Here is a 288,358-nt window from a genome sequence, read left to right as displayed (position 1 = left end):
GTTCCTGGGTTCTGCTCATCTCTTATATCTTCATCAGGCTCTGTCATAACACCCAATTGGATAACGAGTTTATATATGTGCACCTTTTGTATGTAAATATGAAAATGTCCATATAATTATGTATACTTAATGAATGTATATAACACTGAATTATCAACAATTTTCCTAGTCACATAAGCTCATCCAAACTTAAGTAACCACTCTGTATGCCCAATTATTATGAAAAGATCATGTGTACTGCTCACTACATGTATTTTAAAGTCTAATATCTTCATGATGTACTTCTTTGAAACTTTCTTCTGCTAAGTAGAAACTCAACATTATGAGTGTTAAACTTGCTGCTTAAGCTTTTTTTAACACTCTGTGCTTATATCTAAGCAGCCCTTGTGCTATATTATAATTGTTTTGGTTTTGTTTTAATATAGTTGACATACAATGTTACATTATTTTCAGGGTACAGCATAGTGATTGAACTTCTCTATACCTTATGCAATGCTCACCACAAGTGTAGCTACCATCTGTTACCATACAACACTATGACAATTCATTGACTATATTCCTTATTCTGTACCTTTTATTCTCATGACTTATGCATTGCGTAACTGAAAGCCTAGATCTCCCATTTCTCTTCACCCATTTTGCCCCTTTCTCCACCCTCATCTTTCTGGCAACCATTAGTTTGTCTGATACATAGGTCTGATTCTACTTTTTGTTTGTTTATTCATTTGTTTTCTTTTTAAGCTTCATATATAAGTGAAATCATATGGTATTTGTCTTTCTCTGTCCGACTTATTTCACTTAGCATAGTACCTCCTAGGTCCATTCATGTTTTGCAAATGGAAAGATCTCATCCGTTTTTATGGCTTCATAATATCCCATTATGAATAGTGTATCTTCCTTATCCATCCATCTGTTGATGGATCCTTAGGTTGCATCCATATCTTGGCTATTGTAAATAATGCTACAATAAACATAGGGTTGCATATATCTTTTTGAATCGGTGTTTGCCACGTGGCACATTCTGATAAGAGATGAAACAATTACTCAGAGTCCAGTATCTTGGAACAAAGAGAGGCCCAAAGAGGCTTCACCATCAGGCACCGCCAAGAAGCACAGGTGCCGAGGGGAAGCCCCGAGTCCAGTTGGCTCTCGGGTTTATTATTGTAGAATGTAAAATAAGCGGAAGCAAGGAAGGAAAAACAGCTCAAGAAACCAATCACATGAGGGGCAGCAGGGACCTGCCTAAGTGACTGTCCACACAGGTCTCAAAGGAGCATTAACTAAGGGCCAGCGGGGGATGGGAGAACTGACCTCAGGAAGCCTGTCTATCCACCAACATTGCTGTTTTCATCATGTACTCTTTTCAGTACGGACCGATGGCAGGGATAATTGTCTTTTGCCACATGCATAAAGTTGTTGCATTAGGCATATCCCTGTTATTGTTTCTTTTACCCACTGAGGTCTTGCTCTCCCTTCATTTTCTTTGGGCAAATACCCAGTAGTGGAATCATTGGATCATATGGTATTTCTAATTTTAATTGTAATTAAATCTAGTGTAATCTAGTTTTTCCACAGACTGTGAGCTCCTTGAGGATAGGGAGCATGGCTTTTTCTCATTTTTTGTTGTGGTAAAATATACATCATACAAAATTGACCATTTTAGCCATTTTTAAATGCATAATTCAGTGGCATTAAGTATACTCACAAGGGGACGTGACTTTTGGGCAGCCTGGGTGGTTCAGTGGTTTAGCGCCACCTTCAGCCCAGGGCCTGATCCTGGAGACTTGAGATCGAGTCCCATGTCAAGCTCCTGCATGGAGCCTACTTCTCCCTCTGCCTCTGTCTCTGTCTCTGTCTCTGTCTCTGTCTCTGTGTCTCTCATGAATAAATAAATAAATAATCTTTTAAAAAATTTTAAAAAGGGGGACATGACTTTTATATATATCGGTAGTCTCAGTTTCTGGCAAAGTACCTGGCCCATAAAGGGGCCTGATAACCTGATAAACATTTGTTGGACAAGCTACTGATTGAATGAGTAAGTAAATAAATGAATGAGTTGATGTTTTATAACTATATATTAAATAGTCTATATGAATTAATATATATATGTATAATTTCCTATTTTGAAGCCAAGTTTAACAGACACAATGAAAATGGCTACATTTGATCCTAAAATGGACATAAACCCTATGTCTGACATCGCAACAGGTATTAAATTAAGAAGACTACAGAAGAAGGTCAAGCACATCCTATTTCACTGGCTGGATTACTACAGATTTGCATTGGGTCAGTTATGGAATACATTTTATTGCTCCATATAACCTGTTCCCATCATTCAGACTTCCAGAAGATCAACATTCGAATGCTTCTTCCTTCCAAAGTTCCCAAGGTAGTGAGTTTGTAAACTGAGAAGCCGTATACATATAGATTCTTATCATGAATCTAGGTGATTAGCCATAGCAAAAATATCTAAGGAGATGACTTTAATTTCATTTCCTTTCTCTTTTTGGAGAAGATAATCAGTTGGAACATTTAAGTGTTTTCATAAGGGAAGGTACTTTCATATTCATATTTTAGATCAGAAAATACTCTTACCCCTCAACCACCATGGTTCAGTCTCTGCATCAAAGCCTGCGTCCTTGCTAATGCCTTTTGTTCATTTGCCGTGTTGAGAAGAAACCTATGTACTCCATTAGAATGTGCTTTTGCAATGTCAACTCACAGCTCATGTTTGATTATAGAGCCCATCAGTTTCAGGTCATGGCTGATTCTCATATTCACAGTTTCTATAAAGTCTCCACACACACTGAATTAGTCAATATTGAACCAGTGCTCCTAGGAGAAATGCAAGGTGAAGTTCCTCTGAGCCTCTGGTCACAGTATTTTTGTCAACCTATAAATACGTAACTTTATTTTATGTGTTTCTATCTGAAGACATCTTTTTTATATATATTGTTAACACATTAACATTGAACTGATGGCCAATAGCACTATAACTCATGCTTGAACTAAGCCTATTTAACACCTATATTTTCTCTGTACGGACCTTCACAGCCTTCTTGCACTTTGGGATGCTAGAGAGCACTTCAGCACTACACTTGAAGTCCATTTTAAACGGCAAAATCACCAACAAACAGCACAAAGATGCAAAAATTTTGGCACTGAATAGACCACGTTAAGGACACTTGCATATAGCATGAGCATATAGCATGAGAGTGGAAGCAAGAAGGCAGAGCATCTCCTTGTTCAACCTCAACTGGGAAAATGCAAGTTGCAACTTAAATTTTTCATAGCTCCACACATCTACAAGTGACCATGGAAGTGCTGCAGATATTGACTTAGGGTTACAAATAAACTGTAGTGAATAGGCAAATTCACAAGAACAGAATCTGCAAATAATCTCCAAAAAAGCAAGCTTCTCCACTTGAGGAAGTAATTTGCTACTCATTATGGCATACTGTAGAGTATTCCAAAGGATTTGCCACAGATGTTTTTACACAAGAACTAAGAAATGGAAATCCTTAGTCCTCCAGGCAATGGCTAAGTAGGGGTGATTGAATCCCCAGGATTGCTGATTCCACCTGCAAGCAGCCTAGTGTGCCATACCAATACATCATATTTTCTTTTTTTATATCAGATTTTCTATGATAAGAATCTGTATGTATAGGGGTTGACAGTTTACAGTTTCTATGTGATTGAAGAAAAAAAAGGCTAGGAAGCATTGATCTGTTGCATGGTCAAAGCACAGTCTTCAGAGTTAAACAGACCGGTTCAAAGCCTGGTTCTGCCTCGTTCTAGCTGAGTGATCATGGACTTGTCTGTGATATCATGAAAATAAGAGTACTCACCTCAGGAGGGCACTTACTTCAGTTGGATAATGCATTTAAAGTGTTTGGCACATTACTTGGCATAAGATAAGCACAGACAATCAAACTCCCATGGATTAGATTAGTTGATAACCTAGAAATTTTCCACCAAACGTTTTCAGTGATGTATATTCTGTTTACATTTCAGGAATAGAATCCTTACACATTGGCAAAATGCCCAACGTTCCAAAAAAAGTGATCAGGAAACAAAAAGTCTCATCAGCAAGATTTCCTCTGCAACAAAGTGCAGAGGGAAAAGATGAGAATAAGGAGTATTTTCGATACCGGAATACCTTCCTAAAACTGAAAGGTGTCTTTAATCCTGTGCCTCTCTTTCACATCCAGAAGACCCCAGTCAGAGATCAGTCCTTCAGGTACCAGCCTCATTTGTCTTAATAATTCCTAGTACAGTTTATATTTGAAAGAGCTTCAGATGGATGTCTCATCCAGTTCTCCTCCAAATGCTGAGCAAGACATGTGACGTTGCTTCACACAAGACTTCTAAGTAGGGTGGGCTAAGGTGTTGCCACTTATGTGCTACCAATGAAATATTTTTCCTAAAAGTGGGACAAATTTATATGCCTAGATTCAAGCATTTGAATTCTCCCCACTCTACTTCCTAAGAGGAATTCGAATCAAGAATCAGGAATCAGATTTAGTTTGTTTTCATCTCTTTGGCAAGCACATATTTGAAACCTGACCATATATTTGGGCTGAAGTACTCCTGACTCTGGTAACAGTAAGTGAGGGCCAGGAGCTATTGCTTCCCTTGCCTTCTCCCACAGTTCTCCTGAGAAAAAAGTGCCCTTGTTTTCTTTACCAGCATAAAAAGCCAAGTTCTCTATGCATTTGTATCTCTGAGACAAGTTACCAAACAGAGATGCTTCCCACCTCAGGTGGAAAAGGCCCAGATGTCACCTCCATCCAGTTCTGGGTGGCAGGGGGTAGTGTAGTGGGTATCCAAGGGGTAGGTTGTCTCTACACTGGAATATACACAGGGTGGCAGCCTTTGGAAGCTGTAAAAGAAGCTTTGCCCCCTCTCACCACTAGTAGTACAGGCCAGTTGGGCAGACATCTGCTAAGACCCCTAGGAACAGAATCTCTAAAGCTCCCAATCCTAATATTGCTTCAGTAATATTATTGAAAACAGTAAATTTAAACAAAAGTGGCAAATGCCATAAAGGAAATGTTTCTTGTATTTAAAGCATAGGCAGGAGTGCCTGAGTGGTTCAGTTTGTTAAGTGTCTGCCTTTGGCTCAGGTCATAGTCCTGGGATCCAGCCTCACATCCTGAGCAGGAAGCCTGCTTTTCTCTGTCTCCTTCTGCCCCTTCCCCTGCTCATGCTCTCTCTCTCTCTCTCTCTCTCTCTCAAATAAATAAACAAAATCTTTTAAAAAAGAATAAAGCATTGGCAGCAGACTTTATAAATGCCACTAAACAAGCAGTCCTATCAGATACCTGGTCACAAAATGAATTCATTCAACCAAAAACTGTCATTGCTGCCTACAGGCATGTGGGCAATCAATTAGCAATACAAAGACTTGGTCCCTGTCCTCTGAAGACTTCAAAGTATTCATGTATACCATTAATCAATGGAAACTAAGAAAGAAAGCAGAGAGATAGAATGCTGAAGGAATTTTATGGAAGGAGAAATTTTTTTTAGAAAGGATTTTTTCCAGGAGCCTTTGACTAGGGTCTGGAATGACTGGGAGAACTGGGATATGCAAGTAGGGAGAGATGATACTCCAGAGGGCAAGATGCATAATAAGGATGGTGATGGTACTAATAATGTCAAGGATGGTTAACATCTACTGAATGTTCCCTATACACTCAGTACCATGCAAAACACTGTACTTGCGGGATTTAATTTAATCCTCATGACACACCTCAGGAGTACAATTATAATTAATCCCATGCTGCCCTCTCCACCCCACAAAGACACAGCTAGTGAGCAGAGCAGGGATTTAAGCAAAGGCATATAGAGGGGACAGTGCAGGCAAATTGGAGGAATGCTGAGCAGTTGGGTTTTACTGGTGCTTAGGATATGGAAGATAGGATAAGCAGGATTGGGGCCAGATCATGGGTCCAAGTAGCAAAATTAATCAAAGCCTTTAAAATTCATAGTGATGCAGCAAGCAAACACTGTGTAATAGGCCTAAGACATTTATTCAGACTTTCAAATTTCCTGTGAGAAGTGAAAACCCAGTCATTTCACATTTGTATAATTATCTAATAATAATGTAGAATTATCTTTGTGGCTTGGTTATATGTTGCAATGACATCTGAAGAGATTGATATTAATTCAATCAGAGCTCCATTTATTTCTATAAAAACTTAATGGAAAATTTTATTTTATTTTTAATGGAAACTTTTAAATCTGCAATTGTACTCTAAATCTTGAAATAAGCATGAAGGCTTAAGCACCAAGCATGAGAAAATCTTCTTAAGTGCAACACTTCTCCATATGATTTCCATGCTCTAGTTCAATTTCCAGCTAAATCTTGTACATGGAGGACCGGCTGGCTGACACCTGACAGAGGGAAAACAGCATAACATCCTGATAACACACTAGCAGATTATATTAGCTATGATATTTCAGCAATTACGTCCCTCTCTAAGCCTCTGTTTCTCTATCCATAGAATGGGGATAATAATACCTACTTCACAAGACTATGAAAGAATTAAATAGGATGAAGCATATCAAGTTTTTAGCACTGTCTACCACATCCCATAATGCCCCTAAGTAAGGCAGTTAGTATAAGCCAGCCTGTTAGTGAGAGATATATGCTATTTTATTGTGTGCATAAGAAATTGAGATGGACTCTATATCCATCTATATATTAAGAGTCTTGGTAATTCCCTTTGCTTTTATAAAAGTTTATTTCTGTTTTGCCTAGCCCACTGACCTAATTCTTAAAGGACTGAACAGATTTATTTCTAGCACATGGTCTTCGGGCCCTCAATATGGTAACTTTGCTTTCCATTCATTCCAGTAGGGCAGCACCTTCTATCATGATACACATTGGAAGTTAAAATTGCCAATGCAACCCTTAAAATGCAAGTGTACTGAATAAAGCTGAGAAGGGCAGTAAACATACAAAAAATATATCCATCTAAATGTTTTAAATGCATGTATTTATACAGTTTAAGTTTTCAATGCAGAGGTTAATGCACAGGAAAATGCTGGTAGTGTAATAATGTTTGGATGTCCTAAAATGCTGAAAGAAATGAACAAGTGTACAAACACACTAAGGTATAGCTGTAGGTCAGCCAATAAACCTATAAAGTCCCCATGTAGTCACATTCAAGTTCCAATTTCTCCTATTAAGCACAAGCACGGTGCCATATTCTGTGCAATGTTTCACAGTCATTATTGGTGGGGCTGAATTACAGGTGTAAGTTGAAATATCCCTTCGTCTACAGATCCATCCATCCTACCAGGAAGTATGCAACTTGCTTCAAAGAGTAAGAATAGAATTTTAAGAGCCCAGGTTCATCTCAGAAAATGTGAGTGGAATAGTGTCTGTGCAGCATAATACAGTAGTTTGTACAGAATGCTGCTAAAGCTATAGCAGTCTATAAATAAACGCGGTTTTCAGCTCCAGAACTTACTTCAAGCCCTGTCTATATAAGTGCCATTTGACAAAAGAAGTAAAATCAGTGTGAGGTCTATGGTGACAATTCATAAGTGTGCTAGCATTAATACATCCTTTCTCCCACCTTTTTTTTTTTTTTTTTTTTTTGAGAAAGAGAGAAGGAAAGGGAAAGAGCCCTGCATAGGGCTCCAGGCTGAGCACCCAGTCTGCTTGGGATTCTCTCTTTTCCCTTTTTAGATTTGCCCTATTATTTTAATTTTGTCTAGATGGAATCCATATTTTGACTATTGATTTTGTGGATTGTCTTTGTTAGAATTAGCTTTCTTGGTATCTTTTGGAATTTTGGATTATAGGCTCATTTGAGTGGAAAGTTTTTCCTCTCTCTTTCTGTGATGTAGTGTGTCTCTGTGTATTGAGTGTGCACTGAGTGTGTATGTTGAGTGTGTGTGTCTGTTTACCTCTCCCTGCCTAGTGGGTTTTCAGTTGCCACCACCCAGAGCCCTAAGGCTTACTTTCAGAATCACGTCCAGTAATGATGGGGTTGGTGTCCTGCCCCAAGAATATTAGGAATACTGCAGACCAAGTCTCCAGGCAGGCAAACAGCTTAATTTAGTCCTGGTTGTTAGGCACAGTAGTTGATAGACTGGAATTACTCAGGGATGCTCAGAATGCCTCTTCAGAAGCCCTGATGTTGGTATGCTCTGTATTTACCTGTGATAGGTTTCTGTAGACAAGGGTGGGGACGAAAGAGTAAGTGGCCATGGGAAAAGAAGGTGTTACTGGGGCTGGGACTTTTAGCAGCCTGTTCTTTACAGGATAGAGATCAGAACCTTAATTCCAAACACGTCTGATTTATTCGATGGTAACTCCCTGCATCCTGCTCTCAGAGCTCTCTGCTACTGTCTTGCCACTGGCAAAGGTGGTATTGTTAGGTCTCTTGTTACTCTTTACCATTCGTATTGTGGACCAGATCATACATGCTAAAAGTTGGAGTTTTTTTAAATTATGTGCTCTTTAGGGTATAAGATTGCTAACTCTAGAAATAGCATTAGTGTATTTGAAGAGGAAAAATAAAGTGGAAGGATTTGCTCTACAAGACTTTAAGACCTTTTATTTATTTATTTTTAAATTTTCAAAAAGATATTGTTTATTTATTCATGAGAGATAGAGAGGCAAAGGCATAAGCAGAGGGAGAAGTAGGCTCCCTGCATGGAGCCTGATGCGAGACTTGATCCTGGAACTCTGGGATCACGCCCGGAGCCAATGGCAGACGCTCAACAGCTGAGCCACCCAGGCATCCCTATTTATTTATTTTTAAAGTTTTTATTTATTCATTCATGAGAGACACAGAAAGAGGCAGAGACATAGGCAGAGGAAGAAGCAGGCTCCCTTAATGAACCTGATGTGGGACCTGAGCCAAAGGCAGATGCCTAACCACTGAGCCACCCAGGCATCCCAAGACCTTATAGGAAGTAATAGTAACTAAGATAGTGTGGTATTGGCACAGGCTAGTTATACCAATGGAACAGAATAGAAAGCCCCAATCAGACCCAGACAATATGGAAATCTGATACACAACAGAAATAGCAATACAAACCAGTGTGGAAATCAATGGTGGTGGGACAACTGGTTATCTATCTACCTACCTATCTTAGATTTCTACTTCCCATCATAAGTTGCCAGTAAATTAAAGAGCTGAATATAAAAATCCAAATAATAAAATATTTAGAAGAAAACATAAGGAGAATATTTCTATCGTCTTGAGGTAGAAAATAAATTCGTAAATCAAACACACACACACAAAAACAAACATAAGGGAGAAAGTTGATAAGTTTAACTACATTAAAATAAAAATCTTATATACAAAAGAAGGAAATATACAAAAATCTCATTGCAACAGTTTGCAATAGTTAAAAATAGGAAACTACCAGAGCCCTGGGGGGAGGGCGGCAAAACTCACAGTTTTGGCTCAGGTCATGATCTCATGGGTGGTGGGATGGAGGCCTGCATTCGGCCCTGCACTCAGCAGAGAGTCTGCTTAGGATTCTCTCTCTCCCTCTCATCTTAACCCCTGTCCCCACTCATGCTCACTCCCTTTCTTTCTAAAATAAATAAATACGAGTGTTGAACCAGCCTTGTGTCCCGGGGATAAATCCTACTTGGTCATGATGAATAATTTTCTTAATGTGTTGTTGGATCCTATTGGCTAGTATCTTGTTGAGAATTTTTGCATCCATGTTCATCAGGGATATTGGTCTGTAATTCTCCTTTTTGGTGGGGTCTTTGTCTGGTTTCGGAATTAAGGTGATGCTGGCCTCATAGAATGAATTTGGAAGTACTCCATCTCTTTCTATCTTTCCAAACAGCTTTAGTAGAATAGGTATGATTTCTTCTTTAAACGTTTGATAGAATTCCCCTGGGAAGCCATCTGGCCCTGGACTCTTGTGTCTTGGGAGGTTTTTGATGACTGCTTCAATTTCCTCCCTGGTTATTGGCCTGTTCAGGCTGGTTCAACACTCGTAAAACCATCAGTGTGATTCATCATATCAGCAAGAGAAAAACCAAGAACCATATGATACTCTCATTAGATGCAGAGAAAGCATTTGACAAAATACAGCATCCATTCCTGATCAAAACCCTTCAGAGTGTTGGGATAGAGGGAACTTTCCTCGACATCTTAAAAGCCATTTACGAAAAGCCCACAGCAAATATCATTCTCAATGGGGAAGCACTGGGAGCCTTTCCCCTAAGATCAGGAACAAGACAGGGATGTCCACTCTCACCACTGCTATTCAACATAGTACTGGAAGTCCTCGCCTCAGCAATCAGACAACAAAAAGACATTAAAGGCATTCAAATTGGCAAAGAAGAAGTCAAACTCTCCCTCTTCGCCGATGACATGATACTCTACATAGAAAACCCAAAAGCCTCCATCCCAAGATTGCTAGAACTCATACAGCAATTTGGTAGCGTGGCAGGATACAAAATCAATGCCCAGAAATCAAAGGCATTTCTATACACTAACAATGAGACTGAAGAAAGAGAAATTAAGGAGTCAATCCCATTTACAATTGCACCCAAAAGCATAAGATACCTAGGAATAAACCTAACCAAAGAGGTAAAAGATCTATACCCTAAAAACTATAGAACACTTCTGAAAGAAATTGAGGAAGACACAAAGAGATGGAAAAATATTCCATGCTCATGGATTGGCAGAATTAATATTGTAAAAATGTCAATGTTACCCAGGGCAATTTACACGTTTAATGCAATCCCTATCAAAATACCATGGACTTTCTTCAGAGAGCTAGAACAAATTATTTTCAGATTTGTGTGGAATCAGAAAAGACCCCGAATAGCCAGGGGAATTTTAAAAAAGAAAACCATATCTGGGGGCATCACAATGCCAGATTTCAGGTTGTACTACAAAGCTGTGGTCATCAAGACAGTGTGGTACTGGCACAAAAACAGACACATAGATCAATGGAACAGAATAGAGAACCCAGAAGTGGACCCTGAAATGTATGGTCATCTAATATTCGATAAAGGAGGAAAGACTATCCATTGGAAGAAAGACAGTCTCTTCAATAAATGGTGCTGGGAAAATTGGACATCCACATGCAGAAGAATGAAACTGGACCACTCTCTTTCACCATACACAAAGATAAACTCAAAATGGATGAGAGATCTAAATGTGAGACAAGAGTCCATCAAAATCATAGAAGAGAACACAGGCAACACCCTTTTTGAACTCGGCCACAGTAACTTCTTGCAAGATACATCCACAAAGGCAAAAGAAACAAAAGCAAAAATGAACTATTGGGACTTCATCAAGATAAGAAGCTTTTGCACAGCAAAGGATACAGTCAACAAAACTAAAAGACAACCTACAGAATGGGAGAAGATATTTGCAAATGACATATCAGATAAAGGGCTAGTTTCCAAAATCTATAAAGAACTTATTAAACTCAACACCAAAGAAACAAACAATCCAATCATGAAATGGGCAAAAGACATGAAGAGAAATCTCACAGAGGAAGACATGGACATGGCCAACATGCACATGAGAAAATGCTCTGCATCACTTGCCATCAGGGAAATACAAATCAAAACCACAATGAGATACCACCTCACACCAGTGAGAATGGAGAAAATTAACAAGGCAGGAAACAACAAATGTTGGAGAGGATGCGGAGAAAAGGGAACCCTCTTACACTGTTGGTGGGAATGTGAACTAGTGCAGCCACTCTGGAAAACTGTGTGGAGGTTCCTCAAAGAGTTAAAAATAGACCTGCCCTACGACCCAGCAATTGCACTGTTGGGGATTTACCCCAAAGATTCAGATGCAATGAAACGTCGGGACACCTGCACCCCGATGTTTCTATCCGCAATGGCCACAATAGCCAAACTGTGGAAGGAGCCTCGGTGTCCATCGAAAGATGAATGGATAAAGAAGATGTGGTTTATGTATACAATGGAATATTACTCAGCCATTAGAAATGACAAATACCCACCATTTGCTTCAACGTGGATGGAACTGGAGGGTATTATGCTGAGTGAAGTAAGTCAATCGGAGAAGGACAAACAGTGTATGTTCTCATTCATTTGGGGAATATAAATAATAGTGAAAGGGAATATAAAGGAAGGGAAAAGAAATGTTGGGAAATATCAGGAAGGGAGACAGAACATAAAGACTCCTAACTCGGGGAAACGAACTAGGGGTGGTGGAAGGGGAGGAGGGCGGGTGTTGGAGGGGAATGGGTGACGGGCACTGAGGTGGACACTTGACGGGATGAGCACTGGGTGTTTTTCTGTATGTTGGTAAATTGAACACCAATAAAAATTAATTAAAAAATAAAATAAAATAAGTAAATAAATCTTAAAAAAAAAAAAAAAGGAAACTACCTAAATTTCCATAACCAAGAGTTTGTAGGAATTTTTTTGTTGTGGACAACTACCATTTGTTTTTTTGACCATCCAGCATGTGAACCCACTATCCATGTCTGGGGGCTCCTCTACTTGCCAAGACAGCATGCACTGGCACTATAGATGACAAAAATGTCAGATTCTTGCTTTCCCAGTCCCCTCTGAAACTAGGGCCCAGGCACATGACCCACATACCACCAGTCCTATGAGCCTGCCCCAGATTTTCATGCAGCTGCAGGGGTTGCCCAGACCCCGTACGCAGGGAGGGCTTCAGTTCCACATGGCTCCAAGAGGCTGTGGCGGCTGTGGTTCTCAAGGCAGTGTTCCACGTCAGCAGGGCCTGCAGGGCAAGCTCCAGAGTCCGCCCAGTAGCTGTGGCTGTGACATCCCAGGTGGACATGTTTTACAGCACGATTTGGGACACTTTCCCTGTCAGTGGACTTTCCCTGTCAGTGGACCCTGCAAGCCTGAGTCTTCCACCTTTCCAAAGATTTTCTGAGTTCTTTAATACATTTCTTTGGTTTTGTTTGCTTAAATTAGCCAGTTTGTTTCTCTTGCCCTCAACTAAAAACCTTAACCCTGATAGATTATGAATTATGACATATTTTTGTGTAACATACATGAAAACGGCATACATCAAAATCAGGGTAAAAGTTGGGTGAAATCAGGAGGAGTCCTTGGGGCGTAAGTTGTATCTGAAATTATACTAATGAAAAAAATATATATAGCAAATATAGTAAAATACTAAAATTTGATAAAGCTGATAAATTAGTAAAATACTAAAATTGATAAAAAATGACAAAGCATTTTTTCCTTCTTATTCTTCTCTTTTTAATAAAAAACCACATGCACACACTGACACACACACACATATAAACTTTTACTATAATGAATACAGAACTACTCAGAATCTGAAGGTTTAGAACAATAGTATTCTACTGAAATTATTTGCCTCTCTTTCCAAAAAAGAAGATCCATTACTGAGTTGGCCTGTATCTAAATTCACTAATAAACATTATAACAAGAAAGGGAGAAAAAAGATGTTGAAAATGGGTCTAGTAGAGCATGAAAGTGAGAACTGAAATAACATATTTACATATGTGGGTTTTATTACAAGGAAATATATAATCATCATTTCTCAGAAATGTGCTCCTACGAAGGGGAGGCACCAAGATATTTTGAAAAGCACAACTTCAACAAACATAACTGGGCATTTATCACATTTACTAAGTTCCTCAGGTTCAGCATAAAGGAAATGAAGCCAATAATGAATATTCTAATGATAATAAAAAATACTCTCCTGGCTATCCAGTAATGCTAGTTTTAAGTTAATTAAAATATCCTATATAACAAATTTCAGCATCATATAAATATTCTTTAAGTGTAATTAAAATTCACAAAGTTTGGTTTTATAAGTCTCATAACCGCCCTAGACGTTTTGTGGAAACATGAACTTGTCCCTACATTACAGATGTTAATACTGAGGCATAAAGAAGTCAGAAGATTTACATCATGTTGAGAGTTAGTGGATAGAAGACAGATCCAAATTTAGCTTTCTGATTTCCATTCTGGCTATTGGGTTACATGGTTTATCCAGTTTATTAATAGACATAAGTCGGCTCAAAAGTATGCTACAGGTGTTTCACCTCCAGTCAGTGAGAGAGCAGCATTGTAATAGAAAAAAATACACATGGGTTCAAGTTCTAGCTCTGTCATTTACTACCTGTGTCTTTAGTCAAATTATTTAATTTCCCAAGCCTTGGTTTTCCCCATTTGTGAGACAGAATAAAGTGAGTATCTTACAAACCAGCCTCAATGCATTCTTCTTGCATTTGTTAAACTGCAATTAACACACTAAGCCTCATTCTTACTGGCCAATTGTTTGCAATCATTTGGTTTAATTAAGTCCTTTGAACACATAGCTTATGTTTGTTTCAGAGCCATAGGTGCTCATGTAACCGAAAAGGTTTACATTTAACTTCCTTAGTGTGTTGACAAGTATTTTAGCATGTTGGCACATAAAGTTCTGTCCAGAATTAAATTTAAATGCTATACCAAAGTAGCCACTTTGATTCCTTTTAAGGTGATATTTTGTCTGTTCTTTTAGTTCTCTCTCTTTTTTTTAAGATTTATTTATTTGAGAAAGAGAGCACATGCATGCATGCATGCACAAGCAGACTCCTGGCTGAGCGTAGAGCCTGATATGGAGCTCAATCCCAGGACCCCAAGATCTGAGCCAAAATTAAGAGTCGGATGCTTAATTGACTGAGCCATCCAGGGTCCCCTGTCCTTACAGTTTTTAAACGTGATTTCTAACCATTATATTTCTAGGCTTCCTCCTCCTTCCATTGAGAGCAAGGATGCATGGTTTTCTTCCCAGTTGCTTTGTCCTGTGGTCCTCAGGAGGACATTGTATGGGAAGGAAGGGGGCACATGCCAATGTAGCACTTACAGCATCCCTGAAGTGACAGACCTGGAGTATGATCACCTTATAAGCAACCAGCTGTCCTCCATGGATCAGGTCATAATAGTCCATGTGTTCTCAGCTAATGAAACGGACAAGACCATAATAGAAATGGCCAAAGTGTATAGGAAACTGAACAGATTCAAAAGCATGCCTTGCATTCAGGTGAGTGTCATGTGTATTAAGACAAACCGTGAATAATGTTACATCTTAATACATTTCCTCAGCCACACAAAGGGAGGAATTTCTCCCCTGCTTTTTAAATTGTGGTATGACCTTCAGCCAGTAAACCACCTGCCTCCCACCCCTGGTAACCACTTTTCTGACTTCCTTCACCATAAATTAGTTTTGTCTGTTTTGATTTTCATATGCATGGAATTACAGTGTATGCATTTTGAAATACACAGTATGTTTTTATGCTTATTTTGCCAGAGAATAGGAATGGTAAATACCAGGCATGCCAGCATCCTCCTATCCTGCATCCCTGACAGATATTGCTAATCCTGCCTTCTTTTCAACTGAGCCTAGAGTGGGCCCTAAACTCTTTTCCCTAACTGCATAGCCCACAGCCACTACCCAGCTATCCAGTAATGCTAGTTACGATCTGAGTCGTAATTCTTTTTTTTTTTTTTTTAAGATTTTATTTATTTATTCATGAGAGAGAGAGAGAGGCAGAGACACAGGCAGAGGGAGAAGCAGGCTCCATGCAGGGAGCCTGATGTGGGACTCGATCCTGGGAATCCAGGATCACACCTGGGCCAAAGGCAGGCGCTCAGCTGCTAAGCCACCCAGGCGTCCCATGAGTCGTAACTCATAAAGGCTTTTCCACATGATAGCCTTTACCCTCAACACATCTAATGAGTATTCTCTGAGTCTTGTGGATTCTATCCATCACTGTGACATTTTTTCCTATTTGTGCCTTTTTTCCGATCCCACTGCTTCTGCTTATTTCAGGCCTTCATCACCTCCCGTCTGATTCTCTCCAGTGGCTTCTCTGACGAGTTTTCCTGCTTCTGGTCTTGGCACTTCTGATATTTGCTATACATTGCTGGGTGTTCTTTTTAACATGTGGACACGACTGCATCATTCTCCTGCTTACGGGAGATTGCTTAATAAAGATTCTCATGAGACTCTTCTCAGGACTTCCCTTCGGGCCAAGTCCACGTTCCTTAGTGTGACACTGAGGACCACTTTCCAGTGGGGCTCTTCCCACCCTGACTGTTCAGTTCCCTGTCCCAACCCCAGTGATAGCCACAGGGGATATATTAAAGAACCTTTGCCAAGTCCAGGTTTTGTTCCCCATTAGGTGGAGGCTGAGGGCTTGGGCCATGTTGCCCCTTGCAGAGCTGCTTCCACCGAGTGGCTTTTTAAGATGTTTTGCCTTAAATAGCCCTGAGCTTCTTTTGAAGGATGTTATATTATATTCTCCAGGCCTACTGTCCCCTATATGAAGCCTGATGTGAAAATTGTCTTTCTGAATGAGAAGCTTTACTTCCCATGAGGATCCAGTATGTTTCCTCTTCCCCGGTAATGAGATTTTTGGTGCCCAACTGGGTTTCTCTTTTCACTTTGCCTGAAAGTACAAAGTTTCAAACTGAATTATGACAATAGAGTAAAAACTTATGGACCACTTATCTGAAATCCATTTCTTCTTTTGGATCCAGAGCTTCTGTTGATGCTGAAATTTTCTCATTGTATTTTTTTTTTAATTTGTAATTTTCTCTTATACTATTCTTACTTCCTATAAACCACCTCCAGTCTTTTGCTAAAAAGGCAGAATATAAACAAATTTAAAATTTAAGTTTTGGTGAAGGAAATATTATTTCATCTAGCAGAATTGATAGGGAGCTTGTGACAAAGCAACGTGTCGTTTTGTAACTCTGAAGGGTGAAGAGAGAGGTTGCAGGTATAATTGGCTGGGTACCCCAGGGTACCCAAGATTCTTTTTTAGACTATAAAAATGAAGAGAATGTTCTCATATGAGAGACCCTAAAAGGAATACAAATAAGAATGGGGAAGACTGTAAAACATGTAAAATTCACTGAAGAACTCCAGTTTTCATCAAAAGGGTTGCCTGGTAGGACCAGGGTCTTGGCTCCCTCTTCATTCTCTTTCATTCCACCTAACCAGGGAACCATGAGGCCTGTGTGATGCTGAAATTGTTAAGCTTGGGCCACTTGGAAGCTAGATAGCAATGAGAATTCACCAGATACTCTGGTGGAAGCATGAAGAGAGTAGACAAAGCTCCTAGAAGGTAGCCTGAGCCACAGAAGATATGGGGTGGGTTCGGAGAGCATGGAAAATGCTGGTTCTGGAGCACTGGCAGCCCCACCCTTTCAGCTTGCTCTGAACCTAGATTCCTCTCCTCACTGCTGGAAACTTCTTGATGGCAGGACCCTGTCTTGCTTACCATTAGAACCCCAGTGCTCGTCCCGGGGCCTCATACATGGTTAACATCCTTTTTTTTTTTTTAATTTATTTTTTATTTTTTTATTTTTTATTTTTTTATGGTTAACATCTTAAATGTTATTTGTCAAGTGAATAAATGAACCAACAAATGAATGAATGTTTCTTTAGCCTGAAGGCCAGATATGAGGGTATATGGTCACTGCTGATTCTTTCCTGGTTTCATGGGAGGTGCTCTGAGACTGTGGGCTTATGGATGGAACTAAGTCTCCCCTGAAGAGACAGACAAGCTGAATGGATGCGAGAACAGGACCATAGTCTGGAAGAGTTCAACTCCTCACTGGAAAGACAATAATGGGCATCAAATCCCAAGAGCTCTGATATACTTGGTGCAGACAGTACCTGTCATCTTCCCTCCCCCCACCATGTCTGGCATCTAATAGACACTCAGTAAATATTTGTGGAACTGATCTGAAATGGCAAAGTCAGAATAAGATCAAGAGAACAAATATTTATTGAGTACTTACTGTGTTGCAGCTGCTATTTACCCGGAATATCATTTAATTCTCAAAAGGACGATAAATGGCTGGCTCTCTGCATGTGAGTCCATTGAGCACAGGTCAATAACTGAGACAAGATAGTTAAGTCACTTGTCCAAGGTTACCCAGTCAGGAAGTGGTGGGGCTGAGATTCACACCAGGCAGTCTCACTCCAGGACCCTAGCTTTTAAGCACCATGCTATGCCATGTAGCATTGTGGAGGAGGAAAAGCAGTGGCTAAGTGGGGGGCTCAGGGGTTGGTGGACAAGAGTGGAATCAAATGAGATGAATGGATGGGAGGGATGGCTCATATCCAGCACTTCAGAAATGTGTGCTTGGGCATGTGGAGGCAGAAGGCATGGAAGGAGCTTCATGTATATCCTCAGCAGGAATTGGCAGACCAGTACAGCTCAGAAAAGGAGCCATGCCTGGCTGAACCCTTTTAACATTGAGGGAATAGGCCCCCAATATTAATAATATCTACTTGAGGATGAAGCTTTTTGATAGCAAATTTCTGTAAATTTATTCATTCAGATAACAGACATTCACTGAGCTCCTACAACATGCTGGGTAGTGTGGTAGGAACTTGAGACAGAAAAATGAATTAGACACTGATCCTGTCCTCAAGGAAAAGACAATCTAGAGAACAGTCATGACACACAAGATGGTGAAATGAGTGCTGGGCCAGAAGTATCAACAGAACATTTAGGCAAGAAGTGGCTTGCAGGACTAGTAATACTTGTAAGACTAGTAGGAATTAACTGGGTGAATATATCCCACAAATTGCATTTTGGAAGGCATGTTGGAAAACTGCATGTTGGAAGGCAAGAGGATAGTAAATTGCAGTCTGAATCTGGGAGATGGGAAATACATCAGTATGGGGGGGGGTGCAGTGCATTTTGAGGGAGCTAGAAGCAAAATAAAGTTAGCAGAAGCCTAACTATGAAGTTCAATAAAGAATCTGAATTGTCCTTAAAAAGGAAGAGGAGTCATTAAAGGACTTTAAGCAGATAAGTGACATGAAAAGATTTTGTTTTTTAAAAGGATCGTTTTGACAGAATGTTCCAGAAAAGATCAGAATGACAGAGAGACCTAGTATCACATTTACCCAGGTAAGAATTGGTCCAGCAGTGGCAATGGGAGTAGAAAAGAATGCTGAGTTTGAGTAGTAGTTAGAAGCGAGACTCTGTAAGATATGATATGTTGAGGGAAGAATTTAAGATGTCTCCCAGCCTGGTGCCTGGGTGGCTCAGTCAGTTATGCGTTGCCTTCGCCTCAGGTCATGATCCTAGGGTTCTGGGATTGAGCTCTGCATTGGGTTCCCTGCTCAGTGGGAAGTCTCCTTCTTCTCCTTCTGCTCCTTCTCCTGCTCATGCTCTCTCTCATTCACTCTCTGTCAAATAAATAAATAAAATATTTAAAAAATATATATCCCAGCTTCTCGTTTGCACAGTGAGAAGAAGGGCAGTACTATTTTTTGAGATGAGGAATTCAGAAGGATGAGGACAAGAAGTGTCCGTTATCTATTACCATATAACATACCACCCCAAATTTACAATCCTAGAACAGCAATCACGTATTTGCTTATGACCTGCTCAGGACTTAGCAGGGATGATCTGACTGTGCTTCACACAGCATTGGCTGGGGTAGTTTGAGTACAGCTGAAGGATTCAAGAATAGCCTCATTCATATGGCTGGCAGGTAGTATTGCTGACATTTCAGAGCCAGGGGCCTCTGTTCCTCATGAGGGCCTTTCTAAAGGTTATTCAGGTTTCTTCACAACATGGTGTCCATGTTTTGAGGAATGTTCTAAGAGGTGAAAATTGAATCTGGAGACCTCCTAAGGCCTGGCCTCAAAAGTTATGCAGTATAATACTCTTGGTCAAAGCCTATCACAGGGCCAGCCCAGATTCAAGGGTTGTGGCAGTAGACCTCCATCTTGATAGGTAGAATGGCAAAGAGCTTATGGGCATCTTGAATCCACCATAAGAATCTTTGAAGAAGGGTGCCTGGCTGGCTCAGTCAGTACTCTTGATCTCCAGTCATGAGTTTAAGATCTCTGGGCAGAGATCTTACTTAACAACAACAAAAAAAAAAAAAAAAAATGAAGAGAAAGATGAAAAATTCATATTGGGCATGTTGAGTTGGAGGTACCTGAGAGTCATCAAAATGGATACATAGAGGGGCACCTGGGTGGCTCAGCGGTTAATCGTCTGCCTTCAGCTCAGGCTCCTTGCTGAGGAGCCTGCTTCTCCCTCTGCCTGTGTCTTTGCCTCTCTCTCTGTGTCTCATGAATAAATAAAATCTTTTTAAAAATGTACATAGAAAAGTAGGCAATTCAAGCCACACGTCTGGTACTCAGAGGAGAGCACCAGCTTTGGAAGACATTTGGTAGACATTTGGTAGACATCATTTTCCCTTTTTGCAAGGGAGCAAATAGGCTCAGCCCAGGTGGCTCAGCAATTTAGTGCCGGCTTCAGCCTAAGGCCTGATCCTGGAGACCTGGGATTGAGTCCCACATTGGGCTCCCTGCATGGAGCCTGCTTCTCCCTCTGCCTGTGTCTCTGCCTCTCTCTCTGTGTGTCTCTCATGAATAAATAAATAAAATCTTTAAAATAAATAAATAAAGTCTTTAAAAAAAAAGAGGTCAAGAAATAGAAGAAACATGAAAATGTCCGCTGGCTTTGGCAACACAGAGGTCTTTGATAAGTATATGAAGAAGGCATTCCTAATGGAGTGGTAGGAATAGAGTCTAGAATTGTTGGTTCAAAGATGCAACACTGCTGAATGGAGCAAGGGATTTGTTACCCGGGATTTAATGTCTTTACAACTTTTTGCTTTTTTAGAGTTGTTCAGATCCCTTTCGAATGCTCAAATACAACATCACCTCTGCATGTAAATTTACTGGCGGCAGTTGTCCACTTCTGGTTCAAAGGCACAATGTCATTCCAGGAATATTTTTGGTATGTGCTTTGAGATACATGAATGCTTTAATCAACCTACTATGTTGTATATGTAAATGATGTTGTGGATGATGCTTGCATGACTTAGAGATTATTCATAGGGTGAACAAGAGAAAGGAGAGAATGAAGAAACAGGTAAGTTTGAATCACAACCTTCTGTGGTACCCCCTTGACTATGGGTCTTTTTATAAGGGCAGGTTATAGCTGTGGATATTCTTCTAACTGTTGGATTATCATTACAATGGCTCTAGTGAAGTTAAAAATTGAATACTGTTAACACTGAGGTGATCAAATCCTTGGCCTTATAAGTTAATATGGGATTATAAATGCTAAAATTTAATTCTTGCATTTAAAAAGCTTATAAACCGGGATCCCTGGGTGGCACAGCAGTTTGGCACCTGCCTTTGGCCGAGGGCGCAATCCTGGAGACCCAGGATCGAATCCCACGTCGGGCTCCCGGTGCATGGAGCCTGCTTCTCCCTCTGCCTATGTCTCTGCCTCTCTCTCTCTCTCTCTGTGACTATCATAAATAAATAAAAATAAAAAATAAAAAGCTTATAAACCTAATTGAGGAGATAGGATACATAATACCCATATATGTTTTTAAAGATTTATTTATTTATTCATAGAGAGAGAGAGATAGAGGCAGAGACACAGGAGAGGGAGAAGCAGACTCCATGCAGGGAGCCTGACGTGGGACTCCCAGGTCTCCAGGATCATACCCTGGGCTGCAGGTGGCGCTAAACCACTGCGCCACCAGGGCTGCCCCATAATAGTCATATTTTAAGACTCAATAGAATAACCTCTGTGATTGAGACAGCCTGGTATGGTAGAGAAAGCATGAACTTTGAAAATTGGCAGACCTTGGATCTACTATTTGCTTGCTGTGTGACCTTGGGCAGATTACTAAGCCTTTCTGAGCCTATTTGCTCCCTTGCAAAAAGGGAAAATGATAACCAATTTATAAAATTGTAAAAATTCAGTGAGATCATGGGCATGAAGTGCTCATTTCAATTGCTGGCACATGGTGGATAAGTATTGAATGTTAATTCCCTTCCACCAATTTTTCAAAAAAAATTTTTTTTATGATAGTCACACAGAGAGAGAGAGAGAGAGGCAGAGACACAGGCAGAGGGAGAAGCAGGCTCCATGCACCGGGAGCCCGACGTGGGATTCGAACCCCGGGTCTCCAGGATCATGCCCTGGGCCAAAGGCAGGCGCTAAACCGCTGCGCCACCCAGGGATCCCCCTTCCACCAATTTTTCAATTCCGCAAATGTATATCGAATGTCTGCTCTGTGCCAAGTACAATATTGGTTCTGAGGATGCAAAAAAAAAAAAAAAAAAAAGAGCCACAGTCCCTTCTGCCATGGAACAACTAGTTCAAGGGTAGAGAGGTGCAGTCTGTGGCTTCCTGAGAGGTATGAGATGTGAGCTGAATGGTTTTCATACAGAGAGGTAAAAAAGAGGGAAGTTCCAGGGAGAAGGGATGTTATTATTATGGGTAAAAAAGGTAAAGGCTGGGAGCACAAGGAATCTGGAGACCTGGCTTTGCTGTTTGTTCATTAGTTAGAGAGAGAGAGAGAGAGAGAGAGAGAGCAGGCTAGGTGACCGGGGACCAGCAGGCAGAATGGGGGCAGAGGAAGGAGCAGAGAGAGAATCTCAAGCAGGTGTCATGCCCTGCGTGGAGCCTGAGGCAGGGCTCAATCTTACAACTCTGAGATCAAGACCTGAGCCAAAATCAAGAGTCTGAGTCTGATGCTTAACTAACCTCACCACCCAAGTGCCCCTAGAAACCTGATTTTTAGTCCTGGCCCTTCCTTTATAACCAACTGTATGCGTTTGGGCTGATCTCATCTGAAGGCGGAGAGGACTGGATTAAGTCAGGGGCTCTTACCACTGGCTCCTGCCTTAGCTTCATGAATAAATGATTTCTGAGCCTCATCCTAAAATAGGTAAATCGTAATTCCTGCAGATGAGATTCAGCATTAGCTTTATATCAACTTCATTATGAAACATTTTACATACAATACACTCACTTTATTGTACAGTTTCAAAAACTTTTGACAAACGTGCATAATCTTGTAACTGTCTGCGCAATCAAATGTTGCCACCACCCCCAGAAAGTTCCCTTCAGTTCTTTCCCTCAGGCTTCGTCCCCAGGCAATCACTGATTTGCTTTCTGCCACTATATATTAGGTTTGTCTTTTCTAGAATTCATCTAAAAGGATTCATAAAATAAGCATTCTTTTATCTGGGATATTTTAGATTTCAATGTTTTTTAAAAACTTCCCTGGAGGGCCCCTGGGTGGCTCAGTCCACTGAGTGTCCAACTCTTGGCTTTGGCTCAGGTCATGATCTCAGTTATGAGATCAAGCCCCACATCCCACTCTGCGCTTAGCATGGAGTCTGCTAAAGTTTCTCTCTGCCCCTCCCCATGCTTGCTCACTCATTCTCTCTCTCTCTCTCAAATAAATAAATCTTTTTTAAAAATAAAAAAGAAATAAAAGCTTCCCTGGATAATTTTAATGAGGAGCAATGGACTGTATGATCTCTCAGGGTCCTTCTAGCTAAAAAAATCATGGTCTCATCTGCTAGTCTAGAGATAGACATTGCATTTTAGGAATAATGAGTGACTTGTCATTGTAATAATTATGATAGTACTAACACTAATTGAACTTTTACAATGTGCCCAGGCACTTTGCTGTTATTCATTGTATATTCCTACCTAAATCCACATAGCAGGGATCATGCCTGCTATTTATTTATTTATTCATTCATTTATTTATTTATTTATTTATTTATTTATTTATTTATTTAACACCTCAGAGGGGGTAGGTGCTAATATTATCCCTGACAACAGAGATGGAAACTAAAGCTTAGGGAAATTAAGTAACCCATCCAAGGCCAAAGAGCTACCTAGCAAGTGGTGGGGTGAGGATTCAAACTCAGATTTCCCTTCAATAAACAAGAGACTTTACTTTTAATCAAGATGCTACAAAAGTTCCTACGAGGTGAAGTCTGAGCCCCCACTACTTCAGTAGTGTAAAGTGATACCAGATGAATGCTTTCATTTTGTTGATGAGTTCCAGCTGGGGAGAAGAAACTAATTTAAGGGTACATTTAGCAAGAAAGGCTTCAGGCAAAGAGCCTCTCACCTTAATATGAAAACTAAGCCGATTTGTTGCAAATGTCAAATGACAGTTCAGACTAAAGAGACTTCAGGGCACCTGGGTGGCACAGTCAGTTAAGCATCTGACTCTTTTTAAAGATTTATTTATTTATGAGAGACAGAGCAGCAGAGACACAGGCTCCATGCAGGGAGCCCAACATGGGACTCGATCCTGGATCTCCAGGATCACACCCTAGTCCGAAGGTGGCGCTAAACTGCTGAGCCACCAGAGCTGCCCAGCAGCTGACTCTTGATTTCAGCTCAGGTCGTGGTTTTGGCTCAGGTTGTGGTCTTGGGATCATGAATTTGAGCCCCTCATTGGGTTCTGGGGTCCGTGCTCAGTAGAGAGTCTGCTTGAGACTCTGTCTCTTTCCCTCTGCCAATCCCCCACCCCACTCGTACACTTGCAGTGCATGCTCTCTCTCTCTCTTTTTCCCTCTCTCTCTCTCTAAAATAATAATCTTAAAAAGACCAGAGAGACTTAGGGGAAATGAGATGGGGCAGAGCTGCATCCTGCATGTCTTTTGAGATATATACAAAACTGAGATAGCAAGAATAGTTCATCTACTGATATCACTCTAGTAAATAACCTCAAGTTTCAATCCACATATACACACAAAAAAATCTATTTTTAGTTTTCAAAATACACATCCACTGTCACTATGAACAATGAACAATAAGTCTTATTCTCTGGTAGGGAAATCTTCTCACAGTACCTGGCAGGTGATCAGATACCTCCCTGCTTCTGCAAGTTCATTTGATCCTGTGAGTCTTGGCAGACTTGCTTGGTTCGTTATAGTCTATGCTTCCTATAAATTTACTGGTGGTTAAACAAAACAAAACAACAACAACAACAAAAAAGCATGGGCACAATGAAAATGTGTGTCTTCCTTAAGTTGCCCTCATCCGTGACGCCCAAATCCAAGTCTTGTCATGAGATCCTCCCAGTTCCTTGTAAGAGAACAGCAAGATCACCTAAGGCTGGCTGCCCAGCCAAGAGCAAGGCATAGCCTCAGCTGGCTGAGCCGTCTGTCCACTGGGTGACAGTGTTGATCCATCTGGTTTAAATGTGCTTTGTCTCTGAGCCAGAAAACTCTGGGAAAGATTGCAGCCAGATGGCTTTCTGAGGGCCTTGGAGAATAGCTCTGCCTTTCTTCTCAGAGTGTGGCAGAGTCCGTCTGCTCTCTTCATTTTTCAAGGGAAAATGTGAGGTGTAGAATTGTTCCTGTTACCAAGTCGGGCTGGGTTTCTGTGGGCAAAGTGGCATAGAGGGCGGATGTGATTGTCCATAAGAAGTTAACATGTGTTTTCTTCATACTGTAACGAAGGCAAAAAACACTGTGAAAACTCATTTCAGCTCTTTATCCAGATGCCGTGGGATGGATTGATTCTTTACCCAAGGTGCTCACTCTTACACAAATGTGCTAGCATATGGGACGTGCATTACCCAGGCTCTGAAGAGGGCAAGACTGTCCGTGGAGTATCATTTCCAACTTGCCAGGGCACAGTTTTACATGGTTCCATCTGTTCTGACGTGATCCCTGTCTTCAGGAGGAGAAATAGAGAAGCAGAACAAATACTGTAGTACAATTCGATGTGATCAGGAGAAATGATAGTTATGATAATGCAAGGGGATGGGAAGGAAGGATCCATATTCCATCCATATTCCCACTTTAAAGGACAAAACAAAATGAGTTGAGTGTTTGCTTCAAGATGCTAAGAGGGTTGGTTTCAGCAATTTTTTGTTCTCTACCTCTTCCCCCTCCCTGAGATGGAAAGGGCGATGATTTAAAATATTGGGACTCTTTAGTGAGCAAAAAAGTCATGTTAATGTGATACTGTGCTCCAAACCCTTTTTAAATCAGTTTGAAAAACTAAAATAGATTTATCAATTTAAGAAATCACACCACAGGAGCAGCCTGGGTGGCTCAGCGGTTTAAGTGCCTGCCTTCAGCCCACGGTGTGATCCTGGAGTCCCAGGATCGAGTCCCATGTCAGACTCCCTTCATGGAGCCTGCTCCTCCCTCTGCCTGTGTCTCTGTCTCTCTCTCTCTCTCTCTGTCATGAATAAATAAATAAAATCTTTTTTTTAAAAAAAAAGAAAGAAATTTTATCACAGAAGTTTTTTAGCACTAAAGAGTTGTTATTGTTTTCTCCTTTGCTTTATTTGATATTGTTTGGTCTGATCTATTTGTGCTGATAAGTTAGCACTTATATTTCATTACACTTAACAAAAGCTTTGGGTTTTTTTTTTTTATATTTAAAAATATTCCAAAACTGCAGTCATATTTTCTTAGGGAGTTCTGCTGGAGTTCTGAGACCTTCAAGTGTGGGTTAGAAATCCAAACAGGTTGTCTGACTGCAAGAAGATTGGGCTCTCACTCTCTAGGGCTCACACCGACATTGAGCCACACAGAACAAAGGGCCATAGAAGCCAGAATGTGACGCTCTTGAGCTGTAAGTGACTTCCCTTGTCTCTGCTCTTTGGACATTTAGAGGTCTTCTGGGCCTTATCTATCACACCTAGACAGCAATGGGCCTACTTAGGGCAAGCTGTAAGCACTATGATATTCTCTTCATGTGCATATTAAGGACATTTTATCTGTGTTTTGCTATTCTCTACCCAGCAGGGGCCTACTGATTCATCCAGCAGAAAGAATAAAAGGATTTATAAGAGGTGGCTCCCAGCAGGGGAAATTGAGGACTTTCTGGGACTCACCAGAGCAGAATGGATTTTCTTGGAAAGCAAAGCCAACCTGCAGGGTGTCCCAGCATGTCTCTCTGCTTCACCAGCAAGACACAATGGAAATAGAGAATGGGTTAGAGGCGTGTGCACCTGCAGGCTCCAGGAACACCTCCTCTGTTTATCTCTGCAGACATGTGCACAAGGTGCATTCTTCCTCCAATTTCTTCTACCTTCTTCATTCTCTAATGAGGGTTTTTGGAGGCTTATGTGGTTGCTCTGTGAAAAGCCAGCACCATCAATAGTTTGAGAGGAGGGTTCTAGTAGCAAAACCCAATTTTTTTAAAATGTAAAAAGCCTAAAGGAGAAGATAAAAATCATCCATGCTTCTGCTACCCAGAAATAAATACCATTAATGGTTCAATGTATATCTTTCCAGTGTCTATACACACACACACACACACACTCCAAACTAGGGTCTTAAGGTACATATAACAATATATTATAAGAATTTCCCTAAATCATTAAGTATTATTTCTATATTCTTTTATAGCAGCATCATTTATGTTGGCTGAATAATATTCCAATATAAGCCTGTACCATGATTTATTATTTAATATCTCTCTTGTTGCTGAATACTAAATTATTTTAAAGAAGAACATTTAAAAAATAGAGCTGTCTCACAACAACATAGATGGAACTAGAGAGTATAATGCTTAGCGAAATAAGTCAGTCAGAGAGACAAATACCATATGATCTCCCTCATACATGGAACTCAAGAAACAAACGAGCAAAGGGGGAAAAGTAGTGAGAGAGACATTAGAGCTGTCTAATGTGGGAAGGCAGACCTTTGCAAAGCAGTGAGCTCACCTTTTCAGAGGCTAGAGTATAATTTTTGAAGGGACAACTCAGAAGAAATTGCTACCTTGAGTGGGTGCCTTCTTTCTATTCTCTGGTCCCATTTCTCTTGGCAGTCATTTTCCTGCCCAGGATTTACCCTCTTTCACTGTGCTTCAGTCTTGCCTTAGTCTTAGGATCCTGTCTGTCTCCTCCCCACTCCTTAGTACCAGAACCAGGAATCACTGATTTTGTGTCTCTGTCCTTACCATAGGACTTTGGAGCCAAAGAGGAGAGTCCCTTTCCTGGGCAAAATGGCCAGGTATGCTCTAGACCCAATCACCTTGTCTGTTTAATAGTCAAAGAGCTTGGCATCACATCATAGAAAAAAATATACTAGGCCTTTAATGTTCTTTAAAAATGGGATACTATTTAAGATGGGCACAAGAAAGAATTGGCAAAAGAAAATATATCTGTCAAGTGGATGCCCTCTATGTACAGTACCATCAGTATGTGTACATAAAGAGTGAAAATAATTCTGTCATTAGTTATAAAGTTTAGCAACATTGTATCCATCTCTTGAGATCTTGATTCTGACTTTGATCACATGAGGGGTAGGACCCCACTCTTCTTAATTTTATTGTATCCTTTACAGAGGTTACAAAGTCAGTGTTTGTAAGGCCAATTTGTGATGAAAGAGTACATTTAATATTTAGAATCCAAGAATCCAAAGGACATCCCTAACTGTTTCCAAAAGGCAGTAGATAGCTTTCATTTTCTGTTTGGGAGCCCACTGTGTAATCTGTATAAGTAAAACGAAGCCAGTGATTTAACTTCAGACAAAAAAAAAATTTGTTGGATGTATTTCAGCAACTCTTATTATCAATCAGAGGGAATAAGCCACATTGTCCGAGGAATGATGTGTTTATAGAAAATTATAAACACAATTCTAAATGCTTCTAATAAAACACTGAATGGCAGAGCTTCAAACTGAAACAGCTGACAGACTGATGGCTGTGTGGTGACACGCTGATTTGCCCCTTCCTCAGCTTCTCCCAAGCTGGCTGTGATTGCTTCCTTGCACCCAGCCACCGGCTCTCCATTTAGGGCAGACCGCCTAGCTTTTAGGAAAAAAAGGCCTTCAGATCAAAGTCTTTGTTGGATATTAAATTTCTTTAATGAGCCCCTTCCTTCCTAATAGTTTATGGTATTCCCCTTAGACATTGGATTGGACTCAAATTTAGTACAAATGACTAATGGTAACTTTTATTAAGTAATGTTTTCATTTATAAACCGTTCTGTATATCTCATTTGGTTGAATTCTTATAACAATTCTGTGAAGTTGGCATACCAAAGGTCATTTTACCTCTTCCTGACTAGGGAAGCTGAGTTTAAGTGGTGGAGTGGCTTATCCAATATCACACAGCTCATCAACCCTGTGGTTGGGTTGGCAGCTTCCAATCTGATAATCTTTCTATTGCACATGAAAAGATAAGGAGAGGAAGTGTAAATTGATGCAGCTGCTGTGGGAAACAGTATGGTGGTTTCTCAAAAAAATTAAACATAGAATAATTGGAAGCAGGGACTTCAACAGATATTTGTTTCAGGGGAGCATTATTCACAATAGCCAAAATGTGAAAAATCCCAAACAACCATTGACGGATGAAAAGATAAACCAAATGTGGTATACGCATGCAGTGAAATGTTCTACCTTAAAAAAAAAAAAAAAGAATAATGTGTGCCATGTCATAATACGTGGTGTACTGTCTGCCCTGTGTGATGATTCTGATACAAGCTGTGACTTGGATGAACCCTGAAGACATGACGCTAAGTGAAATAAGTGGGACACAAAAGGACAGATATTTGATGAGGTACCTAGAATAGCCAAATACATAGAGACAGAAAGAAGAACCGTGGTTTCCTGGGGCTTGGCAGACAGGAGAAAGGGGATTTATTGCTTACTGGGTACAGAGTTTGTTCAGGATGATGGAAGGTTCTGGAGATGGCTGGTGGTGATGGCTGCACAACAATGTGAATGTCTTTAATGCCACTGAACTGTATGCTTAAAAACACCTAAAGTGGGGTCCCTGGGTGGCTCTGTGGTTTAGCGCCTGCCTTCAGCCCAGGGTGTGATCCTGGAGACCCGAGATCGAGACCCACATAAGGCGTGCATGGAGCCTGCTTCTCTTACTGCCTGTGTCTCTGCCTCTCATTCTCTCTCTGTGTGTCTCTCATGAATAAATAAATAAAATCTTAAAAAAAAAAGAAAAGTACAGCACAGGGAATATTGTCGATCATACTGTGATAATATCGTAAGGGGACTATATTCACCTTAGTGAGCATCGCTTATGTACAGATGTGTCCAATCACTGTCGTACACCTAATATAACATTTTATGTCAACTCTACTTCAATAAAAGAAGAAAAAAGTGGCAGCAGTAGAGCACCCTAGGCAATGATTAGAATAAGTTGGGACCAAACAGGCAGGGGGTTGTGATCTGTCAGGGATGAGGCTTTGATGGGGGACAGAGATGGGGATCACTTGAGGATCTGTGCCACCACCTGGTCAGAGTAACTAGGGTGCCTAATCTTTTTTGTTGTTGTAGTTGTTAAAGATTTTATTTATTTATTAATGAGAGACACAGAGAGAGGCAGAGACATAGGCTGAGGGAGAAGTAGGCTCCCTGTAGGGAGCCCCATGCGGGACTGGATCCGGAATTCTGGGATCATGCCCTGAGCCAAAGGCAGATGCTCAACCACTGAGCCACCTGGGTGTCCCACTAGGGGGCCTAATCTTATTTCTCAAACCTAAGAGGTACTGTCAAATACCCTGGTTTGTTATTGAACTGCTGGGCCTTGTTTCAATAATAATAGGTAGCCGTTGTTGAATCAGAGGGCATAGGATTTAGAATTTTGTCTCCTCACCAAAGAAACAGAATGGGGAAGGATGAACTGCAAATAGGAAAACCAGTTCCTTTGATCTGGATCATGAAGGAGTCAAGGTATTTCAGAGAGCATTTCTGGCTGAGGTCCCCTCTGGGAATACTGGCATTCCTCAGTGTTCTCCTGTGAGTCCTCTCCAAACTCCCATACTCTTTTCCACAGACTCAGCAACTGTCTCTGTGTACTAGTGACACACAAATCTCCAGCCTGGGTCCCAGCTACTCACCCGAGCCTTGGACCCATAGACCCATATGCCTCCTGGACTGCCCCACTTAGGGGTGTTTTAGGTAGCTCAGAGTCAACATGTCCAAGACAAAATCCATCTGGATCATAAAATGTATGGTGGAGAAGGCATGAGGATAGTTGCAAAAGATGAGACTAGACCAGATCATGCTAGGCCTTGTGAAACATGAGGGGAAAGAGGAGATGTAGAGGAGGGGGAGAGAGAAAAAGAGGGAACGGAGGGGGTGAGGAAGGAAAAGTAGAGGAGAGATAGGATGAGGAGGGAGAAGAAGAGGAGGAGAGAGAGGTGGAGGGTGAGGAGGATGGGGGAAAAAGAAGAGGCAGGGAAGGAGGAAGGGTACAGAAGGAGGAAAAACATGAACTTGATCGTAAGGAATGAGGAGCACTGAAGTATTATAAATAGTGAGTGACATGAGTGTATATCCATGGTTTAGAAAGATCACTGTCAGTCTGATATATAATGATAATATATCAATACTGATATGATAATATCAATATGATAAGATAATGAATTGGAGGGAGACAAAACTGTGGGCAGGGAGAACTTTTAGGGAGATTTTGGGGCAATCTGGGTGGGAGAGGAAGGAGGCAGGGGACCCAGAGCAGCGACTCTGCTTGGGCTGGAATGCTGGAGGGGGAATGGCATGCCTCAGAGGCCGGCAAGGTGATGCCAGTGATGTTGCCCATAATCCTAGGAAAACTCTAGGGAACAGAACCCAGCCGGGCTGCTTAGTCACCTGCCTTCTCTCCACCTAAAGAGTCTCGTCTCACACGAAAACCTCCTTCGTTCCTTCTTGGCATAATATGCTGAGTGCCTACTATGTGTCCAACACTAAATAGTAAGCGAGGAAAAAGAGTGATAGCAAGACAGAGGGACAGCAGCGAAGGATGACCCCCCTCATGCTGCTTAAAAGATTCTGGGTTTTGTTTTATTTTTATTTTTTTAAAGATTTTATTTATTTATTCATAGAGACACACACACACACAGAGACAGAGGCAGAGACACAGGCAGAGGGAAAAGCGGGCTCCATGCAGGGAGCCCGATGCGGGACTCAATCCCAGGTCTCCAGGATCATGCCTCGGGCTGCAGGCGGCGCCAAACCACTGTGCCACTAGGGCTGCCCTGAGTTTTGTTTTAATTAGGGAGCCTGTTTCCTATGAATTCATTCATTCATTTGTTCCTTCCCATCCTTTCCTCTTTCTTCCCTCCCTTCTCTGCTCCCCAGCCCCCCCCCCCAACAAATCATTAGAGTTCAAAATTGATTTTAAACCCTCATAGGAAAAAAAAAAAAAAAACAACCATCATAGGATCTAAAAGGATCCCAGTGGGTCCCTACATATGGCAAGAGTATTTTTGTTGAGATGTATTTTGTATTTGATGAAGTCCTGATTAAGTGTTTGAAAAGACCTCTTGGATAAACCATGAAAACATGCTAAATGAAAGAAGCCAGACAGGAGAGGCCACATATTGCATGTTTTGTGTATATGAAATGTCCAGAACAGCCAGATCCTTGAGACAGAAACTAGATTAGCAATTTCCAGAGATAGATGGAAAGGAAACGAGGGGTGACTCCCTGTTGGTGTGGGCTTCCGTTTAGGGGAATGAGAATGTTCTGGAATTAGATAGTGGTAAGGGCTGTACAACCTTGTAAATGTACTAAAAACCATTGAATTGTACATTTAAAATGGAGACATAATGTTCATACAGTTTTTTTAAAAGGAACTCTTCCCCTTGCCACCCTAAAAAAAAAATACCAAGAAAGAAAGAATGTAGTAAGAGGTCAAGGTTACAGGTCATAAAAATTGTTTTTGCTGTAGAAGCTGTGAATTGGGTTTCATGTAGAGCTATCCTAAGAACACAAACTAGAAAACTATTGGTTTCAGCCAGCTAATGTTCCTACATTGATTATTCTGTATCAAATTTCAAAGGCTTCCTTTCCTTCAGAATTTGTAAATGTACCTTCTCTTCTTTTTTTTATTTAAGATTTTTATTTATTTATTCATGAGAGGCAAAGAGAGAGAGGCAGAGACATAGGGAGAGAGAGAAGCAGGCTCCCAGTGGGGAGCCCAATGTGGGACTTAATCCCAGGACCCCGAGATCACACCCTGGGCCAAAGGCAGACACTCAACCACTGAGTCACCCAGGCGTCCCTCTAAATGTACCTTCTAATCATAAATACAGTGAATAACAAAAGGTAGTGACAGTGAAAGAGATTTATGTTTTTCTAGTTTTATCCTTCGCTCTATTTATGGTCATGAAGACATATATTTTGTTTCTTAATCAATTAAGGATCTTTGGTCACAAGCAGCAGACCCCCATTCTGACTAATATAAGAGGGCAGGGGAGTGGTTTTGGAAGGATTTAGAGTAAGCCACAGAATCAAAGACAGACTCTATTAGCTCCTTTGTAGGTCAGCCCGGGTGGCTCAGTGGTTTAGCGCCACCTTCCGCCCAGGGCCTGATCCTGGAGACCTGGGATGGAGTCCCATGTCAGGCTCCCTGCATGGAGCCTGCTTCTCCCTCTGCCTGTGTCTCTGCCTCTCTTTCTCTCTCCGTGCCTCTAATTAACAAATAAATAAAATCTTAAAAAAAGAATTTATTAGTTCCTTTGTAAGACCACAGCTGGTGGCCTTATGAAGCAGGGCAGCCGGGGCCACACGCACCACCACTGGATGGTACCAGCTCTTAGTGGGGTCCCTCTCAGCCTGCCTTTCACCTGCAGCCCATGAGAGATAAAGTCTGATTGGCCTAACTTCAATCACTTGTCCAACCACATGCAAAATACACCCAGAGATCACATGGGTAGCCATGAGTTGCAGTTTTCAAACAGTCTTCGTATGTGCATGTCCAGATTCCAGTGGGTAATATGAACAGAGAAGCAGAGCTGTTGGGAGTTGAATGACCTTGAAAGTTTGCTTCCTCTGTATGGTGCTTCTAGTTGGGAAAGCTGTGTAACCTTCCATCAGAGCTCTTCCTGGGTAAAATATTGAGAATGAAATTGCTCTTTATGCTTCCAAGTAAATTACACAGTCACTGCATTTCCCTGCCCGGTTAACATAGAGACTGGCAAGGAGAATTGAGGAACTGAAGCTTCACACAGGGAGAAGTGTTCAAACAGCTCAGTCTTAACACCTGACCCAGGAGGAGCCATGAAAGATGGGCCATGGAGACATAACTACTTACAGCCATTTTTATAGGCTCCTATTTCTCCTCTAAGGAAAAAAAATACTGTGTTAAGTTTAAGAAAAGAATTAACCTGAAGAAAACCAACTAATGCGGCAATTGGAAAGAACTAAAAATTTCATTCTGTTTTCTTTCCAAGTCTAACACCTCCTTCATTAAGACATGGCTTTGAAACCTTTAAAGTTAACTTCAAGTATGTGAAAACCAAGAAAAATCTATAGAAACAGTTGGTTTAAGCATGTCTGGTTTGACCCTGAGGACTTAGAATGTAGGCTCTTCTGGCTAGGAGGCTAATCCTATAAGGCTGCATGCACAGGGTGCCTCACTGGCTCAGTTGGTGGAATGGGCAACTTTTTAAAAAGATTTACTTATTTATTTGAAAGAGAGAGAGTGGTGGGGAGGGGCAGAGGGAGAGGGAGAGTCTTAAGCAGACTCCCTACTGAGCATGGAGCTCAACATGGAGCTCGATCTCATGACCCTGAGGTCATGATCCTGAGATCACGAACCGAGTTGAAACCAAGAGTTAGACCCTTAAGTGTACCACCCAAGTGCCCCTGGAGTGGGCAACTCCTGATCTTGGGATTGTGATTTCGAGCCCCGTGTTGGGGGTAGAGTTTAGTTTTAAAAAAATGTTGCAGGGATCCCTGGGTGGCTCAGCGGTTTAGTGCCTGCCTTGGGCCCCAGGGCATGATCCTGGAGTCCTCGGGTAGAGTCCCATGTTGGGCTCCCTGCATGGAGGCTGCTTCTCTCTCTGCCTCTCTCTGTGTGTCTCTCATGAATAAATGAGACACAGCAGTGATCAAATTTTTGATGAAGTGAGAACATAAGCTTTTGGGGTCAGAAACCTAAGTTCGAATCCTAGGTCTATGACTTATTTTTGTGACTTACCTCAGTTTCCTCATCCACAAACTGGGGAGAAAAATCACCTACAGCTACTGTTGGGATGTTGTGAGGGTGGGATGTGTTAGCATATCAACAGGGCCTGGATTTAATGGCTAGATTTAAGTAAATGCAATCTTTACCTGTTGCTCATGGGGTTGATGTGAGACTAATTGTCCAAATGAGAAATGGTATGTTCAAATAAGAATGTATGTTGTTTTGTTTTTTTTTTGAGATTTTTAATTTATTTATTTATGAGACACACACACACACACACACACAGAGAGAGAGAGAAAGAGAGAGAGAGAGGTAGAGACACAGGCAGAGGGAGAAGCAGACCCCATGCAGGGAGCCCGATGTGGGACTCGATCCCGGGACTCCAGGATCACACCCTGGGCCGAAGGCAGGCACTTAACTGGTGAGCCACCCAGGCGTCCCAGAATGTATGTTTAAATTAGGAAAGTATTTAAAAACTATTGCTAAACCAAAAAATATGAAGTTCTTATTTTGAGGAGAGGGAGTTACACTCAAACATGGGTATGGAGCTGACTTTTAAGCTTTTGATTAGTGATGGTGGTGTGTGTGTGTAGATGTAAAGGGTTTAACGGGTGCCTTAGCTATGTTGAGCCCCTACTCTATTTTGTTTTTTAAGATTTATCTATTTGAGAGAGAGAGAGAGAGAGAGAGAGAGAGAGAATACATGAGCAGCACGTGGGGAGGGGTAGAAGGAGAAACTTTAGCAGACTGTGCTGAGCCCAGAGCCTGATGGGGGCTCCATCCCAGGACCCTGAGATCATGACCTGAGCTGAAACCAAGAGTTGGCCTCTTCACCGACTGAGCCACCCAGGTGCTTCTCCTTCTCTATTTTTTTAGTACTGCCTGAACCACAGCCTTTCCTTCCCTCGTTACCTTACTTTTTACTAGGGCAGTAGTCCCCAAACCTGACCGTACAGCTGTGGAGCTCTTTCAGAAATACTGACCTTGTGCTGCCGAGAGCCTCATTCAGTAGGTCTAGGGGGAGCCTGAGTATTTTTCAATAGACCCTAGAGTGATTTTTATATGCGACCAGGTTGAAGAACAGGCATTTCTCTTGGCCTCTAGGAAGAGATGAGGGTAGCTCATCTCACGTCTGCTTTCTTTTCCATTTGCACCTGCTCTAGAACCTCCCACCCAGTCCTACTACCCAGTGGCTTTAGAAACCTTCCATCTGCTAGTGACCCCGACGTGAGCATCCCCACCGACAGGGTCTCCCCTGAACTCCGCGTGCCTCCCCGGTCCGATGTGCTACTTCACTCTCTCACCGGAACGCTTCACAGGCATCTTGATTTAACTTTCCCCAACAACTCTTCATTTTTTTCTCCAAAACATGTCCCTCCCCATTTCTTCATTTCGGGAAATGACCCTTGCTCACTGTACTGAGACCAAAAATGCTGAAATAAATCTGGACTTCTCTTTTTGCATACCCTCCTGGAAATCCTCCTCCCGATCCTGAAGCCTCTACCTTCCTAACACGCCCGCTGTTCACACCACCCCACCGCGCCAGGCAGCACCCTCTTTCACGAGGGCTCCTGACTTGTCTCTGCGTCTGCCCTTGCACCTCTACTGTCTGTCCTCCATAGCGACTAGAGTCATCTTTATAAAACCTAGGTCAGATTACAGCACTTGTCTGCTGAGAACCCTCTCGACACTCATCACACTTGAGGTAAAATCCCAGATCTTTTCTGTGGGCCACAGACTTCATGTCATCTGGCCCTGCCTCTTTCCACCTCCCACCTGCTCAGCCACCCTGGTCTCCTTGCTACCCCTTGAGCCTTTACACCTGATGCTCTCTTCGCTGGTTGTTCTCCAGAGAGTTGCACAGTTTATTCTCTCACATAATCAGATCATAGGCAAAGGCTACACCCTCCGTGGCCTGCCCTTTCCACTGTGTCTAAAAGAGCCCCTTTCACTATCCATCCCTTACTTCTTTATTTGGCACTTAACACTTACGTCGTGTCTCATCCATCTACTGGTTTATTATCTGATCTCCCCCCCCCCCCCCCCCCCCAGTGAGGGCAGGGACTTTGTCTTGTTCATTCCTGTATCCCAGTGCCTAGAAAAATACTTCCTTTTTTTAAGGTTCTATTTTATTTATTTTAAAGATTTTATATATTTATTTGAGAGAGCATGTGTGCAAGCAGATTGGGGTGGGGAGCAGCAGAGGGAGAAGGACAAGCAGACTTGGTGCTGAGCACAGAGCTGGCTGCAGGGCCACGACCCTGAGAGCATGACCTGAGCTGAAACTGAGTCGGATGCTCAACCTACTGAGCTGGCCAAGCACTCCAAGGTTTAATTTTTAAGGAACTCTACAACCAACATGGGGTTCAAACTTACAACCCTGAGATCAAGTCACATGTTCTATCAACAAGCCAGCCAGGAGCCCCAAGTAGATTTTCAGTAAATACTGGGATGCCTGGGTGGCTCAGCAGTTAAGTGTCTGCCTTCCCCTTGGGTTGTGATCCCAGCCCCTGGATCTTAAAAAAAAAAAAAAGATTTATTTATTTATTCATGAGAGACAGAGGGGGGCGGGCAGAAACACAGGCAGAGGGAGAAGCAGGCTCCATGCAGGGACCCCGATGCGGGACTCGATCCTAGGACTCCAGGATCACGCCCTGGGCCAAAGGCAGGCGCTTAACCACTGAGCCACCCAGGCATCCCTAAATAAACCTAAAGGAAAAAAAGGATTTTCAATAAATACTATTTGACTGAGTGAATGAACACTCACCATTCCTCCCATCAGGAATGCCAAACCCATTTTTACTTTGCTTTGCCCCTTTCATTTATCAGTCAAGTCTTGCCCCAGCCTTTGGCAAGGCCCAGGCATTTCTATAAGGTAGGAATTTCCCAGGAAAGAGAGAGAGAGAGAGGAGGGGGGGAGAGGGAGAGAGAGAGATATAGATAGATACTGGAGACCCAAAGGTAAAGAATACCAGCTGTGAATCGTAACCTTTTCACATAACTAATTCCCTGAATCCTGGTAACAATCCCATGAGGTGATGATGCGCTGTTAAATGTTTCCATTTGGGGCCCCTGGGTGGCTCAGTCGGTTAAGCATCTGCCTTCGGCTCAGGTCATGATCCTGGGATCCTGGGATGGAGCCCTACGTTGAGCTCCCTGCTCAGGGGGGAGTCTGCTTCTCCCTCTCCCTCGGCCCCTCCCCTTGCTCGTGCTCTCTCTCTCTCTCAAATACATAAATACAATCTTTAAGAAAAAAATAGATGTTTCCATTGAACAGATAAGGAAACTGAGACCTCAAGTTGTTTACACAGCTAAGAGGTGGAGCTGAGATTTGAACCCAGGTATCCCGACTCAGAGTCCAAAATGGGAAAAATGCAGAGTCTTTTAGCAGCATTAGGATGTAATACAGGGGCCAGGGCAAGTAGAACAGGAAATGGCCTCCTCTTTGTTTTTTCTATAAATGAGACTTTTTTTGGATTCTTGGGAGAGAGTGTTTTGGAGGTCTCCTTATTCCACTAACACGTATCCCTCATCTGGTCTCTATTTAAATGAAAGAGTTGCCATCTGGAGGCATCTTGGACAGGTTCATTAAGAATAAGTGGTGACTGGGCAGCCCGGGTGGCTCAGAGGTTTAGCGCCGCCTTCAGCCCAGGGTGTGATCCTGAGGTCCCGGGATCGAGTCCCACGTCGGGCTCCCTGCATGGAGCTTGCTTCTCCCTCGGCCTGTGTCTCTGCCTCTCTCTCTCTCTCTCTCTGGGTGTGTTCTCATGAATAGATAAATAAAATCTTTAAAAAAAAAAAAAGAATAAGTGGTGACTGCGTTAGAGGGTAGTTAGAATCTCTGCTTTCTTTTAGTCATTAGGTCAATATTTGGTTACCCCAAGGCTAGTATATTTAGTTTGAGACAACAAATCATGGACTGTTTGCTTGATTTGAGTTGTTTGGACAAGTCTTTCCATTCTGTTCCATTCAATTGCTGGAACGATGGTATAATCAGTGTGGTTTAAACACTTAAGCTCGGGACCTCTGAGTGGCTCAGTGGTTGAGCGTCTGCCTTCGGCTCAGGGTGTGATCCTGAGGTCCTGGGACTGAGTCCCACATCGGGCTTCCTGTGAGGAGCCTCCTTCTCCTTCTGTCTATGTCTCTCCCTCTCTCTCTCTGTCTTTCATGAATATACAATCTCTAAAAAAAAAAAAAAAAAAGCACTTAAGCTGTCACCACAACCAGGTTAAGTGGGACAGCCTGGATCCCACTAGATAATAATATCTTCTCAGTTTATAAAGGGCTTTTGCAAAAAGATTCTCACACCAATCTTCTGATGAGTAATAAGGAACCTAAACATTGAGGACAGTGGCCTCTGGGGAAATGACTGCCCTGTACAAAGAAGTACTTGGCATCCTCTATATCCCTCTTCCTTGGCTTTGTTTTCTGTATAGTATTTAACACCCCCCCAACTCCTGATACATCGTCTGGCTCTCCCCTATAGGATTCACTGAGGGCAGAAACCTTGTCCACTGCTCTCTCCTTAGCAGTGAGAACAGTGCCTGGCATATGGTACACACTCAAACTGAATGGCCATTATAGCCTTGGTGAGTTAAAATACAAGAGAGAGGGTACATCTTATAGTGTTTTAGTTAATATAGACTATGTGATAGATTAAAAAATTCTTCAAAATGTGGTACCCATGGGAAAAATACCAGGAGTCCTTATTTGATAAAATGCTGGGCACCTCTGGATTAGATTATTCCAGGTTTTGAGTTTCAACTGCACTTTGACTCAATACAATTTCAGTAAGAAAAATTTAAAAAACAAAAAAGAAAAGAAAAAAATTTCAATTCTGGTACCGGGTCTGATCCTACCCTGGCCTCTGTACATAAAAATGTAATGTTTTTGTTTTTTTTTGCAATCCAACATTCTTCTGTATTCTCATTATTTTTGCAAGAACTGAACACTGCAGCCTTGTCTCCTTTTCTCTAGGCCCCAGGGTTAGCCTAAGAGGAGATGGCTTGGATACACACAGATGATAAACTTTCTTCTTATATATAAATACAAGTCCAAACTAACTGCGAAATCCTACACACCTTCAACTTACCAATTTCTTAAATACTCTTTTCTTTTTTTTTTCTTTTCAATTTCTTAAATTAAATACTCTTTTCCCCTATTATACAAGTATTTCCTATTATACAAGTATTTTAGGTGAAAAAAACCTAAAAGTCACCCTATGTCCCAGTTAAAGGGATTACCACTGTTAATTCTTTAGATCTCAGTGTACCATGTATTTTGTATAGTAATTATGTCATTAGCTCTCATGACCGATGTGTCATAGCTTCACCTTCTAAGTTTAGGCAAGATAAGTAAGTGGCATCATGGCTAATAGCCAGGCATGTACTAAAGAATAAAGAGTTTCAGATCAAGGAACAAGATATGAAATAAGACATAGATTCTTCTGTTACTGAGGGGTGCCTGGGCAGCTCAGTTGGTTAAGCTCACTTAGCACGATGACCTCTAGGTCCATCCATATCCTCTTAAATGGCACATTCTTATCCCTTCTTATGGCTGTGTGATACTCCGTTGTTACACAAAACTAGAGAATAATACTAAAATTTTGCATGGAAGCACAGAAGGCCCCAAAAAGCCAAAGCAATCCTGAGAAGGAAAAACAAAGTTGAAGATATCACGAGTCACAGATTTCAAGATATTCTACAAAGCTGTAGTGATCAAAACAGTATGGCACTGGCACAAAAATAGACACATAGATCAGTAGGACAGCATAGAGAGCCTGGAAGTAAACTGACATTTATGTGGTCAATTAATCTAAGACCTAGAAGACAAGAATATACAATGAGGACTGTTAAGTAGGCATAATCTATTGTGACAACTCTGAATATCAGACTCTACTCTCCTCCCCGGACTTTGTTTTTGTTGCTATTTGTTGTTATTGCTGTTTGTGTTTAGTGACATCCCTTGACTAAGTCTTCAAAGTCTCTATTCCCTGTATAGTTACATCACTGAAGTCTGCTCAGTTAGCGTGGTGGTGTGTCTCTGCCTCTCTACTGAGAGGTCATCTACTAAGTTCACAAAGCCCCTGTTCTTACTGAGGTTCAACAGCTGTTTTTTTATTTTAATAAGTGATCTTCAAATCCTTGTGAGCCTTTTACTAATGTCTAGAGTTCTGAAAAAGTTGATTTTGATGATTCTTGCCATCATTTTGTTCCTTTTATGGAGGAGATTTACATTAGTCCTCATGCTGCCATTCCGTAACTCCTACCTCTTCACAAATATCTTTACTCGTATTTGCGTCTCATCACTGATTAGAAATGATGAAGCAAAGTCTGCTTTGGCTCGGGTCATGATCCCAGACTTCTGGGATGGAGCCCTAAATGCGCTCCCTGCTCTGCGGGGAGTCTGCTTCTCCCTCTCCCTGCCACTACCCCTGCTTGTGCTTTTCTCTTTCCATCAAATAAATAAAAATCTTTTAAAAAAAGGATGTAAAAAAAATAATTCTTAGCTGGAACCAGCTATACTTAACTACCATCTTCCACCCCTACCACCTTTTTTTTTCCCCCTTAAGATTTTATTTGAGAGGCACATGCAGGAGTGGGCTGGGGGCGGGCAGAGGGAGAGAGAGAAGCAAGCTCTGTGCTGTGCAGGGAGCCTGATGAGGCTTTCAATCCCAGAACCCTGAAATCATGTCCTGAGCTGAAGGCAGCTGCTTAGCCAACTGAACCACGAGGTGCCCCCCCAGCCCCCCACCTTTTCATCCTCTTAATCTTAAGGTTATTTCTTAGGCTGCTCACCTGTGCCATAAACAGTCCCTTTCATCCTGGAGTAGAATGACAAACTTGGCTTTACATTGAGTTGTAACTGTTTTTTTTTAAAGATTTATTATTTTATTTATTCATGAGAGACACACAGAGCTCGGCAGAGACACAGGCAGAGGGAGAAGCAGGCTCCACACAGGACCCCTGGATCAGGCCCTGGGCTGAAGGTGGCGCTAAACCGCTGAGCCACTCGGAGTTGTAACTCTTCATTAAAAAATAGAGAATTTGAGAATTATAGCCCCAGAAGAGAATTTTAGAGGTTGAGTCCAATTCATAGTTTGTTTTTAAACAGAGGAAACTGTACCTTGATATGGTTAAATGATTTGCCTGAGTTTTATAGTAGTTTTGTCCGTAATCCAAGTCTGCTCAAGCACTCTGTACTGTCCTAGTTTGGCTGTAAAAAGAAATGAATCTGCCAGCAGCTGATGTGAAAGCTTTCACAGCTGGGGAGGATACTGGCTCTGACACTCCAGGTGTACAGCTTGGAGTGAAAAAACTGAGCCTGTTTCCTACCTTCAAACAATATATTCAAGTTCTAGGAACATGTTTGATGCCCAATATTATTTTGTATATAAATGTAAACATTTTCTCATAGGGACACATTTAACCTCTTTCTTCAAAGAAGTGCCTGGCTGTTTGTAGAGCATGATTCTTGATCTGGGGTCATGAGCTCAAGCCCCATGTGGGACATAAAGCTTACTTAAAATTTAAAACAAAACAAGCTGAGAAAAAAGGACTGATTTTCATATGAATAGATTCTGAAAATGTTCTATATTAATTTTTACAGATGTACATTCGGGGAAAATTAGTATTTGCCAACTTTATTTTCAATGGTTATAGCACATCGGCTAAAGACCTTCAAAAGCAAATTGTGAAGACAAGGAGTGATTATTACACAGGATATTTCCTACCCAAGGACTTCAGGATTCAGTAGAGTAACTATACATACTCAACTTTCTCACACTTTCAATTAGTAAATCCCAGGCAAGGACCACATTTCAAGAATTGCCTTTATGAATGCTTGTGTCTTGCTTCAAATCTTTTCTGGAAAGAGGTAGCTAATCTATTTAAAATTTCAGCCCCCATCCATATGAGGCATCTTTGAGCTTGCTGACAGGACACCATGAGCTAAGCTTACCCTCAAGGGTTGAGAAAATTTACAAACAATAAATTATCACTGAAATTAAATGGTAGTGACGGATCCAATATTGTGGGGGTGGGGTGGGGATTCAATCCCTTTATGAATCTTGTGATAGATAAATATATGGAGGTGGCAGGTAGTGGGCAACAAACATTACTGGAATGGTGGGAATATGAAGAAAATAAACAATGGGGGTGTTCAACTGGAAGAAATGAACTGCTTCCACATGTCCCCTGTCTGTACTGCCTGCTTTTCCACAATATAAAAATCAGGTCATGTGCATTTTCCTATAGAACTTTTTTGTTAAATATTTTTTGTAATAGTAAAACAAATGAATAAGTAAAAGTTCAGTTCAAGGAAGGCCACTTTCTTTTTAACTAGCACTCAGTCTGCAGTGCCATTCTGGACTTACCATGAATGTTCCCGACTAGCCAAGCTTAGAATGACTCAAACCAGTAATTCATTCAATTACATAGGACAAAATATGGTCCATTGGATGTTAATGGTCTTCTGAATTCAGTATGTTTTTTCTGTCAGGGACGTCATATAAGTCAACAAATATGACCTGATTAGAATGTATGCAATGGCTGACAGTCACTGAGAAGGGTGAAAATGGAGCTTTTAAAATTCATCTGCTGTTTTCACTCTGATAAATTATCATGTGAGGCACTTTTATGACCAAACTTAGACTAATGAATCACAGCTTTGCTAAAAACACTGCTATCTTTTGTCAGTATGTTAACAGATTCTGGAAAATACTGTAACAGAAGAAAAATGGAGACAAAAAGGAAAAGGAATTTTTACCTTTTGGTTAATTCATGTTGCAAACACCAGAGTAAAAGAAGCATACACACAGAAGACACTAAGCAGTACAGATTTTATTAGAGACTTGTTAAGCTTAGGAGGAACAATAATACAGACATATACAAACCTGTTTGTTCTTGTAAAAATCCTTTAGAAATTTGATATGATAAAATACATCAAGTGATCAAAGAAAGTATTGATGGGAAAGGTTATAACCTCAACTCTTCAGGTGGGTAGGAAATGTACAGTTCTACATAAAATATAAGTAGTCAAACGTAAAAATTAAAATATCTCTGAGAGAATATTTTTAAAGGATATTTTAAAAAAATACAGGCTAACACCCCAGTTTTAAATTAAGAATGAAGACTGATTTTAGAAACTTACTATGTAAACAAGCCTGAACTTTGTAAGACAGTTCATACCTTCCTGTGTTCAGTGTTACACAATGTTGAGAGAATGTAGATGCTCTCCAAATACCGAGAACACTTACTGTACATAAACATAGATGGATTCATACATTTCAGGGTATGTCAAGAAATAGTTACCTATGCTCACAGATTACCGCACAGATACAAGACTGCTGATGTCAGAACATTTTCATGCTTGAGTGAATGCAAAATGTCGTAAGTTTTGGAAGATATTGATAGAAGGCTCACCTATTTTATTCCAATATAGTTCATAAGAAAAAAAATGAATCTGACAAATTGAGGCATAAATTGAGTGAATTTACAAGACAGTTAATGCATTTAAATCATTTGACATTAAAAGGAATCAAAATCCAAACATCTCTCGATCTAGTCTATTGTTATATCCACAAAATACACATATACTAACATGTATAGTGTTTGATTTATGCAAACAGGAAAATATTGAGAAGGGTAAACACAATATGTTTTAAAAGGCAAAAATAATAGAATCGATGGGATGAATCATCTATGTGATGAATGTAGCACAGTATTAATCCCAGGGTTGAATTCTTCAGAATGGGCCTCAACCTCATAGTCCTATTTTAAAGGATAACTCATTGATGCAATTTTTCTGGTGACAAGGCCTGAAGGAATAGCACAGTTTGGGGCTCTTTTCACAGTTGGGAGCGAAATTGTCTGATTGTCTGCAATTATTTCAAACATAGTCTAAATCCAATTAAATGTCAGTATTACCAAAGTATACATTTCCATTGTCTAGCATAACCTGTGGATTTGGGGTCTTTTCATGCCTCTTCAGAAAGCCTGTCCTCAAATTAAATAAATTAGTAACGTCATAGTTATGATGTGAGACCGTATGATGAATCAAGTAGGTCAGAATCTTTTAAAAACCCCAGAGCAGGGATCCTTGGGTGGCGCAGCGGTTTGGCGCCTGCCTTTGGCCCAGGGCGCGATCCTGGAGACCCGGGATCGAATCCCACGTCGGGTTCCCGGTGCATGGAGCCTGCTTCTCCCTCTGCCTGTGTCTCTGCCTCTCTCTCTATCTCTCTGTGACTATCATAAATAAATAAAAATTAAAAAAAAAACAAAAAACCCAGAGCAGCAGGGTACAAAAATAAATTTACTAAAAAACCTTATTCTGCAAAATACTTTAGCAATCTGTGAAGTATTGATCCATTTCCACTCTACCACTCTAGCCTGTTTCCATCAACCAGAGCCGATTCTGAAATGTAGCTTACAATGAATCTGACAAAGGACTTGCTGTCTACAAATGATGCTAAGGTTCTTCCCAGACCTGAACCTAAAAAAGCAAGCTCGAAGTGATATAGTGGATTCAAGAAGATTATAAGAAAAAGGCATTGGTCTCCAGAAACAAACGTTTAAAATTATTTAGCATTGGAGTTACAGGGCAAAGACCAAATGCCTTTCAGAAACTACGCACAATTCAATGAGACTGTTATATTGTTGAGTAGAAAGTGAGAAAAACAGAACCATGGATTTGGGGGAGAAATTTTTTTCATGGCTAAATTGTCTAATCATAAAATAGAGATAAAGATCTGGTAAGTTACAATAACAATTCTCGTACCAGCAATTAATAACCATATTACATATCATATTTCTACTGTGATAAATTTCACTATAATATCAAAGTCTGGTAGACTTTATCTTGCTATCCACTGTTATTCCTCTAATTTTAGAAGGATTAACCAACCAATTTTTGCTAACTGTTGGCACACATACAAAGAAAAGTGAGTTTTGGTGAACGCAGGATGTCTAGTCAGCCTCAGGTTCTCTTCAGTCTTCACACTCTTGATGTTCCAGGAATGATGCGCGAGTTTAGGTTGGTTCTAGGATAGGCCCAGGGGCCTGGTTTGATCTGGGATCCCTGGGACCATACCTAGAACAAACCCAAACAAAACCAAACTCCTTGGGAGTGCTTTCAGCTCAGGTGACTTCTGGGCTTTTCACCCATATGGACCTCCAGGGCTGTATCAGGACCATACAGCAATCTTTAAGGAAAGGGAATGATATTTCTGGAGTTTTCTGTACATTGCCAAGTGCTAGTACTGTGCAGAAAATAAGTTTGACTTAAAAATGGAATTAATTTTTAAATTTACTTGGGAGGGAGAAAAGAAGATATTGCATTTCTTAGTAGATCCTAAAAAATAAACTTGCGAAAGACATGCTTCAGTTTTAGAAAAGATGTTCAGAGATGAAATAAACTCATTTGTAGACAGCCAACCTTTACGAAATGCTGTAAAAGTGAAAAATGTAAAGTTCAAAACAGGAGAATTATCCCTTATCTTGAGAAACTCTTAAGATACAGATAGGGGAAATATATATTTCTACAACAATGACTCATAGAATATACTCACTTTGAAAAACAGTGTGTCAGAAGCATACACAACTTAAGTATTGTCCTATTTCAAAAACTGCCATGTGATGAGTGAATTTCAGTAAATAGGGATGAAAGAAATTAACTTAATTGCTGAGGTTAAAATGTACAGCATTTAAAAAATACCATATGCATTTTAATTTATCACACATTTTAGGATTTCCATAAAATCAACTCCTCCTTCATGTTATGCTTTTGTATATGTATATGTGAATCCTGGATTCAACTCATCCTTTTTTTGATTTATAGCAATTACACTGAGTAGAATCACTTTCCTCTCGTGACTATACTCAAGTCGTAGCACTAACCAAGGTTTGGCATCATGACTGTCCTGTAATGGCAGTCTCAACTCAAGAAACAAGTTTGGATCATCTATTTTTAAATGAATATTATATCATAAGTCCCTTCCAGTAGCATATGAATAATGTTAGGTGATGACTCATGGCCACAGACTGATTTTCCAATTACCCTGCATATGATGGGTGGATGAATCAATATATGGACTAAAACATAATCAGCCTTTTGACTTAAGTTATTCAAAGCCAGGATATCCCTTTCTAGACAGATTTGAATTTTACTTGCAAACATTATAACATGCAAATTTCATGTTTATTTTTCATTCAAGAGAGAAAAATCATCATGCTTATTTAACATATTAAATGATAATTTAAACACGCAAAAAAGAATGACACTGGGAATTTAATCAGTCAAATACCTGTCAATATCACTAGATCTAACACTGATAACTTTTGGCAAACTTTTAAGATACATTTCATTGAAAGAAAATAAAGATACCATCTTAGAAATTCTGCACAAAGAATAATTTACTTGGGGTGAAACTGCCTAGAGCCTAAAAACCTTATTACTTCTCATCTCTCTGGGATATCAGTGATGAAAGTTTTCTTATTTCCTAGGACTCAACCTACTTTGTGTTTCAGAAATGAAGATGCATCTCTCTAAAAACAAAACCAAACTAACCAAATAACAACAAAACCAAATTAACCAAATAAATTCTTAGCAGCATTGTGGCATCCAATTCATTTAGAGAGTACTATAGAAAATGCTCATTTGAGCGGACTGGTTTTAATCAGAGCCAAAAAATTAAATGATAGAATATAAAGAGGGTAAAGTATGGAAATGAAATGGTTCCCCTTGTACAAAAACAGCTCTTCTATTTTGAGAGCCGGTTTCAAATTTAGTAACTTTACTTATTTTAAAGATAGCAATGAAATAGGTAGTGAGGAATAGATATCCACAGAATCCATGTTTAGGTACAATTCAGTTTTTTAGGTCTTCACTGAGTCGATGTACTCCTCCTTTATACATTACTCTAGCTATCTTAGTTACCTGGTTTCCAAAACCAAAGCAGACTTGAAGGAGCATTACGAAGGTAGAGAAAGGCCATTGCTACAGGCACACTTAAGCAAGCAGAAATTGCAGGAACTGGAGGAATCAGAACTAACAGAAAACAAAGACAAGATGAAAAAAGCACAGCAGAATGGAGCCATTTAGTAAAAGGGCATATAGCTCTCAGGGCCTAGTTAGACTATTACAGTATAATAACTGTTGTTAATAATGATCATTCTGACATCAAAAAAGATTAAAATGATTTTCATATATTGTTTAATAAGACAGCAATGCATACTGGTTTAAAAGGATTACCTTCAGAAATTATTCCAAAAATTTTTAATGCTTAAAGGGGTTAAGGTCTATAGAAAACTGGGATATCTAGAATGCATCATTCTCCAAATACTCAGCCAGTTCTTACTAAATTAGCCATGCATGTTTAGTCTCAAGCCTATAGTTCTAGAATATAAATCTTGGTAAAACAGAGTTAGAGTCACATTTATAATGTTCTAAGTTTTCAGTCTGTGTCCTATACTAGGAACAATCAACAAGAACAAAACATTAACATTTTCCTAAAATATACACAATGATTTGTACAAAGATAATAGTCGAATTTTCTTTTATAGCTGAATTCATTAATGGCGAGTCCTAGAAACATCAACATATAAAAACTGAATTAATACTTTAAATATATGGCAATCATATATTCAACCAACTATTTTTAGCAAGTTCTTAGTAAGTAATGAAGAGGCAAACAAAAGTATGCTAAGCAGCCAAACAGGTACCACAAAGTCCATGCACTTAACTGACAGAAAAGCTCCTTAGCCTTCTCTCAGTCTACTTACTCTTACTTTACAATTCTAGCAAGGTTGACAACCTGGCTTCTCAGATCATGTCAGATTAGAAGCAGCAAATTAGGGGCTTAGTGCAAGAGGCAGGCACCCAAGACAGCAGCAAAACAAAAAGTGACAACTGATTTTGAGGGAAGATAGAGAAGCTGTGAAAACTAGACATAGCTCTAAAGCACAGCATTGCAGGACCTTGGAGAAAAAGGACCTATAACCTCATCTATTGCAGGAGCCCCTGCGGGCGCATTTCTATTTATCACCCCGTGATAGGAACTGATATTCTTAAACATGACAAAGTTAAATTAAGATCCTGAATATTCCAGAAAAAAAAATATATGGTACATTCTAGAAATTTTCCTATTCACTATTAAATAAAAATGTTATGATTAAATGGATTTGCCTCAGTTACATGAAAAATTAACTCATGCAAAGCTAGTTACCTGTCAGTGGTCACAGGTAAATTGTTACTGTACTTAGGGTATATTTTCCATTTTTTTCTCTGCCAGTAGATTTGCAGCTTTCTTTTCTAATATAAGTGTGAATTACACAGACATGTTCTTATCCATAGAAGTGGAAGAATAAATCAATCTTTGCTTTATCTGGTTTTCATTCATGGCATGCTGTCTACTTTAGTTCAAATAATGAGTCAGCTGAGCTACAGCACAGTCTTAGGCATTTAGTTCTTGTTTCCTCTGGATATGGAAACAATGTATTATGATTAAACTAAATCAGTTGAACTCTTCCTACATGATTTCTAATAATTTATTAAAATATTTTTGCATTTTATATTACTTATAGTATATAAATAAAAGTCAGAGTTAAATGATCCCTTCCAATTAAGACCCCACTGACTTAAAATTTTGTGAATTGTTTCAGAACTTAATTCTTTCTATGCTTTAACATCAAAAGCTTCTCCACCTTTATTATGTGAATTTGAATATTACTATTTATTTTTTTAAAGTGAGTTTTTAATTTTTTGAATTATATTACTAATATAACCAGATCTTGTTTTTTCAGCCTCAAAAGTTTCACCTCTCTTTTAATTACTTTTGAGAAGTCAGAATTTACCAACATCACTTAGCAATCCAGAGAATTTGGTTTGGGTTGGAAAACTCCCCAAGACATGATAAGGACAGCTGTACGCATAGCTTTTAAATGATGGATCTGAGATTTAAACTCAAGTACATCCTTTTGTATTATAGTCTTAAACCCATATTCTTAAATTTCCTTAGTAATTTGCCTTAAATGTGTTTCTCCTGATTTGTGTCTAATAACTTGAGAAATCAAACCTGAGTCAATACATCAGTTCTTAATTAAATATATTAAAACGTACACTTTTAATGAAGCACAATTTTAAAGAAGACTTAACTTATGAAGTCAGATAACACAGACAACTTAAAAAATAAGCAGAGGACAACAAATCAAACACCAGCAAGAGTTTGGCCCAAGGTATGCCAGATATGCAGGGTTTTAATGAAAGCTGAAAAAAATAAGAATTTTAGGCATGATAACTATTACCAGGTCATTTATTGCCATGACTTTCCTTACTGTAGGCAAAAGGTAAAAATCTTGTCTTCAAGAGTACCCTAAATAGCTTCTTTCGTGAATTCTTACATTAAGTACCAGGTTTGTCTTGATAAAATAAACTATGTAAATGTTCATGTTAAAAGCTGTTAGGATATTACTCCTCATAAGAACTATCCTGTCAAAATATCATTGTAAAACTTGGAAAGCACAATTATAAGCATTGCATCACAAAATATTTTTCACAGAGGGCTTCTTTTGGAAGAAGGATGGCAACTATTAAAACTAGTCAAAAGTCTGATAATACAAAGTGAAATACTCTTAGAAAAGTAACAAACGAGTACTTACTTATATTACACTGGCCTATTAGTTTTTATTTCCTAAGGTATTCATGACAAGAAAAACTAAGTCCTAGACAGAGGTTCTTAGATTTTACTGGGCATAAACGTCATCTAGGCCTCATTCCAAAATGACCAGCTGAGAATGATTGGGAGTATGGCCCCAAATTTGAAATGTAAAAGTAAGACCTCCAATTTATTCTAAGGTAGTTGCCCCATAAAAAAACAAACAAACAAAAAACCCCAAACAAAACAAAACCTGAGAAACACTGACTATTATAAAAGAAAATTAGGAATATTCACAGGGAAGGTAATATTTTATCTTAGAAACATTTTAAAAGATGAAAGAAATTTTGAAAACTACACAAAAAAGAAGCTTTAAGGCCCAAGATCCTTATATCATGGTTTCAACAAGTAGAATTTTTATGGAATTAATTTAACTGGTGAGTAAAACAAATCAGACTGGATGCTTAGGAATTCTTGATTAAAATCAGTCTTTTAAAATTAGAAAGAATCACCTCAGAGACTATTGAATAAAACTGATAAAATATTATGAAGATATTTTTACCAAACTGCTATAATAAAAATACAATAAAAGAATTAAAAGTTATTAAACTCTAATTCTTCCTGTGTAAGTTTACAGATTAAGAGAAAGATTACTAAGTTTTTCCGTAATTGCTGCTTCTAAATTCAAGGAGAAAAGGAATTGGCAAACTAAGTAATTTAAAAAGAAAAAATTATTATTTATGAATACAATCGTCAGTCTCAAAACAAGATTTGTTTTTTCTTGAAATTTAGCTAACTATTTCTAAGTAGTAAACTGGGCCTACCCTAAGATAATCCTTGGAGCTTAATTATGGATAAGTCCCAGAAACTTTTGGCAATAGGCAGAAGCACTTACTGTACGAAGGATCTCTACTATTCATATAAAGCAGAACCAAGTTTCTCCTCATGTTAAAAAATAAATTTCCTAAGGTTGGTGGAAAAAAAAAAATCCCCTTAGTATATATAAATCTACTAACTCAAAGTGCTAAATTTACAGGAATCTGAATGTTTCTTAACTCTAAAGACAATCTATATTCATCGTGTAATCTCCTCTTTAGGACAGCAGCATAAATTATTATTCCTATACTTTCCCCAAAGTAAGGTCTATAAACTATGTCAGCGCATAAGAGCTACTGGTTTCATCCTGAAAATGTCACATTTTGAAAATGCAATGATTTAACACTGGATAATTTGGAAAGCAACCTCTTTTAAGAGGTAGTTTATAAATGAAGTACTAAGGAGACAAGGATGCTTTCCAGGAAGCAGACTCAATAAGGTGGAAAGGGTATACCCTCAGGCTGGGAATCAGCAACTTAAGGGACCGGCTTGCATTAATGGCACTCAATTATCTGTAGGCAAACCTAAACAAAGAACTTTATGCAAAGTTGGAAATGGGGCCTTGGACGATAGGGACCCCAGTTTGACATCATCCCTACTGATTATATATAACAAGAACAGAAGATAAACACAAAAAATAACTGAAAGGGTAATTTTTAAAACAGTACAATGTTTTTCTTTTAAAGATTATTAGGACATCTTAAAGTTAACTGCGGAATACAGGTATGAACAAGAAGTGTAAGAAACAGATCACAATCCCAGTACTTTTGACATTACTTTTTAGTTCTAAACCCCAATACACATTAATTATATAAATTCCATTTTTAAAATTCAGAACCTGCATCTTTAAGATTGGTATAAACAAAAATAAAATATCAACAAGTTATTAACATAATAGCTGCAGTTATTAACTGCAAGAATATAGTAAAAAGGAGCCACACTAAATCTTAATATTCTTGCAACAGAACTATCCCAGTCATTTTATGGTAGCAAATTCTGGCAAGAAATGATAAATTTGTTTCTTATTAAAAGTACCTAAAGAATTTCCAAGATCAATCAGTTGTGCTGCAAATAAAACAGCAATTTATTCAAAAGAGCCCTTACCTTTCTCTTATTTTCCTAAAAGATTTGCCATTTACAGGTTAGCTACTATTTTCAGAGCAGTTGTTCAAACCAGGGTTCTTGCTGTAAATTCACATCTTTATATATAGTAAACTTAACACTCATTTTCCCTTTCCAGTGGATTATCTAGTGTTGAAGCTAAAACACCTGCATAAAAGCAACAATTTTAAATCCTTCATGGGCATCTTGGTTCTTACTTCTCTTCTACCTCATTTTTATTTTCTTGTATTATTTGTTCTTCCTCCTCATCACCAAAAGTCTGTTCTTGCATGGTGGTAAAGGAGAGAGATCTAGCAGCCACTTCTGCAGCAAGACCAGCAGTGAAGTTAAAATCCGATGACAGCTGGAGCCGTGCCAGCCTCTGCTTAATGGAGGGCTGTAATAAGTCCCTGGGAGTTGGATGGGCAGTGGATAGGCTACCTACATCTGACTGCTGAGATTCCTCTTCACTCTCACATTGGTAACACACTCTTTCTTCAGCTCCTTGAAGGAAGACTTCATTTGCAGAATTGTCTTTATTTTTATCATCTAGAGGGTTTTCACATAAATACTCAGTCCTACTACTTATTTCATTGTCAGCTGTGGAGGGTTTACTATTTTCCTCTTCAGTATCATTTTTACCAACTGTCCCCATATCTGAATCCACTGATGGTTCTGAATTACTTATGGGTTCCACTGGGTCTACAGGAGACAAGGATTTCAACACAGCTTCAAAGGAAAAAAAGAAAGAAAGAAAGAAAGAAAAAAAAGAAAGAAAAATAATAACTAAGGACCCAGCAATGATTTAAACTTTAATTTAAATTTCCAGTAGTTTTTTCTTATAAAGAACAATAAATAAAAGCTAAATAAAACTTTCTAGTAAAATCTATGTAAATTTGTAAATCCAGAGAACTTTATAAGAGATAGAATGCCTAAGAAATGAAATGAGATGGGGTTTTGATGAAGATTTTAAAACACATCACACATTCTCTTATTCAAAATATTAAAGCAGTGGTTCTCAAAGTATGGTCCCCAAACCAACATCAGTCGTAACCACCAGGTTATCTGGCAGAAATACAATTCTTGGGCCCCACCCAGACCTACTGAAGGGGACACTGAGTGGGACCAGCTGTGCTGATAAGCCCTATGCTCAACTCTGATGCACACTAATGTTTGAGAACCATTCTTATGAAAGAATAAGCAACATGGTTTTTACTGATAATGTGGGAGTTAAAAGGCCTAAAGTCATCCAGATAATAATCGTATCTTATGCACATATATATTTACAAGTTAAAACAGCACGGAAAAAAATGCACACAGTTCACCTTACTTGCCAACCACCTAATAAGACCCTGATGAAAGTAAAGCCATAACTTCTACACATTTTGTATCGTCACAGAAAAATATAAACAAAATAAAATCTGTATTCAAGATAAACTATTGTACAAAGCATAATACATAAATATTATATCCATACGGTAGAAGTTGTCCTTTCAAGGAAAATGAAGTTTTATTTAGCCCCTCTTGATGTTAGTAGGCAGTGGGTTGCTTGCTAGGCAGTCTCTCCTCCCAGTATGAGGGGTTAGTACAATACAATATATTAGGAAGCATGACGGAAGAAAAAAAAAAAAGTGCTTCTTGAAGATCTGGCGTTTATTTAAAAAGTAATTTGTAAAAGGTGTCCATTTCCAAGAAACAGATCCCTAAGCTGCAGTAACTCCACTAGAGAGCAGCAACAACAGAAAAATATGGCCACAGCAGGTTCCAGTGTAGAATATCCCTCTCTAATTCCATTCGGACTTTACCCCTGTAGGCAGAGATGAAAACAACTCTGGAAGATGTACTGAAATTTTTCACGGAAAAAGCATTTTATGGTATCAGCAGCTTTTTACTTATTTTCACAAACAAAATCAGCATTACTACCCTTTCAAATGTAAACTACCAGAAGCACATACCTGAAAAAAGATAACATTTCTTTCATTGTTATATCCTTGCCCATACTGTCAATAGGATATTTAAAAACTAGATGGAGAAAGTACTGCACAATAGAAAGGATACAGGTTTATATACAATGGTATTTTCAGTCTTCATGTACAGTTTGAGGCGATAAATCTAGTTCTTAAAGAATGAAACAGATGTTGATTGATATCTCTGATTATGGCTAATTAAATAGGGCAATATAATCTGGGCAACTGGAGGATCAAGTGTTAACACTGCTGGAAGGTAAGCCTCCAGGAGTGCAGGGATTTTTGTCTCTTGATTATACACTCGGGATACAGCAGGAAACAGTACCTCAGTAACTCCTTGTTGAGTGAGTAATTTACTGAATGAACACTGTGGGGGATAATAAAGCCCCTACTGACAGAGATGGTAATTTCATTATACAGACAAAAACACCGAATGCATAGAAAACAATAGTGCCTAAAACATAATACTCTCAATCTCTGATTCATGTAGGCCCAACATATGAACAAACAGGTTGCAGGAACTCTATCTTTACTGCTGCCCCTGGGTAGTTTTTAATCTGTTGCATATGTTGCTGCTCAAGTGCCCCTCTGGTGTGAGGCTTTGCAGTGGTGGGAGAGAAAGCAGGGAGAGGAGGATTTCCCAACAAGCAACCAGTAGAAAGGCCGGCTTAGTGGAGAAGACAGAATTCTTGGTAAAGAGATCAGCATGAATGTTTTTTTTTCTTTTTCTTTTCTTTTCTTTTTTTTAAGTAATCTCTACCCCCAACATGGGGGCTTGAACTAATTATCCCAAGATCAAAGGTTGCATGCTCTATTGACTGAGCCAGCCAAGCGCCCCAGCATGAATGTTTTTCATGAGTAAAAACAATCAGTTTGTGGAACCATAGTCTCATTATATAAATATAACCAGAGGAGGACATCTATATTAGAAAGAGTAGGAAATATAATTGGAAATGATGGACTCATATGATAGAGAGGCTTGAAACCAGGAAAAAGAGTTTAGATTTAATATAGTAGGACAGGGGGGAACCACTCCAGGTTTTAAAGATAGAGAGCCATTATCAATGTACTACTGTTTGAGAAAAATCAGGAGGGAGCCTGTATAGATAGAAGCTACCTCAGAAGCTATCTTCTAAGGATAGCTTAGAAGAAAAAGGTATTGAAAATAGAAGTCAGCTGGGGCACCACACTGGCAGAGTCAGTAGAGCATGCAACTCCTGATCTTGGGTTATGAATTTGAGCCCCACGTTGGGAGTTAGAGATTACATAATAAAAAAGAAAATGGAAGTCAGTTAAGACACCATTACAATTTACAAGCACAATCTAATAAGGACCTGGACTATTAAAGGGGGCCTTGGGATAAGGAAGGATAAAACCAAGAAATGTATATGTGGACAAGGGAGAATGGTAGGGCTCCTAAGAGAAGAAAAGAGAAACCTGAGGAACTTTCCAGAAGTATAGGTAATCTATAAACTTCTAGTAAAAAAAGAGAACAGGAAAGAAGGCAGTTGATTTTGAGGCTCCACATAAGTACTCTATAAAAGGGGGAACCCACTCTCTCTACTTAGAAAACTCCAGAAGTTTCTTCTCAACTAGGAATTAGCTAGTTTGATACTGTCAAGTATTAAGTATAATACTCATTCCTCATTCCTCATTCCTTCCCTCACTTCTCATGAAATCCAACTAAAGAAAAAGAAGAGTGGGAAACTTAAAGGAGTTTAACACAATCATCAGTACTGACAATCCAAGTATGGAGACAGTGCGCACAAAAGCACCTCCTTTTCTCCCATCTACTAAAGCGTTCAAATCAATTACATAACCTTAGTGATGTAGCTAATTGGCCTAGATTTTAATTCATTTCTCTCAATGGTAAACAAAGAGTTTTTAATTTGGTGCTCCATTGAGGTATTTATAATATCAACATAAAGAGAACAGAGTTTAGAATCTCAAATTCACTAAATTTGAAAACACTGTAATTTATTCAACTCACTGCCTATTCCAAATAAAATTTAGTAAAATATCAAATACCTGATGAAAAACTCTGATTTCATACTCCCAATTTGATTATATACCTACTCTTTTATTGATCATACTGATTTGTGTCTAGAAGAAAAAAGTACTATACTTGACAGATCCCTAAAATTAAAGCTATAAGAATTATATAGCTAAAGTAAGATTCATAGTTCAAGAAAAAAGAATCCTCTATAATAAAATAATTGTTTACTCTGAAGTTAGTGCTTACCGTGATCACTAAATAGAAGTTGCTTCCACTTCTGCCTTTCTGCCTCTGATGCTTTAAATCCCAGCACAGATTTTAATTCTTGGAGTACCCTCTTGGATTCTTCATGCTCACGCTTCTGTCTCTCTCTGTCTTCTTGAGACAAGTAATAAAAATCATCCTTTCTGAAATCACTGTCCATATCTATATCATCTACATAAGCTTCTAATTCCTGAAAATGAATAAAAGAAAAAGCACTTTACTTCAAGTACAATTTTCTAGTAGCATTCATTAACTTGTACCTACCCAGCTCCAAGATTAAAAAATGAAGACTCTTGGCACAGGTCACTAAAGCAAAGGTGGGCAAACAGAGCAAATACATTATTACAGATAAACTGAAGTCTTAAACTTAACAGTTGATACTAAAAGGGACTGTAGATAAGAAAGTTTAATAACTTCAATCATTATTTTTCTGCTCTGATACCATTCTATAGTTCCAGTTAAGATTACAGTTATTAGCTCTATAAAACCAATCAAATTAGAAGGCCTGGTGGTTTGTGGAGGTGGTCAGGTATTTGTCTTTTTGTGGTAGGTACCTGCAGTTCTTTTGGACTTCTCAGGACGTTTGAACATTATTCTAGGATTGGGGAACCTCATCTTTTTTTTTTTTTTTAATATTTTATTTATTTATTCATGATAGACACACACAGAGAGAGAGGCAGAGACAGAGGCAGAGGGAGAAGCAGGCTCCATGCAGAGAGCCTGACGTGGGACTTGATCCAGAGTCTCCAGGATCACGCCCTGGGCTGCAGGCGGCGCTAAACCGCTGTACCACCGGGGCTGCCCCAGGGAACCTCATCTTATGGTTCTTCGTCTCACTAAGGAACAGACTAGGATTCTTGCTTACCCAGCCTCCTTGCAGTTATGGTTCAGGCAAATGACTTGGGATCCGCTATATCTGTATGTGGATCACATCTGACCTAGAAGTTTTGTTACAAGGGAAGCAGGCATCTTAAGGAATCCATTCTGGCAAGAGTGGTGGCAGATCAAGTTTCTAGAGGTAGAGGTTCTAAAGGGAGTTTTTGTTATTCAGCAATGATGGAGCAAATGGCAATGTCTGAAACCAGTGACTGGGCAGTGATAATGCAGGAAATGGAACAGTTCTTTTGAGTGATTTCGGCTGTTTACAGCAACCTGTTTCAAACCTGACTATGTAACCCTCAGAAATATTGTCAGTCAGGTACTGTTTTTTTAAAATATTTTTTTTGTTTGTTGGGGCACCTGGGTGGCTCAGTAAGTTAAGCGTCCAACTCTGGAATTCAGTTCGGGTCATGGTCTTGGGGTAGTGGGATGGAGCCCTGTGTCAGGCTCCACACTCAGTGGAGAGTCTGCTTGGGATTTTCTCTCCCTCTTTAATAAAATAAAATCTTAAAAAAAAAAATCTTTTGTTTGTTAAACTAAACAGAATTGGTCTCCTTCTGCAATTAAGAATACTGAGTAGACAATTATGACCAAAGGAAAAGAAGTTTTCCATAGAATAAACAAAAGACATTTTTGTCAATATCTAATTAAATCATTAAAAAACTGTTTCTTTAAAGTGAGCTATATACATGCTGCCAAATGCACAAATCTCAAATGTACAGGATTTTTACATATGTATATTGACCAGTAACCACTAGTCACATTTCCGGCACCCCAGAAGTTACCTTTGCCAATGCACTCATTTGTAATGTGTTTGATCACTTTTAGGTGTCTAAAAAATAGACAGTAAGATATAAAAAATATGAAAATTTACTGGTAGATTCAAATTTAAGGCATTAAGACATACAGACAAATGATTTGATATCAGTTCAATATACTATGCTGTAATTTTGAAGCTCATCACAAATATAAATTTAACAACTTAGTTAATAATCATCCATGCCTCTTAAAGAGAAAGATAGGAATCTTTGTATGTAGATTTAAAAAGCAATTTTCACCATTACCTGCTCCTCAGGGATTGGATCTTTGTCTGCAATGTGTAGGGTAGGCTGCATCAAAGGTACCACAGTACAACGTGGATTTTCACATACTATTTCAGGCTTGCCTTAAAAAGCAACAGGCCACACAGAAATGAGTGAACATCTAATTAAAAAACATTATTAGTACTAATATTTTGCCAATTTCATAGCCCAACTTGTTCTCATTGTAACTTTTAATTTATATTAAAAAATTAAGGATGTTAAAGTTAACTATAACAGCAACAGACTTAACAATTAAATTATATTCTCCCTTCTTCACCTTACCATAGTATCTGGCATACAATAGGTACTCTATAAATACTCACTGAACAAATCAACTTTTGTTCATGGCATAGGAACAGTCTCAAAACAGACCATCACTTTTCCCAACAAAAAATAAACTTCAATTTTGCACTTCCTTTATATTACTTCTACTCTCAGAAGCTAGAATTGGAAATGAATTTTAAAAGTAATAGCATGAAAAGATCACCCAGGTGTTAACTTTAATTACTTAATATTAGTGTCTGGATTCTAATCACAGGGTTACTTAGCCACATATCCAGCTCTCTACCTTTCATCATTATCTCTCTACTTAAAAAGAAGTAGAGTTCAAGAATCTAGATTTTTACCTTTCAAGAGTAATGACAGGTAACTGGTTGGCACCAGGGTTGGGGGGAGATTCCTGGCTTCAGGGGCTGGTGTGGACAAAGCTAGCTGGACTGGAATGAGATGGGATGGGACAGACTCTCAGTAGGTGTGAGTGAGTAGCAATGTGGCTCAGGGGACAAGCCCATATTGTCAGGCGATTGCTTACATACAAAGGATTGAATAAGTAAGTAAACATTGAAGATAAAGAGAGCCAAGTTTCTTATAATCAGAAAAGAGAGGGACAAATAAGGAGAAGGACATAATGAACTATGTAGTGTTGGGACTGAATTGGAGTATTGGTGTGAACCCATGGTACACAACATATATGGAGAGAGAGATATTGATATATACATTTACACAGATATATCTCACCATCCTATGTGCTTAGAAATGGTAAAATCCCAGTGGCCAGGAGTACTTAGCACCCACATCTTGGTTTCTAAATACCATTTTTCCACTAAAGGAATAGGGCATCTTGGATACATGGCTGTTATTAGGGCTGGGGGCAAAGTAAGTATGAAGAAGTAAAGAAGTGGTCAAAGAATGATGATGGCACAAACCACCTTGAACAAGCTCCCTCTGGTTAAACTTTGGGCAATTTGAGCAAAATAGTACTATAATACTAACGTAATATAATACTAACATGTAATGTAATACTAACATTTAATAATCCTGTTTGACTAACAAATTATGATCTACAGAATAAAATAAAAATCCATACATCCATATTGATATAAATAAGTGGAAAACGGGGAATGCCTGGGTGGCTTAGTGCATAAGCACTGCCTTCAGCTCAGGGTGTGATCCTGGAGTCCTGGGATCGAGTCCCGCATCGGGCTCCCTGCATGGAGCCTGCTTCTCCCTCTGCCTGTGTCTCTGGCCCTCTCTCTGTGTGTCTCTCATGAATAAATAAAATCTTTAAAAAAAAGTAAGTGGCAAAAGGGCTGCTTTGCCTCACAACAAAATGCTAATATGTATAAAAGGAAAAATGGAATTAGAAAATCACCGTTTGGCAACAATCACAATAATATCTAATTTGAGCAAGAACTACTAAACTAGTAGATGCTGAAACTGATGGGTAAAAAACCTTATTTTATTTTACTCAGAGAATTCACTCTTTTTGGTATCTAATTTTATGAAGTTAGACAAATTAAGAGTCATATAACCACCACTACCACCATAACCAAGATATAGATAGAACTAAGATACAGAACAGCTCCATCACCTCAAAACATTTACTTATGCTGCCCATTCCTCCCTCCATATCCAACTCCTAGTAACTGCTAGTATATCGGCCATTCCTATTAAATTATACTGTTTTAAGAATGTCATTTAAATGGAATCATAGACTATGTAGTGATTTGAGTCTGGCTTCTTTTGATTAACACAGTGTATTAGAGATTCCTCCATCTTAATGATGTATCAGTAGCTCATTTCTTTTTTATTGCTGAGTAGTATTCCATTGTGTGGATGGATTTAACAGTTTGTCTACTCGTCAGCTGAAGGACACTTGGACTGGTTCTAGCTTTTAGTGATTATGAATAAAGCCACTATAAACATTTGTTTATAGGTTTTCATGTGAACATTACATTTTTTTTGAACATTACTTTTTTATATCTCTTAAATAAATATGTGAAATGATCCTAGTGGGGCATATGGGACATATATGCTTAATAGTGGGAAAAAACTTATATAATCTCAGGATATTTTTTTTAAATAAAATACTTATTATGAAAGACAAAAAAGGCTAAAGTAGACCAAAGAACATAAAAGCTAAATGCCATGTGTGATCTGGATCTGGTCACACAAAATTACCATTGGATCAATTAGTGAGATTAGAATGGGATCTGTGGATTAGAGAGCAATATTAGATCAGTGCTCATGTCCTGATTTTGATGGTATATTGTAGGTAGGAGAATGCTCTTTTTTCAAAAGTGCAAACAGAAGATTTAGGGGTAATGGGATCTCATGTCTGCATCTCACTCTCAAAATGGTTCAGAATAATACCACCAAAAGAATTTATAGACAGATACTGAGAGAGGTATGGCAAATGTGGTAGAATGTCAACTGAGGAATATGGGTGAAGAAGGCTACTTTGAACTATCTTGTGTCATTTCTGGAGTCTTGAAATAACTTAAAAAGAGCTAAGAACTAACTAAAGCACCTGCTTTTTTTAAAAAAAATTTATTTATTTATTAATGAGAGACACAGAGAGAGAGAGAGGCAGAGACACAAGCAGAGACACAGGCAGAGGGAGAAGCAGGCTCCATGCAGGGAGCCTGACGTGGGACTCGATCCCGGGTCTCCAGGATTACACCCTGGGCTGAAGGTGGCGCTAAACCGCTGAGCCACCTGGGCTGCCCAAAGCATCTGCTTCTTAAAAAAATCATACAAATATTTTATTCAAAGTTACATATTCAATGTTACATACATTACATAGAATGTAATACATACATATTAGTGAGTTACAATCTCACTAATATGAACATTTTAGTGAGAAAATTTTGCCAGTGACTTATATCTTAATTAGCATCATTATCACCTATAAGCAAAAGCCACATAATGCAGAACATCATGGCTTATCACTTGCCCAATGTTTTGGAGACAGTTTTAACAATCATGTTCAAGTGACTGCTAAATTTACCATCTCAGAGTATGCTAAGGGGAGGAATAAATGGGATGTATCTCTTAATTCCCAATCATTTCTGAGTGTTTCCATTTAAAGAAAATGCACTCAAGAAACTAACTGGAATTTAAATAAAAACTTGAGAAAAAAAAAGAAAATGCACTCAAAAGTTCTAGACTTGTCATATCAAAAAGTTTAACATGCATAAATATTTGCATATATTAAAAATCATTGGCAAATTTACCCTCTGAAGAAAAAATTTACTAGCCATTTACATTTTATTTTATGTATTTATTTTTTGGAAGCCATTTACATTTTAGATATAAAGGAAATCTATTAGTGATGCATCCATCAGTAATTAGCATGTTAACATTTCCTTTGAAAAAAGTTAACTTTCACTATGTAAAGACTTATTCAGCTTCTTAATGACATTAAAGTATTACAGATCTAGCTGTAAACAAAACAATGACTAACAGGATGATAAAGCATTAATTATCTTTGGCAGCAATACAATTTCTACACATATATATCTGATTATAATAAAGGCCCAAGGGATAAACATGGTACTGTTTATAGCACAAATTTAAAAATTAATATGCCAAACATTTACAGTGAATTAGTGAAATTAGTAAAAACTAATATAAAGTCTGGGTCAAATGAAAGCCATTTTGCAGAAGATTTCAAGATTGCCCTTTTGCCCAGCAACACAAGGCATTCCGATGTCACCATTAAATAATGGCACTTAACATATTTCAGACCCTTAATAACAAATACACAGTATTTGCACAAATACACAGTACCACCTATCATAGCATTGGTTTACTATTTCTGAATTTCTGACGTACTTTACCTTAAAAGCAAGACTCCTTTTCTGGCCCTTAACTATCAAACTCATTACTACACTAACTGGAAAAGAGTTTCTAGAAGTTCTAATAATGGAATAACACTTATTAAAATCTATCCTTTCATTAAGTTTTTTTAAAAAGGAGCTAAGGATTCAGAGAACTTTCAAATCATATTCATTTGTTTACAAAATAAGGCCAGACTATATTCAGTGTCAATTTGTATGTATAAGTTCAACATTTCTTTCAAATGTAAGCTAAGTTTTGTCAAGTCACTTACATCATAGAGATAAGAAATCCACCTAACAAAATCTTACTGGACTAGAGTAACCATGTATGATAGATGTACATGAAGGAAAGCTCTCACTGGTACCTTTTCTATCTGTGTTTCTTCGTAGCAGTCGGTCCACTTGAGAAATGGCCTCTTCCCAGCAATTGTTGCTTGCCTGAACATGGGGCTGAATCAACTTTAACTTCTGTTCTAGGATTTGATAAGATTCTGATACTAGTTCTTGTGTTTCTTTAGTACAAACAAGTTTTTCAAGTTCATCTTCAAGAATTATTACCCTGAGTAATAAAAACAGAAATGGATTTCTAAAATATTAAAGTAACAATTTATAATTCACAAAGCTTATTTAAGTAATAAGCTTATAAGATGAAAAGAGTTCTGGAGATGGAAGGTGATAATGGTTGCACAAAAATGTATACGTACCTAATGCCACTGAAATGTATGCCTAAAAATGGTAAATTTAATGTTATGTGCATTTTGCCACAATGTTTTTAAAAGCTTATAAAGAGTATCACCTATTAAAGAGTATCACCTATTTATTCAACAGAATTTCTTTACATATATGAGGCCACTTATGAACTGAGAGGATAAATTAAGCTCATTTCATATTTAATAGGAAACATAACAGAATCAGGGAGATTAGGCATATATATGTATAAATATAATAACATAAAAATTATAGCTAACATTTTATTTGCATTTTACAGATGAGGAATTAGGTCCAGAGAGTTGAAGCAACTTGCCTAGAGTTATGCAGCTGGGAAGCTGTAAGTCTGGACTGAATCTAAGCACAAAAGTGTAATACCACAGAAAGATAAAGACCATGGTACAAGAATTCAGAAGAGGAGGAAGTTGTTACCAGCTATGGGTACAGACAGGGAACAGCTAAGGAAGAGGTACTTCTGAGGAAGCACTGAAGGATGGATAAAATTTGAACATGTACAAAATGAAGAAGGTCATTCTAAATGGTACAGGGGGAAAAGGCATTATGCAGTTTATTTGGACTGAAGAAGTGAGAAATAGAAAGGCAGACTATAATCAGGTTATAGCAAATCCTTTCAACAGACTATTTTATACAGACTTTGGTCCATGCTGCTATACTCTGAAACCAGTGAAGATTTCTGGTTGAGAAAGCAAATGTATGCCTCAGAAACATTAATTTGGTAGTGAGCACTCTAGAGGCAGAGAGAACAGTATAAGGGTTAATGCCCTAGTGTCCATCATACTAGGAAGAGCAGAGGGGATGAGTGAGAATGAGGAGTGACACACAAAACAAATGTTTAGATAACACTTTTAAAAATTGTGTGCAGCAGTGCCACAGAGCAAATCAGATCTGGTTTGTGACTGGGATACTGTGTTTGAAAGGCAACATATAGTACCATATATAGAATATTTCATTTTTAAACAGGAGACATCCTTCCCATGCATAATCCACAATCTGCCCCAGGCACAAAGCCCCTCTTTTCCATGTCCATCCAGTGTAGCCTCTTTCTTCCCTGAGTCATCTTCCCTCACTCTAATGCATTCTACTAAGTCCTATGTAGTTCTGATACTATTGCCAAAAGTCAATTCTTTAGAGACTCTGGCTGTGCCCAATACCGCACTTCCACTGAAATTTTTTTCTCTGACATATACCCAACATTTGTTGTCCCCTAAAGTAGAGGTTTCCAGGATCAAGTACATCAACTATAATCTCATCAAGTCACTAAATTCCCATGCCTTTCCCTGATTACCAACACAACATGACCCCAACCATCATTTGATTCAGTCATATATTAGAAGTATCTGTTACAGAAAAATGTCACTGGACTGAATGGATCCCACATCTGACCAAGGCAGAGTACCAATAATACCAAGCCAAGTATAAGAAAAACAAATATAAACTATGGACCTTGCATCTTACTATTCAACTTGGGCCAAAAAATGTGTCCTCTGGTTCAGAAAATATCCAAACCTGCTATAATTTATTTTTAAAAATTGTAATATATTATTCTTCAGCTATATATATACCAATACCTTTATAACTTACTGTTCCAGGGCTGGCAGCTATGTTCCTTAAATTGTAGGCTTCAGGTTAAGAGCCCTAATTAAAGAGTTAAAACAAGCTCAATCTTTGTTAACATCTCCATTTCAGCTCTCAAACAGAATGAACACCTGCTTTTGTCTTATGTTTCTAGGTTTTCTGTTGAAATCAGACAAAGTTAACACTATAAATGACTCCCCCAAATTATAGAACTTAGAATCATTCTTTCTCTGCTACATTAACAGCTATAAACCATCCTCCATACTGCATGTCTCAATTTTGCTGCTTCTTTCTAGCTATGACACAAGCCAACAGCCAGAATGAAGCTTGCTAATCATGGGGACATTTTCTTATTTGGCTTCTAAACTTACTCATTCAGTAATGCTTTGAGATGGAGCTGCAAGCTGCGTACTGCTGTGTGAACGTTATTCAGTTCTCTTGACTTCTGTTGAGTTTTGGATAAACGCTGGGGTACTGAGTGGTGCTGAGTTTCAAAGTACCGATAAAACTCATAGCTGCGCTTAAGCTCTTCCAAGCAGGCAGAATGAGCATGAGGTAGACCTTGAGTCACATCAGATAAAATACGATGAGGCAAAAGTGCTGGAGTAAGTAAGGGCCTGGGAGGTGAATTAGTTGTAGAAAGTAGTAGGGCTAACCGTCTGAAGAACTCCGAACTCTGTGCCACCCAGAGTTGAAATAAGACCTAAAAAGAAAAAGGGAGTAGATCAATAAAAAAACTGTCAAAATTCAAAACAAACTATAAATTTGTTTATCTTAACTTCTGGTTAAATTTCCCACTTTATCCTAAGTAATGAGTATAGCTGAGTTTGAACTAATCCTGAAGAGTAGCCAAGAATGTTAGATTGAATTATGTAGTCATAGCATGTGAGAACTTCTAATACAAATATAGCATGTAACACCAGTATGTATTTTAGAATAGTTCTATCCTAGAAAAGAAGTGTTGATAATGAGATACTTATTAAAAATGAATATTCCTTGATGAATTACTTAAAAATTTTACACAAAGTAGAAAAGAAGACAGTAGGAATAATGGACCTATGGGAGTCCAAAGAAATGAATCAGTGATGCATCCAAAATTTTGGATTCAAAATTATATACCATTTTGGTCTAGGGAATAGCTAAGAAATAACATAAAAATCAGCCCCAAGTGTTCATAACTCTGAATGTCTGGCATGAGAAACTGCAAAATCCACTCTTGAGAGATATACCCTGAATCAACAAAGGATTTCTCCAGATGTAGTCCTGTTCAAGATGTGGACAATATCCCACAAATAAACAAATACATGAGGAAGCAATCTAGTATGAGTAAGAGTGGACAACAAAAAGATAAATGAACACTTGGATAATTCAGATTTTAATGTTTCACAGCCGTGGATGTAGATATTACTTTGATTGCTTTAGTAAATGAACTTTAAGTTATACAATTAATGCATTTAATATAAACCTATTTTACTATTAACTTGCTTTTTTAACTGAGCAAAGTCAAATTTCTAAACTGCTAAAGACACACTATCTAGGAATTCTTGAATTTATATTAACAGCTTACCTCCCAAGTCTTCTTATTTAATAATTTTGTGACCGCAATGATTTTCTTTAGTCTTTTATTTGATCATTCAGCAAAATCTTGAGCACCTAGATATTGATAATGTTCTAGGTGTTGATAATACGACAGAGTACAAACTGAAAAAAAATTCTTTTTTTAAAGATTTTATTTATTTATTCATGAGAGACACACACAGAGAGAGACAGAGACATAGGCAGAGGGAGAAGCAGGCTCCCTGCAGGGAGCCTGATGCAGGACTTGATCCCAGGACCCTGGGATCACGACCTGAGCCAAAGGCAGATGCTCAACCACTGAGCTATTCAGGTGCCCCCAAAATCCCGTTCTTGATGGAATTATATTCAGGTGGCAGGGGGAGCAAAAGATTCTAACAAGTAAAAGATAGTTTCTTGGCTGATGAGCTATGGGAAAAAACACAGCAAAGAAGGGGAATAATGAATGTGTGCATACATGGGGAGAGGGAAAGGGGTAGAGGCAGAAGGAGGGAAAGATGGGGTGGCCAAGAAGGTCTCTGAAAAAGTGTCATCTGAAGGAATTGAGCCATGGGACTATTAACAGGGAAGAGAGTTACAGGAAGCAGGAGGTTCAAGTGCCAAGTCCTGTAGTAGGAGTATACAGTATGTGGCATATCTGAAGAACAGTAAGGTCAGTATGGCTGGGTACAGTAAGTAAGGGAAGCATGGTAAGCAATGAAGTCCCTGAAATAACTGGCTTTTATTCTAAGAAAAATGGGGAGCCACTGAAGGGTTCTGAACAGTCAGAAGGTTACTACAATAATCTAGGTGAGAGTTAAAGGTAGCTTGTACGACAGTGGTTAGTGGCTAAGAGGAGAGCGATAGTGAGACTCTGGATATACCATAAAAATAGAACAAAGACAATCTCTTGACAGACTGTTTATGAGAGAAAAAGTGTTATCAAGGATGATGGAGTTTGGGCCACAGCAATGGAAAGAATTAAGTTGGCATAGCTTAAATCATTATTGAATCACTACCACATTCTCCAGTTAAACAAAACTAAGAAATATACATTTTTTCCCATTTGTTGTTTGGATAGGGAAGTGGCTCTGGATAACAGCATAACCACTGCTTATGGGCAAATAGGAAATTTTGATTTAAAGCATTTTCACAAAATGGGGATTTTTTTTTAAAGCAGGAAAAATACTTTAAACTGATGAAAAACCTAGTTAAAATTTGAACAAAGAAAAAAGAGATAAGGATTCTATTATACTTAATATTCCATATACATCGCCTTGGGCACAACAAAGAGTAGTTTTTTTTTTGTTCAAAGGTATACCACTTGCTAAGTTTTTCTGAGAGAAGATATGTGAACAATAAAATCTAAATCCAAAAGGCATTTTCTTTATAGACACATTAAAAATTACAAAGGGAAACAAAAGGCCCTGATTTATTTGTAAAACATCTTTCACTATATTTTTTTAAAAAGCTTTAATTAATGTTGTCCTTTAGGGAGAGAATTTTCCTTTAAAACTTGACTTACAAAATCTGTTTTTAAATTCTTTATCTGGGTACAATGACAACTATACAAGGTGGCAAAACATTGTTTTTGAACATTATACAGAGGTTTTCAGTAGTTTATAAACTCTGTGGACCTCAAGATAAAGCTTCTTGCAGAGACTGATATTCCTGGTAATAACGCAACACAATCATTGAGTTTGGTTATGGATTACTTACGTGTCAAGATAAAAGCAAAAGCCAAAGTAGTAAAGTTAGTCTAATTTGTAAAACAACTTAGGTGAACAAAAAGGATTTAGCCAACAACTAGCATTTTTTGCAGAAGTGGAATTACTGTTCAAAGCACATATGATTTTTAAGGCTCTTTATAGATCAAATTGCATCCTTTTTTTTTTTTTTTTTTAAGATTTTGATTTATTTGAGAAAGACTGTGAGCATGAGAGGGCATAGTGGGGGAGGGAAAGGCAGAAGCAGACTCCTCACAGAGCATGGAGCCTGACGCAGGGCTCAGACCCAGGACCCCGAGAACATGACTTGAGCAGAAGGCAGACACTTAACTGACTGAGCCACTCAAGTGTCCCTATGTTAAACTGCATTATGAACAACTTTAGGGAATCAAGGAAACCAATAAGAAAATTATTGCAGTAACCTAGGTAAGAAATGATGAGGGCTAGAATGAAGATGGCAGGAAGAGATATAATGGATGGGTTTAAACATTTTCAAGGTCAAACAGACACAAGAATCTACTGACAAACTGGATACAGGGATAAAAAGATAAGAAGGATGGTATCCAGGTTTCTAGCTTAATAAGTTGTGTGCTGCCATTTATTGAAATGGGATAGAAAGGGGATAAGAATAAATCAAGGCAAATTTCAAGTAATAGTAAAGGAAAAAATAAAACCAAAAGAATTAGAATATTTATGTGAATCTGAAAAATTTAAAGATACAGAGATCAATGCAGTCTCAAAACAAAATGGATCTTGGTATGTATGCTGTCAACTACACTTGCACTGGCTTTCATGGGTATCAAGTGAAGTTCTTAAGATTAGAAACAAAGAGTTATCTAAGTGGAGTTTGCTAAATACTGAGAAGGAATCTAAAGACACTGGGACTGACTATTTAAAACCACTACTAGAATCTTACCAAACACATGGTTTTTGTAACTTGCATTTATTTTGTTTTTTCCATCTTAAAATTTTTCTACTACTCATTTCAAAGAATGTACCATAAATCATCATTAATCTTATATTACTGAACTTTTGTTTCCAATATTTGTCGTTGTAGGAATACCATGAACCTACCTAGAGTATATTTTGATTACTTAGATAAATCTTTAAGATTAAGATTACTGAAGAGTATGTATCTTTCTGAAGATTGATACTAACTGCTAAAGTGAACCAATTTATACTTTTATTAACTAGTGTGTTAGGTCTCTCTGATCTTCATAGATAACAAATATTATCAACTTAAGATCCTTGGCAAAATATCTACCTATTACTAATGAGATTTAAAGTTTTGTATTTATCGGCCATTTCTATTTGTTCCTTTGTGAAATCAGTTTATGCACCTGACATAACTGGTCTAGGCTTCACATACCATGGTACTCTTTATGTAGAAAGATTTGTATCTACCCTTGTTAAAAATCAGTGCAATTTTTTAACTTAAAAGTTAATTTTTATATAGTCAAATAGATAATTTTATGCAGATTTTCCAAGGAAAGATTTTGATTTTCAGAATTCTTTACCCAAGTTTGTTAAAACAAATAGTCATAAAATCATTCATATTGGTTTCCTATTAACGTAAAATCACTTATCTATAAACTCTGATTTAAGGCAAGAAATGCTTTTAATAAGAATTTTAGGTATTTTGATATCAAAATATAAGGATCACCTCATCCAATCTTCATGATGCTCTCAACTCTTAAAGACAGCTTCACAAACATCAAGAAGGCTATTATGATTATAGTATTTAGCCATTTACATTCATATAGCACAGGTACAATCTATCTTTTGGTCAGCCCTTCTGTTCCACAGACAGATTACCTTCAAAGCAGGCAGGCTAAAGCCATCTGTAAGATTATGGGCTTCCTCTTCTGAAATCTGCTCTTCACTAAGTCCCAGGCCCAGCTCCTTAAAAGGCACCACACAGATGTAGTTGGTTACATTGTCACTCTCAGAGTTCAGGGGGTAGGTTAAATTAGGTTAAGGCAATCAACAAAGCCTTTTCATTGAAAGTATAAAGGGTACAGTAAAACCATCAAAGATTACTAATCTTTATTCTGAACTGTGACTTGAGGTGATGAATGCCCATTAAAAAAAAAAAACAAAACAAAAACAACTCAATCTCAAAATCTACTATATTAACATACTTCTGGTATCTTACAGGATACTTGTGAATAAAGTATCTTTACATCTATCTAAAGAATCAAAAGTTCAACTCTTTACAAGTGCTAAAGTGCTAACTTCCATTATTTCTGACCAGTACCTTTAGAAACTGTATCTTGTACTTTACTGTAATCATGGCTGAGGCCCTGACTATGCTACAGGAAACATCAGTTCCTTGCAGTGTGCATCCTTGCAGTGTGCACCCAGAACATTAGAACTAAGCCTGTTGTATTTAAGTTGTTCCACACAGACCACTGTTCTGTTTCTGCTTTCCTCTTCCTCATGGGCATCTATCAAATTTACTATGTGATTTTTTTCCCCCTTCAAGAGATTTTGTTTTGTTGCTGTTTTTAATTTAAGGTTTTTGTGGGTGGTGGTGGTGGGGGATGGAACAGAGGGAAAGAGAAAATCTTAAGTAAGGCTCCAAGGCTCCATGCTGGGCTAGATGCTCCCGGCATGGAACCTGATAGGGCCTTGATCTCACAACCCTGAGATCATGACCTGAGCCGAAATCAAGAGTCAGATGCTTAGCTGACTGAGGCAACCCAGGTACCAGCCCCCCTTCAACAGTTTTTGTAAAGAATTATATCCATACAATTCCTGATACTGAACGATTTTTATATTTCTAGCATACTCCTATCTGGTCATATAATATTTTAATATAGTACTATAGTAAATCTATAAATATTCTATTTAAGTATTTTGTATCTCCATCTGTGAGATTGGTCTAATTTTTAATTCTTTGTAACTTGTGTTTTGGTACTGCAGTTATAGAATCTTCATAAATAAAATGATGTAGGGGAGGCTTCCTAACCTTTTCTCTAGTCTGAAATAGTTTTTTTTTTTTTTTTTTTTTTCCCGGCAGGACAAGAACTAGGATTTATTTTAGCAGAAGTGATGTCTGGGAGCCACACGGGTGGGCCCAGGAGCAGCCACGGCAGCAAAGGCCTGGAAGACAAGGCGCCTCTGCCCTCCCGGCCCACGGCCGCCCCAGGGAGAGAGCCAGAGGAAGCCCAGGCTGCCTCGGCACAAGATGAAATAGTTTTTTTTTTTTTTTTTTAATTTTTATTTATTTATGATAGTCACAGAGAGAGAGAGAGAGGCAGAGACATAGGCAGAGGGAGAAGCAGGCTCCATGCACCGGGAGCCTGATGTGGGATTCGATCCCGGGTCTCCAGGATCGCGCCCTGGGCCAAAGACAAGCGCCAAACCGCTGCGCCACCCAGGGATCCCGATGAAATAGTTTTTTAAAAAACTTTAAAACCATCTGGATCTGATAGTTAAAAATTCTTTTACCAATTTAGTTTTTGAACATGTAAATATATCTACAGGATTAAAAATTAATAAGGTATAAAAAATTCATAAGGCATTAAGAGGACAGTAAAAAGTGCCTTCTACCCTTGTCCCTTAGCCACCTCATTCCCCTGGCCAAAGGTAAAAGCAATCACTCTTACCAGTATTGCTCAAGACATCCTTGTGCATCTTTCAAGATATTATGTATACATGCATACATAAAAGCAAATCCAAATATATAAATGTGTATGTGGGGATATATATCATATACAATATATATGTATCTCCCACATAAAAGCTACACACACACACACACACACACACACACACAGTTATGCACAAATGGAAGCATAGCATAAATAATGCTCTGTACACTTCATTTTTTTCCCAACAACATAATTTGGATATCATTCCATAGTAGTGCATCAAGAACTTTATCACTTTTTTACAGCTGCAAGTTTTCCATTGTCTTCCCTATCTATGGTTACACCTCTGTTCCCATTACTAACTTTGTATATTTCTACTCTTTGATCAGGCATCCAAGGGTTTATATTGGTCTTTTTAAAGGAATAATAGGTGGATTCTTTTTTATTTTAATTCTTTAAGGTTTCTTGTGTGGTAAATATGTTCTGGTCCCTGCCTACTCTGGATCTCATCTCATACCCCAACTCCCAACTTACTGTGCTCTCTAGTCAGGATGGCCTTCTTGCTATATTCAATCACACTAAAATAACTCCTGTCACAAGATCTTTATACTCACTGGTCCATCAAATTGGAACATGATCTTTCTCCTCATTCAAATCTCTTTTTAAATGTCAACTCCTAGTGAGGCCTTCCCCTACGATCCAATCAAAAGCAGTAACCCACCAATCACTCTCTATCCTACTCTGCTGGGGCTTTTTACTCTATAATAGATATGTGAAAATCTCATCTGTTCACTTTTTATTCATTATCTAATCCACTAATCCACTAGAAGGGGAGAGCCATGAGTACAAATATTTTGTCTTTCTTGTTCACTGCTAGGTTTCTATTATCTAGGAAAGTGACTGGCACAGGAAACACAAATTTGTAATCTTCATTAGGCTATCCCTTTTACTCCCTTACCCCTCACTAAACTGTTAAGAAACTTGAGGCAGGGATCATGTCTATTATGTGTACCACCATAAATCTAGTGATTGGCATATTGCTTGGCACTGAGTTTATTCTAAAAAAACATTTACTGAATGAGTAACTACTTGAAGTTCACATGCCGCACTACCATATCTCTATCTCTTTTCATATCTTTGCTTCATTCTACTTGGAATGCAGACACTTATTATCCTCAAGGTCAACTCCTTAAAAGCATTCTCTGACCCTACTGACCAAGTATATGTCATGCTATGTTGGAAGGTACCCTCAGCACTTATACTGTATTATGAACACCAGCTTATCTATTAAGTATACTCAAGTCTTTAGAAGTAGGGCATATAAGTTTTTATGTCTTTGTAGCACAGAGCAGAGGTATTTAGGTAGCGGGGAATTGAATGGACAAATTCATGACTAAAATTAAAATGCTTTCAATTTCCAAAGTATTATAGTACTGTACAGTTAAAAAATATATAGAGAAGATTTTAAGTCATAAGTCCTACAGTCAAGACACAACTTCACCTCTTACCAGTTGTGTAACACCAAGCAAATCACACAAAATGGAGATTTTATTTAGTTTTTCTCCTAAAATGGAGATAAAAAGACCTAGCTGGAAAGGTATATATAAAGATATAATAAAGCACTCTGTAAACTTAACATTTACAGAGTTTACCCCAAATACTGAAGGTACAAGTAGTGTTTCTGCATTCCATTTACTCATAATTTAAATTATCTATGAATTTTAACTGAAATAAAGATCCTATATACCTTTATTTCCTGATAAACATAACTAATTTCCTGACTTAGTAAATTTAAGTGACAGACTTACTGTCATGCAGTCTCTGAGTGTTTATTATACACCAGACAATATCTAAGCACTTTACATGCACTAAGTCATTTGATGTCAACAAAAAAGAGTCAGGAAGAGTATGCTGTTATTGCCATTTTTAAAATGAATACAGTGAGGTACAGAAAGTTAAGAAGCTTGCTTAGAGGTCAGCTAGGCAGTGACCAATACAGCCAAAATTTAAACTTAACCAATCTGACTTGAGAGATTCTGTTTTTATGAAAGGGGAAGGATTTCCTGTTACCAGTTTATTCCCATGTCATGACGCATATTTGCTGGGTCCAGTAACTTAAAAATGTCAGTCCTAGCAAGGCCAGATTCTCCTGACTTTATTCTTTAGACAAGTGAAGGGAGGGCCTTCAAGTTTTTTCCTTGTTGAAACTGAGCCACACAAGAACAGAAAAACTTTCTTCCTGTCTGTTATTGTTATTCCCTCTAGAATGCTTTTCCAGTTTTAAAATAGAAGTGATAATGGAAATTAGCTTTAAAACAGGCAATCTCAGTTTACACTCAACTTATACAGGATGCAACTATGCTATCTATATTCACAACTCTGGAAGCATATTTATTCTTACATATAGACAGAAAAGGATATTTTTTCAGCATATATAGGGTAGCTAGCCTTGCTGCTTGAAAGTTGGCTCTTACAGTTCTGTAGACAGCTTTCCGAAGACCGATGAGATGCTGACTGGGATGCTGTCCAGCTTTATTAAATGGGCAAGCAGCACTGACCCTGTCAAGCAAACTTGAAAAGTAAAATGTGATACAACTGTACAGGTGTCCTAATGTTTTTGTTTCCTCAATCCACAATTCTATTAAACTTAGAAAAAAAATCCTTTTTTGTGATTTTTATTAGAAAATGACTGTAAATATCCCAATTCAGGTCTCACAAATAGTCATTTCTCTGATACATGTATAGCCACCAAAAAAAAAAGACAAATGAAAAATTAAAATCTCACAGAGTAAGGCTTCTTCTGATATGAGAAAACAATAAATTTTAGTCAAAATATAGTAGAAATGTAGGAATACTTATGTAAGACATTGCAACTTTTTGATATAGACACTCTACTTGCTAAAATATACTAGAGTAGTACTACTTTATATTCAGTTTTCAAAACCTGTATCTATAGTAAGTATGAAAGCCTTAATTATAAAAACTTTTACATTCTTAATATGCATTTAATATGTTCATCAACCATATTTTTGGTCACTTGTACAGAACAATCAAATATTATATAGAAATTCATTCTGTACATTCATAAAAGTAGGGTAAAATGACTTACCCACCTGCTGCCACTGGCACTTACCTACTCAAAATGAAGTAGGGGACGCAGAGAGATAACAGGACCAGTGGCCAACAGGGGAATGCAAGTAGAAAGGCAAAGGAAGGGTTACTAAGTAGTAGCAGAGCTACTCTCAAAGCTATTCAAGAAGATGCATTTTTATAGCACTTTCCAAAAGATAAAAGGGGAGTACCTATTTGCAACAATGATATATAATATCATTCTTTTATTAATGAGACAAAAAATAATTACATATTACATAGCTATCAGATAATAGTTTTTTCACCTAACCAGTAACCTTTCCTAGTATCAAAACAAAATATTGAAATTTATAAGTTTCTTATACTATAACCACAAATTTTCAAAACAAGATTATCTAACTCAAAACTCTTAAAATATTAAACCAAACTAAAATACATTCAGATATTAACAAAATGAGACAAAGAATGGTTAAATTCCTTGCTAGAGAGGACAAATCGAGGCAGAACAAAACATATGTTTTCAATATATGGTACTATTATTGAGTTTCATTTTACTAATAAATCAGTTGTAAAGATGACAATATTTCTAAAAGCGTTATGGTTCAAGATTCATTATCCTTCATAATTTTTTCTCAATCCATTATCCAGTTAGATGGAGATAAGTGAAACAATTTTTTCCAACATTTCTTTTGTCTGACTGCACGTCAACAGAGTTGTAATCTAGCAGTAAGTCCTGTCTAGCTGGCCTATTTTAGCTCTTTGTGCCAATTCTATACATAATTCTCTAATGTAAGTTGGAAAATGACAAAAAGCACAAAATCCCCTATACATGCCTAAACATTAACTGGACACCTAGCCACTCTGCTTAACCAATCTTCTCAATGAAATACTGTGCAAATCAAGAATGAAAAGGAGCTATTTTTAACTTTTAAAATCAAGATGCTCAAACAACTTAATATTTGCTATGCTCTACCAACAAACAGACTTTAACTACAATAGAAGGACAAAAATTAACAGAGAACTATTACATTTTGAATTAAGCAGAAAGGGAAATCACAAAATCTCCCTCATGGCTTGGCATTGTTTAAATACTGTTCTAGAACGCAACAGAGTGAAGAAGGAGATGACTACTGGAGATTCTTCTACTTCCCTGGGTCATGATTTTCCATAGACAGTTTTCCCGTCAGTACTGTTTAAGTGTTATTCTAGAGCATGGCAAAGTGAAGAACGAGTTGACTACCCACGGTTCTTCTGTGCTCCCTTTATGTGATTTTCCAGGTATTAGTAAAATTAAGAGTAATAATTATTCTTCACCATATACTTACTTTCTCCCACCTACATATTGCAAAGGTTATAGGAATTAAATAAGTCATTATATAGTACAGTACAACTGTCATTTGCTAGTGGTTAGTAGGTAGCCTAGTGGACTGGAAACAAGCTCTAGAGTCAGGTGGAATAGATCTGAACATTTGCTCTCCCACATGTAATTGTATGCTTTTAGTTATATGTAAAATTACCTAACACAGTATTTGGAACATAAATAGTACTCAATAAATAAATATAACTACCCTTTTAATAAATACCCTATATATCTGGTAGCTTAATATTTAATTATGACTAGACTAGAATATTTAATTTAACTTTTAAATATTTAATTTAACCTGTGAGAAGGTGAAACATCATTATTTGTCTGATATTCTGAGAGTATTAGTGCCAAAATATCTGCTAACATTTACCTAAGGAATATTCTTAATGCATGTCAAAATTTTTCAGAATGAATTCAAGTCCGATACATCTATTGTTTAAACTGAGGAAAGAGAGCATCTGGCAGAGAGTAAAGGAAACAAAGATTTGTTGGGTAATTTTGCATGCTAGGTTCAATGTGAGGCACTCTCTCTACATTATCTCATAAAATAATCACATGATAACACAGAAATAATCATAATTCTCAAAGCTCTTTGGTTTCTCAAAGTAGATAAGCAGAATCATACTACATATTAAATCCAGTATATAATGTATTTATTCCTTCGCAGTTAATAGACTTTAGTAAGTGCCTAAGAGGAACCTACTTTTTAAAAAAATGCAACACAGAAATGAAAATAGGTAATAAAATTCTAATTTATGGAATAGAAAAATATTATTTTAAAAATAAAATGAAGAATGAACTCACAGTGTAAATCCTCTGGAAATGACTTCAGTTTCTTGAATGAGACGTAAAGCTTTTCTCACAAGGTTAGTAAAAGCTCGGCTATTTGTTGCTGTATCTTCTAAATGGACATGGTATTTTTTTAGAGTTACTTGTAGTTTGGCTGTCCTCCATAATCTCAAAGCTCTTATGATCAGAAAAATAAATAGAATCATTCCCCATACCAGCCAGGAAGATACAATCCACCAAGTAGGAAGCATAATGAGCAAACTAATGAAGGCAAACAACACTGAGACATCCCTACAACAAAGAAACCGAGAAAATGATATTCATCAGACCACAGAAAGATGTATTACTTTAATCAGTAATTTAGGTTTATTAAAATAGATAAAATGCTAGATTCTTTGTAAAGTAAAACTTAAAAAACTATGATATTTAAACAAGTAATGTGAAATAGTTTAAAAAAAATCTAGCAACTAAATAATGGTGCTTAGGTTTTAAATTCTGAGCTAAGTTTAGGTAATAGATGTCTTCTGAAATGACTTTTTTTTTTTTTTAAAGATATGGACTCCTCTAACCTAAAAACAAAGTATAGAGTTTAAAATCCAACTTTAAAATTTAAAAGAAAAATAATTTTTACTAATTTTTAATATTAAAATACATTTTAATAAGTCATTATTTAATAAGTAATTATTATGAGTTCTTTTCCCAAATCAGACACTAATTACTTGCACAGAAACAAATATCTCAAGAAAATATAAGTATTTTTCCAATAGAAATAATATATACTTAAGTAACTGTTTCATTTAAGTCATCTAATTTTAAATAATCACTATCATAAATCTGGAATATACATATTTATTGCAGCCCATAATATGCACAAACTTTGTACTTTTACACTGCTTTATTTATTGATTGATTTTTAAAAGATTTTATGTATTTATTCATGAGAGACAGAGTGAGAGGCAGAGACACAGGCAGAGGGAGAAGCAGGCTCCATGCAGGGAGTCTGATGTGGGACTCGATTCCGCGACTCCAGGATCATACCCTGGGCCAAAGGCAGGCACTAAACTGCTGAGCTACCCAGGGATCCCCTACATTGCTTTAAATTAAGTAAAAATATATGAATTTTTTTTTCTCTAGGTCAATTAGAAATCTACAGACTAAAATACATCTTTTAGGCAATGAAGACTTTGATAAAAAGGTATACAAGAAAGAGGTGAATATAGGGAGATGTATCTGAGGATATCTAAAAAAACACTTAAAGATAGTTATAATAATCATAAAGAAAGTCAGTGTAAGAATGCTTCTTCTTCTTCTTTTTTTTAAAGAATGCTTCTTAATAATATTTACCTGCCCTAATTTCTTTTGGAATCCTTTAACTTTCAGATGGTACTGATAATATCAAAGCAAAATCTCATCATATACTTTTATATATTAACAGCAAAATCTAAAAGTATTTACAGGCCTGAAGGTTGCTTAATCACATCATGGCTAAAGGAAAATTGAAAGTTAAAGCTGTAAAATTCTTAAAACCCTGGTTCCTTGTAGCAGCCCCTTGCATTCTTATATTTGTAAAGGATAAGATGCTTTACTTCATCATGATGCTGAGTGCTACAGATTTAGAAGACATACCTTGCTACCTGTTACAGTATGAAACATTTGTCAGCATGACAGGGAAGACATAAATTCAGAACACTGAGGCCAATGTTATGTAACTGCCTGGATAACTTGAATAGTTCAAGCAATGATTTTGTTCATTTAATAAACCCATACTTTAATAGGAAGAAGACATGAACAGTTCTTTATATATAACTCCTTTTTGCTATTCTTTCTAAAATTATGGCCTGGGATTTCTGCATTAGACCCAAATACTTCAAGTAGTCAAAAAGTTGGTCTATTCTCTACAGCTTCTTGCCAACAAATCAAGAATTGACTGTTTACCTCATGTCCCGTCCTATTTTTGATATTTCTATAATGTGTTTATGATATAATCTATTAACTTTAAAGATATATGAAGAATTGGCTAGGACTACACGCACACATGTGTACAGGTATATGGGTAAGAGAGATTCTTGGGGCAATGTTATGCTTGTTTGTGGGTTATTAAACACAGAACTAATTATACTGAATTAAAATATGTAACAATAGGATTTTTTTCCAGCTTCACTTTAAATAGTATTTATTTTGGAAAGGTACTTAAAAAAAAGCCTCTTTGGTATCATTACATTAATTACTATGTTAAAATGTATGGAATGTTTATGTCTTCACAATAGAGAATATGATGATGGATTTCCTCTGCTAATACCATATACATAAGCAAAAGATAGATGATTTCTGGACAGTACCAAATATTAGGGGTTGCCAAGGAGCAAAGCGTTGGAAGGTGTCCATTTTCCTGTTGTTGAGGTTGCCCTGCAGACAGGATACTGGGATCAAGTAGCTCAATCAGTTCCACATCCTCTTGTAACAGGACTTCCTGTTGCAGGATGGTATGTAGTGAGTCGAGTCGGAATCCAATATCCTTGCCATTAAAAAACCGGAAGAGAGGCATTATTACATACATAATTTTGTATTAAAGGCTAAGCTCCTAATATGCTAACAAAATTTAGAGAATTTATTTTCAGTATAGCCTCCAAGAAGAAGATACAACAGTCCAATCAATCTATCTTTAGTATGATGTATGGGATTTTAGTTTCACTGTAAATGTGAAGTAAAGATTGAGATGGATGTTACTGAGCCACCAGATGTGAATTATAAACTTTTAATAAAAAACTGTGAAGTAACTATAGACTAATAAACCTGTCTAGTTAAGCCTAATTAATTAAATTGCTGGAACAGAGCATGGAAACTATAATCCTGTAACATAAGATGCTGTCCCTGGATATTGTAACAATATGGCCAATAAAGTAGGTCAGCAGGATCCAGACCTAAAAACAGACTTTGGATATTAAAAACACAACATTAAGGAATGTAATGCAAAACGACACTAACATGTGCATAGCACTTTATAGTTTACAAAATGCTTTCACATACACTAGCTCATTTATTCCTTCCTTCCTATTTTTCTCCTATTAAAAAAAATTATATATACCAGGAACCATACTTGACACCAAGGGCACAAAAAATGAGCATAACATACAAGTCTCTACTCTTAAAGAATTCACAATTTAATGAAGAGGACTAAAAAGTAAACAGTTACAACGTAATGAGCAAAGAGTGCAATAAGGTGTATGCTGGGGTATTATGAAAATGGCACAGAGGAACCAAAACTTTCAATGAAGTTGGAGAAAGGAAAAGAGGTGATGCCTGAGCTCAGTCTTAGCGCATGAACAAGAACTGACCAGATCAAAGAGTTGGAAGAGGGGGATGGGAAGAACAAAAGCCAAGTCATTCCTTTCAGTTTTACATGAGTGTACATGGTAAAAAGGTGAAAGATGAAGGGTGCGTGGCTGGCTAGGGAGGAGGAGAATCCAACTCTTGATCTTAGGGTTACAAGTTTGAGCCACATGTTGAGTGTAGAGGTTACTTAAATAAATAGCTAAACATAAAAAAAAAAAAAGGTGAGAGGTAAAGTCGCAATGTTACACAGGTGAACTTTCACAAAAACTCCATGGTGTACATTTCCATCCTCCTCTATGTTCTATAGAGGAGAAAACTGAAGCCCAAAGAGAATAAGTAACTTTCCAGAATTCTAATTTCAGATCCTGAATCTTTGGTAATCAGTTACAGTCCTCTAAATGGAGTCTGTTGCATGAAAAATACGAAGTTTTATTATGTATTAAATTTAGGAATAGAATGGTCCTATTATAAGATAAAAATAAAGAGATCTTTTAATGACAAGGCTTTTAGCTATTAAAGTAAAACTAGGGTTTGAAGGCAATAGATTTGCTCTTCTTAGCCAGTTAATCATTCCCACACAGGAGCCAACCTATCCTGCCTAAGTTGACCATAATGGGGACTTAATAAGAATGCAGTGATCCATATACCTAACTATGAGTGCACGTCCTCTCAATTGTGCGTTATACATCACTTCTGGAGAAGGAGAAGAAAGAATTTTTTTTTTTTTAGAAAGAATTTTTTTTAAAAGATTTTATTTATTTTTTATTTTTTGAGCGAGAGAGAGAGAGAGAGAATGGCAGGCAGAGGGAGAGGCAGGTTCCCTGCTGAGCAGGGTGCCCGATGCAGGGCTTGATCCCAAGACCTTTGGATCATGACCTGAGCTGAAGGCAGACGCTTAACCGAACTGAGCTATCCAGCGCCCTGAGGAGAATATTTTTAATTAATATTAGTCCTATTATGGTCATATTTATTGATTTTCTTTCTTTCTTTTTTAAAGAAAACTCTCTGCCCAAAGTGGGGCTTGAACTCATAACCCCAAGATCAAGAGTCACATGATCTACTGACTGAGTCTGCCAAGCATCCCTTTATTGATTTTCAATTATCTAAAACAAGAACATCTTCTTGGAATGCTGGTCTTCCTGGTAGGACTTTTTTTTTTTACCATCTACTGACATACCCTGCATGCACCTGTGCAATATTTTTCTTTCATCTTTAAACCACTGCCTCTTCTCTCTTCTTTCTTTTTTCCCTTCCCTTCCCTTTCCTTTCTTTTTTTTTTTTTTTTTGTAGTTATCACACAATGTTATATTAATTTCAGGTGTACAACACAGTGATTTGACAACTCTATACATTATGCTAAGCTCACCACAAGTGTAGCTAGCATCTGTCACCATACAACACTATTATAGTACCAGTGACTAAATTCCCTCTGTTATGCTTTTCATCCCTGTGACTTATTCATTTTATAATTGGAGGCCTGAAGCTCCCACTCTCCTTCACTCATTTTGCCCATCCTTCTATCCCTCACCCCTCTGGCAACCATGCTTGTTTTCTGTACTTTTGGGTCTATTTCTGCTTTTTTGTTTGTTTTGGTTTTTAGATTCTACATATATGTAAAATCATACAGTATTTGTCTGACTTATTTTATTTAGTTTAATACCTAAGTCCATGCATATTGTTGCAAATGGCAAGAATTCATTCTTTCTTTTTTTAAGGCTGAGTAATATTCATTGAATATATCTACCATTCTTCTTTATCCATTCATCTATTGGATACTTAGGTTGATTCCCTATCTTGGCTATTGTAACTAATGCTCCAATAAACACTTTCTGAATCAGTGTTTTTATTTTCTTTGAGTAAATAGTCAAATAGTGGAATTACTAGATTACATGTGTATTTCTAATTTTTTGAGGAGCTTTCATAATGTTTTTCATGGTGGCTACACCAATTTACATTCTCACCAACATTACATGAGGGTTCCTTTTCCCCCACATCCTTGGAACATTTGTTATTTTTTGTCTTTTTGATACTAGCCATTCTGACAGGTGTAAGGTGATACCTCATTGTGGTACTGACTTGCATTTCCCTGATTAAGGATGCTGAGCATCTTTTCATGTACCTCTTTTCTCTTCTTAGAATCATGATTCTAGGGTCACCTGGTGGCTTGGTCAGTTAAGTATCTGACTCTTGATTTTGACTCAGGTCATGATCTCAGGGTCATGAGACTGAGCCCAATATTGGGTCCCATGCTCAGCATGGAGTCTGCTTGGGATTCTCTCTCTACCTCCCCCTCTGTTCCTCTTTCAGCTCACTCTCACTCTCTCTCCAAAATAAATAAACCTTAAAAAAAATCATGATTCTAACATTAGGAACCAATTATTTGACCCTCCACCCCACTTTCATAAACAGAATAGCACAATTCACTTTATACCACTGTTGGAGAAGGGGTGGAAGGAGGATCACGGCAGCTTTTCAAGTAATCTTTGAAATAAATCTCCACACATTGGCCTTATTATTTGACTTGGATCCCCCCCACAGTGATATTAAAATATTAAGTATTAAAAATTAAATTTTTGCTATAAAAGCTTTAAATTGTACCTTTTATGAGACCTCTATGCACTTTATAAAGAAGCTTCACTAAAGAAAGGCTATAGCTCAGAGATAGGGGGAAAGCTATTAACATAAAAGGGAGCTTTCGCTCTTCATAGTTCCTTGTATAGATATGTTGCTTAATGAGGTACACATTTTCTTTAACATCATCCTTGGCATCAGACCTGTCTGCAAAAGTGGGTTGTTTCCTCAAAACTATTCTGCTCTGAGGCAGTACTAATAGCTCTAGGAATATGTGATTCTAGAATGTGACTCACTACCTAAAATCACCTAAACATACAAATAAACTTGAAAGTGACCAAGACACTCTAAATAACTAAAGCAGTGTTATCTAGTACTAGACTGCTTCTACAAAGGAAGAATTTGGACTATATTCTGATCATAAAATGAAATCAGATTAAATTAATAAATTTTTTCTTAAGGATAAATTATAAAATTGTATGTTACTCTTTAATTATAAAAATGAGAACTGCATTAAAGAGAGAGGCTGTTGCAATACTGCAATCAAAGTAGTGGGGAAATAGATACCTGTTATATTAAGAAACATCTCCCGGGTAGTCTGGGTGGCTCAGCGGGTTAGTACTGCCTTCATACCAGGGAATGATCCTGGAGACCTGGGATCGAGTCCCACATCAGTCTCCCTGCATGGAGGCTGCTTCTCCCTCTGCCTCTCTTTCTCTCTGTGTCTCTCATAAATAAATAAATAAAATCTTAAAAAAAAAAAAAACCACCTCATAATAATCCTATTTGGACTCAGGTCCAATTCTCAAATAAATGAAGACCTTTAAAAGGTACTAATTCTGATTGACTAAATACTTGTATATCATCTGTATGATTGGGTGCTGTATGCTGTGGGGAGGTGTACCATGTGAACTTTGGCTCACCCTCAACAAGTATGAGTACCAAGACCTAGTTAGTACCTAGGTTTATATCCTGGTTCCACATCTTAATTCTCTGCTTCCGTTTCCTCATCTGCAAAATGAGCCTAAGAATAGTAGCTACTTCACAGGGTTGTTGTGAGAATTAAGTCAATATTCATAAAATATTAAGTGGTGCACAGTGAGCATTTATGTAGTCAGTACTATGTAAGTGTTGGCTGTTAATGTTGGTAGTACACATAAAATAATTAAAATACAATAAAGAAAAGCACCCACAATACAAAAACCTACAAAACATGGCATGGATAATTATTACTATATTTCTAAAGAAAATAAGGATCCAATAGGCTGAAGTTTGTAGGAAAAGCCTTGAGGAAGAGCTAGGACTACTTAGAAAAAGACTGCAATAAAAGAGGAAAAATGGAAAGAATTCTACCACAATATAATGGCACAAAAACAGACATACAGAATAATTATGGAATAAAAGAAAAAGAAGACTGGGTTGGCTGATGAAAACATGGTGGATAAGGCTGGAAAGGTAGTTCAGGGCCAAATTATGCAGACTTTTTCATGCTGAAGTGATGAACTAGACTCGATTTGATGGGTAACAGGATCTTTTAAGGATCTAAATGGAAAAATGGTATGAGAAGGTAACTCAAAAGATTTCTGCCTGTATAGAATGAAAGGGTATGAGAAGTCAGCTAAAGAAGAGAGAGATTTGTTTTTACCCCTAGAGATAGAGAAGGGAACTATTCATGCATCAATATATTTCAACGATCTTGTATATTTTTAAATATATTGTGCTGTTTCATAAAGCTGATGAAGATCAAATGAGATAACATGTGTGAAAGCACTTTACAGGCTAAAAAGTGCTTAAAAAGTGCAAATACCACTACCATTACAATTGTTATAAAAGAACTTTTTTTTTAATCTTTAAGAAGTACTACTTTAATAAAAAGGAACAATGGCAAAAGGTTCAGCTATCATGGAACAACTGCCAGTATTTTTATAAAAGGAAAGAGGGAATGGTTCAGTATCTGTATAACCAAAAAAAATTTAAATATGTCATGGCTGAGAGAAAAGTCAAGCATCTCATGCCAGAAGCCAACAGGGTAATTCCTTGTTCCATTACTAGTAAATGATTTCTTTGGTACGTACTTCTTACAGTTCTCTATAATACAGGCACAAAAGAAATGCATATAGAAGCTGGAGCTTTACAGTGAAATGTGCGGCCAGTGACAAAGAACCAAGAATGAAAAGATCAGGACTATGTAGACTATGATTAAACCACAGAAAAATGTATATGGATCCATATACCTTACCACAGTCCTAGTATCACTGAAGGATGAGGATGGCTCCACCTGGATAGAGATGATATTCTACGTAGGTGACAAGACACTTCATTGACCTTCTCAACATACCTACAAAGATGAAACCCTGAACAGAGAACTTGCCCGTTTGGATTGCTAAAAAAGTAATTTTAGTCAGTCAATACATAATAATACTCAAGCTGGAGAGTGGTATGTTATAATGGAGAGCCTGGGCTTTGAAACAGGAGACCTAAGTTCAAATTCTAACTACCACTTTCTACCTAACCGTTCTTGAACAATTCACTTAATAAGTAATCTTAAACCAAACTATCTGAATCTCAGGTTTTCCAACTGGTAAACTGCACTAAACCTTATAGTGTTTGGATTACCAAATCAAAATGTGAAAGCACTTTGTAAACATCTCTTTACAAATGATAATTTACAAGAATGATAATTATCATCATCTTAAGGTCACAGACCAGCAGAGGATCCTGAAATATGCTTTCTTGTAACTTGATTATTCCTTCTGAGAGCCATGAGAACTTCCTAACTTCGATTTTTTTAGCTATACTATCTGGATTTTGCATTGCTTAGGATGTACAAAGTTGAAGCACTCCCCCTTGAGGGTCAGAGGTCAAACTCCAGATCTATTACAGTAGAGAGTAAGGAAAAAAGGGAAAAAAAGCAAGTCTCCCAGGAAAACAAAGACTCTCAATGGCCACAAATCCAAGTCTTTGGGAAATTCTGTGTTTAGTAGTCTCAGGAGACTAAATTTTACATATGAAGTTGTCAGAAAATGATAAATTAATGATAAATAAATTAGGGGGGAACCACTTTGATTTTGTCCAAACTTTGTAATCACAGACTGTGGGATAAGGAAAAGACGGGCTCCTAACGAAATGGGAGAAGATCTCACTAATAGATATATTCCTTTCCCTATTGAGAGGAATACTTGTCAATGGAGAAAGATAGCAGCAGGAAATTAATAATCTAACAAATAAGGTATTAATAACTACCAGAATATTCTATTCTAAATAGCTAATAGCCTCTTGAAAGAACTATGAAATAATACTAATAAATCCAAATTCAAAGATCCACAACTACTGAAGAAATTCTTGGTGTTTTTTTTTTCTTTTTTCTTTTTTTTAAGGTGACACCAACAAACTTTATTAACACTTAATAAGGCAGGTAGTCTTCCTTCAGAGATTTTATTCTCCTTTCAGAATTTCTATTTAGAATCAATCACTGCCCAAATCAGTAGCAAAACATTCTGATTCATTAGATTCTGTCACTAATAAACCGGAGCTCAGAAAACTGACAAAGAAGTAGAGCAAACACTTACCAACTTGTGAAGTAAGTCATCTTTCTTATTGTACTGAGAAAAAATCCAACTTTTGATGGTTTCAGCCACTTTTAACAGGATGCCTTGCTGAAGGAGATGAATGACATAGTATAGGATTTATTAAACATATCCAAACAGCAGAAAAACTTCAAATAACTTACTTCTAATCAATCAGAATTTTTATTAGAAAAAGGGAGAAAAGAAATCATCTAGGTTATATCGTTTGTCACTGTCTCAGGCTTCTTAATAGTTCCTACATTTACTTGCACATTAGAATCACCTAGAGATTTTAGTTAGAAATATAACTCTTGGGTCCCCAGACTAAAGGTTCAGACTCAATAAGTTTGAAATGAGACCTGAAAGTAGATTTTTTAAAGAACACTCAGAAGTTATCCTGATGCAGCTCATTTACCTTGAATATGTCAAAATGATGACAGTATGTATTTCAAAATGAAAACCAAACGATGCACCCAGTTCTCAAATACCAAGAACATTTCATTCCACAATGCTATCTATGGCAGAAAGATATTTTAACCAATTTTAGAAAAAGTATCTCATACTGAATAAAAGTTATATATTTAGTCAGCCAAAAATTCAATTTACCTTACTGTTAATAGCCATTTCCTGTATATGCTAGTAAATGAAGTTTACGTTTGTTGAGTGATTACTATATCCCTGGTACAGAAAAAGGGTCATAGGAACAAAGATGACTATACCTAACTGCTGTTTTTAAGAACTTAGTATAGAAGACATGGTATAAATAATTACAAACCAATTTAAGGCCTGAGAAAATGTAGGAAAAGAGGTCAAGAGGTGCTAACACTGAAGCTATGCCCTAACAGATGAGCAGGAATTTAACAAAGGAGGAAGGAAAATTCTGGGTAAGAGAACAGGATGAATAAAGGGGACAGCCATGGAAGCACATGTCATGGGCATGGTGGCATAAACTGGGACAGGCTAAGACCCAAAGGAAGAAGGGAATAGTCATGATCACTGAGAGGGGTTTTAAAGGGCTTTGGTCTTACATGCCCTAATAGTTTAGACTTTATCCTGTAGGCTGTGAGAAGCTATCAAAGATTTTTTAAAAAAATATTTTATTTATTTATGCATGAGATACACACAGAGAGGGGCAGAGACACAGGCAGAGGGAGAAGCAGGCTCCATGCAGGGAGCCCGATGTGGGACTTGATCCCAGGACCCCAGGATCACGCCCTGGGCCGAAGGCAGGCGCTAAACCACTGAGCCACCCAGGGATCCCCTATCAAAGATTTTTAAGCAAGGAAATGAAACAATAAAAATCAGCATTTAAGAAAAATAACTGGCTACAGTGCAGAGGCAGCACTGGCAGGAAATGATTGTAGCCAAGAAGCATGATTAGGAGAATATTTAATAGTCCAGCTAAATACTGACAAAGGCCTTAAGTAGGATAGCAAAAAAATGGTAAAGGATAAGGGTTGTATTTTCAAGACATAAGAAGTTCACTTGATATATCATTTAGAGACCAAATTAATGTGGGAGTAATAGGAAATCTTAAGTTAACTGAAAGAGTGGTAATTTGGGAATATGGGAAGAATATTTTGTTTTACATATATGAATCTGTTTCCTGGGGCACAGGCCAGGTGAAAATGTTTAAACAAACATCTAGCTTTCAGTGAAGACAGAGAACACACATAAGTGGTCAATGAGGGCAAGAAAGAGGAGGAGATCACTCAGGAAAAACTGACCAAGCAGGGAAGAGGCCTGATGTTAAAACTTTATGGAAGGAACATTTATGAATAATCACAGGAAAACTAGAAAAAATATACAGAGAATGAATATTCATAGTGAGAATACCAGTAAGAGTACATCATGATAACATTAAAAAGTAAAAGTTAAAAAAGAGTGATTAAGGCTAACAAGTTTTATCATGATCTCATATTATACAAAAAAATTGCTTTCCAAAGAAAATAACTGGTACTTCACTGCTTGAACAGAACTTTGGGGGCAATTCTAAAAATATATCCCTTGAGAAGGAACTAAATAATGCAATAAATCTTTCTAAAATTTAGCTGTCCCAGATTTAGAAAAACTCCATTTTAGAAAAATATAGCTCATACAGTTGAAATATGTAATATGAAAACTAAAGGAACTTTCTAGATGTGGTAATTTTGAAAACATTCTCTGGGTATTTTTTAATTTCTGAGGACTAGCAAATTTTAAACTCTCATTTTAGTTACTTATAAATTAATAACACTTCTATATGTAAAAATACCTATCATAAATGAAAAGGATTAAATACCTGTAAAGCCCAAGTTTGAACAACAACAAAAAAGGCCAATGCCCATATCCTGCCTAAGACTATCCCATGGTCCATTCTTGTCTTCTGTTGCCAAGTAATCTCAAATCCAAGTTTTAATCTATAAATAACCTATTAGCTATATCCTTTGGTTTTGCTTTCAAAACACTTCCCAGGAACAATCACATTTGAAAGGGGCAGAGAGAAGAAAGAGAAAGAGTTTAAGTCCAGAGGACTAGCAAATTGGTTCTGATCCATGTGAGCTCTAACTCTCTAAATCCTACCCTGGAAGCATCAGTCAAAAAAACATTTCTCTGGTATTTTTTCTACTCTTGCAAATGGCCCCCCAGCCTGGTTACCTCACATTTTAGAGGTTTTTCTAAGAACAGGAGAAAAAAGACTTCCTTCTCTATTACCACAGAGTAAATAACTAATTGAAAACTTTAAAAAGCCTCCTCCCAAAAATAATGATGTCTTATAATAAAACACTGATTAAACTAGAATGTTCAAGAAATGAGGTAATCTGGGATCCCTGGGTGGCGCAGCGGTTTGGCGCCTGCCTTTGGCTCAGGGTGCGATCCTGGAGACCCGGGATCGAATCCCACGTCGGGCTCCCGGTGCATGGAGCCTGCTTCTCCCTCTGCCTATGTCTCTGCCTCTCTCTCTCTCTGTGTGTGTGTGTGTGTGACTATCGTAAATAAATAAAAAATTAAAAAAAAAAAAAAGAAATGAGGTAATCTGGTTTATTTTTTCTATTAAATTAGAATTCCTTTTGTTAAAACTGAAATGTACTAGAATATTTTTTAATTTTATTAAGTATGGCTAATAGAACATAAATGAATCTAGTAAATGAATTTTATAGAACATAATTGGAGATCCTTCCCGTATCTCAGCCTTACAATTTTATACATCAACTGAGATATTTATTACATAAAAGGATTCTGTGGAGTTATAAAGGGCATCACAAATTGAGGTAAATATACCCACTCCATCACATATCCTTGCTTACGAAATATGTTATCAATCTGCTTTCTTACAACTTGTGCTCTTTTTTAAAAAATAATACATAAAGAAAGAATTCCAATTAATACAAAAGTCCTAATGGTTGAGTTCTCTTTAAGGTTTTAGTATATTTTTCTGGTTTCCTTCCAAACAACTTCAGTATTTTAAAGAAATGATATATTTTAATCCTCAACCACTTTAATTTCCATTCATTATAGAAATTATTGAGATAGTCCAAAACAGCAAGGAGTTATATTTATCTAAACAGTTTTGTACTGATGAAATAAAAAATAAAGTCTTACCGGTGTTGGGGAAGACATGGAGGTGCTTTTAAGATGTTTTTGTTTGTTTGTTTGTTTCTTTGCAAGGATAAGGGCAAAGGCAGTTTAAATAATCAGTGAGGTGAAGAATAAAAGATTAATCATAGGGACGGGACATTGCTTGGCTCAGAGGTTGAGCATCTGCCTTTTGTTCAGGGCGTGATCCCAGGGTCCAGGGATTGAGTCCAGCATTGGGTTCACTGTGAGAAGCCTGCTTCTCCCTCTGCCTATGATTCTGCCTCTTTCTCTGTGTCTTTCATGAATAAATAAATAAAATCTTTTTAAAAAACCCAGATTAATCATAGAGATTGAACGTGCTTTCTTACCTTTGGCAGGGCTCTTGCAGGAAGCTTTTGTTGTCCCTCTGTCACTGTGCTTTTTTCTGGCTTTGGTGACAGAGGAGAACATATTTCAAAGTCTGTGTGTCCCAGATCCTGTAAGTACTGGTAAAGTGGAGAATTCTGAAAGAGATATATAAAATAAAGCAAACTTCAAGATGGTTACTATGTCAAAAGTTTTAGAGGACAAGTTCAATACCAGACTTCACTATCATGACCAGTATGCCCAAATTCTTTAAAGCTTCATCTATTAAAAAGTGAATTGTCTGTCACAATGCCATCTAACATTTTTTAAACAATTTACAAACAATTCAACAGAGGTACCCAAAAAAGGAAAAACTCTAAACACAGATTTTTCTGAGTGGGTACCAGCAAGAAAAAAATGAATTTAGGAATATAAATAGATTTGTTAAGCAATTTCTTTGCCCAAATATTTGTAGTATTAGAGTAGATGGCTTCAAAATAGCCAAGTCCTTGTTATAGATAGCTCCTAAGAGGGCCTACAGTGAAAAGACGTGATTACTTGAAGCCAAGAATTAAGCAATGATTATATTACATTAATTATAATTTTATCATACCATCAGTCATTAATTCATTCAAGCACAAATATGTATTATCTACCACATGCTCAACACTGTAAATAAACTTAAAACTCCAAGAAGTTACCCAAAATAAGCTGTTTCTTAAATACAACCATATGGCAAACAAGAGACTCTGTGACTAATAAAAGCAGTAGAACATGGTGGTTAAGAACAAAAACTCTGGAGCCAGACTATAGATTCAAATCCTAACTATGCTTCTTACTGGCTATCTTATGATAGTTTATAATCCTGTGTTTCAGCTGTCTCATCCTAAAATAGGAATAATAATAATAATACCTAGTTCATATGGTTCTTATAAGGACTAAATAAATACAAAGCACTTAGAACAGTACCTGGCCCATAGTAATCACTCAATTTATACTTCAACTTTATATAAGCCAGGTGGAAAGGGCACAGGTTTGGAACAGACCAGACCAAACAAAAAAACAAAAGCAAAAAACTTCAATTCCATCAGATACGTCAGCAGCTGTTGGATGAAAAAAATCTATGGGACAATTTTCTGGATAAAAATCAAGGTTTAATTTTAACTTTCAGTCTTCTCTAAAGCACAAAGTTGGTGATATGTTTAAAAATAAACCTTGGCTCCATTCAACAAAAATATTTAATACTTTAAAAAAGACCTTATGTTAGGTAATAGAGATACAATAACAACCACCACCAAAACAGCAACACAACTAACATAGTACCATATGGCAAAGGCTTACCTAAGCATTCTACTTGCATCATTTCATTTAAGGTTCACAACAAATTCTAAAAAGTATGATGATCATTACTATCATTATTATTGCTAATTTCCATTGCATAGAAGATGAAACAGATTCACTGAGATACAGAAAGCAGGATAGGTCTGACTCCAAAGCCAACACTCTGTAATATTATACTACACCATCTAAAATAACAAATAGTTCCTCCTGCATCTACAGAGGAAGACAGGGAAACTTCCTTATGGTTTAGCATAGAAACATCAAGCAAATCAATAATTACAGGATTGTATCAGATGCTATGGAAACAAAGGGGAGGCGCTAAATTTAGAGTGATATTTCTAGGGACTATATCCCTGAGTTTGGGAAAATGAGGAATAGTGGGAATTTGCTTGTACTGGTAGCAATTTGCTGGGTATCAATTCCAGAAAATAAAAGACAAGTAAAACGCCTCCTTTTTAAAGTGATGTTTAATGCTCTTTTGAGAAAAATATGCAAAAAATGATAAAAGAAGGATTATGTTTCTTATCTCTCTACCAGAAAAATCTCTGGTAGCATAAATGGTTAATCTTTGTATCACCCATAATGTATCTTCAAATATTGCCTTGAATTACTCAAGCATTTCTAAAATGAGTTGTGAACTCCACCCTGCTGTCTCCAGAGTGGCAAAAGCAAAAGAATGCTTGTTCGGTTGGGCTGACCTTTTGAAAAGTTTACATACTTAGAAAAAATAAAAATAAAAAAACAAAACTTGTTTTTAAGGCAGTAGAACCCTTTCTTCAAGTGAACTCCCATGGGGAAGAACAATAAATAAGATGGATCAAAGTGGAGTTACTCTAATTCTAGGGTTGCCAAAGTTTTTCTGTAAAAGGCCACACAGTAAATATTTCACACTTTACAGGCTATATGGTCTCTATTGTAACTAATCAATCCTGCTGCTGTAGTGTAAAAATAGCCACAACAATACATAAACCAATGAGTGTAATTATGCTCCAATAAAACTTTATTTATGGAAATACTGAACTTATAATTTCCATGTGTCACAAAATACCATTCTTTTGATATTTTCCCAAACTACTTAAAAATGTAAAGTCCACTCTTTATTCACCAGTAGCAGAAAAATAGGTGGGGAACGGAGAACAAATCTGACCCAACAGCTAGTTTGCTGACTTCTGTTCTAACTAAATGCTCAGTAGTTATCTTGAGGCATACTCTTGATTGCCACTTGTTCTCTGGCAGGAGGCTTGGGGGGTATAGGGATGGGGCCAAACTTTTCATTCAAATTCTAATACCTTTCTTGCTACACACTTAGCTGATGCTGTGTCAGCACTGAACCCAAAGTCCCTTTCTTTTCCAGTTTATGTCACAGCTCACAAAATAACAAAACTGGATTACTTGTAACACAGTTCTACAAGGTTAAACAGAAGAGAAACAATGAATACTGTGTTCCGTGTGTGTGTGTGTGTGTGTGTGTGTGTGTGTGTGTGTGTACACAGATACTGCACATCCACTACGAGCATACATATGCATATTCAGTTGGGAACACCATAAACTGAACACCTGCTATAACACACTTTGCAAAAACAGCAGCATTAATCATTTACCTTGACTAATACCAATAATGTCCAACTGTATAATTCTGTTAGTACCTTATTCTGCCTTTTCTACAAATGTGAAATATTTCATTACCTTTTTGGTTGGTTTCACAACGTTCTTGTCAAAGGTGTGAGATACATCTATTTGAGCCTATGCAACAATGAATGATGCTTTAGTAGTTCTGGTTTCTTCCCCATCTCTAGTGATAGAATTCATCACTTTCACCCTAGAAAGCACTTTTACATTTGTGGAAAATTCGGGCTTGCCAAGGCTATCACTGTGCTTTGTTTCATGGCTTTATATAACTAAGTATTTGACAAATTTCAGAGTAGATAATCTTTGGAGACTAGGGATGAAAGTATTGCAGGTCCAGGGCAGCCGGGGTGGCTCGGCGGTTTGGCGCTGCCTTCAGCCCAGGGCCTGATCCTGGAGACCCGGGGTTGAGTCCCATGTCGGGCTCCCTGCATGGAGCCTGCTTCTCTCTCTGCTTGTGTCTCTGCCTCTCTCTCTCTGTGTGTCTCTCATGAATAAATAAATAAAATCTTTAAAAAAAAAAAAAAGAAAGTATTGCAGGTCCAACAGAATGTAACTCCAATCACTAGTGTATTTCGTATTTGCACTTTCCTCTTTTGGACTGCTACTACAAATCATACCACTTTCTAACACATATAAACTCAGACTGTATGAACTCTAAAGCTCTTATTCATTACGTTTATGATAGTATTCTGAGTTGTAGCATTTATTTTACTGTTTTATTTCTATTTTTATGCTTCAATCACTTTTGCGCCAAAATAAAATTTAAAATTTAGTCAATGATAACAATAACACATAAATGAAAAACAAAGATACTGTGGTTAATGAACTGAACATGAGCCAAGATGAAACTGACCAAAGCAGACCTTGTAGCACATGAGCAATTTTTAAGAAGGCAAAGGGATTTTTGGTAACATTATTATTTTATTAATCTAAAAAAATGTTTGGGGGCTAAAATTACACTTTTTCTCTGAAATTGCCAAATAACCTGTGTACTCTTTGGCAGATCTCAGAAAACCACATCATGACTAGTGGTTCGCAGATTTTTTTGGTCTCAAAACCTGTTTAAGGACTTAAAAATTATTGAGAGCTCCAAAGAGTTTTTGTGAATGTCTAACAACATTTATCATATTGGAAATGAAACTAAAATTAAAATGTTTATTAACTTAAAAATAACAATAAACTCATTACAATATTAATGTAAGTAATATAATTTTAATGAAAAAAAATCCAAAATGAAAAAAATGTATTGACCAAAGTGGACTGGTTTTACTTTTTTTGCAAATCTTATTATCTGGCTTAACAGGAGATAGCTGGATTCTTATACGCTTCTTCATTCAATGTGTTGCAATTTATTGTTCTGGATGAAGTAAGTATATAAAGAAAATCAAGCCTTAAACAGGTAAGCAGTTGAAGGAGCCGGGGTAGCTCAGTTGGTTAAGCATCTGACTCTTGATATCAGCTCAGGTCTTGATCTCAGGGTGGTGAGTTTAAGCCCCATATTGGGCTTTAAGCCCAGCATGGAGCCAACTTAAAACAAACAAGTAAATAAATATTGTTGGAAAAGGAGTGATAGTTTTGAAAAAGTTAATTTTAATGTGGAACGTGAAACCATATTGATGAGCTTTTCATACACTGTACATGAATGAGAGTAAAAAAACAAACGTGTTGTATAAAACGTGATTGCCCAAAATAAAATAATGTATTTCTTCTTTTCAGCAAGATGAAGCTTCACATTACAAGAGCCCTAACCACTGTATTTACAGATTTGGGGTTATTAGGTTTATAAACAAACTGAAATCTCTGCGTCTCATATAGTGAATATTATTCTAGGCTGATGGTTAGCCTCAGAAAGAGAATATTTTTTGGAGGGTAAGGCAGAGTAGGTGATGATAGGTAATTTTCTATTATAACTTTTTTCCTTGGTTCAAGCAAAATAGAACCACAAATGTTTCAGTTAAGTTGTTTTCTTGAAGAGAAATTATTAGCACTGGACTCAAACTATAATTCTGTAGTATTGGAGAATGTTATTGTTGCCAAAAGAAATATGAGAAACCTCAGACACAGCATGTGGGAGCTTCTCCTCAGGAAATCCTTGTGGTTCACTATTCCTGTAAATTTTAGCTGACAGAAAACACACATCACAGAACCAGAAAGAATTTTGCTAAATGAAAGACGGCCAAGAGTCTTTGGTTGTGCTGAGATTTTTCTGATGGCTGAAACATATTTTTGTAAGAAAAATAAACAAAAATAGACAAGGAAACCCCAACATTTTTGCTGAACAAGCACTTCAAGAAAATGACTCAGTTAAATCCGAGACTACCTGCATATCATGCCCACCTACCCATTAAAGATATCAGATCCCATTTAATGCAGTTTGCTTTCAGCCTGATTTGTGGTGCATTCTATAGAAGTGCCAGTGCCATTATTGCTGGCTTGCATTTAAAAAGGAAGATAAATTGGTGCTGAAATTGAGATGATGGGTAAATACTTTCATTATTATGTTCTCTTGTAAATTTATTTATGTATTTATTTATTTATTTTTGAGAGAGAGCTAGCGAGCGTGAGCGGTGCACATGTGCTGGTGGCAGGGGTGGGGGGGAAAGAGAATCTTCAGCAGACTCCACACATACTCCATGTTAGCACAGAGCCTAACATGGGGCTGAATCCAGAACTCTGAGATCATAACCTAAACCAAAATCAAGAGTTGGACACTTAACTAACTGAGCCACGCAGGTGCCCCTCTTCTAAACTGCTTTAAACCCTTATAGAGAGAATAAATTGTAACCTTCCAGGTTCTAGGCCAGAGAGGGAATAGGCAACATACCAACATGGCAGCATTAGGCAACTCGTTCAATAATAAATACTAACTGAACATCTATGTGCCAGGCACAAGGAAGAAAACAGAACAAAACAGGTGAGGTCCTTGCTAAAAAGTTTCATTATATGATACTTCTGATAGGATCATTGCTTTTAACTATCAAGGAAAATAGTGAATATTCTGATACTTTCCAGGTAGGCTGCTATGTTTCAGGAAAATCCTCTCTTGGTCCCAGTTTCCTTAAGTACAAAATAAGGATTCTTTGGGTTTCTTAAACTTGTTCAAGTGGTGAAACGAAACTCATGATGTTCCCTGAGAAACAAAATAAAAAAGTGATATGCTAAAAAATTCTAATTTTGTGCTAAATCAAATGCCATCTTATCCTACACAATCAGCCAGTGCCAGAATACAGAAATTCTACATATCAAATTACCCAGTTTCCTCAACAAATGAGCAATATAATAAAGGTGGAAGAAGTAGAGAAAACTGCTATAAAGGCCAATGGGGCATATCGTCCAAATGTAATGTATGGGTTTTGTTTAGATCCTGGTTTGAACAATTTTAAGACATTTTTTTAGATACTCAAGGAAATCCAAATGCAGACTAGATATTAAGTGAAACTATAATCAAACTAACCTGATCCTTGGTGAGTCACAGAAACTACACCAGGTGAGTTGTCACACAAAGGAACTTTATTTGCAGCATATAAGTAGAACATGAGGAGTAACTTCCAAAGCCTGACTCCCTGAGCAAGGGTGAACGGGTTTCTTTTATTTAGGATTAGAATGAATAGGGGTGCCTGGGTGGCTCATGGTTGAGTGTCCACCTTTGGGTCAGGGCTCAGGTCGTGATCCTGGAATCCTGGGATCGGGTCCCGCACTGGGCTCCTCACAGGGTGCCTGTTTCTCCCCCTGCCTATGTCTCTGCCTCTTTTGCTCATGAATAAATAAAATCTTTTTTTAAATTATTTTTTTTAAAAAAGGATTAGAACAAATATTTACATAAGGGTGCCTTGTCACCACTAGATCAACATATAGGGTGGCATATGTGTCTTAAGGAAATATACCTATATATATGGTATGTTCTGTAAATGAGGCTTGTGCTCCGTCTTGGGTAGAGGTTTTGATATTATAATGAGGAAAAGGTAACTGTTCATCACTCTATGGGTCACTTCATCCATGGTCCAACTGTGTAGACATGAGTTGGGGGTTAAATTCAAACTGGTCTGGGTGTCCTGGTCCTGGGCTGGCTGGAATTGTTTATCTAGGCAGACCTTATTGCTTGAGTGGTAGTTTCAGTTTATATCATGGGATGCTATGCCCCTCAGGTCTTTTGCCTGACTTAAGAGATAAGCTGGAAAAAAAGAACTTAAGGAAGAATGTGGGACAAAAGTCTGTGGGTACAAGCAGGTAGTAATAAAGGTCAGGTCTTAGGGTCTAGCTGGTGACAATATAAGGGAATCAATATTAATTTTATTAAATAATTACACTGGAGTTAGTATTAAAAAAAAAGGACAGAGTGTATTTATCTCTAAGAGATGCATACTAAAGCACTTACAGGTGAAATTAGGTAATGTCTGGGGTCTGCTTTGAAATACTCCAAGAAAAAAGGTGGGGACAGGAGAGGAACAGATGAGATAGCTTGGCAAAATGTTTACACTTGCTCAAGCTAAAGCCAGGTGATGAGTACTTGGAGCTTTTACCATATTATTCTTTCCTTTTTAATATATAATATGTGCATGTATACATATGTATAATTTTAAAAGTCCATTGTAAATTTTTAAAAAATCAGATGCCAGTTAAAAGATTTGCATGCTGAAAACTATACAACACTTATGAAAGAAATTGAAGAAACAAAAAGAAATGGAAAAACAGTCCAAGCTCATGGATTGGAGGAACAAATATTATTAACATGTCTATACTACCCAAAGCAATCTATGCATTCAATGCAATTCTGATCAAAATAATCAGCATTTTTCACAGAACTAGAATAGTCCTAAAATTTGTATGGTACCAGAAAAGACCCCAAAGAGCCAAAGTAATGATGGAAAAGAAAAGCAAAGTGAGAGGCATCACAACCCCAGACTTCAAGCTATATTACAAAGCTGTAATTATCCAGACAGTAAGATATTGGCACAAAGACAGACACATAGATCAATGGAATAGAACAGAGAACTCAGAAATGGACCCACAACTCTATGGTCAACTAATCTTCAACAAAGCAGGAAAAGAATAGCCAATGGAAAAAAGGCAGTCTCTTCAACACACAGTATTGGGAAAACTGGACAGCAACATGCAGAAAAATGAAATGGGGTCATTTTCTTACACCATACACAAATATAAGTTCAAGATGGATGAAAGACCTAAATGTGAGACAGGACACCATCAAAATCCTAGAGGAGAACACAGGCAGTAATGTCTTTGACCTTGGACATAGAAACTTCTTACTGTTTCCCTTCCTGAGGCAAGGGAAACAAAAGCAAAAATGAACTATTGAGACTCAACAAGATAAAAAGGTTCTGCATAGTGTAGAAAACAATCAACAAAACTAAAAGGCAACCAACAGAATGGAAGAAGATATTTGCAAATGACATATCAGATAAAGGGTTAGTATCCAGGATCTCTAAAGAACTCACCAAACTCAACACTCAAAAATAAATAATCCAGTTAAGAAATAGGCAGAAGACATGAACAAATATTTCTCTAAAGAAGACACAAATGGCTAACAGACAAATGAAAAAAAGCTGAACATCACTCATCATCAGGGAAATACAAATCAAAACCAAGAAATATCACCTCACATAGGTCAGAATGGTTAAAATAACAACTCAGGAAACAATAAATATTAGCAAGGATGCAGAGAAAGGGGAATGCTTTTGCACTGTTGGTGGGAATGCAAACTGTACAGCCACTCAGGAACACAGCATGGAGGTTTCTCAAAAAGTTAATAGTAACTACCCTATGACTCAGCAATTGCAGTACTAGGTATTTCTCCAAAGGATACAAAAATGTTGATTTGAAGGGGCATATGAACTCCAATGTTTATAGCAGTGCTATCAACATAGCCAAATTATGGAAAGAACCCAAATGTTCACTGACTGGTGAATGCATAAACCACATCGTGTGTGTGTGTGTGTGTGTGTGTGTGTGTGTGTGTATGAGTATTAGTCAACAAAAAGAATGAAATCTTGTCATTTGCAACGACATGGATAGAACTGGAAGGTATAATGCTAAGAAGAATAAGTCAGAGAAAGACAAATACCATAAGATTTTGCTCATATGTGGAATTTAAGAAACAAAACAGATGAACACAGGTGAAGGGAAGGAAAAATAAAATAAGAAAAAAACAGGGAGGGAGGCAAACCGTAAGTGACTTTTAATTATAGAGAACAAACTGAAGGTTGCTGGAGAAGAGGTAGATGGGCTAAATGGGTGACGGGCATTAAGGAGGGCATTTGTGATGAGCATTGGGTAATGTTATATGTAAGTGATGAATCACTAAAGTTTACTCATGAAACTAATACTATGCTATATGTTAACTAACTTGAATTTAAAAAAATACATAGGGGCACCCCTGGTGGTGCAGCGGTTTAGCGCTGCCTGCAGCCCAGGGTGTGATCCCGGAGACCTGGGATCGAGTCCCATTTCGGGCTCCCTGCAGGGAGCCTGCTTCTCCTCCCTGTGTCTCTGCCTCTCTCTCCGTGTGTCTCTCATGAATAAAAAAATAAAATCTTAAAAAAAATAAATAAAAATACGTAAATAATCAGATGTCAGGTTTTCCTAGAGTCTGGTATAAAAGATTTAAGAAAATAATATGGCAGAAAAATGTAAAACTGAGAAAACTCAACTTATTATTTTAATCTGGGGAAAAGATAAGCTTATTAAATTTTAGAACAGAACATTCATATCTTTCCAAACTTCCATAATTGTAGAAGAAATTGTAATATCTATTGAAAGAGAATATAATAGCAAATGTTAATTTAGTTATATCTTTATTTTTTTTTAAAGATTTTATTTATTTATTCACGAGACACACACACACACACACAGAGAGAGAGAGAGAGAGAGAGAGAGAGAGAGAGGCAGAGACACAAGCAGAGGGAGAAGCAGGCTCCATGCAGGGAGCCCAACGCGGGACTCGATCCCAGGTCTCCAGGATCAGGCCCTGGGCTGAAAGTGGCGCCAAACCACAGAGCTACCCGGGCTGCCCTAGTTTTATCTTTAAATAAATTTGTAAGTTAATCACACCAGCACCAACTAACATACTGTAACGTATACACATGATTCTTTATGTATTTATACTGTTTGGCAGATATTTGGATTTGCACATTTTCTGCAACAATGCTCAGGTCACTCCATACTACTACCAAGGATAACAAATGTCAAAGGTATTCTCTAGCAATAAGCTTTCAAGTTACCAGTCTTAGTGGAGGTAAAAATAAATGACTAATTACCAATTAGTCAAATAATTGACTAATAGTCAATGCCAACTATTCATATTTACTTTCCACAAGCTAATGGAAAGTTTTTGGAATAAGCAAGTCTCAATTATGGGATTTTTGGAGCCATGTTTCAAAAATAGCATTAAGCAAGACAATTAAAAACAAAAACCAAGGGGATCCCTGGGTGGCGCAGCGGTTTGGCGCCTGCCTTTGGCCCAGGGCGCGATCCTGGAGACCCGGGATCGAATCCCACATCGGGCTCCTGGTGCATGGAGCCTGCTTCTCCCTCTGCCTATGTCTCTGCCTCTCTCTCTGTGTGTGTGTGTGACTATCATAAATAAATAAAAATTAAAAAAAAATAAAAAAAAATTCTTATAAAAAAAAAAAACAAAACCCAAAAACCAAAGATTATGTTCCTATAGAGCAGTAGTCCTCGAAGTAGATTTTGCACCCATCCTCCAACTCCAACGTCTGGAGACATTTTGGGCTGTTACAACGGGGGAGGGAAAGAACGTTACTGGCATATAGTAAGCATGTAATATCCTACAATGAATAAGAGAAGGCCCACAAAGAGATTTTCAGCTCAAACTGTCAATAGTGCTGAGGTTGAGAAACCTGTTTTTAGAGCATAAGGAATCAGATTGAAAAAAATTCACACAAAAAAAGGAACCCAGCAGCTCTTTTCTTTACTTCTTATTTTGGGAGAATGATAGATTAAAAAAGCAGAAACCAAAATGGAAAATTAGTTATTTTTCCATGACTTGCAGTCTAAAACTCAACAGGCATTCTAAGAGTGAAATGAGTTATCCTCAAAATAACTGCATCCAAGTTTATGCACTAAAATTTTAGCCAGCCATCAAGAAAAGAGTGATTTCCTTTGGTTACTGGCACATATCTGTCAATGCTAGAGGCTCAAAGCTAATCACCTACGTTAAGCTAAGAAATAGCCCATAGAACCTTAGATGCTCTTTTCACACTAACTCTGATGTACCCTATGGATTCTCTCCTCTTTCCCAGAAGGACGGTCTGCAGAGCTGTATACTCTTAGAAAAGCATTTTATGTAGCCTATAGTAACTATTGGCCAAATTCGGACACTGGTTTCCGCTCTGTCTTCCAGATGCCACTGACTGAGTGCTAACAGCATTCCACTGGAAAAATCATTTAGCTAGAAAAGGGGAAACAAATGGCAATCATCATTTGTTCATGTATACTAATCAAATATTTAATGAACACCTACTATATACCTGACACTAAATTACAGAAATTTTCTGCCATTAACTTCTTTCTGGGAATATTCAAGAAAAAGTTAACATTTTTTTAGCTATAAAAGGAAATTAAGTTCAACTGCTCAACTCAGGTTTTTTTTTTAATGTTTTGCTAATTTATTTTATTTAAAAAAATTTTTTTATAAATTTATTTTTTATTGGTGTTCAATTTGCCAACATATAGAATAACACCCAGTGCTCATCCCATCAAGTGTTTGCTAATTTTTTTTAAAGATTTGAGAGAGAGAGAGAGAGAGAGAGAGAGAGACAACGAGCGAGCGCACAAGCAGCGGGGAGAGGGAGAAGCTGACTCCCCACTGAGCAGACAGCTCCAACATGGGGCTCAATTTCAGAACCCTGGGATCATGACCCGAGCTGAAGGCAGACACCTACCCGACTGAGATACCCAGGCACCCCCGTTTTGCTATCTTTAAAATAAAAAATTTGAATAACACAAAAAAGATATAAAATGAGAAATACCTTTATCCTACCCTTCATCTCTATTTCCTCTCCTAAATGTAATCAACATTCTTTGTGAATACATTCTCTCCAGATCTAGTACCAATTTATGCTTGAAAGGCTGGCAATGGAGGGTGCCAAGATGAATCCTACCTAGATTTCTGGTTTGGACAATTAGGTGATGCCATTTACTCGAATATAAAATAGTGGCAGAACAAGTTTGAAGGGGGAGCCTGTGAGATACTTAATGATGAATAATTTAGGTCTAAAATATCTGGAGATCAGATAATTTGAATGTATGGATCTGAACTTTTAGCAAATAGGTATGGTGGCAAATCCCCATCGTAATGTACAGATACAGAAACATATTGAGGTGATGAGATCAGCTAGAGATAATACAGAGCATGAGAAGATAAGAGGGTCCTAAGAGAGGCCAATATTTTAGAAAAGAATAGGTCCAAAGCTGGAAAATAGTAAGAGTGATGATAGTAAAGATAGTTAGCATTTCTTGAGTGGCTTATATGGTAGGCATTAAGTTAAAGATGTTTTATAATACTATATTTACTCCTAACAACAAACTTCTAAGGACAAATTTTTACTACTCCTCCAAGTTTAAAAGGAAATTAGGGCATATGGAAATTAAATAACTTGTCTAAGATCACCCAGCAGGAATGTAAAGGTAGCTGGTGTTGAGTTCAAAGCCTACACCCCTAATAACAAAATTCTCTTTGAGGAAAAAGGTATCTAGAAAGAGGAACCAAGTCTTCTATCATTTGTCCTTTTTTTTTTTTTTTTTTAAATTATAAGCTCCACGCCTAACATGGGGCTTGAACTCACCACCCTGAAATCAAGAGTCATATACATGCTCCATCAACTGAGCCAGCTAGACACTTATTGTTTTAAACTAAACTAAACTAAACTAAACTAAACTAAACTAAACTAAACCAAAACTTATTGTTTTAAAATATAAGTTTTAACACTCAGGTATGGTAAGGCCAACAGATCAGGAGATGACTGCCACTGAAAAGCCAGTTATATTCACAGGTCTCAAAAGATGGAGGCAGACCATCTTTTGAAGGGAAAAGATGACACAGTGGGCAGCACCAGGACTGGTCAGGATAGGAGAGGGGAGGAAATTATGGACCAGAGCCTTTATTGTGGTTTCTTTGGGAATGAAGGGGAAGGCGAGGCAAGCAGACTTAAGACTGGCTAGTTTGAATAATTTCAACAGGCTCTGAAGCATAGAGGCTGTTCCTAATAGGGTCTGGTACCTGACCCTTGGCATGATTAGGGTAGGTACATTGTGGCCAGGTGAGAGATGTGTAATCTAGAAGAATAGTTCGCTGTCTCTTGGGAAGAACCGGTTAACTCTGGGAGAAGCTGTCCCTCCCAGGTTAGAGAGGCCCTGAGATGATAAATGCATGAGAATACAGAAAGTAAAAGACATGGTTAACATACTTATAAATCAGATTTTATATTCTGTAAGGTCCAAAATGCTGATTCTGCATGGTACAATTTTTAACTTAGTCATATTTTTTCTTTTCTTCAGGTTGTCCTCATCTCAAATTATTCCCCTTTCACTGGTGGCTTGAAATTTCAAAGAACTATGGTCACTTGAATCTGGATGCACAAATCTGGTTTTTCTTTTTTTTCCTTCTGTGAATATATTTTGGAGAGTGGCAACTCCAAATCTTTATAGAATTGTTTTTATGATCTCCAGGCTCCATGATTTTTCTGTTTACTCGTCCTTAAGCGAGTTCTATATTTATTAGTCTAGAGTTAATAAAGTAGCAATTGGGAATAATTTAGGCAGAAATCAAAGGGAAAATTTCAGGTATAAACGCAAGGAAGAAAAATAATCAATAGGCAACAGATTACCAATTTAGAAATCCAGTCACCAAAGGTGACAGAGCCGATATGATCAAGATCACATAAACACTATTAAACAAGTATTCCAGTGCTGCAGTTTCCCACAGGCTTTGCGAGCCCTCGGTAGTGGGAGTTTGGAAATGGTCCCTGACCTGCTCTGCCAGGCTATTTCTTAGGTGACAGCACTGTTTAGCCCTGGTATGGAGATGTCAGAGGAGGATGTTAATTCTGTTTGATACTACTGAGATGCACTTTTTTTCCTCAAAGGAATCATCAATGTCAGTTCACATCTGTTTGGTTGATTTTCTTCCCATTAATTCCTCCTAAACAACAGCAACACCAAACATTTACTGAGTACCTACATTGTGCCAGGCACATTTCTAAGCGTTTTTATGTACTAACTCATTTCATCTTTATAATGACTTTATGAGACAGAGCTCTTCTAAGATAAAATGCAACTAAGGCATTTGGGACCCAAGTAACTTGCCCAAGGTCACAGAAATAGTAAATGATAGACTCAGGATTTGAACATACACAGGCCAACAGAGTCAAAGCTGTTATTTACTTCACTACATTGCAAATATTTTGAGTAATAAATTCATTAACTCAGTCTAATACAGTATTTTGTATAGTTTTTTTTAACCAGAAACTGGACTTATAAATTTTAAAATTATCTAACAGATTAAGTTAGAAAATTTAATATAGCATAATTCCCCTGATAATATCTACATTTATTTTCAATCTTTTCTCTTCCGAAGAGCTATATAATTCATATGTATTTACCTCAGATCACACATACCTTAAAACTAGCTGCAAAGAATCATGGACTATAAAAACAATAGTACTTGATTTTTACAAATTATTTTCAAGTCCAGCTCATTGAGTATTTTTTTTTTTAAGATTTTATTTATTTACTAGAGAGAGTGAGGGAGAGAGAACACGAGAGGGGGGAGGAGCAGAGAGAGAGGGAGAAGCAGACTCCCCACCAAGCAGGAAGCCCAATGTGGGGTTCAGAGTTTAGGTTTCGATCCAGGGACTCGGATCATGCCGTGAGCCAAAGGTAGATGCTTAACCTTAGGCTGAGGCACCTGGGTGTCCCAGCTCACTGGGTTTTTAAAACAAGTCTTATGACACTGAAGAGAAAATATGGCCAACATATGATAAAACTAATTACCTTAACTTACAGTAAGACCATATAATCCAATAAGAAAATATTAAAAACTAAAAATACGGGCAAAGGATATAAAGAGGCAGTTCAAAGAAAAAAATACAAATGGGTGAATATAAATAAAAACATGTTAGACTTTACTCAAACAAATATATAATTTTAATCTGGTACTTGGCAACAGTTAAGTTTGATTGTGTTTAGTGTTGGCAAGGGTATGAGGAAAAGATACTTCATACACTATTAGTGAGAGTACATCTATAAAATATATCTATTGACCTTGCGATTCAACTAGTTATCTATTTTATGGATATAGTTATAAAAGAATGCTTAAATGTACATACAAGAACACTGACTACTGCAGCCATTTAAGAATCCACTTACATTATAAAAAAGTCAAATTATACAACATTTCTATGTGTATTATGCATACATATTTGCATATATATAAGTGAATGTAACACACTGAAAATGATCTGGAAGGTAACTGGTTACAGTGGTTATTTCTGGGAAGAAAAGAGGATCAGGGGAAGAGAAGGAAGGGTAAGGGAGGGCTGATGCTTTCCCTGTGTTGACTTTTTTTATAATGAGAATATACTCATGCGTTATTTGTTCGGAAAAAGGTGCCCAGCATAAGGCCTGATATAAAAGGTGTTGAACTGTTATTTTTGCAAATGAATAGAATGATCCTGTGCACTTTTCTGCATCAAAATTAATGATCAAGTCAACTATCACACAGTTTTATTATTTAAAATGTTAGTACTGTATCAAAGCCATACTATTAGGTCTGATAAAATGCTAACTATTGTCAGATGTCATTTGATCTCTACAAATCTGTATGAAACACAAGAACCAAGAGGAAAAGGCAGTTAGCTACTAAGGCAGTAAGAGACAGGAGGCATGAGCACAGAGACATGAAATTTTATAACAGAGCAGAGACTTTGTTAATGAAGACCTCAACTTACAATAAACCTGTGCTTACCTAGAAGCCTTTGTTTCCATTCCCTTGTTAAAAGAATTCATCAAATTACCTAAAGGTAACTTTTCTTTAAAAAATCTGTATCCGTCCTTAATTTCTTCAGAAAAGAAAATACTATAAACTTTAATTTGATGGAGAATATCTGCCCGGAAATGATTGTTTACTAGCTATTAAAAATATTTTAAAAGTCTTTTATCATTGAATATAGTTTAAAGCTATAGGTCTAAATGTAATGACCACATATAGAACAGTAATTTTCTGGGAAAATATGATGGAAAAGGAGGAACTCCTATTGTCAATTGTTATGATTTCCTTATTTATTTCCGGCTAACTGCAGAACACCACAAAATAAGCTGATGAGGAAGACTGTCGTTACCAAATTATACAAGGTAGCTATTTTCTCTATTTTTAATGAAGACCCTTTTAGTTATAAAGAACTAAAACTGTCATAATTAACAAACCCTACAAAAAAAAATTTCCCCATTACTATTAATTATATTGCCAATATACTGAATTTCATTCTTTTCACTTATCTTTAAATCAGTATACAACCAGAAAGTATAATTTGAACATAACTGCTCACTGTCTCCCCCACCCCCAACCTTAAACCTTAGCTAGGTAATATCATAAAAAAGTACCTTGCAAGATAAAATAACAGGAAATACTTTTTGGAGTTTACACATTTCAACACAACTTCTAAATTACTATACCCAAAACCTTGAATCCAAGCATAGTTTCATTGTTCCTCAATATGAGCAAAGCAAAATCTAATCATAGAAATCAAAAAGATTAAGTAAGCTAAAAGCATCCATAAAAATTGGTCCTACTAATTAAATAAACTACTCACGGACAGCATAGTTATAATTTCTCCAATGGACCTAGATGAAAAACGTATTGCCTTTTGCCCATATTCTTTTGATCCATACACTTCTTTCTTTGATGGTTCCCACTTGTTTCTCCAGAAGAGCTATACTACAAAATGGCCACTGAACTGGAGGGTGTGTCTTCATCATTACTAAGCATTTTCCTATCAGAAGCAGCTCTCTGAAAAAACCTCAACATAATTTCTTCATTGCCACTCAGTATTACTCAGTAAGTGCAGAAGTAATAGAAAGAATAGGGTTTTTTAAATGCCTTTAAAGGATATTACTTAAAGCTTGTCTTTATTTAAACATTTTTTTAAAACTAGCAGCAGGTAAGACACAGATAAATTCTCCTGGCTACAGGCTTCTAAAATTTCCCAATCAAAGTGCATCCTAACTAATCAATCTTACATGAAATGTTACACACAACAAAAAGTTTTAAAGAGAGTAACTAAATTTTTTCTATATAAAAGAAGAAATGTACTTAAGAACAGTAGTATCTAGTCCAAAACAAAACATATCCATCAAAAGAAAGCTGAAGAGATGCAAAGGGAGAAAACTGACTTGCACAGCTCATATACTTGATTGAATATAAAGAGCGACAGTGACTTGGTCTTAACTAAGGGAAAGGAAGATAGCAATGGTGGATTGAGTGCTCTCAGTTCTGACACCATCCTTAATATCATTCAATATCTGGTTAATCAACTGGCATATAATGGGCAGTTACTGAATGCATGGCAGAAGCAAAGTAAGGAAGTGAAACTCTAACTACTTTAGGACAAAAATTAGAACAGGTCAGGCACATTGGCAACACGCTGTGAGAAGAGCATGCAATAAACATTAAAATGAGATCTGGGTATCACTAGATCATATCCAACCTTATTTTTTCTCCTTATCCCAAATGATAATAAAAAGGGTGGAGAAAGAATTTGTGGTTCTCTTAAGAGATAAAGGAGAGATTTTAACTCTCAAAATGATGCATTAAGTCCTTTCATTCGAAAGAGAGAATCTGTAAGGAAAAGTAAAACTAAAAGGACTGGGCAAGATACATACAGAAGTGGAAAACCGACTTTAATAAAGGTCAAAGAGATTAATGGTATAGATTAGTCCACAGAATCCCAACTTTGGGAACTTATGCAACACTGGTACAGAACCAGGAAAAATAAAACTGAGTAAAGGTTTTTGATCTAAAAAAGGACTGGAAATGAGCAGAATTTCTTCCTGTATTTCCTAATGGAAGACTCTAAGGGTTTACTCTCATTTATTCAACCTATGAGATTTGAGAAAAATTTAATACTAAAGGATGATCTGGTATAACTCCTTTATAATAAATGGGAAGCAAATTTTAGAGAAATTAAGTGATTCATTCAAGATATCATTGCTAATTAATGTCAGTCTCCTGACTACTAGTCTAGTCCCCTTGCTTTCATTTTTTATTTATTTTTTAAAGATTTTATTTATTTATTTGAGAGAGAGAGAGAGAGAGATAGGGAGAGAAAGCACCAGCAGGTGGGGGTGGGGGGGTGGGGAGAGGGAGAAGCAAGCTCCCCGCTAAGCAGGGAACCTGACTCTGGACACAATCCCAGGACCTCAGGACCATGACCTGAGCAGAAGGCAGATGCTTAACCAACTGAGTCACCCAGGTGCCCCTCTACAATGCTTTTAAAAAATGAAAGCCTTTGGGGTGCCTGTCTGGCTCAGCAGGAAGACCATACAACTCTTGATTTCAGGGTTGCGAGTTCAAACTCCATGTTGGGTGTAGAGATTAAATAAAAAACTTAAAAAAAAAAAAAGAAAGCCTTTAATAGAACTATGTAAAATACCAAGACAACCATAAAAATAATTTAAGCATTTTATACCATAACTTGAGACAAAGAAACTTGCATAAATGCAAATAAACTTCTAATAAATGCAAATTAAAATAAACTTTTAATAAATGCAAAAAAACAAATAAGAGAGAGACCTACTTACTATGTTTTAGAATGCTTGTATTTTTTTTTTATATTTTATTTATTTATTATGAGAGACAGAGAGAGAGAGAGGCAGAGATACAGGCAGAGGGAGAAGCAGGCTCCCCGCAGGGAGCCCGACGTGGGACTCGGGACTCGATCCCAGGACCCCAGGATCACGACCTGAGCCGAAGGCAGATGCTCAAACACTGAGCCACCCAGGTGTCCCGGAATGCTTGTATTTAAAAAAAAAAGTTAAAGTATTTTTTTTTTTTGCCCCAAATCTGTTCTGTTTCATTGGTTTTATTTTTTTAAATGTTAAAAACTTTATTAGAGCTCTGAGGATATGTGAAGCCAAAATGAAAGAAACAACAGGACCCATACAGAAAAAAGCAAAGACTTGTTTTCCAAGAATAATTTTTATAATTCATGTTAAACAAACATTATTGTACATCTGGTAATAAATTAGCTTTGGCCTTAGTATTAATCCTTATGTCAATAAGGTTCTAATTTAATAACTCCATTAATAAGTATTTTTTCTATTACAGATAGTGACAAAAGCATGAATTTTGCTATGCTTTCAATCTCAGCTACTATTCAGAAATAGAATATTTTATATAATACAATTGTGGAGCTTAATGTACTACAGAAAACTGAAGATACATTTTAAGTGAAAATAAAATAATACAATACCTTAAATTTTATTATTCCCGACAATAACTCCATTATCAAAATAGCAAATACTGTCAATGTATACATTCACAAAAACAACTTACTTCCATTAATCAAATCAATAATGCAAGAAGGAAAGAATCTACAAATGATACTTATAAAAAATGCCTTAATGTTCTTTTGAGATGTATAACAACCTATAAAAATATAAAGGATATTGGAATTAAAATATAAAAAATAAATAAAATTATAAAAATAATATAAAGATAGGAGAATCGAGCAAGAGAGGATTTTTTAAAAAATAGAAAGAGAGAGAGAGACAGAGACAGAGCAAGCACAAGGGAAGGCAGAGAAAGAACCCTAAGCAAGCTCCGCAAAGAGCCCAAGGCAAAGTTTGATCACAGGACCCTGAGCCATAATCAAGAGTTGGACATTCAACCAACCAAGCCACCCGGGTACCCTATGAGAGGATTTTTAAAAGTACTTTTAAATGTGCAAGGTACTGTGAGACCCATTTCATGTTTATCTGATTGATTAGTGTGGGGATGGAGGGCGGGGACATAAACCTGAACATACTCCCAACAGAGTTAACAATAATTTACTGAGAAGTATGAATGAGGGAAAGAAATCCATATAAGGGGCAAAAATTAGCTTTCTCAGTAATTAACAAAGGAAAAGAGAATGAATTTCAACAAACACCAAAAAGAGTTCAACTACAGAAAGTAAGGTTACTACATACAGAAATGTGGAATAAAGATCCCAGAGGACAACTTTGTCCCTATAGGGGAAGTTACAAAGAAATGGTTTAGATGCACTACAAATAATGCAAAGAGGAAGAAATATTTGTCCTTCAGATAAAATGTTCTTATTTTCAGGTATTCTTCCCTCTGGGAGTGGAAGGATTTAAAAGAGGATGACTGATTCAAAGTTTCTGCAATAAATTTATAATGAAAAAATATGAAAGCTACAAAAAAGCAACATCAGAAATTTTTAACACCTGCCTGAGGTCAACAGACTTCCTACTCTCAAAACATCTTAGAGATAACAGAGTAAAATGATGATACTGGTATTTCTGTATTTATTTTGCTTAGCAGTATCATGTTAGATATGCTGCTCATCATTTTCTAAACTTTGTTCAGCCTGAGAGGTCTGAGTCTGAGGTTATGCTGTCCTTTCCACTGGAGCCTTTTGGGGTAGTTAGGCTCAAAGATACTGGAATTAATAACTTTGAACATATATATGGAATCTAGTACTAATAAAATGAAGGTGGTCAGATTCTCGGGCAAGGACTGGACCTGGACCTGGGAATCTCACTCTTCTTTTCTTTTCTTAATTCCTCTACTACACCATCTTTCAGTGCACTCCTAGACCACCCAGACTAGCATGACTCAAGGGTGACCTCTGGACCAGAATTATAAGAAAAGACAGTAGGCTTATGAATACTACAGGAAATTGATATTAAATCAAGATACTTGGGGCATCTAGGTGGCTCAGTGGTTGAGCATCGGCCTTTAGCTCAGGTCATGATACCCAGGTCCTGGGATCAAGTCCCGCATCAGGCTTCCCACAGAAAGCCTGCTTCTCCTCTGCCTATGTCTCTGCCTCTCTTTCTCTGTGTCTCTTATGAATAAATAAATAAAATATTTTAAAAAGTCAAGATACTTAAAGAATTTTAAGTAGGGAAAGGATGTATTTGGAATACTTTCCAAAATTTTGCTTTACTTAAATTTAAGATTTTAATGTTAATGTAGTATGACATTCTGAGTATGTCTTAAGATATAAATGAGTCTGATTTCTGACTCTGAAAGTCATTAAAATAACACTATTAAAACAAATACACCAAAAATATCCAGTCAGATTTTCTTCAGGGAGGAGAGGTTAGGTCCTATCATGGATGATAGACTAGTTTGTTCAACCTCCATTCTATCTTCCTGCTTTATAAGTGTGAGTCTTATATTAAAGAAACAGGAAATAAAGAGACAGGAAAGCTAAATGTAAGTAAAATTTCCCAAATTACTTTGCAGCTAGGGTGCTAGATATAAATTGGGCTTTTTCTTTCTCTCTTCTTTCTTTCCTTTCTTCCCTTCCCTTCCCATTGTCCTTCCTTCTTATACGTGTTACCAGCTTTCTGGTAATGCAGAGGCAGTTGTAGTAGAGACAGTGGATAGATTTCGAGTTCCAGTACCACTGTACCAGCTTTGTGGGTTATTGAGAGGCAGTTGTGATGGTTTCCTGATTCTTAGGTTGTTGCTTATGATCGTGATCATGTGTTTTCAGCTTCATGAGCATTAACAACCTTGATATGATATTGGGTTCCTCATCTTTTATCACCATCCTGGCCCCTCCCCGGTTGATGTCTCCCACCCCCTGGCCTGTCTTCAGGAAGAATCCTCATCAGTTTAACCAAAAACCCCTCACACCTCAGTGTTTCCTCTTAGTAATTAAATTCCTACTTGCCCATGCTATATTTGTAATTAAGCCTGGTTCTGCACTGCAGTCTCTTTTCTCCTACTGTGATAGTTGGAATTAAAATGTTTTTACTGCTTTAAATACTGTCCAGCTGTGGTTTTTAACAGAATCTCCCAAGTGTACAAGGTATACATGTTAATAAACTTTGTTTTTTCTTGTTAATGTTATCTTTTATTACCAGGGGTCTCAGTCAAGAATTCAGAAGGATAGAGGGAAAATTATTTTCCTCTCTTATATTCCCTGTTGTAAAATCAGTTCAAGGGCACAGAGATGGGAACCTGCCTCTTTTAGAAGGTATGCAGTGTTCATGGATTGAAAGATCCAGTATTTTAAAGACAGTGAGTCTTTCCAAATCAAAATACAGATTGAAAGCAATCCCAGTCAGAATCTCAGTAGGTTTTTTTCTTAATTGAAATTGATAGGCTGATTCTAAAATTCATTTGGAAATGCAAAGGACCAAATATGAAATAACCAAAGCAACCCTGGAGGAAAATAAAGCTGAAAGGTTTATCCTACCAGACACTAAGACCTACTATAAAGTTACACTGATTAAAATAACATGTTATGGCACAAGGATGGTCAAACTGACCAATGGAAAAGAGAACATCCAGAAATAGAGCTACACATATAAGGTATCCTGATTTATTACAAAGGCAACATGGTAGGTAGTTCAGTGGGAGAAAGAATGGTCTGCTGCACAAATGTCAGGTTAACTGGACATCCATTCGGGAAGAAAAATGTTGACCTTTACTTCATACCATGTAAAAATCAGTTCCAGATGGATGATCTAAATGCAAAAGGTAAAATAAAACTTTCAGAGAAAATACCTAACCTTAAAGTAGGCAAATATTTCTTTAAAAGCACTAACCACAAAAGAAAAAGGTTTAATCAGATTATAATAAAGCTAAGAGCTTCTGTTCATTAAAAGACACTATTAAGAGAGTGCCACACACATTCTGAGATATTTGAGGTGCATATATCCAACAAAAGACTTATATCCAGTATTATTATTATTTTTTTTAAAATTTATTTATTTATTCACGAGAGACACAGCGAGAGACAGAGACAGACAGAGAGAGAGAGAGAGAGAGAGAGAAAGAGAGAGAGGCAGAGACACAGGCAGAGGGAAAAGCAGGCTCCATGCAGGAAGCCTGATGTGGGACTCAATCCTGGGTCTCCAGGATCATGCCCTGGGCCAGCCCTGGGCCAAAGGCAGATGCTCAACCATTGAGCCACCCGGGCATCCCTATATCCAGTATTATGTAAAGAACTCCCTTCAACAGTGAAAGACATAACGCAATTGAAAAATACACAATTTGAACTGGCTTTACAAAGTGGATAGATACATAGGGTGGGCTCATAAACATATAAAAAGACTCAATTTCCTTATCAGGAAAATGCAAATTGAAAGCAAAAGAATACACCAGAAGACACAACCAGAATAGTAACAAGAAAGACTGACATTACCAAGTGTTGGTGAGGATGTAGAGCAACCAGACCTCTCTTATATACTGCTGGCAGGAGTATAAACTGGTACAACTAGGTTGGAATAATATTTAGCAATATCTACAAAAGGTGAACAGGTGCATTTCCCATGACTCAGTAATTCTACTTCTAAGTATATACTCAACAGAAATATGCTCAACAAGGGGCGCCTGGGTGGCTCAGTCAATTAAGCATCTCTCCCTTCAGCTCAGGTCATGATCTCTGGGTCCCGGGATTGAGCCCCACATTGGGCTTCCTGATCGCTCTCTCTTCCTTTGCTCCTCCCTACCACTTGTTCTCTCTCTCTCTCAAATGAATAAAATAAAATAATAAAATGAAATAAAATAAAAGCATTCAACAAAACATATATATTAAGCAACGCTAGCTAGAACAGTCCCAAATTGGAAACTACCCAAACTAGAACAGCAGAATGGATTAAAAAGTTGTCGCTCATATGGAATACTATGGAGAAATAAAAATGCTCATATGACAATATGGATGAATCTAACAAGACCATAGAGCAAAAATAAAGTCAGTCTAAAAAAGAATTGCACAGTGTATAAAGTATAAAAATAGACAAAATAAGTTATTACAAGTCTGAATAATGGTTATCTCTGAGGTGGGCAAAACCCACAGAAAATAAAAGGTAGCTTCTTGTGTGCTGGTGTTGTTGTTTCTTGATTTGGCTGTTGGTCACATGGGTGTATTTAACACGTCAAAACTTGTCAATCTGCACATTTATGATTTGTACACTTACGCATATTATGCTTCAGTAAAGCTTATATGACAAAAAACAAACAGCAAACTAGAAACAATTTTCTATAAGTGTAATAAGGCTAAGTAACACATGAAGAACTTATGCTTTTTTTTTTTTTGCAAATCATTGTTTTTGAAAAAATATTTTATTTATTTATTTGAGAAATACAGAGAGAGAAGAAGCCAATGACCATGAGGAGCAGAGCAGAGGGGGGAGCTGGACCTGAAGAGGACACTGCACTGAGCACAACTTGGGGGCTCCATCACACCATTACGAGATCATGATCCCAGCTGAAACCAAGAGTCACGTGCTTAACTGAATGAGCCAACCAAGAGCTCCTGCAAACCAATTTTTAAGAAACTAGCATCCAGGGATCCCTGGGTGGCGCAGCGGTTTGGCGCTTGCCTTTGGCCCAGGGCGCGATCCTGGAGACCCGGGATCGAATCCCACATCGGGCTTCCGGTGCATGGAGCCTGCTTCTCCCTCTGCCTGTGTCTCTGCCTCTCTCTCTCTCTCTGTGACTATCATAAATAAATAAAAAATTAAAAATTTAAAAAAAAAAAAAAAAAAAAGAAACTAGCATCCAGGGGATCCCTGGGTGGCGCAGCGGTTTGGCGCCTGCCTTTGGCCCAGGGCGCGATTCTGGAGACCCGGGATTGAGTCCCACGTCGGGCTCCCGGTGCATGGAGCCTGCTTCTCCCTCTGCCTGTGTCTCTGGCTCTGTCTCTGCCTGTGTCTCTGGCTCTGTCTCTCCTTCTATCTCTCAAGAATAAATAAATAAAATCTTTTTTAAAAAATTAAAAAAAGAAAAAAAGAAACTAGCATCCAAGGGTGCCTGGGTGGCTCAGTTGGTTAAGTGATGGGACTTCCGATTTGGGCTCAGTCATGATCTCAGGATCGTGAGACTGAGCTCTGCTTCAGGCTTCTGGCTCCATGCTGAGCATGGACCCTGTCGAAGATGCTCTGTCTCTCCCTCCTCCAAAATAAAAAATAAAAATAAAAAAAAAGAAGCTGGCATCCAATAGGAAAGTAGACAAAAAAATATAAAGAGAAACATGCAAAGAAATTTAAATGGTTCCAATAAATGCACAAAATATAAATTAGAACAATGGAATGCTATTTTTCCATATCAAATTAGCAAAGATTAAAAGAAACAAACAAAAAAAAAACCATTGCTGAGCATTTGGTGAAATGAATATTCTTATTCCTAGTGGAAATATAAATTAGTATAACCTTTCTCTTATTTCTCTATAAGTTTTAAAAAACTGACCAATTAGTTTCACTTCTAGAAATTATTCTAAGGAAAAATCAGAGTTGCAGTTAAAGATGCCATCATATCAGTGTTATTACAATGTATTTTAAAACAATACAATTATCCAAAATGGGAAAATGGTTAAATTAAAATACACATACATAATATTAAATTATTAATAATGTTTTCAGTAATGAATAAATAATCATGATGAATTTAAGTTAGAAATACATACAAAATTCTATGTGGTATGATACCTTTTGCTTTAAAAAATATCACACATTAAATATACATTTGCTTTTAAAGTCTGTAACAGTACTATAATACTAGTAGGGGCCATCTTTGGGTGATAGGATAAAGGATGATTTTAATTCTATAGCTTATTTTCTACAATGAAATATTTTTTTTAAGATTTTATTTATTTATCAATGAGAGACACGGAGAGGAGGAGGGGGAGAGGAAGGGAGGGAGAGAGAGAGAGAGAGAGAGGCAGAGACACAGACAGAGGGAGAAGCAGGCTCCATGCAGGAAGCCGGACGTGGGACTCGATCCCAGGTCTCCAGGATCAGGCCCTGGGCCGAAGGCGGCGCTAAACCGCTAAGCCACCTGGGCTGCCCTACAATGAAATAGTTTTGAGCATCCATTACTATTATATTCATAAATCTAAGAAAATATAGGGTAAAAAAAAAATAACAGCTGCCCAGTTTTCTTTACCCTGAGCAACCTAGATTTTTGTCTCCTTCATCTCCCACATTCAATCTGTAACTGTTTTCCTTGATTTTACCTTTAATTCTAAGAATTCCCTATCCAAGCCATTATTCCATTATTTCTTCTCTCCTTTCCGAAATTCAGACACTTGCCTTCCCAAATGTGCTCCTCAAATCCAGATTCTTCATTTTGGTAAATAAAATGGCCTTATCTTCCACTACCTCTACATTCTAGCCACATCAAACCCCTTTAGATAGTGACCCTCCACACTCATGCCCCTGAAAAAATCCATACCAGGTCCTCTCACACCTCCTAACCCTGGCATGTTCAGTTCTCTTTCCCGGTAGAGCATTTTCTCCTTTCGTTCTAATCCGATTCATAGTTCAAGGCTTACCTCCGATATCACGTACTGGGTGTAGCCTCTCACAAGAACAGACTGCCGTTTCCACATCAATCCTCCAATGACAGTTTATACATATTTCACCATTTATCACTCTGCAATTTAATGCCTAGCTTTTCCCACTGTTTGGAATGGGTCATTCCTTTTTTCTTTTTCTTTAATTTTAAAAAATCTGGTTGGATGAGGAAACCTAAAGCCTACATACGTGCAATAGATCTACACTGGATGTAAGCTTTCACCTGGAACTGATAGACAAATGGCAACAAAAACACTCGCCTGTTTGCTGTTGGTGGTGTTTTTTTTTTTTTTTTTTTTTTTTTCATTCAAGATGGCAGAGAACGTCTTAAAATAGTCCCACACAAAAGCACTCACATCCAGAGCCTCGCGTCAGGAGAGCTGGCTACACCTAGCGCAACAGCAAAGGACAAAAGAATGGCACCTAGATGTTGAGATGCCTCGGTCCTAATCATTCTCGGTAGATCCCACACACAGATTTTAAAACGTGTTAGAAAACTAGCACCTGCTGCCTTCGTTACGAGGGCCACGCCTCGACGGTGAACCGTGACCTGCGACACTTCTGGAGACAGACCCAAAAAATCCGGGACGAAAAAGGGGGGAGGCTAAGTTGTACTGAGGAGTATCCAAAAAATGCACGATCGGGCCCCGCCCCACCCGGGCGCTGAACCCCCGCGGCAAAGTCATCTCCCGGGAAGGAACCCGCAGGGCTCCGGTGCGCGGGCCTAGCAACGGGGCCCCAGCTGGGAATTCTGGGCGGGCCTGAGGCGGAGATTGCCGCGGCGACCGTGCCTGGGGCTACACCTGTCAGGCTGCGACCCACACTAGGCCCAGAAATCGCCGAGATTCGATGCCCGAGGCGGGTAGGAGCGTCACCCGATCCCTTCTCCTGGGATCGGCCCTTCGCCTTCCCCCTCGTCCTTCTCAAACAAAGGCAATCCATACCCACCGCCATTTTCCCCTTACCTCAAAAACCACTTCTTCGTCAAACTCCGGTGTCATCCTTCTCCGCCATGCCACCCGCCTCAGCACGATGGGAAATGAAGGCGGGAGAACAGGCGGCACCCCGGCGTCTGCAACAGACCGTCGCGTCTGTCCGCAAAACTACAATTCCCAGCAGGCCGCGCAGCCCACGCCCCCTTTTCAGGACCGCTTATTGGAGCAGAGGTTGAGCCTGTGGGCGGGAGGGGCGGGAGCGGGAGGAAGCTCACGCCCGCTGATTGGAGGAGGCTGGAGCTTTTGTCTGCCTTTTACGGCCGCGACTAACAGGGGGCGCCAGGAGCACTGATTTTTTTTTTTTTTTTTTTTTTTTTTGGAGCTGGAGAGGTGCACGCGCCGGCGGAGCCGCGGTGAGCCCTGCTCGTGCCCGCGCCTGGCCGTCCGTCTGGAGCTCGGCTGACTGGCGCTCGTGCCCGCCCGCCGCCTGCGGCTCGCGCCCGGGAGCGTCGCCGGGTCCCGGGAGCCGGCCGCGTCCTTTGTGCGGCGCTCCAGCCGCGCCGCGGGGCCGCGGGACGGAATGCGGGCGCCGTGGAGGCTTTTCTCTTCTGCCCAAACTCTTGAAACAATGGACTGTAAGAGGAGCAGGGATTGAAGGGGCGAGCGGGGAAGCGAGCTGCACGGGGGAATCATGACTTCTGCCGCCGGTAAGTGACGGCGCTCGCGCTGCGGCTGGAAAGTTTGCAGCGAACGCGGCTGGTCGTGGCTCTGGAGCAACTTTCTCCTCCCCGGGGGGTTAACGGCGTCGCCCCCGCCCTACCTCTCCCGAGGGCCGTGCCAGTGCTGAGCGGACGGCGTGTGCTGCCGGGTTTTCTCGTCCCTTCCTGCGGAGAGGGGCTGCCTGGCAATCGCGTATCTCCTGGGACCGCCCTTTAAACGCGGAGCCCCGCGGCGCTGGGAGCTCTCAGCGCCAGGTGAATCAAGACCCGGGAGCGGGGGAACACTGGCTCGTCCCTCCTCGAGTTTGGGGGACGGTGCTTTGTGTGTCAAAGGAGTTTAGATTCCTGTGTTAAGCAATCAGTTATTCTAGGAAAGGGCAGTGTTCCCGGAGTATTGAACTCGGCCCCTGTGCTGGGTCGCTGTGAACCCAGGATCCATCCCCTGGAAGCCCTGGCCCCTTCCTTAGTAGACGGAGGAGTTTAGACCCTGGGACTCCCTCCTGTCCCGGTGGGTTTTTCCTCTGTTACCTGAGAAGCAAGAAGTAGAATTGTTGATGGCGATTTTTTTTTTTTCTTCTCATCTTCACCCAGTTTTTATGGATTTTTTTCCCCCTATTTCTACCTGGTTAGTGTAAACGAAGCCTCATTTTCTGTCTGCCTTGCATAGTCCTTTCTCTTCATCCAATTGACAAAGCCTGTGATTTACCTTTGTGTGGATTTTGAGCAATTCTCCACGTATTTTTCTAAACGGTCTTAAGGAACAGTTCTTATTTTCCAAATATAATTAGCAGAGTCATTGCTAATTAGTATGAAAATCACTTTATAAGAACATAGGTTGATTTTTAAACCAGAACTCAATAATACATGAACTATTGCGGGTTTTTTTTTTTTTCTCCTTTACGTTTTTGCCCACGTTGGAAGAAATACATCTTTATTAGAAGTTTTATAGTAAAGTGGTGTAAGGCTTTCCTTCAAAGTTACTTCTAGAATCAGCACTTCAGAATGATTAAATTTTCTTTGCTTTTCTTGGCATTTGTTTTAAATTCCTGCAACTCGAAGCTGTCAAACAGCACTCTAAATGTTCTGATATGTATTATTCCTAAAACAGATATATTGGAGTGTTGCATTGCTAGACGTAATCAGATTACAACCAACAAGGCAAGAAGTTAGCCAATAGAAATAAGAAGAAAGGAGTGAAGTATTCGTGAAGATGTTACAGATCTTTCCTTTTTAATGCTGTGTGTATGTATAGGAGTTATCATATACTGTGGGAGTTATTTATAAACTACCTTTTTCTTACTAAGGGGAGACCTTCTACTTAAGGTGAACTATTTTCGTCTTAAGTTTCTGTGCCTCACCTTTCAATTTTTCTTTATTACTGACCCATTGCAGTTACTTTAACCTTAAAGTCATTGGATATTTAAAAATCGTTCCAGGGGATCCCTGGATGGCTCAGCGGTTTAGCGCTTGCCTACCGCCCAGGGCCTGATCCTGGAGACCCGGGATCAAGTCCCTTGTCAGGCTTCTGGCATGGAGCCTGCTTCTCCCTCTGCCTGTGTCTCTGCCTATTTCTCTCTCTCTCTCTTTCTAATGAATATATACATAAAAAAAATCTTTAAAAAAAGTTTAAAAATAAAAATCTTTCCAGCCATTTTTAACTCTCTCCTCCTTTGGAATGTCAAACACATTTAAAATGTTCATACCTTAAATGTATTATTTTCAATTCTAGCCCTAGTAGTTTATAATGAACAGGTACAGAAGCATTTAAGTTGACATTTAGATGTGTAAATCTGATCTAGGAGTCAGACTGGAAGTTTATGATTCTTTCATTTGAATTTACCCTAGGATAATGCAGGCTATTTTTATATTTTATCAACTTTACAATTAAAGAAATCCACAGACATTTTTGTGGTGTTTAAAAGAGGAACACTTCCTGTGTTTAGCTGAGTTAGTTGGTTTCTAGCCTGACTTGCTGAGAAGCATTAACTACCTTTTTGTTCACCCATGTGTTAAGATTTTTTATAATTCTTTCTCATCTTTAAATGAAGAATATGGAAGAGAATTGAGGCTTTATTTCCATTCCATTCTTATATTATTATATGCTTATCATTCTTACAAGCTCTTTATGACGCTTTTTTGGCACAATAATGAATTTCATTAAAACTTTAGGGATATTATTCGTGATTGGAGAGGATGTTTGTTTATATTGAATCTAATCTGTGGTATTTGAGATGATTGGCTTAGTTTTTTTTTTGATTGGCTTAGTTTTTAAAAATAAGATAAATGGTAAAATAAAGTGTTGTAGAACATCTGACTTATGTGTATCCTGAAGAAGAGCTTGTTTTGTTTTCTGCATCTGTGAATGAGTAGGCCAATAATATTTTAGAATTATTCTAGTCAGTATATGAAAAAGATATTTATCAGTGTATTTTTCATATTTATATTTAAAACACATACAGCCTCATTAATGCCTGTGCTTTGCCTTTTGGCTGGTCCAATAGCTGAGAAAGTGTGCACGTGAACCACAGCCATTTCTGTGTAACAGATGACGAGTATGTTTGTAATAGTAAAATGGTACCAGTGCTTTACTTTCTTACCTTATTTTTCCCTGGAGCCAAACAGCTGTGTAAATAAAAGATGGGCTGCTTTACTCTACAGCTTTTGGGTCTAAATGTTGATACAGTATTAAGATCCAAAGGTACTGAGTGCATTTCCAAACATCATGCACTTACTTCAAGAGTGACATAGGAGCAGGCTGTAATATAACGGATTGTTATTTTTTGAGTTTGTGTTTCTTTCGAAATAGAGCCACCAAATACTACTACTAAGAAAGGATTCGGGATATTGCTGTATCAGTGACTTAAACACTTGCTCTCGCTAAGAATTAAAAACTTATTCAGTAATCCTATTGAAGTTGATTCCTGCTAACTTTTCAAAATATTATTCTACATTTAAATGGATACTGATTTTTTTTTTTAAAGAAATATCCTGTTACTGAGGCATATTAAAGGGTATGTATAATTTGTGGTAGCTTTCACTATTCCCAGGTCCTAATTTCAGCATTGGGGATAAAGCAATGTGTTAAAATGCCTCCTTTCCTGGAGCTTGCCTTTTAGTGGTAAAGACTGACAAAATTATACTGAAGAAAAATCACACAGGGAAAAGAGATTAGAGAATATAAGGATTCTCCTGAAGCAAGAATCACAGAAGTTATAATCTCAGAATCATATAGGCTTTAGGGATCTGTTCGGCTCTCTCATCTACAAGTAAGGAAACTGAGGCAAGCAGAGCTTCACAAAGACACAGAATTAGGTTAGCCAGCTGAGTTTTGTCATCTGCTTCCTCCAATAGACAGTTAACTAAGAGTGGCAAGCTAAATTACGCAGTTATTTAATTCAGTGAGTGTGTTGAGCATGTTAGGTACATAATGCTATGCTATATTTGTTAGGAATCATCTACAGCTCTTATGTAGTTACTTGAATTTCTACAACACTGAGAGATAACAGGGATTTGTGGCTCTTGGAAGCTGACTTGTATAAAACACATTTAAAGAAAAGACTAAAATTGGTACCAAATATTAAAAAACAATTTAACTAAAAAAGCAAAAATTGATTGGATAAATGGTCCTGAAGCTTTTGACAAGGCTGTTGAGATTCAGAAAGTAAAAGATTAATTTGATGAGATTGAAGTTTTGTTTTTTTGGGGTTTTTTTAGTTGTGGAAAATACACCTAACATAAATTTACCATCTTCATAAGTGTATAGCTCAGTAGTGTTAAATACCTGCAAGTTACTGTACAAACCAATCTCCAGAACTCTTTCCATCTTGCAAAACTGAGTTGTTGTTGTTTTTTTTTAATTCCTTCAAAAATTCCAGAGGTAGGATGTTTTAAGAATGGTTACAGAAATCAACATGACAGTTTGTCAGATTTCATTATCTGGGGTAAGGTAGGAGGTTTGAAGGAGGCCCTGGGCATTCATACTTTTCTCTTAAGACTTGATAGGTCAATGGGCAGCCCAGGTGGCTCAGAGGTTTAGCGCCGCCACCAGCCCAGGGCATGATCCTGGAGACCCAGGATCGAGTCCCATGTCAGGCTCCTGCATGGAGCCTGCTTCTCCCTCTGCCTGTGTCTCTGTCTCTCTGTCTGTGTCTCTCATGAATAAATAAATAAAATCTTTAAAAAAAAAAAGAAGACTTAAAAAAAAAGACTTAATAGGTCAAGGGTTTAATTTAATAGACTATTATAGCAGGGTTCGTCATTAGGCTTTGAATGGGTTTACAATTTTTTGTACTCAAAAATAATAACATGCTTATTGAATAGCTAACTGAAATTGTATAGCTTTGGGAATTTTTATTAAATTATTTTGTAAGTATTTTGTTACCTTCTTTATCAGGACATTACACCCAGGAATTAAGTGAGAAAGCACATGTCATCATGGGACTTTGGTTTGGGAAAATGATTGGTAAAAGGAAGTAGAATGGCCCGTTCTTTCTCTCTGTCTCTCTCTCTCATGCGCACTCTCTCTCCCTCTCCTCCCACTCTCCCCCCCACTTTCATATATTTTCCCAAATGTTGTGACTAATTTCCTTTATTGAAAAAAAAAGTCATCATTAAATGAAGTATCAAAGCTTCTGTACTCAAGTACTTAACGTCCAACAGATATTTTGAAAAATTTGAGGATTTTTTTAGTAAATTGTTTTTATTAAGCATTAGATCCTGTTGGACGAAGATACATGAAGTGTAAGAAACATAAGATAAATTATTTTTACCTCAGATCTCCTTGAGGAAATGTGACTAGGTGATAAGTGATAGTATAGGGAGAAAAAGAACCTAAGGAAAATAGATACAGCCCAAAGATGTTTGGGCTCTGTATATCTTCATTTTATAGGTCTTTTGTGTGAGTTTTTTGTGAGGTGCCTTTAGGCTAGGACCAGGTCTCTACAAATCTACTGTAGTATAATAGGTGTTTATTAAAAAAAAAATAGGTGTTTGTTAAGTGCTTTTTATATAATGTGGGGAAGGATTGCTACAGTAGAGATTGTGGTCATCTTTTAAATGTTCTAAAATAGTAGTTATTAATAAAGAGAACACTGAATATTCACCTGTGGAACTTAAAAGAAATACACATGTCCAGGCTGTATTCCCAGAAACTCTGATTGATTAGACATGGCATAGAACCTATACACATGACTTTTTAAAAAAATAAAGCTCATTGAAGGATTATAATGACAATTCCTAATGACAGTGCCCATACAGAGAAATACCAACTTTGTAATAAATCAAATAATATAGAAGAATTGGTTTTGTTTTTTAAGTTTGTAAAATTTCTGATTTCTGTATTCCTTTTTAAGATTGTTTTGGGGTTCTAATGAGGTAGATTCTTGAGAAATGGCACTTAACTCTGTGGTATATCATTGAGGTAGAAGAATAATTGATGTGTAAGCGTAAAGGGTGTCTTTTCTATATAACTGAGGCAAATTCACTCACTTAGCACTTGGCAGACAAACTAAGGTCCCAAGCAGAAGGCAGGGATTTCATTTAGTGTCTACTGAAGATAGAATAATCTTCCAGATTTAGAAGAAAAATGTATTGGACTTGCTGAGAAATGTACTCTCTGCCCAGAGGTTTATATTATTGGAATTGAAGGTAAATTTAAGGAATTTTCAAGAGTAATATAATCTGCCTAGCAAAATGCAGGTTTACCATGATTGTCAAAAAAAGTAAAAATGTTATCAAACTTAATTATTTATCATCTTTTGATTTGGATTTTTATTCTTTGTCATCAAAGTATTATTTTTTTCTTTCCTAGAGATTAAGAAGCCACCAGTGGCCCCCAAGCCAAAGTTTGTGGTAGCAAATAATAAGCCAGCTCCACCTCCTGTTGCACCTAAACCCGATATTGTAATTTCTGGTGTTCCACAGCCAACAAAGAAAACCAAACCAGCAATAGCCCCAAAACCAAAAGTTCTGAAGGGCTCATCTGTTAGAGACATCGGGCAGTTACCATCAAGGAAAATCATTGTGAACTTGGAAGAGCACAAACAGGAATTACCTGAAAATGCTGACAACTCTAATTGTAAAAATGTAGGACATCAGAGCAGTGATTACATTCTACCAGTGTGTTCCTGCAATTCTCAGTGTATCCATAAACTTGGGAATAGAGAGAGTTTGTTTGGAAAGCAACTTATCTTAGAGCCCCTGGAAATGCATGAAAATTTAGAAAATAGTAAAATTGATGAGTCCTCTTCAGCTATAAAAACAAGGAGTAAATGTGATTCTAACGTTGAAAACATCAAGACCCAGACTGGAGTAGTTTTAAAGGCAAACATCCTAGAAGAGAAGCTCAAAGATGTTTTAACACAACGAACATCACCTTTTATTTCTCTACAGAAGCACAGATCCACAGACAACCCAGAAATGAATGATGGCTATAATTCCAACAGACAATTCAGAATTGAGTTTGCAGATTTGTCACCTTCCCCGTCCAGCTTTGAAAAAGTTCCTGATCATCACCATTGCCACCTACAGCTGCTTAATGATGAAACTTATCAGCATACCAGTGAAAAAAGCAATACCTGCTTTCATTCATCTGAACAAGAAACTCTGGAAAATGATAGTAAAAGGAGTACTTTTCTATCTTCAGGTGGTGTTAGTAAGAAATCAGAAGTCAAAGACCTTGGTCCCTTAGAAATTCACTTAGTACCATATACCCCCAAATTTCCAACCCCCAAGCCCAGAAAGACACGGGCTGCTCGTCTATTACGTCAAAAGTATGTAGATGTTCCTAGTGAAAGTACTGAAGAACCAGAGAATTTAGACAGTAACTCTTCTTGTCTTTTAGATGCTGCTTTGAAAAACAATAAAATCAGTATTCTTCATCAGAATGTTTTGTGTAACCAGGAACGGGTGGACAAAGTGAATCCAGGAAATAAAAGTGAATTGAATGTGGACTCCAATGGAGACAGACAACATTTAGTCAATCCACAGAAAGCTATGCATCATGAAACATCTTCCTTTGAAAAAATGGAAACAGATTCTAATTTATGTTCTGACAGCAAGACAGTAGATGGTTCTAGTATGTCACTTGCTGTGGACAAAGGGACCAATTTTATAAGATGCAGTACTTTATCTATGAGCCTGCCTAAGCAACTCAAATTAACCTGCAATGAACATTTGCCTACCACCTGTAACCTGGGAGTGTCTGCCTCTCAAATGCAAAAGGAATCTAAAATAAAAGGTGAAAGTTCCTCAAGAATTGTCCCCAAAAAACCTCAGAGACACAGCTTGCCTGCTGCAGGAGTTCTTAAAAAGGCTGCCTCAGAGGAGCTTGTGGAGAAAAGTTCTTACCCCTCAAATGAAGAAAATAATTCAGAGAAGGGTCTAGAAAGAAATCACCTTCAGCATTTGTGTGCCCAAAACCTCAATATGTCGTCCTCCTTTGATATGCCTAAACGGGCTTCAGAAAAGCCAGTGTGGAAATTACCTCATCCTATTTTACCCTTTTCAGGGAACCCGGAATCCTTAAAGTCTGTCACAATATCATCAAATAGTGAGCTTTCAACTGCCAATACTAAGCCTAGAGCAAAATCGTTATCTGCTATGGATGCAGAAAGGTGCACTAAGCCTTGCAAAGACACTCAAAAGAAAAACTCTTTAAAGAAGTTGCTCAACATGAAACTGTCCATCTGTTTCATGAAGAGTGACTTCCAGAAATTTTGGTTCAAGAATAGCCAGCTTGGAGATACAACCACAGGCAGTCTCTCAGGTGGGGAGAAGAAAGGAATTGAAAGTGATTGGCATGGCATGTTGGTAGAAGAGAAGAGAAGTAAGCCCATCAAGGCATATTCTGCAGATAACTACAGCCTCGAATCCCAAAAGAAGAGGAAGAAGTCTCGGGGCCACACCAGTGCAGCTAATGGACCAAGAGCTGAGTCTTTGGATGATCAAATGCTCTCCAGGGAATCATCATCTCAGGGGCCTTGCAAATCTACTACAAGTGGCTGTGCACCAGAGTATGAAAATGTACGCCATTATGAGGAAATACCAGAGTATGAGAACTTGCCATTTATTATGGCCATAGGGAAAACTCCCGAGTTAGAAAGGCAGAATTCCAGAAGCATGGAGGACAATGATGCAAATGTGTATGAGGTAGAAGAGCCATATGAAGCTCCAGATGGCCAGCTGCAACTTGGACCCAGACATCAGCATTCCAGGTAACACTTAGGTGTCTGACGGACACTACTTCTGCATGGATCACTGAAATTAACCTTCAGCAACCCTGTGAGTTGGGGAAAAATCACTTGAGTGGTTTAGTTAAGCATATATTAAATTATTCCAAATTGCAGTGTTATTTTATCATATAGTCAGTTAATGGGTATTTTCAGTGCAAGCTTGCAAGTAGCTGACTTAATAGCTGATTCAAAGGGTTTGAACCAGTGGTAGTGTAGGTAGTACAAGGGAGACCTAGAACAGCAAGGTTGCAGGCCCTCTAAGGCACCAACGTAGAGGTTATAGCAGGAATCTAGGGGAGGAAATTGTCCAGTCTGGTGAGGTTCATTTCTTAGGTGTAGAAATGTGTGAAGTTAAAAAAAAAAAAAAAAGAAATGTGTGAAGTTTGGGGGCGCCTGTGTGGCTCAGTTGATTGAGCATCCAACTCTTAATCTCAGCTCAGGGCTTGATCTCAGGGTCTTGAGTTCAAACCCTGTGTTGGGCTCTATGCTGGACATGGAGCCTACTTAAAAAAAGAGGGAAAGAAAAAGGAATCTGTGGAATTTGAAATCCATGCATTTGCCTTGTCAGGTAAAACTTCTAAGTTTACAAAATTTTCTATTCTGAGGATTATTTTGCTTCTCAAAGACTAATTACTACCAAAATATGGACATAGGAAAAATGTGGGAAAGGGAAAGCTACTATCCTTTCTTTCTCACCTTTGTATGTGTATTTACTACCTCTGATATCCCTACTGTACCCACCTTATTGAAACCTTGACCATCCTTGGTGGTCCAGCTCAGCAACCATTGGCTATGTTATGAAGCTTTTACAGACCTAGTAGGAAATGTTTATTTCCTATTCTGATCTCCCCATTATGCTGTGGTATCCCTACAGCCTTTATCTCAGTTTGTCTTAAGGTATAGTCATTCACTGGTATGTCTGATGTTCTGTATTCAGTTTTAAGTTCCATGAAGGGTTTGAGTCATATCTTTTATCCCTTATGAGGCCAGACAAGGGTGTTTGGAAGGATGAGTAGATGTTGGTTGGGTGAGAGAATGAATGAAAAAGAGGCAAAGTAAACAACCACCGGGGAAGCTTTGTTCTCTCTCTGTAGTCACAAAGAAGACCTTTGCAGTGTATTTAAGATGTTATGTGTGTAACATAAAGCATACAGGCCCTTTTTGAAGTCTTGATGTTCTTAGATCACTCACCCCAACCCTTCAAGTACTCAGGTCTTACAGTCGGACTTTTGTAGAAATAGTAGCATATATGGTGACACAGTAGGGGCTCAGAAGATTATCAGGTGAACTGAATAAATAAAAATGTCAAGCAAAATCTTAGCGTATCAAGTAAAATTGTTCTAATTTCTTTTAGTGTTCAGATGCTATCTTAGCATTTTTCTCTACTCATCATCTGTGCCCTTCCTCCTTTGAGTCTTAAAAGACTTAACCTCCTTGCCTAACTTTTCTCATAGCTTGACTTTATTCTATTTACAACTGCCTGAGCATTAATACCAAGGTAAAGCCTTTTCTTTGGCATAAATATTTGGACAGAAAATTGAAATTAAATATCCAACTAAAAAAAAATTGTGTATACTCTTGCTTGCTCTTCTCTCCATGGAACAGTTTTGTTGGTAGTGCTTTCCTCTTAATATGCTTTTGTATAATGTGTGTGTGTATGTGAAAGAGGAATTGATTTGGCTTCTTTATGGTATACTACAATCCTTAGCTAAGGCGAAGTTTTTTTCTTGAAATTGGAGATTTGGCTGTCCTATTGGCCCTTAGGCTTAAATCCCAAGAATTTGTGATTATTGCTAACACCAGCTGTAAACTTTTGGAACTTGTCCTTTTTCTGGTATGTTTCTTATGCAGTTAGGGCACTGCTGCTCAGATGATGGTGGGAAACCAGTTTGGAAGGGGTTAATGTACACAGCCAGCCAGTGCAGCTGGATGGCATTCTTAAGGAGGGTTCTTTCTCAAGGCCACAGGAAACTGAGGGCGGCTTTGGACAGGTTACAGGCTGTCAAGTAGAGCAGCTTGGTAAAGAGTGAGTGAGCTCTGCTTTTGAATTAGCTTTCCACAGAGATTTTTGTTTAGGCCTGGAGCAGAGAACCAGGCTTGAGACTCTTGAAATGTGCCAGCTGAATCAAAAGCCTTCAGTCATAGGGTCAGAGTAACAGCTTTTCCTAGGAGATTGTATCTTTTGTAAAACATTGAATAGAGAAAGCAAAATCCAAGCCTTCATGTGGAGGACACCTGGACACCCTGACACAAGGTAAATGAGAAGTGGGACATACATTTCACATGAGCTGAGTGGATCCAAATGGAAATCCTGTTTGGCAGTCTGACTGTTGAAAATACATAGGCCTCTGCTTGGGAGTAATTAATTTAAAATCCAATACAATAGAATTCTAAAATGATAGAAAAAACGCAAACGAATCCTATTTAAGATGGTGCTGCTGGAGTGAATAAAGAAGTGTCTTTAACAGTTCCTTGATCCTCAGGGAAGAGATTCTATATCTTTCATAGGGACTGGTTAACAGAGACTTACTAGGTTTGCAGAGTCCACAGATATAACCAACCGGATTCTGGATTAGTAAACAGACATTGCCAAGCCTGGGGTGGCCCATACAGGCACCTTCTTTAGAGTACAGATGTTTCATGAATCCAACAGCTGGTATGAATTTACTAATTCATAGCATGTTTGTAATTTCTCAGTAAGAAATTGTGTGCAATTCCCCAGTTACAAATTGGATTGTGTTCTAAAAAGTTCACGATAATTTGGAAATTCGAGTGTATTGCCCAAAGAAAGAGATTTGGAAATGTTGGTAGAGGACCTGGGTTAGCACCTACATTATATTAACCATTACTGAACTGGCTCTTCCTTCCCCTTTCCTAGGTGAATTCTTCCTCCCATTGCTTCTTTGTCTCAGACAGGAGCTTTGGTCAGCCAGGGTGGGGTTGAGCACCGTTCTGTCAGAGGAGCACATCCCCTGGGTCTGAGACAGCAGTGTTTGTGGAAAGGGTGAGGTGACTAAAGAAGAATGAGGAAACTGGGGGCTCTGTTTGCTCTGAGAAAGACTGTAAGGCATTGGCAGTGATAAGGAGCAGGGAGGGGCTGGGTAGTTGGGATTTAGTGTGCAGTGGATGTTTTTCCCTCTTTTCTCCTTACTATTTCTATCCCCTGCCCCCTTCCCTCCCCATTCTCTGCATAATTCTGCTCATTGAATTTCTGACCTCAGGCAAGAGTGAGGAGGACAAACTGGAGGAAGGGCGTTTGATGGGGCAAGGAGTGGTCCTGGGAATCCCTACAGCAGGGAAGGGTGAATAGTCAAATCTGAAGGTAAAAGAGGGTAAAGGGAATTCCTGTGGCCAGAGAAACAGTTGCTTTACATGGTCCCAGATAGGTCGTCCTTTGCTTACTGCTCTGGGTTCTCAAAAGCAGGTTTTTGGGGAGGAAGATTGTGAGAAACTCAGGCATTTTGGTACCTTTTGGGTACAGTTATGAGTTCTCTTCCCCAAAATGTTTCAAACATAATTATCCTAAAATACCTCACTGGCCAGTAGGCCTTTCTTTTTTTCTCACTGACTTGTCCAGTTAGTGAATGCTCATTTATTAGTATTATTAAGAAGTTTGATTTTCATAGGGAAGTTAGTAAATTCGGGCCTTTAATATTAAAGAGTTATAGACAAAATAATAGTGTGCAAATATGGGAATTTTTCTCTTAAAATTGTAGCAGATGTCTTAATTCTCTAACCAAGAAAAATTTTCCTTGCAACCTTTCTAGGTCTTTCCTCTATCGTTTTAGTTATTATAAGCGCTTCAAAAAAAAAAAAAAGAACAATTATTGGGTTTTCCTGGGTAACTTGGCAAGTCCTCAGTTTATTCTATGATATTAAGCGTGTGTAAAGCACTGTGCCTTCAAAGGTGAAAGAGGTGTGCGTGTTCCCAGGAACTTCTGTCCAGTGAGGTAACAGACAATTAGAGGGCAACATTTTTTTGTTGTTGTTATTGACCCAAGCTTTGTTTGAGTTATACCCCAATTAAGGTATTAAAGTTGACTTCACGGATTTGTTAACACTTGACCCAAGGCTTATAAAATGGATGTGATTGAATTTAGCATGTAGGAGGTCATTTTCTAATCTTGATAAGAGCAGTGTCATTGGTATTCTGGGAAAAAGCCAGATTGCAGACTGAGGATTTCAAAGAGAGGAAATGGAATCAGCCAATGTGGATGGCTGTTTTCTTGAAACTTTGCCTGGAAGTCCCCATCACTTGACAGTTTTGGATTTATCTTTCAGTTTTCCTCAAGTACCAGGATTCAAAATAAAATAAACTTCAAAATAATTTCTTCTTGGGATGCCTGGGTGGCTCAGCAGTTGAGCATCTGCCTTTAGCTCAGGCTGTTATCTCAGGGTCCTGGGATTGAGTCCTGCATCAGGCTCCCTGCAGAAAGCCTGCTTCTTCCTCTGCCTATGTCTCTGCCTCTCTCTGTGCGTCCCTCATGAATAAATAAATAAAATCTTTAAAAAATTAATTTCTTCTTAATTAATTAGTATACCTTCATTTCTGATAAAAGGAAGTCTTAAGTTTTTTGTCTTCTCCCCATTTTAAATACAAAACTGGGCTTAACGAGCTGCCAAATTACAAATCCTCTAAAATCCTGTTATGGCTTTTGTGTTATAAATCGTCAGACCTGTGCTAGAAGATATCTCTCTTGGGTTGTATTTACCATCTGGTGGTATTGTTGGATTTTAATGTAATGACTAAAGTATAAATTAATAGCCCTAATAAGCATTTTCATCTTGTCACAGCACTGATAAGATTATGCACAAAGGGTAAGGGTTAGGACTCCTATATCTCAAAAGAAGCCCTTTCCTCTGAGTTATTTTCAGCATCAGCTCAGGAAATATAAAAAATTTGCATGGCTCTTTAATTTATCTTTCTTGTGTTGGAATCATAACACACAATTTTGGCAAATCTCTTTGTTTACATACTTACCCTACATTTGAAACTGCAGCTAGATGCATTGGATTTTAATTCTTGGCAATAAGGCTTTTCTTTTTTTTTCTTTCAAATTAATTATTAGCAATTAGTGAAATTGCATTATTTTGTCCAGCTCTATCACTTTGGTCTCATTTCCTGCCAAAACAGATAAGTGACATTTTATCAAATATATGCTTTTCTGTGGTAGAATGTCACATTATGCTTGTAGAGGTATATTTTTAGTAAAGAGATAGAAGAACAAGTATCCTACATTGTTATTGTGTGTACATGCACACATGTACACACACATCCTGTCTTCGTAAAAAATATACTGTTTTGAGATAGCTGATATTTACACATTTCTGGGGGGAGGGGAAAGGTAGCATTATTTTTAGACCTAATTGGTTTTCTATTGCTGTGCTTATTAACTTTTTGAATAGTAAAAATCTAAAAATTCTCTATTTAGCCAATCATATCATGATTTTACTTTTTGAAAATTATAATTAGTTACATCAGTGAGACAGAAATTGCTTTGCAAAATGAGTTTCTGACCTGTTTCCTGGAAAAATGTTCTCAATGTGAACCTTTTGGGAAATGGCACATGTGGGGAGGGGACAAGGAAGTCCCTCATTCTTTTCCTAAGCATTTTTAATTCCTGTAAGGACCTAATAGGTAAAGATAATCTGATAATCCATCAATCAGTAGTAAATGGATTAAACCTATTAGTAGGGTGTTTGGAATTTAGTGCATTTTTGCAGTAGAAATGATTGTGAGTAGGTCTTGGGTTCCTAGCCAGCACATAGGAACTTATTTAGCTTCTAATATATGAAGAATGCAGTGGAATTAATAGCAGATGAAACTATGATAATACTAAAGCAGAGCAATCAAATAAAATTTTTATAACTTTTAAGTACTGGTACATTCAAGAAGGTAGAGGGCAGTGTGTTGAGGAAAGTATTAAGGGGGAAGGAACAGGATGAAGAGGAGGAGAAGGTAAAATCTGGCTCACCATTCCTCCAGGTGGTTCAGGGGAATTCCAAATCTAGGCTCATGTTCTTATGTAGGGGGATGAGTATGTTCATATTTCAGACATTCATAATAATGCCAGTGCTTTGTATATTACTTTTGTAAGCTTTCTGTGTTCTTCCAGACATTTCTTTTAAATGCATCATCTTTTCCTGGAATTGCATAGATTAATTTGTTTTTTAGGGAAAGCCCTTTATTTAAAAAGTAGACATGTTTATATGAGCCTATTTATTTATTTATTTATTTATTTTTTTTTTTTTTACAAGAGCCTATTTATTTTAATACTTTTTTGTAACTTTGTTAGTAGCAAAGTGTAGCAAAATGTGTTACAACTCAAAGAGCAGGTTCAGTTGTAACACATTTAGGTATGGGGAGCTATAAAGAAGTACTTACTGATCTTTTTTATTAAATATTGAGTTTAAAAATTAAGTTTAAGAACTGAACTGCCTAGTTTCTTCTGAGTGGTATAGAAAAACTGCTTTGGATTGATCTGAATCTAGTAAGTGTGTTAGTGGATCTCTGAAGAGAAAGAAAAAGTATTTGCAAGTAGTTTTGACATCCGGCAGAGATAATCTATCCTTGGAGTTAATAAAACTTGGGTTGACCAAATAGACTATATCAATGGAATAAAGTGTGATAATAGCATTTCCAGGAAGAACAGCTGTCTTCTGCAGTTTTCTTTTAGATTTCTCAGCCTTTGTTTGCATGTATTATAGATCCATTTTGGTTCTATATAAGTGTGGACTTGAGTGAGGTTGTATATGGTATTATCATACCTTTTTATATGAGAAGAAATCAAATCATGGTGATATTAACTTCAGGAAAAATGGACCTCTAAAATGCAACTGGCTTAGTCGTTCTGAGCCCTAATGTCCAAGGATCTGTTTACCAGGCTCTCCCATTATCAAAGTGTTTTGGTTTCTGCTTCAGGAAAGGTGAAATAATAAACACTGAACAAAGAAAGTCAGTTTCCCCTGAATGTTTAGATAAAAATGAAAAGGAAAACAAACACAGTTAGCCTTTTTCTGTTTAAAAGGTACAACTGCTTAGTCTTTAGCTCTTGTGGATTCCATTGAAAATTTGTTTTACTTAGTATTAAAAAATACTTCATATTTTTCTTTGAAGTCAGTTTCTTGGTAACATTTATGATAATTGATATACTTTGGCATTTGTTAGTATCATCTGAAACGTTAGGAAATAAAGAATAGTTTTGGCTTTTTTTTTTTAATTAATTAATTTTTATTGGTGTTCAATTTACCAACATACAGAAAAACACCCAGTGCTCATCCTGTCAAGTGTCCGCCTCAGTGCCCGTCACCCATTCCCCTCCAACACCCGCCCTCCTCCCCTTCCACCACCCCTAGTTCGTTTCCCAGAGTTAGGAGTCTTTATGAGTTTTGGCTTTTAATAAATTTGGAATAGCTTATACTTTGTTTTCTTCATCTGAAAAGCAGTTCTGATTTGAACTGTTTGTCAATTGTAATTTCAAGTCCAGGAAAGTTGGTATAATATAAAGAAGGAATAATTAGTGACTTTTTTCCCTTGTCTTTCTATTGGTCTTTACATGTATCCAGTCACAAGTCAACAGAAATTTCAATTTAAATGAGTAATAGTTTCACTCAAATTTTTATTGCATGGTTCCACTGTTACATGAGGGGAAATGAAAGCACAGTTCCTGCCTATGCCTTGCTAGGTTGTGGGAAGGACTCAGGACAGGGGAGGGAGAGATGAGTAATGAGATTGTTCATGTGTCAGATAAGATTTATTTGGTATCAGGTTTGGGTGAGGAAACGTACATGGGGTGTCTTTGGGGTAGTTTGAGGAGTTTGGAAAGTCAGGTATGCCTTTAGTGGTTTTAGGTCAAATGTAGTTATGAAACCATTAAATTTTAGAACTAAATGAGTCATTACAATTGACCAGTGCAGCCTCTTCATTTACTGATGAAGCCAAGCCCAGCAAGACTTGTTGACTTTCCCCATACCACAGAGATGGGAAATTACAAAATCAAGACTCCAACCTTCTGCTTTAAAATACCACATTGTCCCTGCTAATGGTGTTGTGGAACCTTTGCAGAGAAAGTCAGCAAGATTAGGAAAACTCAGGTGATCTTAGTTGTTATAAAAGGTTCAGATTTGATTGTGACACTGCCTTTTTTCTTCTGTTACAAGAGATGGACAGGAAGGACAGCTGCATACAGCTTATGAATGCAAGATTATATATGCATATGAACATAGGATTATATGGCTCTGTTTTTAAGGTGGTTTCAGGGAGATGAGGATTCAAATTAAGCAGAAACTTTTCAGCCAATGAATACCTGATGGTTCTCACATATGTTAACAAACTTTCTTCCCTCCATTATCTGACTCTCAATCAATCCAATTTTTCCCCCACTTCATCAAAAGTTTATCAATCAGATAATATCAAAGAAATGCTGTTAACATCACGTAACACAGATTCCATGCTAAATAGTAATAGCTGCTATTTACTCAATATTTCTGCTATGCCACCATCATGCTAGGAGCTCTTGCATGTGTTTAATTTAGTCCCTGTTATAAGACAGATATTATCTTCTTTTACAGATGAGGAAACTAAGACTTAATGAAATTAAGTAACTTTCCCAAGGGCACACAGGTTTATGTAGGTAAACAGTGTGGAACCCAGTTTTCTGACCCTGAAACATGACTGATTTTAAATTAGAACATGTTCATAATGTTCTGTGTTACAAGGCATTGGTTTTGCCATTTTTTGTTTCTTTTATGTTTGATATTGGTAGAGGTCTATGAATTTTTTACCCAGGGGACAAAATATTTCTGTACACAATTTGTACACTGTCTAGACAGAAAACACAAGGACATCTGCAGTGATATATATAGACATCACTGAGCATTTTCAGAGGCCCTACATTTTTCATGCAAGAGAGCTCATTGATTAGAAAATTTATATGGTTAGGAAATTGATATTTCAGTGTTTGGAAACTGAACTAATCATAGCATGTTTGCATTTAGTCAAGTTAATGGTGGCTCTATTCAAAGCAAGTTAAAATGGTTCCTTTCATTTACCATTTCTTGGGGACATCGGTGACACAGAAAGAACTATGCATGTCTCATATTTTCCTGCTGATTTACATGAAAGTTACTTTTTTAGCTGTTATCACTATTTGTCATGTCATTCTGTCAAATACGTTCTGACCTCTGAAGCACTGTAGTTTAATAGTTAATCACTACTTATGGATCCCCAAAGTAAATAATTTTGTAAGGCTGAAATACCTTTATGATACCATCCTATCCTTATTATCATGTTTTTAAAGATTTTATTTATTTATTCATGAGAGAGAGACACGCAGAGACACAGGCAGAGGGAGAAGCAGGCTCCATGCAGAGAGCCCGATGTGGGACTCGATCCCTGGTCTCCAGGATCACGCCCTGGGCAGAAAGCGGCACTAAACTGCTCAGCCACCCAGGCTGCCCTGTCCTTATTATCTTAATGAGAAAAAAAGAGATTTAGGTGAATGGCAGGGCTTTTTTCCCCCAAAGAGGCAGGTGATACACTCTCTAGTTGAATATTAGAGGAGGTAGGATTTCTGCAATCTTGTAAATTACAAGAGGGCAAGACCTGAAACTGGGTGAGGGAATGCATAGATTTGGGCTGTGGGTTGAAAGAAATTCTTAGATGAGCACTGTTTGCATCATTTCTGGGGCAGCTGACAACTAAGAGGTTTATGGATTCTATCTCCAAGGTGACACTGATCATGATGCCTCTTTGTGACTTTTTAATTTGGCATCTGTAGTTATCCTGTCTTGGTTCAGCTGAATTTGGCTAGTTTTAAGTAAATAAAGGCTGAAAATCATCTTATAGAAAATATACTTAAATTCCTTCTCTGCATACTCTGCTGGGTATTTTAACAATGTGTGCTTCATAAAATTATTTCAGTGCTGATTATAAGTTTCTCTAAAGCAACCCTGATAAGACCTCTACTTGGGTATTAAAGGAGATACATGTAAAGGAAAGAACCCAAGTTGTATTTCATTTGAAATATTCTATAATTCAGACTTCTAATTTTTAGGGTTTTTTTCTCAATCCAAATTAAAATCTATCTAGAAATAAGTACACAATGTGCTTCATTGTGAGGATGTTTCATTATAAAAAAAGTGTATAAATAAATGCTTGCATTTTTTAGTCTACAGGTGTAGACATATGTTTCACTGCCCTGTATATCACTTGTTTCCTGCCTTTCCTCTTCTAATGCTTTATCCTAAAACAGGATAGAAAGGGGATAGCAGAGTGCTACTGCTCTGAAGGCTTTTGTTAGAGGAGCCTGCTGAAATCTCATGGCCTCAATCTGCCAGTTTTCTGTGACTCTCATGCCCAAAGACTCCTACCTAATGACAGTTGATTTCAAAGGCGGCTGGTTCCTATGTAAACGTAGTGACATTTTAGCTGCTATTGGGGATATTTTCAAGTGATTTTATTCACTAGTAAGCCAACAACATCAAAGACAGTTGTTTTAGACTTTATTTTATAGAATTTATAGAAAATTTTGATAAAATATAGATTTTACTTTTATAGAAATTAATAAACTTAATTCCCCTTGGATAAACCAGAAACCAAATAATTTCCTCTTAGTATGTCTTTCTCTCACACTGGTCTCAACTTTTAGAAATGAGGGGTGGGGGAATCAGACAAGAAGTCAGAGAGACCAAAGTCAGTTCCTATTCATAAGGAATTTACAATCTGGTTAATTATTTCTAAGTTGAAATTGTTACTGATATAACTGGATTCATGTGTAGTTGTGAGAAATAGTACAGAGAAAAAGTAGTATCCTGTAGCTAGTTTCTCCTTGTGATAATATTTTGTAAAACGATAGTAAAATAGCACAATCAGAATATTAACAATGATAAAATCTGCTGATCTTATTTAGATTTCCTTGGTTGTACTTGTACTCAGTGTATATGTAGTTCTGTATAATTTTATCATGAGTTGGTTTGTGTATCTACCATCATAGTAAAGATACTGAATAATTCCATCATTGCAAAGATCCCTCTTGTTATCTCTTCATAACCATACCAGCATCCCACCCATCTCACTCCCCAGTCCTTGGCAACCAGTAATCCATTTCAAATTTGTCATTTCAAAAATGTTACATATCATGGAATCATCATTCTATTCATTCCTGGAGATCCATCTGAGTTGTTGCATGCATCTGTAATTCTTTCCATTTGTTACTGAGTAAGATTACAGTTAAAGGACAACCAGTTAAAGGGCCATTTCTATTGTTTGGCTTTTAACAAATAAAGCTATAATGAAGGGCAGCCCGGGTGGCTCAAGTGATGTAGCACCACCTTCAATCCAGGGTGTGGTCCGGAAGACCCAGGATCCAGTCCCACATCGAGTCCCGCATCGGGCTCCCTGCATGGAGCCTGCTTCTCCCTCTGCCTGTGTCTCTGCCTCTCTCTCTCTCTCTCTGAGTCTCTCATGAATAAATAAATAAATAAATAAATAAATAAATAAATAAATAAATAAATAAATAATCTTAAAAAAAATAAAGCTATAATGAACATTCATGTATAGGTTTTTGTGTGAACATATGTTTTCATTTCTCTGGCATAAATACCCAAAAGTACAATTATGGGTTATGTAGTAATTGCATGTTTAGTTTTAGGAGATATTGCCAAACTGTTTTCCAGAGTAGCTGTACCATTTAACTTTCCCACCAGCAATGTAAATAGTTGGGTGTCTCCACATCCTCTTCAGCACTTGGTGTTTGTGATTTTTTTTTTTTTTTTTTTTTTTTTTTTTTTAGTCATCCTGATAGGTGTGCAGTGACATCCAGTGTGGTGATTTTGCATTTCCTTGATGGCTGATGATGTTAAATATCTTTTTCATGTGCATATTTGCCATCTATGTATCCTCTAAGGTGAAATCTCTGTTTCTTTGGCCTATTTTCAAATGAGAATCTTTGGTTTATTGTTTTTAAAGAATTATCTTGTAATTCAGCATCATTTGATGCCCTATGCCCCAGAGACTAAAATTCAAACTCTTTGCCTTATAATATAAGACTTTTTGTGGTCTGGTCCCAGTTGGCCTTTCTAATCTCATCAGTTTGCCCACCTGTATGAGACCAACCAACATTCCTAAGCACTTTGCTTATAGCTTTGTTTTACAACCTGACACACCCTTCCTGCCAGACAGGTTATCCGTCATCCTTCTAGACCTAACTCAGATGTTACCTTTTGTAAAAAATCCCCCCTTCCAGTGTAGGAAAGGTAAGAAAGGGACACCTGGGTGTCTCAGCGGTTAGGTGCCTGCCTTCGGCTTGGGGTGTGATCCTGGAGTCCTGAGATCGAATCCTGCTGGGGCTCCCTGCATAGAGCCTGCTTCTCCCTCTGCCTATGTCTCTGCCTCTCTCTCTCTTGTGTCTCTCATGATTAAATACATAAAATATTTATTTAAAAAAAAAGGTAAGAAAATATTCCTACCTCTTCAACCCATCCACTTGTCCTACTTACGTAGTTCTGTTGTCCTTTCTAACACTTTCTATTCTCATTGGTATAGTATCTGTTTTTTATTTGCCCATCTGTTTGTCCTACTAAAATATAATCAGCATGAATGAGAGGTATTTAATTTTGTTAACAGTACTTTCTCCCCTGTGCCTAGAATAGTGCCTGACACATAGTAGGCACTTAGTAAATATTCATTGGAAGACTAAATGAGGAGGTAAGTTTATGGATACTTGTGTTGCTACTCCATTCCACAGTATATTGCCTAGCATTTCCTGTTTATGGTGTAATAAAATTAATAGCTGCTATCTACTGTATTGATTGTTATGCCAAGTAGTAGTAGTCACCCCTTTTCTTGGTCTGCTTTTGCACAGCACTACCTCACCTTTCTATCATAGCACTTTGTTAGCTTTCCCCACCACTTCTTCCAAAAAGAGGAACATAAGACATAAGAAATATAAGGATAAATTTTATGAGAGTATAAGCATCTTTGTGTCCCTGGCCTCAGCAAATACCTGGCACAAAATAGGTGGTCACATCTGAGTAAATAGTTATCAGGTTATATGTTGCTTTTACTTGTATGAGGTCAGAATCCAGCTGCATTTTGAGTAAACCAGTGTCCCACTGACCAGGCTTCCAGAATGCACCGGAAACATCTGTTAATTTTGGAAAGCAATTACACTGACTTGGAGAATTAGCGCTATTTGCTTAAACAGAGTTCCCTTGAAGAAGAGAAATTGAGCTAAAAGACTTCGTATGAGTATCTTTATTAGATAGTGAGCATCCTGCCATGTTATGGGATTGTTAAGAAACATTCCATTCTCCTCATTCTATTGGTCTTCTTACCAAACCTACAGAAAGAAGCCATAGGTCTAAATTCCCTGCCAATCAAAAGCAATTTTTGACAGTTTCTCAAAGTAGTAGAGATATTAAGGTATCTATTTGATATGTTATTCAGAAAATACAATTATATTACTAAAAAAATAAATAAATAATTTTATAAAACTCTTCTTAAATGAAAGACCTGTCTCTGTAACCTTACATGTAGTAAGAACACAAATTAAAACAAAATTCTGAGCAGTTTGTAGGTACCTTTGGAGTTAGCCAGAATTTACTAAGATGCCCCAAAGTCAAGAATCTGGTGAAGGCCTTTGTGCAGTTTATATATATATAAATATATATATATATATAAACTGCACAAAGGAATTTACTAAGATGCCCCAAAGTCAAGAATCTGGTGAAGGCCTTTGTGCAGTTTATATATATATATATAAATATATATATATAAATATATATAAATATTTTTTATATATATTTTTTATATATATATTTATATATATAAATACATATAAATATATATATATGGAAATGATTGCAATGATTTAGTTACTGAAAATGTACTTTTATAGTGTGAATTATCTATATAATTATTTTAGGATTTGGATATCTAATCTGCCGAAATATATTAGACTCTTTGTTGTCTGCAAATAAAGTGTATTAGGAACACCAATCTAGAGTTTAGTATCTAGATGGAAAAAGTATCTTACCTTAACTAAAAAGTTATGAGGTCTTCTAGAACAATGTTCACTTAAAAAAAACTTCTTTCCTTTATCTTTTAGTATTCTCACTATACAACAGATAAAATCCCATGTTGTAGCTGTTAAGAAGACAAGTAAAATATAGAATATGCTTGTGAATTTGCACAGATAACCCGTGAAAACTATTTAATAGATTACATGTTTCCTTTTCATGTATTAAATACTATTTCTAGATCTCAGATTCTTTTTTTTAATAATAAATTAATTTTTTATTGGTGTTCAATTTGCCAACATACAGAATAACACCCAGTGCTCATCCCGTCAAGTGCCCCCCCTCAGTGCCCGTCATCCCTTCACCCCCACCCCCCGCCCTCCTCCCCTTCCACCACCCCTAGTTCATTTCCCAGAGTTAGGAGTCTTCATGTTCTGTCTCCCTTTCCGATATTTCCTACCCATTTCTTCTCCCTTCCCTTCTATTCCCTTTCACTATTATTTATATTCCCCAAATGAATGAGACCATATAATGTTTGTCCTTCTCTGATTGACTTATTTCACTCAGCATAATACCCTCCAGTTCCATCCACGTTGAAGCAAATGGTGGGTATTGGTCATTTCTAATGGCTGAGTAATATTCCATTGTATACATAAACCACATCTTCTTTATCCATTCATCTTTCGATGGACACCGAGGCTCCTTCCACAGTTTGGCTATTGTGGACATTGCTGCTATAAACTAGATAACAGATTCTTAACTACATATCAAGTATATGCTGAGTACCATATTTGGAGAAGGATAAAGGGAACTTTTAAAATGAAAATTGGTACTAAGGCTTTAGCAAAGAATATAAAATAAAGATGTGAAGGGTGAAAGTTTTCTGTGATTATTAAGTGAATTTTGGTCTCATTAAAATATATAAACTCTTTATAGAGCAAAATTTAATCACTGAAAATAAGCAAATATATTAGCTCTAATAGGTTCAGGAATTTATTTGTTGGTAAAATTAGTTTACGTATGTTTTTATATCCAGTGGTTATTTTATTAACTGTTGATTGTTTTTTTTTTTTTAATTTTTATTTATTTATGATAGTCACAGAGAGAGAGAGGCAGAGACATAGGCAGAGGGAGAAGCAGGCTCCATGCACCGGAAGCCTGATGTGGGATTCGATCCCGGGTCTCCAGGATTGCACCCCGGGCCAAAGGCAGGCGCCAGTGCTTTTGTGTAGTAGACTAAGTGGAGATCCTAGCCAGTTCGTTGAATGTAGCCTTGTTAGATCTATTCTCCATAGTACTAATTCTAAACATCTTTAATTTTAATTGAGCTCTTCCCACTGTTAAGGAGCAAAGTATTTTCAGATGCTCTTCTGTACTATGTAGATTAGTGCTCATTGAAATCTTGGCCCCAGTAAATATTTCTTCTGTCCTTTTTGCTAATGCCCTGTGGGTGGATTCCATGAGTTAAAATCTGTGACTGTGTATAGAGGTGTTGGAGTTCACAGTAGCTTCTGTTTTGCCATACTCACCTGAGGTTAAGGTGAAAACATTCTTTCTTACTTGGGTTTATCATATAGGGAATTTATCATTTTCCTTGACAGTGGTACACAGTCTGGAGGGTTAGAAGTGTGTTCACCTATAGTCTGTACAGGAAGTATACTGAAAATTATTGCCATAATCTACATGTCAACATGGTCTGATTTTTTTTTTTTTTTTGCATTTCATGGGAGGCTTAGATGGAGAGGATTGTCTCCAGCCCACCCTCCCCCTTACCTTTGATCTTTTCTTCCTAAGTATTAAAAAAAAAAAAAGTTTATTAGGGATGCTTGAAATAATTGAGGTTATTAAACTTGGGAGAGGGAGAATGGGGATTTTCAGTTTTTTATGTATTTTCTTAATTATAAAAGTTACATAGAATTCTTTTTTTTCTTTTAAAGTTAAATGTGCATAAAGGTGAAAACTAAAATCCTCCTTCCTTTCCCTTTCATTATCCCCTTCCATTCCAGTTGAGGGAAGAGTTTTTCTGGGGGTTTTGTTTGTTTGGTTTGCTTTTTAATATGGAAAGTTTTAGAATAAATGGAAAGTTTACAAGTAGTTAATCTCTGTTCCCAGGAGGCCTTTGTTATCTTGGAGGTACTTGAGAAAGGCAGAGGCTGTCAGCACTGTTTCCTCCTAGACAGGAAGCCTTCCTTCTTGTGTCACCTCCATGCCTTACACAAACCCTTAACACACCGGGAGCTCAGTGCACTGCTAACCCTAGGGTAATGCAGACACACATCACAGATGGAGGAGCGCATCACGCTTGGTCTTACTACCTGCTCCTTGCTTCTTTCCTCTTTCCCTCTTTCCTTACTATTTTCTGGTATCTTAACTTTCCCTCCCTCCCTCCCTCTTTCCCTCCTTCCTTCCTTCCTTCCTTCTCCTTTTTTGGTGCCTTTAGCTAGCTAGCTAGTGGCTCAAAGTAGGGGATCAGAGTTGTGACGTGCTGTTCACTAGACTCCCTTAACTTTAGGATGAAAATCTGTAATTAGAAAAGAAATACAGGTACTTTGCTTTACATGGCAGACTAGAATTCACATAACCAAAAGAATCAGCACCTTCATTGCATGACACGTGCTTTTTGTATCTTTCAGAGCTGTCTTTTCAGTCTGTATGTTCATTGTAATTTTTATTTACCAAAGAGGGTTAAAGCTAGTGTTTAGAAAAGTGCTTTTAAAAGTATTTTGAGATCTAATGAGACACCTCTAAATTAGTTGGTGACCAAAATTCTTTCAGAATTAGGAGACAGTGCTGTAATGTGGGTAAAACTATGATTATTCTGAGCTGCAGGATATTACTGTACAGGTAGTAAGCTCCCAAAAAGAACAGTGAAATTAAACGTTTAGAACAAGACCAAGGGTGACCTGCTATGAAACCATGGCTCATATGATCTCATTGCAGGAGTTCTTTACTCAGCCGTGTACACTGATGATGAGCTGTTTCACATGACTGATAATGCAGAAGCTTCTCTCTGAAGTCATTTTTTATACAAGTCTAGACTTTTAAGTGTCTAATTTTTTTTAATATTACAGATGACACTAAATGTATGAGGACAGAGAACATGCATGCAAGCAAATGAGCTTTCTATGACGAGGCACTGTTGTTAATACATTATTCATATAAATTCATTTAATCTTCATAAAGCTCTTTCAGGTAGACAGTATTATTATCCCTATTTTATGGATGGGGAAACTGACGCAAATTGAGGTTAAAAGCTTATAATTCAGTTTCACTTAGATAGTAAATGGCAGAGTTCAGATTAAAACAGAGGCAGTTGGGATCCCTGGGTGGCGCAGCGGTTTGGCGCCTGCTGGCCCAGGGCACGATCCTGGAGACCCGGGATCGAATCCCACGTCGGGCTCCCGGTGAATGGAGCCTGCTTCTCTCTCTGCCTCTCTCTCTCTCTCTGTGACTATCATAAATAATAAATTAAAAAAAAAAGTTAAAAAAAAAAAAACAGGCAGTTTTTTGCTCCAAAGCAGATATACTGTGCTCTGGGTAAGCTAATAAAGTGAGGGTCAGTAAACTTTTCCCCTAAATGGTCAAATGGTAAATATTTTAGACTTTACAGGCCATGTGATCTCTGTTGCAACTATTCAGTTCTGTGCATATAGTGTGAAAGCAGCCATAGACAGTCCAAAAACAAATGTGTGGCTGTGATCCAATAAAACTTTACTTGTAGACACTGAAATTTGAGTTTTATGTAATTTCCACATGTCACAAAATATTATTCTTGATTTTTTACCACCATTTAAAATGTAAAAGCCATTCTTGGCTCTTGGGCCATATAAAAAGAAGAGGCAGACTAGACTTGTCTACACATACTATACTATTGTTGTGTGAGATATTAGGATAAAGGCCACTAATTTATTAATTCATGCATGCAAGAAATAGATCAGGTATCATTCTAAATTCTGGGGTGATCACTGGTGAACAAGAACAAAACCTTCCAGTTCCTCTTGCCATTCATTCCACTTATTTAATGGACTAAGTTGTTGTTGTTCTCATGTCTGCTTTTTAAAAATTTGTCTTTATTTCCTGCCTATTGCATGTACCAGACAAGTGTACATTATCTCATTTAATCTTCATAGCTGGTGGCATTATCTCAATTTTATAGTTTAGAGAAATATAAAATTAAAGAGCCTGAAGAGCCAGCCATTACACACAGCCAGGTAAGAAGTAGAGTTTAGATTCAAATACAAGTCTGTCTTAGGTTTAGGTGTTTTTTCTTCTCTTTGCTACTGCCTTCTTTCTCTCTGCTCCTAGAGATGTATGAAAGTGTAATGAAATGCTTCTGATCCTGTCTAAAGTGAATCTTTGTATCTCACTTCTTAAATACATGTTTATTTTTACTTCTCTTCCATTTGTCCTGGCTCTAGCTTTCAAAGATGCTACACAAGTTTGTTAGAATGTTAAGATGTTTCTTGGTTTCCCACTCAAGAAAGCTAAAAATAAACACAGAACTAGTTAATAATGTAACCAGTGAAAAGATTCAAGGATGCATGGGGGAATAAGTGGAGGAAGAAAACCCATGTCCTTTTGTCCTCCACAGCCTCTCAATCTTGAAACAATAGACCTGTGTCCCCAGCATGCTCTGATAAAGAAATGGTTTCCACGTAGGTCTCTGGGATTACTGATGATTCATAGATAGCCTGGAGTAGACTTTTAGGACAGTTCTTTTGTGGATAGTACCTGAGGAAGACAGATGATAAGTAGAATTGTTCATGTATAGTTTTAAATAAGAAAGTGAACTGACGTATTCATGAGTGACAATTTAACCTCCCCATCTCAGCTACTAATGGACTCACAAGAAGCCTACTATCCTTTTCCCCATGGCAGTGGGAAATCCCAATTACACGTTGTAGTTCCTGTTAGAAAAAGGGGACATTCGAATAGGCCTGGCTAAAATAAGATCTGGGATGGAAGGCAGATGTCCTTTGAGTTTAACTACTGGTTTCCTTGTAATTCTCTACTATTTTATTTACTAGGGTCTATACTTAATGTAACACTTAATATTCTGTAACATGGAATATATCATATTTCTATAACTTGAAAATAGCATAAGTTTATTACAGCAGACTTTGGATGTATCTGCAAAATATAATTAGGTGTATAGGAAGCTAACTTGATATATCCTTCAAGGGCATTCATCGGGATAATTCTATTAGAAACTACTAGTGTACCTTTTTGTACTTAAAAATCCTGGAAAATGGCACCCTCTTTGGTGGTTTTAATTATTTTAAATTAATAATTATTTAAAATAATAATATTTAATTAACTTACAATTTGTATGTAATTTAAAAATAAATATATAGTTTAATATTTAAATTAATTTGCAATATAATAAATGATTTAATTACTGATGTTCTTATTATTTCCTATTCACCCTGTTGGCGAGCAAGGGATTCCTGCCCTTGGGTTATAGGGATTGCCAAGTGCATGATACTAGACAGATGAGATTAACAGCAGTTTATTGGTCACATATACAGCCTAGGGAGGGAGAACATAACACAGGGCCACACTGAGATTGCATTGGGAACAGTGAGTCACCAGGGGCTATGGAAGCCAGTATCAGGGTTGGGGGTGACCTTTGGTTCCCATGGGAGGATGTGATTGGCTGGTTTGAATAATTGCATGTGTTGGCAAGGAACTAAAATTCTCTACCCAAATGTAGCCGGAACTGCCCCTATAATACAGAAAGTTATTTGGCTAGGGCACCCTACCTGAGGGAACAGAGCAGGAAGGGCAGCTGGTCATTAGACCATTTGGTGTCCTCTTGGTTTTCCATAGATGGAAAGGCAGAACACAATAGGTGTTATACAATAGTTTCGTACCAACTCGCAATCAAGAGCATAGCATGGGCAGAGGGAATGATCATATTTTCCAAAACTCTCACCACCTTTTCAGTGGCTGCTCAGATTATGAGGAAAAGAAATTAGTGTAAGCAATGTGGCATGTACAATTGATACAAAAATACAAGGTCGCCCTGTTTAATAAGATAGAAGATGAGGTGTTATCTTTACGTGCTCATCAACCAGTCTTACTCCCCTGACCCAGCTCCCCCACTAGGTTCCCGACTCTGGTGTTAGAACCTGGCAAGGCCAAGGAAAGGTGTTGAGTTTGGATCCCCAGTTCCCATCGTGGATGGATGATTGCCTTTTCTGCTATGGCTGCCTGCCAAGAGAAGGGGGTCTCTCTCTAACTTGGTAGACCTCTAACTTCTCATCACGCAGAAATCCTCGCCACAGCCTTGCCCCCATCACCCACCACAACACTTCCATTCCTACCTCCAAGCCTTTGCTCATACCATTTCCCTTCAGTCCTCTTCCACTTAGGATGCCTGTGCTCCTCTTCATTCACTGGAGTCTTCTTTCAAGTGCCTGTACCTCAAACCTCTGACTGCCCCAGCCTGCATGGAGTGTTTATTTTTCTGGTTCTGTAGCCTTAGTGTCTGTGCACTGCCTTTAATAACACTTAGCATGCACTAACTTCTGGTTGTATTCATTTTAGAAAATACTCCATGCCTTTATGCTAATTATTTGTGGATATTCCAGTTCCTTCTGCCTCTATCTGTTTAGGAAGGTTCCACTCAGCAGGTAAAAAGGGGAGCAACCGATAAAATTTACAGTTTGAACATTAATTCTATTAGATTATCTTCATCCAGCCCCTAAAATAATATGATATATAAGTCCTCAATATTTATTGAGATAAATGGCATAGCAGTTTTTATGTTTTTTAAATATTATAATATATATATATGAAAATATGTGTATAAATTTATGTGTGTAAATATCTAAATATGCAGCATCTGTATATGTGTGTGCCTGTATGTGTCTAAATGTGAAGCACCCTCGTGTAGCCATCCCAACCTCATTATTTCTAGTGTCCTTTATTTGGTGTGATACTAATGAGTTACATATTACATAATGAGTAGGTAAAGGTAAGAGAGGATATTGGGTCAACTCTAAATTGACTTAAAAATTTTTATTTTTCCACAAATAAACACCATCTTGCTGTAATGACAAAACTGGATTGGCATCCTGCTATATTTTATTAGAGGCAATTCTAAGCTCAATAGAATGCTTTTTTATTTGTATTAAGAAAAAGATTTCTGTGCACATTTCTTCTTGAAGAGTATTTCAAGGAATCATTCTCAAACCCCTCCAAGTTTTAATAAAGCAAAATTGCTAGTAATTCAGTGTTTGGTATTTATTTTAGCCAGTGCTTGTTTCAGGAGATATTTTTATAACAATCTATTCCTCTCTAGCTGGGAGCAGCTCATGCTTGAACCAAATGCCTTCCAGCTAAGCCAGAGGGACAAGAGTGTCTGCTGGACTGTGATCAGCCTTAGGCTCCTCTTGTCTCACTGGGATTGTACCTGGAACACTGCAGGATATGATTGTCCTTACTTAGAGGCCAGGAATTCTCCACACCCCAGAATGCTGTGGGAGATGTCTAATAGTATGGCACTGTTCACTGTGGCATAGGCAGCAAGTTGTGTGGTTACTCTAGCCCCTGTAGAATGTTGAAGAATCCCTTTACAACCTCTTTTTTTTTTTTTTTTAAGATTTCTTTATTTATTTGAGAGAGAGCATGCACGTGTGTGTGTGGGGGGGTGGTGGTGGTGTGGAGAAGTAGGGAGAAGGGCAGAGAGAGGGAGAGAGAGAGAGAGAGAGAGAGAGAGAGAGAGAGAGAATCCTACCCAAGCAGACTCCTTGCTGAGCGCAGAGCCCAGCGTGGGGCTCAATCCCAGGACCCTGAGACCATAACCTGAGCTGAAATCAAGAGTCAGATGCCCAACCAATTGAGCCACTCAGGTGCCCCTCTTTTTCTCTTTTTAAAGCAATCAGCTGGCTGGCCGGAAGCTCATTACTCCAATCTATTATCAGGAGGCATGCTAATAATTTTCCCCGAATAAACCCCTACAGGTTGTAAAGGAAAGCAATCTGTATACCTTTCCCACGTAAAAAGTAGTTCTTGTTTTTTTTTTTACTTATCACTCTGGGAAGAACTAAGCAGTACCTAAAGAGTTGGTGCTTTGAATCATCTTTCTAAAACTTTCCAAAGCCTCTGGGTTTGTTGTGTTGTCTTTGAAAAAGTAATAATATACATATTAAAAATGTTTTTTAAAAAACACCAAAAGGTAAATTGTGAAGTCTTTCTTAACTCAGACTTTACCTTAGTCCCAGAAGCAAACATTGTTATCAGTTTCTTTTGAATCTTTACAGAGATATCTACTGGTATATTTGTATTTCTGGGTGTGTGTGTACAATTATATACAAACAATATATACATACACACATAAAAATGTGTGTTTCTGTATATGCAAAAACGAGTTTTTTGTTTTGTATATATATATGTATATGTTTTTCTGTGTATATGTGTTCTTTTGCTTTTTTATGCAAATAGATGCACACTGTTCCATGCCTTGATTTCTTTTAAACCCAGCCATATTCTTGGAGAACAGTCTATATCATTGTGCATAGATCTACCTCATTTTTTAAACAGCTGTTTAGAAATTCATTGTATGGATGTGTCCCAGCTTATTTAACCAGTCTCCATATTAATGGCCTTTGATGCAAACTCTTTTTAGTACTGTTTCTTTGTAGTTAAACCTTCCTGACTCTAAAAAGCTACTTAAGTAAAACAGGTGTGAACATCTGAGTAGGTTCTCTTGACTTTAGGAATTTTGAATTCCTTTTTTTTCTTTTTTAGGGTATAGTTTTGTGTTTTAATAATTCATATAAATAATACAAAGGCTTTTTGCCTCCCTCTCAACATTATGTGTCAGGTTTATCTTTTTTTTTTTTTTTTGCATTTTTTAAAATATATTTTTAAAAGATTTTATTTATTTATTTATTCATGAGAGACACACAGAGAGAGAAGCAGAGACATATTCAGAAGGAGAAGCAGGCTCCCTGTGAGGAACCTGATGCTGGGCTCCATCCCAGGACCCCAGGATCATGCCCTGAGCCAAAGGCAGACGCTCAACCACTGAGCCACCCAGGTGCCCCATTTTGCATTTGTTTTTTATTTTATTTATTTATTTATTTATTTATTTATTTATTTATTTATTTATTTATTTATTTATGATAGTCACAGAGAGAGAGAGAGAGAGAGAGAGGCAGAGACACAGGCAGAGGGAGAAGCAGGCTCCATGCACCGGGAGCCCGACGTGGGAATTGATCCAGGGTCTCCCGGATCGCGCCCTGGGCCAAAGGCAGGCGCCAAACCGCTGCGCCACCCAGGGATCCCTGCATTTGTTTTTTAAACTGTCATCCTGCAATGACTATTTTAAAGAACAGCCTCAGGGTACCACCCTTTGATTTTGTTTTTAATCATTTAGGTAATCCTAGTAACAAATGCATTTCTGGGAGAAGAGAATGAGAATGGTATTTTAAAAGTTAAGGATGACCCTAGAAATTGAACTGGGTGTATTTTTCAAAGTCCATCACTGAAGCCTGGTATTCCATCCTGACAGTGTCTCCACTTTTAAACTTTTTTTGTTTTTTCACTTTTAAACTTTTAAACACCCAGTTTATATTTCAGGGAAGCTAAATATTTCTCTGTGGTTCCTTTTCCTGAAGCTATAGAATCCCAGCTTGCTATTTTTTTTTTAAATTTTATTTATTTATGATAGTCACACAGGGAGAGAGAGAGAGGCAGAGACACAGACAGAGCAAGCAGGCTCCATGCACTGGGAGCCCGATGTGGGATTCGATCCTGGGTCTCCAGGATCGCGCCCTGGGCCAAAGGCAGGCACCAAACTGCTGCGCCACCCAGGGATCCCCCAGCTTGCTATTTTTAAAAGGTTTGGTTGTTAACACCGCTAAAATTCATGAACCAAAGAATGAAACGCTTAATTGTGTATATTTTATGTTGCAAGTTTCTTTTCACTTCCTTTTCTTTTTTTGGTAACAAACTCCTGCTATCCTATCCCTTATTGCAGTGATTTTATTCATTTGTATTTTGCGTTTTATTAATGAAAGTGTTTAACTCAAAGAAGTTAATATGTTATATATTATATATATTTTTACTAAAATCAAGACAATAATATCATTAATTTTTAAAATTAAAGTTTCTCTTAACTTCTCAAGAGATTAAAAATTAATGTATATTTAAAAAATAAACTAATGTATATACCTTTCTTTAAGGGGAAGGATTTTCGCTATTATTACGGTAATAAGAATATCATCCGTCCACAGCCTTACATGTTATTCAATCACTGAAGTTTCTTTTTAGTCAAAGCAGTTAGTAATAGAAAATACCTATCACATGATAGCACATAGGGTTCACACTTGAAGAACCTGATTTTTGTTCAGGTCAGATAAGTTTGCTTCAGGCTCTGTTATCTTTTGGCTTTTATGTTCTGTCAGCCTGGCTCTGCACGTACTTAAAATAATTGTTCAAGATCATATGTTTGGAAAACCTAAAAACATGACACAAGTACACGAATCTGGCTTTATTTGAGGATGAAAGTGGGCACATGTACCTATTTCACAGTCATGCCATGTTTCCTAAAAGTAGTAGAGAGATTACTTACTTATTTTAGGGGTAGTTCCCAGCAAAGTCATCTGGGTGGAAAATTATCCCAAAACTGTAATTAAAAAGAGGACCTGGAAACAAGAATAAGAATGGTTTTTAAATCCTTTTTTTGTGGGGACGCCCGGGTGGCTCAGTGGTTGAATGTCTGCCTTTGACTCAGGGCATGATCCTGGGGCCCTGGGATCAGTCCCATGTCAGGCTCCCCACAGGGAGCCTGCTTCTCCCTCTGCCTATGTCTCTGCCTCTCTCTGTGTGTCTCTCATGAGTAAATAAATAAATAAAATCTTTAAAAAAATTCCTTCTTTAATGGATTTGATTCATGATTCTCAACCTGAAATTCAATAAAGGAGCTGAAGTACCAGAGTAAAACTAAATGTATATTTAAAAACTAATGTATATACCTATACCCTATAAACGTATATACCTATAAAGGTATATACACTAAATAGAAACACTTTTCTAGTGAAAATCGTGAACCAATATTATGTAGTTGGCGTATAATACATAACTTATGAAAAAAATTTTTGCTGACTTTTCTATATAATGTTCATCCTTAAGTGTTCACCAGTAGTTTTTTCCATTCATTCTGCAATAAATATGAAAGCAGCCAAAAAAAAAAAAAAAAAACACCTAATCACCAAGTCATAATGAGACAGCATTTGTAAAAGAACTATAACAACATCCTGAGGACTAGCAGGTTCTGTTCAGTTTGATCCAGGCGTAAAAGGAAGAGGAAGAGAAAGATGACAGTTCAGATTTACACGTTGTGACTTAAAAGTGAGAAAGAAACTTTGAAGCTGAGGATGTTGGAATAAACTTTTTTTCTTCAAGTTTGAGAGGAATTATGTGGAACATTCTTTGTTTAAGGGGCTCAGAATAAAATTGCAGGCAAGAGAGGAAAAAGATAACTGGATTCATCAACAACAGAGAACAGAATTCAGCGCTTTCAAAGTGTTCTTCAGCTAACTCTGCTTCTCATTTTCCTTCCTCTGCTATCCTTGTCCTTCTTCCCTCCCTTTGCTGGCATTTTCAGCTTAATGAAGGTTCACAAGAGTATTTTGGTAGTAATGTCTGGCTCAATGTTGTACAGATTTCACATTCCTGAAAATTTAGGGGTAATCAATTAAATTAGTATTTTTTAAAAGACAATTCCTTCTGAATGAGAAATTTGACGTACTCCCAGTGGAGGATGTACTGTCCCTATATTGTAAATAACATAAACAAAAAATAAGTAATTTTAAAAAAATGATGGTATTAAATAATCAGTCCAAATGTGTAGATCCTTGACATGTGGAACCGAAGAACAGCTGCCTAATCAGTGGGAATTTGCTTCTGTTGTTACTCTTCTCTGTCCTTACTCCATCCAGAAACAATTCTCACTTGAAAAGGATGGCCTGGGGAGGTAGAGCCCAGACCTGACTTTGTCTTGGTTGTGGTTGCAGCTTACTTTCCTTTTACCTTGATTATCAAATTATGAAATAGCCAGGCAGGAAAGTATGGAGGGAACACTATGTTCTGTTCCTTTAGCCCAGAAAGCTGACAGTGTTAAGACATTATCTTTTGACACTTGGGAAGGAAATGTAAAGAATAGAAGAGCCCCCAATTTAATGGCTGGCATTGGTAAAGAGTTGGTAAGGAATATTTCATTATGAAAGATCTATAGATTTAAAGGCTGTTAAGATTACATGGGAAAATAGATTAATCAATAATTTTTCTGTTTGATCACGTAGAAATGAACATGTAAATGTGGATACTGGCTGCCATCTTTCCTGATTTTGCTGCTAAACCCCTTCATTATCTTTCCTTTAAAATCATATTCCTTAAAAAAATAAAATCATATCCCTTGTTAATATGTTTCTATTTCAATTGTGATGTTTCCCTCATTTTGCTAGTGACTGTTCATGAACTCTTGAAGGAAGACTCAAGTTTTTCCCCTCCCTCTTTACCATAGCCCTGTTGATTTTTTTTTTTCAACTCTTAGATTCAACCCTTCTTCTTAATTCCTCATGTAGCCAACCTCATTTAGGGTGTCTGCACTGTTGAAATTACTTCTTAGACCCCCTTCCACTTCTTTCACTGTGCCCAGCTCCGTTTGGCCCATAGTTAGTTCACTGACTTTGGGTTACAAGATTAGTCTCCTTAGAATCCAGTTTGCTCATTTTCCTCCCTTTTATGCTTCAGAAATCATAAGTGGTCTCCAGTATGGTTACCATCCAGATGTTTGGGGAGCTCCGTTCATTCCAGTTCAATCTTTTGAGATCCTTAAGAGGAGCTCACTGATGCTAATTAGTGAGCATCTGGTTGGGTGGGGGGAGTGGAGCAGAGGCTGTGCCTACAAGGGCTGGATTGATGGAAGAGGTATTGTTTTATTCTTGAATTGGTATGAGAGAAATATGGTAATGATATTTGAGTTGGAGGTTTTTTTGTTTTTGTTTTAATTATTTATTTATTTATTTTTAAAGATTTTATTTTTTCATGAGAGACACATACAGAGAGAGGGAGGAAGAGACACAGGCAGAGGGGGAAGCAGACTCCATGCAGGGAGCCTGATGTGGGACTCAATCCCTGTTCTCCAGGATCACACCCTGGGCTGAAGGCGGCGCTAAACCGCTGAGCCACCCGGGCTGCCCATGTTTTTATTTTTTTTAAGGTTTTATTTATTTGGGCACCTGGTGGCTCAGTGGTTGAGTATCTGCCTTTGGCTCAGGTCATGATCCCAGGGTCCTGGGATCCAGTTCTGCATCTGTGAGACTGGGATCAAGTCCCAGGACCCTGGCCCATGACCTGAGCCAAAGGCAGATGCTCAACCACTGAGTCACCCAGGTACCCCTCCAGTTCGAGTTCTAATGAGGAAATCTTTGAGGTTTACTGGAAGATTTGAGAGTTCTTATTGAAGGCCTACAAGATGAATATGGACTCTTCTGTTGTTTGGTACCTGTCATCCTCTCCAAGCTCCCTGCCCCCCCAATTAATTATGTATAGGAAATTGTGCTGCAGCCAAAATGTTCTTTTTATTTTATTTTATTTTATTTTTTAAAAATATTTTATTTATTTATTCATGAGAGACACAGAGAGAGACAGAGACATAGGCAGATGGAGAGGCAGGCTTCATGTAGGAGCCCGATGTGGGACTCGATCCTGAAACTCCAGGATCACGTCCTGAGCCGAAGGCAGATGCTCAACTGCTGAGCCACCCTATAGTGTCTTCAAAATGTTCTTTTTGTTTCCTAAATACAAACATTCCCACTTCCACACCATTGATTATGATGCCTAGGATGGTGTTTCCCTTTTAAACCATACACTATTGTAGTATTCCCCCTCTTCAAATCTTTGTGATCACCACCACCAAAAATACTTAGCATCTGAACCTCTGAGATTTAACAGCCTTTGCTTTCTCATATAATTTTTGTTTATTCAGTAAAAATTTACTGAGGGCCTATTAAATGTTAAGCAGTATGCTTCCGATTCAACTGAAAAAGACCATTTACTTGTTCTTAGGAGTTTATGTTTTAGTGAGGGAAATAAATATATCACCATGTGCGGTTGAGTGAGATGGTGTGGGATTTAGAAGAGGTAAATATTATATATTTAATATATATTAACTCTTATTTAATATATATTAACTATATTAATGTGGGATAGGGAGGGGGTGGCCAGGGGAGGTTTTCTGTAGGAAGGCAATTTTCAGACCTGAAATCTCCCAGTATTTTGTGGCTGTTATGTTTTGATCCATGTCCTTTTAATATTTAAAGCTTTTATTCTTCTTGTTATTAAATGTTAACTTTTATAAATAATTGTACCCCTAATGGTTGTGGCAGGTAGCTGCTTACCATCTCCTTAATAATGGCTTTCTAAGTGTTGGACCAAGAAACACCTCTCAGCTCTCTCTCAGACAAAATAAACCTAATTTCTTCACAGGTGCTACAAGCTTTGTTGCTGATTATTCAAAATTGTTATACTGTTGAGTCTAAAAGAGTGCACTGAGTGAAAAAAACAAAATTACTTGGATTTTTGTTTATAACCAGGTTGTGATTCAGTGCAGCAGGGTGAGGCCTGAAGTTCTGTTTTTCTAAAAAGCTTCCTGGTGCTGCTGAAGCAGCTCATAGATTGAATGTGTCTTGAGTAGCAGGGTTTTAGAGGATGTAAAGAGATAAAGAAGATAAAAACAAGTGTTAAGGTATGTTTTCTTTTATTTGTATGAATGTATCCTGCAGTCTCTACATCCTGTTAGCTTTATTTACTCTTGCTAACTTAACTTAAATCAACTAATTACCCAACTGGGTTGGGCTCCTGTCTGTGCACCCAGCGACAGTGAATCTTGCCAGTGATCTGACTAGGAAGCTTCAGCTCTCCACCCCCAACTCCTCCCTGGGGAGTGAGTCTCCTCCGTGTCATGGAGCTATGATAAGGTGTGCACCCACTTAATTGAGGCTGCGGTATGATTCCCCAGGCCCTCCAGCTACTGAATAATAAGGAACCCCTGTCGTTGGCAGAGGGAGGTGTTCCTTTTGGCATTCTGCCTTCATCCAAATGATTTCTGTAAGAGATGAGTTCCAGGAATGGCATGTGAGGCTAGTCTGTATCCTATAATGTGTAATCAGGAACTGGCAGAAAATTCATCTTTAGCTTTTAAAGTTCCTGTTAGAAATTTTCATAACTGGTGGGAGCCTTGGCAGTTGAGTGGACCTGCCCCTGACCTGTAAAGGGACCTGTGAGGGTGAAATACAACTATCTCTTTATTCTGAGTGTTTCCCCTGATGATTTTCTTTTCTGTGCATCTTTTACTGACTCTTCTATTCTGCGATATTCTTGTAGACTGCAGGCAGGAAAGCAGTTGCTACAGATAATTTGTTCCTGAGTCTTTACAATCAAAGTTAGAAAGAATTATTTCTCTTGTCTTCCTGGGGAACTTTGCTGTGGAATTCCCCCTACCCCAAACTGAGATTGTAACAATGACTGTTAGATTCAAGAGCTCTGTTTCAGTAGAAAGTGGAAAATGTTGACAGTGTCAGGCTGGCGAGGCAGAGTTGGTAAATGGCCTGGTACAGTGATTTTCAGACTTCCAACATGTATCCTCTCAGGGCCCTGCACCCCTAGACTTCTTGATTCAACAGGTCTGGATCAGAGCCCAAGAATGTTTAACATCCTTGTCCTTTCTCATGTCTTATGAGGTGGTTACATTAAAGGAATTGGTGACAATCAGGGTGGTTGGGCACATGTTTACAGTAGCACATGCATTGTTTATTGTGTTCACCATCATTACCTCCCAATTCTGATAGATTGGTTAATTGCTTTAAAAAAAAAGCAACACTGAAACCCAGGGAAACGCCACTGCTTCTAATGTTCCTGTGTAGCTAGTGAGTGCCCCTTTTGTGGTAACCCAGCCAAATCTGTGAGGCTCCTTGATTTATATGAGCAGAGACCTGTTCTTTTCAAGTAGATTTGGAAGTATAGGATTAGGGCAGCTGGGAAACTTGCTTCTCACACCCACCTTCCTATTAGGAAAATACATGCTTTCCAAGATGTTTGTTTGTTTATTTATTTATTATTATTATTTTTTTAAAGATTTTATTTATCTATCCATGAGAGACAGAGAGAGAGAGAGAGAGAGAGAGAGGCAGAGACACAGGCAGAGGGAGAAGCAGGCTCCATGCAGGGAGCCTGACTTGGGACTCGACCCCAGGTCTCCAGGATCATGCTCTGGGCTGAAGGTGGCACTAAACCGCTGAGCCACCTGGGCTGCCCCCAAGATGTTTATTTTAAACCAAAAATGAATTTGAATTTTTAACACCTGAGATAGTGAAAGAAAAGGGGAAGTTTGGCTGGTCTGGATATTCCCATCCCTGTGTTTATATCCATTAGGTATACCTTACTTACATCACAGGAATAACATGGTTTGTCCTGTGTGGTTTTTTGGTAGTGTTCTTGTTATTTAAGGTGACTAATGTGGATAACTTTCACTGAAGCAGTTCTGGAGCATCCCAGGAAGGACACAATGATCTTGATCTTGGTCTTGGTGAACTTCCTTCAGATGAGGAAGACATCAACAGTTCTGATGAAGACGATGTCAGCTCTGACTCTAGTAAAGGGGACCCTGACCTAGGAGACAAACAGGTATGTGTTGGTATTTAATTTGTTTCTACTTGTGTGTTTGTTGGTCTCTCGTGACATTTGGAAATAATATTTATTAGCACAATAGGCACAAAATTCCTAGTTAGTTTTTTCCTAAAATTTATAAAATATTTTCTAATTAAAATTTAGTTCCTGCTATAATGTAGTACCTAAGATGTCACATTTCTAAAGGCACATCACTTAGAGATATTTAGTAATATTTTGAGAAATTATTTTTGGCACTGTCCATTGGTTTTCTTTTGGATAACAAAAATACCCTCTCAGGTTTGTTCCTTGTATTGCTAACAGTTCTACTTGAAAAAAAGGAATTACATGCATTTCAGACTTAATGAAATCTTTTTAGAGATAGAATAAAGACTGCTATTAATAACACAGTAGGATTCCCTTTGAGGTGATTCAGTATTTGTATTTTCAGTATACATTGCAGAAAGATTGGCTACATGTTGATAATTATTAAAGATACATTAGTACTTGGAAGTTCATTTTATTTTCTCTAGTTTGACATGAATGCTTCATTATAAATAAATTTTTTTTTTAAATAAAGACATCATTACAAGGGAAAAAATAACCCCAAGATGTGTTCGAACATCTTACAGCAAAACAGAATTTGAAAGGATCCATACAGCAAGCCTATAAAACTGTAGAGGAGAAAACCCACATTACCTAACTTCTATGCCATAACATCAGTTGTTTCCTCTTTAATGTATTTTTGCTCTGTTTACATTTATTTCAGCCTTAAATGAATGGTATAAATTGTGTAATTGTTTGAATTTAAATCCCAGCTCTACCACCTAAGAGCTAGGTGAGTGGGCAAATTATTTAATCTCTTTAAGCTAAAGAGCCCCCATTTTATGAAGAAAAGAATAGAATTTATCTCTTAGTTGAGGACTAAATGATTGATATGCGTAAAGCCTTAGAACACTGTTCAGTACATTGTAAGAACTCAATGATTATTTGCTTATTTCTTGTAAGACTTAATGCCATAAAGTATTGAATCATATTGTTGGGAGTAAACACTAGAAGTTGTTACTTCTAACTGGGTGGTTTCAAAATAAGATTTGAAAGCTTATTTTCCTTGTTGCTTCTTCACGGATACACATTCTACAAGTATTTGTAAAATTCTATTTCCCAGATATATACCAGATGTAAAAAAGTATGAAGTAGGTATAAAGCAGTGCTCAAGGTTTTTGCTTATGAACAACTTACATCCTAATGGGACAAGAGGGGTCATATATTCACGGGACTAGTGAGAACTCCAGATTATTACATGCTATGGATTTAATAAAACAGAGCAATGTGCTGGAAACTGAGGAATCTATTTAGGATAAAAGCCTCTAAGAAAGTGATATCTGACAGAAATAAATGACCAGAAAAAGCCCAAGCCTTCAGAGTTTGGGGAATAGGCTTCCAGTGGTCTTCCGCTCTAAAGGCAGTAATTAAATGAACCTTTACTGTCTTGGCTAAACTGCAAGTTCTTTTCCTTACAAGTACTGTTTCCTGTTGTTTGGGTTTGTTTTTTTCTCTTGTTCAAACTCTGATTTCTCCCAATGCTTCTTTAAATATAGTGACCAAAAGTGATATCCACATTCTACTAGGGGTCTCACTGATGGTATAAAGGAACGATTTCTCTCTAGCCCTTTGGTGTTACACATCTTCTCAACACTTCCTGTCACAACACTGCCTGGTTGACTCATTCGTTTTGTGGCCATTGGAGACTTCCAGAGTTCCTTCCTCTGTGTTTGTACGGGCCTTTCCTTTCCCTTTTGGTATTTATATTGTTGGGCTTTGTCTTTAGTTGTGCCACTCACTGCAGTATCACTGTTAAATATTTTTCTGTTTTTAAAATGAGATTACTTCTTCAGTTAGTCATGGACATCTAGTATTTTTATACCTGAATCTAGTGTATTGATAATTTCCCTCTTTTAGAGTTTTTGGCCATCCTGACGACCTAATTCACTGCCTCTTTAGCTGTGACAGCAGTGGCAATAATTAAAAGAGCTAAGTGTCCCTTTCTAGATGGTTGCTGATCTGTTTAAGCATAATGTGGTAAATGCTTTTCTCTTAAAATAATTTGCTTTCAAAGTGTTAAGAAGAACATGGTCTTGGGATACCTGGGTGGCCCAGTCAGTTAAGCATCTGCCTTTTGCCCAGGTCATGGTCTCAGAGTCCTGGGGTCCAGCCCTGTGTCAGACTCTACGTCAGGCTCCCCGCTCAGTGGGGAGTCTGCTTCTCCCTCTCTTCTCCCTCCATCCCCACTTATGCATGCCCCCCCCCCAAATAAATAAAATCATCAAAAAATAAAAGAAGAAGATCATGATCTTTGGGGCCAAATTGCCTGATTCTTACCACTTACCAACTCTGTGGTCTTCAGCAATGTGCTTATTATCTTTGTGTCTTAGTTTCTCCATCTGTAAAAACAGGCGGGAATAGGATAGATGCTGTTTTTCTTTCTTTCTTTCTTTCTTTCTTTCTTTCTTTCTTTCTTTCTTTTTTTTTGACGCTTGTTTTTGTTTTTTTAAGATTGTTATGATGGTTAAGATCACACTGATGACTTAAAACATTTCTGGCACAAATTGAGTGCTCAGCAGATTTTAACTGTTCTTATTGACATATATAAAAAGAAGCAAGCAAAATCTTAAGTATGTTCAGTCATTCCTTGTATAATGAAATATAGTTTCAAGTATCTTTTCCTATCTTTGATGAATAAGTCTGAAACATGTTCACATAAAAGGTAATACTATGTTCTCACAAAAACATGAAATTTGGCATCCTAAGACCTGTGGTTCAGTCACAGCTCTGCTACTTACTAGACATATGACCTTGGTCAAATAATAATTTTAAGTCAACTAGTTTATTTATACCAATCTCATTTTACAATGGATTTCAAGTAATAGCAAAAAAAATGTATGCCAAAATATGTAGTTAAATAAAGGGGTTAATAAATCGTGCTGGAACTACTGGACATCCATATGCCAAAGAATAAAATAGACCTCTTCCTTTTACCATACACTAAAATTAACTCAAATGGATCATAGACCTAAATATAGGAGCTGAAATTATAAAGCCTTTAGAACAAAATCTAGGAATAACTCTTCATGACTTTGGGTAGGCAAAGGCTTCATAGATGCAGCAACAAAAGTATAAGTGATAGGAGGAAAACGAAATTAAAAAATTTTATACTGCATAGTGTCATCAAGAAAATGAAAAGTTAATCCACAGAGGAGGAGAAAATATTGGCAAACATCTCTGATAAAGGGCTTGTATCCTGAGTATATAAGGAACTCTTACAACTTGATTAAAAAAAAGAAATTTTAAAATGGGCTATCTGAATAGACTTTTTTTCAAAGAAGGTATACAAATGTCCAGGAATATGGAGAAATTAGAATCTCTATATATTGCTGGTGAGAAGGTGAAATGGTACATATAGCCTTTATTGGAAAATAGTCTGGCAGTTCCTCAGAAGTTTATATTTAGAGTTATCCTATAACCCAGCAATTCCACTCCTTGGTGTACACCCACATGAAATAAAAACATATATCCATACAAAATCTTTGTGCAGAATGTTCACAGCATTCATTATAGTAAAAAATGGCAGGAACTCAAATACCCATCAACTGATAAATGGATCCATCAACTGATAAATGGATCTATCAACAGATGAATGTATAAATAAATGTAGTGTATCCACACAATGGAATCTTACTTAGCAATTAGAAAATGTGCTGGTATATGCTACAGCCTGTATGAACCTTAAAAATAGGCTAAGTGGAAGAAGTCAGTCACAAAAGACCACATAATACATGATTCCATTTATATGAAATGTTCAGCATAAGCACATCCATAGAGATAGAAAGTAGATTATTGGTTGCAAGGGGGTAGATAGAAGGGAGGTTGGGGAGTGACTTCTAACAGGCATGGAGTTTCTTTTGGGGTGATGAAAATGTTCTAAAGTTAGATTGTAGTGATGATTACATACCTTGAATATATTAAAAACCATTGACTTGGGCTGCCTGGGTGGCTCAGGCTGTTAAGTGTCTGCCTTTGGCTCAGGTGGTCATGATCTCAGGGTCCTGGGATCAAGCCCCACATCATGCTATCCCCTCAGTGGGGGGTTCTGGTTCTCCCTCTGCCCCTGCCCACCATTTGTAGTCTCTCTCTCACTCTCTCTCAAATAAATAAAATCTTTACCAAAAAAAACCCTAAAACACTGACTTTATGTATGTATGTATATATTTATTTATTTTTATTGACTTTATGTTTTAGAAGAGCAAAAATACATTTTATGGAATGTGAATATTCTAACAAAACTATTAAAATTAAAAATTGTGCTAAAGGGAAAACAGTAAAGCTAAGTGGAATATTGTACAGAGTAATGCCTGTGGTGTAGTTCTATCAGCCAGAAGGTCTTTGGAGTAGAAACATAGAAAGAGACCTTCTTTTATATAACTTCTTTGACCCTTAGTTTCTCAGGTGACACAATGGGACAGTAATCTCCTGAGTCATTCCAAGGATCATACAGGATATATAGTTGTAACATACCAAATAATTACAGTATAAACACTTCTGAGGTCAAGAAAGTTTATGCACACATTAGGCATTTGTAATATTCTTTTAGGATTGTGTTTGTGATAGGTTGTATTAGTTTCCTAGGGCTACTGTTACAAAATATCACTAACTGGGTGGTTTAAAACAACAGAATTTTATTGTCTCAAGTTCTGGAACCCAGATATCCAAAATCAAGGTGTGGGCAAGGCCATGCTCCCTCTGAAACCTACAAGAGAGAATCTTCTTCCTAATGGCTTGCTTACCATCCTCACTGTTCCTGGGCATATAGCTGCAGCACATAAGTCTCTGCCTCCATCTTCACAGTGTGCCCCCTTCGTGCGTGTGTACTTCTTCTCTTCCTGTAAGGACACCATTAAGATTAGGGACCCATCCTAGTCCAATATGACTTCATCTTAATTTACTAATTTAATCTCAACAATCCCATTTCCAAAAGAGATCACATTCTGAGATCCCTAGGGATTAGGATTCCAAAATTTCTTCCGGAGGCCATGGTTCAATCCAAAACAGGTGTGCCAGATTTCATGAACATAATAATGAACACAAAACTGATAGTATGAAATGTTTTCCTTATGAAGTATATCCAGACTCAGTAGGAGAAAATAATGGATATGTGCCACTGGGCCCTTGTTTTGCCTTTGTGAAAGGAGAGCAAACAGATGCTCAAAAAGATAGTCTTGCAAAGGTAAAAGTGCTACCAGGAAGGAGAAGAATGTTAACATTGTATACCACATCTGTGTGCCTGCACTTGTCTTTGTACTGTGGGTACAGATATTACACTTAATCTTTAAAAACATGCCATTCACTACCATCCCAAACGTGTTCCATCGACATCATTCAGTTTCTGTGGCTTATCCCAAGTTATTAGTAGAGATAGCCATGGTAATCTCTATTTTTTTCCTGTTCTAAGTTTTTAGTTTTATGTTTTGGAGTCTTTACTTTCAGTGCTTAATAAATGGTTATTTGAAAATGAGATCTGTTCATTCCCCTTCATTGTAGTTAGAATATTCACCACTGTTCAACTTTCCTGTATATTGACTTCTATACCTCCCTCTTTTCCAAATTTTCTTTGTAAAATAGCTAATATGATATATACCCCATGAAGAAAGGGATGAAAACCCAAGAAAACTTTGTCCTTTCTAGGTTAATCATGGTGTTACCTCATTTGGGGGATAATTTAATGATAAAGATGCCTGAGGAAGGCAGATCTGGTTGTTCAGTTTTTTTGCTTTTTTAGTAGAGCCCTTGAGTAGCATAGCAGAGGCCTTTTAAGAATTCTATTTAGCGCCATCTGGGTGGCTCAGTATCTGCCTTTGGCTCAGGTCATGATGGGGGTGGGGGGGAGTGTCCCGGGATCGAGTTCCACATTGGTCTCCCAACAGGGAGCCTCTGCCAGTGTCTCTGCCTCTCTGTGTGTCTTTCATGAATAAATAAAATCTTTAAAAAAAAAAAAAAGAATTCTATATTAAAAAATAATGGATAAATTTCACTGGATTTTACTTGTAGTGAACAAATGTGAATAGAGGAGAACACTGTTAAGAATTTACAAAGCTGAGCTATTATCAAGAGATCAGAACATAAAACTGGGTTTCACATCAAAGGTTCTGTTTTGGAATTTGTTTGACTTATGATCTTCACAAAGTAATTTCATTGTGGCTAATGTTTCAGCTTCCACAGCAGGGTACTTCTGGGAGATGCAGTTATTTAACAGGCAATCTGCTTTGAAATGCGAAGTAATGCAAGTGAGGACTGTCATTAACTGGAAAGTTTAGATGCCAAATACGGCCTCTCGAGGTTTTACAGTGGGATGTATTTTTCCATCATTGTTTGACTTGGGTCAGAATAAGTCATTCTTCTTACAAGTTGAAGATAATACAGAACTTTTTACTTTGTTCTGGTTTTTAGTTATCTTTGACTTTCTACTTTGAAAATGGTTGTAATCCATTGGATCATTTTCTAATAGTTACTATCCCTCTTTAGCTCTAGAGTTTTCCTAGTTTAAAAAGTAGACTAAAGAATACATAGATGCCTAGAATTTTAGAATTGTAAAAAGCCTTAATCATCTAGGCCAACCCCTTACCCTTTTTTTACATGATGAAATATCTATAATGACCTAATAATTTGTTTCAGATTATATTTTCATGTTACTCAATACATATTATTTTTTTAAAATATTTCTAATAAATCTCTTTATTTTTTTTTTGTATATTTTTTATTGGAGTTCTATTTGCCAACATATGGTGTAACACTCAGTGGTCATCCTGTCGAGTGCCCCCCTCAGTGCCTGTCACTCCATCCTCCCACCCACCTCCCTTTCCACTACCCCTGTGCATTTCCCAGAGTTAGGAGTCTCTCATGTTCTGTCACCCTCTCTGATTTTTCCCACTCGTTTTCTCTCCTTTCCCCTTTAATTCCTTTCACTAGTTTTTAGATTCCCCGAATGATTGAAACCATATGTTTGTCCTTCTCTGATTGACTTACTTCACTCAGCAGAATACCCTCCAGTTCTAACTCAATACATATTCAAAAGCACTGTGCTCTGTCCTTAGATTCTGAGATGACAGCCACCCTTGTATACGTTTGCTCATTCATGCATATCAGTTGCACAGTGGACCAGGTATTGTGCTATGTGCAGAAGGATACAAGGTCCTAAACTAGGGGGAATTAAACATGTCAGTAAATAAACAATCCACTGGATTAAGTTCTGTACATACATTAATAAGAATAACTTGTCCTGTGGCAGTGGTGGGGAGAGAATATGAAGGCAACCTTCATAAAGGAAAAAACCCTTGAGCACCCTCTTAAAGAATAAGTTGGAATTTGACAGGCAGAAACTTTTGGGGAGGGGAGAAGTGAGGAGGGAAGTCAAAGCAGAAAAGCATATAGGGACAGACATGCAAGGGCAGAGCACACTTGGAGTTGGCAAGGTGGTGCCATTATGGCTGGAGTAGAGAGTATATTGTGTCTGGGAGCAGAAGATAACTAGATACCCTGAGAAGTATCTCAGATACATGGCAAAGGAAACTTGAGTCTTTGTTGCCCATAGGTGATAGGGAGTTGCTAATGTGTTTCAACCTGGGAATTAAAGTGATTATCTTTACAGTTTAGGACTGTTACTCTGTGACAGTATAGAGACTGGGTTGCAGTGGAGTTAAAAAAAAAAATCTAGAGCCAAGGAAACTACTTAGGTTCCTGCAGTAGGGTAAACAGGAAATAAGGAGGCAATAATATTAAAGGAGAGAGGTATGAATCAATGAAACTTTAAGGAAATATTCGTAAGGATTAATAGACAGGACTCAGTTGTGATCAAAGAAGGTGGAGAAGAAAGGAGTCCAGATTTCTGGCTTTGATGAGTGGCTATCTGTAGTATCTAGTATGCAGATACTTGATGACTTAAGGAATGACCAAAGGTCATCAGATGCTTTATTCTTTGTGAATCTTTTCCTGAATTACACACTGCTGCCTGTTAAAATCTTTTCCTCCTTCAAGAGGTCAGCACATTCCATAGTTATTTGTGTATTTGGTCTGTTCTCTTTATTCACTTCTTGAAGGCTGGGGCTCTTCAAAAATTTATCCTTAATTTCCTCTTCTAACAACCACTTTCCTGCCCCATCTCAGACCTACAGATCAGAATTTCCAACAGTTCAATGGGAACCTGAAATTTAAGAGCGGCCTGGGGTTCTAATGATAAGGAGTGTTTTCAAATTTAGCTGTAGAGCAATGAATCGGCTGAGGGTAGAGCTGTTTTCTCCTACTAACCTTGCTATCAAATGATAGATAGTCAGTTACTATAGATTTTTAAATGGTAGTGTAAGGATGGTAGTCTCTCCTTCCTCTTGGAATGATCTCCGAATAACAAGGAGGATAAGAAATACAAATTCTGTCTTTGAGGATATTAGAAGATGGCTAAAACCTCCAATCACAATATATGAATAAAGGCTCCCATTTCCAGCAGCAATAAAGTTTCCTCCACATCCTCACCAACACCTGCTACTTTCTGATTTTTTTTAGCTTATTTATTTTTTAAAATAATCTAGTACTTTAGTAATTTAGTAATCTCAAACTCACAACCCCAACATCAAAAGTTGCATGCTCTTCTGAGTCAGCCAGGTGCCCCACTATTTTCTGATTTTTTTTTATTACCATTCTATGGATATGAATTGGAATCCCACTGTGGTTTTAATGTGCATTTCCCTGGTGACTGATTATATTGAGCATCTTTTCATAAAGTTATTGGCTATTCTTAAATATTTAATGAAATGTCAGTTCACAAACTTACATATACTGGACACAGAACCATGTTTATAATTTTTTTTTTTTTTACCACCTGGGACTTTTATTTTCTTTATCATGTCTTTTTAAGCATAAGTTTTAAATTTATGAAGTTTAGTTTATCGATATTTCCTTCTTTTATGGATCATGCCTTTGATGTCATATCTAAAAACTGTTATCCTATACAGGGTCACAAAGGTTTTCTTCTAGAAGTTTTATAGTTTTAGCTCTTAAAGTCTAGGGTACATTTTTAATTAATTTTTGTTATGTGGTGTCAGCTTATAAATTCATCTTTTCACTTATGGATATCTAATTGGTCCAGCAATTTTGAACCATTTATTGAACAAAAACCAACCAGACAATTCTTTCTTCCATTGAAGTGTCTTGACAACTTTGTTAAGAATCCATTGACAAAATTAAGGGCTTGCTTCTCTCAATTTTTTCCCTTTGACCTACATGTCTGTCTTTATGCCAATACTCACCATTTAGAAACACACCACCACCCCCCCCATAGTTTACAATCTCAGCTTCTAGAAGGGAAACACATCCTTCATACTCACCAGCTCCAGTGACTCTGAATCGATGCCACTTTATGTCTCAGGGACTTGCCATGCCACACCTGAGATGTTTAATGTTTAAATCTTAAGATTGTAAAGTTGCAAATTCAGCACTTTCATTTTACAGATAAGGAATGTCAGGCACACTGTAATTGTTTTTCTAAGTTAAAGTATTTTTTGTCCTCTGCTGGAACAGAAGCATGATATCTGCCTGGGGATAACATTTATTATGGAGTCATCACATAGTTCTCTCTAAATGAGACCTGGCAGAGCAAGATCCTGAAGAGGGAAAAAATTGTTTGGAGTAGAAACTTAACAAAGGCAAAGTTATTAAAAGAGAAAAGGAAGAGCGCCTGGGTGGCTGAGTCAGCTAAGCATCTGACTCTTGATTTTGGCTCAGGTCATGATCTCAGGGTGCCAGAACTGAACCCCTCATCCAGCTCTGTGCTCCCCAGGGAGTCAGCTTGAGATTCTCTCTCGCTCTGTGCTCCCTTTATCCCCTAACCCCCACCACACTTGCTCCTTTGCACTCACTCTCTCAAAGAATAAACAAATCTTAGAAAGAGGAGTGTAAATAAAGGGGAAATACTGAAAATAAAGTACACCTACTTGAAGAGATGGTATAAAAGTGGCATATATTTTAGGTGGCTCTGCTAGTCAAATGCTTCACTGTCTATAGTATACCTCAGTTTCTTTAAAGCTATTGCTAGCATCTCTTGACCTTTAAGGGACCTCACATCATTTGAAAATAAGAGTGCTGAGTTATGGCTTTATTTCTTTCAGGTCTTTTTTAAAAAAATAGATTTAATTTTTTTTTGAGTAATCTCTGCATCCAATATGGGTGCAAACCCACAACCCTGAAATCATGAGTCTCATGCTCTGCCAACTGAGCCAGCCAGGCATCCTCATTTTTCATTTTTAATGTATTTCTTCTGGCTCTCAATTTAAAAAAGATATACTGTATTTTACAAATATTAAACTTTCTAGCTACAGATGATATAAAGAAACTCATTATAATAGGAAAGCAGTGACTTGCTAAATTTTTCAAAGTAACAATTATCCCTGTGTGTGTGTGTGTCTGTGTATGAGTGTTGTGTACAGTCATGGTTATTAGCACATGACTGATACATGGTCTGCAAGATAAGGCTGTGCTTAAGACTGCTTCCTGAGGAATGTAGCTGGTCAATGGAGCTGAGTATCTTATGCTGCATCTTGCTCAGTTGAGCAAAACTTATTCAGTCTGTTGGTCATGATCATCCAACAACCTGTTTTAGAAAAGAGGAATAATAATGTGGATGGAAGTCAAATTCATCTATCTAACTGTTCCTTAAAAGATAGAGTTTGAGAGGCACATGGGTGGCTCAATCTGAGGGACATCTGGGTGGCTCAGTTAAGTATCTGCCTTCAGCTCAGGTCATGATCCCAGGATTCTGGGATGGAGCCCCACATCTGGTTCCCTGCTCAGCAGGAAGTCTGCTTCTCCCTCTGCTCCTCCCCACTGCTCATGCTCTCATGTACACATGTGTGCGCGTGCTCTCTCTCTCTCTCTCTCTCTCTCCCTCTCTGTCTCTCAAATAAATAAATAAAATCTTTAAAAAAAAGAATTTGGGGGCTAAGATCAAATAGCAAGGTAAAATATCTAAGGCTAACTAGACTGCAGTATTAATGCATTCTGAATGAATAACTCTTTAAAGACTTTTTGTAAATAGTTGTTTCATAGCCTACCTTGAATATTTTTTGCATAATAATATTTATATTCTGATAGAAGAGTTAGGATTTTTTTATATCGTATTTAAGTTCTTAAGTACATAAGAACTTAAATATGAAAACATGGAAGGAATAAATACACACTGCAAGATTAGTATTTATTCTTGGAGGAGGAGGGAAACTTGAATGTTATATATAACATTTTGTTTCATAATATGTTTTAAACCAGTATTGCAGAATGTTTGGGATTTGTTAAATCTTAAAGGAAGCAGAGGGGAGATATATATGGGTATATATCTAGCAGTGAATCTTTGTGAGGAGATGCCATGATTACCAGCAGTTAAGAGAAATTTAGGGTAGTGGAAGAATTCCTAGGTTAGATAATGGGAAGAACTCATGTTTATGTGATACCTGTAGGAGTCATTTCTCCTGTAGAATATGACTTTTTAGTTTTGAACCATTGACAGTTGTGCTCCACCAAGGCTCAGGCTCCTCAAGACAATCCATCAGTCCAGTGCTGATAGTGGTGAGAATCACCTATTGCTCTCAGCTCCTCCGGTATTATGCTTCATAACTGTATCTAATTCTTCATGTTTGCCATTGGAGATGTTATATAGTATGAAATCAGAAACCTAGAAGTATCAGAGTTCGAATTTACATCAAAGCTGATCTTCATTATCCTTTTATGAGTTAATGCTTTCTTTATGCACTCTTATCCACAGGATGAAGATACTGGAATGAAAAGTAAAGTCCATCATATTGCCAAGGAGATCATGAGCTCAGAGAAAGTGTAGGTATTCAGTTTATAATTCAGAAGACCATTTATTTCCCCATTGGCTCATTTAAAACATTTATTTTTTTCTTTTACAGATTTGTGGATGTGTTAAAACTTTTGCACATTGTAAGTATCTGCAAATATTTTCTTAAAATCTGAGTCTGTCCTCCTTTGTATCTTTCCCTATGTCAAAAAATTTTCAGCATAATTTAAATATACTTAACGTGTGTGTGTGTGTGTATATATGTATATATATGTATATGTATATATGTTAGAAAATTATGGTTACATCTTTAAATTCATATATGTGTGAATAACTATATTTTCTAAAATGTATGTATCTAATGTCTGTGTAGTATTACCAGATGATTCCCGAAAAATAGGGCCTTTATATCCATGTCTCCAAAGTCTTCAAATTTTCTGTGTTCATTTTAAAGTGATACTATTTCTTGTTGGGTAGTTATAGAAGATGTCTATCAGTAGAATTTTAGACAGTATAAAAACAATATAAAAAGAATGTCATGATTGGTATTCAAAATTATTCTCCTTCTATCTGAATCAGCTCCCAGAAATAGACACTTAAAATAGACATTTTTATGACTAACTTTTTAAAGTTCTCTATACAATTTTTATAATTGTCAACTTGAATGAACCTGTTGGGAAACAATTATGATATGTCTGACAGCATATTCATTTTTCTCATGCACTTTTTTATACCTGCAAGTTTTTACAAGTTTCATTATGAATTGGAAGTTAAAGCACTTTATTCCAGTTATATTTTGGCAAGTTATTAAGACTTAACAAAAGAAGGGTAAGTTAGAGGAAACAATGAAGAAAGAAATTGAAGTGGAAATTTACTTAGATGGTATAATTACTAACATCTTAAACTTAATTACTGAGACTTGGTAGGTTCACACCCATTAATATGTCTAAGAGTATCATTATTTTCAGTTTTCCTTTTGAAAGATACATGTGAATATAAAAAGTGGGGTACACTTAAGGGTGGTTCATATTCACTAAATGATTCCCTGTGTTCTGTACTTAGTACAAGAGAAACCAGGAGCTCTAATTCCTGTGTGAAAAACCTCTAGTTTTGGAAACTTTTCTAAAACAATTCTTAACATTATTGTTCTGAGAAATTACTATCCTGTGAATAGTTTCTTACATAACTCTTGACCATGTTGCTTAGTTCTCTTTATAATTCATTTTTAAAAATTATAGCATAATATTTGGTCACCCAAACTTATTTGTTGAGTTTGAAGTATATTGTCATTTCAAATACATAACAGCATGATGAATAAATAACTTTTCAAAATAAACTCCATTTTGAACTGAATAAATTCCATTTTTTACCGAACCTCTCTATTGTTTTAAACAATTGTATTGGAAAAGGAAAAAGCAAAACTTCCTTTTTCTTTAAAGCTCAACATATATGTAGGACAAATTGTACATTTTCTCGTAGACATGTTTAAATAGAAATTGGACCTCTTTAAGGATATTTTAAGCATTTGATTGATAAGTTCATGGAGGCAAATAATGCTATGGAGTCCGAAAAGCTTGGTTAGAACTTCAGTGCAGTATTTCAGCAAATCTTGCATGGTACACATGTTGAATATTCATTCCAAGATGAACAAGATGAACAACAGAGTCCTAGCCCTCATAGTGCCAATAGGTGAGTGTAGTGCTTCTTATAATATGATGAGAGACTGGATTTTAAAATTTCCAAAATCCATGTTGGACCAGAATGTTTGTAAAATACAATAGAAATGTCATGACCATGTCAAATTGACATAAACGTTTCCAATCCTTTATTCACCCTTCTAATTAATATCTTTGTGGACCAATAACAATTTAAGGACCACACTTTGAGAATGTTGGCAAAAATATCAGTGCCTTTTCTTTTCTTTCTTTTTTCTTTATAAATTAATTTTTATTGGTGTTCAATTTACCAACATACAGAAAAACACCCAGTGCTCATCCCGTCAAGTGTCCACCTCAGTGCCCGTCACCCATTCCCCCCCACCCCCCGCCCTCCTCCCCTTCTACCACCCCTAGTTCGTTTCCCAGAGTTAGGAGTCTTTATGTTCTGTCTCCCTTCCTGATATTTCCCACACATTTCTTTTCCCTTCCTTTATATTCCCTTTCACTATTATTTATATTCCACAAATGAATGAGAACATACACTGTCCTTCTCCGATTGACTTACTTCACTCAGCATAATACCCTCCAGTTCCATCCACGTTGAAGCAAATGGTGGGTATTTGTCATTTCTAATGGCTGAGTAATATTCCATTGTATACATAAACCACATCTTCTTTATCCATTCATCTTTCAATGGACACCGAGGCTCCTTCCACAGTTTGGCTATTGTGGACATTTTATCAGTGCCTTTTCTGCCTGAGTAGATTCTGATGTTGTTGTTGTTGTTGTTGTTTTAAGATTTATATATTTATTTTTTAGAGAGAGAGCGAGCACAAGCATGCATGGGGGGAGAGGCAGAGGGAAAGAATCCCCAAGTAAACTCCCCATTGAGTGGGGAAGCCAGATGCAGGGCTCAGTCTCCTGACCCATGAGATCATGACCTGAGCCAAAACCAAGAATCAGAGGCTTAACTGAGCCATGCAGGGACCCAATTCTGTTTCTCAATAGCTATGTGAAATTAGTCTAACCCTTTGGTCTAGCTTTGCTCATCTGTAAGATGGGGATACAAATACTGATCTCTCTGGATGTGAGGAATTAGTGGAATAAAGTATGTGAAACAGCCTAGTATTGTGCACAGTATACAGTAGGTACTCAAATTGCCTTTCATTACCCTCTTCATCTTCCCTTGTAGAACATCAATTAATGGGAAGAATTCACTGTTATCAAACAGTAGCCTTTTGATAATTCTATCCCCTTTTTCCCCTGTACTAAAATTTTAATGGAGAAGTTCTGATTCCGATACGTAGAGAAGCCATTCAGAGCTTCATTACTTTAATGGGGCACCTGAGTAGCTCAGTGGGTTAAGCATCTGACTCTTGATTTCAGCTCAGATCATAATCTCAGGGTTGTGAGATGGAGACTCAGGCCCTGTGCTAGGCATAGATCCTGCCTAAGATTCTCTCTCTCCCTCTACTCCCCCAGCTTCCCCCACTCCCTCTTCACCTGCGTACTCATGCATGTTCCCTCTCTTAAAAAAAAAAAAAAAAAAAAGCTTCATTAGTTTATTTATTGATTACTTAAAACCATGTATCTTATTCTTACCTCTGTATTTTTAGAAGAAATCATAAACACTTGGGAGAGTCAGACCCAAGTACTTCCCATGTCATTTCAGATCTGATAGCTCTCTTGGATGGCCTTGGCCTCTTCCTAGATGGTGTTGAACTGTGAATCATTCAAAACCCATCTTGACTGGTACATTTTCAAAACCTCTTAAGACTTTAATCTAGGAGTGAGAGTAGATCATCTGCCAACCTCATGTTAGCATCCTGTCTGGTATGTGCAAATGTTAACTCAGCAGAGCCCAGCTCTAACGGGAACTTTAACAACAGAACATTAGCCAGGGGAGAGCCATTACTAGAAGAGACTTGTTACCAGCATAATATGGATGAAGTCAAAAGAATCTCTTATTTCATTTCACCACCCCCACCACACTGTTAAAGCTCATATTTACTCTTCTATTAAAAGTAGTTCACAAAGGTAGTGCCCATGGATGGTAGTAATCCTGAGCACTACTGCTATCTGACTTCATATAAATGAGCTAATGTCTGTATTATATCCTAGAATATGACTACTCTAAAATATCTCAATAACAGGCTTTAGATAATCCAGTGGATATTTTTTTGGATATCAACTAGGTATCCAAGTGGCTTGGGAGAAACTATTGTTTCTGTTATACATGATTTCCTGTGAATAGTTTACTATATTAGAGATTCTAGAATAGCATTAATAGATCTTTCTGTGATGATAGAAATGCTCAGTATTTGCACTATCCAATATTTTTAAAATTTAAATATGTCACTATAGTTCACTAACACATTATATATTACTTTAATATATCACTGTAGCTCATGGACATTTCTTTGTTTAGAATTTGCTGAACTAGGTGACATAGCTCATAGAAGAAAAACTAAAAACCTAAACTAAAGAATTTCATCATTTAAGCTGTTATGACATTGGAAGAAAATAGGCATGGATGGAGGCATGCAGTTTAAAATCTACTCAAGATTCTATGAGCCAATATATGCAGTTGAGGCCTTTGATTCATCTGCCTGATGTTTGTGAGGGAAAATTGGGCCTATAGCAGCAGTGTCCAAGACTTTACAATTAAGGTTTTTTGTGATAACATGCTCTGCAGTATTTGCCATGAGCTTCTGGACTTGGAACTAGGTTGTTTTTTTTCTTTTCTTTTTTTTTTTTAATAAGATCTTATTTTTAAGTAATTTCTATTCCCAACTTGGGGCTCGAAGTTTCAACCCTAAGATCAAGAGTCACATGTTCCACTGACTGAGCCAGCCAGGCACCCCTGAACTAGATTTTTAAAAAAAGGTTCAGGGATACACAATGCCTCTAAGTCAATATCCAATACTAGTGTTTGTTTTTTCAAATGGTAAGTGCCATCCCTGTGGCTGCCAAAGTCAGAAAACTAGGATTTGTTCTTTATTTCTCCCTCTCACTCACTTCTCCAGCCAACCTATCAGCAAACCTCCTGATTCTGTTTCCACTTTACTGCCACCAACCTAGTTCAACGTATCTCTTATATAGACAACCATTCCAGCCTCCTGTTTCCATTCTCACCCTTCTTCCAATCTGTTTCTTATACGATTTTTTTAAAAATAAATTTAAAGAGTGATTTTCTTAAAATATCTATTAGAGCATGTCACTCCCCTGCTTAAAACCCTTTAAATGACTTTCATTCCATTAAGAATAAAGTCCACATGGGGCACTTGGAGGGCTCAGTTGGTTAAGCATCTTTCCCATGGCTCAGGTCATGATCCCAGGGTCCTGGGATCCCAGGGTCCTGGGATCAGGCTGTGTGCTGAGTCGGGCCTGCTTAGCAGGGAGTCTTCTTCTCCCTCTCCTGCTCCCCCTGCTTGTATTCTCTCTCTGTCAAATAAATAAAAATCTAAATAGACAGATAGTTATGCCTGGGTAGTTCAGTGGTTGAGTGTCTGCCTTCAACTCAGGGCATGATCCCAAGGTCCTGGGATTGAGTCTCGCATCAGGCTCCCTGTCGGGAGCCTGCTTCTCCCTCTTCCTACATCTCTGTGTCTCTCATGAATAAATAAATAAAATCTTTAAAATTAATAAATAAAGTCCACATTACTCACCAAGGCTAGTAAATAGAATGACTGTATGTCCCAGTCTGCTTTTGATAGTCTTGGTTATTGTCTTGGCATGATTATTATCACAGTCCCTTTTCTCTTGTTGAGTCATTAAATTATGGTTCTCCCTGGCTAGAAAGTGCTATGTAATTTGGTCTCTCACTAAGATGAGATGCAGGGGAAAGAGAGGTTTTCTCTTATTCACTGACCATGTACTGGCCATACAGGCCTCCTTCCGGCTCTGAGTTTGGTTGCTAATATTATTCTGGCTCACAGCTTTTGCTAATTTAGTTTCCTAGAATCTTTGTTCTTCATTTCATTCCTAGCTAGTTTTTTCTTTATCCTTCCAATTTGGGCTTAATGCCACCTCCTCAGAGAGGCCTTCCGTGACTATCCTTTTCTCTTTCACTTTCCCTTTGTATTCTTCTTGGCATTTAATATAATTGCATATTGGTTTACTAGTTTATTATGGTCTACTCTACTAAAATGTAAGCTAGGTGAGGGCAGGGATCATATCTTCAGCACCTACCATCATTTATGTTCTTTAGAAGGCTTTCAGTAAACATTTGTTGAATGAATGAGTGTGACTAATTGATCAGTGGTTAAGAATTCTGCCTCTACCACTATGTGCTCTTGGACAAATTAGTCAAGCCTTCCTTGGTTTCTTCTGGAAAATGGGAATAATAAAAATAATTGCATTAAGTTAATGTGATGATGGGGCACCTGGCTGGCTTAGTCAGTAGAGTATGACTTATGATCTCAGGTTGTGAGTTCAAGTACCCCCATTGGGTGTAGAGGTTACCTTAAAAAAATAAAATCTTTAAAAAAAATAATAAAGTGGGTGTGATAATTAAATGAGATCATGCAAAATAAATGTTAAGCACTTAAGTAGTTTTAGCTGCAGGTTAAGTAGAGGGCCTTCAAGATAAACTGCTTTTTTATTCAGACCTTATTTATATAAATTAAAATGCATACTACTTAATTATGATGTTTTCAAATAAGCTTTTAATCAAATCAGTCAAAATAGCTTGTTTCTGAAATAGACCCTACTAAGGTTCTTCCTCTGCTAGGAGGTAAGTTCCATGAAGACAGGGATTTTTACATTTCATTGATTCTTATCCCAGTAAATTCATATGTGTTGAATGAATGATAGACAACTAATGAATAAAATAATACTTGGTAAAACTTTAGTTATTTATATTTGTTTTTCCCTAATGTAGCAGGGTTGTCCAATCCAGAGCTTGCTATTGTATTACATATAAATGCATATTTTAAAGGTAAAACGCCTTAGATACCTTAATATAATTAATTAAGTACAAGTGACATACTTTTGTTGTTGTTTTTGTTGTCTTATTTTCTCTTTGATGGGAGACTAGTTTAACACAAAGCTTTATAAACTTATTTTACGAATGTCCAAATAGCATGACTTAATTTTTTTGCAAGAGAATGATCAGAGACTGAGGTCTTTTTTGACAAAAATGGACTGATTAAGCAGTAAAGTGATCCTAGTAATGAAGCATGTTTGCTCCATCGTTTCTTTAGGTTGAGACACACTTACCTTAAAAATTCTAGTAATGAAGCATGTTTGCTCCATCGTTTCTTTAGGTTGAGACACACTTACCTTAAAAATTTGAAAGACTCTCAGTGAAATCCATAGAGTTAGAAGCAATGTTACTGAGACATCTATGTGTCTGTTGGTAACTAGACATATCTTTTATTATTTTTTAATGCACTATGAAAAGCATAGAAGACTTTCTCCTAGAACTCTTCAGTTTTTCCCATCTTAAAATAACTTCATCCTTTTCTGCTAAATGCACCCTGTCTTTTGAGTCTTGTTAACCATTCATTATGATTTATTTCTTTAGTTGTAAAGAATGTTCTTTTAGTGTATCTTCACAAGGCTGCCAAACCTTTACTTTTTGAGCAGCTTCCTTCATGTGACTGTCCTTCACTGAATGAAGTTCATTGTTAAGAGCTCCCTTCTCTCACTGCTGAGGTGTTTGTTTTCCCTACTTTGGTTTGGTATTTCCTTCTTGTAATATGCCTCTACTTCAGAGTTCCCTTTCCAAACTTTAAGGGACTTGTGGATCTTTAATGATATTCGTGTGATCACTTAAATTAACCAAATCTTCTTTACTTAAATAGATGGCCTTCCACTGTGTGCCATGAAACATGCTAAACATGTTATAAAAATTGCCTATTTTAATCCTCATAACAACCCTATCAAATACGTGTTATTTCTGTATCTTCAATGAAGAACACTAATTGCCAGAAGTAACCCACTACTAACTAAATGGCAAAGCCAGACTTAACTCTAGTCTATCTGAGATGTTGCACTTAATGATTGTTCAGAAATTGATTAAAAATTATTACTGGAAAATAAATTATTACAGGAAATCTCTAGTATGCTATATGGGGGATAGTAGTATATCTTTGGGTATATTAGTTTGTTCAGTTGGCCAAAAAAAAAAAACAAAACAGAGAAATTCTAGTTTTACATCTTCTAAAGAGGAAAATGAAGCTAAATATTGGTCACTTAGGAAATACTATGTAGATTGCTTGTTAATGTTGTTAAGGGAGTTAGAGACTGAAGATAAAAGATTGGTTTTAGTCATGTTTTATACAGTTTGCATGCATTGATGATTATGCACAATGTCACCAGGTCTGAATATATATAGAGGGAGGCATCATTTCATTGATCAGATATTTTAATTTAAAAACAAAATCAAAATGTTAGTGTTGGGACATTCTCTCCCCTCTACATTTACTTCATAGTTTTACACCCCTTTCTGCATATTTATCAAAGCTCTTTGACCTTTGCAGCTGCTTTGCTTTTGTGTAACATGAAGTGTTTCTTAATGCCGTTTATGAAGGCAAGGAGCCCTGCAGAGTTCCCCGTGCATCCATATGTCCATTTAGTCTTTATAATCCACTGTGTCATCATACTGGTTAAGTAATGGCCTGAGGTCAGGAAGCCTAGTCGGCACAGCTTAATTAAGTCACTTACTTCTCTTTGGCATCAGAGCTGTAAAGCCTGACCCGACAAGTAAGACCATCTGTTTTGTGCTTCACTGTTTTAGATGTTCATACTTGACTTTATTTGCATTGATTTTTGCTTAGGTCTTGCCCAAGTGATCAGAGCTTGTAAGGCTAGTATGTTAATATCTGAGGAACTGAATATGTTTGAAAAGTTGATCTGGTTCTCATTTGTAGGTTTTCTGGGAATTATTAAGAATAATATTATGATATGCTTTATAATTCAGGAGCCTATTTCTATTGCTAAAAGTGCCGAGCTGAACCACGCATTTGGTTGCTGTGATCAGAAACTTGAGTGTAGGTGGTTCAGTTTTACATAAGAATCTTTGGTGGGTTTTATGTTGGAAGCATAGACTGCACTATAGGTGGTTGATATAAGTAAACTCTATTGCTTGCCTAACATTTTCACACTCTAGTTCCCACACCCCTTCCATTCTAATTACCCAGCCTTTCCAGTGTGGAAAAGTATACTCTGGATCTAATTTTTGAAGTGACAGTCGTGTGGTCTTAAGTCCTTACTGATTTAGTCAAGAAGGTGTTGGAGAATTTAAATTCTTCTGCCCCAGAATAGTTTTGCCTCTGGCTCTTAAGTGTCATCACACTTTCCCAAATTATCCTGGCTGTTAGCATTTAGAAAAATAACCAGACATATGTTATAATCATCCTTTTTATTTAAAAAAAAAAAAAAAAAAGAATGTTTTCCTCCTTCTAGTGGCACCAGTTCTAGAAATGGTTGAGGTTCATGAAGAGCTGAAAAGCTAAAGATTCTGCATGTAGTTCTTGTGTGCATTAGTTACATCTGGCACTGGGGCCATAGCACATTGCTTTCAGGGGATGAGCTTTTGGCCAGAGCCATGTGTAATTGTGAAGGCCAAGAGTAGCAAGTGGGGTTCTTGGTGTGGGTTGCATTGGCCTAGTATAAAGGTACCCGTTTCTGTTTTCAAAAAGGTACAATGAAGACTAGTTGATGGCCCTGGTAGTGCCTGCTTAGAATAGATAACTTCCTGAGCGCCTGGATGGCTCAGTCAGTAAAGTGTCCAACTCTTGGTTTCAGCTCAGGTCATGATCTGGGGTTGTGAGATCAAGCCCACTTTAGGCTCAAGGCTCAGCACAGAGTCTGCTAGAGATTCTTTTCCTTTCCTGTCCCTGCCCTCTGTTCCTACCCCACCTCCCACACATGCACGCTCTCTTTATCTAAATAAATAAATGAAATCTTTTTTTTTTTAAATGTAACTTTCTGGGTCCTAGGAATAATTTGTAATAGTTAGATAGAAACTCTAAATTCCTATCATCTCTAGTAATTGTTCTTTTGTTCTCTTAATTATTAAATTTCTATTATATTTTATTGTGCTACTCATAGTTTTAACAAGGACAGTACAGGCCACTAGTTCATCCAGAGCTACCTGCAATCATCCAGTAGTACTGGAAAAAGTGACACTTTGCCTGGTATGTGACAGACGCCTCAAGTTAGAGGCAACCATCTCACTGGTCAGCCCAGTGTGAATTTGGCTGGACTCTGTTGAATGTTTCTTAAATAAACAAGTTTTCCTTTTGGCAACGGTGTCAGACATACGGAATGCAAGAGTCTGGCAAAAGCTATGTCAAATAGGGTCCTTAAGCTACTTAGCTGCTAATGGCTACTGTCACTGCTGTGACTGAGGAAATATCTTCCAATTGGAAAATAAAAGTCAACTTGCTGCCAAGGGACAAATATATTCATCATTTATTCTACCAGAATAAAGGGCAGTTATAATTGCTTTGCTGAACAAGGAATTCTTGCATTTAAGTTATATTAATCATTAAATCGGTAAATAAAAAAAAAGGAGAAAGAAAAAGAAAAAGCACTATCGAGGATGTTTACTGTGCTTTCAATACTGTTGGGGTTGGGGAAATTATTTGTGACATGTAAATATATTCTGCAGTTCTTGTGCCTGTTGGAAAAATCTAATGACTTTCAAAAGCATTAAGTAGCTCTATTTTCTCTAGTAAATGTGAATGCTGATAGAAACAAGCTGCTAGGAGGTGGAATTTGGCCAATATCCATTTGGTTTCTGGAGATGTTTTGTGTGGTTTTCTGGATTGGAGTTTATGCAAGTTATAAATTCCTATTTTATATAACAGTAATTAGCTGTAAAAGTAATTCTTTAGTTACTGGTCTAAGTACTTGCTTGGTTCCTTTGGGCCCATGTGACTATTATACCAATAAAATTAGTCCCAGGTATTGAGGCCTAAGGTGAAGAGTTTATTAGAGTTTATGTTCAGCACAAGAGGATTTGAATTGTCTGAAATAACTGTCCTTTAGGAAAGGAATCCTTTCACATGTACTTTTAAATTTCACATAAGTTTTTATCTTTCACAAGAAGCATAAGGAATGTGTATGGTTAATGTCTGTATATTGGAGGCAAGTGGTTGAAGGGGTCAGAGGAGAAACCAGTTTTTTGTTTTGTTTTGTTTTGTTTTGTTTTGTTTGGTCTATTTGATTTGCCCAGTGAATCCCTGAAGGGAAAGTAGTTAGAAATAAAGATTGAGGAAAATGAAGCCTAGTAAATAGTCTTTTTGACCCAACTTTGCTTTAAGGTTTTAATTAAACCTGCTGTTTCTAAGAAGGAACAGTCTCTATTTTTGAGTCCTTAGGACTGTGGAACAGATTCCACTATTGTTTTACTTATTCCCTGAGGGTGGCCTCAAGATAGGGTGAAACCAGACAAACAGGATCTCAGACACCACCATCCTTTCCAAATCCTCTGGGGTGACAGGGTGGGATGGTGTGGACTTGTCGTAAAACATGGTATATAAATCATTTTCTAGGGAAAAGTTGATGGAAAAAAATTTTTATTTTGTGTAAAGTATAAATCCCAGTGAATTTATTGAGAGGTCACTTGGAGAGGGAGTTTTAAGGTCCCCAGTGAAAATATTTGATGGATTCTGTGTGCCAGACACATTGTCAAACGCTTTAAGTGTGTTATCTGATGATGTGGAATATGAACGTCTCATAATCCACTTAACAGATGAGGAAAATGAGGCTAGCCCAAGGAAGCACAATAATACTGGATCCAGTATTCTCTGATCATCAAGAATGTGCCAGTCTCCTCCACATGCCTTACCTAGAATGCTCTTGTTGTTGGGAAATCATTACTGAAAGTGAGCAAAGGGACTTTCCAGAAAAAAATTGAGATCTCTTAGGGACTTCTAAAATAAATGATTTTTGTTCGTATAGCATTATTGGAATAAGTTTAAAGGCTACTTAGAGTTGCAGTATAATTTCCAGATACCCTTTAATATAATTACTAAGTTTGGAGATCAAACCAAAAGATTTAAGAGAAATGTCATACAGACTGTTTTAAAACCAAATTTCTACCATAGGTACTTGGTTGTGTTGGATTTTTTTCTGTCCAACTAAGTAGGATAGAAGGAAGTGGGCACTTTGAATTTGTAATTCTACATAGAAAGTACAGTTTGTGATTTATATTGTTTTAGAGGAGAGAATCACTAGGGGGGAAAGCTTTATATCAAAATATATGTCTATGTATGTTATTTTTCCTTCTCTGAACTGTAATAGGATTTCCGAGACGCAGTGGCTCATGCTTCCAGGCAACTTGGGAAACCAGTTATTGAGGACCGGATCCTAAATCAGATCCTGTACTACTTGCCTCAGCTGTATGAGCTTAACCGGGATCTCCTGAAGGAACTGGAGGAAAGGATGTCAAACTGGTAAAAATGGACTGAGCGGCTTTCCCAAAGTCCAATTTCAGATGAAGCTATAGGGGCCCTGCTTGTGACAGAGAGGTGGTGTTCCTTACATTGAGTTGTTTCAATGGATTGAATCTTCTTGGCAGTTACCTGTAGATTGGTCATTTTATTTTTATTTTATTTTCTTAAAGCTTTTATTTATTTGAGAGAGGGCAAGTGTGTGTGAGAGAGAAAAAGAGAGAGAGCTCGCATATGAGCAGGATGGGGGAAAGGTGTGCAAAGGGAGAAGCAGACTCCCTGCAGATCAGGGAGCCCAACAGGCCATCCCAAGACCTCAAGATCATGACCTGAGCCAAAGGCAGACACTTTCTGAGCCACCCAGGTGCCCCAAGATTGGTCATTTTAGATGGCCGAAATTCACAACCTTGATGCACTGAGCTCAATTTTAGACTTGTTTAAATTCTTTGGTAATATTGCCCAAAAGCAAAAGGGTTCATATTCAGCCAATTTAACTTTTTGAGATTGAAGGAGTTTACTTGACATATTCACATCAAAATGTCTTTAAATGCTTTATTATCTTTTCGGAAGTTTCATGAATCTTTCTTTATATTTTAGAAAACAGGCCATTCTCTGAGATATAATGGGTTTGTTTGGTTTAGAAAATTTACATGTGTATGATACCATTGTAGGCTATAGATTTCCAAACTGGAAAAGAATACCAAAAAGGTTAACTACTTCAGTGGGTTGTAGAAAGTAAGCAGAAACTTCAGTAACATTTTTGGAAACATGTAGGAAATTCGTTCTAGGGGGATCAGATTTATTGTCCCTGGGGAACCCCAAATGGTTAGAATTACAAAATAGCATCACATACTTTCATGATCAAAATTTCCTTGTAAGTTTTCTTTTCCAGAAAAATACCTCTTGCCTGATTTGGAAATATCATGCCTCTCTGCATGCTGGGAAAATGTGTTAGATAAGTGATTAATTCTTAGATGCAGCCTAAGTGTAAAATAACACAGAGTTAAGGACTGAGGATGACTAAGAGGTATTTTTAAAAGTCATACTAGAAATAAAATGTGATTACAAAGAGTTTTCCTGGGATGCCTGTGTGGCTCAGTGGTTGAGTGTATGCCTTTGGCTCAGGGTGTGATTTCGGAGTCCTGGGATTGAATCCCACATAAGACTCCTTGTATGGAGCCTGCTTCTCCTCCCTTTGCCTATGTCTCTGCCTCTCTCTCTGCTCTCTCTGTGCCTCTCTTGAGTAAATAAATAAAATCTTAAAAAACAAAACAAAACACAGTTTTCTCATACACAGTCTGTCATTCTTCTTATAATAATTATCTTTAAAATTACTCAATTAGCTTTGTTTTTTTAATTGCCTTTAAAAGATATACATATTTATGCAAGTAGATGGTAAAAGAGGCTTAAATATATTTTTTGCTTGTGCTAAAAGTTTTCTCGAGTTTAGATTGATAGATGTTTTGCATTAAAGTATTAAGCATTCATAAGAAACAGACTAAATTGATTAAAGGGACAGCTAAAACGATAATTATGGGAAAAGCTGCACTTATTACTGACATAAAACTCTTCCAATCCTTGGATAAGATACTTATTAAATAAAATCTTTTTCTCTCAGGGGCCTTCAGGTTAAGGCATACTTTTTGGTTTGTATGCTTTCTAAAATAACACTAATTTTTACATTGGCTTTTAGTAACTTTTGAGATACTTCTGCATTCAGCAAGGTTTTGAGTTTTCTATGGTATACTCGTGAGGGCTCTAAGCATGGCAGGAATATCACATTGCACAAAACAGATAAGGCTCTTGCTCTCATTTTAGTGAGGGGAGAACCAGAAAAATAGACAAGAAGCATTAGATGAAAGCAATTTCTGATCTGGAAAGATGTAAAATAAGATGATGCACAGGCAAGTGAAGATTGGGTGGCTAAGGAAGGCCCTTTGAAGAGGCGAAGCACTTTAAAGTGACATCTGAACGTAAAGGAGAAGCTGGCCAGGGTTCCATATTTCCAGGCATGCAGAGCTGTTAGTAAAAGTTTGCAAAGTGGGAATGACTCTATGTCAAAGTAATATAAAGAAGGCTAGTGTGGTTGGAGAGTACTGAGAAAGGAGAGAAGCGTGACACAGGTCAGAAAAGTAGGTAGCAGCAGGACCAATAGGGCTTTGTAAGCCAAGGTAAGGGGTTGTTGGTTTTCCTGCTCATGGGAAGCCATCGAAAGTCACATTGATGTAATGCATGTTTTTAGACTCCAAGGCTGTGCAGAAGGATGAGACAGTAGAAGCAGGGAAAGTCAGAGGGCTGGGAAAATCTAGGCAAGATGTGATGGTGACCATGGGAATAGTGAAAAGTAGGCATTTGGGGATAGGAGATGTCATACAAGAAGAGAAAAGAGGAAGAGCTAATGGCTTAGACTTGGGACTCTGGTCTTCGTTGGATGTTTTAGATACATTAATGACTCTTTATGTTTTTGTCTATCTCTTCTCTATCTTAGGACTGAACAACATAGAATTGCTGATATCTTTGTAAAGAAGGGACCATATCTAAAAATGTATTCCACATACATCAAAGAATTTGATAAAAATATAGCTTTGCTGGATGAGCAGTGCAAGAAGAACCCAGCTTTTGCTGCTGTTGTTAGAGATTTTGAGGTATTTTGCTACCATATAATATTGAACCCCTTTTACATTTTTTGTTGTTTTTAAAGCTCTAATAATTTGCAGTCATTGAAAACAAAAGGTATTAAAATATAAACCCTTCAAAGTCAAAGAGGGGATTGAACAAATTAAAAGGTGAGAACATGTGTACAAGATTTATTTTTTATTTTTTAAAGATTTTATTTATTTATTCATGAGAGACACAGACAGAGAGAGAGAGGCAGAGACACAGGCAAAGGAAGAAGCAGGCTCCGGGCAGGGAACCTGATATGGGACTCCATCCCGGGTCTGCAGGATCAGTCCCGAAACTGAAGGTGGCGCTAAACCGATGAGCCACCCGGGCTGCCCACTGTACAAGATTTAATTTAGAAAATCTCTTATTGCATGCTAGAATATTTTGATGGGTCTCCTTTTTTGTTGTTGTTGTTGTTGTTGTTGTTGGGAAGTACACATAAAATAAAACTTAATCATCTTAGCCGTTTTTAAGTGTATAGTGCATAGCATTAAGTACATTCACATTGTTTGCAACCAATCTCTAGTACTCTTTTTATCTTACATTGCAACACTGAAACTATGCCTAAAACAATTCCCTAGTCTCCCCTTCCTAGCATGGTGACCATCATTCTACCTTCTGTCTCTGAATTTGACTACTCTAGGAACATTTCTTATTTTTAACTCATTTTTTCCTTTTATTGTTCTAACAACTGATCTGCAGTGAAGGATGGGAAATATAATTTGTTTCTCTTTAGATAAATAACACAGGTTCAGTGTCAAAGTTAAGAAAAATTAATGACATGTTTATAACCAAAGCACTGTGTTTTGACTCAAGCTAGGAGAGTACAGCCGGATTTGATTAGAGATAAATGATATAATACATCTCTTGAAAATTAGCTTTAACTAAAATTTTATTTAAGGCCTTCCCCCAATCTTGGATAAAATGTGAATTATTATGTGTTTTAATATATATTTCTCTTTTTTGAAACTAAAAAACATCAGTGAGTTCTAGTCATGCAAATTTAGAAAAGTTGTGCAAGTAATATTTCTGATTTCTTATTTGTAAATGAAACACATAATTAAACTTGAAATAATTTGTTGTCTTTTTTCCTTTTTTTTTCTTTTCCTCTCCTCTGATGTCTTCATGATGTTAAGAAAGGAAATGTGATTTAAATAGCTATGGCAACTGATAATTGACCCAGGTTTTCATCAGTGTCCAGTGAATTGTTTTGTTGCCTTGGCAGCAAAAAAAAAAGAAATAAGACAGGAAAATTAGCTGTCTTGGTTAATGATGCTTGCATGGTAGATGCTTTCTTAAATGCAGTATCATTATAATTTTAAAAATTATTCTGTGTACCAGACCCTAGAGGTGCATATTTAGAAAGAGATGAAATGATCGGAGCAAATCTAAAGAAACCCTTCCCCACCCACCTGAGCTGTGGAAGAAGTGCAGGACATCTTAGGATGCAGGGATATTTTCACTCAGCCATTTGATGCCATCTCACAGTAAATTCCCTGTTTTGGAGAATGGCTGCAAGGCCCAAGATTGGTTAGAAGTGTCTGTTGTACATACTAAGGAAAAGAGCTTTAAAGGCAGAATCAAATGCCTTATTTGGTCAAGTCAGAGTGGCTCTGGAGTCAAACATTTATATATACACTGATTTGGAAGTTGTCTTTTATAGCCATTCATCTGAGAAAGACGTCCATCAGGCTTATTAGAAAAGGTATGCTTGGGGATCCCTGGTGGCTCAGCGGTTTGGCACCTGCCTTCAGCCCTGGGCGTGATCCTGGGGTCCCGGGATCGAGTCCCACGTCAGGCTCCCTTGCAGGGAGTTTGCTTCTCCCTCTGCCTGTGTCTCTGCCTCTCTCTCTGTGTCCCTCAGGAATGAATAAATAAAATCTTTTAAGAAAAGAAAAGAAAAGGTATGCTTAGCAAGACTGCTTTTCGGGTTATCTTTAATTTCTGCAGTGCTCCCCAGTTATCGTGAGTATACTGACCTTAGGCCCTGCTTATTATTTGAATCTAGTTCCCAGTAGCTTTATTTCTTCTACCTTATCTTTAGGGCCATGCAGTTCTTTAGGGTTTGTTTGACCTTGCGAATACATTGGCAGATACTTTCCTAAGTGGCAGCTGCTGGGTATGGTGGGCTCTAATTGACCTAGAGCACAGGCTGCAGCCACCCTTGTCTGTGAGAGGGTTGTGAACAAATTTTTCCAGTGAGCCCATGACTTTAGAGACCTACCTGTGGGAGAGGGTGGGCTAAGTGGTGAGTTGGCTGTGGTTTCACTCTCAACGTAGAAGCTGTGCCTTAAATAAAGAGAGATTCTCCATGAGTCTCCTTCCAGAGTTGTTGGCTTTCTAAAGTTTGGCTTCCTGGGCGCTTGAATCTGGATCTTTTGCTTCTTAAAGTGAAGGCTTGTGTTTATTTTGGATACCATTTCGTTTCAGATGAGCCCACGCTGTGCTAATCTGGCCCTCAAGCACTACCTGCTAAAGCCAGTTCAGAGGATCCCCCAGTACCGGCTGCTGCTGACAGGTGGGCTTTGGCGGTTTGCCAACCAACCAATGCTGCTTTTACGAAACTCTCCCTCTTCTAAGAACAGCTTTCTTTCTAACACTCCAGTAACCCCTTTACCTGATTTATAGATTTATTGATTATAACCTCACATAATATATCGCCAGAACTGAACTTCTCTTGTTCTTTGATCATCCCCACGTGCATTCTCTGCTCTGGGCATTCATACATGTACATCATACCATCCCAACCCCACATCCCTGCACTGTTTTACCTGATTAATATTATTAATCCCAAGAATGTCCTTTCCCAACCACTCAAGAATGAGTTTAAGGGAGTCACTCCTACATATCTGTATAGCAACTACTCTTGCCCTCACTTACCTCAGATGGTATAAGGGCTTTGGTCATAGTAAGTTCTAAATTAATATCAGCTGCTATTAATAGTAGTAATACCCTTATCATCATCATTATTATTATGTTGTTATCATGTTCATTGCCTGTATCTTCTACTAGACTGTAAACTTCAAGATTACAGCATTACAGGATACTATAATAGTAAAAAAAACAAAAAGAAGAAGGGTGGAGCCTATGATTTGAGTGAAGGCACATACTGCTCTCAGGGCTGTATATTCATTGGCTCTCCCAAGTCTTCACGATAGCTGTGCATATATCAGAATATTATTTACATAGATGTAATCACAGGCCTATAAAGATAAGTAGTTTGTCATCACAGAAAAGCTGGTATAGTCTCACACCAAGTCTAGTATCTGATACGTGCTACTAGGTCCTCTGGAGTATTTGCTGAAATACAGTGGATATACAGCGAATTAATATACCTATGTCATGTACATTAAGAATTGTGTCAAAATGGATAAGAATATCAAAATGCCACCACAACTAGGGGCACCTGGGTGGCTCAGTGGTTGAGCATCTACCTTCAGCTCAGGTTGTGATCCCAGGATACTGAGATCGAGTTCTGCATTGAGCTCCCCGCAAAGAGCCTACTTCTCCCTCTGCCTGTGTCTCTGCCTCTCTATGTCTCTCATGAAATTAAAAAAAAAAAAAAGGCCACCACAATTGTAAATTCCATCTGCAGTAATTTTATGTGAATAGATTTTGAGGTACTTGGTTCCTATTGGTATTCTTAAAAAGTGGTGTGCATTCTCCTTTCCTTAATCCTTTCTCGTAAGCCAAGAACTATGTTGGATAGAGTAGGCGAATCCTGGAAAACCAGGATTTCCTGATAGTCCTTTAGGCAAAGCCTTCCAGGGTTGCCTTTTAAAAAACAAAGTGCTGTTGAGGAATACCCCCTTCAGCATCAGGACCTGGCTACCCTAGGTGTTTCAAGTGTTTACTTTGAATTTCTAACTGTGAATCAGGCACTAGATTTTTTCTGGAATGACATAAGGCAAACCAAATAATTTGAGGATATCCTGTCCATTTGTACTTTCTTTCCTTTACTTTTGGCAGAGATTTAGAATACACAGAACAAAAGGAAGTACAGATGCATGTGTTGTGTTTTTGCTAGATAAGTTCAATGCTGTATCATAAATGAAGCTATCAAATGGCTTAGGCTCTTTCTACAGCTGTGGAATGAAATACTGTTTTTAGTGGCAGAAGAACTACTGTGGTTTCAAATGAGAGAAGAATGGAGCAGGACTCTCAAGTTTTAATGTAAAAATTCCACCCCCCCCCCACACACACACACTATGACAGATCAAAGTAAAAAAAGCTACACATACATTTAGTTTAGGATTCATGCAGCATTTGGTTTTAACTAAGAAATGAAATAGCAAAAGCAATTTTTAAGAATTCTTTTTTAAGAGAACAGATTTTATTTTGTTTTATGCTAGCAGCATAATATAAGCTTGGGGTTGTTTTGGTTTTGAGCTGCCTCTTCTCTAATCTTAAAGCCTGCCATCCCTTCTTTAAGTTGGTAAGTCTCCATTATTTATTTATATATGGTAGACCCTCAGTAATCGTGGATTTGCTGAAGAGTAATAGTGATGAATGGATTGTTCAAGGGCACAAAATCAGGACTAAATTTTAAGAAAGAACATAAACTTTGCAAAGAAACAACATAGACCTCATATTCTTCATCCTATGCCTTTTCATCCATTGATTCAAATTCTTCCTTTCCTCTAAGCCTGACCTTAAATCCCCCCTTGCTTTTGAGGCCATCTCTGATTAGTACAGTCCTCCCTGACCCTTAATATTAGTGTCCTGTGTCCTAGCAAATATGTACAGTATTCCTTCCTTACTCAGTGGGGATATGTCCCAAGACCTCCAGTAGATACCTGAAACCGTGGATGGTACCACACGCTGTGCATACTCTTGCTTTTCCTCTAGCTACGTACCTATTATAAAGTTTAATTTATAAATTAGTCACAGTAAGAGATTAATAGCAATAATAATCAAATAAAATCATTACAACCATAAACTGTGACAAAAGTTAAGTGAATGTGCTCTCTCTTTCTCTCTCTAAATATCTTATTGTACTATAGTTATGCGTGTGATGATATGAAGGGAGGTGAGTGACATTAGGCACTAAGTATCCTTAGGCTGCCATCGACCTTCTATCACATGTTAGGAAAATCTGCCTCTATTCTCAAAGCAGTTGACTTTGTGTAACTGAAACCATAGAAAGTGAAACTGTGAATAAGGGGGCACTACTGTATTCAGTGCCTTGTGAATTTGCTAATTTTTTCTAATTTGAATAGTGGTTCCTTAATTTGATTATAAACTCCGTGAGGTCAAGGCGTGAGTCTTTTACCAATAATTTAGTGCACTCCAACTTATCTAGGTCAGTTGGTTACCTTGGAAGCCATCCAGGAAATAAATTGGCTGTTTTTAAGCTTAGTTTAAAACATCCTGTTAACCAAAACATCTTTAGCCTAAAGGACAACATTGAGGTAGAGAATTTCAGAGGTGATGTCTTCTTCTAAAGGGAAGACCTGTTCAGAGAGGTTGAAATGACCTTCCCAAGACTACACAAATGGTATTGGTTGAAGTGTACATATGGTCATATAATCCTAAGGACCTATGGAGGTTGTGATACTACAGTTTGTTTTATATTTTATTTAAAATTCTGACTTTCCAGTACTCGTTTTCATGATGTTCTGATTTCTCCCTACTTTGAAAGCTATTTCTGTGGTTGCTATCAAAGTGCTCCTTGTCTATGCACTTAAATTTTCAAAAGTTGGATTTTAAGTCTTTAAGTTTGCATCCGTTCAAACGTGTTAGTTAACTGGGTCCTCATCTTTGGATAAACAAGCTCAGTGTTTTAATCCTGTGAATCACCTTAGGTAAATACTTTTTTTTTTTTTTTTTCATTTTCTTTCTTTTTAACTTTTCATTTTAGAATTTGGAGTAATTTCAAGTGCACAGAATATATAGGAACAGAGAGGAACAATGAGACTATTTGGGACAACTTTTGACAACTTTGATTTATTAATAAGTTTCAGGCAGACAAGGAGAAAGATCCCTGCCTGATTCAGTGTAGATTTATTTGTGCCTACCTTGGCTTCTTAAGAGGGAAAGATTGAAAAATGTAGTGATGAAGTACAGATAAGGTAGGCTAGTTTCTTTTGGAATCCTTTTAGGGAAAGGTAAATGGAAATCCCCAGATATAGCAACCTGCCCCTACTAGTCGACAACCATCCTATTGTCTTGCAATATTTTCTTCCTGGACATAATTTGGATTTCACCTGGATATTCTACTTGGGCTTTGTCTTCATTCTTCACAGTAAAAACACTTCCAACTAAATTCCAGGGAGTATTTTTTTAAGCTCAACCCAAAATAGGATTAAGGAAAATGCTGTGTTGTATAATGAATGCTTAAGATTAGATTTTTTTTTTAAAAGGTAAAATAAAGTAAATGATTTCCTTAATTTAAGTAGAAAAACTTGTAAATTTTACCTTTATATTAGGCACTCAAGGCAAATGGATCTAGCCAGATCTTGAAATCTGCATGGGGCCCACAACCTATTTCGAGTTAGGAGCATGAGAGTCTTGAGGCCACAGTGAGGAAGTGAAGGAAGGAAACAGGTGCCATTGTAGGAACAGCATTAATTCTTTATCTACTTATTTTTATCTTCATCTCTTCAGTGTTGAGACCGTCTTTATTATCCTTACCCTGGGTCTGGCCTAGATTCTGGTACATAACAGGGACTGTTAAAGAGCTGAAAGGCTTAGGGAATTAAATGTTCCTTTTCATAAGGTTGAGAATCCCCTGAATGTTTGATGGCTGAATGGGCCAATAAATTGTTGAGAGTTAAAAATAATCTTCCAGTTATCCAAGCACAAAATTGTGGGAAGGACTCTGAAATGCTTCCCTTTTCTCCTTTTTTCCTCTGTTGTAGTATCTGCCGATCAGTTTTCCTCTGCCTCTGCTTCCTGCTCTTTCCATTTCCCTTGTTATGTTCTAGACCAGGCCTTTCTAAACTCATGCCAAATTGTGGCAGTATCTTCCTTCTGGTCGTGCTACCTCTTATCACTGCCACCACCTCCAGGTAGCCTGGCACATTATCACAATCTCTTTTCAGGGACACCAAAAAGAAAAACACACTCCTCCTGTGTCTCCCCTTTATTCACATGCCACCATCACACTCACAATACTGGCACCAGATGTGTGGTTTTGTCCTAAACCAGGCAGTTCTCTTTGACACGAGCTAAGTGTCCTATACGTTGATTCAATTCTGACATTATCTACCTGGCAATAGTGTCCAATTCTACAGAGTAAGGGCTCAGTCCCATAAGACTGTCCCTCTGCAAACTTCACATGCCATTCGCAAGTCCCAAGCTCTCACCTGTATTTCTGATCAACCACTTATTTTCATTTGCTCATTTATCACAAAAAGATAGGATGAAAGATACAGGTGAAAATCTAGATGGAAGAGAAGCATAGAGCAAGCTATGTGGAAAGGATCTTGGAGTTTCCATGCCATCTCCAGGCACACTCTCCCAGCACCTCCAAGTGCTCAGTGACTAGAAGCTCTAAACCCTGTACTTGGAGACTTTTATGGATGCTTCATCATGTGGTCATGATCCATTATTAACTCTTCTTTAGCCCTCTCTCCCTTTCCTGTAGGATGGAGAATGGAGACTAAAAATTCCAAAGTTTATAATCATGGCTTGATCTTTCTGGGAACCAGCCCTTATCTAGGAGCTATTCAGGAACCCACCCAGAGTCACCACATTAGAACAAAAGGCATACCTATCACCTAAAAAGTTCCAAGAGATTTAGGAGTTCTGTCAGAATTAGGGTCAAAGGCCAAACATTAGAACAAAAGATGCTCCCTAATGCCCTTATCACTTAAAAAATTACAAGGGTTTTAGGAGCTCTGTGCTGGCAACTGGGAACAGAGGCATATGTATATATATGAAAACTGACTTATCCTATCGTAATGTAATATACTGGTCATTTGTCCAAACCCATAGAATGTACGACACTGAGAGTAAACTCTAATGTAAACTCTGGGGTTTCACGGGGTTGTGATGTGTCAGTGTAGGTTCCATCCATTCTAACAAACCTAGCACTCTGGTGGGGGATATTGATAGTGAGTTAGGCTGTGCACATCTAGGGTAGGGGGTTTATGGGAAATCTCTATGCCTTCCTGTCAGTTCTGCTATGAACATAAAATTGCTCTAAAAAAATAAAGTCTTAATTTAGGGAGGAAGAAAACCCTTATTATTTACAATATAAAGGTTATAGGTTATAACCCAGATTTTCCCAAACCTTGTTTTCCTTTGTTCTAGCTGTAGTAGTTTTCTTATTCTCTCCTGACACCTGCCCTCAAGGCCAACTTGTCTCTTTCATTAATCTCTATTTATATGGGCTGACCATGAGCTGGACACCTGTATAGACTGGCAAACATCAAGGTGGTCTTTGTGCTGATGGAGCCTGTAGTCCTCTTTAGAGCCATGCCCAACCACTCAGCCTTCCACGAAGCTCTTCCTCTCCTCATGTCCTGAAAATTAAACTGATCTCACTTGTTTGAGTATATTTGAGGATTTATTTTTCTTAAAGGCCACTTTTTTTCTTTGAAGGGATCTTTTGTGTGTATTAAAAAAATACAAGCATTATAAAACAAAGTCCTTCTTTATCTTCTGCCATCCAGAGATGATTATCATAGACTCTTTTAGATTTTTTTGTCTCTGTGTTATAGGCAGTATAAATTTTTTCAACAAAAAAACCCTTTATTTGTGAAAAGTTACTACACTGGTGTTGAAAAAAGTTGAATCAGTGAGGATCATGTCGAGAAAATAAAATGAAAAGCATAATTTAAAAATTCCTCTGAAATATCTTTTCCATTTCTATATTTAGGGGAAAAACAGTCCTTTGAACTTTGATTAAATTTGGATCAGGTAGTTTTCTTTGATCTTGTTCAAAATATTTATGTTATAAGTGACTAACGACATATTATATTACTTTTCCGGTAATCTTTGCCTTTAGTCTGGGATGGCATTAACTCCCTCTAGGTTTTAGAAATCCAGGATTTCCCATGTCGGTAGAAAATGGGATATTAAAAACATCTGTTACAGTGTTCTGAAGCTATTAATTTGAGTTATGAACAGACTAATAAGCAGATTCAAGAAAAGGTCAGGATCATATTAATGCATGACTTTAAAAAAAATCCTTACTGAAAAACAAAACTCTGCTTAACAACTATTTGTTTTATAACCCAGGACTAATTGTCTATATCAGAAGTCATTCTAACACTTTGTCTAGGACAGAATTTGATGAAAGGTGGGGCTCTCCCGGGCACCGGCCAAGGAATTTCATTCCTAAAGAATCCAAAGACCCTGATGTAAGGCAGTTCTATCCATGTGACACGGGAGGGTGATGATATTCAGAATTCCTGTTATTTGCTCAGCTCTCACTCTGTTGCAATTAATTTTTTTAAAAGATTTTATTTATTTATTTATTCATGAGAGACACACAGAGAGGCAGACACATAGGCAGAGGGAGAAGCAGGCTCCCTTAGGGGAGCCCGATGTGGAACTTGATCCTGGGACTCCCAGGATCACGGATCACGCCCTGAGCTGAAGGCAGATACTCAAACCACTGAGCCACCCAGGCGTCCCTGTTGCATTTTATTTTTATTTATAGTTGTGGGCAAGGTATTTTGAGAGATGATGCTTAATAAATTATACCCATGAAATAGTATTGTGGAAATAAACATTTAGTACTATGGAGAGACTTTAAGATATAGGCATATCTGCCTGTTCTATTAAATTATAGCTTTAAAATGTAATCTCAGTTTCTCTATAGAACAAAAGTTCTTAACCTTTTTTGTGCCTGGATCCCTATGGCAATCTGATAAAGCCTATGGATCTCTTAGAATAATTTTTTTAAAGTTACAGAGTAAAATACATAAGACTAAGAGGAAACCAATTGACCTGAAATGCAGTTATTAAAATAGTTTTAAAGTGTTACATGTTAATACATGTGCTGCTTTAGTAATGCATTAAATAAGAAGATCTGGTGGCAGATCTAAGAATTACTGTGATTTTGATGTAGTGGTGACAATAAACAATATTTTGAGATATCTACAACAGCTGTAATGTGATATAAAAAAATGTATGACTTCTCTGGTGATAAAGTCACTGGTATCATTGATGATACTGTGGTTTGTTGCCTACATTCATAATGGAAGGAAATTCTGTATTTCACTTAAAGGGTAGTGAAAATATTATTTGTTTCTTTGTGTGTTTTACCCATCCAAGGCTACAGATCCCCAGAATCGTACCCATAGACATTACTACAAAGCCATTCTTTTTCCAATTCTTAGTGTATATTTAACTCAGATTCCCTGTAGATAGCCAAATGCCTCTATTGCTGGGACTTGCCTTGCTAAAGCAAGCTGTGTTGCTAAAGAATTTTCCTCTTATATGTTTGTCAGAGTTATGGGCTGACAGGAACTGTTCCACTTGAAGAAAACTGAGATTCAGTCAAACTTTGAATTCACTTTGGTGCTTATGTTTGCTTTATTTCACTCTTGGCCATTATTTGGGGAGTAAAATAAAATATACTTACTTCCCTAAACCTAAATTTGCTCTTTGTTCATAATCCGAGTGGTAAGAACCAAATATGGATAAGAACTGCTTTAAGTGGGGCTTGAGTGTGCCAACACCGTTTCAATACTTTTGAGATGCTCACTTGATAAACTGGCAGTCTTAACGGCCAGAAAATGTATCCACAACAGAAAGCAGTCTCAAACAATGGATATTTACTTTGTTGGGAGACTTCCTATGGTTTTGACTCCTCTGAGGGCATCCTGGATGTGCCTAGCTAGTCTGTCCCACTAAAAAAGGGATCAAGAGGAGATTCTGCTACACAGTTTTGTGTTAGGATGAGCCCAGAGTTGGGTTTGGTTCATGAGTCCTTTGGACATACCCCCTCAGGACCAGACTTACCAAAGTCTAGGGTAGTCCACCTCCTATGGTTATGTGCTATGTAAGGGCTTCAACTGACGTCCAGCTTCAGCTTGTAGTTTGCTCACCATCATGTGTCCTGGTGAGGAGCTGCATCAGCCCGGGAAAGGTAGCCTTTTCTAGTTCACAGAAAGGCATTGCTTACTTTCCTAGCCATGAATCTGTGAGCCTGAGAGCCCAGAAAGGTCACATTTTCTAACTTAGACAAACACATGTGTACAAGAGGCAGTCCAGGGCTGCAGAGACCAGAATTGAATTAATATTTGAGAGGCAGGAGAATGAGAGCAGAGGCCTGAGAATTTTTTAATTAATCTGATCCTTAAAGTATCAATTCTCAACGGCTTAGTTGAGATTAGAAGCAAGAAGTAGTAACCCTAAATGGACTATCATTTTAGTCCATCATAAATTCAGGAAACATTTGTTGAATATGTACTGGTCCTTATTCTAGATGCTGGGATATAAGGATTTAATTTAGGCTCCTTCTCCTCATGAAGCCTTCAGTTTAGCACTTATGCTAAAATGGTACTTGACGCCGTACAATCATTAATGAAGTTTCTGACAAATTGCCAATGCTCCATCTTCTCATTAAGGTTAACTTGAAATTTTGGGATTTTATCAGTACACATCAAAATAATTTTGTATATAGGAAGAAATAGAGTACATAATTAAAGAATATTCTAGGAGGGAAACAGTACTCATTCTAAAACATCAGCAATTAAAAATACATAATGCCATTGCAAGAATAGACTTACTGATTGAAAAATAATAATTATCATTCTGTTATTATAATAGGGAAGTAACTTAAAAACACCCTGTTTATAAGAATCTAACGTATGATAGTAGGAAGTGTAAGACAGTAGAAAAAAAGGATTGTTAATTGAATAACCTATTAAAATTTGAAAAACTAAGATTCATATGTCAGTGAATACACTAAAAATCAAAATTAAACATAAACAGGCAGAACACAGAAGCTTTTTAGGGCAGGGAAAATACTCTGTACGATACTATCATGATGGATGTGTGTCATTTTATATTTGTCCAAACCTACAGAATGTCCAACACCAAGAGTGGACCATGGACACTGGGGGATAATGATGTGTCAGTACAGGTTTATCAGTTGTAGTAAATCCTCTGATGGAGGATGTTGATAATAGGAGAGACTATGCATATTTGGGAGCAGGAAGTATATGGAAAATCACTGTTCCTTCCCCACAGTTTTACTGTAAATTTAAAACTGCTCTTAAAAAAAAAGCCTTAATTAAACTAAAAACTAAATGTAAAGCAGTAAACTATAGTAAAAACAGGAAAAAATGAAATGTGTTATTTATTAAAACTCTTAAGGATAGAGAAAGGAGGAGACATGGTTTTCTAAGCCCAGAAAAATAAAGAAGTTCTTTATTAAGAACTTTTTTTTTTTAATAAAGAAGTTCTAAAGGAAAATACTGATGCCTTTCTAGTATTCTAAATAATATAAACATAAAGGCTTAAAATACAGTCAAAATTAAAAGATATAAATCAGAAAAATATATTAGTAGCAAACATGAAAAAAATTGCTTTCTTGCTAAGAATAAGACTCCCATAGATATATGGACTAAACTTAGGAACAAAGAGTTCACTCAGAAAATGCATAATAAATACACAGTGGCATATCTAATATCTTCTGAATCATAAATATCAATTAAAACAAGTTTTCAGTTCCTCCTACCACATCAGCAATAAAAACCTACAATACACATAATTGAATCATTTTAGTGAAATTGATATTCTCATGTCATTTTAAATTAGTACATCCCTTTAGGGAAGGTTTCTCATGATATATTTATCAGTACTTAAAAAAACCCTTCATTCTCACTGATCAGAAAATAGTTTGAACTATGGAAAAAGACATATATATCAAGGGATACTGATTGTTACTTATAATTAAAACGATTACACAGTTATTATTCAAGCTCATTAACTTTCATAAGAGAAACAGTACCCTTTGTCTAAGGGTACTGTTTGTAGTTATGCATGGGCATATCTATATGTGCCCATTCGGTATACAGCAGAATCATTATGGGCAAATTAGGGTATGTGGCCATCCTATTTATAGCAGCCAAAACAAGGTAACTTTAAAATGACCTAAAAGTCTAATAGAGTACCTAAGTACTGAATAATATATTCCTGTCATGGGATATTATTCTACTACTCTTACGGAAAAAAATATCTAAATATGTTAAATGTAACTGGGTTATACAATCCTGTATATTATTAAAATTTAAATTAAGTAAAACCAAGCATTTTATAAAAACAGAAGGAAATACTTTTAAATAACAGTTATCTTAGAGAGATGGCATAGTTTCAGTTTTGGAGTTTTCTCCATTATTTAATTTACCAAATTTCCTATAATGCATTTTAGAATTTTTTTTAAAAAATATGCTTCATAATACATTAGAATGATAATCATTACAGGTTTTCAATTTGGTCTGCCCAACTTATTTTATGTATGAGGATACTGATGCATAAATGCTACAGATCATGGCTAAGTCACATGCCTCAGCTAGAGGTAGCTGGACAATTGAAAATCTGTCTTCTCACTACCACTGAGGGCTCTTGACCACTTCACCAAGCTGCCTTGAAGATGGCAGCAGTATGTCTTTCAACTTAACATTTGACTCTTTTTTGTGGTATTTAACATAATCAGCACTTTGTTTCAGAAGTCAGACTAGTTCTTAGTTGCTTTGGCAAAGCAGCTTATTTTCAGATCCCATAATTCAGGATGTGTAGCTGATTTCATTAGATATGTAAGGAGGAAAGAAGAAATGTGGGTGATACAAAGCAAAACATGTCCTCCAATTCAAAACACTTGACTTTGGAACGTTACTGTCCAGTACTTTCATTTCCTCTGTGCTATGCCACGAACAGTTTTCTCAGCACACAGTCTAGGAATCCAGCGGGGTGTCATTGAATTAAAATGTCCAAGAATTCCACAGATGACTCAGTTTTAGGAAGGTTAAGTGTACTTCTGAACAGTTTTCTGCTTTAAGTTGATTATTTTTTGATTAGGTAATCAGGGTGTTAAGGTTACTAGCAGCCTATATCTATATATCTATATATCTATATCTATATCTATCTATCTATATATAAAATATGGCTTAGACCTCTGCTTTAAGTTGATTATTTTTTGATTAGGTAATCAGGGTGTTAAGGTTACTAGCAGCCTATATATAGATACATATATCTATATATTTATATCTATATCTATATATATAAAATATGGCTTAGACCTCTCACAAGATATGGTATTTGTTGTGTCCTTATTCTTTCACTCTGGGCCTCGTATATGAGAACAAAATTAACTTGTATTATCTCTTGAGGTACATGGAGTGTTTGCTTAATTTTGTGCTTCTAATGGTGCTAATAGGGATAATTAACTTTTATTAATCAACGATGCCACCTGGTGGCCAGAAAGTACATTTTATGGTGCCCACGCACACTGCAATCAACTTTTTTTCTTTGGTATAAGTAACCTACGCGGCATTTGAAGCATTTTTATTAGCAAAGTTTTTAAAAATGCCTAGCTTGGTTTGGCAAAAGCAGGAAAGTCATGGAATACTATCAGTCTAATATGGCACATTGAAATAACTACTCTGTTGTCATTGTTTCTAATGAAACTCAGGCAGGATACTCCGTTCTAAATGGTACAAGTAAGAATTCCCTATGACTCACACAAGCGTGTCTGTCTGGTTTCTGTTCCTGGGTTTCACCTGGGTTATAACAGTCACTGGGGCAGCTAGTGGTTTCAGTGCTCCTCCCATCTGACTCAGAGGCTGATCGGTCACATTCTTCTCATTCTGCCGTTAAAGCACTGAGTGATTCTTAACTGAGGGCTCATGGTCTTGTCTTTGAAACGGTAAAAGTTCTCAAAATGATGTACTGCAACAAGGTCCCCTGAAAATATAGATGTATGGATAGGATGTATTCACTGGAAAGTTGAATTTCGAAAATTCAATTTTAGAAAATTGGATTTTGAAAGTTGAAATTTAAATTGACAAGGAAAGTAAACTTAAGGCCATAACTTCTGTGGTTAGAAGCATGATTTTGCAACATCTTAGTGGTGGGTTTTCCACTTAGCCCATTTGTGTATTTCTTTTTTTTTTTAATTTTTATTTATTTATTCATGAGAGACACACAGAGAGGCAAGGACACAGGCAGAGGGAGAAGCAGGCTCCATGCAAGGAGCCCGATGTGGGACTCGAACCCAAGAATCTGGGGTCACGCCCTAAGCCAAAGGCAGGGGTTCAACTGCTGAGCCACTCAGGCGTCCCCATTTGTGTATTTCTACTCTTTTTATGAAAGTTCAGGATGGCAGGCTGAGCTCAGGGGGGAAAAAATGAAACTCAGAAGCTTATCAGGTTCAGCCCCGTGATCCTGAGGTCAGTATTTCCTAATAAAGACATCTTCCAGTGAGCTCTCTTGGTTTAGAGAAATGTGTCCATTTGCTTGTGTATACTTCTCTATTAAAGAACAAAAGTTGAAGACAAAGTAGGAACTTCCATGAATCTGATACTTAGGTAAATCTACTTTCCTTTCCACACTCTTCACCTCACTAGAACCTTTAAGGAACATCACTTTCGATTCATGAGACAGCCTGGATATGGAAAAGATGTAAGAAGGAGAGTGGGTTTTTCTCCTCTCCTCTCCTCACTCTTATAGAAAAGTTAAATATTTGGACTTACCGAACATGGCTTATAAATCGAATGCATTCTGGGTGGGGTCAGAGTAAGATTAAGTTAATTTTTCATCTCCAGGTGAGGCTAAGTCTAATGTATAATATATGTATTTTGTTAATTTTTGTGGTTTTCTTATCTATTTGACTGGTAGCAAACTCTCCAACTTGTGTTCAGATTACTTGAAGAGCTGAATAGCTAAGTGATGGTCTCTGGTAAGATCAGACCTATGCTGTGGTGTGTGCAGAAGCTTACTGTTGTCACACGCGGCATCTCACCAGAGCTTGTTGCCAGTGCAGGATATTTACAATGAGCCTGTCTAGACTCATAGGTTCTTGGGTCACTGTCTCAAAGGTATACAGAGTTTCAGCAGTTGGGTGTGTTGTGTGTATGTCATCTATTGAGTTTAAAAAGCTCACACTAAAAAAAAAAAAAAAAGCTCACACTAACATCCAAGTTTCCCTTTGTGTCTTTGAGCATGACTTCATAAATCCATGGGATGAAACTATACTGTTCCATAACTATTGCTGAGTGGTGATTGATTCTGATAGAAGTGCATTCAGTCTCTTCCTATGCCTTTCCTCTTTTTACTTTCTCAACTCCCACTGGCTTAGGATTGGTTTCAGCCTTTATTGCCCTTTACCTAAACATAATTCTGTCAAAAAAATTATTTATATTTTTATATATGAAGCATTTCTTGTCCCCTGTATGCAAAGGCCCTGGCTAAGTGCTTCAAGGAATAGAAAGATGAATGCAACATGGGTCCTGCCCGCAAGGAGCTTTGAGTCTAATAAGAAAATGATAGAAGGCATAAAGTAACTACTGTGTAATGTATTATTCAAAGGGAGAGAATATTTCTTTCAAATGGAAAGTTTGGCAAGAGAATAGGAATTTGAGATGAACCTTGAAAAATAGGAGTAGAATTTTTATATGCAGAGACAAAGAAAAGGATTCAGTAGAAGGGAACATTAGGGACAAAAAGTATAGAGCCAGGGACCACATGGGAATTGTTTAACACATTACACAGAATCAGACTTTGGTAAGAACAAAGGGCCTGTGGTTTGTTTTTTTTTAATTTTTATTTATTTATGAAAGTCACACACAGAGAGAGAGAGAGAGAGAGAGAGAGAGAGAGAGAGAGAGAGGCAGAGACACAGGCAGAGGGAGAAGCAGGCTCCATGCACCGGGAGCCTGACGTGGGATTCGATCCCGGGTCTCCAGGATCGCGCCCTAGGCCAAAGGCAGGCGCTAAACCGCTGCGCCACCAGGGATCCCTTTTTAAATTTTTTTTTTTTTTTTTAGGGATCCCTGGGTGGCGCAGCGGTTTGGCGCCTGCCTTTGGCCCAGGGCGCGATCCTGGAGACCCGGGATCGAATCCCACGTCGGGCTCCCGGTGCATGGAGCCTGCTTCTCCCTCTGCCTGTGTCTCTGCCTCTCTCTCTCTCTCTGTGACTATCATAAATAAATAAAAAATTAAAAAAATAAAATAAAATAAATTTTTTTTTTTAAATTTTTATTTCAAAGGGCCTGTGTAAGTAGTAGCAAGAGAAAAAAAAAACAGAAGTCAATAGTGATCCTGTAGTAGGGGGAATTTAAATTCCAGGGAACAGAATTTGTTTTGGGGTGTGTATGTGTGTTTTTTGTTTTTTAGGATTTTTTTTTTTTTTTTTCAGAATTTGTTTTGAGAGGTAATGGGAAACCATCCAACATTTCTCAACAGAGAATGAAGTACCTTGAGATCCCATGGCATTCCTTAGTGTTAAAGAGTTATAAAATATAACCTATTGGGGCAGCCTGGGTGGCTCAGTGGTTTAGTGCCTGCCTTCGGCCCAGGGTGTGATCCTGGAGTCCCGGGATCAAGTCCCATGTCAGGCTCCCTGCATGGAGCCTGCTTCTTCCTCTGCCTGTGTCTCTGCCTCTCTCTCTCTCTCTCTGTCTCTCATGAATAAATAAATAAAATCTTTAAAAAAATAAAAAAATTAAAAAAGTAACCTATTGCCTTAAATTTTTTCTGTATAATAAAAACTACTATATACCACATAGCTTATTTGAAGATCATCTTCATCTAGAACAGAGTTTCTCAATTGCAGATAATTCTTTTGGGTCAGAGAATTCTTTGTTGTGGGGTTGTCCTGTGCATTTGTAGGATATTTAGCAGCATCCCTGGCCTGTAGCCACTAGATGCCAGTAGCACCCCCTTTTCTCCAGTTATGACAATCAGAAATGTCTCCAGATGTTTCCAGATGTCTCCTGGTGGGCAAATTTGCCCCATTTGAGAACCGCTGCTCTAGACATATTTTTTATATTCCTCTGCTGTCCTCTGCATTGTTAAACTCTTAGAGTGACAAATTCCTTAGGCATTCAGTCTATCAATACTTAGAATTTTGTACTGGACATACATCTGATTTGAAATTAAGGCAATTCATGTGTATTAGACTAAAAGTGCTGAACTGGGCATCAGGAGACCTGGATTCTAGTCCTGGCTATGCCACAAAGAGATTGTGGCTTCGGTGAGACCCTGTGCTCAGTAACCTGATTCCTCTTGAAAATGACCAGTGTGACTGACCCCTGATGCTCTTTCTAGCTCTGAACCTGGATCCTGATTTCAGATGCATCTCAGGGCTTTATTCTCTCACATTTTTAAAAAGTTAACACACGTTGAACTAGCACATATATATTAACCAACCAGTATTGAATAAGAAAGATGAAGTGATTTTTCCTTAGTGTTTTATTTTACTAAATATTATAATCCTTTTCCTTTTCTAGATTATTTGAAAAATCTTCTAGAGGACTCTGGAGATTACAGAGACACTCAAGGTAAATAATTTTTATGGTATTATATATGTTGCAGAAGTTCTTATGTTGTAGCCGGTCATGGGACCCAGCATTATCTGGTGTGAGGAAGGTTCCTTCTATGCTCAGTCACTCTGTGCCAGTGGTAAATTCACCTTCTCTAGATGTCTGTTGCTTTGAAAAGCAGGGATTGAAGCAGTTGATCTGCAAGATCATTTCCAGCTTTAAAATCATGAGTTCATGAAGTGATTGAACTATATAGATGAGGGATACTGTCTAAAATAGCATATTCTGGGACTCTTTGATGCTAGACAGTTGCTTTATTATCCTTTTAACCCTCACTCCTAGTAGCACTTAAAGGAAAACTTCCATTACAATGCAAGGGACTCACTGATATTCACAGGTTAATCCACTGTGTGTGTCTGTCTTTCTCTCACACACATATACACACAGGGATTAATTCTCTTCAGGATAGTAGTGTTTCCATTTATCCCCAAAACACTTATTTCAAATGCTATAGGTATATCCCTGGCTCTAATCTGAAGTACATGTCCACCTCATTAATTTCGTGAGTTTTCATCACAATTCTTGCGCATCCTTTACACTTTTAGAGTACAAACTAAACAGGTTTTTAACTCATTTTGTAGAGATTCTTATTCAATCTCTTAATCATTTTACTTCTACTTCTGTAACATCTATTTACAAGTGTTTCATGTTTTTTTATCATTATTATTATTATTATTATTATTATTATTATTATTATTTTAGAGAGAGAGAGCATAGAGTGGGGGGAGGATCAGAGGGAGAGGGGTCAAGCAGACTCTATGCTGAGCATGGAGCCCAACTCAGGGCTTGATCCCACGACCCCAGGATCATGACCTAAGACAAAACCAAGAGTTAGAAGCTTAACCAACTGAGCCACCCAGGCACTCTAAAAAAGCACCTGAAGAGTGTTTTGCTTTTAAAAGTGCTTTTTTTAGAGTGCTTGGGTGGCTTAGTCGGTTGAGCCTCCAACTCTTGATTTTGGCTCAGATCATGACATCTGGGTGGTGAGATGGAGCACGGGGCTCCCCATTCAGCAGGGAGTCTGCTGGAGTTTCTCCCTCACCCTCTGCCCCTGCACCTCCCCCGTGTGTGTGTGTGTGTGTGTGTGTGTGTGTGTGTGTGTGTGTACTTGCACTATCAAATAAATAAATACAATCTTAAATAGAATAAAAGTGGGGTTTTTTTTCTTTTTTTAAAGGCAGAGTTTAGAGTAGAGGATGTAGTGTGCTTCTTAGGTGAACATGTAATCTAGTTGTAATACCCATCAGATAAAGAACAAAACACATAGCTTTAAAGTCAAGATGTACTGAGCAGTGCAGAATCATTTTGAAGGGGGGGTAGTGTGAAGATTGAAGAGGCGGGGCTTTGCTTAGGAAGAAGTGGGACCGGAAATGCGAAATGAAGGGTAGACAAGATGAAGAATGGGCGTTCCAGATCAGTGTCTGCTTCATTTTAGCAGATCTTAGTGAATAGGGCCTCAAGACAGCATCTATCCCAGAGTTTCTGCCTTTAAGGAAAGTGAGTTATTAGCCCCATTTTACAGATAGAACAAAAAAAGGACCAGAGATGAAGGAGCTTGTTTAAAGGAAATTATACACTTCAGCAAAGAGATAGGTTTGAATAAGTGGTGAACAGTGAAGTGTACAGTATGGCCAGAAGTGTGGCAGTAAAGTCATGAGCAGTTGTAGACAAGAGTGCCCAGGGAGGGGAGAAAATGAGACAAACACACCTCTAGAAGTTAGGCAGAAGAGTGAGAAGAACAAAGTCCCCAGGGATCCTTACGGGGATGACATGGGGAAAGTAGAATTGCAGGATGGATGGAAGAAGGTAGTGTGGAGACCTGGTCACCAAATAACAGCAGCTTTATCATTTTATCCATTCACTCATTAAATCCTAAAGCTTTTCTCTCCACCCACTGGGAATTCACATGGGCCAGAAAGAAGGGAATGTGTCCAGGATCATCTTTTGAATATCTGGTGTGCCAAGTGTCAGGTGCAGTACATTCTGATCCATGCATGGAGTATCTATAAGGAAGTACTGCTTTTCCTTGATAATGTTGATAATAATACTTGTTTAAAGAATGTAGAAACCTCTCAGGTTAATATCAGAAAGAGAAACTCTTGGTGGGTTATAGTATGTAGACAAAAAAACAACAACAACAACAAAAAAAACCTCAACCTCTTTCCAGAAATTGATTTTTCTTTTAATAGTCCTTTCCTTGCTGATTACTGCCACTGCCACACCAGCCTCAGGGGATATACTTCCCTCTAACACTATATTATTTTTTCTCAATGGGAATGCTACTGTCCTAGAGGATAACCTTCTTTGTATGAACTTCTAATTCATTGCAATTGCAATGATGTTTAGCATTCCTGGTTCCTACCTGCTAAAGGCCAGTGAACCTTCCCTGTCACTTCGACAACCAAAAATTGTCTTTACCCATGTCTCTAGAGAAGCATTACTATCTTAAGAACCCAAAAGGAGACAAAGTACAGACTTTTCCCTTTGTATCTAATTATGAAGTCAAGATGATAAGACTGGAGGATTCAGAAACACTTTGCTAAAGGCAAGGGGTTAATAAAAAGAATAAACACAAACGAAGCTAAATTACTCAGCTCACAAAGTAATGCATGTCATTTTCTAAGGCCTAGTTTGCTTCTTTGTGGCACTTCCTCCCTCTTGGGATCAGACTAACAAGAGGCAGCTGAGTCCTGACCCTCTAGATTGCCACTTCTCATAGTTCTGGTTTCCTATCCTAGGGTACTTCTCTCTCAAGGCAGTTCATAGTGGAATGGTTCTTAACTTCCAGGTGAAATCCTCTCCTTGTCCTTGTAAACTTCAGTATAATCAAAGCTCAGCACAAAGCAACCCTAACATTCATACAGTTGATACCTATTGCCTATAATGTCTTCTTTAGAGTCTTTCTTGGGCTATTTTTTTACATGAGTACTGTTTTTCCTTGCTGTTGCCCCCATCAGACCTCATCATCCATATTTCTGCCTCAGTTAACTTTGGGCCCCTCCAGAGGTTGCTGCTACAAATTTGCCATCTTGCCATCAGGAATTGTTTAATGTTGCAGTTCACTGGAATAACTGATGTCCCTTCTGTTCCTGCATATTTTAGATGCCCTTGCTGTTGTTATAGAGGTAGCCAACCATGCCAATGACACTATGAAGCAAGGAGTAAGTATCTCGATTTCAGTGGCTGGCATACTTTTGAACCTGGGGGCCTAGGCCTTCATATGCTATATATTCTCTTTCTGTAGGACAACTTTCAGAAGCTTATGCAGATTCAGTACAGCTTAAATGGACACCATGAAATAGTGCAGCCTGGACGGGTAAGTGTTTTAGGCTGCCTTTGGCAAATTCAATACAATGCATTTAGACAACTTTTATAGCTATTTTGCATTTCAGTTCTGAAAACAAGTTATTTGTTGTTTTTACTCTTCACTGACTCAGTCTGGATCAACTCAGTTCATTCTATCCACTCAAAACTTTTGTAATTTAAGTCACTGTGACAAGAAGTCCAATTCAATTAGGAGAATGGCAGGGGACCCCACAGAGTATCTGATTAAATAGAATCATTTTATTGTGTAATACTAACTGACCTCACACAGCTTTAAAGAGAATTTCATTTAAAATCTTTAAAGTAAGAGGGGATGATGAGGAGAGGGAAAAAGTTGGTATTTTGATGCTCTTCATAGAGCACAAAAGTGGCCTAGAGAATGAATTCAGGAAAATTACAAAATATAATTGTCAGGATGTTGGCTATGCCCCATGATTAAGTACATGCTCAGTCAATTACATTTCAGACCACATAGTACCCCTGGGACCAATATTGGATTTATGAAACTCTGCCAGCTTGTCCAACTCCTTAAAGTGTTTAAAAAGAAACCATGACTAAAAAGTCACATGGAAATTATGTCCACCCAGCCCCGTCTCCAAAAAAATTCTGGGGAAAGAAAGCTAAAAAACAAATTATATGCATTATAGTTGTGTTATGGTGGGACTAAATGGGTATTTGTTTGGATGAATCAGGTTTTTCTTAAAGAAGGAACTCTGATGAAGCTGTCACGGAAAGTCATGCAGCCCCGAGTGTTTTTCCTGGTAAGTGGCCATGTGTGTTTCTTATGAGCCGGAGGAGGGGATAATTGCCTAATGGACAGAGACATTTGTATATGACAGATAAGCTTAACACATTCAGAGAGTTTTAGTGGGATCTTTGACTGGCTGACTTGGTTACTTGCATTTCAGTTATAGGAAGCAAAGTCTTTTATGATGCATCACCAGAAAATTATTTCCTTTTTGAATTCAGTTTATGTCATTTCTAACTTAGAAAAAATGATTCAATCAATTATTTAGTCAGGTTGTAATGCTTCAGTGGGATTTAGAATTCAGAAAACATATCTATTACAGAACTTAGAAAGAAAACACATTTTCTAGAAATTGCCTTTTTAAAGTAATTCTAATAAGGCACTCTGGATGGTCATAGTTTATATAAGTGGACAAAAGTGTTTTTGTTCAGAGAACTTTTAATGAAAAAGTAGCATTTATCCTCTATTTCAATGTCTTATCAATGTAGGTTGATACTTGTTGGTTGATATTTGTAGGTTGATATGTGTTGCTTTAGTTTATCCTATGAAATATTTCTACTTTCAGTTTAACGATGCCCTATTGTATACAACACCGGTGCAGTCCGGGATGTATAAACTGAACAACATGCTCTCATTGGCTGGAATGAAGGTCTGTACATCTGTTAGAAGATATTTCTTAACCCAAATAAATCTAAAGAAGCCTTAAGATAATCATCTTTCTCATATCCTTGACTTTCCTCTCTCCTTGTGTTACTGTTTATGTGTTCATTTATTCATTCACTAGTCATTTGCTCACTCATACATTCATTTATTCATGAGGTATTTATTGAGAACTATAAACAAAACATGGCAGTAGATTTGGTGAAAAATACAAGATGAATTGAATTATGATTGTTTTTTGACTGTCCCCCAAGACCCCACCCCCCCAGGAGCTTATCAACTGGTTGGGAAGATAGTACACTACACATAAATACCAGTAGATAGACAGTAGTAGATATCACTGAAGTACAATTCAAATTGTAAAGGTACAATTAAATTCGGGGGGAGTTCTGGGGCGCCTCGGTGGCTTAGTCAGTTAAGTGTCCAACTCTTGGCTTAGACTCAAGTCACAATATCAGGGTTGTGAGATCAAGCCCCATGTTGGGCTCTGCACTCAGTGCAAAATCTGCTTGAGATTCTCTCTCCCTGTCTCTCTCTGCCCCTCCCCCTCAAATAAATAAATAAAATATTTTTTTTTAAAAAAAGTTTTGGGGAGTTCAGAAAATAACATGCAGCTTTCAGTGGGATCTTGTGGAGAAATTGGTAGCAGCTAGGAAACTGGGAGAAGTGAGGAGGTCTTTGGCGAAAAAGCCACAAGCCTTAAAGAATAGGTCACCATTTGGCCATGCTGATAGGTGGGGGAGGCATTCCAGGTAGAGGCAGTAGTGTGAGCAAAGTAGTAGTGGGAAAGTTGGGCCTATGTGTATGTAGGTATTTAACTCTGGCACACAGAGTCAATGAGGGAGAGTTGTGGTAGATAAAGGTGAATATGAGGGTTGGTGGATGATAGCAGCTAGGGTATTGGCAGGTTTAGCTATGCTTCAGAGATGAGATTTGCAATAGGATGAATTTGCTCAAATTGTTTTGCTTTCTTTAAGGTCAGAAAACCTACCCAAGAAGCATATCAGAATGAACTAAAGATTGAAAGTGTAGAACGTTCCTTTATCCTCTCAGCCAGGTAAAATTTAAAAATATGTATATGTGAACATTTACCAGTATTACAGCATTTTTTACATTTAGATTTACTAGACTTACATTTTTTTTCCTTTTCGGTCTTAAAACCATGCAGTTTACTCTTGGTTTACTGTGTAAGTAAAAAGTCTGATTGCTGATTCAGTAATGTGTTTGAAGCACGAAGATAAAAATGTTCCTGTGAAAAGAATAATGATGCTGAAAAGTGCCTTGCTGATCTTTGTGTGTGTGTGTGTGTGTGTGTGTGTGTGTGTGTGTGTGTCTGTTTGAATTCTTCAAACCTTTTACAATGGCAACTAATGTTCTTAAAGACACCTAGTACTTTATAATTCACTAGGAAACTTGCATAGCCTGGAAAGGTCATGACAAATCTACGAGGTAGATGTCATCTCATTTAGAAATGAGGAAGACTAAGAGAAAAAGTGAATTGCTCTCTTAATGATACATAGCTGACAAAATCAGGATACAAATAGAAATTTTTTTACTTCTCAATCTGTTGTTATTTATGATACCACATTGCCTCAAAGTGGAACCTGCAGTGACTTATGTGTAAACCAAAATATATTACCATTACTTAGATTAAGTACCAAGGAAACCAGAAGCTGTATGTCTCATATGTGTACATTACTGAGTTACTGGCCATGTGACAGAAGGGGATGTTTGGCAGGATTTGGCTGGTGTAGATAGAGACACCAGCAGCCATAGCATGCTCCACTGCTGGATCTGGATATGGATAGCAAGTCTGGCCAGCTCTCAGACCTAACCTCTAATAAAAATAGTAGCAAACACTTGACGTAGCATTTACTTTGTGCCAGGCACTCTTCCTAAGCACTTTCTGTATTTTCCTTCATTAAATCTTCACAAACACCTTATAAGTTACTAATTTTATACCCATTTTTTGGTGAAAAAAGCCACCCAGCTATAAGTATCAGGGCCAGGATTTGAACCCAGGCAGCCTGCTTCCAGCTATGTCTATACCAGTAAAATCTACTAGAATTCTCACTAGCAGCTAGTGTCCTAACTGGAGCCATGTATTACCTGGCATCTTGCATGATGTTGAACTTGTCATTTATTTTCTCTTTTAATTTCCACAATAACTAGTAGAGTAGGTGTTGTCTTGACCTTCCAGATAAGAAAAATGCAGATTCGTAACACTATAAGATTATTCAACTAGTAAGCAGTGGAGCTGAAATTTTAACCTGGTGTATCTGGCACTGGAAGTCATGCTTTCAACCATTATAATAGTGCCTATGTCCATGGATGTCAAGGACTCAAACCAAGGACTCAGTCTGACTTCCCATGATGGGAACAAGAGCAGCCCCTTGGGTCATTGTCACTTTTCTGAAATGGAATGGCCACTGCTGCCTGACACCAGATTTCGGGATAAGAGAAGACAAATAGGGTTTGTTCAAGGTTTGTCAAATGTTTCCCAACCTCCAGCCAAAGCAAGCAGTTCCTGGGAGGTACCTGATGCATCCTACAGGTTAATATTTGGAGAAAGATGGTAAACTCTTGATTATCTGGAACTGAGACTTTTTTAATTTGAATAAAAGTGCAAGGAACATCAAGCCTTTATGCAGCAGGCTCTTGACAAATACTTAAGGATGGTTCTTAAAATCAAGAAAGTGATTTTCAAATATCCAGAAAGTACCTACAGTAAAGTCAAGTTTTCAGTTGCACGTAAATATCCTAACTAAAAATATGCTTTGGCAAAAACAAAATTCCATTTTACTAAAAATTAAATAATTCAGGGGCGCCTGGGTGAATCAGTCAGTTAAGCATCTGCCTGTGACTCAGGTCATGATCCCAGGGTCCTGGGATCGAGCCCCATATTAGTCCGGTTCCCTCTGTTCAGTGGGGATTCTGCTTCTTCCTCTCCCTCTGCCTCCCACCCCCTTGGTTGTGCTCTCTACCTCAAATAAATAAAATCTTTAAAAAAAATTCAGGACATGATGATAAATCCTTCTTTGGTTGCCATTCAGGTAAATATGTGGATGTCCATATAGGCCTCTTAGACCTTAGTAAGATTACTGGAATTTTAAGTGTGATGGGAAACCCTCTGATGGTCTTAATAAGCTAAGAATTTGTGTGGTATAATGTATATTTTTAAATGAGGACACTGGCTTTTTTTTTTTTTTATAGATGATAGACCATCTAGAGACTAGAGTAGAAATTGGAAGTCCAGGTAGAAGGCTAGATGATGCACTTTTGAACTAGAATGGCAAGAAATGATCAGAACCAGGTAGAGTTAATAGGATTATTGATGGATTAAATGTGGGTTATGCAGGAAAAGCTATAAAACTGGAAAGTTCTTGAAAAAGGGAAAGCAAATTTCAAAGGGAGGACTAAGGTGGCCTGGGAAGATGGGAGTAGACACATACTGAATGCTGCCAGTATACCATGCTCTTTTTCTGAGCCCCCACCCACCCACTCCAGCCACAGTGAGTGGGTACAGTATAACATGTAGGAAGGAGATGAGAAGGCCTCCTGTGATCTGGTTCCTGTGGACCTCACCAGCCTGATTTCTGTCCATTCTCCCTGCCCCCACATGTTCTAAACAACATTGCATGTTTCACCAGCATGGATCTGCATACTCTCCATGCATGCCAGCCTACCTCACATCCTCCTGCCTTTTGCACAGGCAGCTGCCTGAAATTGGTTCCTTTGGTCAGTAAGTAATATGGATTCTCTACCTTGGGCCAGGCATCATGAGACAGTGGAGAATTAAAAGGGCCCTTCCTTCTCTGACCTTTCAGTCTGTTAGGGAAGACTTAATGCTTAGCAAAATATCAACAAAATCAATTATTGTGATTAAGGAAAACTACCAGGTGCCCTGAGGCTGCAAAACAAGGAACCTTGAACTAACTTTGGTGGAGAAAGGGCAGTCAGGGATAGCTTCCCGAAAGACCTGCTGTGTCAGTTGAGTTATGAAGGATAAATAGGAGTTGGATAGCAAGGCAAGAAGGAAAGGAAGAGGCTGCTGATCATTAGGAATAATGTATATGAAGGCCCTGAGGTGGAAAGGGCATTGTGGATTCAAAGAACTGAAAGACCAGAATGGCATGAACAGAGAATGAGAAGGGGAGTGACCCTTCTCAAGCCTGGAGGGACAAGGGAAACTGATGCAGAACTTGTGGATTTGGGTCTTGAGCCAAAAATCCATAGGAAACCACTGAAAGGTTTGCACAAGGGAATGTGATCATATTGACCTTTCTAAAAATTGGTTGCTGGGGTGCCTGGGTGGCTCAGTTGGCTAACTCTCTGCCTTTGGCTCAAGAGATGATTTCAGGGTCCTGGGATCAAGCTCTGCATTGGGCTCCCTGCTCAGAGGGGAGTCTGCTTCTCCCTCTCTCCACTCATGCGTGCTCTCTCTCCCCCTCTCCCTCCCTCTCTCTCAAATAAATAAATAAATAAGATATTGAAAAAAAAAGTTGGCTGCTAAGTAGAAAGTGGTTTAGAAGGGGAAGTAAAGGAGATGATTAATTGGACATGGGGTTGAGAGACAGAGGGGGAGAAGAGCTAGTCTCGGGCTTGTACACTGTGCCAGGTAGTAATGCCATTACTATCCCTGGGATAGGGAACACTGGGGGAGAAACAGCTTTGGGAGAAGAATCAGGAACTTAGTTTGAGATATGCATATTGAATATAACATGCCTATCAGTCATGGAGTCATCAGGGTACCTGGAGGGCTCAGTTGGTTGAGCTTCCAGCTCTTGATTTCAGCTCAGGTCTTGATCTCAGGGTTGTGAGTTGTAAGCCCCACTGGGCTCCACACTGTGCATGAAGCCCCACTGGGCTCCACACTGTGTTGCAAGCCCCACTGGGCTCCACACTGTGCGTGAAGCCTACTTAAAAACAAAAACAGAAACAGCCATCAGTGAGGCAGTGCCTATAAGGATCAAGGGGGCAGAAGGGAGCCCAGACTTGGCATATATTTGAGAGTCATCAGCTTAGAGAATATAACCAAAGCTAGGAGGCCAAATGTAGGTGTATAGAGACACTAGTCCTCACCTTTGCCGAGCTTTCCCCACTACCTAAATAAGGTAATTTACTGCTTCTTTGTTCCTGGTCTAATATCTTTATTATATCATACAGTAATTACTTGTTTTTGTGTCTCACCTCATTAGATGTGAGCCTTTACAAAGTCATGTGTTTTGTATGCGCAGTTCATGGCTTAGTACCATGGCACTCAGTAGGCTTCTGCTGGCGATGAATTGAAATGAAGTGAGGGCAGCCCCTGTGGCACAGCGGTTTAGTGCCGCCTGCAGCCTGGGGTGTGATCCTGGAGACCCGGGATCGAGTCCCATGTCGGGCTCCCTGCATGGAGCCTGCTTCTCCCTCTGCTTGTGTCTCTGCCTCTCTCTCTCTCTCTCTCTCTCTCTCTCTCTCTCTCTGTCTCTATGAATAAATAAAGTATTTTAAAAAAATGAAATGCAGTGATATGGCCTTTAGACCTTAGAATAGCATTCCACAGTTAGTCAAGGAGAAAATAGTGTGGTAAGATCTAACATACCAAAAACCCCTTCTTTCGTAGGTTTTTCCCTTTGGAAATTCATCCCAATCAATGGGAGAATGGTGCTTATTTAATACAAATTTTGCTTTGTGGGTAATGTGCACATTCCATAAAGAAAAAAATACTTGGTTTAACTGTATTTTAACTGAGGAAGGTGCTGAGTCTTCTGCTAACCATGTTACAAAAGACAACCTAGAATGTCTCCACTCGAAACTGCAGGCAAATGTGTGTGGTCTGTGAGAAATGTGTTATCAAGAGCTGGTAAACATTGTTTTGGAAGATCCCCACACAAGAGAGCCAGGAATGATTAAATGAAAGAACAGCATATGTGACATGATTTGCACAGTCAAATCACATTCCACATGCTCCCAGGGCTCCAGAAAAATCAGACGGCAGTTCTCAAATTAACCATCTGCCTCTCTGCTTTCTTTTACCTCTTCTACTGAAAAAGTAGAGGAAGGGGAGAGAGTGAGAGAGAGGGACAGTATTATTTTATGAATGTTTACTTGGAAGCTTGAGCATATGTTCTCATAGCGTAGTTCAGAGAACAGAGATGAATGACACGGTGGTGAAGGGTTCAGTCTATAACTACACGTGGGTCTAATGCCAAGTCAAGTCATGTAGCCTGTTGTCTGAAGCAAACTGTCTAACTTTTCAAATCCTCAGATTGCTTATCTGTAAATGGTGCTGGTTGGTGATAATGATAGTACTGGGGAAAGGGGGTGTAGGATCCAATATATATTCCATGAGGTAGCTCTGAGGGATGAGATGTGATGACATTTGCGAAGCATTTAGCACAGTTGGCTGACATGTAGTAACTGTTGAATAAATGGCAGCTAGTTGGGACAGAAATGGTAGAGTAATAGAGGTAATTGAGGTAGGTTTTGTTTGGCTTAGAGAAATAAGAGCTATTTTATTTTATTTTATTTTATTTTATTTTATTTTATCTATTTTTTTTAAAGATTTTATTTATTTATTCATAGAGAGAGAGGGAGGCAGAGACACAGGCAGAGGGAGGAGCAGGCACCATACAGAGAGCCTGATGTGGGACTCGATCCAGGGTCTCCAGGATCACGCCCTGGGCTACAGGCAGCGCTAAACCACTGCGCCACCGGGGCTGCCCTATTCTATTTTATTTTATTCTTGGTATATAATGAACATTTGAGAAATATACTAGTTTTAAAATTTTTATTGGTAAAGTGGATTTCAACTTTTTAATATCCATATGAGTGCATATTCTAAATGGCACTTAAAGTCATTCAGTAGGAAGGTACATTTCTGACTATAATTTTTGTGGGGAAGGCAAGTGGTTTTTTAATTATAAAAACATTATTTAAAGTTCAAATATTCTTAAAATTAGAGTGAATAATACAATGAACCTGCATATTCAGTCACCCAGACTCAAAATTTACCAAGATTTGGGACGCCTGGGTGGCTCAGTGGTTGAGCATCTGTCTTTGGCTCAGGGTGTGATCCCAGGGTTCCAGGATCGAGTCCCACATTGGGCTCCCTCTGAGGAGCCTGCTTCTCCCTCTGCCTATGTCTCTGCCTCTCTCTCTCTGTCTCTCATGAATAAATAAATAAAATCCTTAAAAAACAAACAAACAAACAAACAAACTTGATTCCTTGGAATATTTTTAAATTCTAGGATTATGTCTCAGGAAACTCCTTGGTTATGTAAATAGCCATAATTATTAATTACATGACTAGCTCTTAAACCAAGCAAAAAAAACTCCAAATTTAAGAGACTTCAAAAGTATAAAGCAGTACTTTTGGGAAGAAAAAAAAGCATTGTATTTGCTAAAATGCCATGTGTTCTTTAATGCCCACTCTGATTATTTGTGCGTACAAACCTCAGACCTGCTGCCTGGGACTAGCATTGTTGGGGAGGGTGGTGGAATCTGTTGCCATGGCAGGAAGAAAAGAAGTAGGAAAAAGGCAAAGAATAAAAGCTGACATCTGGTTGATGGAACCTTCTTTTGCCCCCAACAGTTCTGCCACTGAAAGGGATGAATGGCTAGAAGCGATTTCCAGGTCAATAGAAGAGTATGCCAAAAAAAGAATCACATTCTGTCCTAGTAGGAGTCTTGATGAGGTATTGTCTTTTCCTTCTTATTCTTTTTCAGTTCGTTTCAATCCGTTTTTACGCTAAAGAAATTTTTCCCAGAGGTTTAGAAAAGCAACATGTGTTTCACAGAAAGATACATGTGTGGGTATAATTTCAGAGCTAAATATCCTATAAATGTCTAACTGCAAGTCTGTGATAACATATAGCACATTCATATTTTTTCTGGTTGTACAACTTCATTGTAAAAAAATTGGGGAAATACAATATAATTTAAGGAAGAAACTAACCAGCCATCATGGTACTACCACAGGCATTTTTTTAAGTTAATTTTGCAACAAAGGATTATTAGGATACAGCTAATCTTAATATCCTGGGAAAATGACAACTACAGTAGCCCATCCATCCCACATCTTTAATGACACCATCAGCATTGTGGGCCGCCATTGCCCCCCCAAAAAAGGGGGGCTCAGTTCTGTAGCATTCTATGTGCATGGAGGTAATGAAAACTCGTTCTTCCACAGGCTGACTCAGAAAATAAAGAGGAAGTTAGTCCTCTTGGATCAAAGGCTCCCATCTGGATCCCTGATACCCGAGCCACAATGTGTATGATCTGCACCAGTGAATTCACTCTGACGTGGAGACGACACCACTGCCGGGCCTGCGGGAAGGTTGGAGATGTTGACATCCATCTCCATTATGGTTTTTAATAGCTCCAGGCTGTACATAGTGAGGAAGCATATTTCCTCCTGTAAACCATGGCAGGGGAGAAAAAGATACTGAATCATGGATAGTATTTTCTCTAAATATTTAGGCAGAGGGTAATCTTATTAGGGAACTCGCCCTCACCTACCAAAGTTATTATAGAATGTCAATAATAGAGAATTTTCATTTAAAAAAAAGTTCAAAATTAACTAGACTCCCACATTTACTGTTAATTATTGAAACTACATTTATCTAGATACTAAGTATTTAACAGAGGAATTTTCAGTGTTAAAGTTATCACCAGTGATGTATCTAAGCCTTCATGACCTCGTTAGTCAAATGAGTAGAGTAACAATGAGAGTTACTGCAGAGATTAAACGGAGTCTGTTTAAAGAGCATTTAGTAGAGGGCCAATTGGTAGAAGCGCACCAGACATGCTTACAGTAAGGATGATGATGATAAATACAGCTAACAGAGGACTTTATGCACACCACACATGGTTCTAAACATTTCCCACATGTTAATGCTATTAGCATTTTATTTTATGGAGTTAGCACTCACTCAGTCATAGTTTGTGGCCTCTTTATCTTGCAGTGTGGTGTTGTGTGTGAATTCACTGCAGGCCTGAACTCCACAGAGGTGTTATTTCAAGTCACTGACTAAGAAAAGGTTTTGAAAGCACTCTAGGTAGACAGCATTATCTATTGTAGCATATTAGATGGTTTGATACTGAGGTTATTCTAAATGAAATAATTCCAATGTGTTTTCAGATTGTATGCCAAGCTTGTTCATCAAATAAGTATGGTTTAGATTACCTGAAAAATCAACCAGCAAGAGTATGTGAACATTGTTTCCAAGAACTACAGAAACTAGGTAATACATAAGTAAAGTTTAACAAATTCCTTTATTTCCAGGTGCTTTCAAACAACCTTCTGAAAGAATCATCTTAGGTATATTAGCAATATGATTGGTGATGCTCATCTCAAAATATTCAGAATTTTGCTTTCATAATTTAGTTGTTTTCTTAACTCCTAGAGTACCAATTGTAGAAATGTAATTACAGGATGAAATGCTTTTAAAACAGTTACAAGGGAACTTTAGCTTTCAAGTAATTTTGAAATTTCCAGTTTCATAACTGCATGCTCTTAACAACTCATTTTTACCTATCTGTAAAGTAATTCTCTGTGGAAATATACTGGGTGGCCCTTTGTTAGCCTATTTCTAATCACTTGGACTGATTTGGTGAGATTTTATGGTATATATAAATGTTGAGCTTTTCACTGAATACAAAAATGATAAACCATATCTTCCTACTCATTATTGCAGATATGCATCCCCACAGTTAAGATGAATGCAGCTAGCAGGATTGCTCGGGTCTGTATTTTAGAAAGAGAATTTTAGTTAAATTCCTAAAACCTATAGGATCTAAATTTCAAAAAAGTTGTCATTCATTTCCATGAAGGATAGCTTTCCATCAGCAAATGAGAATGTCTCAATGAATAAAGCTAGATGGCATGCCACTTCAGAATCCATATATTTATAGCATAATAGTTAGTAACCATGTGTTTACATTTTCCAAAAAGACACATTTGTCTAATCCTTCACTGGCCTTTTTGTTCCTCCCTTTGTTCTCTGGGTGTATAATATAGGCTGCAAACATTCAACATTCAGTTTTCAGTTTTTAAAATCTTCTTCCCTAATCACCCACACACATTTTAGTCAGTAAATCTTGATTAATTTATCTTTGAAGACCTGTCTTTCTCTTGATTTCTTCATCTCAGCCCTTTCTTTCATCTGGACCACTGTTAATAGCTTCCCAATAGGTTTTCCGCTGCACATCCTTCCTCCTTCCTACTGCCAGATTTTTTTTTCTAAATTCAATCTGTTCATGTCACTTCCCAGCCTAAAAGACCTTTGATTTCCCACGGTTTTAACAACAGTCCACATTCCTTAGAACTAGCCTTTTTTTCCCCTCAGCCTTATTATTCTCCAAATAGATGATCTAATTTCATACCTCTCTGCTTTTGCTTATTCTGACCTCTCTTCATGGAGTCTTCTTCGTACTCTTTTTAGCTTGCCAAACTCCTATTATACCTTAATGGCCAACTCAAATATCTTACTCCCTCCCCACCTTTCCCTGAACCTCTGCCTCAAAATTAATGGCTTCCTTATCTTGTCTTATAGCCCCTTTTCTAGCACTTTATTCATTATAATATTCTTATTTGGTCGTATATCTAAGTAGTAAGTGATTCTGTTTTCTTTTTTTAAATCAGGAGAGAAGTTTATATAATTTATTTAAAGTTGGTAGTATAGTAACATGTGTCATTATTCTGAAGGCACAAGAGGGTAATCCTTTCTCGTAGTTTACAACTGAAAGAGCATAAAATCAGAGACCGTGGAAAATCTTCCTCCCACTCAACTTCTGGCCATCCATCTTTTTTCCCCGGGGGTCTCAGGATCATCAGTTTCTTAAGTATCCTTCCATAGATGCCTTATGTAACAGTATTTATTGATCTGAATTAAATTGAATTACAAAATGCTTACCACTGGCTACATAAATGCACCTGATTTGTTTTAGATCACCAGCATTCACCTAAGATTGGATCTCCTGGAAATCACAAATCTCCTTCAAGTACTTTGTCATCAGTTTTACACAGTATTCCATCAGGGAGGAAACAGAAAAAAATCCCAGCTGCTCTCAAAGAAGTAAGTGTTTCCATTAAACTTGCAACCTGATATAGGTTGAATTATTCACATGCATATAATATACTGTTTTTCTTCCATAAAGGAAGATGTCATTTCCCACTACTATTAAGATAAGCATTTTAATACTGGTGATGGATGTGGTTGATGCCTCACTCTCTTGCTTGGTCCACCATATGATCTGAGTCATTCAGAAAATGGCAGTTGAAAGGTTTGAGATTTTATAGCAATGATAACAAGTAAAGATAATTTAGACACATGTGAATTTTTAATATTACCTTGAGGAGACCTCATGCCAGAGAGAAGTCTACAGAATATTTTGGGCACTTTATTAGCATCTACTGATCTGCGCAGTTTGTTATTTGTAAGCATTGTAAGCATTGGCTATATACAGCTGCACTGATAATAAATTGTCTTTCAACTTAAAAGAAAAATTTTAAAGGTTAGGATAGGCTGCAGAGTTGGACCTGTCAGTGGTGTAATCCATAGGCATCACCAGTATCCTATCCCACCTTCTCAAACTCAAGTGTTCAGTCAGCTAATGTCAGTACTGCTTATCTAACCACCTCCATTTTTTATTAGTTTATTAATTGTTTCCTCCCATGACCAGTTTTGTGGCCAGCAGAGGAGAGTTTTAAATTTTTTTCTCTGGAGGTGTTCTACCGTGGAAAGTGGAAGCAAACAACTCTAAAAATTTGACCAAGATCGTGTTCTTTTTTTTTTTTTTTTTTTTTTAAGATTTTATTTATTCATGAGAGACAAAGAGAGGCAGAGACACAGGCAGAGGGAAAAGCAGGCTCCATGCAGGGAGCCCGATGTGGGACTTGATCCTGGGTTTCCAGGATCATGCCCTGGGCTGAAGGCCGCACTAAACTGCTGAGCCACTGGGGCTGCCCCAAGATTGTGTTCTTTATGTAAAGTTCAGTGTATTCCATCATGGCAGTTAAAACACTAGGAAATGATTCATAGCCAGTCTCATGAAATAGTGAGAAGAAGACTTAGAGTTCTAATTGCCAAGTTTCTTAAACTGGTTAAGCCAGTGTAGTACTCTGAACTGTATCTTCCATCACTCAGTTCCTGACTCTAAATTGACTTTCAGAACTTAAGGTTCTTAACCAACTGAAGTAGTTTTCAGTTTTCTATAATTTTTTGCCTCTCCATTCTAATGTCACAGTTTATAAATATAATTCTTACATTTGCTCTTCTTGTCAGTCTAGACTCCACAGTGCCGGTTACAAAACTGTTTCTAATCTAGACTAGACTCAGCCTAACTCCAATCGCATTTTGTATCTTTCCACTCAACCACACAAACAGGCCTTCCCTGTCAAAACTCTGCTTCCTGACTGTAGCTATTTCTTTTCTCTACTGGTTCTCAGAATCCTCCAGAGCAGCACAACAGCAGCACCTGGGAACTTACTAGAAATGGAAATTTTTAGGCCGCAACCAAGGTCTGCAGAATCAGAAACTTTAACAGGCATTCTCTGTGATTCAGATCTGTATACTAAATTTTGAGAACCACCACTTTGCACCTTTGCAATCAGACAAGGAAAATTAATTTATCCAGTTAGGTGCTATGAAAGTTTCCTACTTGGGAAGCTATGTTTTTTATCTTTATTTGTAACTATGGTGAAATTCACATAACTTTAAATAAGCCATTTAAAGTATACAATTCAGGGGTGCCTGGCCAGCTCAGTGGGTGGGTGGATCATACGACTCATGATCTCAGGGTCCTGAGTTCAAGCCCTGCATTGGGTGTAGAGTTTTCTTTAAAAAAATATATACAATTCATGGATATTTAGTGTAATCACCATACTCTGCAAATGCCACATTGCTCTGGTTTTAAAACTTTTTTATTACCCCATAAAAACACCCTGTACCCATTAAATAATCATTCCCCCCTTGTCCTTGCCCTCCATCCTCTGGTAACCCCTAATCTGCTTTCTACCTTGATGTATATAACTCTTCTGGATATCTTGTATAAAAGGAATAATATACTACATGACCTATTGTGTCTGGCTGTTTTCACTTAGCATAATATATTAGAGGTTTACCTAAGTTATAGCATATATCAGTACTTTGTTTCTTTTTATATCTGAATAATACTCCATCATATGTAAATACCACAGTTTATCCATTCATCTGTTGATGGACATCTGAGTTGTTTCTACCTTTGAGTTATTATGAATAATGGTGCTATAAACATTGTGTGGACATATTGCCATGTGGATATATGTTATCATTTGTCTTAATAATATGGAAGTTTATGTTGAACTTTTTGAGGAATTGGGAATTTTTATTTTTATTCCAATAATGTTCAATACATTTTTAGAAACTCCTTATTTGTAGAATGACATTCAGAGCCACAGCACCCTCAATAATGGCAGGCTATGTCACTTGAGTTAGATTTGATTTGTATTTTATTTTATTTTATTTTTTTTTTTTTAATTTTTTTTTTTAATTTTTATTTACTTATGATAGTCACAGAGAGAGAGAGAGAAAGGCAGAGACACAGGCAGAGGGAGAAGCAGGCTCCATGCACCGGGAGCCCGATGTGGGATTCTATCCCGGGTCTCCAGGATCGCGCCCTGGGCCAAAGGCAGGCGCCAAACCGCTGCGCCACCCAGGGATCCCCTGATTTGTATTTTAAATAACCAAATCATTCAAAGGAAAGTTTTGTGATTCATGTGATTAAGGTGGTTAAGAACAATTTTATTTGTAAAAAAGAATATAGAGGATAAGGGGCACCAGGATGGTTCAATTGGTTAAACATCCAACTCTTGATTTCAGCCCAGGTCATGATCTCAGGGTGGTGGGATCAAGCCCCATGTTGGGCTCCACGCTAAGATTCTCTTTCCCTCTCTCTGTGGTCCTCCCCCTGCTCGCACTCTCTATAAATAAGTGAGCAAAATCTTAAAAAAAAAAAAAAAAAAAGATAGTGGAGGACTATGCATGACTATTCAGTATTGTGACTGATATTCTTTTATAGTTAATAAACTAATTTAAGAATATTCCAAAAGAGGGGCATACAAAATGTTTTGATCAATTATAGTAACACCTAACATAAGTACATAGTAGTATCCCAATGTAACTACATTTTAAGCATAATCTCATTTGAATATCAACACTCTAATTTAAAAAAGACTATTCGGTTGTATTCTACCAGGGTATTACTTCTTTGTACAAATTTATTTGCACTCAACAGATATTTCTAACTTAACATAAGATTTAAATTTTCCACTAGACAATATCCTCCTTCTCATAAAATTTATAAGAAATTAATACAATACATAATTAAATGTAGTCCTTTAAAATTCATGGAATCCACCTGTATGTTTTCTGTTGCTGCATAACAAATTACCACAAAAGTAGTAGCTTAGAATAACATACATTTATTATCTCAGGAGTCCAAGCATACCTTAGCTGGGATCTCTGCAGGGCCAGAATCAAGGTGTTGGCCAACGCTGAGTTCTCATTGCAAGGCTAGGAAGGGTCTACTTCCAAGCTCACTCAGGTTGTTGGCAGAATTAATTTCCATGCCACATAAGCTTCCCAAGACAACTACTTACTTCTTCAAAGCCAGCATGGGAGAGTCTCTAGAGCCCATCTACTAGCAATATGGAGTTTTATAGAATATAACATAATCATGGGAGTGACATGCCATCATCTTCCCGATATTCTGTTGGTTAGGAGCAAGTCACAGGTCCTCCTCACACTCAAGGGGGAGGAGACTGTACTGTAGTATGATTATCAGAGGCAAGGATCATGTGGAACCATCCTAAAAGTCTGTTCACGATTCTAGGGGAGCCTGGTTGGCTCATTTCGTTGAGTGGCTGACTCTGGTTTTGGCTCAGGTCATGATCTCAGGGTCCTGGGATCAAGCCCCGCATGGGCCTTCTTGCTCAGCTGAGAGTCTGCTTGAGGATTCTCTTTCTCCCTCTGCCTCTCCCCTCATACCCCCACCAAGTGTATTCACTCACTTGCACACTCTATCTCTAAAATAAATCTTTTTAAAAAGTCTGTTCACCATTCTACTAATAACACAATTCCTAAACTTGGCTTTTTATTTCTGTTACTCTGAAAAAAAGAGAAAAGTTTCAACTGCCAGATTATAATTATTGAGAGCTTACTGTCTTTTGGCCTAGAGAATAAAACATTTTCATCCTTTTTTATGAAGCAAAAACAAGCTTCTCTCAGACCAAAATTTGGGGATCAGAAACTAATCCTTTAAATCACCATGAATAATATAATTTTCCATTTACCTCTCTGTTAATAGTTTTTATAAGTCTAAAAAATTATTGAACAGAGTTAAAGGTTTGAGTAATTTTCCCTAACATTGCAAAATACAAAGAACAGTAAACAGCATATATGGTCCGAAAAATGCAACTTTCAAAAAACATTTCTGATCTTTAGAATTATTTTTTTTCTGGCAACCCAGAAAACACAGGTGACGCCACAAAGAAATACATGCAAGCACAATGAAACCAGGCAGAATGCTGGAATTGTTTTTTGTTTTTTTTGTTTTTTGTTTTTGTTTTAAGCAAAACGGTGGGGAAGGAAGAGAATCTTAAGCAGGCTCCATGCCCAGTGCAGAGCCCAACATGCGGCTTGATCTCATAACCCTGAGGTCCTGAGCTGAGCCAAAATCAAGAGATGGATGCTTAAGGGACTGAGCCACCCAGGTGTCCCAGTGCTGGAATTGCATTTAAACAGAAGGGTGTTTCATGCCTCTAGTAATGGTGGTATATTTGTATCGTAGCCGACTTTGAAAATAAACAGCTTCTTTCTGACACATTATATTATTATGGTAATTGCTTTCAGTACCAATGATCAAAAGCAATTTTGTTTAATTTTTTGTTTGTCTAAAAACCATTAAACTATATAAGGGGTTTGCTTATGTAGGTATCAGCAAACACAGAAGATTCTTCCATGAGTGGCTACTTGTACAGATCAAAAGGCAACAAAAAACCTTGGAAACACTTGTGGTTTGTCATAAAAAATAAAGTGCTATATACATATGCTGCAAGTGAGGTAAGATCTGAAATCTAAAGATGAATAATTGTGGGGTCTGGTTTTATAATGCCAATTGGAAATTATTACAGTATCTGTTTAATCTATTTGTTTTGTGCATATTTTTTGTTTTGCTTTGCTTTTGGAGGGGGAGATGTTGTTGCTGTGATTTTTTTTTTTTTTTTTTTTACTGTCAACAATGTCCTTGTGCTCTTATTCAAAAATGTTAGGAATTTTCCATAGTATTAAAATCTAACTTTTTTTGCTGTCTTGTGACTACTGACACCCTCACTAAAGGCAAAGGTTCTAATCCCTTCTGCCAAGCTCTCTTGGTTGACACTCCCTTGACTATCCCGGGATTGTACTGATCAGGCTTCAGCTTAGATAAGATAGACTTTGGTTTATAAACAATTCCTGGCTATTTGCTCTAATATTGCCCTTTTCTACTATCTGATCATCCTGTGTTCCAACAACATCCTATAAAAACCAATGCCCTAGCATCCAAGCTTTTCCTTAGTGGGATAGGGTAAATCATCTACCTTTCTTTTTCTTTTTCTTTTTCTTTTTTTAAAATATTTTATTTATTCATGAGAGACACAGAGAAAGAGAGAGGCAGAGACACAGGCAGAGGGAGAAGCAGGCTCCATGCAGGGAGCCCGACGTGGAACTCGATCCCGGGACTCGATCACGCCCTGGGCCAAAGGCGGCGCTAAACCACTGAGCCACCTGGGCTGCCCAATCACCTACCTTCCTGAGTTTGTTTTCTGCATCCATAAAATGAAAGTAATAGAATTACCTACCTCACATGGTTGTAGGGAAATATGTGAAATTCAGTGCATATGAACACATTGAAAACTAGCACCATGTTTGGCTCATGAGGTAGGTGGGGAGGGGACAGCTTAATATTGTTGAATAAATGAAAAGTAAGTAAGTTGCTAGAATTATCATTGTTTTATATATGTGTGTGTATATGAAATTAAATTATAGCTATATAGTTCAAGAGTTTGCAAATCAGAATTTTGTATCAATTTAAAGTCTCATCTTCCTTTTGTGTCTTTAAATTAGGACGTGGCAGCTTTGGAGAGTCAGCCTTTACTAGGATTCACTGTCACTCAAGTCAAAGACGAGAATTCAGAGTCTAGAGTGTTTCAATTACTACACAAAAACATGTTATTTTATGTGTTCAAAGCAGATGATGCTCACTCAGCTCAGAAGTAAGTAATATAGACATTTTTCTTTTATACATGAGTTTCAAGTTGTTACATGATTGATTTTAAAATAACCTACTTTCATGCATGGGGACAACTAAGAATTTAAATCAGAGATCCAAATTTGTTAGATTTAACATATTTTTCAAAGTCTTTAGAATTGTTTTAAGGACAGGCAAGAGATCTGGAATATTTTCAGGAGGTAGAGGGGAAAAGAAAATAGGTAGTTCTGTCCAAAATATTTTGTCTATACATGACCTCTGAGGAACCAGCATGAAGCTGCTCTGCTGAAAGGAAAGGAAGCTGAGGCATTTGACCTCTCCTTCAGTAAGGGTAAGGATCATCTCTTAAAACATTCCAGGACTTTGGCAATCCAGTGATTCAATTGTGCCATGGAACAGCGGGAGTTTAAACAGCTGCTTGCTAACTTACTTCTTTGGGAAAAGGGTCAAACACATTAAGAGGCTCCCATGCTGTTCCCAATAACTGAGTAGAAGGAAATGGATATCATTTTAGATGGTAAAGACTTCTAAACAGTCTCTTCAAAATTCCAACAAGAATATTTATTTTGATGTCATGAGGTTGTTTAACATAGAGAAGCATATCTCTGTGAAATCCAGGTTCTTTGTAAACAACACAGTGTAGTTACCTTTCACCAGATCTTTCATTTGATTTTTTTTTTTGGCCTCACAAGTTATACGGTTTTGTTTCCGCTAAGAGCTTAGTGCTCATGTTTTCTCAATAGGCTTAAAACATGCATGCAGAATGCCTTAAGTAAACAAGGCTCGTCTTTTCTTAAGGCAATTAGAACTAATGTTCCAGAATTATATATGTGTTGAATATTAATCAGGTACAATGTGACAGATACTCTGTAAGACTTTTTTTTTTTCCAGTCTATGTTAGGACATCTAGTGTGTATCTGTTACTCCAAATAATTCTTTTTCAACTAAACTGAAGAATATTTAAAATATGTTACTTAACTATTCTTTCTGCAAAAACTACTTGGATAAAAGACTAATTGTTCTAATATTCTGTTAGGAACTACATTTCTCGTGATTTTTATCCAATATTCATCATCAAACTGATAAAATTTCTTTTGAAAATACATCTTTTGTTTATATCATTAAGTTGACAAGGTAGAAAAACCTTCAAGACAATTGAATGTAGTTGAGTGAAGGGAATCTGCTTACCTAGAATTTAAAATTAATACAGGCTAAATTATAAGTTTCTCTTTGGAGTCACTAATATGGAAGTATTTTTGCACATTATAGAATATTAAGATGTCTTAATTTTAATGGAAAAGTTTTAGCTTTTTAAAAGATTTTATTATACCTTGTGCCATTTGCATTTAAATTTTTGAAAATTCTGTCTTTGAAACTTGAGCTAAACCTGTTACAGGCTACTTTTACTAATTGAGTGATTTCAAATATTCATAATAAGTTCAGAAGCCATTACAGTACTAGGTAGGTACAAAAAGACTACCTCCAAGTGTCTTCTGAATAATTGCAGCTGTGGGTATTGTCAGATAAAACTTTGAGACTAATGAATTTTGGAAAGACTTCTACGAAACTCGGAACACTTTTTTTTTTTTAGATACTTTATATTGTATGCAAAATTTTGATCAACTGAGGTAGATCAGATGTAGATTCTCTTTCATTGAGAATGTTAGAACAGTCCTGGACTATGGATGCCCAGGGAGTTAAGACAGAAGGAAACAGACACAAGGTGGTGTTCCTAAAAGCAGAAAGGAGGTGGAAATAAAAGTCTTTGCAAATGTATTCATTTCCCAAACCAATTATATGGGATCATCAGGATTTCATAGAGCTTTTACATGAAATGGCCCCTTCTTCACTCCTCATGGACATACAAGATGTACTTTTGGGGCCAAATTTTGCACCATATTACCAAATAAAGGACAATTCCATATATGCAGAATTCTAATTTGGTGTAGGAAACATCTTAAATATACTGCTAGGGTGATTGAATCCACAGGCATAACTATGATTTGTATTGTTTTAACATCTATTGGATGATTGCATTTTACAAATCTAACAAATTTCTCTTACTAATAGGTGGATAGAAGCATTTCAGGAAGGCACAATATTGTAGTGATGTTGGTTTTATCCCTTCTGTGATTCCAAATGGGTGGAATTTCATCAGGATGAAGTAAATGCAGGACAGAAATTTTATATAAATAAACACTGCCAAGATAAATCCAGCCAAAATCTTCATCAAATATTAGTAATTATTTTGTTAGGTATAAGATAATTTTTTAATGTTTGTTTTTTCATGTATGTTATTTATTAAAATTTTGATGTTTACTTAATGGTCAGAATTATTTCTGAGACTCACACTGAACTCTAATGTACCTTTTCTTTAGAAACCAGAAAACTTAATATTGGATACTGTATTAACTTTGTGACACAGATTTCTCAATGTGTTTTCTCAATGTGCTTTATCATGTTACATTGTAACATTCCTAGTTGAGGTAAGTCTTTGTAAATAAAAAACACATCAAGGAGCAACTTTCCATGCAGTATTTGGTTTAGAAATTACTATAAAACTGCTGATGCAAAAAATATATGTTTTTGAATCAATAAACTTAGATGAATTTTTTTATCTTTTAATGGAAAAACACACGGCCAACTCCTACCTCAGTAACTGTGAAATGAAATTCCAGTAAATTGTCTAGAGTATTTCTGTTGTACCTCTTTTGGCATGAGATAATGTTATATCATCAAGGCATCACAGCAAGGGATAGAATGTGAAAATTTTCATTGAGCTATGAGTAGGAAAGAGAATGTTTTCATTTGCAGAGGAACACAACTGTACAGTCTTTATATTAAAGTCTAATCCTTTTTTTAAAGCTGCCAGTTCAACACAAACATAAATGTATTTTTAAAACAAAATATAACAAGCATTATATTACACAATACCCTTTGCTACTCTAAGTTCTCTGAGCCCAAGTCAGTGTGGTGTTTGTATCTAGAAAGAATGTTCCTTTCCTATAATACTGTGCTTTAAAAAATAAACTGGAATTACCATACCAAAAAAGCACAGATTCTAAGCCAGTGTTAACTGAAACTGTATCCATTTTTTAAAGGTTATTTAATACTACTTTGTGTTATGTGCTCCCTGATAAATAAAACAAATCCTTTATTTCCTTAACCAGTTGCCAAATGCACCTCATTAGGAAAAATTTATATTCATAATTCTGGTGCACTTACTATTTAACATGTGAACTGCTTTGTACACAAAATTATTGATGAGTAGAAGAAAAATGAAATTCACAGTATGATTAAAGTCATTCTTGATGCTCATAATATACATATATTGACTGAGCTTAAACTAAATATAAATTATATTAAAAGGCAAGGTCATCCATAGAATATTTCACAAAAGGGCACAAGGATTTTCCTTTCTACTTTTATATAAAGTATTTCCTAATTCACTGTGATACTTACCATTGCCAAAAGAATTACTGAGTGCCTTTCTGAAGCCTTTTGAATGTTGTCTGTTGCAGCACCAGAGCCTCTACTAAATCGAGAGTTGTCTGCTATAGTTTTTTTCTGGCTCTTTCTTGCTGTGGGATCATTTTAAACCCTGTTGCACCCTCACATGCAGTCCTCACATGCTCTCTCCCCATTCTTTCTGTCCATAATAGGCAAACTAATACGTCTTTGCAGCTCACTAATTTTAATCAAGAGAAGCATAAATAAGGCTTCCATGTTAAAATTCTTGTAGTTTTTAGTGTATCCTTTCTGGAGACCAAGATTATACCTTATAAAGTGTTTCCTTCTGTTTCTTTGGGTCTAGCATTTTGTCAATGACAAGTTATTTGGAGTTTTGTCCCCCCTTCCTCTTGAGCTCTCAGTCTTCTGAATGTAAGGTTTGGCTTAAACCTCAGAATCTAAAAAAATATCAGCTAGGCTATTTTGTCTTCTAACAGCTGGCTAAATCAAGAGCCATTTATAAATCTAAATAGAAACAACATTGCACAAACTTCTATTAATATAGTTATATGTGAAACACCTGTATGACTGTACTGGCTACTGGCTTCACTCCATGAGAGGGTTTTGAAAATACACATACAGTTGTTTGAGGAAACTATCAGATTACCATCCACCCCCCCCCCAAAAATGTTTTAAATGTGGAATAGTGTTATATTCCCTTTTCCCCCTTACCAATCCTTCATAACTTACTAAAGCTGATCAATTATTTATTTAACCTCTCAGTTAATGTCAACTGAGAACCTAATAATATACTTTTATTGTAAAGTTAGTTTAAAAAGTAAGTCTCTTGAGAGGTAACATTTTAGAGGGGGGAAATGGTATTATTGGGTACATTGGGAGAGGAAGGGGGATGAGCAGGGAGAGGAAGAATCTTAAGCAGATTCCCTACTGAGTGCAGAGCCCAACATGGGGCTCAGTCTCATGATCCTGAGATCATGACTTGAGCCAAAATCAAGAGTCAGACACTTAACATAGTACCCGGATGCCAAGAATATTGTATTTATTGTATTATTATGCTGATGCATCTGTTTCCATCACACTTCAGGTTTCTCCTTGTATTCATAAGGAGGAGAAAGAGCAGTTGTAAAGCTAAGCAAAAGGCACTAAAAATAACCTTGATAAGAGATGCCAAGTTAAACTAGGGAATGCCTGGCATTCTTTGTGCCCCCCCACCCCATCTAGGTTCCTCATAGTAAATGTAGAGGATCAAGCAGAGTCCTAGAAAAATGAGAAAGGTTATCTTAGGCATCATCCCACATATCCAAACCTCTCTCCAACCTCTTTCCCTGTTCTCTAATGTACCCAGTATGATCTTATTATAGTTTGCCCAAGATCCTTAATTCTCCAACCAAAAGCTTGATGCTTTTGAGTATGTAGTAACATTCCTTAAAATGAGATCAGAGCAACTTTAATATAAAGCAGTAATGAAACAAGTAAGTGAAGAAGATAACTTTAAAGTGTTGTTTTGTTAGCCAGATGCTGGCTCTGTTTCTCCAGAAATAGAGAAAGCCTGTATTTAGTAATTTAGTTAAAATGTAAATGTTATCACAGCATATGTTGATCGGTCTTGGAGTATGCATCCATTTGTACTCTCATTTTTGAAGTTTGAGATCCACTGTAGTCAAATGTAGTCACTAGGATTTCCAGAGAGGTAAATCCTTTTTCCTTTGTTATACTGTACATGCCTTAAAGGCAAATACTTGTATCTGTGTCTCACAAAATACCTAGCCTGTGTCTTTTAAGAGAAAATCATTGTTGAAATGCATAGAAGGTGTCGAAAGGATTCGTGTCATCTACAACTCAAACACAGCCCCTCACATGCCCACATTGTAACTCAGATCTTAGACCTACTCTTTTCCTGCAAGGCCATATTTGGAACTACCTGTTGGATATCTACATGAGTCCTCCTTAAGCATTTTAAACTTTACATGACCACTTTCTGTTCATTCAGATCTGTTTATTTTCTTCTGTGTTGGAAAAACAGCAGTCTAGGCTCCAGAATCTGCCTCCAAGTCTCAACAAGATCCTCTGCTATTGCTCTTGTATGTGTTCCATCTTCATTCCTGTTACTGCCCAGCCCCTGGCTCAAGTCCTTGTTACCTCTTCCCAATAATTAGAATAACTTTTCTTCCAATTTCAGTGCCTTCTTTGCAGTCTTATTTTTTATTTTTTTCACAGTCTTATTTTAAACACTGCCGCTCAGAGCTATCTTATACATTCTAACCTAGTTTCATCCCTGCTCTTTGCAGCCTCCGCTGCCTTCCCAGTGGCTTGGTATGGAATACTTTTCCTCAGGTGTCACACACTCCAACTAAGCCCACCCCAACTTTTCTCTGTTCACATGGTTTTCTTCTTTGTTCTCACCTTCTTTCCAACTCATTTCTGCCTGTGTATCCAAGACTTCTGTGACAGTTGGTCCTAGTCTTTCTCTCCCCTATTCCTCCTCTCTTATTCCTGTAGACCAAATCTAGTCCCTCCTTTCTCTGTGTCTCCATCATCGTTAGCTAGAAAACACACTTTCTTCTGGTGCCTATCACATTCTGTCCTTGAGAATCTGAGCCTCCTCCTCAGCATCTGGCAGAGTACCTTGCATGCTATGGACACTCACTATTTGGCAAATTAAATTACTCCAAATGGATTCCTTCTGATTTTTATTTTTTTTATTTTTTATTTATTTATGATAGTTACACACACACAGAGAGAGAGGCAGAGACATAGGCAGAGGGAGAAGCAGGCTCCATGCACCGGGAGCCCGACGTGGGACTCGATCCCGGGTCTCCAGGATTGCGCCCTGGGCCAAAGGCAGGCGCTAAACCGCTGCGCCACCCAGGGATCCCTGATTTTTATTTTTTTAAGTGCCTTCCATGTACAAATATTCTGGAGCCTATGCCACATTTACTATTCTCTAAAGGAAAATCTTACCTATGACTTTCCTTTTTAAGCAAAAATAATTTCCAGTAGGATTAATTTTAAGAAAAAATGTGTAGGAAATTTCCAAAAAGCCTCAATAGTAAGTCCCCTAGTTGTGGGGAGAGATGAAAAAGGGCAACTCTCTTTTATATTAGTTGGTCATAGCATGTTAAGAACCAGTCTTGAAATACTATATATATATTTTTTAATGACATGAATTTCTAGAAACACTTTTGACCTAAAATGATAATACTTTGTATCTTATTGTCCATATATAGATCCTTTATAAATAAAACAAGTATTGTAAATAATGTCAATATGTATTATATTTATAAAAAATAAATTTACTGTATCTACTTTCGGTGTGATGATGTCTTTTAAGCCATATATTTTTCTAGAGTCACATATTTAAAGATGAACCACACAGCCCTGTTTTCAGAGAATGAGGCATAAAGCATATTCCCCTTCTTAGAGATCGTTGCATGCCCCTTTTCCGTGTCTTCCTGCCTAGTTCCAGAGGGAAATGGTAGAGATATTCTCCTTCCCAGTGCACCTATGTTTTTTTCTGACTTGGGCTTCTGGCCTGAATCCATGACTGCTTTTCTAGTGCTGATCAATACTACAGAAATGTCAAGGACCCCTTCTCTTAAAGTCCACATCACACAGTACTTTGCACAGAGGACAGCTCTTCCTGCCACACCTCTATGCCACAGGTGGTTGCTGTCAGTGCTCTTGTTCTGTCATATGCCTCTTTTTTTTTTTTTTTTAAGATTTTATTTATTCGTCAGAGATACAGGCAGAGGGAGAAGCAGGCTCCCTGCAGGGAGCCCCATGCGGGACTTGATCCTGGGACCCCAGGATCAGGCCCTGAGCTGAAGGCAGAGGCTCAACCGCTGAGCCTCCCAGGCGCCCCTGTCATGGACCACCAGGCATTGTCCTGTATGCTTGGGAATACACCAATTGACAAAAAAGCCAGCCTTCAAGAAGTTTACATTCTAGGTGGTAATTCTTGCGCCATCTAGCCATCATGCCTATTTACCCACAAGAGCGAATAAGTGAATCTTTGCCTTCCTGCGCAGGATTCTGCCTTCGCTTATTTTAGGAAATCTTAGATATTTTATTGGCATCTATCCAGACTGATAAACTCCTCTAATAAACTTGTAAGAGATAGCCTAAAACAAAGCCCAATTTTCCACAAGTTAGAAACCAAACTGCCTAAAACTCCTGAGGTTCTCTAGTGCTACTCAACCCTGAAGGTTCCTTTAACGACCGACCACCCTGGGCAAATGGGATGCTAAGCGCCCGCGGCTACCTCAAGTCCTGGATAGGGCCGCGCCGGCGGTGCGGTTCCCCTCCCAGCCGACAGGGGGCGGCGGACTCTGGCTCGGTTTTCCTCGTTCCTCCACCCCGGGAACGTCACGACCTCCTCACCGCCGGTCCACCAGTAATGCGCAGGCGCGGAGGGGAGCACGTACCGCAGAGCCGAGGGAGGGGTCACGAACTCTGACCCCCCCCAAATACACAAACCCAGAAAGCTCCCTGCCCCCACTTTTCCTCACCCCCAACCCCTTGAGCTTTCTCCGACCTGTCTCTTCCCGGAACCCCAAGCAGCCACCACAGCGGGACTGTCCGGTCTACGCCCGGCGCGGGACGTAGCTCGTCGGGGAAGCGCCGGTAAGAAGTGCCGAGGAGGGAGCAGAGCCGTCGTGGCCGCGCCCGGGGCGGGGGGCGGGGGCGGGGTGTCCCTTCCTCCCACCTGCCGACGGCCGCACCCCCGGGTCCCCCGACAGCCTGCGGGCTGCGGCCGGCGGGGCCGGCCCGTGTGGCGGCGCGGCGGCAGGCTGCTCGGCTTGGGCTGGGAGCGCGCAGAGTGGCTGAGGTGGCGGCGCCGAACGTGCGGGGCTCCGAGGGAGGCTGAGGCGGCGGCGGCGGCGGCGGCGGCGGGGCCGGGCGCGGAGCGGGGCCGGGGCGCGGGAGGCGAGTCCGCGAGCTGCACGGCGCGCTCCGCAGCCTCTCCCCCGGCGCCTCCTGCGGCGCCTCTGACCTTTCACCTACAGGAAAAGCTTCCGTCTCGGCGCCGCCGCCGCCGCTGCCGCCGCCGCCGCTTCCCCCGCCTGGGAGGGCCGGGCTCCGGGGGCGCGCCGTGGGCTCGAGCGTCGGCGACCCGGGGCCTCCGTCCCCTCCGACGCCGCTTCCGAATTCTCGTGGCTGCTCGGGACGGACGGAGCGACGCCCTTGACTTGCCTGCGCAAACCGGGCGACGGCAGCCCTTGTCTTTGGACCCGTCTCTTGAGAAAAACGGCCCGGCCCGGGGTGCTCCCTGGCCGGGGCATGTCCTGACTTCCAGTAGTCCTTTTGTTTAAGAAACTGCCTGCAGCCCCTGCACAGCACCATTTTAGGAGTTACAAATGTTGCCAAGTTGTCTCGGAACCTTCACTAAGTAGTAGGGTCGGCCTGTTGATTAAACAAATAAATACTTGGAAAGGAAAAGCCAAAAGGACTGGAAGTACGGCCTTTCGGGGTTTTGTTCCTCTGGATGTTGTAAAATGAGCCTTCGATGTGGACGTTCTTGAGCAGTGTCGATTGGATGGTTGACTGGTACACGGTGACTGTTTTAAAATTTTGCCTCCGTGTCCAGTTCGTAGATCTAGAGGAGGGATGTTTCTGTTCTTGTTTTTTTTTTTCTTTTTTTTTTTTTAAACGCATGGCACATACGAGTAACTAATTTCATTATTCATTTTAGGAGCATTTCAGTGTTTTAGGAAGAGTTTTGAGGGAGATACAGATGAAAGGCATTAAACATTTCCAAGGTATGTCCACTTTGTGTTTCTGTCACACAAAGTGTATAATTGCTGCCCTTCGGGAATAGAAAAGACAAAAGAAACAACATACATAATTAATGGTATAAATATAGTTACCTTTTTTCGATTTTTTAGAACCCTCTTGCAACCTCTTAAAATCTTTAGTGAAGGGGCTGTGGGAAATGTATCTCTACTTAAGTTTTGTCTTTAGAAGTTAACAAAAGTCTCTGAATTCAAGTCAGCAGCTTTAGGGTACACAGTAAATGCTAGACCCACCTCAGTGGACTGGATTTTTAAAAATTTGACTCTTGAACGTCTCGTGGGATTTAAGAGAGGGGAGAGGAGCCTGGAAACAGTATATTGAGGCCTAAAGAACATCCCAGTTTGACCTGAAAAGGGGCCCCTCTTGGGAGCAATAGGAGATAAAATGGGAAGATGAGGAAGTCAGACCAGAAAGAAACTCTGTGTCCACAGTGACAGGAAATACTGAAAAAATAAAAAGAGAAGCGTGGAAACTTTATCCTTCGGCCATTAAAGAGACATTGGTGGTTCTGAAGCAGGAGAATATGGATGGTTCAGTTCTGTAAGCGCCCTGAGATACTGTTGCTTGTCAAAGGAGCTGACCCCAGAATGGTTTTTGTCTTCTTGGCACTTTAAATATGCACAAATATGGTTCTTGCCTAATAGGGGCTTTTCATGTATATATTAAATGCGTGTTCAGGAAACTGCAGTAGCTCAGATTTTACCTGAAGGGTTAACTTGAAGGCCTTCAAGGCTAGTGGAGGTTTTATGAACTCCTTGAAATGCAGCATACTGTCATTTGCAGTGTGAGTGAATGAATTTGTGTTTTCTGGTGAGAGAAACCTTACTCCCGTCAGTTTTCTTTTTTCTTTTCTTTTTTCTTTTTTTTTCTTTTTTTTAAGATTTTACTTATTTATTCATGAGAGACACACACAGAGAGAGAGGCAGAGACACAGGCAGAGGGAGAAGCAGGCTCCATGCAGGGAGCCAGACATGGGACTCAATCCCCGGTCTCCAGGATCACACCCTGGGCTGAAGGTGGCACTAAGCCACTGAGCCACCCGGGCTGCCCAGTCTTGAATATTTTTTAAAAAATATTTAATTTAAAAGATATCTTTTTTTTTATTTTTTTTTAAAGATTTATTTATTTATTCATGAGAGACAGAGAGAGAGAGGCAGGCAGAGATATAGGCAGAGGGAGAAGCAGGCTCCATGCAGGGAGCCCGACGTGGGACTCAGTCCAGGGACCGTGGGATCACGTCCTGAGCTGAAGGCAGATGCTCAACCGCTGAGCCACCCAGGCGTCCCAGGAATCATTTTTTTTTTTTTTTTTATGATAGTCACAGAGAGAGAGAGAGAGGCAGAGACACAGGCAGAGGGAGAAGCAGGCTCCATGCACCAGGAGCCCGACGTGGGACTCGATCCCGGGTCTCCAGGATCGCGCCCTGGGCCAAAGGCAGGCGCCAAACCGCTGCGCCACCCAGGGATCCCGGAATCATTATTCTTAATGAAGACAGTACAATATTTTAAAATACGCCAATGAGACTGAAACTATTTTGTATTCATACACATACACACACACACACATATATATATATACAACTCAAGGACAGTGCTAACGTGGTAGGCCTCTGAACGAGGCTACTTTTCTCCCACACCAAAAATGTTTCCTCCGAGATTCATTTAAATCCATTATACCATAGTTTCTAATGACTATTATTCTCATTCATTAGCTTCTGCTCTAATACCATTATTCATTGAAAATTGACGCTGTTAATCCCTTTCCTGCCATCAACATAGATGACTTCAGTCACTGTGAGGACAACCCAAACTACAACCAATCTAGTTCCAAATCTCTTGATTTAAAAGTCCAATAATACTCATTTAATTGAAACTTTAATATTTTTATGCCTGATTGCTCTAACGTGTATTTAATATTATTTCACCTTTTAATATTCTTCAGAGTCTTCCCTTTATATGATTTAAGGTGTCATTTTTTAAACCTTATATTCTAGCCATACACACTAGTAATTAATTCCTTGAATTTACCATGTTGCTCATGGTTCCGTGTCTCTGGCTATTGGCTTCTTTTTCTACCATGACCGTGGAATCACTAAATCAACATAAGTTAGTTTTCTAAGACAAAATTTAACTCCAACAATTGAGGCAAAACAAGCAGTCTTCACATATTGTTGGAAGTCTAAATTGCTATCACCTTCTTAGAAACGTAACTTGCCATTTGTGTATTGAGAGTCTTAAAAATGCTCATGTTCATTGACCCAATACTTCATTCACTATTCTTCTGCTCAACAAATACTTACTGAGTGCTTACTATGGGTGAAGTATTTTTCTAAGTGTTAGAGATAGAGCAGGTAGTATTAAAACAAATTCCCCCTTATGAAGGTTCTATTTTGGTAAAATGAAACAGGCAACAAACAAATAAATATACAATACCAATAAATGGCAAAAAGCGGAGTGGAAAAAAAATAGAGCAGGGCTAGTGACAGAAAATGCTGGAGGGAAGGAATTGCAATTTTTAATAAGAGGTGAGATGACTCTTCTGAGAAGGTGACATCTTAGTAAAAACAACGAACAAAGATTTCTACAAAAAATTATTTCATTAAAATAGCATATGAGGAAAATGCTTAATGACAGAAATGCTAATGACAAACTAAATACAAAGATCAAGAAACAAAATTTTATTTACAACTGATTCTAACTATGCAAAACACACAAGGGCTAAAAATAAACATTCTCAAATGTTAAGTGACTTCTAGGTGAGATTTATAGGCTACTTATTTTCTTCTTTCTCTTTTTTTGAACGGGTATCTACAGTTATGATCAGAAAATAAGCATTCCCTCATTTTTAGCCCAGTGTGGGCCTGGTGTGGGCCCAGTGTGGACATAAGATTATGTCCATTTGTCTCCTACAGCACCCTGTCCTATGCATAGATGACCCATCTCTAATAGACTTCTAAGGAAAAGATCTGTAGTTTTCACTGAACCACTAGTATTAAACAGTACCTAGTAGTCATTTAACTTTAGTACGAATTTACTGAAACATATTTACCAGGTATTGTGAGACTTTAGGACTTGACAGTGAACAAAGTGGGAAAGCTCTGCCCCACAGGGCTTGTGTTTTAGAGAAAACATTTTTTAAAATCACCATGTGCTAATTGTTATGAAGCAAATTAGGTAGGAGTGATGAAGAGAAAAACAGAGAAATCGAATAAGTTTATATAGGAAGTAGTGTCCTAGACCTCAAGTCAGTAAATCAGAGTTCCAATCCCGTTTTTATTACTTATTAAATGTATGAGCACGTCACTCACTGTGAGGCTCAGTTTCCTCACAAAAAAGTGGATTCAACATAATCTACTTCAAAAAGGTGTAAAAATTCAGTGTCAGTGAGAATATCTACACCAGTGGTTAACAGTTTCTTTTTTGTTTTTTTAATTGAAAGATTTTATGTATTCATGAAAGAGAGAGAGAGAGGCAGAGACACAAGCAGAGGGAGAAGTAGGCCCCATGCAGGAAGCCCAATGTGGGATTTGATCCCAGGACTCTGGGATCACACCCTGGAGCCAAAGGCAAATGTTCAACCACTAAGCCGCCCAGGTGTCCCGGTTGACAGTTTCTTTATAAATTAGAAATATTTCCAGAAAGCTGAATGAACACAGCGCTCAATACATGAACAAGAGGAGCTCAGAACCACCACACTAGAGGGTGGCTCTGGAGAAACCTCATGGAGACATCTGAGTTAGGCGTTGAGGGTTAAGTATTTTCACCAGCCTGAGGGACAAAGTAAAAAGCAGGAAGATGCTGTCTTTACTATTCCAGACCTGATTAACATACAAAAAACAAACGGTCCCACATTTTCGGCCCTGATTTTTTTTTCCTGATTTTTTTTTCAATTTACTATGATCTCATTTCTATTTACCTTCCCAAAGAAAAAAAGCGTAGTATGAATGGTGCCATCCTTCTTCCATTCAGATTCAAAATTTTAAGTCTGTGTTCTTTGACTACATCAGAAACAGTTCATTTTTCCCCCACCAGTCCCAATACCATTAACTGAATGTAGGCTGCTGGCATCCAAAGCAGTATTTTGCAAACTGTGTTGTGAGCCACTTATGGATGGAGAAATTAATTTAGTAGGTCATATTTCTTTTTTTAAAGGAAATGGAAAAGAGTACATCAGATATACTGAGGGTAAGAATAGTCTCATTAAGACTTTATTTCAGTTTAATCTTTGTAAGTGTGCTGAGTCATGATGCAAAATGTATTTTCTTGTGTGGGATGCACACTCTTTTTTCCTTTCCTGGTGCTTTACTACAAAGTAGAAAATAAGAAGCCATATAGGGAGAATAAGAGTAGAGACAAAAAAACAGCAAAACAAAACAAAAAACAACATAGAGATAAGGAAATTCCTGACAGCACCAAAAACCCTAGCTCCATTTTTTCCCAAAGTCAGCTCTACTTGAGTCAGATCAGTGTAAATCCGCTTTCCTCCACCTCCTGCCTTTTTGCTTAAACTAGCCATAGTTAGGCCTTTATCACAACCAAAGTGACTGATACATTATCATAAATACCTGCTTTTATGCCAAATACCTATTTCTTTTGTACCAGTTTTTATCATTTCTTCCTTGGTAATACTTTCGTTTATCAGAATAAATAATACTATCCTCTGGGAATTCCTGAATTTTAGTAAAACTTAAAACATCTGGATATAATTTGTAACTTATTTATTTATTATTAGGGAGAGAGAAAGAGTGTGCACAGGAGGGGTGGGGAGCAGGCAGAGGGAGAGAGAGACTCTTAAGCAGGCTCCGTGCCCAGTGTGGAGCTGATACAGTATTCTATCTCGCAATCCTGAGAATCTGAGCCAAAATCAAGAGTCAGGCACTTGACCAACTGTGCCACCCAGGCACCCCACAATTTGTTATTAATTTAGATAGTTTACCTCCTTTTTGCAAGTGGTGGGAAAAATTTTTAATGAACAAGATTATATAATGTATTTGAATTATTTTATGGATTTATTTACATATAAATGTTATATTCCTTGATAGTTTAATGAGAAAAATAAGTAATAATGAAAATAGGATCATACATTTGACTTTATATCATTGTGTCTGTGCCTTTCTAGACTTGAATTTTAATAAGCTGGCTTGATAGACACATAACAGGCTTTATAAGTAGGATAAGGTAAGTAGTTTGATATTGCAATGCATGTACCATACATACCTATGTTTGGTTGGAGAGGGGTCCATAGGGGAAGAGTTCTTAGTCTGCCTTTCAGGTCAAATCTGTTCCCTAAATTCCTCTCATTTCTGTTTCATTCAGTACAAATTGAGGTATACGATCACTGAGGTATTTCAAAAACTTTGCCTAAGCATTCTTTTGCTAACCAGTGGATTATTTGGATCTGTAAAACAATATGAACAAAGGCTCTAGACTACTGCGGTAATGCAGAAAGTTTATAAGGAAAGAAGTCGAAGGGGGTGCCTGGGTGGCTCAGGTGGTTAAGTGTCAGACTCTTGATTCAAATCCTTTAGCATTTTTATTACCATTAGCATTGCTAATGAAAAAGTATACAGTTAAACATGAACCTGTACATGTGTATATACCATGCACATAAGTACATTACACATTATACCCTAATACTCTTTGGTGTCTTTGCTAGAAGTTGATTTAGTGTAATTTTTTGCTCATATAATAGTACTGAGATTTGACTTCAGTTCTTTCTATTCATACACTTAAAAGTAATCAAACAATAATATATATACAAATAGTTTACCTAAGTTTTCATTATGAAGTAGTTTCTTTGAGGCTAATGTGCTAATAACACTGGTGTAGATTTTGGGATTTCTGGAAAAGATTCCTTTAAACTGGCTTTTTGTTTCCTACTACTTTTTGTTTGTGGTAATACTTGTAGGTAAAATTTAAAAGAGACAGACACTTATTCAGCAGAAAGTCAGTCTGCATTCTACCCCTGTTCCCAAACTTCCAGTTCTCCCTGGAGATAGTCACTGTAATCTTTTTTTTTTTTTTTTGGTGGTGTTCTTTCAGTCTTTCTTCTCTCTAGGTAGCATTGTAAAAGTTTCCTTACATGTATTGTGCGCATTTCTTACTAGATTTGTGCCTGTTATGAACTGAATTGTCATCCGCTCCCTGATCAAATTGAAGTCCTGGCCATCATTACCTCAGAATGTGACTATATTTTGCCATGAGGCCTTTAAAGAGGTAACTAAGTTAAAATGAGGTCAGTAGGGTGGGCCCTAATCCAATATGACTGTTGTCCCTATTAAAAGAGATTACAACACAGGCACAACAGAGGGAAGACATGTAAAGAGACAAGACTGCCATCTACAAGCCAAGGAGAAAGGTCTTAGAAACCAACCCTACTGACAGCTTGTCTCAGACTTCTAGTTTCCAGAATTGTGAGAAAATTAATTTTTTTAAGATTTATTTATTTATTTTAGAGAGTGTGTGAGCTTGAGCAGAGGGAGAGAATCTCAAGGAGGTTCCATGCTGAGCACGAGCCCTCAATCTCATGACCCTGAGATCAAGACCTGAGCAGAAACTAGAGTCCGATGCTCAACCATTTTAGCCACCCAGATGCCCCAAGAGAAAATTAATTTTTGTTATTTGAATCCATACAGCCAAAAGTAGCCCTGTTAAGCCTTTGTTATGTTAGCCCTAGCAAATCAATACAGATTTTGGTACTGGAAAGTGGGGTGCTGCTTTAACAAATGCCTAAACATTGGAACTGGGAGATGGATAGAGGTGGAAAGAGTTTTGTGATGCATGCTAGCAAAAGCCTAGATTGTCTTGAAGAGATATTGGTAGAAATATGGATGTCAAAGGACATCAGGCTCCCCACAGGGAGCCTGCTTCTCCCTCTGCCTATGTCTCTGCCTCTCTCTCTGTGTTGTGTCTCATGAATAAATAAATCTTTAAAAAATAATATGGCCTCTCTGTGTGACTCTCATAAATAAATAAAATCTAAAAAAAATGAATACCAAAGGCAATTTTGGTAAGAGTTCAGAAAGAAAAGAGAACTGTAGAAAAGTTGCTGTTGTCTTAGAGATACACAGATAGATTCGTGAACAGAATGTTGATAGAAATAATAAACATTAGGGGTGCCTGGGTGGCACAGTGGTTGGGCGTCAGACTGGTTTTAGCTCAGGCCATGATCTCATGATCTCATGGGTTGTAAGATCAGCTCTACATGAGATCATGCTGCTTCATGCTCTGTGCTCAATAGGAAGTCAGCTTGAAGATTCTCTCCCTCTGCCCCTCCCCTAACACATGGGGAGGGGGGTGCTCTCTGTCTCTCAAATAATAAATAAAAAACTCTTTAAAATAATAATAAAGGGGCACCTGGGAGGCTTAGTTGCCTAAGCATTTGACTCTTGATTTCAGCTCAGGTCATGATCTCAGGGTCATGAATTCAAACCCTGCCTTGGGCTCCTAGCTCAGCAGGGAGTCTGCTTGGGATTCTCCCTCTCCCTATGCCCTTCCCCACCTTTCCACCCCCACACACATATGCTCACAGGTGTATACACACACACTCTCTCTCTCTCTCTCCCTCAAATTGATCTTTTAAAAAATAAACATTAAAGGTGCTTCTAGTCAAGTCTCAGAAATGAGAAACATGTTACAGTATTGGTAACTAGAGCAAAATGAACCTTAGGATAGTGTCAAAGAACTTGGCGTTGTGTTCTAGCCTTTCATGGAGAGTAGAACTTCTAAACAATAAACTTGGCTATTTGTGGAGATTTCTAAGCAAACTGTTGAAGACTTGGCCATTTCTCATTGCTTATAGTAAAATGTGAGAGGAGAGAGATACTGAAAAAGGAATTAAGAAAAATGGAACCAAGGGTGCCTGGGTGACTCAGTTAAGCATCTGCCTTCAGCCCAGGTCATGATTCTGAGGTCCTAGGATCAAGCCCTGCATTGGGCTCTCTGCTCATGCTCTCTCAAATAAATAAAATCTAAGAAAGAGAAAAGAAGGAAGGAAGAAAAGAGAGAGAAAGAGAGAGAGAGAAAGGAAGGAAGGAGAAAGAAAGAGGGAAGGAAGGAAGAAAAGAAAGGAAAGAAAAAGAAAGAGAGAAGGAAGGAACGAAGGAACCAGGACTGAAGGGACTATCCTGGGTGTGACTGGACAACCATTTGCTAAAGAGATTCGGGACATGTGATTTGTGGATCCAGTCAGCCATCTCAACAGAGGCCTGGATGGGGTTATCCAGGAGAGATCTGTAGAGGGCTCTTATATGTGATGGCCTCCACCGCCATGAATTGCAGGGAAGGCAGTAAGATTTCTTTTATATCAGCAGAAGTGTTGCCAGCTTGGACTGAAGGGGACATTCATAGGATGAATTGAAGAAAAACTGTTGGACTTGTGTGATACTACTAGGTGGGCCAGTAGAATTATTCAGTTTCAAATATTTGTTATTCTTTAAAAAGAAGAAAGATCCAAAGATGAGTCAGAGGATACAGGCCTGGGGAGCAGCTCTGTTTCCTTGGTTGGTTCCAGAGAGGTTAGGCCACTGCTTTTTTATCTAGTGAGAAATAGTTAAATAAAGCTAAATATTGAACATTGCTTTAGTACAATTGAAGCATTTAAAATTTTCAAAGTCTTCTAATGGAAAACAACTTATAATTTGGCAAATAATTATAATTATAGGGTATTAGTAATTTTATGACATATAATGTGACAAAATCAAAAATAATTTTTGTATTCTTATTTGCTGATACAGAGAAAAAGCAAGTCAGAGTCAGCACATTAATCTTTCAGGCTCTCAAATCCATTTGGAGAAAGTTTTACCTTAAATTCTAATTAACCTTAATATGTAAGAAACCGCCACTAATAAAGAACAGTCACAAAATTGTGGAGAGATCTTTCCTTCAGAATGAATGCAATTCTTTTGTTAATTTTTACAGTATACTGGTAAAAGAGTGTGTCAAGTGGCTATAGTGACATATTTATTAACAGATAGGATTACCCTTATTTAAATTACTAGACTACTCCTGATCTGCATCAAAGTTCTCCTGGTTAGCCTTCAGTATCTTTGAAAAGTAAAATTGTTTGGTATTGAATCATTTTTTTAATTAATATTTTCAAAATACATAAAAGCAAAGAGAATAGTTTTTATGCACTCCTGTATAAACTTCATTAGTTTTCAATAATCATCATTGCATGGCCAATCTTGTTTTGTTTATTCCCTCCTTCTCCCACCCACCCCAACTGGATTATTTTGAAACAAATCTTAGCTACATGTCATTTTATTTATAAATTCTTCAGGAAATATGTTTTATGAGTATAATTGTGAAAAGGTATCTTTATTTTGGCAGGACATTTTGGCAATTAGAACATGGCAACTATAGAAGAAATTGCACATCAAATTATTGAACAACAGATGGGAGAGGTATGTTTGATTTACAGTTCATTCTCAGATCCATCAAACCTACTTACATCAACTGTATATGCTAGGTTCTGGAAGTAAAGAGATAAAAGATACTCTTGACTTTAAGGTAGCTTTAAATCTAGTGACAGTCAAGTCATCCAACAGTCACAGTACAATGATAAGGGCTATAACAGATGACTATATAGAGTTATGGGAATGCAAAAGAAAAACAGCTAATGAAGAATAGCAGAAGGGTGATGAGACCTGGAACAATTATGCCCTATTCCTTAGTAAGAAGTACCATAATCCAGAGCTTTTCAAAGTATCATCTAGGGACTCTTTTCAGAGACTCAGGAAGGTCAGAACTATTTTCATAATAATACTGAAATGTTAGTTGCCCTTTTTTTCCCCCAGGAGCTACCTGCCATGTAATGATATGGTATGATGAAACAGATCAACATATAAAAGATGTACATCACTCAGTGGGCCAGTGTGATGTTAGAAAATCACAGACAAGTAAAGGATCTATTCAAATTGCAGGATAAACCAATGGATTTTAATACAGTTTCTGATTTAATATTGCAACTAGCCTTAAAAAGGCTACCACTTGTCAAGTTTGGATGTGCTGTCAAAGAACTACCAACACCTTGCCTGCGCCCATAGCTCTTCTCTAAGAAATCAGTTGGTCAGCCATTAGAATTTTGTTTACTTCACAATGAATATTACTGCTAGAAATAATCCACAGTGAAACCTACAATAGCTTAGGCTTTACATGGTAAAATTTGTTATGAATAAACTGATTCAAATTCACATCTTACAGGTATCATTGAAAGTTGTTAGGGAAGATGGTTGTGGAAATAACCTATGTAAAATAAAATTGATAAAATAAAATAAAATTGACAGCAATGAAAAGTACACCCAGAACAATAGGACATGCTGGAAATAATGGTCAATAAAGAAAACTCAGATTGGCAGCAGCTATAATCAGTACAGTCTGTTCTAGATAAAAACTGATTAGTAATTCAGAACTTTGTTGTGAATTTTGCATAGAAAAGAATCTTGAAAATAATTTCAGGGAAATGGAAAAAAGTTGGAAACAAACCAACTTTGGCATTTTAAATTTGAATGAAGGTATTAAATTGGCTTAGTGAGTTTATTCTGTAAAATATTTGCTCAACAAAACAAAAGCCCTCAACGCTGGGCTAATTCTCTTTATTCATGAACCTGCTCTTCCCCAGTCTCCTCCAACTCAGTAGATGACTTCCCAGTTGCTCAGAGCAAAATTTGGTAGTCATCCTTGACTCTTCTCTCTTTATATTCCACATGTAGTCTTTCAGCATATCTTGTCATATTTTCCTTCATAAAATATCCCAAATCCAATCATTTTTCTCCTCCAACATGGCTACTGCCCTGTACCCTGCCAGGATCTCTGCCCGTATAGAATTCCCAGATACTGCCATTGTGTGAGCAGAGCAATAGCATCCTTTCTGGTCTCCCTTAATTCTTCTCTTGAACATTCACAGGCTAGTCTACACACTAAATCTAAAATTACTCTTTTTGAAAAAGATCTTGCTACTCTGCTCTGTGACCTTCCAGTGGATCTCCTTTTCACACAGGTGGAAATCTAGACTTAGTCCTTACAAAGCCCTATACCATCTGGCTCCTGCTGTCACTCAGATCCCATCTTTTACCTTAATACCTTCTGCCACGCTGTTTCACTCACATAGCTCTCTTGCAGTGTCTCTCGCTTCATATGTGTGAAACACACTCTTCCTGCCCCACGGCCTTCCTTCATGTTTCATTTCCTCTTCTCGGGACTCACTAAGCTTTGGGCTGTTACTCAGGTCTATGCAAAAATATTTCCTCATGGCTTTTGTTCCAACAGTGACTCTCACCATTTCTACCTTGCTTTATTTTTTCTTTGTAGTACTTAATACCATCTGACAATATTATTTTCTTGTTTGTTTTTTATCTGCCTTTCCTCACTAAAAGCGTTATGAGAACAAAGGTTTTGTTTATTGCCATATTCCAGAGCCCAGAACAAACAGTGGTTGACAAATGGAATGCACCCAATAAACGTTTGTCTAAATGGAAGGTGGGAGGGAATGGGAAGCAAGGAATCAAAATAGGTCCAAGTGTTTTTTCTATTGTACCTTTATTTGCACATTTGTTTTTCTATAGGATGGGATTTTGTGGGAGTAGAATTGCTAGTTTAAAAGGTATAGTGTATGTGTATCATATCAAATATATATATAAAGGTATCCTTTTCTAGCTTTGTCTGAAGGTAGGAGAAAATTGTGCCCTTAGAGGGAAAAAAAAAGATAAGTTGAATTGATTACTAATTTGACATGATTGTGTTAGATTGTTACCGAGCAGCAAACTGGCCAGAAAATCCAGATTGTGACGGCACTTGATCATAATACACAAGGCAAGCAGTTCATTCTGACAAATCACGATGGCTCTACCCCAAGCAAAGTCATTTTGTCCAGGCAAGATTCCACTCCAGGGAAAGTTTTCCTCACTACTCCAGATGCAGCAGGTGTTAATCAGTTATTTTTTACAACTCCTGATCTCTCTGCACAACATCTCCAGGTAAATACTTTAGAGTGTCTTTTCATCTTATACTTGAAAGAATTAAAAAGCAGGTCATAAGTCCTGATGTTAAGACTTTACATCCTACGTGGTCTGAAGGAAAAGAAAGAATTGCATAAAATTATATGTTGTGCACATTATCTGTGGTGACTACCATATGCCACTGTACTTTTCCTTGTGCACCCTCACATCCATATATTTGGCGGGGGGTGGGGGAAGGGGTTGGTTCTTAGTTGCATATAGTAAGAGCCACTCTGGCTAGTTTGTCCAGGAGGGGGTTTTTAATAAAGGATGTAGAGAATTCACAGAATTGTTGGAAAGGTTGAAGATACAGATCCAGGTTAGGTTTCCAAGAATAACCACTCAGACATGCTGCAGACCTGGCTTCTAAGAGACCTGCCGCTTCTGCACGATTAGGAAACTACCAAATTAAGAGCCTCTCCTATGGTAGCAGCACTGCCTAAGACCAGACTGCCTGGGCCTCAAGCAAGAAGCTGCCAAATCAAAAAGTCGGTATTATGGCTGTTGTCTTTGTCACTTTGCTCTTTGCTCCTTGGTTGTCATCTACATGTTCCTTGATGTAGCAGGCAGTTTTATCCCCAGTCTGCTTTAACACTGGAAGTCAGTCAGTGGTCCAGATTAACTTTGCATCATTTAAATTTTGCTAGTTATATATTTTTCAAAGAGCCAGTTAAGACTTATATACACTGCATGCCTGTACTTATGTAGATATTTTCACTGCTGGTTGCTGTGATTGAATACAAATCCAACAAACCCTTTGGAAACTTTTTCATAGAATGCCCACTTAAAATTGAATTCTCTTTTGTGATGAAAACCTGATCACAGAAAGTTTCTTTTGGGATTGAAAAACTAATTAATAAAATACAAAATTTTGCCTGTATAACCTGACAGATTCTATTACCTTTCTAATTGCATCATTTGTATTATTTTTAAAAACAGCTGAAGTAAAAAGTGGGTGGGATTTATAAGAAGTTACTTTATCAACAAGCCGAAAGTCACTAAAAAAATTTATAACATCATGAATACCTTAATTTCTTTTTCTTTTTACCAACAAATCTGATATTTTTAGAAAAGTTTTCTTTTTAGCAACAAATTTGATATTTTTAGAAAAGTTTTATAGTTACAGGAATATTGAGCAGTTAGTATAGGGTTTCCATATAACCTCTCAAAACACAATTTTTCCTATTAACATTTTATGTTAATATACTTTTATTATAATTAGCAAATTAATTTTGATTATTAACTAAAATCCATAGATGATTTTAGCTTGCCCTGATTTTTACATAATGTTCTTTTTGGTTCCAGGATACCATATTACATTTAGTCATTATCTCTCTTTAGATTCCTGTTAGCAAAAAAAAAGAAAAAAAAGATTCCTGTTAGCAGTGATAGTTTCTCAGACTTCCCTTGTATTTGATGACCTTGACAGTTTTGAGGTATATTGGTCAGTTATATTATACACGGCCCTACTATGGGACTTTGACTAATGTTTTTCTCATGATTAGACTGGGGTTATTGGTTTGGTAAGGAGGAGCCCAGAGGTAAAGTGCCATTTTCATCACATCTAAATCAAGTAATCAAATTTACTATTGTCATGTTTTATAACTGGTGACATTGATCTTGACAACTTGGCTTAAGAAATGTGTATCAGATTATTTTTCCACTGTAAAGCTACACTTTTTAAAAAAAAATTTTCTCTGTTTCAAGAGAAAAAGATAATATTGGTACTTTGCCTACTTTATGGATCACCTCTCAGGGCAAAGAAAGAGAAACCGGTTTAGGATAGAATTCTTCTGGACCAAGAAAATTGGATATCTGATCTAGTGACCTAAAGAATGTGGGCAAGTCCCTTAATCTCTCAATATTTATTCTTCCCCTAGGAATAATAGTAGATAAAAGATGAGTATCATTCACAATAGATGTGCTATTAAGGAAGAGTGATGCCTTTCATAGATGCTTTCAAAGAACAACTATTTTTTTTAAGGTTCTGTTAAAAACTAATTTTTATGATGATATAAATATAGAAAGAAATAATGCCATTGTAACATAGCAAGGGACAGCTATTTTAAGGACTACTTAAAGTTTGTATTTTTTTTTTTTTAAGATGTTATTCATTTATTCATGAGAGACACAGAAAGAGGCAGAGACACAGGCAGAGGAAGAAGCAGGTTTCCTGCGGGGAACCTAATGTGGGACTTGATCCCAAGACCACAGGATCATGACCCGAGCCAAAGGCAGACAGACACTCAACCACTGAGCCACCCAGGTGTCTGTATTTAAACATTTTAAAATCAGGGCAGCCTGGGCGGCTCAGTGGTTTAGCGCTGCCTTTGGCTCAGGGCGTGATCCTGGAGACCTGGGATCGAATCCCATGTCGGGCTCTCTGCATGGACCCTACTTCTCCCTCTGCCTGTGTCTCTGCCCCCTCTCTCTCTTTCTCTCTCTCTCTCTCTGTCTCTCATGAATAAATAAAATCTTTTAAAAAATAAAATAAAATAATAAATAAAGTTTTTAAAATCAGAATTAACTCCTGAAGGCATTCACACCCCTAAGAAGAAGAAAGAATCAAAGTAGAAGGTTATTTTGTAGGTTGCCTTAAAGCCAGGTGAAGGTGATATGGTGAATGCCCTATCACATTTTTTGATAAAATGATCACATTTTTTGATAAATGATTTTGATTTTTGATCGAGTTAATTTGTTCATGTTTCAAAAGATTGAAAGAAAATGATAAAGGTTAGAAGCTAAACCTAAAAGAAGAAACTAGTATTTTTTTGCCAGCATTATGTTAGCTATAACTAGTGATTAGCTCTTTATATAAAGAGGGTTTATAATTTGTCCAAGGCCTCCCCACCCAGTCCGACTAACATGCTACCATTTATCAGACTCCACATCCCATGCTGTCTATGACTACACCTAATCCAAATCTTAGAATATTCATGGATGAAAGGTTTATCAATCATATTTCCATAATTACAAGTAAATACCTCAAAAAATTTAACTACTTTTCTGTTTTAAAAAATTCAGTTATCTTTTTATGCTGTTATAGCTTGTTTTTCCATGTGGAAAAATTTTGAGCTATCATGATAGGGCTGATAGACCGCTGCAGTAATTTTATGTGTTGAATGAATAATGAATAATAAGTGCTTAATAGGTAAGATGCATTAAATATTCATGAATTTGAGTGTTTGACATTTTATGGAACAAATTTTAAAGATATTCTTCTTACCTTTGTTTCTAATAACTTTGAAGTTTTTACTTGTATATACGGAAAATTAACAGTAGTTTAATTGATATACTCTTAATAGAGTTCAAAGTTTCAGAAGAACTTATGAGAAAGCAAGCAATAATTAAGACTAACTGTTCTTTTATGTTTTATTTTAAGAGCATTATTAACAAATTATTTTTTTGTTTTTTGTTTTGGGGGGTTTTTCTTTAGCTCTTAACAGATAATTCTTCCCCAGACCAAGGACCAAATAAGGTTTTTGATCTTTGCGTAGTATGTGGAGACAAAGCATCAGGTAACATTTAAAAATAACTTTCTATATGTTGTGTTGTTAGAATAACTACCATACTACCATGTTTCTTCTTCTGAAAGTAAAAAAGAAAAGAGCATGTTGTTTTTATTTTATTTATTTATTCATGAGAGAGACAGAGAGGCAGAGATGGAGGCAGAGAGAGAAGCAGGCTCCATGCAGGGAGCCTGATGCGGGACTTGATCCTGGGACCATGGGATCACGCCCTGAGCCAAAGGCAGATGCTTAACTGTTGAGCCACCCAGGTGTCCCTTTTTTTTAAAAAAAGATTTTTATTTAATGATAGTTCATATTTTGAAGCCTATAAAATTTAACTGAGTTTTCCCCAAAGCTTTTTATTCACCTGAGGATTTTTTTTTTACTTGAATGCAATTTAATTTGATCTTGCAATGACATAAAATGCATATTTTGAAGAATTATGAAATTTTGCTTTTAAAAAAAAAAGATTTGTTTATTTAGGGTCACCTGAGTGGCTCAGTGGTTTAGTATTTGCCTTCGGCTCAGGGCATGATGCTCAGGGTTCTGGGATGCAGTCCCTCATCAGGCTCCCCACAGGGAGCCTACTTCTTCTTCTGCCTGTGTCTCTCCTTCTCTCTTTCTCTCATGAATAAATAAATAAAATCTTTAAAAAAAGAGAGATTTATTTATTTTGTGGGGGGAGGCAGAGGGAGAGGAACTCAAGCAATCTCCACGCTAGCATGGAGCTCCATAAGGTGCTCAATCTCCGACCTTGAGATCACAATCTGAGCCAAAACCAAGAGTCAGGTGCTTAATCAGCTATACCACTCAGGTGCCCCAAAGAGTTTTTCTTTGCAAATGTAAGCTGAATATGTGGAAATTTTTCTTGAATGTGTGTTCAGTTTTGTCAAAGGAATTGCTTAAAAATGAATTGTGCTTCACACATAACATCAAGTTATTAACTTACCTGTTAAGCCCTGTTACTAGTCCAGGAATATAGAGTAACTTGAATCATTGAGATGGAAAAGCTCTGGTTACTCTTTATTTAATGCTGTGTATAGCTGAGCAGGCATTTCTCCAAGTACTATTATTAGTACTCAGGGTTATGTCATTTTAGTTATATTCATTGTTACATTATGCCAGGAAAGCACCCATGTTCACTAAAGTATAATCTTAAATCTTTTCCATAGCTTCATTACAAAAATCTCCACTGCAACTTTTCCAAGACTTTGTTCAATTTAATAGATGGAGAAATGACTTGTGAAGTGCTATGTTAATCAAAATGTGATGAATTGCTCCATAAATTTAAAAAATGGCACCCGCAATAAGAAGAGATTACTATAGGGACACCTGGGTGGCTCAGCAGTTGAGCGCCTGCCTTTGGCTCAGGGCGTGATCCCAGAGTCCTGAGATCAAGCACCACATTGGGCTTCCTGCATGGAGCCTGCTTCTCCCTCTACCTATGTCTCTGCCTCTCTCTCTCTCTCTCTCTCTCTCTCTCTCTCTCTGTCTCTCATGAATAAATAAATCTCTTAAGAAAAAAAGAGAGATTACTATAGGTGCACCTGGGTGCCTCAGTTGGTTAAGCATCCAACCTTTGATTCAGCTCAGGTCATGATCTCTCAGGGTCATGAGATCGAGCCCCATAGCAGCTCCACAACCAGTGTGGATATTCTTTCCCTCTGTCTGTCAGCACTCATCCACCCACCCCCCAAAAGAGAATATTATAGCTCAAATACTAATTGATGTATTTTTTGGAGCATAGCTTTCAGAATAAAATACCTTTATATAAGAGAATTACAATTTGTAAGTTATCTCAGAAGTAAAAATAATTTTTACTTATTATGGTATTATGGATGGTTTTGCTCTTTCTTTTTCTGAAATTTTCCATATTGTTAACAGAATTAAAAATTCATATTGTTTAATATATTTAGCAAAGAGTATTGTTTCATTATCTGTTTAGTAACTTCTAAAAGATTTTTTCATGTCACAAACTCAACAATCTCCATTTCATCACATATATTGTTATTTAAAAGGAAGAAATGGGCTTATTTCCATTTCTGTTTCAAAATATGTGACTTTTGTGTTTTCTTAAACATCTTGTCCCCAGGTCGTCATTATGGAGCAGTAACCTGTGAAGGCTGCAAAGGATTTTTTAAAAGAAGCATCCGAAAAAATTTAGTTTATTCATGTCGAGGATCAAAGGACTGTATTATCAATAAACACCATCGAAACCGCTGTCAATACTGCAGGTTACAGAGATGTATTGCGTTTGGAATGAGACAAGACTGTATGTATTAGCTTTAAAGGAGAAAATAATTTTAAGAATTCAGGCAAAGTCTAGAATTATGTCAAAATTTACTCAATATGTCAATATATATGATTTTAATTTACAGTTTTCCAACTATAGAAATGTGTACATATGCATGTATTTTTTATTGATTCAACAAAATACTTATTTGAGTGTCTATATACTTTGCATGTATGTATGTTTGAACATGTTTTTGTTTGTTTGTTTGTTTTTAAACATAACTAACTAGATACCAGTTTAGTTTTCGGTCAAACTACTAAGGTGATAAGTAGGGTAGCTAATTTTTTTTTTTAAGATTTTATTTATTTATTCATAGAGATGCAGAGAGAGAGAGAGGCAGAGACACAGGCAGAGGGAGAAGCAGGCTCCATGCAGAGAGCCTGACGTGGGACTCGATCCAGGGTCTCCAGATCACGCCCTGGGCTGCAGGCAGCACTAAACCGCTGCACCACCGGGGCTGCCCTAGGGTAGCTAATATTGATTGAGCTCTCACCATGCCTAACTCTGTATATAACATATGAATTAACTTATTTATTCTCACAGCAAAGCCCCATGCAGTAGGTAGTACTCTTACCCATTTTACATTTGAGTAAACAGATACAGTAACTTGCACAAGGTCACACAACTAATAAGTGGCAGAACTTGGATCTGAATCTTGGCAGGCATTTGTTGTTGTTGTTTTTTTTCCCCCAGAAAATGTACATTTAACAACTAAACTATACTGTCTCCTAAGTATCATGGAATAAAATTCCTATAAAATATACTACCTATATTATATAAATGAAGATTATATCATTGAAGTATTTCTCAAAACTCCCCCTGCCCTTAACTGAAAAAAGTTTTAACTTTGGTCTTTTTATGGCTCCCTATCAGTATTGTTTCCAGTTGGTCAAATATTATTTTTTTTAACTCATAGATAGGGAAGAGACTTCTAACTTGAGTTTTTCCTCTTGACAGTGAGCTTTTAAAAAATAAGAATTTCTCTACATTTCTACCATAGCTAGGCCAGGGAGAAAAAAGAGAATGAGAGATGCAAATTACTATTCTGAAGCAATTTTGTTGAAGTTGAAAATAATTTCTAAAAATAAATGATTATCTTTAGAGTTCAGTTATGCAACTGTCTCCCAGGAGAGCAGCATTGCTGACAGAAAGGTTACATTTATAATTGCCTGTAAGTTCCTCATTGTGATGTAATAGTTTAACACATTTCTGTAGCTGTTCAGTGTGAAAGAAAACCAATTGAAGTATCACGAGAAAAATCTTCCAACTGTGCCGCTTCAACAGAAAAAATCTACATCCGAAAAGACCTTCGAAGCCCATTAGCTGCAACTCCAACTTTTGTAACAGATAGTGAAACTGCAAGGTATAGTAAAAACAAGCAAAACATACATTAAGTAGCTGGTCATTTGTTTTTCTTCCCAGTGAAACTAAGGCTAAAATTTGTACTTGTTTATTACAGGTCAGCAGGACTGTTAGATTCAGGAATGTTTGTGAATATTCACCAGTCTGGAATAAAAACTGAGTCAACTGTGCTGATGACACCAGATAAGGTGTGTTTAGTGCAATTAATTTAAAGCTTAAATTTTTTAAGCTTTTAAGATATTATTTTAATTTCCACCATTACTTTGGTCAATTGATGTGGTTTTAAATATTCTCTATTGGAAATTACATTTTTTTAATATAAATGATCAATTATTTCAAGTGTTAAATGACAGCTAAAACAACTTAGTGACAAATTTGATGCCTTTATGCAAGGGAAAACAATCCCTAGATCAGGAGAGTGCTCTTACTGAAGAATTTGGGACAGGAGTAAGTTTTAGTGAATATTAGAGAAAGTAATATGAAAGTAGCCTCAATGGCTATGAGGTTGAAGATTTCCTTGTAAGGCTAGTGGGTCCTGTTTTTTAGGATAAGGTAAGCTAGTTAAATTGAAGCTGCTGGATTATAATTGGTGTGTATCAGGTTTCCTTGACAGGTGTTTCTTGTAAATGGATGCTGACTTGGAGTTTTAGATTTTGACCAGGATAGCCTCTGTTTTGTATGTCCTCATATATGAATAACTATCAGTAGAAATGTTCATTATTCCATTAGGACAATTATAGCTTCAAAATGAAAATGACAGACAAAAGTCTTCTAGGTTTCTTTCATCTCAAAATACAACTCAAAAATAGAAATTACAGTAACAGTAAGTGCGGAAAAAAAATTTTTAAGATGTACTTATTTATTTTAGAGAGCAAGAGCATGAGCAGGAGGGGCAGAGGGAGAAAGAGAGGGAGAGAGAATCTAAAGTAGACTTTGTGCTGAGCATGGAGCCTGAAGCAGCAGGGCTTGATCTCATTACCCTGAGATCACGACTTGAGCCGAAACCAAGAGTCAGATGCTTAACCGACTGAGCCACCCAGGCGCCCAAGTGCAGAATTCTTAATATTTCTTTTATGTTCCCCTACAGATTTTATAGTAACAAAATACTTAAAATATTTCAGGTGAAGAGAAATCCTAGCACCCCTTTTACTCAAAACATTGACTTGAGTCAGGAGTCGAAATAAGATTGCAAGAGCTCTCATTATGTGTCTAAGTTACCTGGGTTCTCTTAAAGATTGGAGTGCTTCTTTACAGAGCAAGGAGTCTCAGGGGAAAAGTTTATTTATTTAGATAGAACATGTGGAGTTTCTGCAGTGTTCAGAAACCCCTTATGAGAACAAAAATTTCTCCTAAAGACTCATGTCTGAAAACAGATTTTAGGGAGCCTATGATTAGTTTTTCTCTCAGCTTGTGATATGATCTGGTTTTATATGACCTATAAAGATTATTCATCCAATTTATAGTCAGATTTATTATATATTTGTTGTTTAATAGTCTAATGACACTCTTAATACATGAGGTCTGGAATCACATTTCATCTGCCACTTAGTAGCTGCATAACCTTGAGCCAGTTTTTTGACCTCTTTTTTTTTTTTTTTTTTTTTTTTTAGTTTTTTGACCTCTTGATGCTTAGTTTCCTTCTCATCTGTAAAATAGGGCAAATAAGAGTGCAAACCATACAGGTTGGGCATTAGTATTTTGTTGTTCCATGGGAGGATTTGACCTTTTACCATATATTTTGGAATTAGAAGATTTTGCTTAGCCTTGTGTACATGATTCAAGATTAGGACTGTAGTTACAATTGCACTGACGTATTACCTCCTTTAGGAAAGGAGGACAACTAAGTTTTGTTGAGAAATTACTATTTGCCCAGACACTACTTTTCTCTATGTCTTCGTAGTAAATTATAGTAACACTCTTGTGTGGTAAGTTCCTGACAGTTTCAAAACTGTCTAGTAATAAGATGAGGTCTTTTCACATTGCCTACGAGTCTTCATTGACAAAAACAAGAAAATAGCTAGATGAGCATGTTACAAAATGGAAGAGAAGTTAAAGTTCTAGTTGAAAATTAAAACACTTAAGTGTTGACTCCTTTTACTCATGTATAGGAAGCCTGGAACAGTGGCTAGAGCCTGGGCTTTACCATCAGAGCTGACTGCCCCGTCTTGCCTCCAGTACTTACTGCTGGAGTGATAATGGATAATTTTTCTTATTGGTAATAAAGGGATGATGATTCCTATTTTAGAGGGTTGTTAACGAGGATTAAATAAAATACAGGTACAAGTAGTAACCATGTAAGAACTCCACAACGGGTAGGTTAGTAAATGATTCTGGGACCACTCATTAATTTGGGGAGCACAAAAAAATTGTTTCACTCTATTCATGAAAATCAGTTTTGCATAAACCAAAGAATTGCTATAACATGAAACAGCAAGGAAACGTGCATTTTGTCAGGATTAAGAACACTAAAAATAAAAACCATGAAGGAAGAATTGAATGTCATTAAAGGACTGTCAGTTGACCATAGAAGCAATTGTGAAGGGTCTCTCATTAATTAGGTTAGGATGGACTAATTTGAGTATTTTTTAAAAAATGATTCACTTAAACACATCAAATATATAAAAATCTATAAATTTAGAATGGTACTTAAAACTCACCTGTCACCATTAGAGGTTGCTAAGGGCATTGACTCATTGCTCTGAAAACTGATAAAGAAAAATCAAGTATTTATCTGCCTTTCCTATGGAAATTGTATTTCTGGGTAGTCAAAGAGTTAAGGAAAATGTACTTTTACACAAAATAATTATAGCTAATTAGTGAATAAAGAATAAAAGAATATATACATCACTAATAAAAGCTAAAGACAAATGGGAAAATATGCAATGTGTAACAAAAGCCTGTTATTTTAAATACGTAAAGAGATTTTTCACCTACACAGTTGTGGCATTTAACATATTTCACACAATGGCTGGTAAAAGTTGGCGTTTTAGGAATTCTGTTGAGTAATAAATACATTGACCTTTTTTTCTCTTTTCAGTAATATTAATTTTAACACTATACAGTAGTTCATAGGTTTTGGAAATTGTCAGAATTTTAATTCTAAAAAGAACTTCAGATCATCTAATATCTGTTTACAGAGAAAGGGATTGTTGATGTGAATAGATTAATCATGAAGTACAATTTTTGGTTTAATTGTATAAACATTTCCTCTGAAAAGTACCTGATGTTTTTAAAATTACATTTTCCTCAAGAAGTTTCTAAAAGCTCAGAGCCTTTTGATTTTACTTTCTAGGTTTCGTTTATCTTAATTAGAGTACTTTTGGCATTTCACAATCTAGAATTGGATATCTCAGACAAAAAGTTCTTGGATACCAATTTGCAGATTTTAACTTTTTTTTTCTTTTTTTAAAGGCTGAATCATGTCAGGGAGATTTAAGTACGTTGGCCAGTGTGGTTACATCATTAGCAAATCTTGGAAAAACTAAAGCTCTTTCTCAGAATAGTAATGAAATGTCAATGATTGAAAGCTTAAGTAATGGTGATACCTCTTTGTGTGAATTTCATCAAGAAATGCAGACCAATGGTGATGTTTCAAGGTAAAGTCTGTTTTGATCTTAAGTATTAGTATTTTTTTTTTTTTAATTTATCCATGAGAGGCACAGAGAGAGAGAGGCAGAGAGAGAAGCAGGCTCCCTGCAAGGAGCCCGATGCGGGACTCAATCCCGGATCCCAAGATCATGACCTGAGCCAAAGGCAGACACTCAACTGCTGAGCCACATGGGCATCCCAAATATTAGTATTTCTTATAATATTTTTATGTAGAATACTCTTTATAGAAGTTTCAGAAAACAAGTATTTGACTTAGAAGATGTAAAGCATAGTAAGTTTTAACTGAACTATTAACATTCAATGTAAAATGTTATTCAGCAGGTTACATTCTAAATAATGAATGATAAATGAATATTATAAGATTAGAAATGTAGTCATAAAATTTAGGAATTTTTTTTTTCTTGCTAAAGGTGATACTTTAGGTCTGACATTTCAGAGATTTTATCTCTGTGTATTTGGAGTTAAACATTTGTCTTATCCCAGACAGCCATGTCATTTCCCCACTAATTTCTAGTGATGAAAATAGATTTATTTATTTTTTTAAAGATTTTATTTATTTATTCATGAGAGACACACACACACACAGAGAGAGAGAGAGAGAGAGAGAGAGAGAGAGAGGCAGAGACACAGGCAGAGGGAGAAGCGGGCTCCATGCAGGAAGCCTGATGTGGGACTCGATCCCCGGACTCCAGGATCACACCCTGGGCTAAAGGCAGGCGCCAAACCGCTGAGCCACCCAGGGATCCCCTGAAAATAGATTTAAAAAATGTAATTGAATTAACTACAATTTTAAGTTACACTTCAGGAAACTTATATGAGAATTCTATTTTTCATTCTCTTAATACATGAGGTATAGAAACTGAATTTCTTCAGGCTTTTTTCACAGTGTTCATCATTTAAATGTTGAGAAAACTGCATTTAAAGAGTCTCAATAAGTACTTTGTTGAACATGAGATTTTAAGGAACTCTAAAAGACCCCTCATTGAAAAATATGGGGAGCTATTTTAAATAAAAATTTGATTATATTAGTTCATTATTTGCCATCCTAATCTCAAATTCTTACATTTTAGAGGTAGCTGTGTTAACACAAGTTTTAAAATATTTTCTGAATATTTAAATAGGATCTAACTTTGTTATGTAGAATGCAGTAAAGTTGACATAAGTTCTTGTCCTTGTTCTTTCTAAATAGCTGCTGTATGTAAATAAAGTAAATGGGTTGTTAATCTTATAGTATCAAATGTATAACTTATTATAAAAGTATATTTTTAGACCAGTGTATAAGGGGTTTTCTTTCTGGTAATTACATAGATTTTTTTAAAAAGACTTTAATTCTCTGATAATACTATCCATATAATACTTTTAATTCTCTGATAATACTATTAATATAATAGTTTTTCATACTATATATATATATTGAAGTTAAGTTTGTTGCTTTGGGAAACAGATATCACTGAAATAGAATAACCAGTGATATACCAAAGTTCTGTTTTCTAAGTAATATTTTTAGGTCTAAGTCTTAATTCCAGAATTTTATGTAGAATTATATTTTATTGTGGAGAATGACCAAGCTCATAGCATCTGATGTCTCCTTATAGGGCATTTGACACTCTTGCAAAAGCACTGAATCCTGGAGAGAGCACAGCCTGTCAGAGCTCAGTAGAGGGCATGGAAGGAAGCATACACCTAATTGCTGGAGACTCAAGCATCAATTACATCGAAAAAGAGGGGCCACTTCTCAGTGATTCACATGTAGCTTTCAGGGTACTTCCATATATTTTAATATTTTTTTTATATTGTGTTACTCATTTTGATTTCAGTCTTCCCTTCAGACATCAAAGTACATTTGTTGTGCTTTTAAAGTCAGAAATATTCCTGATAAAATTCAAAATAGTAGCTGAAACATACACACCTGGCTATATAAAGCGATGGCTCAATAAAGCATCCTGCTTATCAATCATGGTTATAATATCGATTAATGGTTTTAAGTATATAAAAGCTGCCTTTTAGAACATTTAGATTTTTGGGTGTTGTTAACTGAGTATTGACATTCATGATGTGTTGGCTGTATCAGTTTTGTTCAGTGCCTAGCTTCTACTACTTTAGTGTATACCAGTACGTGAGACCCAGATACTCTTAGCGTAGTAACTCTAAAGAACTCCATTTATTATGTATTGCCCTAATTAGCTAGCTCTCAGTATTATTTTAAGAATGTAAAAATTACTTAATACATTTTAACTTTTGGCTTTTAACTTTTTACACTTTAATCATTTTGGAGGAGATAATTTGTAGTTTCTTTTTTGCTCCCTTAAATGCATTAATACATGATGGAAAGAATACATGTAGAATATTAGAAAATAACTTTATCATTCAAATACTATTTGGACTATAGCTACAGATACACTGATTTTTGAAGCCCTACATTAAGACTTTGATTTTTTGACCTCTCCGTTTTAATCATTCTTTATCTTTGCTCTGCTGACTGAGTACTGTCAGCAAATTATAAGTTTCCATGGGTTTCTAATGAAAATATACACAGTTATCAAATAGAGATTTGTGTGACTGGTACAAATAACACAAATCTAACACTGGCTAAAACTGCATACAATAAAATTTATATTTGTAAAATTTGACATGGTAGATGTAGCCACAGAGAAAACTCAGTGACATAATAAATTGCTGTAACTTGATATAGTCAGTAAAACATAACAGTGAAACCAATCTTCATGTAAAATTTTACCACAGATAACCTATATGGAAAAAATTAGAAATGTTTTATTTGTACCGTACATGAAAAATTTTTATGGGGACTATAAGAAAAGACATTGGGAATAATGCCATTCTTAAAAATTATGGTAGGAGCTATGGACAAGGGTGGAATAAAGCAAAACTGATTTTTACCCATTGCTCTTTCTTATTCTAAATAATAGACTTGCTTTTGTTGTCTTTTATTTTCTACCTTTGGATTTAAATGGGGAAGGAGAGGAAAAAGATATGTATTGCAAGAAAAAGTATAGAGTACTTCTACAGGAAGTAGAAGTAATTTTTTTGTATTATTATTGTTGATATTGGTCCTTGAAATTTTGATTCTTTCAAATATTTGTTAAGGACAGATGAGTTAGGCAGATCAGAACTTTTTTCCTCTCTCTGAAGGTTTTTTTGTTTTGTTTTGTTTTGTTTTTTTTGTTTTCCTTTCTGTTTAGTCTTTGACCTGCTGTACTCTGGGTGTCCTTAGAATCAACACTGTGAAGTTTCTTGGTCTCCTGACAAAGACAGCTTCTTCTCTCCCTCTGATTCTTATTTACTGCCTTTGTGAAATCAAGAGTTATATGTTTTCCTCACTTCCCAGCTCAGTACTTTCGTGTAGATGGCTTTCTCATTGATGTGTTGTAAGTTACAAAACCTGACATTTGTAATTAAAAACTCACTTCTCTCTTAGCAGCTGAGCTAAATAGCATTTTGTCCCTATTTATATACAGTGTAGTTTACAGCATGCTTTCATGTGTACATTCTTATATTTGAGCTTTAATCACAGTTGGTTGTGAAAGTTTGGATTTTTATTGTCATTTTGTACATGAAAAAAGATTCGGAGGGTTTCTGTGTCTTGTTCAAAGCAACCAAACAGGAGAAGTAATTCTAATAATGCATTTTGGAATTTGGTTCTGGAGATCTAGAACAATAGACATATTAAGCATTTTTTTAATTTCAGAGTTTTTGGTGTGATTTCATATACTTTATTCTTGTTTCTTATAATTTGATAACATGGTTAATCAAGGTGGATAGAATTTCCATTTAGAAATAAGTGTATATTCCAAAGATAGGTAGGTGATTTCCAAAACTGTTCTTTCATATGTATCATCTCAGTATTCAAATCACGATCCTTTTGGTCACCATATTTGATGTTTGGGAGTCATCATCATTTCTCCACGCCTCACTCCCTCCATTCCCTAATTAAACCCTACTCATTCTCATTCTTTTGTTTGAATTTCTCCCTTCTTCTTCATTTTTATCTTATGTCCAGGCCTTTTGAAATTTCTTACTCAAACTTACAGTACTATCTTTGTTTCCAGTCTCTTCATCTTGTCTCCTGTGCCTTGGTAACAGAGTGATGTTTGTTAAAAATCAGTCCATTTAGGTTACTCTGCTACCTGAAAGCTTTCATCAGCTTCCATTGCCCATGTGAGATAAAGTCCATGACCTTCCACATTCTGATTCAGTTGCCCATCATTTCTCAGACATGCCATCCCTTTCTTAGCCCTTTCTGTAGCTCATTCCATTTCCATTTCCATTTTATTCTTCCACTGAGGCTTCAGCACTTAGCATAGTATCTGACAGTAAAATCTCAGGGCATCTGGCTGGCTTAGTTGGTAGAGTATGTGACTCTTGATTTTTGGGTTGTGAGTTTGAGTACCACATTGAAGGTTTAGTTTACTTTAAAAAAAAAAGAAAGAAAGAAATTTCAGTAAGTTGTTGCTGAATTATAATGTATAATGTATAACAATGACATTTTGGAAGTAGAATTCAGATCTTCTAACTCAAGTCAAATGATTTTTTTTAAAGTTCTATCATTTAGCTTATTATCAGAATTATAGAAACTACTAGAAAGGTAATGATAGACAAGTAACTTCTAAAATGGGTAGCCACTTTTAGTTCATGTCAACACTCTTAAAAATCATCTCAATATATTGGGGCACCAGGGTGGCTCAATGGGTAGTGGGTTGAATATTCAACTCTTGATCTCCACTCAAGTCTTGATCACACAGTCATGAGTTTGGGCCCTCTATTGGGCTCCATGCTGGCTCTGAAGCCTACTTAAAAAAAATCACCTCAATGTACTGAATGGGTATAATTTTTAAAATGTGTGTAATTCAATTTATAAACCTGAAAGTCTACAGGCATTTTTGGGAAGCTTTTTCACCCCTTTATTAGAAACTTATCTTCTGTATATAGAGGAAGAAATCTTTGTTTTGCAATCTAAAAGAGTTCTTGAATAAATTCTTTTTTCTTCAGCCAGTACTGGCCAATTTATAATGCTAGAAGTGTATCTTGCTTTAAGAAAATTATGTAAAACATAAATTATGAGATATTTCTTCTCTTTATAATACAACATGGCAGTCTTTTAAATCATGAATTCCTCTAGTATATATTGCAAATGATTTCAATTTTCTGATTAAAGCACAGTTTTCAACATTACCATCACTGTTGTGTCAGTCAAGGTACATCTATCTTTTACCCTTATATCTAATTTTTAACACTATTTTATTTTCTTAAAAGTGATTTTAAACTATTTGTTTTGTTTAAACAACTCTTGTTTTGCATCTTACTTAGTCTACCCCCAAAACTAGTCATCTCTGGTAATTCCCCTGATTTTTCAGGCTTTGTTTCCCCTCCTCACCTTGGGCAGTTCTGAAAAGGTATAATAGTTCCCAGTTTGTTTTTTTTATATACTTATGTATAGAAGCAGTTGCATCCTGATAATTATATTTAAGATGTTTAATATCTGCCTGCCTATAGTTATCTTAAGAATTCTCTTTAAATAATGGCATTTTAATTTACTACCCCATAAAACATTTCTCAGGCATTTAAAAAATACTCTCTGGGTGCCTGGCTGGCTCAGTTGGTGACTTTTAATCTCAGGGTTGTGAGTTCGAGCCCCACATTGAGTATAGAGGTCACTTAAAAATAAAATCTTTTAAAAAGTTTTTTTCTTTTAATAAAAAATACTCTTCTCATATGTGGAATTTCAGCTGTTAATTTCTCTGTCGTTTCATTAGTTGGCACCATTTATAAATAGATAAACCATTTGTGGCTAATAATGAACAAAGGCAGTTAATATTTTTTACATTTTTATCTAACATTTCTGGAGAACTTTTATATCATTTTGATGAAAACCTTTTGATCTGTTAGGTATCATAGACACCTTTGAGAATCTGATTAAAGCTATCCATTCCCCAGAAGAATACATATGGGTACATCCACCTACTCCACCTCTGAGGTAGCCACTGTTAACTCTGTGGTACATCTTCTGTTCTTTTTATATATATTTATGTGTACACACACACACACACTGTCCCTTTTTCTTTAACATAAATTGGGTCATCTACATATTGTTTCATAGTTTTTCCACATAGATGTCTGTGAGGTATTTTTTTTCTAAGCCGTTGTATCTCACTAATTTTAATGCCTACAAAGTACTTTATAGCATACATTATTTTCCTTAGTGATAGAAATTTAGGTTAGTGTTTCTTATGGATGAAATTATATTTCATTTAACAAGATTTTCAAAAATGCTTTTAGAAGTGTTTTGATGTGGGATATTTATTTTCAACAGTTGACACACACTTAACATAACTGCCTAAGGTCAGCAGTACAAACTGACAGCCTGTGAGTATAATAGCCATAGACATATTTTGTTTTACCTGTAGATTTCACACAGAACCTGCTCTTTGAAAAACAGAGTAGGCAGTCCTGAGCCCAAATTACCATGTTTTCAATATGTGGAATTCAAGTCATAGCTATGCTTTTTTGTTTTTGTTTTTTTAATGATAGACATAGGGAGAGAGAGAGAGAGAGAGAGAGAGGCAGAGACACAGGCAGAAGGATAAGCAGGCTCCATGCCGGGAGCCCAATGTGGGACTCAATCCCGGGACTCCAGGATCGCGCCCTGGGCCAAAGGCAGGTGCCAAACCGCTGAGCCACCCAGGGATCCCCATAGCTATGCTTTTTATCTGGGAATATGCCCTTCCTTAGATGGCACCAGCAGGCCCACTTCACTCATTATTCTTCTGACCCTGTACAATTGGAATTTGTTATTCCCCATAGCCTGCATGAAAGGAACATTTAACATACAAGATTGTTCCTTAAACTCAATTTGTTGTTTACCATTATTTATAAAGGAAGAGAAGAAAGGGAAAAAAAAATACCCTTGTTAGACCAAGCAGAAATAACTTTTATAAAAACACAACCAGAGAGTATCATGATTAGTATTTATTAAATGGGATTCTGCTTGTCTGAATATTGGTTTGTTAGCAATTATGACCTACTCTTTCTAAATCCTATTTTTAGCTGTAAAATCCAGTCACTTGGATTATTTCAAGACTTGCCTTTTGGTGAATATATCAAACTCATATTTGATATGTTTACATTTAACTTTTTCAAAGAAATTCTAATTTAGAACTATCATAAGATAATTTACCTCAGTCCCTGTTCATACTAGCTCACCATGCCTTCTCCTATGCCTGAGTACCTGAATGTGCACTACATTGGGGAGTCTGCCTCCAGGCTGCTGTTCTTATCAATGCACTGGGCACTTTCGATTCCTTCCTTCCAGGCTCTAGGGTAAGTGTTTTGAAGTCCTTGAGTATAAATGTGATTTTTTTATAGCACAAATGTACGCTAAGCAAGCACTTTTATTTTGGATGGTTTTGCATTAAAGGAAAAAATGGTATGACATTATTAAGTTTTGTTATTTATTTGACAAATTATGGCAGTATTTTCTTATATTATCTTTATGTGGGAAGAGTATCCATGTTACATAATTTGAGTTAATAATTCAAATGGAATATATGCAGTGGAGCTGATAAGTCATGGCCAGCATTTATAGTAGGCTATCTTTGAGGATAGGGAGGCTGTAGGTATGTCCTGGGGTTAAAGGAGCTGAAACTGGCATACAGTGAATGTTTCAAAATAGAAACAATGGTTTTCCGGTCTATGGTTACAAGAAGTGGAGAAGGGGGAAAAATTATCAACCCCATAGTACCACTGTGATAATTTGGAAATACCTACCACTAAGGACTACATGAGTAATCTGTATTACATCTGTATTACCTGAAGGTTGCCAAATTTATTTAGATTGTGTTAAAGTAACTGGTATGAAGAGGCAAAGAGGTGATGGAAAAAGTTAAGCCCATAGTTAGAAAAGTATTTTTCTAGTCAGAGGGCCCTATTCACCAATATGATTTCATAAATAAGCATAAATTTCAATATGCTTTCATATGCTGTACATCTGCTCTCCTGTTTGCCAGATAAGAGTGATAACTGCCCATCCTTTATTCTCACAGAATATTTTATAATAGGAATAAGAAATAAATCTCAATCATGACCTTAAAAAGCCTACATAGGGGCACCTGGGTAGATCAGTCTGTTAAGCATCTGACTTGATCTCCGTACAGGTCTTGATCCTCAGGGTCATGAGTTCGAGCCCCACGTTGGGCTCTTGCTGGGCTCTTGCTGGGTTTTAGCCTACTTTTAAAAAAAGTCACACATAGAACCCCACTGTCACTGGTTTATAATTTGGTGTTGGGTGTACTATGCATTAAATCACATACTTAACTAATATAATTGCATAGATTGAAAGCCTGATTTAGAATGGTTAACCTTTAGAACTATTGTTAGCCTTTTCTCTCAAAATAACATTTAGTTTTCAGAATTTCTCCAGGCTGCTTTTTTTTAACAAAAAATTAAAATATATAAATTTACATATTCACAATTTATTTTAAGATTAGGTTTAATTAGTTCCCTATACTTGTAACTGGAGTACTTTTGTGTTGAAATGTAGCCAGGAGCCATTTTTTTATAACAGGGTATCAATTTAAAAAAACAAGAGCGAGTGCTTTGAACTCTTTATTATATAACACTATTGATCTTAAGTACTTCTATTAAATTAAGTGTAATTATTATATGGAAACATTCTCCAAATGTTAAAGAAACCAAAAATAAAGCCTGAGGTTTACAGTTATAATAGTTTTACAGTGGCAGCCACATTTCCCTCTGATCTGTACTGAAAATTGGTTTTAATGTAACAGCTACAGGAGTCTTTGCAATTAGAATTAACCATTGGTGCATGTGAGGCTATTAATCGATACATAAACTCTTATGGTCCCCATCTAGATCATTTGTAGTTTGAATTAATCAGATGAAAGAAGACTAAGTATTGATGATGGGAAATTCTGTTGTGTGGTAATAACAGCTATTCTGAATCTCCTAGAAACTGACACTGGTTGCATTTTTGTCCCTAGACACAAAACTTGAGAACAAAGCCCTAATGTTACAGAGAGAAACAGATAAGCAACATTAATCATTTTCTAAAAGTCAAGTTTGGTTTGATTACTTACTTGAATGGAGGGGAACAGTACCTTTAAGAACCTTTCAAACAATGGATGGTTAATACTGTTTGTATTGTACAGTCCTTTGTGTTCTACAAGGATATTACTTTTTAAGATTTGTCATTTCAATACTTACAGGAATTCAGTTGTTTCTCACTTCTACCTGCATAATTTATGTGACTGCACAGTAGTAGGTTCAGTTATGGGTATTTGGCATGATTTGTCAGCAGTCCTCCCTACCTAGATTCTTGTAATATAACCAAAGTTCTAAAGTAGCACTATTTGCTACAGAAAACTTTATTTCTTGAGTAATTTAAGAAACTTTCCATAAATACTAAACCTGAAGGATATATCTTTTAAAATCCCACTGAGACAAAATAATGTTTACTATAGACATGGGTTGAAAACAAGCTCTATTGCCTTATCACTGACTACTTTTCCAATGTCTTCTTTTCAAACAGATGCTGCTAGGTAAAGTATAATGCCTTGGGTTTATTTGCGTAGAAGACAAATGGTTAGGGTATCCCCAGGTATAAGTGACTTCTAAAGTCACATTACTTTATCAAGATAAATAGTATAAACAATTATCTGATCCCTAATTATGAGTATTATGTACATATTTTAAAGAACTTAAAAAAAAAGAACTTAACAATATAGAAGAATAGAGAAGAATACCTATAGCTATTTGTAAAAGAAGTTGACATATTTACTGTTATGCAACCTAATGCCTTTATTAAATAACACTGGCATTCCTTTCAGCATACCTAACTGGTACTTAAATTACCCCTATTTATTAGCAACTTTTACTTTTCAAAGGAAAGATGTTTTGAAATTAGATAGTATAATGTAATTACTATAGTTATTTTTTTTATTTTTGTTATAAAGATTTTATTTATTTATTCATGAAAGACACAGGGAGAGGCAGAGACATAGGCAAAGGGAGAAGCAGACTCCTCACAGGGAGCCCAATATGGGCGGGACTTGATCCCAGGACCCCAGGATCACTCCCGGAGCAAAAGGCAGCAGCTCAACCACTAAGCCACCCAGGCGTCCAAGTTATTTGTTTTTAACAGAAAAAAGTTGATAGCAAACATGCTCTTACTGTCACAGAATATTAGCTGTAAATAGGGATTCTCTACTAAGAAATTGGACTTTAGCATTTTATTTGCTAAAATTTTAATGATTTATACAAAAGCATAGATTTTGAACAGCGGGATTCAAATTCCAGATTTATTCATCTGTGAGCTTTGCTACTTAACTAAGCTCTGTTTCTACGTTTATGAATTAAGAGCAGAAATGCTTTCTTGCTGGTGAGGCTACATAGCTGAGATGATGAGTGTATATCACCTTATCTAGTGCTGCTACAAACTAGATTATCAGTGCTTGTTTTCCTTCACTCTCTTAGGAATCTTCTTTTTAAAAAGGACTTGCTGTTTTCCTTTCCTTCAAATGTTCAGACATTTGAACAGCATAGCTAGCTGTACTACAAGGATATTTGAGGTTTTGTTTTGGATGAAGATGTAAATATAGTTATCTTTCTGTAATTAATCTCCATATTTAGTTCTTTCAGTGTTCCTTTGGAAACACAATAGTATGATGGCTTATTCCTCATTTGCCACTTTTCACCTTTTTTTTTTGAGGTATTCATAACAATTTTGGTGTTCCTCATCCTCTGCACGGTTACTCCTTAACCTTTTCTCTGAGCTTTCTACAACAAAGTCAGAGTACTTTCTTTACTACGAGTAGTAGCACAGACCAGAAAGAGCTTTGTTGTTGTTGTTGTTGTTGTTGTTTAATCAGTTGGCTGTGTTCCTTTTCTTGTCCTGTGTCCACTAATTACCTTGGTTAGCTGATTCCTCCTTAAAACTTAAGAATCTCTCACTTACTGTCTCTCAAATAAATAAATAAATAAAATCTCTAAAAAATAAATGTCGTAGTATAGAAGTATAAAGTAAAACTTCATCCTCCGGGGGTAACTAACCCCACTAATTAACAATTTGGTGTCCTCCTACCAGGCCTTTTCAGTTCCCTATTTTAGCAATCCAATATACAGTTGCATATCCTATTCTTTGTCTTTCTCTTTACAGTTGGATTTCTTCTTATGTCAGCACATGTAAATTTATTCTTAACAGTTACCTAGTATTCTCTTTTACAGGATCTACTATTGATTTACTCATCCTTCATTAGTAGACATTTGGGTTCTTGTTAATTTTCTTTGTTACTCTAACCAGTGCTGCAGTACTTACTGTAAATATAATATATATTTGTAAATATAATTTACCTACTTTGTGTATCTCTATAAAATAGATTCTTATAAGTGGAATTGCTGAGTCTAACAGAGTATATGTTCTAGTTTTTAGATAGATAGGGACTATTAAATTGTCTTCCAAAAAGATGTTGAGTCAGTTAACATCAGCAATGCTTATATGAGAATGAATGCATATTTTCTCAATTCTGATTTCAAGGGATCCCTGGGTGGCTCAGCGGTTTGGCGCCTGCCTTTGGCCCAGGGCGCGATCCTGAAGTCCCAAGATTGAGTCCCACGTCGGGCTCCTGGCATGGAGCCTGCTTCTCCCTCCTCCTGTGTCTCTGCCTCTCTCTCTCTCTATCATAAATAAATAAATCTTTAAAAAAAAAAAATTCTGATTTTAGCTGTCTTTTCTGATACATGAAAATAGTATCTTGTTCTCTTTTCTTTGATTTTAAGATTTAAATTTTACATCATTTTTTTATTTGGAGATTTGAAAATACTGATTTTTTTTTTCATTTAAAACTTCACTTTCAAATAGATTTTGATTGCCATAAGAAATTAGCAGTGCCCTAGATCTTTTTAAGTTTTTCCCATCTTTCTCTACTCAGATGTCAGCCCCTCAGATAGGCCTTCTCTAGCCCCCTTACCTGAACACTCCCCCCCCCCATTTTTATACATCGCCCTACTTTATAGTAATGTAGAATTTTATTACCTGAAAGTAACTTAATGTATATATAACCATTTGCATGTGTGTATAATATTTATATAAAATATTTGAAATGGTATTTTTTATGTTTACCTTCTGTGTCATGGAGGCAGACTTAATCCTTCCTGTTTATTGCTATTTCTCCAGTGCCTTGAACAATGCCTGGCATATACTTTATGTCATCCTCTATTCACATAATTCTTATGTTTACATCTCATAATAACTCTGAGCAGGGTATAGGACATACGGTTTCTCTTCATTTTATACAGCTGAGCAGCTGAGACCTGGGAAGCTTATTAGCCAGATTTCAAATGGATAATTAGTGGATGATCTAGGTTTTAAAACCCTGGTTGATTTCTATTCTAGTATTTTTTCTACTCTCTCATGCTCTTGACATATCTTATTCAGAAATTCAGGAGAGGGACCTTTCTTATTTTCATTACTCCTAGCAAAATCCTCAGTATGTCATGTATAGGGATACCAGTATCACATCTGAAACATAACTTAGAGAATAAACCATTTCTCCCAGGAAATCATTTGCTTACCTATCATCAATTCATTCCAATTACCTTTTCTTTAAAAAACATTAGCCTTCATTTAAAGCAGAAAAAAACTTGGGAAAGTTTTTAATGTATGCTTTTGCTTTTAATATTGTTTAAAATAATCTTTATTCCATCTGTTTCCATGAAATGTAGAATTAAAGCCCCAATTTTTAGTCCCAAATTCTACCTGCAACTGTTTTTGTTTTGCTTTTGAAGGTTTATTTATTTATTTTAGGGAATACACGCAAGTGGGAGAGGTAGAGGGAGAGGGAGAGAATCTCAAGCACACTCTACACTGAGCACAGAGCCCAACAAAGGGCTCAGTCTTATAATCCTGAGATCACAACCTGAGCTTACACCAAGAGTCAGACACTAAACTGACTGTGCCAGCCAGGTGCCCCTGAAAACTACCTGCAACTGTTCTTATAAACTGGCTGATTAAATAATAAGCTAGCTAACAATTAAATTTCTAACTCTTCTTCATCGATTGCTATCAGTTATACAAAAGGCAATTGATCAGGTCCATGTCCAGTGATCTTTCTAGGATAATTTTAGTTCAGTAATATTTTTAAATAAAAGAGTCAGTTGTAAAATTTATAAAATACATGTTAATATCTGATACGTGTTTGTTGTGTTTTGTTCTAATAGGCAAGAAAATAGCATATCATTGGTGAAAGCTTATTGGAATGAACTTTTTACTCTTGGTCTTGCCCAGTGCTGGCAAGTGATGAATGTGGCAACTATATTAGCAACATTTGTCAATTGTCTTCACAGTAGCCTTCAACAGGGTAAGGAACATTTTATATTTTCTTTTTCCAGGCTATCAGAGGAGGCAGGGTGTCAGTTCTACAAAGTATATTATCATTAAAATCAGATAGCTAATTAATGTTTTAGATACCAACAGCCTTTTTACTAGTGGTAACTTTTACATTTTGATTAATTCATCCATTAGTCACCTAAAAATATTTTCAAAAGAGCATAACAAAACTGAAAAAATTATATTTTTAAGTCTGACAGGCTGCTTCTGACTAAGCCCTTTGATTTTTTTGCATACTTGAACATAGGTACCAAAGAATCCAGGGTTAGCTTACACAGAGGTGATCAGATATTTTTAAATACATACTTCCCACCAATTTTCAAACTTTTTTTTACTATAGTCCTTTGAATCCCAACATAGGCTGATTTTTTTTTTTTTTAAATCCGTTCATTGGGATGTATTCTCTCATGTAAATAGTACTGAAGAGTCACAGAATAGTCTACTCTTGTATCTTTCCTTGATGCCATGGTAATTACAGCTTTATTTGAAGAAAGAGGGAATCATTGATTTATAAATGTTTAACTTTAAATTGGCTTGTGACTAACCATGAGCATGTCCCATCTTCAAATGGGAAGAACTGCTTTTTGAATTTAGGAATAATTTACAAATTGGGAATTATGTTTTATTTCCTTAGCATGTCTCATTTCTCATTGTTTTACATTATTTTTAAATCATCTGCTTCCACTTCCTGTTTGAGGGCAGAGAAGTCATTAAGATGATTGATTAACCGCATCATTAACAGTAGATATGCTAGAATTAACACTATTCCATCTTATTTATGGACTCCTAGTCTTGATTAATTTATCATGAATTTGTAAAGGATTATAAATAGCCTACTTCACTAAAGCTATAGTTGGCTAATCAGATGTATTTTAAACATAAACACAATAAAATTTTTTATGAAACTTTATTATATCAACTTTTCTTTGGTCTTGGCAGTGTTTTTTACCAAGTATTTGTTTTTATTTTAGTAGTATTAGTAACTTTAAAACATCAAGGTGCTTTTGCTCATTTTTTTCAACCAATTATAAACTTAAATAAAATCTTGTTATCGAAATTTGGGTCTTTTGTAGGCCAGTTTTTCAGGAGGTTATCTTTACAGCTTATCTTTCAAAGGTGTATCTTGAAACACTAAATTTGTTGGGATTTTGTTTTGTTTTGCTAACAGCTTGGGGTTTTTTTTTTTGTTTGTTTGTTTTTTTGTTTTTGCTTGAATGAGCAATGGCTGAAGATCACTAATTAGTTTCATCTTTACTTGCAGAGATATTTAATTTTAAACACTGACAGATTGGTTATATTCAAAGCTAGAAATTAATGAGAAGGAATTACTTGGTTAAAAAATTTTAGCCAAAAACTAGAAGTTGTCATTTATTTATTTGTTTTTAAAGATAAAATGTCAACAGAAAGAAGAAAATTATTGATGGAGCACATCTTTAAGCTACAGGAGTTCTGTAACAGCATGGTTAAACTCTGCATTGATGGATATGAATATGCCTACCTGAAGGCAATAGTACTCTTCAGTCCAGGTACATACATATTTACTTCTTTTTTAAAATATAGTATTTGCAGGGCACCGCTAAGTGTCTACCCTCAGCTCAGGTCATGATCTCAGGTCCTGGGATCAAGCCCCACATTGGGCTCCTTGCTTAGTGGGGAATCTGCTTTTCCCTTCCTTGTGCCCTCTAATGCTCGCTCGCTCTCTTAAATAAATAAATACAGTCTTGTAACACATAGTATTTGAGGGTATGGAGAAATCAAAATATCATACATTGCTGGTGGGGATGTGAAATGATGCAGTTAAAGTGGAAACAGCCCAAGTGTCCATCAACAAATGAATAAACCAGATGTAGTATCCACATACAGGGGAGAATCAGTCAGCCATTAAAAGGAATGAAATTCTGATACATGCTACACCATGGTTGAAAACAGTACAGTAAGTGGAAGAAGTGAGTCACAAAAGACCACATTTTATATGATTCCATTTATATGAAATGTCTAGAATGGGTAAATCTGTAGAGACAGAAAATAGATTCATAGCTACCAGGGATTAAGGGGTGGGGGTGCATAGAAAGTGACTCCTAGTGGACAGAGAGTTTCTCTTGGGGTGACAAACATGTTATAAAATTCAGTCATAATGACAATTGCTGCACAACTCTGGATATACTAAAAACTATTGAATCACACACTTTAAATTAGTGGATTTTATGGATGGTAGGCATTTATCTAAGTACGAAAAGGAAAGAAATCATTGAAATGACATAATTATGTCCACAACAACATTTGAGTTCTTAGGCATATTTTGGTAGGCATCATTAGAAGGCAAAGGTGAGTATTGGTTTGTTAATGGGTTAAACTTAGAACCTCTTATTAGAGTTACCAACAGATAGAAAAATGTCTCTTATTTTCTTGCCATTTCCTGCCAGTTTCTAGCATTCACATTGTAAAATGACAGTTCAATGATCAATTTATGAGTAAGAAAAATTTATTCTTTCAGATCCTATATTTTTTATTTTGGTATATATTTCTATTCTGTACATGATAATAAAATTACCTAAGGAAACTTGCATCTTAAACTCAGTGATACCAGTATGACAAAGCTTTTTTTTTTCCTGTTTCTTACAGTATTTTATGTAAATTAATGACATGTACTTCCATTTTAATCACAGCCAATTTGCCACCTTCATTTTCTTTAAAATTGAAAGAACATAAATTTGATTTAATGCAATTTTATTTTATTAGATATTACCAATATTTTCTATTTAATTTTTATTCTCGTTAGAGCAGTTTCCCATGTTTTTCAGTATTGCCTAAGTTCTCTTACTATTCCCATTTTTGTGAAATTTTATAGTGACTATTGAAATGTTTATATAGTTTCCTCTTTTTGCATTATAGTTTTTCTGATAGAGATACTGTCCATTGTTTGATAATTTCAGACGTATATTTTTACCTAGCAATGATCCTAACAATGATGAGGGGGTTCTAATGAAAAAAAAAATAGCATAGAATATAATCTGCAAATATTTCATTGGATTAAAGTGCTTCTTTAATGAAGCTCATTTTATTTTTTTGTTCCTGTTGAAGCAAAATGATCAAACTCCCTTCCATGGCTTTTGGAATAGAGAAAACTATTTTAGTAGAAACCAGTGATGTCATTTATGTTTTAGAATATGTATATGAAACAAAATAGTTTTAAGGGTTTAAAGTACAGGGGCACCTGGGTGGCTCAATCAGTTAAGCCTCTGCCTTCTGCTCAGGTCACGATCCCAAGTTCCTGGAATAGAGGCCATAGCTCAGCGGCGAGTCTGCTTCACCCTCTCCCTATGCCCCTCCCCTTGATTATTCTCCCTCTCTCTCTCTCAAATAAATAAAATCTTTAAAAATAAATAACTTTTTAAAAAAGGGTTTAAAGGGCAGCCCGGGTGGCTCAGCGGTTTAGTGCCACCTTCACCCCGGGGCCTGATCACAGGTCTCCAGGATCAGGTTTCCTGGAGACCCAGGATTGAGTCCCGCGTCAGGCTCCCTGCATGGAGCCTGCTTCTCTCTCTGCCTGTGTCTCTGCCTCTTTCTCTCTCTGTCTCTCGTTCTCTCTCTCTCTCTGTCTCTCATGAATAAATAAAATCTTTAATTTAAAAAAAAGGGTTTAAAATACAGTGTCTGGCATTTAGTAGGTGAATTACTAAATATGTTTGTGGAGTGAGAGAACCATGCATAGGATAGTGCCTTTTTTTTTTTTTTTTTTAAACATACTTCCCACCCCCTCTATCTCACCTGTCCTTATTAAATGAGATTCAGAACTAGGGTAACATACATTCTTTAATGTTTCAGATCATCCAGGTCTAGAGAACATGGAACAAATTGAGAAATTTCAAGAAAAGGCATATGTGGAATTCCAAGATTATATAACGAAAACATATCCTGATGACACCTACAGGTATCTAAAAGTTAAATACTATCTAATTAAATCCATCTTAAAACTTTTTGTGAATCTATTACTTCATTATTTTCCATTCTAAGTGTAAATCAGTGTTTTTAGTCAGCAGACCTTTGAAATAGTTAATGCTACTAAAAGCAGAAGTGCATTGTTGTAGGTGATTTACAGGTAGTATTTCTTGGCATTTCTTACAATTTATAGGAGACTTGAGCAGAGAAAGCCTAGCTTGCTCAAGGTTGCACACCCGTAGTAGGCCTACCTGGGAACTCAGGTTACCTGACTCTAGTGCCCAAACTCTGTTTTCTTCAGATGAAGTAAAGGATGTTAGTGAAAGGGAAAAAAACAGGAATAAATGAATAAAAACACCATTTGACTATTTTATAAATAATTTAGGAATTTGGTTTATGGTATTTCTACCAAGGTATTTCTTGAATACCAAGGTATTCCCTTGAAAAGAAATTTTTTTATAAGATCAAACTTAATTTTTGAAGAGGGATGGTATTGGAGAGTAGTTAAGCACATGGCTGTCACAGCCAGAAGACCAGGGCTTGACTCCTGACCCAGTCACTCACTCACTATATGTATGACCTTAGACAAGTTATTCAACTTCTGTGTTTCAGTTTCTTTATCTGTAAAATGTAGATAATAGTACCCACAATTCGTGTAATGATTAAATCAGTTAATGCATGTAAATAGCTTGGGACAGTGCCTATTGTATAGTGTATTATATTGCATATCATGTAACATATATGTATGATATAATAAGGGCTATATAAATGTGTTTACTATTATTAATTTAACATGCTTCATATTAATAAAATAAGGTAAAATAATTTTTTACAGATACTACATAGTAGGTTTATAAGCCAGTTCCATCATGAAAACCATCCTTAGTTTACCTAACCAGTTTTCCTACCAGTCTTATTGCTGCAGCTCAGGTGGTAGAACAGACAAGAATTGGGTAGTTTGAGGAGAGTAGTGGCTACAAGAAAGTAACTTAATCCTCTTTTCAGTTGGTCTCAGATGTTAGAGTGCAAGGCCTTAGAATACAAGAGGGTTACACATACCCAAGCTTTTTGGAAAGTTAGATTTTTTATTGTTGGTTTTGTTATGATTGTTCTCAGTTTTTAAAGTTTGAAAGTTGTTTTATATCTCAATGTACAAATGTAGTATTTAAATTTTTCCTCCTTGACATACAGCTGGTTTACTGACCTCAGTTCCATTAGGATCCACATACTTCGACTAATCTCTGGAATTCTCTCAGTTTCTTATATTCTGATTTGTTTAAAAATAATAAATTATCTTTGGATAGCAGTTTTCAACTTATACCTTATGCAGTGTATGGTTTTGCCTTTAAAATCCTCAGTAGCATAGAAACTGGTAGGAATCATTTCATTGATCTTTACCACAACACAGAGAAACCAGGAGTAAGTGGCTAACACTCATTCACATAAGTAGAGAGGTCGTTGAATCAAGATTGGAACCAATGGTCTTGATTTTGTATTCTGTGCTCTTCCCAGTAATAACTACTGCCTGTTTTACCATTTCCATTTGTTTTTTGATAACCATTGAGCCCCATGTGTCTTGATAACACAAAACATTGCTCTTCTTACAACCTCAACTGAGTCTATAAGCCATTCTTAAGTATATAATTTGATCTCTGCTTTAATAACTTAGTTCCATGGTGGAGCACTTGGGTGGCTCAGCCGATTGTGTCCAACTCTTGATTTCAGCTCAGGTCATGATCTCAGGGTCATGAGATCAGCCCTCTGTCAGGCTCTGCACTCATTGGGGAGTCTGCTTGAGATTTTCTCTCTCTCTCTCAAATAAACATATCTTTTTAAAAATAAACAAGTAACTTAGTTCCATGGCCCATATGGCCAGGCAGAGGCAACACAGTGTAGCAGCTAAGAGCAAGGCTTTCCTACAAAGTCTTATCCACTGCATTTATATCCAGATGATTGTCATACCCTCTAAGGCTTGAAAATACTTAAGTTATTTTAACTCTTGACAGATCTTTGTTAAATTACACCACAACCAATATACATACAAAAATTATTCATATTTTTCTACTAAGTTTCTTTTTGATTTACACTCTTGTTTTTTCCTTTCCCTTCTTTTACTTTTAGGTTATCCAGATTACTACTCAGATTGCCAGCATTGAGACTGATGAATGCTACCATCACTGAAGAATTGTTTTTCAAAGGTCTCATCGGCAACGTACGAATTGACAGTGTCATCCCACATATTTTAAAAATGGAGCCTGCAGACTATAACTCACAGATAATTGGTCACAGCATTTGAAGGCTGAAATAGCACTACAAACCTTACTGTTGTTCCCCAGAACACAAGAAGATACCAAATTGAACTCATTGCTTCCAGGGTATCAGGAAATTTTGACTTTAAAGAGTAACCAAAAACCCAAGGTGTTTTTTTTTTTTTTTATTTTAACTTCTTAAGAATTTTTTTAAGTGACTGACAGGTAACAGGAATTAGAATTTCCCTTCCTGTCTTATTTAAGTGAGTAAGAAATACTATGAATTTATTCTTGGTTAAGATGACACCTTAAGCTATCACTTCTTGGCATCTAAACTAAGATCACTCATTACATTTTATCTTATAAACAAATAAATTAGTTTTTTTTTCCAGAATTGTGTTCTATTCATGTTTTTCATTATGAACTAGTATAAACACTTAATCTTCAGAAATCCCTAAGGAGGATTTCCTTGCATTTTTACTTTTCCATAATATAATCTGTGTGTTTTAATTACTATGTAAAAGATTATTTTATGCTCAGTGGTATAATAACATTAGAACCATAGGAAATAATAATTGGATATATATTTTTTGTCTTTTGTGAATATATGACACATTAGCATATAACACTCATTGCTGGCAATGAGACATAGGCCTACGTGAAATTTCAAGACTTATTTTTTAGTGTTGTATATTATTAGTTGCAAGCACTTTTTATTTATGTATGTAGCAGAAAATTGTTTTTGAGAATGAGATAGGGTTCATGTTTTAATATTTTTGGTTTACTGCTGTGTTTTAAAAGTAGTAGAGACTGACCCCTAAAATGTTTCAGTATTTTAAAATAGATATTAAAATTGTTGTTCTTCCATTCCACAAAAAGCATCAGACTCCTCTCCCTCTTTTCTGACCTACATTAGAACTTCCTGACTTTTCCATGAGTTTTAGTCCTTTTCTTTTAGGTCATTAGAAATACCCAACTTATTAAATAATGGATTTATCATAGCCAATCTGTGTTTTCAAGGTGAGTTAAACTATTTTAAAGCAAATTGATAATTTTAAAAATTTAAGTTTTTTAATATGTAAAGGAATATGCACTGATGTTTCACCATAAAGGGGGGGGAAGCTGTTTTTTAACAATAGTATGAGCATCAGCTTGAAGCCTGTTGCCACGACAAAACCATTTTAGACTCCTTAGATGCCTTCCACAGTAATGTTTTCCTTAGCAAACCTGATGCTGTTAAATCTGCTGATTGTCATGATGAATTATTTTAGTATGTCTATTTGTTGATTTAAAAAAAAAAAGGTGGAGATTTTATTGCACTCAGAGTACATTTTTTAACAAAGATTTTTGCAATAGAAAGCTGAATTTAAGGGAGGGTGTGGATTTTACTAATTGCTACTTTATAGTAAATCAGAATTTTAAAAGTATCAACTTACAGTCTTTACCAACTTATTAAGGAAACTTTTTTCCCTATTTAAAATGTGATTTTTTTTTTGTCAACAGGTTTATTTATAATTATCAAATGGGAAAAACTACATTTAGTACAAAATAATTCAAATGAAAAAAATCAGGAGGTTTATATCTTTATAAACCCAATGAAGTAAGCCAAGGATTCAGGAAAATAATTCTTTAAAATAATGTACCAGTGGTTAATTAAGATACATGTTCCTTTCAGGTATTTTTCCTGATTAAATTTGTAGTTATATTTGGAAGTGTTTTAAAACTATATTAAAATGTGACCTTCATTAAAAATGTCCATTTATTTGATTTCAGAGTCCTATTTGTTCAGTGTTTGGTCATCCATTTGTTTTGTTAAGAAGTCTCTAACAGGATTTATTAATACTTCTAGGGGGGCACCTGTGTGGCTCAGTGGTTGAGTGTCTGCCTTTGACTCCGGATATGATCCCAGGGTTCTGGGATCGAGTCCTGCATGGGGCTCTCCACAGGGAGCCTGCTTTTCCCTCTGCCTATGTCTCTGCCTCTCCCCTCTGTGTCTCTCATGAATAAATAAATAAAATCTAATAAAATAATAAAATCTTCTAGGAAGGGAAATGCATGGAAAACATTTCCATATCAAATATTTCAGGATTATTTACAATTCCCTTTGAAGACTTTCCACTAAAACTGCAGACTATTATTTTGTCTCTCTCCTGAAATTTTAGTAAAATAACAGTAAAGTGTAGCCACACATGATAAAACAGGAAGCAAGATATCAAAGCATAAGAGAATTCAATAAATTCTTGGAAAACAAAATGCAAGTAGAGAAAGACTGACTTATTAGCAGAGCCAGAACCAAGGAAGCTCTAATCTGAGTGCCTGCAAAAGGCAGTTCAATGAGATAGGCTGGTATCCAGAAAAGATGCTCTTTACCTAGAGAGATTGGTGCTCTTATTCAGAAACGATACTTGGGACATTAAAAAGATTGGTTGCAAGTCTGTGTACAAAATCATTGAATTATCTTTTTTCTGCCCTTACTTAAGTACTTAAGTCAGGTGACCATTTTTTTTCCTTCCATCTTTTTGAGCAGGAGGCCAGAGGTTAATTCTCTTGAGCCACTCAAGTGGAAGATCAGATTTAACAGGGTACCAGGAATAACAGAAAGCCTGGGTTAAATATATATAGGCTTAAAAATACAGATTAAGTGAAAATATGTATTCTGAATGTGGGCTCCCTAATCATGTTCCCACAATGCTGGCCATGGGTATAACCTCTATCAGAGTTGTTTTCTTCAGAGAAATTAATTGGCCTTAGAGAAAAGATTGCAGATACTCAACTTTTGGTTGTATCTTGGTGAAAAGCCTGCTTGCCACTTCATCATTCTTCAGTGAAGCCCACTAATTTTGAGTCACATGTATACATGGGGTAGACACTTTATTCACTACCATTAAATATGAACTTAGAGCCAGGATAATTGCAGAAAATCTCCAGTACATTAAGAAGTCAGACACACTGGGATCCCTGGGTGGCGCAGCGGTTTGGCGCCTGCCTTTGGCCCAGGGCGCGATCCTGGAGACCCGGGATCGAATCCCACGTCGGGCTCCCGGTGCATGGAGCCTGCTTCTCCCTCTGCCTGTGTCTCTGGCTCTGTCTCTGCCTGTGTCTCTGGCTCTCTCTCTCTTTCTATCTCTCAAGAATAAAAAAAAAAAATCTTAAAAAAAAAAAAAAAAGTCAGACACTGTTAGGGCTGAGGGGAGGCAAAGAAATACAATCCAGGCATCAGAAAAATATCCACCCCAAAGGTAATTAATATTTTGAAAGAAAGTAGATGTTGTATCCAGTAAATGAGAAAAGATGCTTTGGGAGTGTCTGGTGTTTTTTGTTGTTGTTTTCAAAGCTTTATTTAAATTCTAGTACAATATTGGTTTCAGGAGTAGAATTCAGTGGTTCATCACTTAAGTACAAAACAGTGCTCATCATGATGAGTACCCATCTCCCATCTAGCACATCCCCCACCCACCTCCCTCCATCACCTCTCAGTTTCTCAGTTTCTTCTCTACCATTAAGAGCCTTTTTTTTTCCATTAAGAGTCTTTTATGGTTTGTTTCCCTCTCTTCCCTCCCCCATATGTTCATCTGTTTAGTTTCTTAAGTTCTACATATGAATGAAATCACATGGTATTTATCTCTGACTTTTTTCACTTTAGCATAACACCATGAGTTCCATCCACATCATTACAAAACTTTGAGAAAACTCCATACTGTTTTCCAGAGTGGCTGCACCCGCTCACATTCCCACCAACCCGTACAAAAGGGTTCCCCTTTCTCCACATCCTTGCCAACATCGGTTGTTCCCAGTGTTGTTAGCTTTGGACATTCTGACAAGTGTGAAGTGGTGTCTCATCATGGTTTTGATTTGTATTTCCCTGATGATGAGTGATGTTGAGCATCTTTTCATGGGTCTATTAGCTGCCTGGATGTTTTCTTTGGAAAAGTGTCTATGCATGTCTTCTGCCCATTTCTTAACTGGATTATTTGGGGTTTTTTTGGGTGTTGTTTGATAAGTTCTTCATAAACTTTGGATACTAGCCCATTATCAGATTCGCAGATATCTTCTCCCATTCTGTTGGTTGCCTTTTAGTTTTGTTAATTCAAGTCATGTGTGAAAAAGCAGACCCCAAAGTATTCAAAAGTATGACTTAACCTCTTTATTGAAAACATCAATACAATACATCATTGAGAGGTACTTAGGTAGGTGGTGAAATTAACTTAAAAAGCAAGGGACAGAGGATCCCTGGGTGGCGCAGCGGTTTGGCGCCTGCCTTTGGCCCAGGGCGCGATTCTGGAGACCCGGGATCGAATCCCGCGTTGGGCTCCCGGTGCATGGAGCCTGTTTCTCCCTCTGCCTGTGTCTCTGCCTCTCTCTCTCTCTCTCTGTGACTATCATAAATAAATAAATAAATAAAAATAAAAGCGAGGGACAGGTCCCTGGCTGGCTCCATCAGAATAGCATGTGATTAGATACCGGGGTCGTGAGTTCAAGCCTCATGTCAAGTGTAGAGATTACTTAAGTAGATTAAACTTTAAAAAAATAAAAACAAGGGAATTATTAGTAATTTAGAATTCTAGTTACTTCTGGAAGAGTAGGAAGAAGATACAAACGGAGGGACATACAAGGGCTTTCAAAGTATTAATGCCTTCTGTTCATTACAAATTCTCTTGCTTTGTAACAAACCACTCAAACTTAGTGGCTTAAAACATTTGTTAGTTCATGATTCTAAACTTGAGTTTGGCATGGACAGCTCTTCTGTACCCAACAGCTCAAAGGGCAGGAATTGGGATTTTTGGAATCATTCACACACATTTATCTGATAGTGGCTGCTTGCTTTGCAGAAGTGGCAATCATCTGGAAGAGCATGAAGAACCAAAAATGTTGCTGCCACTCTTGGGAAGGATGTATCTCAGCAGCCTCAGGAGAATCCCAATGTAGAGAAGAGGTTATCTTAAGGTTTCCTGATGGGTCTTTGTCTAATGGAGTTGTTTATAAATTGACACATAAGAAGTTGTGAGAAGTTAAAATAATTGTAGCATTTTGGACTAAAAAAATACAGGACAGTACAAAATAGACCTTTGGACCTTCAAACTTATATGGGCTGGAAGACTAAGAAAACTACTCAGCGGGGCAGCGTTGGGTGGCTCAGCGGTCTAGCGCCACCTTCAGTCCAGGGTGTGATCCTGGAGACCCAGGATCGAGTCCCACGTCGGGCTCCCTGCATGGAGCCTGCTTCTCCCTCTGCCTGTGTCTCTGCCTCTCTCTCTCTCTTTCTCTCTCTCTCTCATGAATAAATAAATAAAATCTTTAAAAACAAAGGCAAACTTTAAAAAGAAAACTACTCAGCTACAGACATAGGCCCCTTTTTGTGAAAAATAAAGGGTAATTTCCATGTGGCCATTGGGCAAGGGTTAAGAGACAAGAGACAGGTGGAAACCAGATAGTCTTCCAACCTAGCCTCAGGGTCCTTGTCCGTTTAGGCTACTATAATAATATACCACATACAGGATGTGAAACCACTATAGAAACGTAAAGATGGATAGAAATTAAGATGAACACACTAATGCTTCAGCAAACCTTGACTTTAAACTGAACAAATTTTTCTCTTCTCATTCTTGAAGCCTCCTCCTCCCCTTCACTGTTTTTCTGTAGAACCCTCTGTTCCAGGAATTCAGTATCCATCTTGACATCTTTGCCAACCTCAATGTAGACTCCGATGGCCAGCACAAGCGCTAGTCATGAGACCACACCCTGAAGACATGACCAAACCTGGCTGGCAGCATGTACCAGATTCCTCTCAAAATCAGCCAGGGGGCGCCTGGGGAGCTCAGTCGGTTAAGCATTGGCCTTCGGCTCAGGTCATGATCAGGTCCTGGGATGGAGCCCAACCACCAGCTCCCTGCTCAGCAGGGGGCCTGTTTCTCCCTCTCCCTCTGCCCCTTCCCTCTCGTCCCTGCTTGTGTTGCCTTGCTCCCTGTATAAAAAATAAATAAAATCTTTAGAACAAAAAAACAAAAAAAGCAACCAGATCCTATATTTTCATATAAAATCTCTCAGCCTATTACCTTGGGCGAGTCTGCAATTTTGAAGGCATTAGCCTGCTGCAACCTCCTTTGCCCAACAAATATGCCCGTCCTTTTTGGGCAAATGATAAAACTATCATTCCTCTTTGTCCCCAAAGTCTGTCTTTGTATTCTGTTTTGGCTCAGGAGGACAGAGGTTGGTTTTTGAAAACAGGTGGCTTATAAACAACAAACTTTTGTTTCTCACAGTTCTGGAGCCTAAAAGCCCAAGATCAGGGTGCCAGTGTGGTCAAGTTCTACTGACTTCCTGACCAAAGTTTGCAGACTGCTGGCTTCTGCAGGGTCCTCACATGATGGAAAGAGCTAAGGATCTCTCTAGAGTCTGTTAGAGGCACTAATTGCATTCACAAGGGTACCATCCTCATGACTTAAACACCACCTAAAGCCCCCACCTACTATCACCTTTGAGGGTTAAGATTTACATGAATTTGGGGAGGGAGGACACATTCAGACTGTAGCACTCAGAAACCAGGCATCATTGGTACATCCGGGTGGCTTAGTCGGTTAAGCATCCAACTCAATTTTGGCTCAAGTCATGATCTCAGGGTCCTTGACTGAGCCCCACATTGAGCTCCATGCTCAGTGGGGAGTCTGCTTGAGATTCTCTCCCTCTCCCTTTGCCCCTCCCCCTGCTCACACTCGCTCGCTCTCACTCTGTCTAAAATCTTAAAATCATTGCTTCTGTGTCACTTTATTCATTGAGACAAATACAAAGGCCTCAAATTCAGAGGAAAATATACTTATTTTTAAAGATATATTGGAGAGAGAGAGAAAGCACGTGTGTATGTACACACAAGAGTGGGGAAAGGGCAGAGGGAGAGAATCTTCAAGCAGATTCCATGCTGAGCACAAAACCCAACCTGGGGCTCAATCCCTTGATCCATGAGCAGAAACCAAGAGTTAGAGGTTTAACCCACTGAGCCACCCAGGCACCCCTAAACTATACTTTTTTTAAAGGTTTTCTTCACAAGAAACAGTCAGAGACATAGGCAGAGGGAGAAGGAGGCTCCCTGAGTTGAGCCCGATGTAGGGACTCGATCCCAGGACCCCAGTATCATGACCTGAGCCTAAGGCAGATGCTCAACCACTGACCACCCAGGTGCTATTAAACTATACTTCTTGATAGGAGAGTGGCAAAATTCTGTACCAGTATAGAGAACCAGAATTTTTTTGCAACCATTTTTGGAAAACAATCTGTCACAGATTGTTGTGTGACTCAGCTGTAGATTCTTAAGATTAAATAGACACTTATATATGTATTTCACAAAATTTGATAGAAAATAATCCTTAAATGGAAAAAAGCTAGATGGTCTTAGACTGCCAGATTGCCACAATTCCCTGTATCTAGAAGAGGGAGAATAAGTCCTTCAAAAGTTGTCAGGACAAACTGGCCCTTTAATAGATATGTACCAATAAACTTAGCAAACTGTACTGAGAGAATGGAACATGAATATATGTGTGTGTGCGTGTGTGTGTACAGTGTTGTCAAAGAGCTGAATCCTCATCTATGTTGGGAAGTCAGGTAATATCTAAAATTTTTAAATTCTAGAAATAATGTAATTTAGCAATATGTTAGTGAATACCAAGATAAGCAGCTAAAGGGTTGAAACAATTCCCTGCCTGATTTTGGGAGTTGGAAATCAGATCAGGATGCAGAACTAATATGATTCTTTTGACCAGGTACATATGTTCCATGTATTAAATTTGTTTAAAAATGGGTGAGCTAAACAGCAAATTAGATTGCTTAGAGCAGAATTAAGGTTTTGTGCAATATTTTTGTTCACATGAGCAGGGCAATATTATCTGAATGGATTCTGCATATGCCTTTAGGTTTCTTTGGCTCTATAATAATAATCCTAGTATCAAGTTAATGACAAACATCAGAACAGGGTACTGTGACAAAAGAGCAACAAGAGATCATGAAAGAGTCCTTGAAATCAAATATAATAATGTTTTGTTTTGTTTTTTTAAAGATTTTATTTATTTATTCATGAGAGACAGAGAGGCAGAGGCACAGGCAAAGGGAGAAGCAGGCTCCAGGCAGGGAGCCCAACATGGGACTTGATCCCGGGTCTCCAGGATCAGGCCCTGGGCTGAAGGCACTAAAGCGCTGATCCACCAGGGCTGCCCTATAATAATGTTGAAATGGAAATAAAATCTACCAAGACTGTATGGACTATAGGGCAGCCCCGGTGGCACAGTGGTTTAGCGCTGCCTTCCGCCCAGGGCATACACCTGAATGATTAGGATGTTGTGTTTTTTGCCACAAAAGAAAAAAAAAGATGTCAGGAAACCAATTTGTAATTTTAAACACCTAAAAGAGAGAATCAAGCACCTATCTTGCCTTTCCTATATGAACTGTGTATCAGGAACCTACACACTTCAGCATGATGAAAATAAAGATTAGTGTTTCCATTTAAAAACTATCCCCAGATAGTTGAGGGGAACTATCTTTTTACAAAAGAATTGCGGCTAATGAAAAAATGAAATTATTAGGCAATGCTCACCACTGTCTGACAAAAATCACAAAAAGTGAAACAGACACTGTGTATGCTTTCTGATGGAAAGATACCATCACCTATAACCTGTATACCTAACAACATAAAAAATAAACACAAATCTGGTCCAGCACCTAGGTGTAATCACAGATACACGTGAGAGGGGGGATAGAGGAACACAGGGACACAGTCAACAAAACCCAGACTATGGAACACTCTACTGAGAAACTGCCTGTTTTTCATCAAATACACTGGAAGGACAAAAAAAAAAAAAAAAAAAAAAAAAGTAAGGAAGGGAAAAAAGGGGAATACAAGTTTTAAAGCATATTATGTATAATCATAAAATACCTCCTGGAATATTAGAATACTATTTAGTATCCTCTATTATTTAAAATGTTTTAAGTAAATATGCATGATTTAATTGTCTAAGAAAATTTTAAGTCTTTAAATTCTGAATTTTAACTTTGCAACTAAATCCTTGAGAGCAGATATTAACCTAACACCTTTCAATACCTGCTCCTCGATCCCTACACTAGTGTATCGAACTTATTTAATGTCATTCGTGCTCTATAAGGAAGTCGAAATTTAGTCGTTTCTAAAGACTCTTGGCGCTAGGAAGGGTTTTTTTTTTTCTTTGCTAGGAAGGATTTTTGAGGTAGTCTGAGCAGATCATTTTAGGCGAGGACACCGAGGTTCCCAAAGGTGCAACCTCCACCGGCGAAAGCCTAGGCTAGGCGAGCTCTCCAGCACCAGCCCGGCACCTTAGTCCAGACCCTGAAAACTGTTTAGTTTCCCGCGCCTTCGTTTCCCATGGAAACCAGCCGAGCGTCCCTCCGCCCACCGTAAAGCGGAGGCGCGGAGGCGCTCCAGCTCCGCGCATGCGTAGAGCCATCCCCCGCGGATCTGGCGCGCATGCGCGAGCGGGAACTTTTCGTGGCCGGAACGGCGCCGCCGCGGGTTGGTTTCCCCCCGGTGCGTTTTGAGCGTCGCGCGGGGGAGGCTGGGCCTACGGGACAAGATGGAGCTCCTGCAGGTCCTGAAACGGGGGCTGCAGCAGGTCAGCGGCCACGGCGGCCTCCGCGGCTATCTACGCGTTTTCTTCAGGTAGGCGGCCGGAGCCGTGCGCTTGCCCCCGGGAGTGTGCGTGAGTCCGTGGAAGGAGGGCCGGGCCGGGTCCCCTGGGAGAACTCGCAGGTCTTGTCAAGGACAGTCGGCCGTCAGTCTCCGCGCTGCCTCCCCAGGCCGAGGCGTGCGTCCAGGAGTCTCCCTGAGGCAGGTTCGGAGTCAGCTGTGAAGACTGGAAGAGTCGAGTGCGTGTGGGTGCGGCAGCCCTGCCCGGCCTCCCGGACCGCAGCGCGCGTGGCCCCACACTCTGACCTTGGCAAAGTGTGTGCCTTCGTGGCCTCCAGCTTCCTCCTCCTCCGGCCGGTAAACAGTTGGCCGAGATGATGGTCAGGGTCCCGCCTAGACCTGACATCGGTTCAGGTGGAGGAGCAGCAGCGGCCGCTCCTCCAGAGACCCAGAGCCGAGTGAAAGCCTGGAGACGTTCGGATCCTTTGAAGATGAAATACTTCGGGCTCCTGATTCCTTGAGGGTCTCTGCTAACCGCAGTGCCTCTTGGCCTTGGAGTTATAGATAAAAGTAGTCTCGTAATTTGAAGATATTGCATCTCTATACTTAGTGTAATTTTTAGGACTGTGAGTTGAGTCGATCTGTCCTTTCTTTCTCTGTATCTGCGTGGTCCTGGGGGCGACCTGAGCGGGGGATCCTAGAGCTCTTCCTTGAAAGCTGGCTCTTCAGCAGTGGGTGGCTTGATCCTGCAGATGAAGGCTAGACGTGCACAACTGCTGACTCGCCCCAGGTCTCATTTTCCTAGTCGATGCAGCAGCTTTTGTTATACTCAACTCTATTAAATTTGTGGGGTTTTAAAAAAATATTTATTCATGAGAAACACAGAGAGAGAGAGAGGCAGAGACACAGGCAGAGGGAGAATCGGGCTCCATGTAAGGAGCCCGACGCGGGACTCGATCCCAGGTCTCCATGGTCACGCCCCGGGCTGAAGGGGGCGCTAAACCGCTGAGCCACCTGGGCTGCTCATAAATTTGTGTTTTGGACAAAGGATCATACTAAATTCTCTCTCTCTCTCTCTCTCTCTCTCTCTCTCTCGATATTCACAGGACGAATGATGTGAGGGTTGGTACCTTAGTGGGGGAAGACAAATATGGAAACAAATATTATGAAGACAACAAGCAGTTTTTTGGTGAGTACAGTATTTTTTGGTAAATAAGGAGAGTGAGATTGAGCCTTGATTTAACTCTTGTGTTCCATAATGTACAAGGAGCTTCTTCAGTGACTATATAACCAACGTACATTTTTTTTTTAATTTCATGGGATTATGTTATGTCTATTATTTGTAAATGGAAATATTCTTACTTAAAACTCATGGGCCATTTTTCCATAATGGTAAGTTGGATGTATCTACAGCATTCTTCTTTGGATTTTTGTTGGTGTTTTTTTATTTTAAAAAAAAGTTTCTTTTTATAACAACATAGTATTCCACTGTATGGAAGAAATCATTCCTTTTTCAAGTACTTCACTATTGATAGACATTTGGATTGCCTTCAGCTGTATGCTATTAGAAACAATGTTGCAGGGAGGCCTGGGTGGCTGGGAGGTGTAGCATCTGCCTTTGGCTCAGGGCATGATCTCGGGATCTGGGATTGAGTCCCGCACCTGGCTCCTTGCGGGAAGCCTGCTTCTCCCACTGCCTGTGTCTCTCTCTGTGTTTCTCACAAATAAATAAAATGAATGAATGAATGAATGAGAAAGAAGAAAGAAAGAAAGAAAGAAAGAAAGAAAGAAAGAAAGAAAGAAAGAAAGAAAGAAAGAAAGAGAGAGAGAGAGAAAGAAAGAAAGAAAGAAAGAAAGAAAGAAAGAAAGAAAAACAATGCTGCAGTGACTTGCTTATAACTACATCTATATTCATTTAAGTATTGTAAGAATAAATTCCTGGAAGTGGAATTCCTGAGTGTAAAAAGTACATTTAGGGGTGCCTGGGTGGCTCAGTGGTTGAGCGTCTGCCTTTGGCTCAGTGTGTGATACTGGGGTCCTGGGATCGAGTCCCACATCGAGCTCCCTTTGGGGAGCCTGCTTCTCCCTCTGCCTGTATCTCTGCCTCTCTGTGTGTCTCTCATGAATAAATAAATTAAATCTTAAAAAAATAAAAAGTACATTTAAAATTTTGATAAATGTTTATTGTGAGATTGTTAAGGCCCATTTTTATCATCATGACCTAATTCTGTGAAACCTTTTCCAAGGTTTTCTCCTCTGCCTTCACATTTCCCTGCCTAATTGGATTATAGTTTACTTGTAGTTGCTTATTCTCAAGATTGGTTTCTCTAATAAAAGAAGCCAAATCTTGATTTTGTTTTTTCCCTTCAAAAATCTTTATAGTTTCCATTTGGTCTAGGA

At 37.6% G+C, this 288,358-nt stretch overlaps 4 protein-coding genes across 17 annotated transcripts in view; 3 read left to right on the top strand and 1 right to left on the bottom strand.

Annotated features, from left to right (window-relative positions):
* Window positions 1-49,441: 49,441 nt before the first annotated feature.
* VEZT (vezatin, adherens junctions transmembrane protein) lies at window positions 49,442-118,129 on the bottom strand. Of its 9 annotated transcripts, none has more exons than XM_026012995.2 (13): window positions 117,933-118,129; window positions 90,453-90,587; window positions 86,530-86,616; window positions 85,200-85,238; window positions 79,396-79,571; window positions 77,072-77,347; window positions 74,233-74,382; window positions 70,031-70,178; window positions 65,306-65,637; window positions 62,996-63,189; window positions 58,492-58,592; window positions 56,531-56,738; window positions 49,442-53,050 (listed from the first exon to the last, which is right to left on the bottom strand). In XM_026012995.2, exons 1-13 carry the CDS (start codon window positions 117,966-117,968, stop codon window positions 52,536-52,538), a joined length of 2,397 nt encoding a protein of 798 aa, XP_025868780.1. In that variant the 5' UTR covers window positions 117,969-118,129; the 3' UTR covers window positions 49,442-52,535. The 9 variants fall into 9 exon arrangements, with proteins under 9 accessions (XP_025868780.1, XP_025868781.1, XP_025868782.1 ...); XM_026012996.2 differs by having other exon boundaries at window positions 74,233-74,370; XM_026012999.2 differs by having other exon boundaries at window positions 49,779-54,128.
* Window positions 118,130-118,254: 125 nt separating this feature from the next.
* On the top strand, window positions 118,255-231,458 carry FGD6 (FYVE, RhoGEF and PH domain containing 6). 2 transcript variants are annotated; one of them, XM_026013002.2, is made up of 21 exons: window positions 118,255-118,609; window positions 124,431-126,834; window positions 157,425-157,569; window positions 169,409-169,476; window positions 169,557-169,587; window positions 181,360-181,511; window positions 183,997-184,153; window positions 186,603-186,690; window positions 202,583-202,633; window positions 205,778-205,836; window positions 205,920-205,991; window positions 206,692-206,760; window positions 207,313-207,396; window positions 208,385-208,464; window positions 214,984-215,086; window positions 215,581-215,727; window positions 216,532-216,634; window positions 218,340-218,467; window positions 223,364-223,492; window positions 224,537-224,685; window positions 226,752-231,458. In XM_026013002.2, exons 1-21 carry the CDS (start codon window positions 118,594-118,596, stop codon window positions 226,786-226,788), a joined length of 4,272 nt encoding a protein of 1,423 aa, XP_025868787.1. In that variant the 5' UTR covers window positions 118,255-118,593; the 3' UTR covers window positions 226,789-231,458. The 2 variants fall into 2 exon arrangements, with proteins under 2 accessions (XP_025868787.1, XP_025868786.1); XM_026013001.2 differs by having other exon boundaries at window positions 118,304-118,609; window positions 157,422-157,569.
* Window positions 231,459-232,289: 831 nt separating this feature from the next.
* NR2C1 (nuclear receptor subfamily 2 group C member 1) lies at window positions 232,290-278,085 on the top strand. Of its 5 annotated transcripts, none has more exons than XM_026013004.2 (15): window positions 232,545-232,775; window positions 233,845-233,911; window positions 243,275-243,348; window positions 245,689-245,919; window positions 249,377-249,458; window positions 251,542-251,721; window positions 252,958-253,105; window positions 253,202-253,292; window positions 256,516-256,700; window positions 258,309-258,474; window positions 263,927-264,048; window positions 269,962-270,101; window positions 271,519-271,656; window positions 273,956-274,061; window positions 276,191-278,085. In XM_026013004.2, the coding sequence occupies exons 3-15, from the start codon at window positions 243,295-243,297 to the stop codon at window positions 276,363-276,365; spliced, it is 1,818 nt and encodes a 605-aa protein (XP_025868789.1). In that variant the 5' UTR covers window positions 232,545-232,775; window positions 233,845-233,911; window positions 243,275-243,294; the 3' UTR covers window positions 276,366-278,085. The 5 variants fall into 5 exon arrangements, with proteins under 5 accessions (XP_025868788.1, XP_025868790.1, XP_025868791.1 ...); XM_072724612.1 differs by lacking the exon at window positions 232,545-232,775 and adding an exon at window positions 233,193-233,699; XM_026013003.2 differs by lacking the exon at window positions 233,845-233,911 and having other exon boundaries at window positions 232,290-232,775.
* A 7,736-nt stretch (window positions 278,086-285,821) lies between these two features.
* Window positions 285,822-288,358, top strand: part of NDUFA12 (NADH:ubiquinone oxidoreductase subunit A12) — a 23,856-nt gene continuing 21,319 nt past the window's right edge. The window contains exons 1-2 of the mRNA XM_026013076.2: window positions 285,822-285,991; window positions 287,065-287,147. Of these exons, the coding sequence (XP_025868861.1) occupies window positions 285,906-285,991; window positions 287,065-287,147 (169 nt within the window). The 5' untranslated portion in view covers window positions 285,822-285,905. The remainder of the gene's footprint in view (window positions 285,992-287,064; window positions 287,148-288,358) is intronic.

The sequence above is a fragment of the Vulpes vulpes genome, chromosome 10 (assembly GCF_048418805.1).
Source record: "Vulpes vulpes isolate BD-2025 chromosome 10, VulVul3, whole genome shotgun sequence".
NCBI classification, from domain to species: domain Eukaryota; kingdom Metazoa; phylum Chordata; class Mammalia; order Carnivora; family Canidae; genus Vulpes; species Vulpes vulpes.
Note: the sequence above shows the minus strand (reverse complement) of the source record. Positions and strands in the feature narration are given on the sequence as shown.

Coding starts and splice junctions, on each gene's coding strand:
- NR2C1 (XM_026013003.2), top strand. CDS start 243,295: ATGGCAACTATAGAAGAAATTGCACATCAAATTATTGAACAACAGATG. Junction 249,459..251,541: donor ATGTGGAGACAAAGCATCAG/GTAACATTTAAA, acceptor TCTTGTCCCCAG/GTCGTCATTATGGAGCAGTA. Junction 256,701..258,308: donor ACCAATGGTGATGTTTCAAG/GTAAAGTCTGTT, acceptor GTCTCCTTATAG/GGCATTTGACACTCTTGCAA.
- VEZT (XM_026012995.2), bottom strand. CDS start 117,968: ATGACACCGGAGTTTGACGAAGAAGTGGTTTTTGAG. Junction 74,383..77,071: donor ATTTCCAGAGGATTTACACT/GTGAGTTCATTC, acceptor TTACTTTTCAAG/TTTGCTTGACAGGGTCAGTG. Junction 53,051..56,530: donor ACTTCTATTTAGTGATCACG/GTAAGCACTAAC, acceptor TTTCCTTTGAAG/CTGTGTTGAAATCCTTGTCT.
- FGD6 (XM_026013001.2), top strand. Junction 208,465..214,983: donor TCCTTTATCCTCTCAGCCAG/GTAAAATTTAAA, acceptor TGCCCCCAACAG/TTCTGCCACTGAAAGGGATG. Junction 215,087..215,580: donor CTAGTAGGAGTCTTGATGAG/GTATTGTCTTTT, acceptor GTTCTTCCACAG/GCTGACTCAGAAAATAAAGA.